This window comes from Choloepus didactylus, chromosome 4, assembly GCF_015220235.1.
Source record: "Choloepus didactylus isolate mChoDid1 chromosome 4, mChoDid1.pri, whole genome shotgun sequence".
NCBI lineage: Eukaryota > Metazoa > Chordata > Mammalia > Pilosa > Megalonychidae > Choloepus > Choloepus didactylus.
In genome coordinates, this window is record NC_051310.1 from 41,790,527 (window position 1) to 42,047,571 (window position 257,045).

General features: G+C 40.5%; 2 protein-coding genes, 1 non-coding gene and 1 pseudogene across 6 annotated transcripts; all 4 read left to right on the forward strand.

The window, feature by feature from the left end:
• Positions 1–27,605: 27,605 nt before the first annotated feature.
• LOC119533516 lies at positions 27,606–27,712 on the forward strand. Its single transcript, XR_005216646.1, has one exon. It is a non-coding gene; the product is annotated as a U6 spliceosomal RNA (small nuclear RNA).
• Positions 27,713–31,659: 3,947 nt separating this feature from the next.
• On the forward strand, positions 31,660–160,085 carry DCAF5 (DDB1 and CUL4 associated factor 5). Of its 4 annotated transcripts, none has more exons than XM_037832455.1 (9): positions 31,660–31,742; positions 72,677–72,820; positions 75,161–75,197; positions 76,074–76,213; positions 77,949–78,078; positions 99,747–99,960; positions 128,058–128,124; positions 148,992–149,119; positions 155,402–160,085. In XM_037832455.1, exons 2-9 carry the CDS (start codon positions 72,709–72,711, stop codon positions 157,166–157,168), a joined length of 2,595 nt encoding a protein of 864 aa, XP_037688383.1. In that variant the 5' UTR covers positions 31,660–31,742; positions 72,677–72,708; the 3' UTR covers positions 157,169–160,085. The 4 variants fall into 4 exon arrangements, with proteins under 4 accessions (XP_037688383.1, XP_037688381.1, XP_037688385.1 ...); XM_037832453.1 differs by having other exon boundaries at positions 31,672–31,921; XM_037832454.1 differs by lacking the exon at positions 31,660–31,742 and adding an exon at positions 67,364–67,413.
• Positions 160,086–168,405: 8,320 nt separating this feature from the next.
• On the forward strand, positions 168,406–171,037 carry LOC119532611 (annotated as a pseudogene).
• Positions 171,038–240,989: 69,952 nt separating this feature from the next.
• Positions 240,990–242,147, forward strand: LOC119533184 (dnaJ homolog subfamily A member 1-like). The gene is made up of 2 exons (XM_037835290.1): positions 240,990–241,263; positions 241,828–242,147. Exons 1-2 carry the CDS (start codon positions 240,990–240,992, stop codon positions 242,145–242,147), a joined length of 594 nt encoding a protein of 197 aa, XP_037691218.1.
• Positions 242,148–257,045: the final 14,898 nt, after the last annotated feature.

A 257,045-nucleotide genomic window follows, 5' to 3' on the forward strand; every position in this document is an offset into this window, starting at 1 on the left:
GGTTTGAAGTTTGCTGACTTTTTCAATGATAACAAGGTAGCTGTTAATCGACTGCTACTTTACAGATATTAAAAAATAATTTTTAAAAAATCTGTTCCTTCAAGGTAAGTTGATATTTTAATGAGTAAGGAAACAACCACTTTCTGAAAGCTATTTCAAAAGAATATTTTGAAAAATGATACGTGAAACTATTTCCATTTTGGTGTGTATATGTGTTTTTGTTGTTTTTTTTTTTTTGTCAGAAATATAGGAACATGTCTCCAATAAAAAAGTTCATATTTGCACATATAAGACCTTGGAAACAGATTTCTACCATGCTTAGGGATCTTCAAAACAAAAGAGACTCTGTGAATTTTAAACACATTTGTCAAAAATATAAAAAAATTAATGCCTTCTCATTTCTTTGCAAATGCAACTGATTGATATCATGGAAGATGAAAATTAACTGGCTGAATATGCATTAAAACTTTGGTATAATTGGTAAATCATACTGAAAAATTAGTTTCATGATTGAGTAAGCCCGGCCAACTATTCTTCCCTTTTCATGAGGTATAGTTCCATTAAAACCAAGTAATATAAACTGATCATGGAAACAAACCTTTGAAATCATAATATTCCAACATGTTAAAGCACTGTTTCAAAAATAATGAATCATAGTCAATCAAACTGCTTTTACTTAAAAAAAAATTAGCGGAGCAAAAAGGATTTTTTGTACAGATAATAAAATTTTAAAATATTATGTTTGTTTCAGCTTCATTTCATCCTTCAATATTAATTTTTAGACATTTTTGTGATTTTAAAATGTATAAATATATTAGAACAATATTTCATGTACATATTGTATAAATAACATGGGATGCCTATTAAATTTTTTTTTAATGAGGGTTTGTCATAAAATAATTTGGAGATCATTGTTTAATGCAGGGTTTCCCAACCTCAGCACTGTTGACATTTTGTATTGGATAATTCCTTGTGGATGTTTAGCAGCATCCCTAGCCTGTAGTCACTAGCTGCCAGTGGCACCCCACCCTCTTCCCCTACCATTGGGAAAATAAAAAATTCCTCTGGATATTGATAAATATCCTTGTGGTAGGTTTGCCAGATTTAGAAAAACAAAAATAAAATCAAAACAAAACAAAACAAAGACCAAAAAAAACAGGAGTTACTAAAAATCATTCATTGTTTATCTGAAATTCAAATTTAACTGGGTGTCCTGTGTTTTATCCAATAATCCTAAGGGAAGGAGTCATCCCTTCCCTCCCCTCCCCATTGAAAACCTTTGTATAACGTATTATACCTATGCCTACAATATTCTCTACATCTCCCAGCCCCCATCCTGCCTGTCCCTTACCTTCTAAACTCTTCCACTGTGCCCTCTGGAACTAATGACCTATAACTTGCAAATGCCCCTACATTTTTAAGCTTTCTCTCTAATTTCTTATCTTTATTAAAATCTGACTCTCTTTCTGAAAGACACCATTCTCCCTTTGTCCACCCAAATGGTGGCTGTTTATACTCTCAGATTACATACACCTCAGAGAGGAGAGAGGTAAGGAAATTTAAAATAAGTAAAAACAAGTAACTGGTAACTCCAATGGAAAACTATGCATTGTTTATAGTACACATGTCCAATTCTAGCCTTTTATTGTCTTTGAGGCATTTTACAACTCTGCAAATTGTAAATAACTAATAGTAATGCAAAATAATTCTCGTCTATAGGCATGCAAATAAATTCTGTCCAGTGGAAGTTCAATTGATTTCCCTCAGCCACTATGGAAAGAAGCCAGTTTTGTCTCCATGTTCAAGTTCATTTCAATATTTCTGATCTATAAATGTGTCTGTTCTTTGGATTCACCTTTGAACATCTTACTGGTTCTCTCATTAATAATTAGTTAATGAAAATCTTTACTCTTATTCATTTTATATCTGTATAAGAGTCATGATTTTACCTTTTATTTATTTTGAAAAGTATCCTTTAACAAACATGGGGTTGGTATTCTTTTGTTTCCCATTGCTGCTTCCAGACTATAATTCTTTTACCTCTACTTATAAAACAAAATCAAAAGACAACATGGTAAATTAATGTTGCTGAATTGAACACTTAAAAATGGTTAAAGTGGCAGATTTTATGTTATAAATGTTACCATAATAACAAAAAGAAAGCAAGCAAGAAAAGCCAGCTTCTTTGATTTCCATACTGTTTACCTACCCTACTCTTTTCTTCATCTCATTGTTTTTATCTACTGTCTTCCCTCCCCCTGAGTCAAGCAAATACTTTGGCACAGTATTCCTCTCCAGCACAAGCCATACTATCATCCTGGATGACTTCAACAATCAAGGATGATCCATCTACTAGTGCCTTGGCCACTCGTTTTCTTGATTTCCTCAGTATCCTTCTCTTTTAACTCCACCTGAGCCATCCTCTCCATCCATCTCCCCTTAGACCTTGTCATTATTGATAACTGTGCCAGTTGCAGAATCATTAATTCAAGCATCTTCTTTGATCAAAACCTCTTCTTTCAACTTGTCTGTTAACTATCCCTACAACAATTTTCTTTGACCTCACTGGGAGCCTCTCAATTTCTTTTTTATTTCCCCCTATCTAGTTTAGATTCCATGGTCTATAATTTCGATATATTGCCAAGACCCTCAACTCCATTGTTCCTCAACTTTTTTCACTTCATCTATCTGGAAAATTCCAAACCTAAATGAACCTAGTTATCTGCTTTTTCTATGGACCTGGTTATGGGCAGTTGTGCACTATTCTAGAAAGCCGCACACTAGGGCAGAGTGGTTCCAGAGGAATTCCAAATGAATCCTCGACATCACCCAGAACTCAGGTCATCTTACTCCTAGTTTTCACTGTTTCAGACCTTCCCCTCTTTCATCAATCTTCAGATTCCTCCCTCCTCACCCCACCCTCTCAGTAGATGATCTTGCCCCACTCCTTCATAGAGAAAATAGAAACCACCATATGGGCACTCCTCATCTTACTATCAAACATACAACCCTACCTTCACTTGCACCCATCCTATCCTCCTCTGCTGTTTCAACAGAGAAGCTGACCTTCCTCCTAACCGGGGCCAAGTTCTTCTCCTGTGCTTTGGACCCCATTCCTTCTACTGTCTCAAAACTACCTGCCATAGACTAGACAATACAGTTTTGTCATATATATTTTCAACTTCTCTCTCTGAATGGGTCCTCAATGTTTTTTAGACAGTCTCAATTTTTTTTATGTTAAAAAAATAAAAACCTTCTTGAATTCTATGTTCCCTTCCAACCACTCACCTCACTGTCTCCATTTCCTTTCCTTCTACTCATTGTTCAGCCTATTCCCCTGGGGGTCTGGGCCATCGAACCCCTGAAGGAGCTCCAGCTAAGATCATTGGTGACCTCCATGTCAACAAATCTGATGTTGTTCAGTCATCTTTTTGATTCTTCAGGAACAGTTTATACCAGTGACCATTTCCTCCTTCTTGAAATGTTCCTTTGCCACAGCTTCTATGACACAACACTCCCAAAGTTTTTCTTATACTCCTGGCCACTCCTCCTGACTCCCTGGCAAGTGTAACCTCCTTTATACAAGCACTAATCTTAAGCATCCCTCAAAGCTTGGTCACACACCCTCTTCTCTTTTCTTCCTACTTGATAACTTCCCCCAACTATTGTCATCTACACCTAGGACTTCACCATTCACCTCTGTATTGATGACTCCATCCCTGACCATGCATCTGAACTCAGGCTATCTGATCCATCAAATCATCTTGGAAGTCTCAGAGGCACTTCAAAGTCGAAGTGTATATAATTGAACTCAGGATTTTCCCCTTCAAAATTTGGCCTTTTCTAGGAGTCCTATCTCAGTGAATGGTTACACAAGTCAGAAACTGTTATCAGACCAAGGTGGTGGATTCTTTTGCCTGATGCACTCAAATGACCAATTCCTGAGATACCAGGATTTCAAAGAGAGAAAGAGTGTTATTGCTAGGCATGAAGCAGAAGAACAGATGGCCTTATTGGTCCAAAATCTGTCTCCCCAAACAGCAGAAATTCTGATAGTTTTATAGCATCAAAAGATGGGCAGGTTTTAGGATAACGAGTACAATGGCACTAGATGATATGATTAGAAGTGATCTAATTGTTGAGCATGCACAGATTGATTACATGCTTAGTCACAGAACCTATGTAAGAAAACGGTGGCCTTAATATGATGATGGGCACGATTTTTAGTATTATAATGAGGTATAGGTGACTTGTAAATTAAAGTCTAAGCTACTGTGTATGTCAAGCAGGCCCATTTTGGTTAGAACCAGCTTCAGTTATCAAGATAACTTTGAACTTGGAGTGGGTTAGCTCTGGGCTAACCCAAGACCCTTCATTAATAATGAAGGGGCTGTCTTACTGATCATAAGACTCTAAAGTAGAAAAACTGGATAAATGGGTACAAATGAAGTTTAGTCACAAGGTTTTCACAATCACAAGGGCACAAGATAAAGGCCATACAATCACTATCAGAGATCAAGGCAGCTGGATTACACTTCAGGTTTCAGATATTTCCCTCCGTATACTCTAATATACCAGAAAGTAAAAAGGAATATCTATACAATGATTCAGTAATTATCATCAGTCCTCAAACCCTAACTTCTCATTTTGTCCTTCACCCCCCACCCTCTGTAACCCATCACCAAACGCTATCATTTTTTTTCTTAAACCCATCTACTTCACTCCAGATTCACTTTCACTTACCTTGTTTAGACTACCATCGTCTCTCCCCTATACTATTGCAAAAGCTTCCCAATCATTCTACTCTAATCCACTCCTAGTCCCTTCCAATCCTTTCTTTTCATAGTAGCCAAAATAATCTTACAAAATGTATATCTGATTGTATAAACTCCCTGTTTAAACCTCTTCAGTGGCCTTTAGGTAAAGACTAAAATCCTTAACACGGCCAGGCCCCTGCAGAATTTACCAGCTGTTTACCAGCATCCTCACTGATCTCGTTCCCCCACAGGGTCTTGCATGTGCTGCTGCCCTTGCTTCTAGCACCCACACTCAACCACCACTTTGCCCCATTTAGATCTACTCTTCAGATCACAGTTTTCCTTAATGTCTCTAATAAGATTCTCCCATTTATAGTCTCTTATCATCATCATTATCATCATTATAGCTGACACTCAGACATGTTTACTTCAAGTCAGATCCAAGGGCTCTACTAATAACAATTTATTTATCATAACAACACCATTTTACATATGAAGTACATATTTTATGTACCACAGCTGATACTTTCTTCATCTGCAAAATAAGACAATACTTTCTTCATAGGATGGTTGAGAAGATTAAATGGGTTATATCTAAGTAAAGAACTTAGAACAGTGCAAGCCCCCACAGGGTAAATACTTGGTAAATGTTATCAAGTGTTAATATTATTGTAGTCTAGTATTATTTGTACGGTGCTTTGATCAAAGTCTGTCTCTATCACTGGCTCTGGGAAAATGGGTCGTCTCCTTTTTTGCTTTTATATCCCTTGGGTCTATCTAGTGCAGTGCCTGGCACATAGTTGGTGCTCAATAAACATTTTTGAATGAATGATAGCTCATGTCCGAACTCATGAGATTTTTATAAAGCTAAAGAACAAATGCATGTAAAGTACTTTTTAAAACTATAAAGAAGTAGAGAAATGTTAAACATTTAAATGGTAAACTGTGGTGATAACTGCAAGCATGACAAGAATATTGGGAAATGAAAACTAATGTGGCCTGCATTTGTCGGAGAAGGGGTTTGTAGAAGAGGTGGACCTCAAAGGATGTATAGACTCTGGATGGATGAAGAGAAGGCAAGATGGGAGAACAGTGTGAGCAGTGGGACATGTAGGGTAGAATGGGCCACCAGGCTGGTTGATGATTGCATAATGAGGAGAAATGCAATCTAGTTATAGATACAGTGGAGACAAGTCATGAAAGGATTGGAGGGGGCAGATAAAGAAGTCTGGACCTTATTTTACAGAGAAAAGGGAATGCATTGAGCAGGAGTATTTCTAGAGCTTCCTATGGACCAAGCACTTAGAGATGCTGGGTGAGATGCTCTGGGATTTAATTATTTTGTGATTTAAATAAGGATTACCTTCCAGTAAGCTCATAAATAGACAGATATACTACCTGTATCAACTTAAGAGGGATCTGTAATCAAGAATCCTGATTCTACTTATACTGAGTTCATGTAGTTTATTCAGAAGGAAGGGGGAATAAGCTTATAAATACATACTGTGGTCAGTTGCATTTTTCAGGAGGCTGCTCTCAGTCATCACTGAAACTGAAAGACACAAAGGCAGTTTAAATTTGACTTCTAAACCACAGGGCCTTCTTGCTTCTCCTTGACCATATGTTACTTTGGGAGGGGCTTTGCCCAATTATATTATTAAAATTATGTTTCACTTACTGGCGATGCACAATAAACATTACAGGCCCATGCGACCATCTCTGAAAAGAAATCTTGGCTAAATGGTGACATTTAGGTCTCTGCAACAGACATTTAGGTTTCTGCAACAGTTTCTCATGCCACTCACCAGGGTTATTCATGTGGAAACCTAAAACTAAAAATAAATAAAAACAGCTGGCTCATGATGATTTTGTCAAGAATGCTTCAAATATACAAAACCCAGATGGTTGACATAGACTAGGCTGGGATGGTAAACCACTGAGTAAATGTCAAATGAATAATCGTGATCATTGAGAATTTCTGTCCACTTTCATTCCATAAAATTTATTTCAAACTAAATTTCTTTATTCATCATGAAGAATCATGTATGGCAAACTTGAACCAAATGTCAGGAAAGTAAGTTCAAATGTGATTTGTCAATTCTAGTAGCAAATACTTTTCTAACCTTACTGAATGCAATTACTTTACATCCTGGGAACTCATGTCAAGAACTGCGAAAAATGCCCCTTTTAAAAAATGAATTAGAAAAAATTAGCAGAAGGAAATTTGGGAAATTTACAAATATGTGGAAATAATACACTCTAAAATAACTGGTGGTTCAAAAGAGAAATCACAAAGGAAATTAGCAAATACATTGAGATGAATAAAAACAACCACACAACATACAAAAACTTGTGGGATGCAAATAAAATAGTGCTTAAAGAGAAATTTATATATGTAAACACCTATATTAAAAGGAAGGAAAGATCTCAAATAAATACCCTAACTTCCACTTTAAGAAATTAGAAAAAGAAGAGCAAACTAAACCCATATCAAGCAGAAGGAACAAAATAATAAAGAATAGAGCAGAAATACATGAAATAGATAATAGAAAAACAATAGAGAAAATCAATAAAACCCAAAGTTGGTTCTTTGGAAATATCAACAGTGTCAACAAATCTTTAGCTAGACTGATGAAAAACAAAAGAAAGACACAAATAACTAAGAGCAGACATCACTACTAATGTTACAGAAATAAAAAGGATTATAAGGGAATACTATGAACATGCCAACAAATTAGATAACCTGGATAAAATGAGCAAATTCCTAGAAGTATACAAAGTACCAAAACTGAATCAAGAAGAAACAGAAAATCTGAATAGGACTATAACAGTGTGCCAGTTTGAATGTATTATGTCCCCCAAAACACCATTATCTTTGTTGCAGTCTTGTGTGGGCAGGAAACGTATTGGTGTTGATTGGGTTGGAGACTTTTGATTGGCTGTTTCTTTGGAGATGTGACCACTCAACTGTGGGCGAGATCTTTCATTGGATAATTTCCATTCAGCATGGCCTTGATTAGTTTACTGGAGCACTATATAAGCTCAGACAGAAGGAGCAAGCTTGCTACAGCCAAGAGGGACACTTTGAAGAACGCACAGGAGCTGAGAGAGTAGCTTCAGCTTACAGAGACATTTTGGAGATGGCCTTTGAAAGCAGACTTTTGCTCCAGAGAAGCTAAGAGAGGACAAATGCCACACGAGCAACTAAGAGAGACATTTTTGAGGAGCTGAAGCCTAGGGAGGAACATCCTGGGAGACAGCCATTTTGAAACCAGAACTCCGGAGCAGATACCAGTCACGTGCCTTCCCAGCTAACAGAGGTTTTCCAGACACCATTGGCCATCCTCCAGTGAAGGCACCCAGTTGTTGATGTGTTACCTTGGACACTTTATGGCCTTAAGACTGTAACTGTAACCAAATAAACCCCCTTTTAAAAAGCCAATCCATTTCTGGTGTTTTGCATTCTGGTGGAATTAGCAAATTAGAACAGGCTGTGACCTCTAAATGAATGTTTCCATGGATGCATGGCCCCACCCATTCAGCAAGGGCCTTGATTAGTTCACTGGAGTCTTATAAAGGGGCTCACAAACAGAAGAAACTGAGAGCTGCAACTTACAGAGACATTTTGAAGATAGCTGTTGAAAGCAGAATTTTGCTGATGCTTGGAGATACTAGCCTAGAGTTTGCCCCAAGAAGCTGACACAGAGACATTTTGGAGAAGGCCATTTTGAAACACAACCTGAGAGCAGCTAAGAGTGACATTTTGGAGAACTACTGCAGCCAAAGAAGGAACGTCCTGGGAGAAAGCCCATTTGAACAAGAACTCTGAAGCAGATGCCAGCCATGTGCCTTCCCAGCTAAGAGAGGTTTTTCAGACATTATTGGCCATCCTCCAGTGAAGGGACCTGACTGTTGATGTGTTACCTTGGACACTTCATGGCCTTAAGACTGTAACTGTGTAACCAAGTAAACCCCTTTTATAAAAGCCAATCCATTTCTGGTGTTTTGCATAATGGCAGCATTAGTAAACTGGAACAGACTTGAATAGGTATTCCTCCAAAGAAGATGTATGAATGGCCAATAAGCACATGAAAAAATGCTCAACATCATTAGTCATCAGGGAAATGCAAATCAAAGGCACAATAAGAGGGAGTCTTCCCAGGAAGATGGCAGAGTAGGAAGCTCCAGGACTCAATCCTTTCACCAAAACAAATATTAACAGACAGAAATTTCTGAAACAGCTATTCTGAAGCCCCAGAGCCCAGAAAAATATGTTACAACATCCAAGAAAGATTAGGAGGAAAAGACTGATAAATTATGGTAAAAAACTGTAAATTACTCCCTCCGCTTGATACATATCAATACCACCACCACCACCACCACCCACCTTGTGGCAGGCTGCCATGGGGTCCAGTCCCTGGCTAACTGCTAATGTCAGAAAAGGATGTAAAAATTATCTTCCCCAAGAACAGGGGTGGGCAAAGCTGATCGCTGATCAGCTTTTGATTAGTGGATTCAGATCACTGACAAAAGGCAGCAAGCAGCAATTGTTTCAGCCCTCTGCAGACAAGGGAGGAGGCAGTAGAGATTTAAAGATGCAGCACTTCCTTAGGGTGTGAAGGACAGTTAGCTGAAGGGCTGCATTTGCTGGGCAGGCCAGGAAAGCTCAGATTTGGGAAGCTGTTGGAGAAGATTTTGGTGTCCTTCCTGACCCCTTCCCCAGGGCATTTTGGGAGACGGTCTGTGCTCTGTTCATGAATCCCTGGACTTGTATTGGCTGGGAAAGACAATCTTGGTAAAGTCCTTACCAGGTTGACCCTCCTCCAAGAATTTACCCTCCAGACAAACAGAGTATAGGCAACAAAGGAGTGTAAATAACTACAGAGGGAGACAGTCTGGGACAAAGGGCCTGCTTGCTTCAAATCTCTGGGAGAGAGGTTTGTCTCCTGGGAAGCAGAGGGTGACACCAAATAATAATGGGGGAACATCAAAACAACTAAAAAGCAAAAGCCAAGGACAAGATAGAAGCTCAGAAAGAGAGGGAAAACCTGAACATGCATTCACCTTGGGAAGAACCATCCTAATAGGAGAGCTGAGGCTCGAGAAAATCTGTCTTAGTAACAGCTGGTTACATGACCCAGGAACATTCCAGGGAGTAAATCCCAAAGTTAACATTTTTAAATATTAAAATGTATGTACAGTGTGAACAAAAGAGTACACGATAAAGAAACAGGAAATAATGGTCCAGCCAAAGGAAGAGGATCAAATACAGAAAATACCAATGTAGAATATGAGAATGTAGATATACTGAACAAAGCCTTTAAAAAAGATCTTAAAAAGGCTCAAGAAGATGAAAGAAAGTATAGAGAAAGAACTTAAGGATATCAGGAAAACAATGAATGAGCAATATGTGAAAATTAGTAAAGAAATAGAAATTTAAAAAAAGGAACCAAACAGAACTACTGGAGTTGAAGGCCACAGTAATTGAAATAAAAAATGCCCAGGAGGATTTCAAAAGCAGATTGAAGCTTGCAGAAGAAAGAATCAGTGAACTTGAAGACAAGACACATGAAATGAATCAGACTGAGGAGCAGAAAGAAAAAATAAATATTAAAAGTGAAAATGGACTAAGACAGCTATGGGACACCATCAAGTGCAACAATATACACATTATGGGAGTCCCAGAAGGAGAAGAAAGCAAGGGGCAGAGGAATAGTCAAAGAAATAATGACTGAGAACTTTTAAAACTTAAAAAAATACATAAATTTGCACATCTAAGAAGCCCAGAGAACATCAAACAGGATAAATATGAAGAAAAATACACCCTGTCATAAATTGATTACAATATCAAGTGCAAAGCACAAAGCAAGAGTTCTGAAAGCTGCAAGAGAAAAAGCATTATGTTACATACAGGGAGTCCCAGTTAGATGGAGTGCTGATTTCTCATCAGAACCATGGAGAAAAGAAGGTAATGGTTTGAAATACTTAAAGTGCTGAAGGAAAACAACTGTCAGCCAAGAATTTAATATCTGGCAAGACTCTCTTTCAAAAATGAGGAAGAGATTAAGACATTCTCAGATAAACAAAAGTTGAGTAAGCTCATCACCACCAGACCTGCCCTACAAGAAATGCTAAAGGAAGTTCTTCATAAATGAAAGGACACTAGACAGTGGTTCAAAGCAGCATAAATAAATAAAAACCTGTGGTAAAGGTAACCATTTGGGTAATTATAAATGCCAGTATTACCGTATTGTATTGTTTGATATATACTCCACTTCTTACTTCCTCTAGGTGCTAAGGTGCAAATGCATAAAAAGTAATGATAAATCTAGGTTTTTGGACATACAATGAACAAACATATATGTGGTAATGATTACAAAAAAATGGTGCGGGACAGAGGGTCATAGGAAAACTATATGTGCATGCTATTGACGTTAAGTTGGTATCAAACCAAATATAATATTATGTATTTAGGATGTTAAATTTTAACCCCATGGTAACCACAAGGAAAACAGATGAAAAATATATCCAGATATAAATGAGAAGTCACTCAGTATGGTACAACACAAGAAGCAAATGAATATAAAAGTGAGCTTTAACAAAAGTGAAGGACAAAAAAGTTATAGGAATTAAACACATTACATAGAAAACTGTCAGAAGAAAATCTTGTATTAGGAGTGCCTTCAAAGGTAAATGGACTAAACTCTCCAGTCAAAACACAGAGATTTGCAGAATGGATTAAAAAACACCTTAAAATCAAGGATACAAGTAGGTCAAGAGTGAAAGGGTGAAAAAAAATATACCATGCAAGTAGTAATCAAAAGACAGTTGGGGTGGCTATACTAATATCAGACAAAATAGTCAAAAACAGTTGTGAGCTGGTTGTATACAAGGTTAATGCTACTGATGCAAGCTATAAATCAGTAAATACATGTGTGCATTGTCTTAAGCTGCCTGAGTATTCTTCTGAGGAAATCATGAGAGAGCACCTGCTAGCTGCTACAATGGAGAAGGGCTTTCATTTCAACTGAGCTTTGAAGTGCAGTGGGAGACATCAGAGACTTTAAATACTAGTGAAGCCTCTTGTGTTTGTGTGCAGAGAAGTATATGACCCTCCACCATGATGACACTTGCCTTTATTTTTTTTTTCCACCTTTAAACCTTTAAGAACATGTGGAATAAGTTTGTTAGCTGCTGATGACAATACAAATCCTTTAACTACCCAGCCAGCAAGTATCTGGCACAGAACTCTGTGTGTTGCTATAAGGGTTTATGTGACTGGAATAAGATGGTCCTACTTGACTGTTCCAAAGAGCAGCTTCTCAGATCTTCAGTGTTCACTGGTAAATTTCTAACAGTGTATTTGTGTAAAGCTTGTTGTTTCATACTCCATACACTACAGTTGCCATCACTGATCCCTGTTTTGCTGGCTTTTAAGCTACTTGGTCAAAAATCCTGTTTCCTTAAAACATATAGAGTTAATGAGCATCTCAAGCTTTTTCTTCTCCTTTTTAAGGATGCCTGCACTATCAAAGTATTCTAGCATTCTCTCTTTTGTTTGGCATATAATCATGCACAACCTTTTTATTTCTTTGAGGTGGGAGTATATTTTTATTCCCTAAATGCCATACTATAAAGATCAAATTCTCAAGTGTGTTTGTGCAGCTCAAAAATAAAGATATATTAAGAAAAAAACAAAACAAAACAAAACAAAAAACACTGGTGTAGGTGCAAGACACACTTAAACCAAGTTTTACTTTTGGTTGTCTTTTCTTTGTATATTATAAACATTTATTTAACTCGTTGCAGTTTGAAGTAAAAAATTTCCAAAATGTATGTTCAACAGTAATCATTAAAATGTTTGTAGCATACAAACAAACAAACAAACAAAACCAACAACAACAAAACAGTGTGAGGGACAAAGATGATCATTATATACTGACAAAGGAAACAATTCTTAACAGGAAGGTTTAACAATTATAAATGTATATGCATCTAACAGTAGAGACTCAAAATATATGAAGCAAATATTGATATATTTGAAGGGAGGAACTGAGGGTTCTACATTAATAGTAGGAGACTTTAACTCACCACTCTCAATAATGGATAGAACACCTACTCAGAAGATCAATAAGGAAGTACAGGACTTGAATGATACACTAACAAACTAGACCTAACAGACATAAATAGAACACTGCACCAAACAAAAACAGAATACATCTTCTTCTTAAGTGCACATAGATCATTCTTCAGGATAGACTGTATGTTGATTCACAAAACATGTCTCAATAAATTAAAAAATATTGAAATCATACAGTGTATTTTCTCCAACCACAACAGAATGAATTTAGAAATTGCTAACAAAGGGAGAAATGGAAAATTCACAAATATGTGGAAATTAAAAAAAATATGCTCTTAAACAACCAATGGGTTAAAGAGGAAATCAGAAGTGAAATTAGGAAATATCTTGAGACAAATGAAAAATAAAATACAACATACCTAAACTTATGGGAGGCAGTGAAGGCAGTGCTGAGAGGGAAATTTATACCTCTAAACCCCTACATTAAAAAAGAAGAAACTTCAAATCAGAGATCTAACCTCAAAACAGGAAAAACTAGAAAGAGGAGTGACCAGAAGGAAGGAAATAACAAAGATCAGATCAGAGATCAATGAAACAGAAAACAAAAAACAATAGAATCAACAATACCAAAAGTTGGTTCTTTGGCAAAATCAGTAACATTGACAATACTTTAGCTAGACTGACAAAGAAAAAAAGAGAGGATACAAATAATGAAAATAAAAAATGAAAACGGGGACATGACTACTGACCCTGCTGAAATAAAAAGGACTATAAGAGGATACTGTGAACAATTGTATGCCAACAAATTAGATAACCTAGATGAAATGGACAAATTCCTGGAAACTCACAAACTACCTACATTGACTCAAGAAGAAATAGATTTCAACAAACCAATTACTAGTAAACACATTGAAGCAGTAATCAAAAACCTCCAAACAGATTGAAATGCCATCTTGTCCAAAGGGTGGAAGAGAAATGAAACAAAATAAAGCTTCAGTGGCTGAGAGATCTCAAATAGAATTAAAAGGTCAATCTGGAGGGTATTCTTATGCATTATATAGATATTCCTTTTTAGTTTCCAGAGAATTAGAATAGCTAGAAGGGAATACCTAAATCTATTGAATGGTAACCCAGTAGACTTGATTCTTGAAGATAATTGTTTAACTATATAGCTTTTATCATGTGACCATGTGATAGTGAAAACCTGGTGACTGATACTCTCTTTAATCAGTGAATGGGCAGATGAGTAATAAAATAATGATAAATTATATAAATAATAGGAGGGGATAAGGGATATGGGATGGTGTGTCAGTTTGGATGTATTATGTCCCCCAAAATGCCATGTTCTTTGAAGCAATCTTGTGGGGGCAGATACATTAATGTTAATTAGGTTGGAATTCTTTGATTGAGTGTTTCCATGGAGATGTGACTCAATCAACTGTGAGTGAAACCTTTGATTGGATAATTTCCATGGAGGTGTTACTCTGCCCATTCAGAGTGGGTGTTAATTGAATCACTGGAGTTGTATAAAGGTTTTCACAGACAGAAGGACTTCAGAGCAACTGAGAGTGACATTTTGAAGAGTTGCTGCAGCTGAGACAATTTGAAGACAGCCATTGGAAGCTGATGCAGACATTTTGGAGAACACCATTTTGAAATGCAACCTGGGAGCAAGCAGATGCCAGCCAAGTGCCTTCCCAGCTAACAGAAGTTTTCCGGATGCCAATGATCTTTCGCCAGTGAAGGTCCCCAGTTGTTGATGCCTTACCTTGGACACTTTATGGCCTTAAGACTGTAGCTCTGTAACCAAATAAACCCCCTTTATAAAAGCCAATCCACTTATGGTATTTTGCATTCCAGCAGCATTAGCAAACTGGAACAGATGGTTTGGGTGTTCTTTTTAGTTTTTTTAATATTTTATTTTTTTATTTTTTTTCCTTTTTTTTTTTGGAGTAATGAAAATGTTCTCAAATTGATTGTGGTGAAGAATGCACAATTATATGATTGCATACTTTGGATGGATTATATGGTGTGTGAGTATATCTCAATAAAATTATACAAAAAAAAAAAAATTACTCCCAACAGAGAAAAGCCAGGACCAGATGGCTTCAGGGGGGAAATTCTACCAAATATTCCAATAAGACTTAACTCCAATTCTGCTCAAACTTTTCCACAAATTGAGGAGCAGAGAACACTTCTTAACTCATTGTATGAGGCAAATATCACTCTCTTACCAAAAACTGATAGACACCACAAGAAAATAAAATTACAAATCAATACCTTTTACAAATATAGATACAAAAATCCTCAATAAAATACCACTAGACTGAATCCAACAGCATATTAAAAGAATTATACACCATGATCAAGTGAGATTTATCTCAGGTATGCAAAGTTGGTTCAACATAAGAAAATCAATTAATGTGATACACTACATTAACAGACTGAAGGGAAAAAAACACACATGATCATCTCAATTGATGCAGAAAGGCATCTAACTAAATACTACACCCATTCTTGATAAAAACACTTAGAACACTAGGAATAGAAGGAAACTTCCTCCACATGATAAAGGGCATACATGAAAAGCCCACATTTAACATCCTACTTAATGGCAAAAGACTGAAAGTTTTCCCTCTAAGTTCAGGAACAAGACAAGGATGCCCACTGTCACCACTGTTATTCAACATTACACTGGAATTCTAGCCAGAGCAGTTAGGCAAGCAAAAGAAATAACAAGCATCCAAATTGGAAAGGAAAAAGTAAAACTTTCCCTATTTGCAGATGATATGATCCCATATAAAGAAAATCCTGAAAAATGCACAACAAAGCTTCCAGAGCTAATAAGTGAATCAGGAAAGTGGTGAAATACAATATCAACACCCCGAAATCAGTAGTGTTTCTATACACAAACTATAAATAGTTGGAAGAATAAACCAAGAAAAAAATTCCATTCACAATAGCAACTAAAAGAATCAATTACCTAGGAATAAATCTTACCAAGGAGGGAAAGGACCTGCACACAGAAAACTACAAAACATTGCTAGAAGAAATCAAAGAATATGTAAATAAATGGAAGGATATTCCATGTTCATGGTTGGAAGACTAAATATTGTTAAGATGTCAATAGTAACTGTGCCAATTTGGATCTATTATGTCCCCCAGAAAAGCCATGTTTTTTAATGCAACCTTGTGGGGACAGACTTATTACTCTTTTGCGTAGGGTAGGTCTTTTTGATTTGGTTGTTTCCATGGAGATGTCACTCACCAAACTCTGGGAGACCATATATTAGATTATTTCCATGGAGGTGTGACCCTGTCCATTCAAAGTGGGTCTTAATTAGATCAAGGGAGGCCTTTAAGAGGCTCAGGAAGAGAGACAGGAGCCAGAACTGACAGAGATGCTTAGAGATGCTTGGAGATTCAGACAAAAGGATGTTTGGAGATGCTATGCTAAGAGACGAAGCCCAGAGTTTGCTCCCTGATAGGTTAAGAGAGGACCCCCAGATGCTTAGAGAGAAACACCCTGGGAGAAAGAAGCAAGGATGCACAGGAGCAGAGAGAGAGGGCTAAAACAGAAGCCCAGAGACATTTTGGAGAAAGCCATTTTGTAACACAACCTGGGAGCAAAGGACCAGCAGACACCAGCCACATGCCTTCCCAGCTGACAAAGGTGTTCTGGATGCCATGGGCCATTCTTCAGTGAAGGTATGCTCTTGTTGAGGATGCCTTAGTTTGGACATTTTTATGACCTTAGAATTATAAATTTGTAACCAAATAAATCCCCTTTATAAAAGCTGATCCATTTCTGGTGTTTTGCAAGACGGCAGCTTTAGCAAACTGGAACAGATTTTGGTACCACAGAAGTGGGATGCTGCTGAGTTTGCAAATACCAAACATGTTGGAGTGGCTTTTTAAATGGATAAGGGGAAGATTCTGGAAGAACTGTGAGGAGATTGATAGAAAAGGCCTAGTTTGCTTTGAAGGACTGTTAGTAGAAATATGGTCTCTAAAGATACTTCCGATGAAGGCTTAGACAGAAATGATGAATGTGTCATTGAAAACTGGGAAAAAGGTGATCCTTGTTTTAAAGTGGCAAAGAATTTGACAAGATTGAGTCCTGCTGTTGGATGGGAGGCAGAATTCAAAAGTGATGAGCTGAGAGACTTAGCTGAAGACATCTCTAAATGAAATGTGGTAAAGGCAGCCTGTCTTCTCCTTGCAGCTTATAGTAAAATGCAAGATGGAAGAGATAAGTTGAGAACTGAACTCTTGGGTACAAGGAAACCAGATATTGATGGTCTGGAAAATTCTGGGCTTCCAGAAAGTGAGACCTCAGAGGATAGTGAGCCATGTGAAGATTTAATGAAATCTGGAAACAGCCAGCCATTTCACTACAAGCCAGGATTAGAGGTGGAGTTATCCAGAAAGAATTTGTGGAAAGCCCTACTGTCTGACAGTTTTGACCCCTGTATGCTGCCTGCCAAGTCAACAGATTTTTTTTGTGTGAGAGCTGTATAAATGGAATCACTGACAGTCTGTATTGAAGGGGATGGAGAAGAAACAAATTGAAAGAAGGATGACTACAAAGGCCGAACCACAGAAACTAATGTCTGGAGCCAAGAAACCTCAGGCCAGGAGAGCACAGGTACCCATGCACCCGGAAAGTGTATGTTTTTTTGCCCTGGAGGCAGAGGATGGGCCTTCCACCTCGATGCTCAGGAAGAGTGCTGACACCCCAGGCCCCAGAGAGGGTAGAGCACATTCCCCAGAAATGGGGGAGAGTCTGGCCACCACCCCACTGTTCAGGGAGGGGAAAGCCTTTGCCCCAGAGATACAGGGTCCAGGTGGCACCCCGATGTTTGAGGAGGGTGGAGCCAAGAACAAGATGGTTCCCCAGCACGTGGATTGTGTTGGAGCCCTCATCCCAGCATTTGGAGAGAGCAAGGCTGCTGCATAAGCATTTGGAAAGGGTGGAACTACCGCTCTGTCAAACCCTGAGGATACAACATCATTTGATAAATGTCTCTCAGACTTTGAAATCTAACGGAGTTTTGCCCTGTGGGTTTGAGGAACTGTTTGGTCCCATGACCTGTTTTCCTTTCAATTTCTCCCTATGGCAATGGGAATGTTTATCCTATGAGTGTCCCACCTTTGTATATTGGCAGCAAACTTGTTCAGCCAGAAGAGAATTTTGCCTTAGGATAGACCACATCTGTAACTGATTTTGATAAGACTTTGTACTTATCTATTGCTACTGAAATGATTTAATCTTTTGTGATATTGTGATGGAATGAACGTATTTTGCATTTGGAAAGAACATGTCTTTCTGGGGTCCAGAGGGTGTAATGTGCTAGTTTGGATCTATTATGTCCCCCAGAAAAGCCATGCTCTTGAATGCAATCTTGTGGGGGCAGACTTAATAATCTTTTGCTTAGGGTAGGTCTTTTTGATTAGGTTGTTTCCATGGAGATGTCACTCAAACTCTAGGTGAGACCTTTTGATTAGATTATTTCTATAGAAGTGTGACCCCACCCATTCAAAGTGGGTCTTAATTAGATCAAGGGGGGCCTTTAAGAGGCTCAGGAAGAGAGACAGGAGCCAGAACTGACGGAGATGCTTAGAGATGCTTGGAGATTCAGACAAAAGGATGTTTGGAGATGCTATGCTAAGAGATGAAGCCCAGAGTTTGCCCCCTGAGAAGTTAAGAGAGGACCCCCAGATGCTTAGAGAGAAACACCCTGGAAGAAAGAAGCAAGGATGCACAGGAGCTGAGAGAGAGGAGCTAAGACAGAAGCCCAGAGACATTTTGGAGAAAGCCATTTTTTAACACAACCTGGGAGCAAAGGACCAGCAGACACCAGCCACATGTCTTCTCAGCTGACAAAGGTGTTCTGGATGCCATGGGCCATTCTTCAGTGAAGGTATCCTCTTGTTGATGCCTTAGTTTGAACACTTTTATGGCCTTAGAACTATAAATTTGTAACTGAATAAATCCCCTTTATAAAAGCCAATCCATATAAAAGCCATCTGGTGTTTTGCATATGGCAACTTTAGCAAACTAGAACACTACCCAAAGCAATTTATGGACTCAGAGGATTCACTTCAGTTCAGTTTATGGATTCAATGCAATCCCAATCAAAATTGCAACAACCTTCTTTGCAGAAATGGAAAAGTCAACTATCAAATTTATAAAAAAGGTTAGGGTCCCTGAACAGCTAAAGCCATGCTGAAAAAGAAGAATGAAGTTGGAGGACTCACAATTCCTGACCTTAAAACTTATGAGAAAGCCACAGTAACCAAATCAGCATGGTACTGGCACAAGGACAGATATATAGAATAATGAAATAGAATTGAGAGCTCAGAAATCAATCCTCACATTTACAGCCAACTGATTTTTTATTATTATTTTAAATACAGTTTTATTGAGATATATTCACATACCCTACAATCATCCACAATGTACAATCAACTATTCATAGTACCATCATATAGTTGTGCATTCATCACCAGAATGAACTTTTGAGCATTTTTCTTATTCCAAAAAATGAACAAATAAATAAAATAAAATAAAAATAAAAGTAAAAAAGAAGGGAGACTCGGGCAAGATGGCAGCATAGAGAGGAGTGGAAGCTAAGTAGTCCCCCTGGAACAACTACAAAAAACCAGAAACAACTAGTAAATAATCCAGAATAACTGTGGGGGGACAAACGAGACCATCCACTCATCATACACCAACCTGAATTGGGAGGAATGCCCGAGAACACAGCATAAAATCTGTAAGTAAAACCTGCGGAACCAGGTCGGGAGACCCCCTCCCCCATAGCCTGAGCTGCGGAGCCGCGTGGTGCCACAGAGAAGCTCTCTCCCAGCAAGCGAATACAGCTCAGCTGAGCTCCAACTGCGGTTTTAAGTAGCGAGTGTGAACTGCTCACTACAGGTACGCAGCCCCAAAAAACAGACAGAGGCTTTGGGTGATGACTGACCTGGGAGAGCCGGAGGGTCACCTTGGACTGGGTCTGAAGGGGACTATCTGTTTCTTTTTCGGCTCAGTGGAGAAAGCCCCAGTCATTTTCAGTTTCCAGGGCTGTGACCCTGGGAAGGGTGGAGACACCACAAGCAAAGAGTGAGACCATTGAAATGCTAATGACCTCCACCTGAGGGGTCTGTCTTCTCTAGGAGGAAACGGGTGGGGCCCTTTCCATTCAGAACCAGACCCCAGAGCCTGGGGGAACACGGCCATACTGCCTCACACCAGTCAAGAATTATAGGATAACAGGCGTCACCTGCTGGGCAGAAAAGCACAGTGACCCGAGGCATCAAAGGGTGGAGCAATTTTCTAAGACACACCCTCAGGGAAACCAGATACTGAATATTTCTTTCCTCTGGGACCTGAGCCTGTTCTGGTCTGGGAAAACCTGATTTCGATAACCAAGGAAACCATGCCTAGACAACAGAAAATTATAACCTACACTAAGAAAAACAAAGTTATGGCCCAGTCAAAGGAACAAACGTATACTTCAACTGAGATACAGGAATTTAAACAACTAATGCTAAATCAATTCAAAAAGTTTAGAGAAGATATTGCAAAAGAGAGAGAGGCTGTAAAGGAAGCACTGGGCATGTATACGGCAGAAATCAAAAGTTCAAAAAAACTACTAGTAGATTCTATGGAAATGAAAGGCACAACACAAGAGATGAAAGACACAATGGAAACATACAACAGCAGATCTCAAGAGGCAGAAGAAGACACTCAGGAACTGGAGAACAAAACACCTGAAAGCCTACACGCAAAGGAGCAGATGGAGAAAAGAATGAAAAAATATGAGCAACGTCTTCAGGAACACAAGGATGAAACAAAGTACAATAATGTACGTATCATTGGTGTCCCAGAAGGAGAAGAGAAGGGAAAGGGTGCAGAAGCAATAATAGAGGAAATAATTAATGAAAATTTCCCATCTCTTATGAAAGACATAAAATTACAGATCCAAGAAGCGCAGCGTACTCCAAACAGAAGAGATATGTATAGGCCTACGCCAAGACACTTAATAATCAGATTATCAAATGTCAAAGACAAAGAGAGAATCCTGAAAGCAGCAGGAGAAAAGCAATCCATTACATACAAAGGAAGCTTAATAAGACTATGTGCGGATCTCTCAGCAGAAACCATGGAGGCAAGAAGGAAGTGGTGTGATATATTTAAGATACTGAAAGAGAAAAACCACCAACCAAGAATCCTGTATCCAGCAAAGCTGTCCTTCAAATATGAGGGAGAGCTCAAAATATTTTCTGACAAACAGACAATGAGAGACTTTGTGAACAAGACACCTGCCCTACAGGAAATACTAAAGGGAGCACTACAGGGTGATAGAAGACAGGAGTGCGTGGTTTGGAACACAATTTTGGGAGATGGTAGCACAACAATGTAAGTACACTGAACAAAGGTAACTATGAATACGGTTGAGAGAGGAAGGTGGGGAGCATGTGAGACACCACAAGAAAGGAGGAAAGATAAAGACTGGGACTGTGTAACTTGGTGAAATCTAGAGTATTCAACAATTGTGATAAAATGTACAAATATGTTCTTTTACGAGGGAGAACAAGTAAATGTCAACCTTGCAAGGTGTTAAAAATGGGGAGGCATTGGGGGAGGGATGCAATCAGCATAAACTAGAGACTGTAACTAATAGAATCATTGTATTATGCTTCCTTTAATGTAACAAAGGTGATATACGAAGGTGAATGCAGATAAGAGGGGGGGATAGGGGAGGCATGTTAGACACTTGACATTGGTGGTATTGTCTGATTCTTTATTCTACTTTGATTTAAGGTTATTTTTCCTCTTGCTGCTTCCTAGCTGTCACTTTTTTTTCCTCTTTCTTTTGCCTCTCTACCTTCTTTGACTCTCCCTCCTGCCTTGGGGAAGAAACGTAGATGCTCTTATATAGATAGTGGTGAAGGTGGTGAACACACAAATGTATGACCATGCAGAAAACCATCGATTATTTACTTGGGATGGAATGTATGGTGAGTGAACAAAACCATATTAAAAAAAATGGGTTGATGACAAAACCTCGAGGGCAATATACTGAGTGAAATAAGCCAGACACATTAGGACAATTATTGCAGGGTCTCACTGATAGGAACTAATTACAATATGTAAACTCATAGACATGAAATATAAGGTACCAAGATACAGGACGAGGCTTAAGAATGGGGAGTGGTTGCTTAGTATGAGCAGAATGTTCAATTAGGATGAACTTAAATGTTTGGAAACGAACAGGGATGTTGGTGGCAAGATGTGAGAATAACTAACAGTGCCGAATGGTGTGTGAATGAGGTGGAAAGGGGAAGCTCAGAGTCATATATGTCACCAGAAGGAAAGTTAGAGGTCAAAAGATGGAAATGTATAAAACTGAATCCTATGGTGGGCAATGTCCATGATCAACTGTACAAATACTAGAAATCACTTCATGAACCAGAACAAATGTATGACAATACAATTAGAGGTTAATAATAGAGGGGCATATAGGGAAGAACTATATACCTATTACAAACTATATACTACAGTTAGTAGTATTTCAACATTTTTTCATAAACAGTAACAAATGTACTATATCAATACTAGGAGTCAACAATTGAGGGGGTTACTTAGGGATAGGGGAGGATTAGAGTTTCCTTCTCTTTTTTTCTTTTTTCATCTTTCACTTTATTTCTTGTCTGGAGTAATGAAAAGTTTCTAAAAATTGAACAAAAATTAAGTGTGATGGATGCACAGCTGTATGAGGGTACCCAGGGGCAAGTGATTGTACACTTTGGATCTTTGGATAATTGTATGGTATCTGAACAATCTCAATAAAAATGGAAAAAAAAAAAAAGTAAAAAAGAATACCCAAAACATTCCATCCCCCCATACCACCCTATTTTTCATTTGTTTTTGTCCCCATTTTTCTACTTATCTGTCCCTACACTGGACAAAGGGAGTGTGAGCCATGAGGCTTTCACAATCACACAGTCACACCATGTAAGCTACATAGTTATGCAATTGTCTTCAAGAATCAAGGCTACTGGGTTGCAGTTCGACAGTTTCAGGTATTTCCTTCTAGCTATTCCAATACACTAAAAACTAAAAAAGGATGTGTTTATAGCGCATCAGAATGCCCCCCAGAGTGACCTCTCAACTCCGTTTGAAATCTCTCAGCCAATGAAACTTTGTTTCATTTCCCTTACCCCTTTTGGTCGAGAAAATTTTCTCAATCCCACGATGCCAGGTCCAGGCTCATCCCCAGGAGTCGTGTCCCACATTGACAGGGAGATTTATACCTTTGGCAGTCAAGTTCCATGTAGGGGGGAGGGCAGTGAGTTTACCTGCTGTGTAGGCTTAGAGAGAGAGAGGCCTCATTTGAGCAACAAAGGTTCTCTGGGAACTGCCAACTGATTTTTGACAAGGTGACAAGGACCACTCAATTGGGAAAGAATAGTCTCTTCAACAAATGGTGCTGGGGATACTATATCAAAGATCTTAATATGAGATAGAACTATCAAACTCCCAGAAGAAAACGTAGGGAAGCATCTTCAGGACCTTGAATTAAGTAATGGTTTCCTAGACTTTACACCCAAAGCACAAGCAACAAAAGGAAAAACAGATAAATGGGACCTCATCAAAATTAAAAACTTTATTCCTCAAAGGACTTTATCATGAAAGTAAAACAACAACCTACACAATGGGAGAAACTATTCGGAAACCACATATCCGATAAAGGATTAATATCCAGAATATATAAATTCAACTTAACAACAAAAAGACAAATAACCCAATTTAAAAATGGGCAAAAGCACCCTGGCAGGTGATCTCACTGCCCTTCCCCCTACGTGGGACCTGACTCCTGGAGATGAATCTGGACCTGGCATTGTGGGATTGAGAACAGCTTCTTGACCAAAAGGGGGATGTGAAATGAAATGAAATAAAGCTTCAGTGGCTGAGAGATTTCAAATGGATTCGAGAGGTCACTCTGGTGGACATTCTTGAGCACTATATAGATAACACTTTTTAGGTTTTAATGTATTGGAATAGCTAGAAGTAAATACCTGAAACTACCAAACTCCAATCCAATAGCCTTGACTCTTGAAGATGATTGTATAACAATGTAGATTACAAGGGGTGACAGTGTGATTATGAAAACCTTGTGGATTGCACTCTGTTTATCCAGTGTATGGATGGATGAGTAGAAAAATGGGGACAAAAACTAAATGAAAAATAGGGTAGGATGGGGGATGATTTGGGTGTTCTTTTTTATTTTTATTTTTTATTCTGATTCTGATTCTTTCCGGTATAAGGAAAATGTTCAAAAATAGATTGGGGTGATGAATGTACAACTATATGATGGTACTGTGAACAGTTGATTGTATACCATGGATGATTGTGTGGTATGTGGATATATGTCAATAAAACTGAATTTTAAAAAAATGGGCAAAAGACTTGATCTGACATCTCTCCAAAAAAGATATACAAATGCACAGAAAGCACATGAAAAGGTGCTCAACATTACTAGCCATAAGGGAAATGCAAATCAAAACCACAATAAGATACCATTTCATACCCAATTAGAAGGGCAGCTATTTAAAAAATGGAATATAACAGTGTTGGAGAGGATGCAGAGTAACTGGAGCACTTATTCTTTGCTGATGACAATATAAAATGTGCAGCTACTCCGGAAGGTAATTTGGAGTGCCTCCAAAAGTTAAGTATGTAACTACCAATAACCTGGCAATCCCACTACTAGTGATATACCCAAAAGAATTGAAAGCAGGGACTCAAACAGATATTTGCACATCAATGTTCATAGTAGCATTATTCACAATTGCCAAAAGATGGAAGCAATCCAAGTGTCCATCAGCTAATGAATGGATAAATAAAATGTGGTATATACATACTACAGAATATTATTCGTCTGTAAAAAGGAATAGAGTCCCGATAGATACAACAAAATGAATGGACCTTGAAGACATTGCATTGAGAGAAATAAGCCAGACATGAGAGGACAAATATTATATGACGTGAACTGATTTGAAACAATTAGAAAAGGTAAACTCAGAGAGTCAGAATCTAGACATGGGTTACCAGGGGTCGGGGTGTGGACAGGGAATTGAGAAGTTAAGGTTAAAATGTACATGGTTCCTCTTTGGAATGACGGAAATGTTTTGGTAATTGACGGTGGTGATGGTAGCACAAAATTGTAATGCTATTAACAGCACTGAAATATATATCCGCATATGATTAAAAGGGGAAATGTTAGATTGTATATATGGTAACCAAATAAAAATTTTTTAAAAATCCATGGAACTACACTACAGATACAGTGGACCCTAAATTAAACCATGGACTTTGGATAGTGGTACAATTGTAAAAATGTGCTATCATCAATTATAACAAATGTTCCACATCAATTGCAGGGTGTTGGTAGTGGGGTGGCATATGGGAGTCCTGCATTTTATGTATGATTGTTTTGTAAACCTACAACTTCTGTAATAAAAAGAAATAAATAGATATAAAATTAAATTTGATAAAATAAGAATAATGAGATGTTCTGATTTTCTGAAGCTGCTGAAATGGAATATGCCAGAAATGGATTGACTTTTATAAAGGGATTTATTAGGTTACAAATCTACAGTTCTAAGGCCATAAAGGTGTCCAAACTAAGGCATGAACAAGAGGATACCTTCATTGAAGAAAGGTTGATGGCGTCGGGAACACCTTTCTCAGCTGGGAAGTCATGCGGCTGGCGTCTGCTGGTCCTTTGTTCCCAGGTTGTTTTGCTTTCAGCTTCTGATTCCAGTGGCTTTCTCTTTAAATGACTGTGGGTTCTCACTTAGCTTCTCTGGGGCAAACTCTGGGATTCATCTCTTAGTGTAGCATCTCCAGTCATCTTTCTGTCTGTATCTCCAAGCATCTGGGTCTGTGGTGCCTCTGAGGTCTCTCTCTCCCTCTCCTTGAGCTCTCTTAAGGACTCCAGTAAACTAATTAAGACCCATCTTGCATGGGCAGGGTCACATCTCCATGGAAACAACCTAATCAAAAGATTCCACTTACAATAAATCTGCCCCCACAAGACTGGATAAGAATAACATGGCTTTTCTGGGGTACATAATAGATTCAAACCAGTACAAGAAATACAAATTCCCAGCCACTAAGAGAGCCATAATAAAAAAGACTGACAATAACAAGTGTTGGTATGGATGTGGAAAAATTGGAACCCTCATACCTTGCTGGTGGGAATGTAAAATGGTGCAGCCTCTTTGGAAAATAGTTTGGCAGCTCCTCACAGTTAAACTTAAGGTTACCATAAGACCCAGCAATTCCACTCCTAGAGATTACCCAAGAGAAATGAAAACACATGCCCACAGAAAACCTTGTACATGAATCTTCATAGCAGCATTATTCATAATAGCTAAAAAGTGGAAACAATCCAAATGTTCATCAATTGATGAATGGATAAACAAAATGTGTAATATACTTGCAATAGAATATTTTTCAATCAAAAAAAAAGAATTAAGTACTGCTGCGTGGCACACCGTGGATGAACCTTGAAAACATTATAAAGTGCAAGAAGCCAGACACAAAAGGCCACATACTGTATCATGATTCCATTTATATGAAATGTCTGGAATAGGCAAATCCAAAGGGACCAAAAGTAGTTTAGTGGTTTCCAGAGTCTAGGGGAAGTGGGGAATGGGAAATGACTGCTAATATATATGGGGTTTCTTTTAACGGTGATGGAAATTTCTTGCCACTAGATAGTGGTGATTGCTGCACAACTTTGTGAATATCCCCCCAAACTACTGAATTAAAAACTTTAAAAGGATGAATTTTATGGTATGTCAATGTGCTGGTTTGAATATCTATTATGTACCCCAGAAAAGCCTATGTTCTTTTTATCCATCCCTGTGAGTGCAGACCTACTGTGGGTGGGACCTTTTGCTTAGGTTGTTTCCATGGAGACCTGACCCACTTTATACATGGAGAGGCATGTTTAAAGTTATGAGGAAGAGGTATGTGCTTAATTCAAGGTGGATCTTAATCTTTTACTGGTGTTCTTTGTGAGAGGATAAAAGAGGATAAAAGCTCAGAGAGCTTAGAGAGAAACGTGCAGAGACATTGGAGACAACCACTGAAACCAGAACCAGAAGTGAATAGCCAGCAGATGTCACCATGTGCCTTGCCACGTGACAGAGGAACTCCAGATGCCAGCAGCCTTTCCTCAGAGAAGGTATCTTCCTCTTTATGCCTTAATTTGGACATTTTTCATGGTCTTAGAACTGTAAATTTGTAAAGTAATAAATCTCCATTGAAAATGTCAACCCATTTTTGGTATATTGCATACCAGCAGCTTTAGTATACTGAAACAGCCAATTATATCTCAATAAAACTGTTATAAAAACATGAAAAGACATGTCTTATAGATCTTGCTGAAGGAATTTGTATTTCAATAGATTAGTTTTTTTTAATCCTGAACTAAAACGGACTGCTATGTGAAATGACCAATAAATATTTTAACCTTTAAAACATAAATGAATTTAGCTAAATTTGAGGCATTTCTCTTTGCCTGCATTAATGTCTCATCAACAAATAGCATTTTATTTTTTAAGTTAAAAATGTTTTTAAAAGTAAAATTTCAGAGACTGGTAGCTATATGTATCTCTCAATATACTAAAATTTAGTAAATGTTTGAAAAAGGACTAAGAGTTTTAGTTTATTAAAAAAAAATACCGCGCTTGCTTCGGCAGCACATACACTAAAATTGGAACGATACAGAGAAGATTAGCATGGCCCCTGCGGGAGGATGACAGGCAAATTGGTGAAGCATTCCATATTTTTACGCGGCTCCTTGAGCATTGATCCTTTGCTGGTTATCACTGAGGAAAAGGTAGGTGTCAAAGCAACATGTATGGTATCTAATGTTAAAGCTGTGATTTAAAAAAAAAATGTCTACTTCTTGACCAAAAGGGGGATGTGAAAGGAAATGAAATAAGCTTCAGTGGCAGAGAGATTCCAAAACAAGCCGAGAGATCACTCTGGTGGGCACTCTTACGCACACTTTAGACAACCCTTTTTAGGTTCTAAAGAATTGGGGTGGCTGGTGGTGGATACCTGAAACTATCAAACTACAACCCAGAACCCATGAATCTCGAAGACAGTTGTATAAAAATGTAGCTTATGAGGGGTGACAATGGGATTGGGAAAGCCAAAAGGACCAAACTCCACTTTGTCTAGTTTATGGATGGATGTGTAGAAAAGTAGGGGAAGGAAACAAACAGACAAAGGTACCCAGTGTTCTTTTTTACTTCAATTGCTCTTTTTCACTCTAATTATTATTCTTGTTATTTTTGTGTGTGTGCTAATGAAGGTGTCAGGGATTGATTTAGGTGATGAATGTACAACTATGTAATGGTACTGTAAACAATCGAAAGTACAATTTGTTTTGTATGACTGCGTGGTATGTGAATTTATCTCAATAAAATGATGATTAAAAAAAAAAAAAAATGTCTAATGTTCGAGAATTTCCTTAGCATCTGGTCAGTTTTTAAAGATTCCTTACTCTTCTTTAGTAATGTTGGGCCAAACAAAATCGAAGTCAAAGAGTAAACAAACGTCATGAAACTTTTATATTTGACCAGTATTCAGCCCATGGTGGTGTAATTAAGGGTTCACACATTGAGTAATTTTCATATCTTGGTTTTTCCAGAATGAGCTTCCAAAACAGTGTTTCAAGGATTCCTGAGTATGAATGTTAATATACACAAATTTCCATACCTGAGTAAGAAAAATAAGAATTTTTGACTCTTCTCCCTCTTCTACCACATATTCAAGCTAAACACACAGGAATTTTCACCATTCATGCTTGTATCAGAAAGGTCAAGCTCATATGGTCATTGAGGGTGATTAAATATTTATATTAAATAGTTAAGTATAACATTATTTATTGGTAGCAAATGACACAAGGGACTATATTAAATTCTTAATAAAAGCAAATAAGTACCATGGAGCTTGATTTTTCTGAAGCTGGTTATATTTATATATGAGACATATTTATATTAAAAAATTATTCATTGTTTATCTGCAATTCAAATTTAACTGGGTGTCCTGCATTTTTGTTTGCTCAATCTGGAAACCTTACCTATAATCCTATAATATAAACAGCTTCAGAAAATCAAGCCCCATGGAATCTATTTGCTTTTATTAAGAATTGGGCTTCCTGCATTTTATCTGGAACCCTAATTATAGGTAACAGAGAGAGAGATTTTACATACTCTGCTTACTAGAAGGTGTACAGTCTAATGTAAGGATATAAACAGAATGGGTGGTCCTACCTTTATGCATTGGCTGGTCACTGAATGGTTAGAGAAATTTCTAGCCAAGTCCTAGAATTGAGCTAGCATGTGACCAGATTCTGGTCTATTTTTAGGATACGGTAAATGGGACGGTTATTCCAGGGATGGGGAAAAGAAAGGCATGTTTAAAGTTATGAAGAAGCGGTATGTGCTTAACAGGGGAGAGGAGGGTGTGTCATATATTATCACTGTAAAGGCCAATTCAGTCACTTTATTGTGCGCATCTCTCCCACCTCAGGCAAATAAGGTAGGTAGAGATGATGTCCTATTATTTGGAATGACCCAGAGAAGGCTCCCTGGTTTTGAAAGTGTGAATTGAATATGTGGCGCAAAAGAACAGTGAGATATGAAACCCGCCTTGCAATCATCTCCACTGTAACAAAGCACAGATAACCTCAAACTTAACACATCCCAAACTGGTCATTACCCTCCGCTTCAAATTCTTCCTCACTCCCTGAATTCACTCATGTATCCAACAAATATTCGGGTGGCCACTAAGTGCCAGCATGTGTTAGGCTCTGGAGACACACCCATGAGCAACAAGGGACATGGTCTCTGCTCTCAGAGTGCTTGCAGCCGAGTGGGGAAGACTATCATACAATAAAAAATAAATGATTAATTACACATTATGATATTGCTAAGAAGGAAAGATGTTCAGGACTATAAATCTTTAATCAAGTTGGTATATTACTACTGATCTTTATGGAATAAAGATAATAAACAATATGAATTATTATAAAGCATCTAAAAATAAAACTTTTTAAACTTTTTAAAAAGAAAGCACTAAGCACACATTTTCTTATTTAGGGATACAATATTCCCTTAAAAACTTAATTTCTGGAATTTGGTGAATTCCTGTTAAGTTCCGCAGTATTTGTGATGTTGACTTTAAAATTAAACACTAATTTACATACTTATTAGTATAATTAATCTTACTGTTTTTGTAAAAAAAAAGTAAATAATTTCATTTGATCAGTGAATCTCTTCCATATTCTGTCCATTTTCATAGTGGGTGTATTAGATCGCCCTTGTGACATCTCTGGTCCAGAGGATGCAATTCCTATTAAATTGAAAGAGCAAAATTGACACCTGACTATTTTAGTAGCTTATTATTGTTTAATGACAGGATACCTTCGAAGACAAGTACTACAATACATTGAAATGAGGATTTTTTAACTATATCTGGTACAAATCCAAAGCACTTAACACCCAGTCTCACTGTGGTCAGTACAATGGGGAGGCTCCCATTCTATTGAAGTGCTGCTACTTCTGGCCTTGAGTGCAACTGCTTGTAACAGCTGTACCTCAAAGCTGGATACTCCAGTCCTTTAAGAGAAACTCGCCGCACCCAGTTAAATAATATATATCGCTATTTTTGAATAATGCTTCTTGTGTCTTTCAAACGTAACTGGAATTAACGGACAGAAGTACTTGCTGCTTCTCAAGGGCTTTCTCAACTCGGTTTTGGCAATTTTCTCACTTTCAAAGAATTCCTTTCTCTCTCCTTTCCCCACATACCACTCTCCTATCTACCAGATCGAACAATTTAGCCTTTTTACTGAAGGTCTGGAGGAAGGGGAAATTAGAGAACTTATTTTTTTTTTTTCTGAGAGGCTATAATTTGTTAATAATTTGTTTTAGGGAGGAAGAGGTGCACTGACAACACCCCCCCACCCCCCACCCTCACCTTCCCAACAACCCCTGTTCCCGAGTGTCCAGTTCTAACTCCCGGTTCCCTTCTCTTGCAGGGGGGGTACTGGCGGTCCCAGGATGCGGCGAACTGAGGGAGGAGGACTGGAGCCCCTGCCCACCATCCTCCCTCCACCTCTTTTCCACTTCAGGCCGCATTTTCCGGACCGAAAAAACAAAAAGGGCGGGAATGCAACTGTTCTGGCGTTGGGCCTCGGGGAGGTTATGGACCCACTATGGACTGCGGGGCTGCTGGAGGAGGAGGGCAAGCCCGCAGCCCTGCGGCCACTTTGATTGTTACGCGCCTTCAACTTCACAGATGCGGCACTCTGGGGGTGCGAGCGGTGCCTCCGCCCAGAGCGACCCCAGTCCCCGCACGGGAAGGAACTGCGGCAGGGAAGGTGCAGCCGCCGCCTGCGGTCTCCAGGACAGCCGCCAGCTTTCTTTGGAACAGCAGCCCGCGGCGGGGGAGGGGCAGCAGTCGCCCGCGTTCTCCCGGCACCCCAGGCCGGCGGAAGGGCCGCGCATCGCGGAAGCGCGGCCGCAGCTGAGGATCAGCTGCTGGAGGAGGCTGAGAGGGAGAGGGAGGAGCCTAGGGGGGAAGGGGAGGGAGGGGACCATCAGGAAGCAGCGAACGCCACCGAGTGTCTGCACACCTCGCCCTGTCTGCCATGGCTGGTTAAAGGACCATCCGGATCGCAGCGCGGGGGGAGGGTTGGGTGGGGGAGCGGCGGCCGCGCGTGAGGCCGAGGGAGGGGCGGCGGCGCGAGCGGCGGCGGCGGCGGTTCCAGCATGAAGAGGAGAGCTGGCCTGGGGGGCAGCATGAGGTCAGTGGTGGGCTTCTTGTCCCAGCGGGGCTTGCATGGGGACCCCCTGCTCACTCAGGACTTTCAGAGGAGACGCCTGCGAGGCTGCAGAAACCTCTACAAGAAGGACCTCCTCGGCCACTTCGGTTGTGTCAATGCCATTGAATTCTCCAACAATGGAGGCCAGTGGCTGGTCTCAGGTAAATCAACCCCCTTCCCCTCCCTGCCCCCTTCCAACCGCCCCTTTTCGCTCTCCCTCACCACCCCCCTTCTGCCTTCTCTCCTCACCCCTCCCTTCTCAGCCCCCTTACTGCGGGGGGAAGGTTCGGTGTCAAATTAAAACCATTGCAGGGGGAGGGAGCGAGGGAAGGGAAGGAGAGGATGTCTTTTATAAAAAAGACCTAAAATGGTTGACAGGTCCTTAATTCGCTTTATCTCAAGTGCAAAGTGATCTCTCAAGATCACTGCCCTGTAAGTGTGGGTCGGGGAGGGGGGCGAGGTTACTGCTTGACAAAGTTTGTTGGAAAACTCTTCCTCCGCGTACTTTAATAGGTGCGGGGGGCATTTCGGGGATTTGGAGAGGAAGGAGGCCGAGGCGCGCCGGAGGCCAGGGCAAGCTCGAGCCCCCGTTGCCGGTGTCATGGAGAAGGGGCCCTGTGGCTGTGGCCGGGCGGTGACAGGGCCGGACGCCGGAGGGGCCGAGAAGGGGTTGCGACTCTGGAGGCTGGCTGGGTCCCGTGGGAGTTAGCGGAGGGGAGGTGACGGGCGGGCGGGTGGTTGTTGGCCGCCCCCTCCGCGATCTTGGTTGGGTGGGGGAGGGGGAGGGTGGGGGTGGGGGTTTGCAGCTCCATCTCCTTTCGTGTGGTGGTGGCCGCTTCCGCGTATTGTTTTTATTATTGTTTCGAAAGTGGCGAGGGCTCTAGAGGCCAGAGGACACTGACCTGAACTTGAATGCACAACTTGCGAGGCGGGAGGTGGGTGGGCGACCCCCAGGGGACTTGTTGGCGGGAGCCCAGTGCCTGCACCCTTTTTCTTCGCGGCTGCCGTTGCAGGTGGTCTCCGCTCCTCCTCCCACTCTCCCCACCCCCCACCCCTCCCGCGGCCAGGCCTCGTTGCCCCTGGGCTCTCCTTCCAGTTTGGGGAAAGTGGCGAAATCGAGGCCGGGGCTCCGGCCGGGCGGTGTAGGCCTCGCTCTCCCGGGGCTCCTAGCGACAGGAAGCTGAATCGATAGCCTATTGCTCCCAAGGAGGCCCAGGCTGGCGGCGGCGACAGCTGCCCCGGGGGAGGTGCGTCTGCTGCCCGGGGGGGCGCCCGCGGCAGCCGCCGCTGACCCCTCCTCCCTGGGTGGGGGCAGGAGGCAGGGGTGGGTGGGGATGGCGAAGCGCGGAGGGCGGCTCCCCGAAAACGGGTTACGGGGAGTAGAGCGGAAGACTGGTGATTTGGCGTTCCCGCTCGTCTGCTGCCTTCCTCCATCCCTTTTCCTACATTAAGAGCCCAGTGCTGGACGTGGCGCTTAGCTTTACCCCGGTCGGTCCCTGAATGGTTTTCTAATTTGCGTCAGTGGGCAACTCGCCAGAAACTTCTGGGATCATAGCAAAGCATAAGTCTTCTTCGCCGACTGACATTCGGAAGTGACACGAGCCTATAGCCCTGTTTGGGGGTGGCAGAGATAAGACTTCGATCATTTCACGATAAGCTTTCTGGGTTTTCTCCATACTCCAGAGATAGAATTGACTTGACGTTTCCACTCCGGATCGTTTTCTTTTTGACTAGGTAGATTTTGGCCCCACATCATCCCCCGCAGAGACCTGACTTAAAGGAACACCCCAAACTGAAGTTTGCTTCCCACAATCCACCGTATTAAATTTCTATCAAAAAAATTCCGAGGGCAGAAATGGAGGATTTCTTTAAAGATGGAGCTCTCAGTTTCCTCCTACTACTTCTTCCGTATTCATATTTCCCCAGACTGATGTATTCCAGCAGAGGTTACCAGACACAAGTAAACTTTACCTACTGGGTGAAGGAATTTGGGGGTACTCAAATATTTACTACTGAACTAATATTAATTAAATCAAAAGTACAGTCACATTACCCAGTTTAACAGACTTTTAAAAAATAATGGCTTTATTGAGATAAAATTCACATACCATACAATTCACCCTTTAAAGTTAACACACTTTTAAAAACATTCAAAAGATCCTCCATTCTCTACCAGTTATTACGCCATTTATCCTTGTGCATGACCTTCACCTGAGTCCTAAATGAACCCTATTTTCTCTGGTCTAAGACCAGTTATCTTTAGCTTAATTTTAGTCTATAGAAAAGGAGAGTCCTTTCCACCTGGCAGGGTCTGACAAACTTTTCTTCTGGTTCTAGACAATCACTTTCCTTACTTTTCCAGGCCTGACTTGGCCTGTTTCCATCAGTGCTTCCTGAGTCCCAGGCTTCTTTGCCCCTTGCTCCTCCTTCCCTCCCCTTCACCCTCCCTCTAGCTCATTTCTTCCTGTTTCCTTTTTATCTACTTTCCCCTTGTTCTTAGAGTCCTTCCAGCAGGCTTTTCCACCAGCCTTTTTGCTTTGGCTCAGTCAGACTTAACTTTTCTTATTTGTTCCCCAAACATAGATTTTTGGTTAAAAGCCTTTTTAGCTAGTCACCTTCCATTATGAGTACAACCTGTGTTAATGGAAAGTTCCTCCTGTTTGCTTCAGATAAGGAAGCCCCCTCAGGGAGTCATAATACACCTTAACTTGTTAAAGTTCATTAAATTTTGTGCTGGGAAGTCCCTCAATAATCTTCACAAGTTGAAAACTATTTAAAGCATCATGTTTCCATTTTCTCTTATCTATCATATTCCTCATTAGCAGGAAACACTTGAGTGGAAGGGGGGCATAATATTGTGAGGATAATGCTATTTATCCCCAGTGTTTCACAATAATGTAGTGGGATGGCAGACTCTAGGATGGTAATGAGATTACTTTTATGCATTTCTTTTTGTGTGTAAGTTGCATCTGGATTGGTTAAAAACCTTCAAAATTCACTTTTGCATTTTAATCACTAGTCACTTTTCTGGGGCACAGTGAGACCAGCAGGTATTAAGAGTAAACCAGAGAAAGTCAGAAAGGAGAAGAGATGCTGTGCTGGGAAGTGAGATTGGTGACTGCAGCAAGTGGTCAAACAGATGTTTGACATTTTAAAATATTGTAACCTAAAAAGTACTGTATTTTTCTTTGTGGTTGATTGGAAAGAACACCACTGTGATATCATGTAAGGCAGTATGGTACAATGGTTATATGTAATTAAACACATTATTGTCATTTAGTTAATGTGTGACTTCAGTTATGTAATCAGATCTCTCCGAGTCTGTTTCTTGATGCATTCAGTGGGAATACCGGTGCCTACCTGAAGGGTTGTCCTTAGGACTACATTAGGCAAAGGATATTTTGCTTGCTTAACAGAGAGCCAGGCCTCTCAGAGAAAATGCTGAGTTTGTTTTCTTTCCCCCATTGTACTTGTTATATGTGGTGTCGTTATTAGCTTGAGACTTGTACTTACAGTATTGGTAATGGACCTGTGCAAATGGGGCAGACAGTACAGTTTTGTGATCTTTTGATGTGGAATGAGGAGGTGCAATGTACTGTAGAAAGAGCCTGGTATTTGGTATCACATGATATGAGTTGGAGGCTTTACCAGTCACAGATTGTATGAATTTAGGCAAGTCCCTTCATTCATCATCTGTGAAATGGGGATAAAACTGCTCTTACTACCTAACATGGCTGTAATGAATCATTGAGGTGAATCTATTGAATAACCTGCATGGTTTGAGCCAATATTACCTTTTATAAAGAGAACGTCTTATGCTTGAGATTGCATTCTTTTCTAAGAATATTTGTGTTAGTCCTTTGGGGGATGGGGAATAATGCTGTATGTTGAAGTGTTACTTAGGAGAGATCCAAACAAAAGCAAGGAGGTTATGGTACTACACATATTTAGATAAGTTCTGGATTTATTTTTTTCTTCAAATTTTATTGAGGTAAAATGCATGTATCATAAAATTTGCCATATTAACCACTTTTAAGTATACAATTCATTGGTATTGATTACATTCACAATGTCATATAACCATCACCACTATGTCCAAAGTTTTTCATTACCCTGAATAGAAACTCTATCCATTAAGCAATAATTCCCCATTCCCCCCAACCCTCCCCAGCTCCTGGTAACCTCTAATCTACCTTCTGTCTTTATGAATGTGCCTATTCTAGATAATTCACATAAATGGAATCATATAATATGTGTCCTTCCGTGTCTGGCTTAAGTTCACTTTGCATAATGTTTTTAAGGTTCAGGCATGTTGTAGCATGTATCAGAACTTCAGTCCTTTTTATGGCTGAATAATATTCCATTGTACATAGACATGACATTTTGATTACTCATTCATCTGTCAATTGACACCTGGGTTGTTTTCACCTTTGGATTTATCTTTGGTTGCATCTAATACTTGCCTTGTATGTTTCTTTTCCCTAGAATGGAGTCCTTTATATGTTTAAAAGTCTTTTTTCTTAGGGAAGAAGATGAACACAGAAGACCAATCAGAACATAGCTCTGTGCATGTCTGACTTGAATTGTAACTCTTTCTCCTTACATCTTGTAAAGGGTTTGTGCAAGCAGAATCTTAGCAGTAAACAGAAATAAAGATTCATGTCTTTGGGGGATAAGAACTACTGTAATATTATTTTCTGTGGATTAACTTTTAAGGTGTTAGAACCTGTAGAACTAACAGGTTAATAACCCGTAAGTACGAAGTTTTGAGTTACAGTGAGAGATCATGATCTCTTTCTCAGTGCTTATGGTTACATGCCAGGAAACACCTTCAGAAGTTTTTCAAATAGAATAAAAAACTCTGCCATTACAGGAATGAGGGTGAAGTGTTAAGTGGAAGTTGTGAATGAGGAGAGGCATTTAATCATTTGGTCATAGTCTTTATAAATCGGGATAACTAGCTTTTTTTTTCTATTTCACATGGGTTTGTGAATTTGTTGATCATTATAATAATTCATTACAATTATTTTGTTTATAGAAGTTAAAAGCATGAACCTTGGAGTCAAACTGCTTGGGGGTGAATACCAACTAACCACTTGCTTGCCACCCTTGGACAAATTACTTATCCTCTCTGTGCCTATTTCTGGTCCATAGAAGAATAATAATAGTAACTCACAGGGTTGTGGTCAGGATTGAATGAAAACAGCACTTGTAAGATTCATAGTACCAGGGTCTGGTCCATGCTGTTGCTCTGCTTGCTGCTGCTACTGCAGCAACTGTTATCGTTGTTTCACTTGAACCTGACAAAAAGCTTTTAGGAGATTGACACCATATCACTTCAACGTCTAACATTTATTGCACATGGCACAGTACAAAGTGAAGAATTGAGAAAGATCTCAGTGAGGTGAGCTGTTAAAAATGCTTTGTCAATACGCTTAACCCCAGTATTAGCTGTCATTAAAGAGTATTTTAAGCATTAATAGTAATGATGATAACTATATGTTGATGTAATTTGAGCCAGTTAATTAATGCTCAATTCCTGTTATTTAGTTGCTAGTTATATCACCTTTTATGGAATCAGTTTTTTGTAAATAAATTCACCTAAGAGCACATTATCTACAAGGTATTTGCTTTAGCCAGTTAAAAACTTAATTTTTTCTTTGTCTTTATTAGAACTTCTCATGTGTATAATTGGAATGAATTTCTTGATCCAGTGGTCAGTTTACCAGATGAAACACAACCAGTGGTGGGGCAGATTTCTGGCCGTGAAAAGCTTTCATAGTATAAGCATTTTTGACAAGGTGGTTGGGGAATTGATTCTTGGAATTTCTTCTGGACTTTCTGGATGGTGAATTGCTCTTTCTATTTACTGATGATACAGTCCATTTATTAATTCAACAAATACTTTTTGAGTGCATCCTATTTATAAGACAGGAGCTATGAAAAGAACAGACAGGATGATGAATCACATATCAGATATGCTCTTAAGAAGCCTAGTTCTTAAGAGCTTTTATTTCTCATTTTTACAGTGCGTGACACCCCCCTCCTTTTTTTTTAAATTAGAGAAGTTGTAGGTTTACAGAGTGTATGACTCTTTACTTTTCCCCCTCTGCCTTTTGATACTTGAGTGGATATTTAATTTTTCTCTGGTTTGCTACATTATTTCATGTAGCGAAAATGCTCTTGACTTTGAGCTTTAGTGGGAAAGCAAGCAAGCCCATAGAGATGGCCTTATAGGACTCTGCTATGTCATAAGAGTGAAATAATATGGATATTTTAGATATACATTAATTGTCCCACTTGTTCTTCAGTCACCTAATTGATATCTATCAAAGATTGGCAAATTTAAACTTATGCCTAGGCTTGTCACTTCTACTTAAACCTTTGTTTAATTTATGATCACCAGTCTCATTAGATATTGTGTTATCTCATCCAAAAGTTGTCTTTGTGTTCAGTATTTTTCAAACGATCATCACTGACTTGATTTATGCCAATACTTTTTGATTGCTGAGAGTTCCTAAGGAGAACAATAGCCCTCAGTTATGTACACTGGCCACGCATTGAAAAGAGGTGTCAGCACAGGAACAAGAGTGTGCTTATTCACTGATTATTTATGGATTTGGTTTAAAGTACAGTTGGAATCATCTAGACCAGGGAAACTTTGCTGGCCAGAAAAACTTGAGCATAAATGCTGCTCCCTGAATTCCAAGTTTAAAACTTGGTGCATTTATTTTCCCTTGCATTGAGGGTGGACAAAAGGAGCATGTTTATAAGAGCACTTCTATTGCGTCTATTGCTAATGAAACCAGCATGTGATTTTAATCTGTTTTTTTTTTTTGATTGCTTCAAGAAAGAAAAAAATAATTGCTTTTATTATTATTTTTTTGCCTGAATTATATACTCAAGGGTGGAATTAAAGCCTCTTAAAGTTAAAGGAGCTAAAATCCTAACTCAAATAAAGATTATTTAGGTTAAGACAAAATCTATTCTGTTTTCAATTTTTGGTGCCCCCCTTAATTTAAAAATTGTCTCTTATAATTAAAGAACTGAATATTAATCTGTTAGAATTAACCCTTAGAGTATTGTGAGAATAGGAAATCCCATTTCTTTTTCTACTCAGTTCTCTGTTAAAATTTTTGATTTTAAGTTATAAGGGTTAGTTTACTATTTGCCAAAACAAAGATATGTAGGCTGATTTTAGGTGATCTTTAGGTGAACATTTAATTTTAGTAGTTAACATATTTATTTCTGTAAGCATTAGAAAAATTATATAGCATGTGTAAAATATGATTTTTAATGAATTTATTGCTTAAGATGAGGCTCAATTTTTAAAAAGTTAATTTAAAGAAAAATAATGGTGAAAGTGCTATTTGGATATGGCAGACATCAAAAAGCAATCAGTATTAAATGTTCAGAAATAGATTGTGGTGATGAACTCATAACTATATGATCATACTGTGAACAGTTGATTGTATACCATGGATGATTGTATGGTATATGAATATATGTCAATAAAACTGAATTAAGAAAAAAAAAAGCAATCAGTATTGACTGAACTTGGGAAACATATTAGGTAATCCTTTTTGGATCTTCCTTCTTCCCCGGAACCAGAGAGATGGAAAGGTCTATATTTTGTAGAAAAAGGAGAGCAATTTAGAAAGGTGACTTGTTCATCACTGCATGGTTGTTTTTGGCAGTCAGGACTCTAAGGCACAGATGCTCTTTTTGCTACCCCCAAGTTGCCTTTTTATGCGTTTCTTTCCCTTTCTTCTTGCAGAGCAGGGCACCTTTTCTGTGTCTCTTCTAAAGATTTCAACCTGAATGATAGCAATTTTTGAGTATATTTGCAACTCTAGTTGCACTTCTTAGATGATAAATCGTGTCTTTATGTTTTGCTATAAAGTTAACTTGCTCCTAACAGGTATCTTATGCTAATTTATTCATTAAAAATATTTATTGAGTGTCATTATGTGTGCCTCTTTAATCTTGATAATAACTATAATAATCACTATTGTACATTTATTATGTAAAGTGTGCCAGGCCCTCTGCTAAGCACTTTATATGTCTGATTTTATTTGCCACTTGGAAAATAGCCAGTTTCCTGTAGTCTAGAAAGGCAAGGGGATTTGAAAGTTTTGTATTAACTGTCATAACTAAGTGCTAGAGAATTAAGAAACGACATTGATAAATGACTGCTGAGGTTCTATAGTTTAAAGAACAGGGAAGGCATTAGTGGAAAAAAAGATATTAGAATACATTGTTTCTGGTTAAAATGAAGTGAAATATAATTCTAAGGATGAAAAAAATTTTGATTACCTTTGTCTTTGAAGAAAATTTGGTTCCAATAGCTGTTTCCCCAATTTTTGTCTTTTTTAGCTTCAATACTTATTAATCATCATTGCTGACACAATAATCTTCCTAAAATTTGACTCTCTCTTACATCTGCTGTTGATCCCTCAAAAATCTACAGAGCTCCCCAGTACCTACCAAATTAAGTAGAGATGCCTCACATGAAGTTCAGCTTCTATTACTGTTTATAATAAATGTTTAACAATAAAAATAACTAATATTTGAGTATGTCGCTCATTTCTCAAACATTATTTGGGGGCATTTCATGTAGCATACACATTTATATACATGATCGTATCTAATGCTTGCAAGAGTTTTTCCTAAGGTAGATATAGTAGTAGTATCCTCATTTTCTGTAGGAGGAAACTGAGGCTTTGAGAAGTTTAAGTAGCTTGTGAAAGTTCCCATAGTTTATGGTGGAGCTGGGTTTCCATTCTGGGTCTGCATGTGCTTTTAGACATGCTGCTAATGCTCTGGAAATTTTAGATGTTATATACATTTTTAAAGGATCAGCTTTTTTCTACATGCCCATCTCTTGGTGCTTTGTATCACTGATATTTTGCTAACTGCTTTTTCCCCTTGGTTTGTAAAAGGGGGTTGGGGTTAGGAGTTGGAGCAGTGGGCTTGGAGTCACCATCGCACCTGAATTTTGGTTTTTGCAGTTGTCTCAAGTCTCCTTTTTACCTCACATTTGGGTGTATGCTTGCTTACATAAACTATGAGACTAACTCCACACTGGGTATAACTCACCTACTTTAGTCTAATTAGGAATATATTCTGGTTACCAAGTTGCTTCCTCTTTTTGAGCCATAGTAAAAGTACAAGCAATATGTATGTATTTCTAGAGTCTGCGGTTTGAACAGATTGTATCTGCTTTGTTCCTATATGGTCAGTTTGATATCTGCCAAGAGCATGCTGACTGAGCAGATTTGGCTAAATTTCAGACAATAAAAATAGTTATCTTCCTTCACATAATTATGCATGGGAACAGAATATCTATGCCATGGGCATAAATGAATAAACTGCTTCAGAATAAAATACTTCTTAGAAGAAGGAATAAACAATGTAACATGGGATGGTTTGCCCAGAGACAGTTGGTAAGTCATTTGGAAGTGTTTTTCCACAGACCCAGTTTGATAAATGGAGTTGAGAGTTCTGAACCAGACAATAAGCCTGTTTAATCCTTAATGAATCTGAAGTACAGTGTTCTTTTTTTATTATTAAGATACCATATAATCATCCAAAATATACAATCAATCACATTACCATTATATAGTTGTTCATTCATCACCCTGATGTATTTTTTTTAACATTTTCCTTGTACCAGAAAAAGCGAAAATAAGAATAAAAAAATAAGAGTAAAAAAAGAATTCCCAAATCGTCTCCCCACCTGCCCTATTTTTCCTTTAGTTTTTTGCCCCCATTTTTCTACTCATCCATCCATACACTGGATAAAAGGGAGTATGATCCAGAAGGCTTTCACAATCACATTGTCACCCCTCGTAAGCTACATTGTTATACAATCGTCTTTAAGATTCAGGGCTACTGGGTTGGAGTTTGATAGTTTCAGCTATTTATGAAGTATAGCGTTCTTACAAGTAAAATTTACTTAAGACATCACAAGTTAACTCTGTTTCTGTAAGAAAGAAGGTTGTTTACTGATTGGGTTGCTCTGCAAGTTCTCGTCTTGGACTCCACCTGCTCTTCACATGAATTTTCTTAAGTTAGGGATTTAGGGAAAGACTTGACAATAGTGGTTTGTCAGTTTAATTATCTGTTCTTCCCATTACTTCATACTTTCCTTGCCTCGGTACTCACTCCTTGCTCCTTCAGTGGTGAACATCAGAGATTCTATCATGTACTTCTCAGGATACAGAGTAAATATGAATTGGAGGTCAAGTCCATGTGTTCTGAGTATTATTTTCCTATTAGGACCAATTTTAAAATAGAAGTTTTATTCTAGAGTGTGGGATATATAGGAGTCAGTGAAAAAATGGCCTCTGAGGAAATCAACAGGTTTATAATAGATGCAAGTGGCAGAGATGACGTTGGCAGAAAAGCTGATTCCCCTCTCCCTTTCTGTCTTTTTTGGGACTCCTGCCAGTTAATAAGATGAGGTAAGATTACCTTATAAGGTTGATAAGGTTAACGCTCTAGGTTCCCTGCCTGTGTTGCTGCCTGCTGGGATCCTTTATAACTAAGGTGATCTATCTTGGTTTACTTGGGACTTTCCCAATTTCCCTGTTGTCCCAGTATAATTATTAGTGCTCCTTTCACTCTTAAAAAGCCCTAGTTTTGATGATAAATTATATGGTCACCTACTTAAAACCATCTGGGCTGTCTGATAAATACAAAGCCCGTCTCTTAACACTCACACTCATTCATTGAATGCCTCTGGTGGAAAAGCCCCAAGCCTCCAGTCTCCCTATTTCACGTTTTTTAGATGCCACTTTTAAGTTTCCAGCTTCAGCCTGAGAGGCAAAGTAGTAGGATAGCCATTTGTCTGCTCTTTTTTTTCCCATTAGAAATTTAAGAACGCTAAAGCCATTAAGAAAATACTAGGTCTACAGGCTGTTAATATCCCTGGCTTTCTCTCTATATATATCTTCTTATAGTTCTTGTTCTGTTCATTTGTTGAACATTGTTTTGTTTTGTTTTGTTTTTTAAAGTCTTCGTTCTGGTTATTGCTTTTTGCTTGATTTTGAGGAAAGGTGTTTTAATGAATGATTATTCAATGAGTTGGGATTTTTTTCTAAGGTGTTTTTCACCAAAAATAGATATGATACTGATATTAAAACCAAGCTACAGGACTTAGTTTTGTGGCATATATACTCAGCACCAGAGTATATTTGGAATAAGTTGTCCCTTGTAACCCCAAGAAGGGCCATTAGGAATTGAGTCTTTCAAGTTTATGGCTAGTTGGCTGTAGAATGTTGTGGAATATCATTATTAAAAAAGGTTAAGAGACCTGGGTTAGAGTCCTGATTTCACCATTGTCACTTTTGATATTAGGCTTCTGATTTTCCTTCTCTACAATTTTTTCACTGGAAAGGGCTAGTGATCATTTAATCGAAGCCTTTAATTTTTGGGGGGGGATGGGGGGATGCGAAGCCATCCAAATTTATTCTCAAACAGACAAATCATCGTCAGGTGAAACTACAGGGATTTCTTCATAGAGCATACATTCACAAGGCATGATTAGCTTGATAGTGATAAAACCTCTGGTGTGTTCGCTGTAACAATATCTACTTCACAGTGTAAACAGTAATATTATTATGTTCACTTACAATTCCAGAAGGAAAGGCACAACTTGGCAAAAAAAAAAAAAGTTTTTTTTTTTTTTAATCCTAAGAAATGTCAGATACAATAACTAAGAGAGAAACTTTTGTTAACTGTCTTGATCCACATTTCAATTTGCGGGCCTTCCACATAGAGGGGAAAGATTTCTCTGCCCTAGAAGTTTGGAATTTCTTTCTCCCTCCTTGTTAAACCATCAGAGCAATGTTTCATCGTTTGCTTTATATTATTACATGTACAAAAGGGATTTTGAAAATCACAAAAACACCTTGAATGTCTGGCTGCTTTCATCAATGCATCAACTCTTAGGTTTAAGACAGGGCCTAGGAACAGTTCAGCAATCATAAAATAGGAACATAGAGACTATGGCTACAAAAATAAAAAATAAATGAGGTAGATAAATTAAAGCTTTCACATCCAGTACTTGCCTGTTCCAACTTCGTAGCCTTCATGCAATACTCAGGAAATGAAAACCTTCATAATTACTTGGGATTAGTCATCAAGGAAATTTTTTCAAATTAGTAATGTGAACCTGTAACAGGAAACACGTCCTTCCATGAGAATTTCTTCTCAAGAATGAAAACTCAGTTCTTCAACAGAGTAGGCACTGGTGAACAAAATTAAGTCACCTGAGATCCCCGGCTTACCTGCCCACCTCTGCCCTTCTGGTGTTCAGGAAGAAGAATGCATCTGGAAAGCACGGGAGGTCATTGGCACTCTTGGGGCTCCAGCTGAACTGTACTTAAACAAGCAGCAACATGCACACTGATTCCCTAAGGACTAAAACAAGTCCATTTGAGGGCATTCTACTTATTTACAGTACTAAGGTGGAAAGAATTTTGTAATTGAAGCCTTTAATTTTGCATATAAGAAAACACAGGAGCAAAGAGGTAAAGTGACTTGACCAGAAGCTCATAGCTAGTAAGTGGTATAATCAGAATTAAAATCTGTGTTTTCTGACCAGTTCCCTCTATGGGGAAAGTCATGAGATTCTGCATTTATAAAGGTAACTCAGTAAAGTGTAAAATTCTTTTAAGTGGTTTAACTCTGCCAGTACATTCTATCTGCAGTTTCATTGTCCCTGAACATAGTTTAGATTAAGTTGATGGTGCCCCATTATTTTACACATGAGTAAGTGGAGATTTTCCGGGGTGGAGGAAGACTCCCATTCTGATTCTCCAAATTTAATTCTTAGCCTGGAGAGTTATACTTCCTTACTTTGGAAAGTCTTTGTTTTCTTCCAGGAAGATTACTCAGGAGGAGGAATTCTTTGCAAATTCAGATACTTGTCAAACTCTTGTTAAACAACTTTCCCCATTCTGAATTTTCATTGAAGTGTTATATCTAAATTCCAGTTGTATCTTTCAAGTTACTACTTAAGGTCAAGTGACTGACTGGAGCCTCTGAGGATTATGTTTTTCTTTTTATAGGTGTCTTGACCATGTTTGATGGCCTAGTGCAGATATCTCATCACTCCATGCCATAGATGGTTGAAGCATGTGTTTTGCCTTAGATATACTGGCAAGAAACAACTGAATAAAGTCAGCCCTTGATTTAGTTTCAGAGTTGACCTGCTCCTGGGTGGGTGTTGTGTGCCTTCCTGGAAGGTCTAAGAAAGCATCAGGGCCAGCATTGGTTTAATCTTTTTAGAATTGCCCAAGAGGAGAAGAGCGAGCCTGATTTTACTGTTGATTTTATTTATACAAGGGATTTGTGAAAGTCTTTATATCCAAAAACTAAAAAATCAGAAACTGGTATAATCAGGACAACATATTGTCTAGTTTAGTTCCTATGGCAAAAGAGGTAGGACTGGAGATGAGGATGATCTGTGGTCTTATAATGTATCATCCATTATTTTAATAACTTCCTTATAGATTCTTACTGTTTGTTGAGGCCCTGAGAATCAGTTTTTAGTGTCCCCTTAGTTCTATTTGGGGTGCTATTGTTTTTTGGCAGTTCATTAATTCTATACTTTACTATTGAGAATTTCCTGCACTTAAAAGACAGGCCTTCTATCCACTCATAATTTTTATAATATTACATAGTAGATCATGGGAAATTTGGAAAATAAGGAGATATTTAAGGAAAAAAATAATCTCCTGTAATCCCACCTCCTCAGGATGACCATTGTTAACATTTGGAACATATTTTATCCTTTTTGTATGCATATGTACATATTTTTAAAATAAAATTGGATTATGCCATCTATTGTTTTGTAATCTCATTAAACTTAATAACATTAACATTTTTCATGTTATTAAATATTCTTCTAAAGCAGGGTTTTTCACCCTTTAAGTATTGACATTTTGGGCCAGATAATTCTTTATTGTGGGGTTTTCCTGTGCATTGCAAGAGTTTAGTGGTATCCCCTCATTGTGACAACCAAAAATATCTCCAGACATCATCAAATGCTTCTTGGGGGACAAAATCACTCTGAGTACCACTGTTCCAAAGCAACAGAAGAGTTTCGGGAAACTGTTCACACTCTTCAAAATTGAGGACCTCAAAGAACTTTTGTTTATGTGTCCTATCTATTAATTTTTATGTTAGAACTTAAAACTGAGAAAGTTTAAATATTTATTTTTTAAGTAAAATAAACTTTACATTAACATAACATTTTTAATGCATTTTTTAATTGTGGACTTTAACATATATACATAACATTGATAACTTTCAAAGTACGATTTAACAAGTAGTTAGAGAGCAAATTTCAAAAAATGTCATGGGTCACAATTCTACAACTTCAGCTATTTCCATTATTGTGAAATATAACATACATACAGAAAGGTGTTAACTTTCAATGTACAACTCAACAAGCAGTTATATAGGTAACTTCAAAAATTGTTATGGGTTACAGTTCTACAGTTTCAATTCTTTCCTTATTATGAAATATAGGGTATATACAGAAAGGTGAAGACTTTCAAAGCACAATTCAATGAGTAGCTATAGAGCAAATTTTAAAAAATGTTATAGGTTATAGTTCCACCATGTCATTTACCTCCTCCTAGCTATTCCAACACCCCAGGATCCATCCGTCTGTCTGTCTATCTCTCTCTCTCTCTCTCTCTCTCTCTAAAGTTTCAGTATTTATAGACCTTTGTTAAATCTTATCTTGTTTGTTGTTACCCATTTCACTCAATATCTTTCTCCATCTTCAGCGGTGTCTAGGCAGTGACCACTCTTAACTTGTTCACATTGAAAGGGGGTGTCAACAGTACGGGGAAGGGGGCTGCATCTGATTGTTGTTCTTAAAGAGGCTGTTGCCTCTGGGTTTTAGGACTTGTCTGGCATAGAACATAACATTTTAATAAAAAATAACTGCATTTTCCAAAATTAAAAAAAAAATAGGGAGAAGAGTAATGGTACATTTTTCCAAATCTCTTTAATGTCTGTCTTAATAGAAGGCAGTTGGATTCTCATATCTGCTTTTATATTTAATCTGTTTTGATATATTAGTTTAGCTGAAGTATATGAAGAAACTTCAGCCTCTCAGAGATTTATAGTTAGAAAATGGAAGAATATTTTATTGCCCTACCAGATGACTGTGGATATTCTCCTTTGAAACTATATAAAAACTTGACAAGTAGAAGTTTCTTAAAAAGCTTGCATTGTAGAATCAGAAATCATATCAAAGAACTTTCCATAGTGTGTTACATTAAAATCCATTAGTCTGTCTTAAACTTTGAGTGGGTCTTTTCTCCCATGTATTGTTTTGTAACATCATGCGTTGATCATTTGGAAAATACTGATTCACTGATTATGAAGATTTTTCAAATCTTGACACATTTCATTATATCCTATACACATTTGTTAATATCATCACAAACTTATCAGAAAAGTCTTTAAGTATTGAGAAAGGTCAAGCTCTTTGTGGTAAATACAAGTGTTCCAAAATTCAAATTTTCACTTAAAAACTTGAATTTTATCATTGGCCACATGCACTCTTAGTTGTAAGCATTCCTTGAAGTGACAGGCTCACCTTGTTCAGTTTTGAGAAAATATTTGCCAAATCCCCAAGTGTGAATAACCATAGCTTATCTGTCAGCCATTGTTTCAAGTAAAAATGTTTGTTCCATTAAAAAAGCAGCCAGTTCAGCTCACAACTTAAAAGTATCACATAGTGCTTTTCCACAAAATAATCATTATTCTTTACTATGTGATGAAGTGCTTTATGTACGTAATAGTCTTACAGAATATTGAAAAGATGTGTACCTTGCTCAGAATTTGGTAAAGTTAATTTTTGCTGCTTTGTTAAGGACATTCCTTAGTGAAACTAGCATTTATTTTTTTACTGCAAGTATGTGGCAGGGAAGAATATGCTGATGACTAGTACAAGTTTGCTGTCACCGCCTTGATTAGTGTTAGAGCACCAGTAATTTTACCCATCATTGCTTTTATACTATCACTGCAAATGTCAACACAGTGAAAGGAGCAAATAATATTTTAGTGTTTCTGTGGAAATAAGTTTTTATTTGGAGACCTCTTGGGGTCCATGGAGCACACTTTGGGAGCTGCTTTTCTAAAACCTACTATTCTGGCAGCATTGTATCCTTCCTGTTTGTTTGTTTTGCTTTTATCATGATTCTTGTGTCCTAAATATTGGTGAAAATTCATTTTCCCCTTAGAATAAAATCCTAGAAATGGAATTCTGGGTCAAAGGGTATGAAAATTTTTTAGATTTTAGAAATACATTTTGATATATATTATCAACTTGCACTCCAGAATGGTTAAGCCAACATATTTATTCTTGTATCAGAATTTGAGAATTCATTGTGGCTATTGTTGGACATTATTTTATCTTTGCCAGTTCAGTCAATATTAAAAATTTATTATTAAGTTCTCATATAACTGGCCTTGATTACTAGTGATGTTAAATATTTTTCTCGTACATTTTTGCCACTTTGTATTCTTTCTTTAGACTGATTAGGTTGCAGCTTTCTTTGTTAAAAGGAGATTATTCCCTGGTTAACCTGATTGCATTTGGGTGTGTATCAAATTTCAGCCTTAGGTTTAGAGGCTCTCTCTTAAGGAGGCAGTGAAGATGCCTGGTAAACTCTTCTCCAAATTTCAGACATTTGAGCCCTACCTTTTAGACTTTTGTCATATCTAAGGGGTATCACCTGTGGTATTAATATATTTTTTCTAAGTTGGTTCCTATAAATACGTAATTGTTAAAATCATTTCTCTATCATCTAAAACAATCCAGTGGCCTATGTATGCCACACTTTGGGAATAGCAGGGGCTTTGGAATCAGACATCTTGGATTTGAATCCCACTCTGCCTCTCATTGGTGGTGTACTCTCGGACAGGTGAGTTTGCCTCTTTGTGCTTCAGTTTCTTCATTGGAAAAAGGGGCTGTTGGAATATTATCTTTTAGGTGCCTTCCAACTCTATTCTGTGGCTCTGGTGTAAGGTATCGTGGACTTCTTGGTTTCTCCTCAGGAATTGGAGGTATTGTGTAGTGATTGGTGTGCTGGGTTAGGATTTAAAAATCCTAGCTATGTTACATTCAACTGCTGCTAGTAATTTGATTTTGGAGAAACTACTTTATATCATGGGGTTCCAAGTTTCTTTAATATTTGCTTCCCATTTATTGTAAAGTGCTTAAAGCTAGGAGCCAAAGCTTCCATCACTGAGGCAAGCCATTGCCTCACTTTTCTTATTAAAATGGAGATAATGTTTCTCTCCTACTTACCTAATTGGAGATATGGAAAAATGGGATAATAGGTAGATAAATGGACTGGGCTTTCAGACAAGTGTACCAGCTAAAGATAGAGTGTCAGCAGAAGATTAAGCCTGCAGATGTTATCCCTCCTGTGGCTATTTCTGTAAGGAAGAACAAAGTCAGTATGACGCCACCTCTTCTTATCTCTCCAGACCTGCCTGCACTTACCGTTTGATTTTTTTCTCTTCTTGATTTGGGTAGTGCTGTTAAACCCCAGCTCCATGACCTTGGGCAGATCATACAACCTTAACTTGTCTGTGGGCCAAATGCTACCTGCTTTGAGCCTGCCTTAAGCCTGCAAAAATCAGGTTGTTGACTTCTTTTGAAAAATTGGGAGATCTAGCAACCTTGAGCTTGCATTCCTCTGTGGCAATTACTGACTGGAAGTGAGTTAATGGCTTGTCCTTTTAAGAAGGCTGTTATGTTCTCCAGTCTGCCATTTAATCTGGTGGGTTTTACTGATTTACTTTGCTGCCTGGCCCATTTTGTATAAGAGGCTGGATTGCATTGTGGTAAGGAGACAGATTACCTGGATTCAGACCCAACTCAGACACTTGGTAGCTGGGTACCCCGCAGTTTATTTAGCTTTTCTGTGTTTTCTTCTTCTGGATGATAAGGATAGCAGCAGTACCTACAACATAGGGTTGTTACGAGGACTAGAAGAGCCACCACATGGAGATCCTTTAGGAGAGTCTGTGGCCTGGAGTAAACTCAGCTGATGTTAGCTGTTGTTGAGTTCAAATAACATAGTAATTAGGTAATATTTATCTAGCTTTTACTGTGTATCAGACAGTAGGCCAAGCCCTTTATACATATCTATCTCATTAATCTTAACAATAATACTATAAAATAGGTAGAGTTATTTACTCAGTTTTACAGATGGGAGGACTGCAATTTAGAGGGGTTAAGTAACCTGCCTAAAGGCACATAGTTACTAAGTGATAGCGACATTGAAAGTGGAGCCTAGGCTGCCTGTCTCCTGAGCCTGTGGTTTGACTGCTGTGCTGTCCTGCCTCATGTTATGTTCACCCCCTAAAATCCTGATTTCAGAAATGGCAGGCTAGAACAGACTAATACTTTTAACTTTTTTTTTTTAAGTGATTTGAGGAAATAATGCATATAAAGTCTCCCAAACTTACAGACGACATTGGGTCTTCCAGGTAGTAAAATGCCAAGTGAATGGGGGATAAACTGTAGGCAGCTGTTTTTGTCTGGGCATTGTGAGTGGAAAAGTGGTTAAGTGAATTTCAGGGTAACTAAATGTAAAGTAACACATCAGGAAAAATAACTCAGACTGCTTGTAGAATCATATGCTCCCAAGATATTAAATAAGGACCTGGGAGTCATTTTGGGCTACAATTTAAAGGTCACAAAGGCCAGCAAAATGCTAGGCATCTCCAGGAAGAAAATTGGAGACAAAACCGAAAATGCTTTTCTTCCCTGTGTAAAGCTGTGGGACACCCTTCCTTGGAACTGGAGGTAGTTCTGCTTCTGCACTTGGATAAAAAGGATAGAACTAGGCACCAGGCCCAATTCCTTTGATTATTAGCAAGTCATTTTGCCTCTTTGATTCTCATCTAGAAAAAGGGTCTAATCCTTACCAACAAGGGAGGATAAAATGAGATGTGTACATGAATGAAATTCTCATACAAATGTCACTTATTCTCAGCTTTGGAAAAATAACAAAACAGACTTATTTCCCACTCACTGATGTTGCTGGGCCTAGTGGCACATAGGTACTGCCTCTATATCATGCTGCTACCTCTTGGGGCTCAGAAGTATGGTCAACAAAAGGAGGTCTTGCTTCACGGAGGGGCTAGCATGCTCTCTGAAGAAAAGAACAAAAAGGCTGAGGAGAAAACTAGGCTGAGTGATTTTCCTTTAGTCTTTGCAGGTTAAAAATACCTGCAACAATATGTAAAAGAGTAAAATGTAAAATTGCTACCCCCAAGAGGTAACCTTTGCTAATCATTTGGCAACGTCCTTCCAGATGTTTTCAGTACATGTATAAATTTGTGTTAATATTTGTTCTCTTAAAATGTATCATGTTATCCATGCTCCTATGCCACCTAAAATAAGAGTTTCAAAGATTAGGACAAAATCATGGATGATACTTAAGAAACTAGGACATTTTGAGGGATGTGTATACCTAACATATGACATACAGCTAAATGCTTTACATATATACCATATTATCTTGTTTAATTCACACAATCACTCTGGGATATACGTGATAGTTTCTTCATTTTACAATCATAAAATTGAGGTAAGAGAAGTGGAATAACTTGCCCAAGAAGATATGGATGGGTAAAACCAGGATTTTAATCAAGGTACTTTTATTCCTGAGTTTATTCTTCCTGTATCCTTCTATAGCACCACCTCTGCTGCCTATCAGAGATGAAACCCAAAACTCTGGACCTAGTCTCACTATGCCATTTTTTTCTTTTAAAATAAGTAATGTTTGAATAGTTAGCACAGTCAACATAATACAAAATTCAAAAGGTATAAATTGGTGAAGAGTAAAAAAAGTCCCCTTCTTAATCCTCCCCTTGACCTAAGTCCTCTTATCAGAGACTGTTCTGTTACTAGTTTCTTATACATTTGATCAGATTGTACCATTCTGTAGATATACCAGCCTTTACATATATGTACACACATACACACATTACAGAAATGGTGGCATGTGATACTTGCTGTTCAGTTTTTGTTTTTTTAATGTAAACTTTATATCTTGGAGATTGTTCTATGTTGGTACAGACAGAGCTGTCTTATGCTTTTTGGGGGGGGTGGGGTGGAGGGGTGGCTACGGAGTACATAGTATATAGATGAACGATAATTTTAACCAGACCTTTATTTGATGAACATTTAACAGCATTGTGCTGCAGGAACATTTGCCCCAAAATTTCAGAGTGCTCTTTCAGTCCTATCCTGTGCTTGGCTGACTTTCTGAGGAAACCCAAAGCAAATCCTTTCCTTTGGTTCCTCAGCTTTTCTGGGCTATAAAATAAGAAGAATGTTAAATAATCGCCCTCCTTATAATGTCCTGTAAAAGCTAGCATAGTTTCTGCTTGTAGCTTAGGACCCTTTGGGAAAGGATACTCTTTAAATATAAGGGTTTTCTGCCACATGTGGTTATAGTGCATTATGGGATGAATTGGTAATTTTAGTGCAGAATTAAATTAACCCAAAATGACCAGAATCAGAGTAGCTGTGTTCTCTTGGGGTTCTCGGTTGAACGGATGCTGAACAATTGCTCTTGAGGAAACCAGGCTTAGAAGGCCTGGTTGCTCCTTGTCTCTTGCCTGGTGCAAAGCAGAAAGCCTTGCCTTCCTGAGAGGTTCCCGTGCTCAGCCTGAAGTTCCCTGGAGAGGCCTGGCTCCTGACCTGAGGCCAGCTTCTCGAGTGCCCAATGGCCAGTCTCATGGAGCTGGCTTAACAGATCATACTCTTTCTTCTACTTGGGCTGTTTGCAGTTCAGATAGTCTTTCTGTGTGGAACTGTACAACACATGTCTGCCTTTTTGAATTGACCAAGTAATTCACAGGAAAGCTATGAAGCTTCATTCACAGTCTGAACTGACTTATCCCTGCTTCACCAGCCCTCCTTTGCTCTATGGGGTCAGAGGTTTGGGCACAGCTGCTTTGCTCCCTCTGCTGGCTTAAAAGCAGCCCAGTAGTTTCAGACTGTGCCTCACTTAGACCCATTGTATAAATTTTTGCCAACACATGGTAGAAAAGTGTTACTTTTGTACAGGTCTCTTGATACCTTTTCAAAGAAATTTGGGGGGTTGTCTTAGTTTGCTAATGCTACAGAATGCAAAACACCAGAGATGGATAGGCTTTTATAAAACGGGGGTTTATTTCGCTACACAGTTACAGTCTTAAGGCCACAAAGCGTCCAAGGTAACACATCAGCAATCGGGTACCTTCACTGGAGGATGGCCAATGGCGTCCAGAAAACCTCTGCTAGCTAGGAAGGCAGCCAGCGTCCGCTCCAAAGCTCTGGCCTCAAAATGGCTTTCTCCCAGGACGTTCCTCTCTAGCAAGCTTGCTCCTCTTCAAAACATCACTCACAGTCTAAACTTGTATGTAATGGTGCCTAAGAGTCTCCCCCTGAGTACCTCTTTGTTGCTCAGATGTGGCCCTCTCTCTCTCTAATTGAGCCATCTCGACAGGGGAACTCGCTACCCTCCCCCCTACGTGGGACCCGACTCCCAGGGGTGTAAATCTCCCTGGCAATGCAGAGTATGACTCCCGGGGATGAATGTGGACCCGGCATCGTGGGACTGAGAGTATCTTCTTGACCAAAAGGGGGATGCAAAATGAGACAAAATAGTTTCAGTGGCTGAGAGATTCCAAATGGAGTCGAGAGGTCACTCTGGTGGACATTCTTATGCACTATATAGATAACACCTCTTAGGCTTTAATGTATTGGAATAGCTAGAAGTAAATACCTGAAACTACCAAACTCCAGCCCAGCAGTCTGGACTCCTGAAGACAATTATATAATAATGTAGATTACAGGGGGTGACAGTGTGATTGTGAAGACCTTGTGGATCACACCCCCTTTATCTAGTGCATGGATGAGTGGAGGAATGGGGATAAAAACTAAAGGACAAATGGGGTGGGATGGGGGAATGATTTGAGTGTTCCTTTTTCACTTTTATTTTTTATTCTTGTTCTGGTTCTTTCTGATGTAAGGAAAATGTTCAGAGATAGATTGTGGTGATGAACACATAACTATGTTATCATACTGTGGACAGTGGATTGTATATCATGGATGATTGTATGGTGTGTGAATGTATTTCAATAAAACTGAATTTAATAAAAAAAAAAAAAATCACTCACAGCTGCACTCACTGAGTTCCCTCTCTCTGAGTCAGCTCATTTATATGGCTCCACTGATCAAGGCCCACCCCGAATGGGCGGGGCCATGCCTGCATGGGAATGTCTCATCATAATCATCACCCACAGCTGGGTGGGGCACAGTCCAAGCAAATCTAACCAGCACCCAAACGTCTGCCCCACAAGACCACAAAGATAATGGCATTTGGGGGACACAATACATTCAAACCGGCACAGGGGATTTTGAGCCTTATATCATCAGACAGTAGCCTTGAGGGCAAAGTAGAAAAAGCAGGCCCTGCCACAGGGATAATTTCTGCCTCAGTGATTCCAATTTCCCATGAATTTGGGTTGTCGTCATCATGTTACGTACTTAGGGCAGTCATTTAACAAGGCACTCTGCAAATAGTCATGCAGTGAAATACTAAGTTCTTGGCAAAATTAAATCATCCTATAAATTGCTAGAACAAATGTTAAAGATAACGCTGTCTGGAATAATAGGGGAAGACTGAAGCTGAGAATGCCGCTGACTTTGATTGAGCACAAAAGGTATAGATATTTTTTCTTTTTTATTGAGCTTTTTATTTTAAGCTAGTCCAATTCAAGAGAAGTTGTGTTGCGTGTCATAGGTCTTAGTGAACAGATACAGAGAGGTACCCTTAGTTATACTTCTTTGCCATTAGTATCGCTACTCTTCCTGGAGAATCTTTTTTTTTTCTGTCACAAAAACTAAAAAGATATGAACAACACTTTATTATGGAAATTTTTAAGCATACATAGAAGTAGAATGATGTGGTAGCATACCCATGTACAGCAATTATCAACATTTTATTAATGAACCACCTCCCTTTTTTCTGGAATATTTTAAAGGAATACCAGACAGATGCATTTTACCCACTGCAATATGCATCCCTAGCCTGATAAGGACTTTTTTCTTTAACATAATCACAATGCTTTTATTACACTTGAGAGGAGTAGTGGTACTTACTTAAGATCATGAAATATATAAACATACTGTTAAAGTAGAAAGCCAATCAAATTTGATGAAATGTTGATAGTTTGTTAAATTGGCTTCCAATCTTTTTTTTTTAATTCAGTTTTATTGAGATATATTCACATACCAGACAGTCATCCACAGTGTACAATCTGTTGTTCACAGTACATCATATAGTTGTGCATTCATCACCAATCAATTTTTGAACATTTTCATTACTCCCAAAAAAATAAGAATAAAAATAAAAATAAAAATAAAAAAGAATACCTAAAACAGCTGACCCCCCCCATTTTTCATTTAATTTTTGTCTCCATTTTTCTACTCATCTGTCCATATACTAGATAAAGGGAGTGTGAGCCACAAGGTTTTCACAATCACACAGTCACCCCCTGTAGTCTACATTGTTATACAGTCATCTTCAGGAGTCCAGACTATTGGATTGCAGTTTGACAGTTTCAGGTATTTCCTTCTAACTATTCCAATATACTAAAAACTAAAAAAGGCTATCTATGTAGTACATAAGAATACCTTCCAGAATGACCTCTTGACTCCATTTGAGATCTCTCAGCCAGGGAAACTTTATTTTGTTTCATTTCTTTTCCCCTTTTTGGTTAAGAAGACTTTCTCAATCCCATGATGCCAGGTCCAGGCTCATCCCTGGGAGTCATGTCCCGCATTGCCAGGAAGATTTACACTCCTGGGAGTCATGTCCCATGTAGGGGGAAGGGCTGTGAGTTTACCTGCTGAGTGGGCTTAGAGAGAGAGGCCACATCTGAGCAACAAAAGAGGATCTCTGGGGGAGACTCTTATGCACAATTATATGTGTACCGGCACAATTATATAGGCTTAGCCTCTCCTTTGCAGTAATAAGCTTCATAAGGATAAGCCCCAAGATCAAAGGCTTGGCCTACTAAATTAGTAGTCCTCAATGCTTGTTAGAATATCAGTAATTTCCTAGGTGGGAAGTTTAATATTTCCACATTTTTCCCCAGTTCCTCAGGGAGGCCAGTTCCTCAGGGAGGCTCTGCAAATACATTTTTATTCTCTGTCCACATTAATTTAGGATGTCTCAGGATTTCACACTAAAACTGTGCAAACCTACCAGATCTCACTTCCTGTTCAGAGTTCCATATAATCACGGTGTTTGAATAAACTGACTGTACAAGTTAAATTATTTAGTGTGCTACAGAAAATATAGATCCTGTACCAAATAAACATCTCTTCCTTTGGTCTCAAACAGAAGTTAAAATTTTAAAACACAATTAATATTGCCCTTTACCCTTTGGCCAGCTTTGCCTTAGTCCTAACCAGATCTGCTTCATTCATATCTCTAATTGAAGTCTGAACTCTTTTTCAGCTTTTTTTTTTCCCAACAGTTGCTGTATGAGTTGATAGTGACATTCACAGCTGCCGAACTCTAGCTCTGAGTCTCAGGTGTCATACCGACACTTGAAGTTCCAGGGACCGACCAGGTTATACACAAAGAGCTCAGCATCTCGGAATTTAGAGCTAACCATTAGAATGCAGGAATAGGTGTGACTGCTGTAAGAGTTTACAATCTTGGAATCTTTACCATAAACATTCCCTTGATAACCTGTGCCCTAAGATTCCATTCTCAGAGTTTACACATTATAGTTAGTTCATATTAGTGAGGCATTATAATGTTTGTCTTTTCATTTCTGGCATATTTCACTCAAAATGCTGTCCTCAAGATCCATTCACCTAGTTACATGTCTCATAGCTTCATTTCTTCTTGCAGTCACTCAATATTCTATTGTATGCATACAACACAATTCACCTTTCTGTTCTTCAGTCAATGTACCCTTAGGCCACCTCCATCCATTGCAAATCATGAATACTGCTGCCATGAACACCAGTGTGCAAATGTCCATTCATGTCCCTGCTCTCAGTTCTTCCAGTATATACCCAATTAGGAGGTTGCAGGACCTTATGGCACCTACATACTCAACTTCTTGTGGAACCACACACTGTCCTCCAGATGTGCTGCCATTCTACTACCCCACTAGTAGTGAATAGGTACATCCTTCTCTTCATGTTTTCTCCAGCACTTGTATCCCTCTGTTTATTTTCCCCCTGCAATTTTATAGATACATTCACATACCATACAATCAGCCACAGTGTACAATCAGTTGTTCACAGTATCCTCATATAGTTGTACATTCATCACCACAATCAGTACTTGAACATATTCACTACTCCAAAAAAATAAAAAAATAATAAAAAAGACAAAAGAAAAAATAGAAACAAAAAATAAAATATAATAATCAGGTCAGACAGCAACACCATCATGAAGAATCCCATACCCGCTCCACCCATATCCCCCTCTTATAGACATTTAGCTTTGGTATATTTTCTTTGTTACATTTAATGGAAGCATCTTACAATGTTGCTGTTAACTATAGACTAGTTTGCATAGATTATATTTTTCCTCCAATACCGTCCCTTTTTCAACACCTTGCAAGGTTAATATTCATTTGTTCTTCCACATGTAAAAACATTTTTATATTTGTCATTTAATCATCATGATTGACCACTCGAGGTTTCACTAAGTTATACAGTCCCAGTCTTTATCTTCTTTCCTTCTGGTGTCATAGATGCCCCTAGCCTTCCTCTTTCAACTTTACTCACAGTTATCTTTGTTCAGTATACTTGAAGTGTTGTGCTACCATCACACAGTACTGTGCTATCCATTTCTGGATCCATACAATCAATCCTGTTGAACATTCTGTACTCCTTCAGCATCAAATGCCCAATGTCTACCCTCTTCCTATCCCTTAATAACCTGTATTCTCAGCTTTAACTCTCAAAGTTTGCTCATTAATGTTAGTTCATATCAGTGAGACCATACAGTGTTTGTCCTTTTGTTTCTGGCTAATTTTGCTCAACATAATGTCCTCAAGGTTCATCCACTTTGTTACTGTTCCGTGACTTTATTCTGTCTTACAGCATGAATATACAACAGTTTGGTTTATCCACTTGTCCATTGATGGGCACTTGGGCAGTTTCCATCTCTTGGCAACTGTGAATAATACTGCTATAAACATCAGTTTACAAATGTCCATTTGTATCTTAGTTTTCAGTTCCTCTAAGTATATACCTGCCAGTAGAATAGCTGGGTCATATGGCAAATCTATACTTAGCTCCCTGAGGAACCACCACACTGCCTTCCAGAATGGCTATACCATTCTACATTCCCAGCAACAGTGAATAAGTGTACCTTTTTCTCCACATCTTCTCCAGCACTTGTAATTTTTTGTTTTGTTGATAATGGCCATTCTAATAGGTGTGAAATGATATCTCATTGTCATTTTGATTTGCACTTCCCTAATAGCCACTGAAGTTGAGCATCTTTTCATATGTATTTGAGCCATTTGTATTTCCTCTTCAGAAAAGTGTCTGTCCGTGTCTTTTCCCCATTTTTTAATTGGGTTGTTTGTCTTTTTGTAGTTGAGTTATAGGATCTATTTATATATTCTGGATATTAAACCCTTATCTGATATGTGGTTTCCAAATATTGTCTCCCATTGTGTAGGCTGCCTTTTTACTTTTCTGACAAAGTCCTTTGATGTATGAAAGTGTTTAATTTTGAGGAGATCTCATTTATCTGTTTCTCTTTCATTGCTCACGCTTTGGGTGTAAGGTCTAGGAAACCACCTCCCATCACAAGATCTTTAAGATATTTCCGTACATTTTCTTCTAAAAGTTTTACTGTCTTAGTGCTAATGTTTAGGTCTTTGATCCATTTCAAGTTAATTTTTGTATAAGGTGTGAGAACTGGATATCCAGTTCTCCGAACACCATTTATTGAAGAGGCTGCTCTGTCCCAGTTGCATTGGCTTGACTGCCTTATCAAAGATCAATTGTCCATTGATGAGAGGGTCTATTTCTGAACATTCAGTTCTGTTCCATTGGTCGGTATATCTGTCTTTATGCCAGTATCATGCTGTTTTGACCACTGTAGCTTTCTAGTATGCTTTAAATTCCAGTAGTATGAGACCTCCCACTTCATTCCTCTTTCGTAAGATATTTTGGCCATTTGGGGCACCCTGCCCCTCCAAATAAATTTGGTTATTGGTTTTTCTATTTCTGCAAAGTAAGTTGTTGGGATTTTAATTGGTATTGCATTGAATCTATAAATCAGTTTAGTTAGAATTGACATCTTGACTATATTTAGTCTTCCAGTCCATGAACACTGTATGTTCTTCCATTTTTTTAAGGTTCTGTTTGATTTCTTTTAGCAGTTTCTTGTTGTCTTCTGTGTATAGGTCTTTTGTGGCCTTGGTTAAGTTCATTCCTAAATACTTGATTCTTTTGGTTGCTATTGTAAATGGAATTTTTTTTCTTGATTTCCTCCTCCTGTTGCTCATAACTTGTGTATAGGAACACTACTGATTTTTGAATGTTGCTGTTGTACCCTGCCACTTGACTGTATTCATTTATTAGCTCTAGTAGTGTTCTAGTTTGCTAATGCTGCCAGAATGCAAAACACCAGAAATGGGTTGGCTTTTATAAGGGGGCTTTATTTGGTTACAAAATTACAGTCTTAAGGCCATAAAGTGTCCAAGGTAAGTCATCAGCAATCAGGTACCTTCACTGGAGGATGGCTAATGGTGTCCAGAAAATCTCTGTTAGCTGGGAAGGCACGTGGCTGGCATCTGCTCTAGAGTTCTGGTTTCAAAATGGCTTTTTTCCCAAGATGTTCCTCTCTAGGCTTCAGCTTCTCTCCAAAATGTCACTCTCAGTTGCTCTTGGGGTGTTTATCTTCTCTTAGCTTCTCCGGAGCAAAAGTCTGCTTTAAAGGCTGTCTCCAAATGTCTTGTAAACTGCAGTTCCTCTCTCAGCTCCTGTGCATTCTTCAAAGTGTCCCTCTTGGCTGTAGCAAACTCACTCCTTCTGTCTGAGCTTATATCGTGCTCCAGTAAACTAACGAAGGCCCATACTGAATGAGCGGGGCCACACCACCATGGGAACTATTCTATCAGAGTTATCACCCACAGTTTGGTGGGTCGCATCTCCATGGAAACACTCAGAGAATTACAATCTAATTAACACTGATACATCTGCCCACACAAGATTACATCAAAGATAATGACGTTTTGAGGGACATAATACATTCAAACTGGCACAAGTAGCTTTGCTGTATATTTTTCCTGATTTTCTACATATAGGATCATGCCATCTGCAAACAGTGAAAGTTTACTTCTTCCTCTCCAATTTGGGTGCCTTTTATTTCTTTTTCTTGCCTAATTGTTCTAGCTAGACCTTCCAGCACAATGTTGAACAACAATGGTGACAGTGGGATCCCTGTCTTGTTCCTGATCTTAGAGGGAAAGCTTTCAGTCTTTCCCTAATGAGTATGATGTTAGCTGTGGGCTTCTCATATATTGCCTCCATCACATTAAGTTCCTTTCTGTTCTTATACTTTTGAGTGTTTTCATCAAAAAAGGATGTTGAATTTTGTCAAGTGCTGTTTCTACTATGATTGAGATGATCATGTGGTTCTTCCGCTTTGGTTTATTCATGTGGTGTATTACAATAATTGATTTTCTTGGGTTGAACCAGCCTTGCATACCTGGAATAGATCCCTCTTAGTCATGGTGTATAATTCTTTTAATGTGCTACTCAATTCAATTTGTCAATGTTTTGTTGAGGATTTTTGCATCTATATTCATTAAAGTGATTAGTCCACAATTTTCATTTTTTGTAGTATCTTTGACTTTGGTATTAGGGTGATGTTAGCTTCATAGAATGAGTTAGGTAGCTTTCCCTCCTCTTCAATATTTTTGAAGAGTTTGAGCAGGATTGGTACTAATTCTTTTTTGAATGCTTGGTAGAATTCACATTTTGTCATCTGGTCCTGAGCTTTTTGATGACTGACTCAATCTCTTTACTTGTGATTGGTTTGTTGAGGTCATGTATTTCTTCTTAAGTCAATGTTCATTGTTTATGCTTTTCTAGGAAGTTGTCTATTTTGTCCACATTGTCTAGTTTATTAGCATATAGTTACTTGTAGTATCCTCTCATTATCTCCTTTATTTCTGCGGGGTCAGTAGTTATGTCCCCTTTCCCATCTCTGATTCTATGTATTTGCATCGCTTTCTTTTTTTGTGTTTTGTTTGTTGTTTTTGTTTTTGTTTTTGTTTTGCCTAGCTAAGGGTCAATTGATTATATTGATTTTTCTCTAAGAACCAATTTCTGGTTTTGTTGATTCTCTTTATGGCTTTCATGTTCTCAATTTCATTTATTTCTGCTATAATATTTGTTATTTCTTTCCTTCTGTTTGCTTTGGGGTTAGTTTGCTGTTCTTTCTCTGGTTCCTTCAGGTGAACAGTTAATACCTCAATTCATGCTCTTCTCTTTTAATATAGGCATGTGGGGCAATAAATTTCCCTCAGCACCACCTTTGCTGCATCTCATAAGTTTTGAAATGTTGTGTTTTCATTTTCATTTGCCTCATGATATTTACTAATTTCTCTTGTAATTTCTTCCTTTACCCATTGGTTGTTTAAGAGTGTGTTGTTTAACATCCATATATTTGTGAATTTTCTGACCTTCTGCCTGTTACTGACTTCCAACTTCATTTCATTATGATCTGAGAGAGTGTTTTGTATAATATCAGTATTTTTTAATTTTTTGAGTTTCTTTGTGACCCAACATGTGGTCTCTCCTAGAGAATGATCCATGAGCACTTGAGAAAAATGTACATCCTGCTGTTGTATAGTGTCCTATAAATGTCTATCAAGTCTAGTTCCTTTATCGTACAATTCAACATCTCTGTTTTCTTATTGATCCTCTGTCTAGATGTTCTATCTATTGATAAGAGGGGTGTATTGAAGTCTCCAACTATCATTGTAGAGGTATATACTTCTCCCTTCAGTGTTCAGTGTTTGCCTCATGTATTTGGGAGCACTCTGCCTCGCTGCATAAGTATTTATGATTGTTATGTCTTCTTGATGAATTGTCCCTTTTAGTAATAGAGGGTATCCTTTGTCTCTTTTAATTATTTTACATTTGAAGTATAATTTGTCAGATACTAATATAGCTCCCCCCACTCTTTTCTGTTTGTTTTTTCTATGAAATATCTTTTTCCAGCCTTTCACTTTCAACCTCTTTTTGTCCTTGTATCTAACATGAGTTTCTTGTAGACAGCATATAGATGGGTCCTGTTTTCTGCCAGTCTGTGTCTTTTTATTGGGGGGTTTAATCCATTAACATTTAGGGTTATTACTATAAGGGCAGTACTTTCTTCTACCATTTTGTCTTTTGGATTTTATATGTCATATCTTATTTTTTTTTCTCTCTCTTTTTACCCTTCCTGATAGTCTTCATTTCTACACTCTTTTCCAAACCTCTCTCCTGTCTTTTCCTATCAGCCTGTAGCAATCACTTTAGTATCTCTTGTAGAGCAGGTCTGTTATTCAAAAACTCTCTCAGTGTTTGTTTGCCTGAAAATATTTTAATCTCTCCCTCATTTTTGAAGGACAGTTTTGCTGGATATAGAATTCTTGGTTGGCAGTTTTTCTCTTTCAGAATCCTAAATATGTCATACCACTGCCTTCCTGTCTCAATGGTTTCTGTGAAGAAATCCATACATAAACTTATCAAGCTTCCCTTGTATGATGGATTGCTTTTCTCTTACTGCTTTCAGAATTCTCTCTTTGTCTTTGACATTGGACAATCTGATCAGTAAGTGTCTTGGAGTAGGTCTATTCGGATCTGTCCTGTTTGGGGTATGCTGCACTTCTTGAATCTGTAAGTCTATGTCTTTCATAGGATTTGGGAAATTTTCATTGATTATTTCTTCTGTTATTCTTTCTGCCCACTTTCCCCTCTCTTCTCCTTCTGGGATACCCATAACACATATATTTGTGTGTTTCATGTTGGCATTCAGTTCCCTAAGACCCTGCTTGTATTTTTCCATTCTTTTCCCTATCTGTTCTTTTGCATGTATAATTTCAGGTGTTTTGTTCTAGTTTTTTCTAGTTTTTTTTTTTTTTTTCTAGTTTGTTCCAGTTTTTGTTTCTTCTAGTTAACTGATCCTTTCTTCTGCCTCTTCAAATCTACTTTTTTTTGTACGTCTCCATTTTGTTTTTCATCTCTTCTTTTGTGCCTTTCATTCCCAATTCTGCCAATTGTTTTTTTGAAACTTATGAATCCTTCTTTATGGTCATCCAGTGTCTTCTTTATATCCTTCATCTCTTTTGCCACATTTTCTTTCAACTCGTTGATTTGATTTGGAAGATTTGTTTCAACATCTTTAGTTCCAACTCCTGTATCTCAGTTGAAGTGTTAGTTTTTTCCTTTGGATGGTCTATATTTTTATGTTTCCTAGTATGGCTCATTATTTTTAGCTGTCTAGGCATCTGATTTTCTTGATTAGTTTATCCTAGAGCTCATTTTACTCTTTTACCTAGGGTTTTCTTGTTGGTTGGCTTTGTTCTGTATCTGTTCTTGGGTGTTCAGTTCAAATTACTTTAGACCACTAACATAGTTTCTGTGTAGTTGATCAGAATTTTTTAGCTGTTGTTTTTCTGGTTATTGCTCTGCCTGAATGTAACCTGTTTGTGAAAGGGTCTCTCCAGATATGATCAACCCCAATCAGATTTTCCCAGTCCAGAGAGGCCCAGTTTTCAGGTGGAGGGTGTAATCTGCATGAAATTTCCCTGAGAATGAGTCTCCACAGGTTGTCAGACCCTCTCAACTCTGTGCTTTTCCTATCCTGTCCAACAGGTGGCACTTGTCAGTCTGCAGCTCCCTGCCAGTTTAAAGAGGTGCCAGGGTGCCTTTAATTCTCAGCAGCCCCTGTCCCTGCCAGGGGTGTGGCTGACTCAAGCTGTTTCTGTTTTCCAGCCCCTGCTGTCTGAGTTCTCTGAAGAAGGGCCACCACTTGAGCTTGGCCCCGTCCCCTCTTGTCTTGGGGAAGTTATGCCCTTTAGGGTATTATTTCCCCCATTATACTCATTACTTTGTCTCTCAGATCTATCTTAGCTCTGCCCTTGCCTGGGTCTTTCATAGGATTTGGGAAATTTTCATTGATTATTTCTTCTGTTACTCTTTCAGAAAGAAAGAAAGAAATCCCTTTTCAAAGCCTTTCCCCAGCACCCAAGTTTTGTCAGTACCAGTAGAGACTATTTAAAGTTATGCCCTCTAGGGAATTATCTCCTTCACCTGACTAGTTTCTCTCATACAACTTTAATTCTGTCCTTGCCCAGGGCAGTGCTGAAGCCTGAGCATTCCAGCAGCTCTTTTGGGCCATTGAAAAGTAAAAAAAAATAAAGAGTTGGCGACAAAGGAAAGAAGGAAAGAAGAAAAAAAAAACCCTTTTCAAAGCCCAACCCCAGCTACCTAGGTTTGCAAACAAGAACCAGAATTGGTACCCAATTCTATGTGCCCCTTTTTCTCAGAGCCCAGACCTTTTCCAGTATTCTGAACACCTCCAACTCCAAAAGTCTCTGTTTTCGCTGCTGTTGTTGTTGTTAGCCGTGTCTCCTCCCTGCCGGCCGAAACCTCCCAGTTCCTTTCATGCTTGCTCTTGATTTATCTGTGCTCAGAGCATTTATTCGGCAGCCCAGATTTGTTACTTAATTCTTCAGTTGGTGCCTGGTTGAGCCCCTCTTCTTTGCTCCCAGCACAGATTATTTCTTTTTCCCCCAAGACAGTCTGCTATGCCTGTTGGGGGGGGGGGTGGCACCAGCCCCCTTGCTGGGGAAACTTGCAGTTCTTTGCTGTGATCTCAGCCATTCCACCTATTCCAGGCTGGTGTACAATGCGTGTCTGGTCACAGAAGTCCCCGAAACAGTTGTTCCATACAGTTCCTGGCTATTTACCAGCTTCCCTAGAAGAGTAATTAAATTCCACACCTCACCACTCTGCCATCTTTCCCTAACCTCCAATATATTGCTTTTTAAAGAAATAAAACTTTGGTACAGTTTGAAGACCCCTTTTACTATATGTATGTTTATCCATGAACAATATATGGTAATTTTTTGTAAGTACATAAGCACACATATATATCATTCTTTACATATCCTTCTGAAACTTGCTTTTTTTCAGTTACCAGTAAGTTTTCAAGATTTATTCATGATGATACATGTGTTTGTAGTTCATTGTAACCACTGTATCGAATTTCACTGTGTTTAGATTCCATTTGTATTTGTATTCCAATGGAATTTATCCATTTCTCTATTGATAGATATTTACGTTGTCTATAGTTTTTTTGCTGTTATGAACAACAATGCAGTGAATATTCTTATACATTTCATTGTGCCAGTTTGTGGGAACACATCTGTTCCAGTTTGCTGAAGCTGCCGTTATGCAAAATACCAGAAATGCACTGGCTTTTAATAAAGGGGATTTATTAGGCCATAAAAGTGTCCAAACTAGGGCATCAACAAGAGGCTACTTTCACTGAAGGATGGCCAATGGCATCTGGAATACCTCTGTCAGATGGGAAGGCACATGGCTGGCTTCTGCTGGTGCTTTGCTCCTGGGTTGCATTTCAAAATGGCTCTCTCCAAAATGTCTCTGGGCTTGTGTCTCTCTTAGCTTCTCTCTCTCAGCTCTCTGCTTGTTTCTCCTGGGGCATTTGTCTCTAAGCATCTGGGGGTCTTCTCTTAGCTGCTCTGGGGCAAACTCTGGGCTCCATCTCTTAGCTTAGCATCTCCAAACGTCCTTTTTTCTGCATCTTCCAGCATCTCCAAGCATCTGGGTCTGTGTTGACTCTCAGCTCTCTTAAAGACTCCAGTGAACCAATCAGGACCCACCCTGAATGAGCAGGGCCACACCTCCATGGAAATAATCTAATCAAAATGTCCTGCCCACAGTTGGGTGAGTCATATCTCCATTTGAAAGACTCAATCAAAAGTTTCCACCCTAATCAAAAGAATAGCAAGTCTGCCCCCACAAGATTGCATTAAAGAACATGGCTTTTCTGGGGGACATAGTATATCCAAACTGGCACAACATCTAAGTTATAATTTCTGTTTCCCGGATTATTGTAGCGGTTAATATCCTCTATAACATCTGTTGGCTATTTGTGTTTCCTCTTCTTTGAGTTGTCATATTCTTTGCCTTGTTTCCTGTTGGATTTTTAAAAAATTATTTGTAGAAGTTCTTTATGTGTTCTAAATATTAAGCCACTGTCAGTTTTGTACATTGCTAGAATCTTTATAGTTGCAGATCATCCTTTCCTGGTCCCTCAGTTTACTCCAGTTAAGTTTGCTTCTGTTTTTACTCCTGAGCTCCCTTATTTTACTCTTGCCTGGACATTTTTTGAGCTATGCCACCAAGGCAGAGAATCCCTTCAGTTGTCCATCAGATGAATTTGCTTTGCCAGTTATGGTCCTACCCACCCCACCCTCTAACCTCATTAAGGCAGGCAGTAGAGTGCTTAAAAGTGAAGGCTATGGAGTCTCAAGTGCTTGATTTTGAATCCTAGCACAACTGCTTTACTTTACTGTGTGACCTTGGCAAGTTAGTTAACTCTTTTGTACTTGGCTTTATCTATAAAATCTAAGAGGGTAGAACTGTTACTATCCCCATTTTTATGAAAACCAAGCACAGAGATTAGACTGGAAACACAGGTTAGGTAGAGTTTGAAACATGTGGCCTCTCTTTTAATTTCCTACTTGTGATAGAGATGTGAGTACAGAGAATTATTTCTCTATTATAAGAAACACGGTAGCAAAAGCAGTGATAGAAAGACCTTGACCTATGGCTTCGGTGTTGGGGAGACTGGAGAACTAAAGTGCCCACAGCCTATCTTAGTCTAGTAATAGGTTGAGAAACCCTTTGTGTCATTTTCATTAAAATAAAATAAATAAATCCAAATCTTTCTTTTCATGACCTTGACTTGATGTTTAACAATGGTAAATTTATCAGGTGCTATGGAATTTAGATACCATCCCAAGTCAGAGAACTCATAGTTGAATTCATAGGCAAATTATAAACACAGAATACAGTGGGCCACACTTAAGGGACCATGAAATATTTTGGGGGAGGACACAGAACTTGATTTTGACTGATGATGGAAGGAAGAAATGTGTGATGAACTCAAAGAGCAAAGCCAACTTCTTTCTAGGGGATGGAGAATAAGTATGATTTCGCTACTCTGTCTCCCATTATTTTTATTATTATTATAAAAGGCAATATGTTTATGGCAAAAAGTAAAGTAATACAAGAAGTAATAAAGTAAAAATTAAACATGAAAGTCTCCCAACAACCTCCTAGAGGTGGTGTCCACTATAAGCAATTTCTTTTACAGCCATCTAGATATGTAAATACAAGCATAGACATGCAAGTGTAAGTATATTTCAATATCTACTCTTTGGGGCACTCATTTAGGTGCTGGGGATTCTTCAGTGGACAAAATTGACAAGATGCCTGCTGTTGTGGAGCTTTTTAAAAATTTCTTTTACACAAATGGTATGTTGGTATACTTTTATTTTTTTTAATTAGAAAAGTGGGTTTACAAAACAATCATACATAAAATAGAAGATTCCCATATACCACCCCATCCCCAACACCTTATGTTGGTGTGGAAAATTTGTTAAAATTTATGATTTGCTTTTTTTTTTTTTCTGTAATTGTACCTCCTTTTTTAACAGTATTTTTGTTACAATTAATGAAAGATTATTAAAATTGTAGTATTATCTAGCGTCCATAACTTACATTAGGTATTTTTCTTTGCATATACTACCCTATTATTAATACCTTCTATTAATATTGTTCACTTGTTATAAATCGTGAAAGAGTATTCTTATGCATGTACCATTAACTGTATTCCATTGTCTACAATAGGCTTCACTGTGTTGTACAGTCCTATGTTGTATCTTTTAATTCTTATTCTAGTAATACGTACATCTTAAAGTTTCACCTTCTAACCACACTTACCTCTATAGTTCAGTGTTATTGATAACAATCAGAATAATTGGTGACCATCACACCATCCGTTTCCATACCTTTACCATCAACCTAAATAGAAATTCTGTACAAGTTAAGCATCAACTCCCCGTTCACTAACCCCAATCTATTTCCTGATAAACCTATGTTCTAGATTCTAACTCTTTGAGCTTGCTTATTATAATTAGTTCTTAATAGTGAGATTATTCAATTTTTTTCCTTTTGTATCTGGCTTATTTCACTCAACATAGTGCCCTCAAGGTTCGTCCATGTTGTCTCATGCATCAGGACTTCATTCCTTTATATAGTTGAATAATATTCAATTGTATGTATATAACACATTTTGTTTATCCATTCATCAGTTGATGGACACTTGGGTTGCTTCCATCTTTTGGCAATTCTGAATAATGCCAAGAACTTCAGTGTGAACTGTTTGAGACCCTGCTTTCTATTCTTTGTATATACCTAGTAGGGGAATTGCTGGATCATATGGTGATTCTATACTCAGCTTCCTGAGGAACTGCCAAACTGTCTTCCACAGCAGCTGCACCATTTTACATTCCCACCAGCAATAAATCAGTGTTCCTGTTTCTCTACATCCTCTCCAACGCTTGTAGTTTTCTTTCTTTTTTTTTTTTTTTCCAATAGTGGCCATTCTAGTGGGTGTTAAATGATATCTCATTGTGGTTTTGATTTGCATTTCCCTTATAGCTACTGATGTGGCACATCTTTTCATGTGTTTCTTAGCCATTTGTATTTCCTCTTTTTTTGAGAATTATTGATGGGTTATAAGATTTCTTTATACATATTTTATTAAATCCTTATTGGATATGTGTTTTCCAAATATTTTCTCCTATTGAGTGACTTGTCTTTTCACTCTTGTAACAAATTCCTTTGATGTACAAAGTTGTTAATTTTGAGAAGGTCCCATTTATCTATTTTTTTTCTTTCATTTGTGTTTCATTGTATTTCACTTGTGTTTTGGTTTTAATGTCTAAGAAATCATTGCCTACCATAAGATCTTGAAGATGCTTCTACATTTCTTCTTATGGTCCTGGTTCTTATATTTAGGTTTTTGATCCATTTTGAGTTAATTTTTTTAAAAGGTATTATAAGGGATGCGCTTTCATTCTCTGCATATAGATATCCAGTTGTCTCAACAAAAATTTCTTCACACTAGTTCATGCCACTCTCTCCTGTCTTTTTCTTTCAGCTTGCAGAACTCCCTTTAGTATTTTTTGTAGGGCTGGTCTCTTGACAAACTCTCTCAGTTTCTGTTTGTCTATGAATATTTTGAACTTTTCCTAATTTTTGAAGGACAGTCATGTTGGATAAATAATTTTTGGCTAGCATTTTTTTCTTTATGTATCTTAAATATATCATACCATTGTCCTCTCGCCTCCATGTTTTCTGATGAGAAATTGACAACTTAGTCTTATTGTAGATCCCTTGTATGTGACAAATTGCTTTTCTCTTGCTGCTTTCAGAATTCTCTCTTTAACTTTGACATTTGACATTCTGATTTGTTTGTGTTTCAGAGTAGGTGTCTTAGGATTTATTCTGTTTTGAGTACTTTGCCCTTCTTATACATGTATATTTATGTCTTCCATAAGAATTGGGAAGTTTTTAACCATTATTTCTTCATATATTCTTTCTGCCCCTTTTTCCTTCTCTTCTCCTCCTCAGACACCCATGACATATATGTTTGTGTGCTTCATGTTGTCATCCAAATCCCTGAGACATTGCTCAATTTTTTTCCATTCTTTTCTCTCTCTTTTCCTCTGTCTTAAATTTTTATTGTCCTGTCTTGTTTGCTGATTCTTTCTTCTGCCTATTGAAATGTGCAGTTGTATGCCTCCAGTGTTTTGTTTTGTTTTGTTTTGTTTTTTATCTCTTCTATTGTGCCTGTCATTCCCATAATTTCCTTTATCTGTTTGTGCATATTTTCCTTCATCTCCTTGAATTCACTTAGGAGATTTGTTTGAACTTCCTTGATAAGTTGTTCCAAATTTTGTGTCTCCTCAACTTTAAATTGTTCCTTGACTTGGCCTTTTTTTCTTGTTTCTTAGTATGGCTTGTAAGTTTTTTCTGATGTCTACCATCTGATTATCTTGATGAGTTTGCTCTGAATATCTGTTTCTCCCTCTTGTCTAGGGTTTTATTGTTGATTGGCTCTGTGTTAAGGCTCTTCTTTGACGCTTAATCTGCTTTATTCTATACCTTTAGGATAGCCTGTGTTTAACTGATCATGTAGTCTCAGTTCTTCATCTGATTCCTGCCCTGATATGTGGTACAGTTTTTAAGATTGCACTTTTAGTGCAATTATTTTACCTCAGGAGAACGCTTCCTCTCCTCTGTTTCTTCTCCAGGTGTCTTGGTCTATTCTATTTGTTTTTGTTTTGCCTTTGTAGTTGTTTACTCCTTTTGTTGTTTCTATCTCCTTTTGTCTTGAGGGCAGATTTTGGGAGGAGGGTCATCCTACAGAGGACTTTCTCAAGTCAGTATTTCCCAGTGAAAACAGAGTCAAGGACCCATGAAGGGGGGCACAGATTGGCTACAAAATGGCCTGGGGAAGTGAACTAATTAGGGTTCTCTAGCGAAACAGAATCAACAAGAGATATCTATAAATATAAGATTTATAAAAGTGTCTCATGCAGCTGTGATTATGCACAAGTCCAAATTCCAAAGGGCAGGCAGCAAACTGGCAACTCCAATGAAGATGTTCGATGAACTCTTCAGGCAAGGAACTGGCAACCTCAGTGAACTCCTCAGGAAACACTTCCCTGGTCAGCTGAAGAAGAAGTGAAGGTCCTCTATCTGTCTCACTTAAAAGTCTTCAACTAATTGGATTAAATCCAGCTGACTACATTCTCATTGTGGAAGACACGCCCTTCATTGGTGTCATCAGTCACAGCTGCAGCCAATTGACTGATGATTTAACAAACCAGCCTGTTGGTTTATTAACCAGCCACAAAGTCCTCGCAGCAATGGTTAGGCCAATGCTTGCTTGACCAGACACCTGGCTACCATCACCTGGCCAAGGTCACACATGAACCTAACCATCACAGGAAGGGATCAGCAATGTGCCGAAAGCCTCATTGACCGTTCATCAAATCTTGGCCTGCCCAGCAAATGCAACCCTTCAACTAATCATTCCCTGGAGCCCGGAGGAAGTGCTGTGTCTTTAAATCTCCACTGGCATCACCAGTGTTGGGGGTGGGTTTGAAACAGTTGCTTCACCTGACTTTACCTGGGGTGGGTTGAAATACTAGCTCAGAGTTGGTACCCAGGGATCTGAATTTTGTAACCAAATGCTGTAATCAGTGATCCACATTGCCCACCCCTGTTCTTGGGGAAGAGGATTTTTATGTCGCTTTCTGTCCCCAGGGAGGTAGCCAGGGACTGGAGCCCAGTGTTGCCCACTGTGAGATTGGGGGATGGGTGCCAGCAGCTGCCTCCCAAAGAGACTAACTCACTGTCTTTTACTATAGTTTATCAGCCTCTGCCTCTTGTTCTTCCCTGGATGCTACACAGTGTTCTCCTGGCCTCTGGAACCCCAGTACAGTTGTTTCAGACGGCTCCTGCCTGATTAGTAGCCTTTTTGGTGGAAGGATTGAGTCTTGGAACTCCCTACTCTGCCGTCTTCCCCAGAAGTTCTCCCAGTACACGTGGTGTTTTATACGTCTTTTCCCCTGTTGACAAAAAGATTCTTGAACATCTTTCTATGTTAATTCTTATAGATTTACCAAGTTAATGGCTGCATAGTATGCCATTGCATGGATGTGCTGTAATTTGTAGCTGTTGATTTCAAATTGAATGGAGGAGGGAAAGCAGAGGTACAGAGCTTAAGTTTTGCTGCCTGTGTTTTCTGCTGTTGTATCTTAACTTTATATTAGAAAAGGAATATAATATAGGCTTATTATTAAAAGTCAAACAGTGCAAAATATAAAAATAAAAGTAAAAAGACAAATCTGTTCCAGTCTTGCTCTTCTGGTCCCACTTTTTAGAAGTAATAACCACAGTTAATAGTCTGGTGTTCATCCATACAGATATTGTTAATAGATCCACAAATATAAAAAATATGTAAACCATATATAGTCTTATTCTCTAAGAGCTGGCCCATGCAGTGCAATATTGTTCATTTAATTCAGACTGTGGAGAGTTATGCAAAGAAAGAACTGGGCCGAGCATCATGAGGGCTGGGTTCTGTCTAGGTTCTGCTGCTGTCAGAGCCAGGCAACTCCTTAGTGGTCATTTGTACAGTGTCTCATATTCAGTGAGATCACATCAAGGAGAGTGCTTTGAAAACTAGTATGTTAGAAATATTACTTTAGAGTTAGAAATATTACTTTAGAGAACCAAGTCAGGCTCTCTAAGGCAAAAGAGAAAGGAGGGAGAGAGGGTTGGAGGGAGGGAAAGACTTTAGTGGAAGGATTCTAGGTAGCAAATGAAGAAATATTTAAACAACTGGTCCTCTGGAGAGATAGGAACAGTGTGGCTTTGGGGTTCTCAACAGCAGGAACTCCTGGTATCTGTGTACTTCTTTTCATTTCTGTATTTATCTGTTCAAGATTCAGATTCCTGCAAGAGAGTGTTTGAGTGGCCTAGACTACACCACGTCCTTCTTGGTGGTTAAGTGGTGGAGTCCTGGGTTTCTGTGCCCTGGCAGAATCTCATGGATTGGGAGGTACAGTTTTAGAACAGATGGGATTCTGGACTGGCAAAATGAAGTGTCAGCCTCAAGATGTCAGCTGTTTTAACCACAGTTTCCTGCTTCCCTTTCAAGGAGGAGATGATCGCCGGGTTCTACTATGGCACATGGAGCAAGCCATCCACTCCAGAGTCAAACCCATACAGCTGAAAGGAGAACATCATTCCAATATTTTTTGCCTGGCTTTCAACAGTGGGAACACCAAAGTATTCTCAGGAGGTGAGAGAAAGGGAAATTTCTATCTTGGGAAATCCAATGTGGCTGGGATTTCAGAGAAAGATAACTCCTTATTTTTCTTCCTTTATTTCATTGAACTGTGGAATTACTTGTTTCACTTAACTTGTCTTCTCGGCATTATAGCAGTTTAGTACATGCACTAAGGTAGTGGTTTTTGTTTTCTGTTTAATAGGAAACATTTCACTCTGCAACGTAATGCATGGAAACACATTTAAAACAAAAGTTTAATGAAACAGTACATTCTGATTTTTAAAAAATTCTTTTTCATTCATAAAGTTGATGGTTGTGACTCAAATCAGTTGCGTGACCCACGGATGGCTCCTGTTTGAAAGACTTTGTACTAGGCCATAATTGGAAAGGCTTGTTCTCAAGCCAACATCTTGGTGATGGCTTCCATCAACCACACTCCTTTCTGACCATGAGATTTTGAGCCCTGACCTCTCTTCTGAGCTACAGATTTACTCACTGGATGCCTACCTATGTATTCCACAAGCAATTTAAATGCAACAGATCTAATACCAAAATCCTGCACAAAGAAACATCATTTTGTCTCATGGTTTCTCTTTCATGTCACCATTCAGCCAATCATTTAATCTATTAGCTTGAACCTTAAACTGTTGACATTCAACCACTTTCAACTTACAAAAATGGCAATTTCTTATGGTTCAGCCTAATAGTAATATTGAAGTCATCCTCAATCCCTGCCTTCCTTTCATTTACACATCTGTCAGTCACCAAATCCCATTAGATCTCCTGAAAGCCTTTCACAGCCACCTGTTAGTTTCTGTTCTCTTTCTATATCCACAGTCCTGATTCAGGTCCTCATCTTTGGTTTGGACTATTGTAGTGGTCTTCTGTGATTTCTGCTCAGTCTCTCTCTAATCTTCCTTCTAATTCATTGCTTATGTAAGTTTGCTTTTAAAAATATAGTTTTACACAAGTTTTCTTCTAAAAATGTAGTTTCAACTATGTGAACCTTTGACCCCACAGTATCTACAGGATAAGGTCTAAACCCCATTCTACCTGTCTGGCCTTGCCTCCCTTCCCCCATGTCATGACCTCTAGCCACCCTAACATACTTGCCATCATAGGTGTACACTACCCTTTAATATTTTGCCCTCATACCTTTTGCTCATTCTGTACTTAATTATTCAATCCTCACCAATTCCTGTTAAGTCTTCCATTGATAAAAAAAATCATATTTGAGTTTCCGTTCAATTGTCCCCTTTCCCATAAAGCACTTTCCTTCTCCCATCTACTTTTGCCTTGCTCGAGGAAAATACTTGCTCCTGTGTCCTCATAGCTAGACCATATTGCTACAACAAGACCAACTGTCTTGTTGCTGTTAGTTGATTGTATAGTTGCTCTGTGAGTTCCTCACGGGCTAGGCAGAATCTTATTCTTCTCATATCTTCAGCTTCCAGCCCTGGGCCTGATATCTAGAAGGCATAAATAGAGGTTTATTGATTTAATCAGTATTAACCCACAGTACAGTTTTCAGCCAGGACTTTGTTTAAGATGGCCTGGGTCACATCTTTACTCTTACCTTTGCTGTCTATTTAAGTGTCTAATTCTGTATTTTCAGCCTGGAGTGGGACAATTTTTACTTTATGTCTTTTCAAATTCAGGTTTTTGTTTTTTGGTTATATAAGCCATTTGAAGGAAGGACTACATATATTGGATCCCTTGGTTATTAAATGAGAAATGCTAGAGAAAAAATTGTGAATAAAAATGTCCTCATCATTCAGAATCATACATTCATCAAACTTTAACATTATTAAGAGATCTTAAGGAGGATGTGTTGATGAGGATGTGAATACTAGCTTACAATTAATTGGCAACTTATTAAGAGTTACATACATTAACTCTTATCCTCACAATAGTCCTATGAAGTAAGTGCAATTATTACCCCTGTTTTACAGATAAAAAACTGAGGCATACATAGAACTAAATTTAAGAGCTTGCTCTGGGACTCACAGTTAATGAGTGTTTTGCTAAAAGAATACTAAGGGTAGTGAATTGGTGTGCCATGATCATTTACCCTTGTCCATTAATGGCAAAGTTTTTTTTACATCATTCACTGAATAATACATTTTGAGAAGTTATTACACTATACCTAGTTGCTATTAAGCTTTAAAGAATTTTCTATAAAAGGTATTTTTCTTAAATTATTTTTATAAATGTTTTTTTCTAGTTAATCCTCTTAATTTTATTAACTGACTTTATTCAGATATTTCCCCTGAAAACTTTAAAATACTAAATTATGATATAGAGGGGAACACCTTGCAGAAATGATAAAATATCTGCTTTTTTCTCTTATAGGAAATGATGAGCAAGTTATTCTCCATGATGTTGAAAGGTAAATAGATTGTTGGTATGTGAAGGTGACTGACTCCATTTTTCATATGAAGAGAGGTGAATTACTCTTTAGATCAAAATAGTTTTTGTTTTTTGAAGAAAATAATGTGAAACCAGCTGCAATTTCAGAAAAAGATTCCTGTAATAAATTTTGAAATAAAGTTTGAAATTGTAGTTTACAGGTGAAAATTTAAAGGGAGACGTTGGAAGGAAAGGGAGCATAATACTTAATAAAAACAATAGCTAATATTTATTTAGTTTTTACTATGTGCCAGGCAGTGTTTTGTATGTATTAATTCATTTAACCCTCACAATAATTTCATGAAGAGATACTATTGTGATCTTCGTTACATATGATGAAACTGAGGTGTTTCATCATATGTAGGTACTTAAGGTCAAGTGGTGATAGGGTCTGAACCTAGGCAGTCTGGCCTCAGAACCATGCTCTTAATCACCCTGCCAGGTTCCCAGGAGATCCCTCTACTACCAGGCATCAGATATGGCTGCTTTAAAGCTTTCCCTTGTTTATTGGAAATCAAGCACAAACCCCCGAATCTGTCTACAAGCAAATGTACTCTAATAAATGAAACATGAAACTCATCTATTGAATCACTTTTAAATATGCTTATTTAGTGCAAAAAGCAAACTTGAAATCTATAAAATGTCTCTTTAATAGTATCATTTTTTTTTTTAACCTGAAAATTAGATATCTACCTTTTAGGAAAAGACCAACACACACATTGCTATACTTTGGGTTTAGCCAGATTGGATTTCTCCTAAAAATGAAAGAGAACTCCACCCTAGTGTGGGGGACTCTGCACTATGTTTGTGTGTATGTGTGTGCCTGTGTGCCTCTCCCTTGCTCTCTGTTTCTCAGCAGCGAGACCCTGGACGTGTTTGCCCATGAAGATGCAGTATATGGCTTGTCTGTGAGCCCAGTGAATGACAACATTTTTGCCAGCTCCTCAGATGATGGCCGGGTTCTCATCTGGGACATCCGGGAGTCTCCCCATGGAGGTAGGGTCACAGTACAAAAGGCTTTTACATTGGGTTGAAGAGTTTGATATCAAGTTCATAGTTATGACCTGAGTAAATCCGGGTGGGCGTGATGTAAATGCAGGGGAAATGTGAAACTCTCACATGGGGGCATAGATGTATGTCTTGGGTCCCAACTTATCCCTAAGCAGTCAGAAGTGAGACACCTCTGTAACCCTTCTCCAGTTACCTGGAAATCTCCACAAACCATATCAGTACTTTGGGGTTTAGTGGCTGCACAGAGCAGAAGATGTCATGCTTCATTGTGGAGGGAGACACCAAGGGCCAGCACAGTAGACAGGGCTGACAGGCACATATTCTTGATTTTTTACAGATAATGGGTGTTTTATACACTTTGTTGCACCCTAGTTTCAGGCCTGTTTTTTTTGCTGAGTCACAGAACATCAGCCTCCTGTGTATAGGATTTTAAAAGGGGGATTGTCTGTGGAGTTCCTCCTCCAAATGTGCTCTTTGTGTCTGAAATGTGCAATGAAGAACTTGTCCCCTTGAATCTCCAGAGTTCTTCAGGAAATGCATCTTCTTAGCTCATTTCCTACAAAGAGTTATTTCTCTTTAAGTTTGCCCGTCTTCAAAGGCCCTTTGCTCCAGCACCATCCTCAGTGCCATTGCCACCCCAAAGGGTGCACCTCTGTAATGATTATACCTATGATGTGGAGTTACTGTTCTGCCTACATTGTGTTTCCTATTACTGTGCTGTCAGGAAACAGGAATATTTTTCTGTATTCCAAACATTTTACAGTCTGAGTCTTGCTCATCATTGAGGTTCGGGCTCCAAGAGAAGCTTGTACTTAGGGTACAAGCAGGCAAAGCAGCAGCAAGTAGCAACTGTGATTGAGTCACTGTAAGCTTGGTAGGTGAAATTCTCTTTTGCCTGGACTGAACTGCCTGATAGCTGAGATGACTGAATGCTTCACCTGCCTGGAGGCCTGTACAGTATTGAATTATGGAAATCATATACTGGAAGGTACTTTCTTTCCATTACTTCTAACAGGTTCCATGGGAATATGTCCTCCAGTTATCAAAGTGATTCCTTTCTTACCTGGAGCATGCTGATATATGCAAAGGACTACAGAGTTTCTAGGGGAAGTTGGATGAATGCAAGAGAAGTGCAAGTTACTGGGAGTGAAATTATAAATTCTAGACTGAGACCATTTTATCCACTTGTATCCCTTTTTAATTTAGGGAGCAATATGAACCAAAAGGAAAACTGCAGTATTGTTTTGTAATAGCCTTCATTAAATCTATGTGTAGTTTAATAACTTTTAATTTCTAAAACTAGTAAATTTGGATTAAAGGTATAATCCTACCAGTAATTGGCACTCAAGTGTTTCAGCTGATGTGGAATTCAGTTTTCCTGAGTGTAAAACAGCTTAGCTTCCCATTTACAGTAACCATTTTTGTTTTGCACAGGATCTGAATAGGTGTCATATATACTTCTGAGTGCTATAACTTAAAATTTGGTTAAATGTTTTAAACTGCTGTTTTCATACTTTGTGTGTACAGGGAGTGTGTTCAAGGACTTGTGGGAGACCTTGAGAGTAAGAGTGACTGCTGAGATGATGTGCTATGTTCATGTGGGCCCATCAGGGTGGTTATTAAAGGGTATGCTCCTACTCAAACTCACACTCTTGCTTGTCTGCCTACCACTGGCTCAAAGGGCCCTGGAAAGAACTGATCATAATTTCTCTTTTCACAGAGCCCTTCTGCCTGGCAAACTATCCATCAGCCTTTCACAGTGTCATGTTTAATCCTGTGGAACCCAGGTTACTGGCCACAGCTAATTCAAAGGAAGGAGTGGGACTCTGGGATATTCGAAAACCTCAGAGGTGAGTCACGTTTACTTATAAGGTGTTAAAACGTTTCTCTGCCTCAGCTTTCAAGTAATGTGATCAGCCAGCAGGGATCGTGAGAACCTGTTTGGCAGTTGATCTCACTTGGGCATCTCCTAACATGTACGATGTCACTGAAGCCAGGGGAGTCCTCTTTCCAGGGTCAGACAGTGTGAGAAATCTACCCTCCTGGATGAGTAGGAATCATAAATCATCATCTGGAGTCTAGAAAGGGTCAATTCTAGGCAAACTGATGAAGTGAGAAGAGCTTCCCTTAAGGTCTGCGTCCCCTTTTTAGGCCCCATCTGTACCAGAAACATGGGGGCTCTTCCTAGGGAGAAAAGAGATCTGCCAAACTCATTGACACTGAGTCAGGGCTTTATAACTCCAGACTGAAGGAGGTTTCTAGGTGGGCTTTAGGAGGACAGGAACCTCCAAAATTTTTTGGACATTATGTATTTATGTAAGATACATTTTTCTGAGAAGGGGGTTTGTTTGCTTTTCTCAGTTACTCAAAAGGACCAGTTATGAGACAACAGAAGGTTAAGAACCACTGCATTAAGTTGTTAGGGACCTAATGTGTTTTCCCTTCTGTTTGAATTATTTAAAAAGTACACTTAGGACAATCCTGAACCAAGGTACACCAGTGGGGGAATTTCAGGTGTCATTAAGGGAAATGTGTGTGTGGAGTAGGAGGCTTTTTCATGTTCCCTAAATCCCACTGGGAAGGGAACAACCCTTCCTGGCACTGGTATATAAAGCTGGCCTTGCTTTTAGATTTAGATGCATACCATAGCTAGTCCTCTGGGAGTTCTATAATGGAGGGAATTTCCCGCTTTGTAAAGCAATATTACAGAAGAATCTCATGGAAAGCAAGCGAGGTTGTAATTTATTTCATTAGCCTTAGATGAAAGGGGCATTTACATACAGAGGATTATCTTCCTTGATGATTTTTAATCACAGCTACTTATCTCCATGGGGCAGCAGATCGGTGTAGCCCAGAGGGAGTCCATAGTGTTGAGAAGGGCTCCCTGTGACTCCACAGGGCAATGAATTTTTTCTGCCCTTTCTGCTGCATACGCACCTGGCTCTTGCTTTTCCATGTTGCTGAAAGGCATGTAGTGGTAGGATCCCTTGTGTCTTTGCACTGTGTGCTTAGAGAGGTTTGCTTTCTACCAGGAAGGTAACCTCTGTGTTTAGCTACAGCGTTCTCTGCCACTTCAGGCTCCTTAGGAGGAACTGCTCTGCCTCATCCATATTATAAAAGGCAGGATTTGGACTAACTATGCCAGCTGTCTCCTCCCAACCTGCTATCTCCTGTACTTTTAATTGCAATGAATAGCTGGCAACTGGAGTAGGGCACTGATCTATTCATCTCCAGTGGAAAGCTTGAGTAATTCATGATGTCAGCAGTGTCTTGAAAGAAGAGGGGGTGTGAGTGTTTTATTCTCCTTTTCTCCCCCAGTCTCCTCCATTGGTTTCCTGCTGTGCTTTGTATTTGGACCCTGTTCCCTTTCCACTTGTCTTCTTTTGGTTTCTTTCTGTGATGAAAATTCTGTGATGATTGTTTTATTTTTTATAATAACGTGTATTAGATTAGGGTTTTATGTAGGAAAATGTAACAAAAACACACAAAAAAAGAAGAAGAAATCCCATCTCCAGATTATCTGTTACTTGTATGTTTTTTTAAATGTTTATACATTATATGATTCTTTTCATTCCCAGTCTCTAGCCACTCTCTCCAAAGGTAACCAAAGCCAAAATTTATGTATCTTTTCAGAACATAATTTAATTTAATGCGTATATCAACATGTATATATATCCTTTTAAAAATTTAGCCTAAAGAAACCATGTAATAGTACTCACTGTTCTCAGTCTCTTTTTTAAATTAATAATGTCTTGGGGCTCTTTTCATATTAGCACTTAACAGAACCAGCTCATTCTTTTAATGCCTACGTGGTATTCCATTTATGTCGTGTAACCAACAACCAGAACTTCTTGTTTCTAGTTTTTGGCCTTTATAAGTAATGCTGAATTGAACCTGGTTACATGTCTATCTTGGTCTATATTTGCAGTAATATCTGTTGGGAATTGCTGCATCGAAAGGTCTAGTGTACCCAACAACCAGAACTTCTTGTTCCTAGTTTTTGGCCTTTATAAATAATGCTGAATTGAACCTGGTTACACATCTGTCTTGGTCTATATTTGCAGTAATATCTGTTGGGAATTGCTGCATTGAAGGGTCTATTTATTTAAATTTTTTGATTAAAATTGTCAAATTGCTCTCCCAAAAAGCTGCACTAATTTACAAACCTACCAGCTGTATACATGTTTCTCCAAGACTCTCACCAACACTTAAGCTTTTCCTAATCTCATAGGGGAAAACAATATCTTCTTGTTTTGATTTCCCCTTCAATTATGAGTGAGGGTATATGGTTTCTTTGGTAACCATAATTTTCAAACCCATATGGGAGAAAAATCACCTAAGAAGACTAATTGGCAATCTTGACTGATTACTTTCTTGGGCTAAAGGGAGGAGATGAGTGCCGTGGGGACTAAAATAGTTTTGCCTAGTTTCTTTCAATTCTTCTAAGGTTCTGTGAGGTTTTTCTTGGTTTGAGGCAATAAAGGGGCCTGAAATATTCTTTGAGAACTGTTCTTAAATTCACATTCACTGGTCGTTGGGGCTTGAATTGCAGATCTTTTCTGTTTGAATTCCCTCAGTACAAATTGCTGTGGGGGTGGGAAAGAGGGCCCTTTGTCTTTTCCTTGCAGGATTAATTGTGCTGAGTTGCAATAGATGATTTGTCTCCTGAGTACGCTGCCTAGAAACCCTGACCCAGATCTTGGGGCAATTCTGAATCCACTGGGAGAACAAGCCTAGAACAGGATAGATCTATTTCAGAGATACTTAAAGTCTAGGGAAAGATTGATTTTAGGAGATTTGTGGATCTCTTTAAATTGCAGGTAAAATTGTGGGTGCTTGTATCAGAGTGAACACCACGTGGTGAAAAAGGGAGAGAGCTGTTACTAGGTTTTTGTAGATAAACCCATGACCCCAGAAGGATGTTCTGGAGATTGTAGGTTTAAAGCCTATCTTGGCTGCTTGCCAGGCCTAAAAGTGTCTTCCATCTTATAATAGCTTGGGCATGTGGGTGAATTTCAGGGCCTACTCTGAAGGGATACTGACCTCCTAGAAACAAATATAATCCTCTTGTGTCAATGAGAGGGCTTTACCTTGGACCCCTTTTCCTTCCTGGCTATAATAATCCATAAACCTATGGATTATTCCATGCTTGACTGCTTCTCTGGCCTACCCCAAGCCTATGCTGTAGGATCACCTCTTAGGTCATAGGGTTAGCGGAGACAGTTTTGTCCCACTGTTGCCCTGAAATAAGCTGATAAGAGGGCTGGCAGGTAGCATAAAATGTCACTACTAGAAGGGACTGTAATAATCTGATCTGACTTCCTTACTGTACAACTTAAGAAAACCAGCCCAGTGAAGTAAAGGGAGGCAGAAGAGCTTGATGGTTTAGAGTGTAGGATTGGTAGCCAAACTATCTGAGTACAAATCCAGGCAGTACATCTTAACACCTTTACTTGAGCAAGTTACTTCACCTCTTGGTGCCTCATAATAATAAATAATAGCACCTAATATGTATTAAGCACTTACTATGTGCCAGTATTTGAGAATTATATGAATTACCTTATTTAAACCTTGGTTTAATCTAGTTTTCTTTCCTCTCACAAGCTTCTCCAATACAGACCTGCCCAAATCTGGAGTCTGAGTCCTTTAGGCTTTTTGCCTCTAAAAGTTAAACCACTTTTTACTGCCTGTTGACCCAGACGCTGTCTATATGCTAGCTTTCCAAGTTTCTTGCTCTTCTAACCCTGGAAACCTGCCTGTGCTATTTCTTTTGCTGGAAAGCTTGAGAACAAAAGTTGCAAACTAGCTGCCCACAGGCCAAATTAAACCCACAGAGAAATTTTGTTTGGCCTACAAGACTTAATAAAGTTTGGAAAATTACAGAAAAAATCCTGATTTCTAACTTCTTTTGAAAAAGTAAAAAATATCATTGGACCTTTCTTCTCAGATGGCAGCGGTTAGCTGAGGCTGAGTCATAGGTTCTTCTTTAAAACTTCATGGTTTATTAAGGGTCTCATCATTCTTGGATTGTCCTACACAGGTGTGCAGCCATCATTTATATCACTTGCCTGGCCCTGTAGCCATTGGAGTTTGAAAGGTCTGCTTTAGGAATTTTAGTAGTAGTCATACTCTGGGGATATGTGAGAATAGGTGACTGGATGGGAGAGGAAACTTCACATGCACAAGTATACATTTCATGTTTGGACAAGTTTCTTTCATTAAGCTCATTTAGACTATTTCTGCTGATGTCTTTATAACCATGTCACCACCAGCACCCTAATTATGTCTTGCTTAGAGTATTGCAGTGGTCTCTGAACAGTTTTCAGAACTGAGATTCTCTGATGTCTAGAGTTCAGGAAAAGCAAAGTTTTCCTCACTGTCACTCTGCTTGTCTCACCCTTTTCTTTGCTTATTTTAACTGTCTGCTCACTCACCACCTCTCTCCCTTCTAAACTCTTCAGTTTCTGTCAGGAACAGTTAGTTCTGTGACAGGTAACAGTGTCTTGCTTTGACAAGGATAATAAAGAGAGTGGTTTTTTCCCACTCAATAATAAAACTGGGGCAAGCCAGGAATTCCTATGAAGACTTATCTTACAAGATGATGCTTTTATATGTTGTATAATCAACACATCTGAAAATGGGCAATAATTGCAAATTCCTACTATCTCACGGAAATTGCTCTTAGGACCTCACCTGGCTCTTAGGGGCCTCTAGTTTAAGTGTTTGTTCTTTGGGACCTGTGCCAATCCTTCTACAGAGGCCAAATTAAATGTAACTTCCTGCCTTCTGAACAAGCCAGGCAATCTCTGCCACATTGCATTTAAACTTCAAAGGCTGAAAAAGGTACTCATGTTTTGATGTTTGTTGAAACTTTAAAAAATGAGGCTCCAGTGGCCTTGGCCTCCTTCCTCTCTGAATGCAAGGCCATCAGAGTAGACAAAGATTTCTTAAATTTCTTAAACAGGACATAGAGTGTACTGTGCATAAAAGAAAAAAAAAGGATAAATTGGATTTCACTAAAATTAAGAACTTTTGTTCATCCAAGACACCATTAAGTGGTAAAAAGATAAGCCCAACAGGCTGGGAAAAAATATTCATAATGCACATATTGAACAAGGATTCATATCCAGAATATGCAAAGAACTACAAATCAGAAAGAAAAAGAAATAACCCTAATTTAAAAGTAGGCAAAAGTATTGAACAGGCACTTCATAAAGGAAGGTATCCAAACAGCCAGTGAGCATTTGAAAGGTACTCAAGGTCATTACTCATCAGGGAAGTGCAAATTAAAACTACAGTGAGTTTTCACTATATACCCAGAATGCTTAAAATTTAAACATCCGTTAGTGCCAGGTATTGGCAAGGATGTGGAACAATTGAAACTCTCATACATTTTAGGTGAGTGTAAATTAGTGCAACCACTTAGGAAAACTATTTGTCAGTATCTATTAAACTAAACATATGACTCCATGACCCAGCAATCTTACTCATAGGCATATCTAAGAAAAATGAATACGCATTTCCTTAAAAGGCATAAATTAGAATTCTCACAGCAGCTTTAGTCATAATAGCCCAAACTGGAAACAACCAAAATGTCCGTCACTGGGGAGAATGGATAAATAAATTATGGACTAGCCCTACAATGACATTACACAAACATAAAAAAGAACGAACCACAGAGAAACACATTGACATGGATAAATCACACAGCCATAATGTTGAATGAAAGAAACCATGTACAAAAGAGTATAGACTATATGATTCCATCTGTATGATGTTCAAGAACAGGCAGGTTATAGAAGTAAGAAAAGTGGTTACCTCTGGGTAGGGTATTGACTAGAAAGGCATAAGGGAAACTCCTGGTGTTCTAAATCTTGATCTGGGTGATAGTTTCATGGGTATATACATAGGTTAAAATTTATGGAGTGGTATGCTTAGAATTAGTATATTTGATTGTATTGTTTTATATTTTAAAATAATTTTAAATGAAAAAAGAATCCAAGGTCACTACTGTCTTTGAATGGATATTTACCATCTTCACTATGACTCTAGTGATTGTACCAATATCATCATTTTCTTAGGGATCTTAAGCTTGGAGGAACAAGAGCGGGGGAGAGGAGAATCCAGCAATTTAGAGGATGTTCTAGAAAATTCAACAGAGAAACCGAAAATCCTTGGAGTTGAGATCTTTTCAGGGGACATGCTTTCTAGTTAGCCATTTTCTTCTTTTTTTCCCTCTACTCCCACTCACCTGTTTTCACCATACACACACATATGATACTTACAAAAGTGTTCTATCTACTGAAACCCTTAGTTAAAAAGCTTTTCTCCCCAGAATCATATTCCTTTCTTAGTTTCTTTGTTTTTTATTAATGTTTATTTAGTCATTCAGATTGAAATTCCAGAGTCCCATTTGATGCTTGTCTCTCTTTCCCTGTGCCATAGCCAGTCAGCCTTGCTCTGTATTAGCACCTGGCCACTTTTTTTCAGTTCTTGATGTTCCTTCCCCATTTCAGGTTCGTATCAGTCATCCTATTAGGGACTGACTACACTGGTTCCCTAACTGTCTCCTGCATCTGACATATAGCACATATCCTTAAATATCACTTTTTTTGTTCCCTTACCCAGGAACTTTAATGGCTTCTTGTTGTCTTTGTCCACAGCTATACACCCAGAATCTATAATGTGGATGCTCCAAGAAAATATTTCTTGAATGAATGCATGACCTATTTTACCAGATATAATTCAAACTCCTTAAGCAAGCAGTTTGCCCCTTCTCTTATGCCAGTCTACCTCCCACCCACCGCACCAACAGATGAATGGATAAACAAAAGGTGGTATATCCACACAATGAAATATTACTTGGCCATAAAAAAAATGAAGTACTGATACCTGCTATGATGTGGATGAACATATACACAGACAACATATACCTAGGAGAGAATTACTTTTCCCTTGACTTTTCTCTACCTATTCAAATCCTAGTTACCCTTCAAGGTCTAAGGTCAAATGATAGCCCAGCAGGGAAACTTTTCCTGCTACATCCCCGTTTCATACTCCTAAAGCTTCTGTTACTTGACTCACCGTGTCCCCGGTACCTAGCATAGTTATAGCAAAGAGTGTGTGTAAGAATAAATACTTGTTGAATGAAGGGAGCTTTCCTTTACTTCGAGAGGAAGGGATCTCTCTATTCAGAACCTTCTGCACTTATAGTCTATGGCATTCATGCTGCATGTCTCATTTGCTGTTTGCCATCTTTTAGTAAGACTATGTCTTTGATTTCCTTCCCGTATGAATTGCTGCTCACAGAGGAGGTACTAGTCCTATTCTGTGCTATCACTCATTATGTTTTTCTGTGGATTTCTAAGGACAGAGCCATGTGTTATTCATCTTTAATTTCTAGTGTCTAGCACAGTGCTTGGAACATTATGGGCCCTTAGTGAATATTGAGAGAATGCAGTGTTACATTCTCATCCTAGTTTTCCATAATGTTTTCTGGGCCTAGTAATTCCCAGAGTGTAACAGCATGGATCAAAATGTTGGATCTAAGGTACAAATCTGTCAGAAAAGGTTATAAGAGTTCTTGCTGGGCTTTGAAAGCTTCTGTCAGAATTATGTGGTAGAGCAAGCCAGGTATGATGGTGAAGTTGCTTTTTGGCTTTAAGGCCACAAGGTGGAGCAATAGACTGTTTGGCTCACTGGAAGACAGTAGGTTCCTCAAATCCTAACACAGTGGTTGGGGGCATCAGAATCACCTGGGCAGCTTGTTAAACTGCCCTTTCCTGGAGCGCCTACTCAGAGATTGAATTGTTGGTCTGGGGTGGGAACTATGAATCTGTCCTTGTTAAACAAATGCCTCAGGTGATTAAGCAACTTTGCTTTTCCTGCAAAATGGAAGCTGTGGTTATTCAGAGAGGTATGCGTTGAGTTTGCTTTCGCATTCACTTGGACCTGGGTCTTTGCGCTTTAGGCCACAGCTTCCTCGTGTCCATTCCTTCTCACCAAATGTGCTTTTTATAACAAGAGGCTTAGTTTCAGACCAGAGCATCTGAAGAATGTCTGGTGAATGGATGGGAGTTTTGGAAGCATGTACCATTTCATGTCCTTTCTTTAATACTACCAAAATCGTTACCAAAACTGTAAATCAAGTGGACTTGCTAAGTTTAGAATCAAATGTTGACTTAAAAAAAAACAACAAAAAAAATTCATGGTAAAAAATTTCAAATATAAGTAGAATAGTAAAATGAACCCTCTAACCTTTCACCCATCTTCAATAATTATCAACTTCTGGACAATCTTGTTTCATTTATTCCTTATGTGTAAACCCCTTCCCCTATTATTTTGGATCAATTTTCATATATCAGTATTTCATTTCCTCTGTAAATACTTTAATATATATCTCTAAAAGGTAATTTTTTTTTTAAATTGAGATATAATTCACATAGCCTACAATTAACCATTTTAAAGTGAACAATTCATTGGCATTTAGTACATTTACAATGTTGTGCAACCACCACTTCTGTCTGGTTGCAAAACATTTTAAGTACCCCAAAATAAAATCCTATACCCACCGAGCAGTTATTCTGCATTTTCCCCTTTCCACGGCCCTTGGCAACCACTAATCTGCTTCTGTGTCTATGGATTTACCTATTGTGGATATTTTATATAAATGGAAGCATACAATATGTGACATTTTGTGTCTGGCTGGCTTCTTTCACTTAATATAATGTTTTCGAGGTTCATCCACATCGTAGCAGGTATCACTACTTCATTGTTTTTTATGGCCGAATAATATTCCATTGTGTGGATATACCACCTTTTGTTTATCCATTCATGTGTTGGTAGGGTTTGAGTTGTTTCTACGTTTAGACTATTGTGAATACTGCTGCTGTGAACATTCACGTGTAAGTATTTGTTTGAGTACCATGAGTGAATTTGTAGGGTCATATGGTAATTCTATGTTTAACTTTGTGAGGAACTGCCGAATTTTTCCATAGTGAGATAGTTCTTTTTAAACATGCCACCACAATATTATTGCACCTAAATAATTAGCAATAATTTAGCAATAATTCTTTAATATTATCACATATCTAGTTAGTATTCAGATTTCCTTAGTAGTTTCATAAATGTTTTGTTACAGTTGGTTTTTATGAATCAGGATTCAGATGAGGTCTATACAAAGCGATTGGTTGATGTGGCTTCTAAGTCTCTTTTAATCCATAGTTACCCCTGCCTCTCACCTTTTTTTCCTGCAATTTTTTTTTTCTTATTAAAGAAACTGGATTATTTGTCTTAAAGCCTTTCTCTCATTATAGAGGATGCTGGCTGCGTATCATTTGGCACGTTCCTCTGACCCTGTGTTTTCCCATAAACTGGTATTAAATCTAGATGCTTGAACAGGTTCAGGTTTGATTTTTTGGAGTGCAAAAATATTTCATAGGTGGTGTTGTATATATTCCATAAAGAAGCTAAAAATTTCTAGTTGTCTCTCCTTTTATTTTAAAATACTGACTTTGACAGACTTTAGCTTTTTTAAATACAAATACTCTCTGGCAATGATCCGGAGAAAATGGATCATGCATATATTGCTGATGGGAATGTATAATGAATGGTACAGACACACTGGAAAAGAGTTTAGTAGTTCCTTTTAAAATTAAAAATGGACTTAACTTATGACCCAGCAATTACACTCTTGGGCATTTATCCAAAACAGATGAAAACATTTTCACACCCGAACTTGTATACAAATGTTTGTGGCAGCTTTATTCATAATAGCCAAGAGCTGGAAACTACCCAGATGTCCTCCTGTGGGTGAATGGGTATGTAATCTGAAGTACATCCATACCATAGAATACTACTCAAGAGATAAAAAGGAATGAACTATTGATACACACAGCAACTTGGATAAATCTTAAGGAAATTATGCTGACTTCAATCTCAAAAGGATGCATAGGGCATGATTCTGTTTATGTAACAGTCATAAAATAATTTAGAGATGGAGAACAGATTAGGGGTTGCATGGGATTTGGGATGGAGGTAGAAGGGGTAGATGTGACACTAAAAAGGTAGCATGAGTGGGTCTTGTAATGGTGGTATAGTTAAGTATTTTGATTGTTGTGGTTACATGGTTACATGAAACTACACATGTGATAAAATTGCATACATACATACACAAATTAGTGTATGTATAACTGACAAAAATCTGAAAAAGCTCTGTGTATTGCACTGATGTAACTATCCTGGTTTTTAATATTATACTATAGTTATGCAAGATGGTGACATTGGAGGAGGCTGGGTAAACAGTACATGGGACTTCATTGAAAATATTTTTGCAACTTCCTCTGAATCTATAATTGCTTCAAAATAAAAAGTTTAAAAATTCAAATAATACATGCTAATATTCATCTTTTAAAACTGTCGCTGAGGCCACCATCTCCTCTTACTGCCTCTCTCAGTCCTGGTCCCCTGTCCCCTCCCCTGGCAGTAATGACTATTATGAGTTTGAAGTACACTGTTCCAGGATTTTTTCTTTGCTTTTATATGCTTATACATTTATTGACAGCAGGTGGCATCATTCTATGTGTATATGTGTGTTTACATATACAATATACTACTGTACAGTCATTCTGCAAGTTGACTTTTTCACTCATTGGAGCGTTAGGAATTTATTCATATATTAACATATTCAGATTGAAGTTTCTTTTGCTAGATAAGAATATGAGTCAACTCTCTGTTACAGTCAGCTTAGGCTTTTCTTCCAGGGAATCTTCCATGACTTCTCCCCCTCCTGTCTCCCCAGTGGAGGGGAGATGTGTTTTCTATGTCTTCCTTTAGCACATTTTCCCTTTATTACAGCACTGGTCATGGTATACAAGGAAACTTGGTTTTCTTGCCCCTCCTTCAACCTGAGGGTGTCTTATTCATCTTATTTCAGCTTTGAATCCATGTTGCTGGCACAGTGCCTTAAATAGTTAGCAGGTTCAGTAAATGCTTGAATGAATGCATGTATGAATTACGGGGTAGGGTATGAAGTAGATGACTTAGATGAATCCTTCTGGCCTTGATGCATTGCAATCTGATGCCCTTGTCTTTGCTGAGTGGGATAATCTGTCTCCACGGTGTACTGTACGGAAATCTCATTGAACCAAGAAGCAGAAAAAAAATTTGATTGCCCTGTTTCTGCTGCTTATTGACTGGGTGGTCAGCACCAAGTCATACCTAAGTCTCTTTCAGTGTTGAATGAGACTAATGCTGCCCCCCAGTGTCGACCTTATAGAATTGTTGTAAGGATGGGATGATAATACAGTGTACACAAAATTAAATTTAATGAATAAATTGTTGCTTCTTCAGGAGCATCTATCTTCATATAATTCCTTCAGTGAATTCTTCATAACTTGAACAATTTATTTTTTGATCACATATTTAACCATTTAATTTGATCTGTTTTGAGTTTTATGTTTTAGATAGGAAATTTTTTTTAGTGCACTCCTGGTAATCTTGGCTTCATTTATTCATGTATTTACCTGTATATGGAAGATTTTCCAAAAAACATCATTGTTTCTAGATTCTGCATAAAATAGTTTGTTTTGAGTCTGTTTTCTAATCTGATAATACAACTTTGTCATTTACTTATGGATGCTTTGGAAGTGGGACAGTTTATCTGCAGAAATAAATCCAACTGAGTGTAGTTTCATACTTAACTTGCTGATTGTCCAGTGCTAACCAAGGGAGGCCCTTTTAATAACAAGAAGCTATCAAAGGAGGGTTATTATTTGCCAACATTGAAATCGATGGTGAGGGACACTGACATTTTCAGAGTCCTTTGAAAATTTTTGTTTGGGTATCATGAATTTAAAATAATGACTTAATTTCAAAGTTGGCATCTGTTATCAGCATCCTATGGGACAGTGTATTATTTGAGGTTTCCATTAAAAGGCTCTTTAAATTCCCTACTCCCATACATTTTTCAAAGCTGTCTTCAGTGGCCCCCTCCCCTTTTTTTAAAATGCAATTTTATTGAGATATATTCACATACCGTACAGTCCATCCAAAGTATACAATCCGTAGCTCACAGTTATCACCATATAGTTGTGGGTTCATCAACATAGTCAATTTTCAAACATTTTCATTACTCCAAAATAAAGAAAAAAGTAAAAAAGAACACCCAAAACACTCCACCCTTTAATCCCCCCTATTATATATATATTTCTTTGGCTTTGTTTTGTTACTCATCTGCCCATACATTGGATAAAGGGAGTGTCAGTCACAGGGTTTTCACAATCACAAAATCACACGATGAAAGCCATATAGTTATACAATCAGTCATCAAGAATCAAGTTGTTGGATTACATTCAACCAATTCAAATTTTTTCTTCTAGTTATTCTAATACCCTAGAAACTAAAAAAGAATATTTATATAATGTGTAAGAATAACCTCCAAAATGACCTCTCAACTCTATTTGAAATCTCTTAGCCACTGAAATTTAACTTGTTTCATTTCTTTTCCCCCTTTTGATCAAGAAGGCTTTCTCAACCCTACAATGCTGGGTCCAGACTCATCCCTGGGAGTCATGTCCCATGTTGCCAGGGAGACTTACACCCTGAGGAAATGTAGTGAGTTTATTTGCAGAGTTGGCTGAGAGGCCACTTCTGAGCAACAAAAGAGGTTCTCTGGGGGTGACTCTCAGGCAGGCACAATTATAAGTAGGCTTAGCCTCTCCTTTGCAGCAACAAGCTTCATAAGGGCAAGCCCCAAGATTGGGGGCTCAGCCTCCTAAATTGGTAGTCCCCAGTGCTTGCGAGAATGTCAGGAATTCCCCAGATGGATAAGCTTAATATTTCCACATTTTTTCCCCAGTCCCTCAAGGGGGCTTTGCAAATACTGTTTTTATTCTCTGCCCAGATTACTCTGGGATGTATTGGGGGTTCACACTAGCATGTTCAAACCACCAGACCTCACTCCCTGTTCAAGGTTCCATGTAGTTATGGTAGTTGAATAAACTGACCATATAAGTTAAATTATATAGCGTGCTACAGAGAATATAGATTTTCCACCAAATAAACATCTCTTCCTTTGGTCTCACACAGAAGTTGAGGTTGTAAAACAGTCAGTATGATCCTTTATCCTTTAGTCTGATTTACCTTAGTCCTAACCAAGTCCATTTTGGTCATATCTCTAATTGAAGTCTGATCTGTTTTTCAGCTTCTTTAACATTTGCTGTATGGGGTAAGGCTGACATTCGTAGCTACCAAAGTCTGGCTTTGAGTCTCAGGTGTCACATAGATACCCAAAGTTACAGGGACTGACCATATTGTACACAAAGAACTTAGCATCTCAGAATTTAGAAATAACCATTACAATCAGGAATAGATGTAACTGCTGTTAAGAGCTTACAGTCTAGGAACCTTTGCCATAAGCCTTCCCCTGATAACCTAGGAACCTTTACCATAAGCCTTCCCCTGATAGCCTGTGCTCTCAGATTCAATTCTCAGAGTTTGCACATTATAGTTAATCCATATTAGTGAGGCGCTAATAATATTTTGCCTTTTCATTTCTGGTACTTAATTCCTTCTTGCAGCTGCTCAAATATTCCATTGTATGTATACATCACAGTTCCCCCTCTGTTCAGCTGTCAATGTACCCTTAGGCCACTTCCATTCAATGTACCCTTGTATACCTCCATTCATCATGAATACTGCTGCCATAAACATCAATGTATAAATGCCTATTCATGTCCTTGCTTTCTGTTCTTCAAAGTATATACCTAATAACAGTATATACTGTTATACTTCTGTATATACTTCTTCAAAGTATATACCTAATAACAATTTTTTTTTCACACACCTTACAATCCATCCTAAACGAACAATCAGTAACTCCTGGTATAATCACATAGTTATGCATTTGCCACCACAATCTATATGAGAACATTTCCATTTCTTCCACAAAGAAAGAAGAAGAGGAAGAAAGTAAAAGAATAAACAAAAATTAAAAAGGGGAAACAACAAGAAGAATCCCATATCCCTCCTTATATCCCCCTCTATTGACATTTAGCTTTAGTATACTGCCTTTGTCACAATTAATGGAAGCATATTACAATGTTACTGTTAACTATAGACCCTGGTTTGCATTGATTGTATTTTTTCCCATATTCAGTAATTCCTTTTTTTAAAAGAGGAGTATGTATAAGAAGTCATTTTGAAATAATTATTTTCTTTTTATTATAAACGTTCACGTTCATTATAGAAAAACTTGGTAAATAAAATGAAAGCTATAAAGAAAATAAACCCAAGTCCTATAGTCGTTAATATATCTTCCTGTTAGTTTCAGTACACTTGTCAATCAATACATAATTATCACTATTTGTTTATAAATATAATTGGGAAGAACATGTATTCAAAACCTGCAGAATTCAATGGTCATTTTCTAAAATCTTTCTTTTTTTTTTAGCTTGTAATTGGATTCTTAAAACTGAATCATTGATTTTTCTTTTGAACTTTTGTTCTGCAAGAATCAGAAATTTGCTTTAAAAGTGTAAGATATAATTCAGGCACCTGTTTAATTCTTCCTTCTTCTTGGCTGCTTGCTTGATTAGCAGGTGGATGAGTTTAATTCACTTGAAGGATGTTGGGTGGTGTCATGCAAAGAGCAGGAGACCTTCGTGGCTTTACTTTCTGGGCTGCAGTTCTTCACCTGTGAAAGACGACTTTGACTCAGATGATCTCCAGGTCATCTAAACAGATTTTTTGCTGTTCTCTGCTGCTTGCGTCTTAGGATTATGTTTCATGGACAGACAAATGTCAGAAACCATGTGACCCTTGGTGGTGGCTGTTCTTTTAATGTTCTAGGTCAGGATTTTTCAAACTGCTGGTTTGAATCCACTGGTTCATTCATTCAGTTGATACTTATTGAACACCTGTTATGTGTCTGACACTGTTTAAGCAATTGGGATATGCAGGGAAAAGATATGAATGGTGATAGTCTAGTGAGAAAAGACAAGAATCAAAATAAATACATAAAAAATATATAGTATATAAGATAGTGATTTGTGCAGTAGAGAAAAATAAAACAGACAAGGGAGACGGGGAGCTTTGGGGAAGTTGTGTTTTGCATAGGGTGTCAGGGAAGGCCTCGCTGAGGAGGATATGTGAATAAAGAGGTAAGTGAATAGGCCATGTTGATATCTGGGGAGGAGCATTCCAGGCCGCAGGATTTGTAACCACAAAGGCTCTGTGGCAGAAACATGTCTGTTATGTTCTAGGACAAGTAAAGGGGCACCATGTGGTTGAAGAGATTGCTAGGAGGGGAGGTTAGAGAGGTAAGGGATGAAGGTGGGAGGTGATTGCCTAGGGCCTCGTAGCCTTTGTTAATGAATTTGATTTTTTACTTTGGTTGATACAGGGAGTCACTGAGGTTTTTCAGCCGAGCAATGATATCTGACTCCTGGTTCAACATTTTTCTAACTGCTTTATTCAGAATGAACGGGGCATGGGACAAGAGTAGAAGCAAGGTGGCAAGTTAGGAGGCTTTTTCAGCAATGCAGTGGGTCATGAAGTCAATTTAAATAGCCATAAATATTTATTAAATAGAAAATATAGGATAGAAAATCAGTGCATTGCATATAGTAGGTGGTAGGTATTGTTCTCTCATGAATTTATGCTAAATAAATATGGATGTACTAGGATACAGTATAAAAAGTATTATGAAGTTTGCTATAAAAAAAGTTTGGAAGCCATTTATATTATTGCCAACTGTTCTAGTTTGCTAATGCTGTGGAATGCAAAACACCAGAGATGGATTGGCTTTCATAAAAAGGGGGTTTATTTGGCTACACAGTTACAGTCTTAAGGCCATGAAGTGTCCAAGGTAACACATCAGTAATTGGGTACCTTCACTGGAGGATGGCCAATGGCGTCCGGAAAACCTCTGTTAGCTGGGAAGGCACGTGGCTGGTGTCTGCTCCAAAGTTCTGGTTTCAAAATGGCTTTCTCCCAGGATGTTCCTTTCTAGCAAGCTTGCTCCTCTTCAAGACGTCACTCACAGCTGCACTGAGTTCCTTCTCTTTGAGTCAGCTCATTTATATGGCTCCACTGATCAAGTCCCACCCTGAATGGGTGGGGCCATGCCTCCATGGGAATATCTCATCAGAGTCATCACCCACAGCTGGGTGGGGCACATTCCAAGCAAATCTAATCAGCACCAAAAGGTCTGCCCCACAAGACTACATCAAAGATAATGGCGTTTGGGGGACACAATACATTCAAACTGGCACACCAACTAAAGGTGATTTTGTGTTTTTAGACACATTCTCAGAGAGTGATTCTTGTATAAAATGAGCCATCTTCTTATAATTGTGCCTCATCAGTCACCAGTTAGGTCTTCTATGACCTTTCCTTTATGTTCATTTCTTATTTTCACCTGTTTGCATAAGAGTTCTTATTAGAAAGTGCCAAATCATGATTTTTATTTGCAGGCCCTCTTCTGCTTAGATTTTTTTCCCCAGGCTTTGCTCCTTTATTCTTTAACCTTCTTCTAGCTTTTTGGCCTTGTCAACCAACACTCAGAGCACTCTGCTGTTTCTTCTCCTGCTATCACTGACTGCCTATTTACCTGCATAGCTTTCCACCCACTTCTTCTGCTCTATTACTGTTACTGTAGCAACTGCCGTCTCAATCTCCCTCCTTCCACTTGTTTTATTTCTCCTGCCAACCTGCCAACTTTTGTTTATTAAACTCTACCTCCCTAGACGTATACACTGTGAGGTCAAAGCGGTAGGATGGAGGATAGTTTTAAGATGAAGACTAAATGGCTACTTATGAAACCCTTCTCTACTTCAGGGAAAGGATTCTGAATTAGCAAGGTTATTGGACAAGCCAGGTCACCTGAGGAACTCAGATGACTAAATGTTGAGCCCTAATTATGTGGAAAAGTCATGAAATGTTCTAGGACAAATCCATTATGGCACTGCCCCTTAATTTGCTTTGAGATCTTGGTTGGCTTGGCAAAGCTTTTGGGATCTCTGGACCAAAGGCAAAAACCTGGCTCCAGATCATTTAAACTCTGGGCATGTTTCCTGTTTTGAAAGCAGGTAATTGGAAGCATTGCCATACCTGCCATCCATGTTTCCTCTGCGCAGGTGCTGGATATGCCACTTGATTATGTAAAGATTTGTCAGAAATCTAGTCAAGCTCTTCTGCCCACCTCAGTCAAGTTTAAAATTTTGAATGTCCAAAAAGGGAAGAAGTTTTACCATTTATTCATATTGAACCAATATATATATTTCAAGCCAGAGAGGTGTGGTGGTGAATCATGTTCTAGAGAAAATAAACTTGTTCAGTCACAGATTACAGTGTTTCTTTTTCAAGTTGTCCAACAATTTGGTTTCCTCTAGAGAAGTCTCAATTTGGGAGCTGCATTGTATTAGGAAAAAAACAAAAGACAAAGTCCAGATTCTTTAGATTCTTCAGATTCTCTCATAAAAGAAATGGTCAAGGGATCACTGAACCCTCAACACACTTGAGTGGGACCAGTGTGGGCTGCAACTCCTTGAACCAGTTCACCTTTTACCTAATTCTAGCATCTCCTAGGATTTGTTATATTCTATAGATTGTGTTACAGGAAGAATGAAACGTCCCATTTTCCTTGTAGGTCATCCTGTCCTAAAGCAGCACCTGTGGTGGAGAGAGAGATCCCCGCCCCCCCCCCCCCGCCCCCCCATCTAAAGAACCTTACTTTTGCCTCTCTGGATGTTGTACTATGCCAACTCTGATGTCCATGTGTTAGAATGAAGCAGTTTTTCCCACAACAGATAAATCACGTATCATGTGTGCTTTGACACCAAGCATTTCTCAAGTCTTATGGAACTTTCACATAGAAACTATGAGGACATTTATACCAGGAGGCTTTGGAAAATCTTGTTGACACCATCAAGTAGTATATGAATTACTTAATCATGGATTTGTGGAAATCTAGACTCATGGAGTCTCATCTTGGAACTGTTGAGACCTTTGTCTTGTGCTAGACATGATATTCCCAGGCACCTTCCCTGGAAACAGCCTCTGCCTATCTCTCCTCTGTTCTAAGACCTTAGCTTTGGCCAAGTACTTTAAAAAAATATTCTTTTGACCTTACAGATCAATAAAGAAGTCCAATGGAATGTTAGACCAAAAAACAAAAAAAAGCGCCAACAATAGGATACTACACTAGTGAGGAATTTTTTCCTGATGGTCCAAGGATCTCTTGCTTTTCATCCTAGGTCTTTTGCATGCTGACCCTTGGATTGCCTCTGACCCCATGCTTGTTATTATGCAGCAAATCCTTGGTTGCTAGGAGTAGATGTATTGCTTTTATTTTTCTTAAAGGGACATTCTGATTTGAACTCATTTTAATTTGTTGCCAGCTCGTTCAAAATACTTTTCTTCTCACTAAATGTGCAATGGCAGCCATTTCTCTGGAGAAGTAGAGATAGTGGCATCTCTATTATCTAGACCAGAGTCCAAAAAGTGAGTCAAGATTGAGGCATTCTTATGCATAAAATCACCCTCAGTTCTCCAAGAAGAAGTGAGAAACTTCTTCTTCAGGGAATGTATTTTAGATAGGACAAGAGCACCAATATTTCTTTCAGGCATCATTGGTGGAGTGGAACTCTGATCTTAAAAGGAATTAGAGTCCTTCTGTTAACAAACATGAGGCTATAAAAATGCCATATTGTGTGGTTGGTTTTTCTACCTTATCCCTCTTCCCCTGCCAATTAAAAAAAAAAAAAAAATCCAAAATGGAAACATGTTTTTCAAAGTGTGGTTTGAAAGTCACCTGCATCAGGATTAACTGTTAGATTGAGATTCCTGGGCCTACTTCCCAGATTGAATTAGAATATCTGGGGGTGGTTCCTGAGAATCTACATTTAAAAAAGAAAACTCAGATGATTTCTCATGTACACTAGAGTTAGAACCATAAAATAAAGAATTTTTGACATTATACATGTATTTTGCCTGTTCTCTCTGGAGAACTAGATTTGCCAGTTGCAGAACCCTTCACTGAGAAATTTCAGTTGACATGGCTCACTTTCTAGATTTCAGGTTTCATTCCATCTCTGGAAAGAATTGAATTTTGAGCCCAAACATGAAGTATTCCAGTTTTGGTAGCTGCTGCCCTTTAGATAGCCTCTTTAGACATTCTAGGAGCAAGATGCCTATGTACCCTCTGTTGTGTTAGAAGTAGGAGTGTAGAGAAGAAAGTTAGTGACTATCCTGGAGCCCACAGGCAGACCCCATAGAGCGTCCAGATTGCAGACAGTGGATTGAGGAGTTTGGGTGGGGATGGGATGGGCCTGGATGTCTGTGTGGCCAGACTCCTCTACAGACCTGACTAGAATTGCAGAGGAAATTCCTGTTAACAGATGGAAAGGGCATGGGCATTTGACAGAGGCCCCAGCTTTCCTGTGAGCACACCTGAGCTGATGTAAACCCTGTGCTATGGCTTATGGGGCTGGCCAAGTTTCTGTCTTTTTGTTGAGTCTTGTTTCCATACCTTACTTGTCTTCAGACCTACAGATGCTGGTTTATTTGCACACTCCATTGCTGATCTTGGATTGAAAGCCTTTCATTGTTTTTGAGCTCAATGTTTAGGTAACATGCCTCTGGCAGCTAGGGGACCCTGTAGAGGAAATGCCTGTGCTCTGACAGCCCCGTCATTAACTCTCTGTGTGTGAGTGAATGCAGCTTGTGTTTAGGACCATTATAACAACGTTTCTTCGCAAAGATTATTACTTGGGGCCTGCAGGAGCACCAGGCATCTCCTTGATATCTGGAATGCTAGAGACAGTGTTTTCCAAGTCTGTTCCCTTTCCTTTCATTTCTGTCATAAGAGAGTTCAAGACTGTTTTGCCCAAGTCTTGTTTCCACACATAGCTGCTGTACCAGAGCATTCTTCCCTTTGATGAGAAGACTACTGTGAGGGACACAGGACTGACAGTGGCTGGTGTTGGTGGAGGCTGTTTTTCTGATCAGGCCAGGATGGCAGCTGCATCTGCACCATGGTTTCTGGGGCTCCTCTTCCCATAAGATATCTCCTTTCCTCTTCCCTTAATCTTTTCCATCTCCTTGCCAAAAAGAAAAGAAAAGAAATGTATTATCTTCATTTAATTTAAATCTCTTCTGGGTGCATATAGATCTTTAAGTTTTTGCTTGTTAAAATGCTTTTAGAATTTCTTTCTTAAAAATGTTTAAATAAATCTGCTAGGCCCTGAATTAGGTTTCTTGAGGCCCTTCCCAGCTCTATGATTCCCTAGAATTTATCAAGTTTTTTCTCTAGGTCCTAACTTCTAGGTCCATTTCATTTCCATGACAACAGTGTCTGTGTGAGGCAGTGTGAGTTAGTAGTTCTGACTTAGTACTCATTTCTGCAGCATCTCTGATGCATATGCTAGTTCACTTTCCTACCAGTAACTCAGTGCTCCAATAATTGAACCTGAAATATGAAAAAGAAGTTGGCTGTGACATGGACAGTGAGCAGTCATCCCTTCATAATAAAATAGTGTCTAAGTAATCAAGTATACTGACTACCTTAGAAATGTAAAACAGACACATACACCTTTTTAATTTTTACTAGTATGGTATAATTGTTAATGTTCATGACTGTCCTGGTTTGAAAGTATCTTCTGAGTCATCAAAAGAAATTTTTAGAACAATACTGTAGGATTTTTTAAAAAATATTATGAACATTATGAAACTCAGAAGAATATAAGGAAAACAGAATATACCACTTCCTTGTGAGTCTAGATAAATAGAATTATATGTATTAACCAATGTCTGTTTCAAAGCTAAATATAACCTCCTGCGAACTGTAAAGGGAAACAAGTCATCATGCTTTTCCAGTTTTCATACTACTTGCTCTATATGTAAATTTTTAAAAATTTCTTTAATATTTACTTTCTAGTTATGCCATGTGGAATATAACAATTTCTCTTTGAACAGATAAAAATTCAAAAATAAATGCCTGTTATGATTATTATTGAAAAATAAACAATAATATATCTGTTGGTTTTGCTGACAGTGGCTCTTGTGTATCAATACAAAGGATAAATATATACCTTAAATTCTACCCATAATTAGCCAGTTAGAGTAGACATGACTCATTTCCCAGGATCTTGATGAGTATCTCTTTGATTATGTATTCATCTTGGGTGAATAAAATAACTGCTCATTCTAATCATTGAAATCTTCTTTCAAGATGCTTCTGTTACCCTTGTCTTGTTAAATTTACCATTAATTCACCTTTTAGAGTTTGAAAAGGGGAAACTGACATGTTAAGTAACTTGCTTTAATGTCATTAAGGTGCCACACCTATCCCCATTATTACCTTCTAGCCACTGCATAGAAATATCATTCTGCTGAAATTCAGATGTGCAAGCCTGACATGAGGTCCTGGGCACATGTTGTAAAGAAGTGAATACAGTGTGTTTTGCAGACTCTTGTCCAGCCTGTCTTACACCTGATCCCTGTACTCTCTTCCTTCCAGTTCTCTCCTGCGCTATGGTGGCAACCTCTCCCTCCAAAGCGCCATGAGTGTGCGATTCAACAGCAATGGGACCCAGCTCTTGGCCCTGAGGCGTCGCCTGCCCCCTGTGCTGTATGACATCCACTCCCGCCTGCCTGTGTTCCAGTTTGACAATCAGGGCTACTTCAACTCTTGCACCATGAAAAGCTGCTGTTTTGCAGGAGATCGTGACCAAGTAAGTGCCCTCTGATTCCTCACAGCCATGCTTTCCTCTCCAGTTATTCTTTCTGGGTTGATCTTTATTTCCTTTCAGCGTCTTGTCAGGGGGAAAAGTGACAGTCTGGGGTTGTTCTAGCTTGATAGTTCTTCATCAGAACTGCCATTGGGTACAAAAGGAGTACACATCAAAAACCAAGTCTGGCCAACCTAACTGCCAAGTCTGTGAACAGATTTTAGGATTCTGAGACTGGGCCACTTGAAAAAAAAAAGAAGGGAGTCCATGGAAAATTGGCCTGCCAGTAAGAGAGACATCTTTTTGTACCAATAAAATACAGTGATGAATGAAACATCCTAAGTACCGTCCAAGAGACATGTGTCCTGAATGGCTTCTTGGGATATTATCTTTTTCTTGGATGAAATGGGCTGAGCAGCTGTGTTTGAGAGGAAGCCAGATGCTGGCTCTTTTTCTTTTTACTGCCAGCATCACAACTGGGAATGGAGAGCCCAACCTGTGAGTCTCCAGCCTTTTCACAGTTTCACTGGGAATCCAGACACTGGTGTTGGCTTAAAACTGGCCGTTTAAGAACATACTTGGCATTCTTGCATCTGTCTGTCTTGGCCACAGAAGTTCTAAAGTGGGTATCTGTGAGATGACCAGTTGGAATGGTGTCAGCAATCGAGCTGAGTAAGACAAATATAAAGAAGGACTGATCAAATAAACAAATATACTTTCTTCTTCTCAAACACAACAAATCTTAATGCTTCTTCACATCTGGATTGGAAAAAGAGAAACTTCTTAGTCTCTTGCTAATACTTAGAGTTCTCTTCTTTGTGCCCCGTCAACTATATTGTACTTTCAAATTTTGACATAAAATTTTCACATACTCTACCCCACTTCTTTAGAGTTATTTGTGGGTGAGGGGCATAAAAGAAACAGTTCTTTGAGAATCTGCAGACTCTGCTCTTTGAAGGCAGAAGCTAGGATTTTTTCCCCCTAGCCTGTGGCTGTTGGAGTCTCTATCATTGTTTAGGATTAGTATTTATAGTAGAAGCACAATAAATGCTTGTTGAATTGAGATGAATGTTAAACTGAGACTATCTTTTATGTGTTCAAGGCTAAGGATTTCCCCTTTTTATGTAGAGAATATATATCCAAATTCAGAATTTATACTCAAATTGGAATCCTTGGGCCTGTTTAGCTGAAATCCACACTGTAGTCCACTAGGTGGCCTCAGTTGTACAAGTGATGTCTCCTTGGGGAGGCTGTAGCGCCTGAGTGACTAGTTTTTACCTGCTTATATGGCGCTGTACACAATTTGTTCTTTGGGTGGGAAGAAGCAGTTTTTAAAAATGATCAGGCACACAGTAGGACAGATAATTGTCTGCTATGCAGAATGGTTGATTTATTTTAATTTAGCTGTGGAAATGACAACCAAGCCCTTTCTTTCCTTCCTTTTTTTCTATCTTCCCTCCTTCTTTCCTTCCTTCCTTTTGTTGATTTTCCGTCTTCTGTCTTCCTGTGATGTGATTCTTATTTCATAGAACTGTCAGGAGCATGTCATAAATGTAGCGGTTTATTAGGCTTTATTGCCAGAAACACGGGCTGAGGGAAAGGTGAAAGAGGTAAAGGAAATGAATGTTGTGTTTTCTTCAGGTCTTGTATTAGCAGCCAGAGCCTGTCTGTGTGGAGTCCTTAAAAGACCTAGAGGAAACAAAGGCCTGTAGCCAAAATGTAGAGTACCTAGACCGTGTTTACTCAACCTTGTCACCATTGACCTTTTGGCTGGATAATTTTTTGTTATGTGGGGCTGTCCTGTGCATTGTAGGATGTTTAACAGCATCTCTGGCCTCTCCCCGCTAGATCCCAGTAATACCTCTCGCAGTTGTCCCCCCAGACAACCAAAAATATCTCCAGGCATTGTCAAATGTCCTTTAGTGGGGAAGGTTGCCCCTGGTTGAAAGCCTCTGGCTTAGACTGTAATTACCCAGTTTGCCCAGATATATTGGGACAGGTATTGCCACAGACAGAGAGCCACACAAGGTATTTTGTGACGGTCCTAGAGACGTACATTGACAAGAAGTAGTTGTTGATGATGATAAAAATATTGAAAGGCTTTTGATTTTCTGTATTCAGATATGACTAATTTATTATTTGTGGCTTTTGTCTTGAGGGAAGAGTTTACTATATCCTTTTCTGACAAATTAAACTGCTTTTGGTTGGGGTAAGTTGTTTTCCTTGGATGAAGGAGGATGTGAGGCATTAATCTTTGAATCAGTTACAGAGTTAAAGTCTTTAAAAATCTTATAGTTTATCAGAGGTATATAGCCTAGGGAATAGGAAGTACAGTGATATATGTTTGACTTTTGTGATCACTCTTCGTGGTTTAAGAAATGTAGCTAATTCATTGTTATTTTGTCTGGCACAACGCCTGGCACACAGTGAGAGCACAATAAATATCTATTGAAGTGAATCTTAAGTACTTTGGTCATTGTGTGGTCGTTAGCTTATGGGGCCTAAGGCTTCTCCAAATTTAAATTAGGATTAATAAGTATCATTTTCCCCTCTCAACTTCCAGGGTCCTTTAGGAGGATGAGTTAAATAATGGATTTACAGTGAAACTAATTTATTGAGCTTATACTGTTGCACAGGAGGCCAAACTTACTGAGAATGTCTCAATCCTGGAACATGTCTCTCCAAGGTGACTTAGAGACTCTGCCCTCCCAAATTCGTGACTAAAGCAGCAGCTGTCACAGTTACAATATGGTCTGTAGGATTGATATGTTTATTCTTTGACTAGTTCAGACAGGTGTTTTGTTTTTTCTTTTTTGCTTTCAAATTCCAAAGCCCACCCTTTCCTTATATTGGTCTTAATATTTGACCATGTTCCTATACACTCTGAGAACACACAGAGCCTGAGGCTCTGTGCTCTGGAACTCTTCATTTAGTCATAGACTGGATAACCATCCCACAGAGGAGTCTGAGAAATTTCCATAATAGGAATGAACATTGTCAAGAAAGGCAGTATGTGGTCATATCTGAGGCAGTCTTCTGGTTTTTAATTATTAGATTAGTCAGGCCACACAAAGGGACCCAGATATAGTATCAGAGAGCCTGAACTTCTTTTCAGACCATCATCGGTTCAATAGGTAATTCATTAGCCTCAAAATGAAATGAACATTTCAAGAAATTAGACCCAGGAAATAAAGTGTGAAATAGGCTGAGCTTACTTTGTATCTCCCCTACACTCACTGCCATTATTGTAGATTAATTCTAATTATAGAGCTATTAGAGATCATTTTGTACAAGTCCTTTTACAGATGGAGAAAACTGAGGCTTGGAAAAGTTAAATACGCAAGTCAAGCCATATACAAGTTAGTAGCTGAGCCAGGACTAGAATCCAGATTTGGGGACTGTTAATAGCAACTTCTTTCATTAATGGTCACAACTTAATTCCAACAGGAGCAAAGCAGGCAGCAAAAATAAGTGAAGTGGTCGGGGAGTAAAGAGTAGTGGGGAGTAGTGGGGACTGTGGCCAATTGGAAAGCCAACATCCCATTTAAATGGACAGCTTCTATTCAGCTTTAACCCATTGCTGCCATGTGGGTCTCAAGTGTTGCCAGGACCTTTTTTTTTTTTTTTTTCCAGAAGTCAGAAATAAAATATTTTTATGTAATGTCTCCTAATTTTTAAATATTGCAGCAAGTTCAGAATTTATTGTATAGCTAAAACAAGTCTGTGCACCATATTGATTCTGCCCTAGAGCCACCAGTTTAAAATGTCTGTGCTTCAGCACAATGTTTTCTCCCATGTCTAGTTTTAGTCACTAATTCTAATGGGTGAATGGAGGCAAGTTCCTTCCTTGGCTCCTTTTGAACAGTTCTTAACTTCATGCGTTTCCCTCCCTCCATCTTTTAAAAGAAGAAAGCAGATCTTTACTGAGCAGCTACTGTTTGCCAGATGCTGTACTAGATATATTCTCATGACATTGCCAGATGGCAATTCAAATACAAATTTAAAGCCCCATCCATATACAATGTCTTCCCTATTTTTAGCTACAGATACATGGTTTGTTTATATTACTAGTAAAATATTTTAATTATTCAAGTTTGCTACTTCTTCCATCAGATCAGGTGACATAAGTGACATCACATTGGCTGGGAATCAACAAAAACAGTTAGCCACAGCTAATGCCTTGAATTTTTTTTTAACCAGCCCACCTTCTGATCTTTCAATACAGTGAGGAATCTTGCAGTAAAACAGCATTCCTTCCTCTGGAAGCTTCTCCTTTCACATCATGCTTGGATTTTTGTTATTTTTTGTTTTTTTTTTGTTTCTCCCTGAAGCCTGACAGGGTACATTCTGTCTCCCAAACTTAGCACTCTCTTCTGCATACTCAGTGAGCCAACCTCTTAACAGCATTAAAAAAGAATGCCGGGGAGGCGGGGCAAGATGGCGGACTGGTGAGCTGTATGTTTTAGTTACTCCTCCAGGAAAATAGGTAGAAAGCCAGGAACTGCGTGGACTGGACACCACAGAGCAATCTGACTTTGGGCATACTTCAAACAACACTCAAGAAAAGGTGGAACTGCTGAGATCAGCGAAATCTGTAAGTTTTTGCGGCCAGGGGACCCGCGCCCCTCCCTGCCAGGCTCAGTCCCGTGGGAGGAGGGGCTGTCAGCTCCGGGAAGGAGAAGGGAGAGCTGCAGTGGCAGCCCTTATCGGAAACTCATTCTACTGATCCAAACTCCAACCGTAGATAGACTGAGACCAGACACCAGAGAATCTGAGAGCAGCCAGCCCAGGAGAGAGGAGACAGGCATAGAAAAAAAACAACACGAAAAACTCCAAAATAAAAGTGGAGGATTTTTGGAGTTCTGGTGAACATAGAAAGGGGAAGGGCAGAGCTCAGGCCCTGAGGCGCATATGCAAATCCCGAAGAAAAGCTGATCTCTCTGCCCTGTGGACCTTTCCTTAATGGCCCTGGTTGCTTTATCTCTTAGCATTTCAATAACTCATTAGATCTGCAAGGAGGGCCCTTTTTTTTTTTTTTTTAATCCTTTTTTCTTTTTCTAAAACAATTACTCTAAGAAACCCAATACAGAAAGCTTCAAAGACTTGCAATCTGGGCAGGTCAAGTCAAGAGCAGAACTAAGAGAGCTCTGAGACAAAAGGCAATAATCCAGTGGCTGAGAAAATTCACTAAACACCACAACTTCCCAAGAAAAGGGGAGTGTCCGCTCACAGCCATCATCCTGGTGGACAGGAAACACTCCTGCCCATTGCCAGCCCCATAGCCCAGAGCTGCCCCAGACAACCCAGTGTGACGGAAGTGCTTCAAATAACAGGCACACACCACAAAACTGGGCGTGGATATTAGCCTTCCCTGCAACCTCAGCTGATTGTCCCAGAGTTGGGAAGGTGGAGCAGTGTGAATTAACAAAGCCCCATTCAGCCATCATTTCAGCAGACTGGGAGCCTCCCTACACAGCCCAGCAGCCCAGAACTGCCCTGGGGGACGGCAGTCACCTGTGACATAGCACAGTCATCCCTCAACAGAGGACCTGGGGTGCACAGCCTGGAAGAGGGGCCCACTTGCAAGTCTCAGGAGCCATACGCCAATACCAAGGACTTGTGGGTCAGTGGCAGAGACAAACTGTGGCAGGACTGAACTGAAGGATTAGACTATTGCAGCAGCTTTAAAACTCTAGGATCACCAGGGAGATTTGATTGTTAGAGCCACCCCCCGCCTCCCTGACTTCCCAGAAACACGCCCCATATACAGAGCAGGCAACACCAACTACACACGCAAGCTTGGTACACCAATTGGACCCCACAAGACTCACTCCGCCACTCACCAAAAAAGCTAAGCAGGGGAGAACTGGCTTGGGGAGAACAGGTGGCTCGTGGACGCCACCTGCTGGTTAGTTAGAGAAAGTGTACTCCACGAAGCTGTAGATCTGATAAATTAGAGATAAGGACTTCAATTGGTCTACAAATCCTAAAAGAACCCTATCAAGTTCAGCAAATGCCACGAGGCCAAAAACAACAGAAAATTATAAAGCATGTGAAAAAACCAGACGATACGGATAACCCAAGCCCAAGCACCCAAATCAAAATATCAGAAGAGACACAGCACCTAGAGCAGCTACTCAAAGAATTAAAGATGAACAATGAGACCATAGTACGGGAGACAAAGGAAATCAAGAAGACCCTAGAAGAGCATAAAGAAGACATTGCAAGACTAAATAAAAAAATGGATGATCTTATGGAAATTAAAGAAACTGTTGACCAAATTAAAAAGATTCTGGACACTCATAGTACAAGACTAGAGGAAGTTGAACAACGAATCAGTGACCTGGAAGATGACAGAATGGAAAATGAAAGCATAAAAGAAAGAATGGGGAAAAAAATTGAAAAAATCGAAATGGACCTCAGGGATATGATAGATAATATGAAACGTCCGAATATAAGACTCATTGGTGTCCCAGAAGGGGAAGAAAAGGGTAAAGGTCTAGGAAGAGTATTCAAAGAAATTGTTGGGGAAAACTTCCCAAATCTTCTAAACAACATAAATACACAAATCATAAATGCTCAGCGAACTCCAAATAGAATAAATCCAAATAAACCCACTCCGAGACATATACTGATCACACTGTCAAACACAGAAGAGAAGGAGCAAGTTCTGAAAGCAGCAAGAGAAAAGCAATTCACCACATACAAAGGAAACAGCATAAGACTAAGTAGTGACTACTCGGCAGCCACCATGGAAGCGAGAAGGCAGTGGCACGATATATTTAAAATTCTGAGTGAGAAAAATTTCCAGCCAAGAATACTTTATCCAGCAAAGCTCTCCTTCAAATTTGAGGGAGAGGTTAAATTTTTCACAGACAAACAAATGCTGAGAGAATTTGCTAACAAGAGACCTGCCCTACTGGAGATACTAAAGGGAGCCCTACAGACAGAGAAACAAAGAAAGGACAGAGAGACTTGGAGAAAGGTTCAGTACTAAAGAGATTCGGTATGGGTACAATAAAGGATATTAATAGAGAGAGGGGAAAAATATGACAAACATAAACCAAAGGATAAGATGGCTGATTCAAGAAATGCCTTCACGGTTATAACGTTGAATGTAAATGGATTAAACTCCCCAATTAAAAGATATAGATTCGCAGAATGGATCACAAAAAATGAACCATCAATATGTTGCATACAAGAGACTCATCTTAGACACAGGGACACAAAGAAACTGAAAGTGAAAGGATGGAAAAAAATATTTCATGCAAGCTACAGCCAAAAGAAAGCAGGTGTAGCAATATTAATCTCAGATAACTAATAGACTTCAAATGCAGGGATGTTTTGAGAGGCAAAGAAGGCCACTACATACTAATAAAAGGGGCAATTCAACAAGAAGAAATAACAATCGTAAATGTCTATGCACCCAATCAAGGTGCCACAAAATACATGAGAGAAACACTGGCAAAACTAAAGGAAGCAATTGATGTTTCCACGATAATTGTGGGAGACTTCAACACATCACTCTCTCCTATAGATAGATCAACCAGACAGAAGACCAATAAGGAAATCGAAAACCTAAACAATCTGATAAATGAATTAGATTTAACAGACATATACAGGACATTACATCCCAAATCACCAGGATACACATACTTTTCTAGTGCTCATGGAACTTTCTCCAGAATAGATCATATGCTGGGACATAAAACAAGCCTCAATAAATTTAAAAAGATTGAAATTATTCAAAGCACATTCTCTGACCACAATGGAATACAATTAGAAGTCAATAACCATCAGAGACTTAGAAAATTCACAAATACCTGGAGGTTAAACAACACACTCCTAAACAATCAGTGGGTTAAAGAAGAAATAGCAAGAGAAATTGCTGAATATATAGAGACGAATGAAAATGAGAACACAGCATACCAAAACCTATGGGATGCAGCAAAAGCAGCGCTAAGGGGGAAATTTATAGCACTAAACGCATATATTAAAAAGGAAGAAAGAGCCAAAATCAAAGAACTAATGGATCAACTGAAGAAGCTAGAAAATGAACAGCAAACCAATCCTAAACCAAGTAGAAGAAAAGAAATAACAAGGATTAAAGCAGAAATAAATGACATAGAGAACAAAAAAACAATAGAGAGGATAAATATCACCAAAAGTTGGTTCTTTGAGAAGATCAACAAGATTGACAAGCCCCTAGCTAGACTGACAAAATCAAAAAGAGAGAAGACCCATATGAACAAAATAATGAATGAAAAAGGTGACATAACTGCAGATCCTGAAGAAATTAAAAAAATTATAAGAGGATATTATGAACAACTGTATGGCAACAAACTGGATAATGTAGAAGAAATGGACAATTTCCTGGAAACATGAACAACCTAGACTGACCAGAGAAGAAATAGAAGACTTCAACCAACCCATCACAAGCAAAGAGATCCAATCAGTCATCAAAAATCTTCCCACAAATAAATGCCCAGGGCCAGATGGCTTCACAGGGGAATTCTACCAAACTTTCCAGAAAGAACTGACACCAATCTTACTCAAACTCTTTCAGAACATTGAAGAAAATGGAACACTACCTAACTCATTTTATGAAGCTAACATCAATCTAATACCAAAACCAGGCAAAGATGCTACAAAAAAGGAAAACTACCGGCCAATCTCCCTAATGAATATAGATGCAAAAATCCTCAACAAAATACTTGCAAATCGAATCCAAAGACACATTAAAAAAATCATACACCATGACCAAGTGGGGTTCATTCCAGGCATGCAAGGATGGTTCAACATAAGAAAATCAATCAGTGTATTACAACACATTAACAAGTCAAAAGGGAAAAATCAATTCATCATCTCAATAGATGCTGAAAAAGCATTTTACAAAATCCAACATCCCTTTTTGATAAAAACACTTCAAAAGGTAGGAATTGAAGGAAACTTCCTCAACATGATAAAGAGCATATATGAAAAACCCACAGCCAGCATAGTACTCAATGGTGAGAGACTGAAAGCCTTCCCTCTAAGATCAGGAACAAGACAAGGATGCCCGCTGTCACCACTGTTATTCAACATTGTGCTGGAAGTGCTGGCCAGGGTAATCCGGCAAGACAAAGAAATAAAAGGCATCCAAATTGGAAAAGAAGAAGTAAAACTGTCATTGTTTGCAGATGATATGATCTTATATCTAGAAAACCCTGAGAAATCGACGATACAGCTACTAGAGCTAATAAACAAATTTAGCAAAGTAGCGGGATACAAGATTAATGCACATACGTCAGTAATGTTTCTATATGCTAGAAATGAACAAACTGAAGAGACACTCAAGAAAAAAATACCATTTTCAATAGCAACTAAAAAAATCAAGTACCTAGGAATAAACTTAACCAAAGATGTAAAAGACCTATACAAAGAAAACTACATAACTCTACTAAAAGAAATGGAAGGGGACCTTAAAAGATGGAAAAATATTCCATGTTCATGGATAGGAAGACTAAATGTCATTAAGATGTCAATTCTACCCAAACTCATCTACAGATTCAATGCAATCCCAATCAAAATTCCAACAACCTACTTTGCAGACTTGGAAAAGCTAGTTATCAAATTTATTTGGAAAGGGAAGATGCCTCGAATTGCTAAAGACACTCTAAAAAACAAAAACGAAGTGGGAGGACTTACACTCCCTGACCTTGAAGCTTATTATAAAGCCACAGTTGCCAAAACAGCATGGTACTGGCACAAAGATAGACATATAGATCAATGGAATCGAATTGAGAATTCAGAGATAGACCCTCAGATCTATGGCCGACTGATCTTTGATAAGGCCCCCAAAGTCACTGAACTGAGTCATAATGGTCTTTTCAACAAATGGGGCTGGGAGAGTTGGATATCCATATGCAAAAGAATGAAAGAGGACCCCTACCTCACCCCCTACACAAAAATTAACTCAAAATGGACCAAAGATCTCAATATAAAAGAAAGTACCATAAAACTCCTAGAAGATAATGTAGGAAAACATCTTCAAGACCTTGTATTAGGCGGCCACTTCCTAGACTTTACACCCAAAGCACAAGCAACAAAAGAGAAAATAGATAAATGGGAACTCCTCAAGCTTAGAAGTTTCTGCACCTCAAAGGAATTTCTCAAAAAGGTAAAGAGGCAGCCAACTCAATGGGAAAAAATTTTTGGAAACCATGTATCTGACAAAAGACTGATATCTTGCATATGTAAAGAAATCCTACAATTCAATGACAATAGTACAGACAGCCCAATTATAAAATGGGCAAAAGATATGAAAAGACAGTTCTCTGAAGAGGAAATACAAATGGCCAAGAAACACATGAAAAAATGTTCAGCTTCACTAGCTATTAGAGAGATGCAAATTAAGACCACAATGAGATACCATCTAACACCGGTTAGAATGGCTGCCATTAAACAAACAGGAAACTACAAATGCTGGAGGGGATGTGGAGAAATTGGAACTCTTATTCATTGTTGGTGGGACTGTATAATGGTTCAGCCACTCTGGAAGTCAGTCTGGCGGTTCCTTAGAAAACTAGATATAGAGTTACCATTCGATCCAGCGATTGCACTTCTCGGCATATACCCGGAAGATCGGAAAGCAGTGACACGAACAGATATCTGCACGCCAATGTTCATAGCAGCATTATTCACAATTGCCAAGAGATGGAAACAACCCAAATGTCCTTCAACAGATGAGTGGATAAATAAAATGTGGTATATACACACGATGGAATACTACACGGCAGTAAGAAGGAACGATCTCGTGAAACATGTGACAACATGGATGAACCTTGAAGACGTAATGCTGAGCGAAATAAGCCAGGCACAAAAAGAGAAATATTATATGCTACCACTAATGTGAACTTTGAAAAATGTAAAACAAATGGTTTATAATGTAGAATGTAGGGGAACTAGCAATAGAAAGCAATTAAGGAAGGGGGAACAATAATCCAAGAAGAACAGATAAGCTATTTAACGTTCTGGGGATGACCAGGAGTGACTATGGTCTGTTGATTTCTGATGGATATAGTAGGAACAAGTTCACAGAAGTGTTGCTATATTATGTAACTTTCTTGGGGTAAAGTAGGAACATGTTGGAAGTTAAGCAGTTATCTTAGGTTAGTTGTCTTTTTCTTACTCCCTTGTTGTGGTCTCTTTGAAATGTTCTTTTATTGTATGTTTGTTTTCTTTTTAACTTTTTTTTTCATACAGTTGATTTAAAAAAGAAGGGAAAGTTAAAAAAAAAAAAAGAAAAACAAGGGAAAAAAAAAGATGTAGTGCCCCCTTGAGGAGCCTGTGGAGAATGCAGGGGTATTAGCCTACCCCACCTCGATGGTTGCTAACATGACCACAGACATAGGGGACTGGTGGTTTGATGGGTTGAGCCCTCTACGATAGGTTTTACCCTTGGGAAGAAAGTTGCTGTAAAGGAAAGGCTAGGCCTCCCTATGGCTGTGCCTAAGAGCCTCCTCCCGAATGCCTCTTTGTTGCTCAGATGTGGCCCTCTCTCTCTAGCTAAGCCAACTTGAAAGGTGAAATCACTGCCCTCCCCGCTGCGTGGGATCAGACACCCAGGGGAGTGAATCTCCCTGGCAACATGGAATATGACTCCCAGGGAGGAATGTAGACCTGGCATCGTGGGACGGAGAACATCTTCTTGACCAAAAGGGGGATGCGAAAGGAAATGAAATAAGCTTCAGTGGCAGAGAGATTCCAAAAGGAGCCGAGAGGTCACTCTGGTGGGCACTCTTACGCACACTTTAGACAACCCTTTTTAGGTTCTAAAGAATTGGGGTAGCTGGTGGTGGATACCTGAAACTATCAAACTACAACCCAGAACCCATGAATCTCAAAAGACAATTGTATAAAAAATGTAGCTTATGAGGGGTGACAATGGGATTGGGAAAGCCATAAGGACCACACTCCACTTTGTCTAGTTTATGGATGGATAAGTAAAAAAATAGGGGAAGGAAACAAACAGACAAAGGTACCCAGTGTTCTTTTTTACTTCAATTGCTGTTTTTCACTCTAATTATTATTCTTGTTATCTTTGTGTGTGTGCTAATGAAGGTGTCAGGGATTGATTTAGGTGATGAATGTACAACTATGTAATGGTACTGTAAACAATCGAAAGTACGATTTGTTTTGTATGACTGCGTGGTATGTGAATATATCTCAATAAAATGAAGATAAAAAAAACTCAAGGAACTGTATGTATACTTATGATATGTGCATTTTATTGTTTTGATTATACCTCAATATAAAAGTAAATTAAAAAAAAAAAAAAAAAGAATGCCAGTTTTCTACCTGCTAGCTTTGCTGGTACACACTTATAAGGCAGCACTTGACTTTTGTTTCCCTTTTTTTCAACCTTCCCTAAATGGCTCTTGCCCTAGATTGTGAGCATCCAGCTGAGCATCTCAGGCTTCTGAGAAAAAAAGTCAGGCTAGCAGGCATAGGTGTCCTAAAAGTGGACAGTCTGATAATTTTTAAAACTTCCTCTTGCTTTAGTCTCATCTAATGCCTGACCCAGTAGTCCCTAAATATTGCTGAATATGGAATGGGGAAGGAAAGAGAAAGTAGACCAAAGATTTCCTCAAAGGGCTGAATGCTGGAGTATCTGAGTATGGGGATTTCTTACACAGGTCTTCCTTTTGAACTTGATAGCTGTTAAAGCCATACACGCGCACACACACATGCATGTACACACACAGAAACACCCAAAATCATGAAAATGAAATCAGTCTTGTCCCATCTCTTGAAGAAAAAAAGCTAACTTGTACCCTGTGAATCCAACAAAATGGCCTTGAATACATGGCCTGGCCTCAGACATTACATCACCACTCAACCTTTCCATGTTGATATTAAATGGGTATTGTAGAGGTGCAGGAATTTGCCAGTAAGTGCACTCCAGGACAGCAAAGCATTGTGTAAAATTACAACTATACTTTTTTTAAAAATGTATATATAACTGTACTTTTAATAGGGTAAAATTCAACTCGGGGTCCATTGATTTACTTTGTGACTTTAGGCAAATGTTTTTCTCTTCTCTTGTATCTTATATATTTTTAACCTTTAACTTTTTAAATTCAATTTTATTGAGTTATATTCACATACCATATAGTCATCCCAAACTGTACAATCAGTTGTTCACAGTATCATCACATAGTTTTGCATTCATCACCACAATTTTTTTGAACATTTTCATTACTCCAAAAAAAAAAGAATAAAAATAAAAGTAAAAAAGAACACCCAAAACATCTCATACTCCTCCCGCCTCGAATTATTTATTTACTTTTTGTTCCCCTTTTTTCTACTCATCTGTCCATACACTGGATAACGGGAGTATGAGCACCAAGGTTTTCACAATCACACAGTCACACCGATAAGCTATATAATTATACAGTTGTCTTCAAGAATCAAGGATAGTGGATTGCAGTTCAACAGTTTCAGGTATCTCCTTCTAGCTATTCTAGTATGCTAAAAACTAAAAAGGGATATCTATATATAATGCATAAGAAGAACCTCCAGAATGACCTCTTGATTACATTTGAGATCTCTCAACCACTGAAACTTTATTTTGCTTAATTTCTCTTCCCCCTTTTGGTCAGGAAGGCTTTCTCAATCCCACGATGCCAGGTCCAGGCTCATCCCTGGGAATCATGTCCCACATTGCTAGGGACGTTTATACCCCTGGAAGTCAAGTCCCACGTAGTGGGGAGGGCAATAAGTTTACTTGCCAAGTGAGCTTAGAGAGAGACAGGCCATATCTGAGCAACAAAAGAGGTTCTCTGGGGGTGACTCTTAGGCACCATTAAAAGTAGGCTAAGCCTTTTCTTTGGAGTAGCAAGCTTCATAAGGACAAGCTCCAAGATCGAAGACTTGGCCTACTACAATGCTATTCCCCAGTGCTTGTGAAAATATCAGGAATTCCCCAGGTGGGGAAGTTTAGTGTTTCCACATTTTCCCCCAGGACTTCAAGGGGGCTTTGCAAATACTTTTTATTCTTTGCCCAAATTACCCTGGGATGTATTGGGGTTTCACGCTACCCTGTACAAACCAGCCATATCTCACCGCCTATTAAAGATTCCATGTAATTATGGTGTTTGAATACACTGACCATACAAGTTAAATTATATACTGTGCTACTGAAAGTATAGATTTTGCACCAAATCAATATCCCTTTCCTTTGGTCTCACATAGAAGTTGAGGTTTTAAAACACAGTCAGTATCATCCTTTTCCCTTTAGTCTGGTTTACCTTAGTTCTAATCAAGTCCATTTTGTTCATATCTCTAATTGGAGTCTGATCTCTTTTTCAGCTTTTTTAACATTTACTATATGGGGTAATGCTGACATTCATAGCTGCCGAACTCTGGCTCTGAGTCTTAGGTGTCACACAGATACCGGGTCCAACCAGGTTATACACAAACAGCTCAGCATCTCAGAATTTAGAGATAACCATTACAACTCTGTAATGACTGCTGTAAGAGCTTACAATCTAGGAACCTTTACCTTAAGCCTTCCACTGATAAACTTATGCTCTCAGATTCAATTCTCAGAGTTTGCACATTAAAGTTAGTCTATATTGGTGAGGGATTATAATGTTTGTCTTTTCAGTTCTGGCTTACTTCACTCAACGTACTGACCTCAAGATCCATTCACCTAGGTGCATACCTTACAACTTCATTTCTTCTTGCCTCTGCTTGATATTCCATTGTATGTATTCACCACAGTTCACCATTCTGTTTTATATGTCGATGTATCCTTAGGCTACCTCCATCCACTGCAAATCATGAATATAGCTGCTATAAACACCAGTGTGCAATGTTCACTCATGTCCCTGCTCTCAGTTCTTCCAAGTAGATACTCAATAACAGGGTTGCAGGACCATCTGGCAACCCCATAGCTAGCTTCCTGTGGAACCACCACACTGCCCTCCAGCTGGGATGCGCCATTCTACTTCCCTACCAGCAAGGAATAGGTACATCCCTCTCTCCACATTTTCTCCAGCACTTGTATCACTCTGTTTAGTTTTTTTAACAGTTTTATTCACACACCATAGAATCCACCCTAAGTAAATAATAAATGACTCCCAGTATAATCACATTATTATGCATTCACCATCACAGTCTATGGGGACATTTCCATCTCTTCCTCAAGGAAAGAAGAAAAGGAGGAAAAAAAAAAATGAATAGAAGTACAAAATATAGAAGAAAAATAAAAATAAAATGCAATGAAAAGGTCAGACAACATCACCACCACCAAGAATCCCATATAACTCTCCTGTATAACCCCCTTATAGACATTTAGCTTTGGTATATTGCCTTTGTTACAATTAATGGAAGCATCTTTCAATGTTACCATTAACTGTAGACTCTAGTTTACATTGATTGTATTTTTCCCCTATGCCTTCCAGTTTTCAGCACCTTGCAATGTTGACATTCATTTGCTCCCCCTCATTTAAAAACATTCTTATATTTGTACATTTAATCACCATCATTGACCACACTACGTTTCACTAAATTATACAATCCCAGTCTTTATCTTCTATCTTTCCTTCTGGTGTCATACATGCCACTAGCCTTCCTCTTTCAACCGTACTCACATTCATCTTTATTCCAAGTACTTACAGTATTGTGCTATCCATTTCTCGATCTATACAGTCAATCCTATTGAACCTTCATACTCCTTCAGCATCAAATGCCTGATCTCTAACCTCTTTCCATCTCCTGATAACCTGTGTTCTCAACTCTCAAATTTTGCTCATCATAGTTATTCCATATAAGTGAGACCATACAAAAGGACCATATCCATCCTTTTGTTTCTGGCTAATTGCTCTCAATGTAATGTTACTGTCTACCATTTTGTCTTTTGGATTTTATATGTCTATCTTACATTATTTTTATTTTTTCCCCTCTCTCTTTTTACCCTTACTGATAGTCTTCATTTCTGTACTCTTCTCCAAACCTCTCTTTCCTATCAGCCTGTACCACTTCCTTTAGTATTTCTTGTAGAGCAGGTATCTTGTTCACAAACTCTCTCAGTGTCTGTCTGAAAATATTTTAAACTCTCCCTCATTTTTGAAGGACAGTTTTTCCAGATACAGAATTCTTGGTTTGCAGTATTTATCTTTCCGTATCTTAAATATATCATACCACTGCCTTCTCACTTCTGTGGTTTCTTCAGAGGAATCTGCACATAGTCTTACTGAGTGTCCTTTCTATGTGATGGATCACTTTTCTCTTGCTGCTTTCAGAATTCTCTCTTTGTCTTTGACATTTAATTATCCGTTTATTAAGTGTCTTGGAGTCAGTCTATTGGATCTATTCTGTTTGGGGTACATTATGCTTCTTAGATCTGTAATTGTATGTATTCCAAAAGAGATGGGAAATTTTCAGTAATTATTTCCTCCATTATTGTTTCTGCCCCTTTTCCCTTCTTTTCTCCTTCTGGGACACCTATGACACATATATTTGTGTGCATCATGTTGTCATTCCATTCCTTGAAACCGTGCTCATAATTTTCCATTCTTTTCCCTATCTGTTCTTTTGTGTTTAGGATTTCAAATGTCCTGTCTTCCAGTTCATGAATCCTTTCTTGTGCCTCTTCAAATCTGCTGTTGTATGTTTCCATTGTGTTTTTCATCTCCTGTTGTGCCTTTCATTGCCATAAGTTCTGCCAATTGGTTTTTTCAGACTTTCAAGTTCTTCCTTATGTTTGCCCAATGTCTTCTTTATATTCTTCATCTCTTTCACCATATCTTCCCTCAATTGGTTGATTTGATTTTTTAATTGATTTAGGAGATATGTTTGATGAATGGTTAGTTGTTTCAATTCCTGTATCTTAGTTGAAGTGTAAGTTTCTTCCTTTGACTGGGCCATATCTTTGTTTTTCCTAGTGTGATTTGTAATTTTTTGTGTTCTAGGCATCTGGTTTCCTTGATTACTACAATCAGATTTTCCCAGACCAGATGGGCCCAGGTCTCAGGAGGAGGCTGTATTCAGTATCAGGTTTCCCTGAGGATAAGACCTGGCAGATTGTCAGACTTTCCTGTAAGGTCTCTAGACTTCTTTTCCTATCCTGCCCAGCAGGTGGCACTTGTCAGCCTGCAGCTCCCCACTAGCGTAAAGAGGTGTGGTGTATTTAATTCTTAGTGGATCCTGTCCTGCTCAGCGACAGATGTGTCAGAAGCTAAGCTTAAGCTGTTTCTGTTTTCTTCCCCCCAGGCCCTTGGGTCTGAGTTCTCTGAGGGAGGACCACCACATAAACTGAGCCCCACCTCCCTCTTTTCTTAGGGAAGATCAGCCCTTTAGGGGATTGTCTCCTACACTTGAATTTTTCTTTTGACTAACTTAACTCCACCCTTGCCTGGGTCAATGCTGAAAACTGAAAATGCCTGAGGCTTTCTCTAATGAGCTACTTAGAATGAGAGAAAAAAAAGGAGGGGAAAGGGAAGAAGTCCCCTTTTCAAAGATAGTCCCCAACCCTCCAGTTCACCAGACAAGAAGTGGAATTGGTACCCGATTCTGTGTGCCACTTTTCTTGGGGAATAGCCCTTTTCCAGTATTCTGATCTCAGCAGGCTCCAAAAGCCTCTGTTTTTATTTATTAATGTATTTTTTTTCTGTCATCTCTTCCTCCTCTCTTCCAGGATAAACCTTCAGGTTCCTTTTCTGCTTGCTCTGGGTTTATCTGTGCTTGTAGCCTGTATTCAGCAGTCCAGATTTGTTAATTAAAACAGCAGTTGGAGCTTGGTTGAGCTACATTCCCTTCCCCCTGGCAGGGACTGCTTCTTTTTCCCTCAGCAAAGTTATGCAACCCAGCCTGCCATGCCAGTGTAGGAGGGGCGCCAGCTCGCAATTTGGAGAGCTTTACTTACAGTTCTGTGCTGTGATCTCAGCCATTCCACCCATTCATGGCTGGTGTACAGTGTTGTCTGGTCACGGATGTCCCCCCATCAGTTGTTCCAGACTATTTTCTAGTTGTTCCTGTCTACTTATCAGTTTCTTTGGGGGGCTAACTAAATTCCATACCTCCCTATGCCACCATCTTGCCCCACCTCCACAATAAACTTTTGAGACAGGTATTACATTAATACCTTTTTCCAAACAAGGTGGGGGGAAGAGAGGTTAAGTAACTTTTCCAGGGACAAACAGCTTAGTAGCAAAGCCAGTCTGGCCCATGTTCATGGTCTAGACTTTTACTTTTAATGCTCTTTCATATCCACTATGTCATTTGAATCCTCCCAACAATCTTTGGGTGTAGTTGGACACATCCTTTCAGTGTGACTCTGAGGCCCAGAGTAGTTTGAATTGGCAGATCTAATTGGTATCAGAATCAAGACTAGACTTATGCTCTGCTTATGATTGTACCTGCTTCCTCTCAGGCATGCTGCCACTGGTGTTATGGAGGTCAGGTGGTGAGGTGGTCCTCCATGGTCTTCTAATGAGAAGAGATGAAAATGGAATGCTGTGGCAGCCTTCCTTTTTATATGTATTGTTTAGGAGTGAATATTTTACCAGACTTTTAGTTTCTAAATAGAAAGTAGTGTGAAAATAATTTATTCAATCAGCCATTTATAATTCTTTTTGAGTCCGGGACCCCTTTTAACGTCTAAAAGCTGCAACAACAGTCTTCTAAGAAAAATGCACATACCCATATAATTTTGCATATAATATTAAAGGGTCTGTAGAATTTCTGTAATCCAGATGTCTGAGAATTATCAATTTATCAATCCTAGATTAAGATTTACTGTTACAGTTTTAAAACTTGGAAAGCTTGAAAGGGTTTAGAGTATTTGCAGGCCTGCTAGATGTGGTCTGGCTTATAATTGTTCAGCTGAAAAGAAACAGATCAGGTGACCTGAGTTTCTTCTTAGGAACGAGTGGAATTGGCATGATTTGATAACACAACATGACAGTTCTCTTCTAATGCATGGTTCCTGGCCAGGAGCCTGGGCTCCACTAGGAAATCCTTGGTAGGTAATGATGAAGGGGGAACAGAGTCCAACCTTTCCTTCTCTACCTGACCCATCCTCCTTAGAGATTTTACTTTCAGTTAGCTTTGCCTCTTTTTCTGGTGTCTTCAAGCTTAGAAAATAATGTTTCTTCCTCAGAATGGTTGGAGGCCTTTGCTTGAGTGAAGAATGTAAATACTCCTATGTGGACTGAAGTGAGTGATGCTAACTTCCCATTTCTCAGTCCCCAGAGACAAAAACCGAGGCCCATAGAGGGTTGATTAGTTGCCCAAGGCTATTTGGTTGGTGGCTCCTCTCCTGCCTCTGGTTTGAGTTTTGCCGAATAACGATTCATCTGTAAGTAATGTAGGCTACTTTGTTACAAGCAGCTGTTGGTGATTTCGAGTTTTTGTTTTTTTTGTTTTTTTTTCTTCCTTCCTTGACTATTATTGGCTGTCTTTATGGAACTTTTCTTTATTAATAGAATTTTTCCTGCTTGGAACCCATAAAGTTTGGTTATTTTAATAAACCAAAGGATTCCAGGGATCTAATGGAGCTGAAATGGCAAATGGTCCAGAGACATAAGAATAATGTGACTTACACAAAAATAGTGTTATTTTTATGGGTATGCATATTTGTATGCTTTTATTTGGGGCCAATGAAATTCCATTTCTCTTAACACAAAAAATAAATACACTAAAATAAACAATCTATGGCTTTGACCATTTCCCATGAAAAATTGCTCTGATTGCTTTGGATGGTACTTGGAGCAGACACTGGGTGTAATGATCATTATATACTAATTGGGAAACCTTTTTTCTGGAAATAGTCTTCTAGAAAGCACATCACAAAGTTGTCCAATCACAGTTTTTTTGTATTTTTGTTTTTTTGTTCTTTGTTTTTTTCTTTCTAACAAAAGGTCAGGGGGAAATAAGAGCTGCATTTGATTTAAATGTTAAATAGCAGTCTGTCTGCTGTTACTGATCCAGGCTAAAGAGCCATCTGGTTTTTCTGTCCTAGTCAATACAGTTAATTAGACAGGCATGCTATTTATTGGAGAATAATTAATCAATTACTATGGAAGGAGCCTTTGGAAAGAACTGTGTAAGTTGATCAGTACTCAGTGAACAGTAACTGATTGATACATTTTCTGCTTCATCAGCAGATGTTGAGAAATATCATGCTGTACAAACACACACATATGTGCGTGTCTATATATGGGGGGGGCAGAGAGAGAGAGATTGAGTAGAGAAGTTTCTTCTGTGTTAACAAAGGTCCTGTTAAGGGACAGGAATTCTTAGAAATATTATATTCTGGTTGTTGATAGCTTGCCCCTCCTGCCTTCTAGAACTTTTTCCTCTTTTTAACTTGGGGTGTTTTTTTGGGGGGGTGGGGGGTGGAGGTGGGGGGTATACATTTTTTGTTTATAGCCATATGTCTAAACCCAAGGGGGTCTTAGAATATATTTGGAAGGGAGTTATCTATATTCCAATTTTTTTTCTCTTTTGTTTGTTTGTTTAACTACTGAGGTGTAAACAAAGGTTTAGAGAGGGAGAAATAGTTGCTTTGCTTGAGGATGCTGATACGTTTCATTTTTTCCAGGAAGCTTCTATTTGATAAGCAGTTTTGTGGAAGGCCAAATTTAGACCCCTTTTTGAGCCTTCAAGTTACTAACAATTTTTCGTGACTTGGGTGACACTACAAAGGTGGCCTGTAATATTTAAAGGCATGGGATGCTCTGGATATTCAACTAGCAAAAAAGCCTTTGCTAATAGAAAAAGGTCTTTCTGGAGAGCATGTATAATTTGATAATGCTAAGGGATGAAGAAAGGGGTAGGAATTCTTGTAAGGTTGCTTGATATTGGAGCAGTCTGCCAGAGAGTAGGAAGTACTAGATAAATGGCTATTTGGCTATAAAGATTAATGTATTGACAGAGGACATTTAGGCAAATGAGACAGAGACAAGAGTGCCAATGTGTTAACCTTTTTTTCAATGTTGGTGGTGTTGGTGGTCATGGTGGTGTTTCTTTTTTGAGATCTCATGAAAGGAACTGTTGTTGATCTTTCCTTACGCTTAAACAAATTAATATCTCCATACTAACAGTGGCATTAGATAAAAAGTCACTGTGCATTGACCTCAGGTTCACTTTTCTTAAAGTAACTAGAATGCATCAAAGTTGGTAACAAGGCTGTCCTCTTGGACTAGGGAATAAATGAACAGTGAGGTAGCTCAGGGTATGGCCAACTTTCAGCTTTTGTGGCCAGCTGGGAGAGAGTATGGATGATATGGATCCATACAATGGATCCATGTTCATTTTTGCATTGGTTTCACCCATCTTACCCACAAAGCCAAATTAAAATGAAATATGTCTTCTACTCTCTAATCCAGAATTCACTATGGGTCTTCTACCTCCCCCTCAACCCAGAGCTTTTGGGAAATGGGGTCTCTATTGCCTAGATAATGGAGTATCTAAAACATTTTTCTTCCTCCAAAGAGCCCTGCTCTGTTCTCAGAATACAAGATGAAAGACTCATATGGCATAAGTTTTTGAATTTTAATTCATTGTTCAGAATGAGGTCAAAGAACTAGGAGAAGGTAATGAATTCCTCATATTCGCATCTCCACTTGGTCACACACTTGATATCACCATAGTTTTTACTTTCTAAAGCTGAATAGTAATCATTAGGATTTTTCACAGTGGTGTTTTAAATGTGAATAGTGGTTGTGAAGTCCTATGTCACAAATGTTAAAATAAAAATGGGGCAACCATTTTTTCTGTTATATTTCTATTGCTTGCTTATTTATAGAAAGCGATCTGCTACTGAACCTTTCTGTTACTCACATCAGTAGCCCTTTACTCTGGGTCAGTCTCAGATCCAAAACACCAGATTCCCTGGATGAGAAAGCACAGTTACTATTTGAAATTAGGTATCAAGATGAAAAAGAAGAAGAGAGAAAGGGAAATCTGTACCTCCAGTTTTACCATTTGAGATGAAGTTCAGTTTTCCGGTTAATTAAAATAATTATTGTGTTTCATAAATTTGAATATAATAGTTATACATTTTGGGTTTCTTCTGATAGTGGTTGGTATTGGCACTATTTGGTCTGTGTTTTCTTGCCCATATTTCCTTGCAGCCCACAGTAAATATTTGTAAGATGGCCAATCAAGACTTGCAATGCCCTGTTGGTCCACTTGAGCACTAGCATTAGCAGAGCCTCAATAGAAGCTCCAGTCTAAGTCTGGGAATGGATGAACCCTTCCAACACAATGTTAGAAGAGAGGAATCTTTCCAGCTGTTCCAACAATGTTAATTATATGTCTACACTCAGACCACTTAAAATAATCTATATTTCCACATAGTTTTTAAAAAGAGGAAAGAAATAAAGGCAAAAGAACTCTTATTGGCTACCTTATATTTTAAAATAGCCCAGTATTTTGTTCCCTCTTCCTGGATTATCCACATAACTTGCTTCCTCATTTCCTTCAGGCCTCTGCTCAAAATGTCATATTATCAAAGAGGCCTTCCATGGCCATCCAAATAAACGGAAACTGACCAACCCTACCCCCATCACTCTCTAAAACTAACCTATTTAATTTTTCTCTGTAACACTTATTACTGGCACATTATAGATACATATTTTTTTTCTTTTAACATTTTTTCTCTCTTCCAACGTCCTACCCACATTGTATATGTATATAATTTTTTTTTTCCTTTCCCCATCCCAACAGAATGTAAGCTCCATAGAGGCAAGGAAGGGGTCTCTTTTGACCAGTTCTGTATTCCCTTCCCTGGAATAGTGCCCAGCACAGTAGACATTTGATGAATATTTGTTTAATGAATAAATGAACTTATTTTTATTTCTTCCACAGTCAGCAGTATCCCAGGCAGCCAACTTTTAATGCTGGAAGGGGCCCAGTAGACAAGCATGAAATGCCTTAAATGAAATCCTCAGGGCAGTTTTGTGATTCCAGTGTGTGAGCACTTAAACAGTCTGACTAGGCAGCAGTGGGTCAAGACCTCCTTGGAAATCATCTTGAGCTGTTCCCTTGTAGTAGGTGGAAGAGAAGTTCCAAAAGGAGGAGAGGGTCAGGAGTTTCTCTTATCCCTGAGAATAATAATATCTCTGAGAAGAAGCCTGTACATTCTATGCATTTTCTACATATTTTAGAAGCTGTCACATTAAATCCATGCAGGACGGCCTTAACTCTGTGGGAGAGTTTTCTTCCTTCTAAGGCAGTCTTCTCAGTCAGCATTCTGTCTGGGAATCCCCTTTTTACTTTCCATGGCTTTGCCCTGGTGAATAACTGAACAAATAGGAAAATACTGATCCTTCACAATGAAATAGTAAAACTTCTGATAAGCCCGATTTGGCTCACTCTTCTTTTATTATTTATTTTGTTTATTTAGTTTAGAGGGGACAAGGTAGCAGGAATTCTATATGAAGTTTTTTATAGCCTCTTTTAAACAGCATGAAGTATGTTGAGCCGTGAGAATGTTATATATCATATATTATAAAATCAGTGGGCAGTTCTTTTGTGTTCTCACTCCCCCCCTCACCCCATCTTAATTTGTGGGTTCAAGTTTAAGATTCAGGTGCAAGTAATTTATTTGGAAATGCAGGAAACAACAGTAGCGGAACAGGGATGTCAGACAGGGAAAGGAAAGGTGCTTTAGTGAGCCAGCTACAACTGTGGGCAATTGGACTTTAACCCTGAGGGGAAATGGAGTGGAACATACGCCTCAGTTTTTCTACCTGTGTGTCAAGGAAGCTGGGCTGTTTATATACCAGCTCCCTTCAGTTGTTGGTGAGGGCTGCTCCCAAGGAGCATCATTTCCCAGAGCAGCCTGCCGCCTTCCTGCACTCCAGCTGCCCACAGTTGGAGATCAGAATGCACAAAGCAGAAAGGCCTGCAGGTTATGAGAGAACCAGGGAGTGAGTTAGGCCATGCTTTCTGTTTCTGTTAAAACAGTAGACTAATTGAGCAGTGTTGCTTTATCTTTTCTTCTTCTTTTCTTTCACCTTTTTAACCACATCTCTACCCCAGGCCAGCTCAGTGCTCAAAATCTCTCTTGACTCTTCTGTGAATCACCCAGCAACATATCTTTCATAATGGTACCTAACGTTTCTACTTCATGGCATGGTAGTTGTGCACCTACATGTTTTATAGATATTTCTACTTGATGTAAGTTCCCTGGGAGCTCAAACGTTCCGTTACACATCTTTGTAACCACCAGAGTGCCCAGCACATGAGATGAGTGCCCAGTTAGTATGGAATGAATGAACCTTTCCCACTGGCTAGTAGGCTATTTTGTCAAGCCGGCTATGAGAGGAAAGCCCTTGGGCTCCTGAATTCCACCTTCCCAGTTTCAAACAGACTAGTGTCATAAACTGCAGAGAGTTACTGGGTGGATCAAAAAGTGAGGGCAATGAGGCTTCATCTTTTTTCTTCTTTTTTAAGGAAAAATTTTAATTGAAGATTAATAAGATTAGCCTCTGAGTTTCCTTATCTTGAGCATATTTATGTTGTGAGTTGTCAAGTATATCATGGGCCTGGCAGCTTAGGGACTTGCAGTTCTGATCCAGCTTCCAGCTTCCTTCACAGAATAATCATAGTCTCAGAATTAAATGAGCCTCAGAGCACAGCCAATCCAGTTCTCTCATTTTGCAAATGAGGAAACTGAGTCTACTGCTTTGTTCACTGTTCCCTGGGCCAGATCACCTAGCCCCTGTGGATAGCATTTTCTTCATCTCTGACTCCATTCTCATGTTCTAAAGATTGGTAAATTGATTTTATATAATTGCAAAATATTTAATAAATATTTATGTGAGGCATGAGTTTGTATGCATATTAGACCAAACTTTTTGGAATTGTTGTCAATGTCATTTTTTTTAATTCAGTTTTATTGATATATATTCACATACCATGCAGTCATACAAAACAAAATGTACATTCAATTGTTTACAGTTCCATTATATAGTTGTGCATTCATCACCAAAATAAGTTTTTGACATTTTCATTACCACACGTACACAAATAATAAGAATAAAAATTAAAGTGAAAAAGAACAATTAAAGTAAAAAAGAACACAGGGTGCCTTTTTTTTCCTTCCCCCATTTTTCTACTCATGCATCCATAAACTAGACAAAGGGGAGTGTGGTCCATACGGCTTTCCCAGTCACATTTCAATGTCATTTTAAAGTAAGTTTTCCTTAGAAAACTGTAGGCTTTTCTTTTTAAGCAGATGGGTCCAAAAGGCAGGAAGAAATGCTGAATTCAACTTAAAACACTTTTATTAATCTTTGGAAATAAACAGGCTCTCAGAATTGCTCATTTGTTGCTGTTGGACAATGTTTTTATGAGTCCTAATTAGAATAGATCTAGCTTAGTGTCCCATCTCCTTGGGAGCAAGCAGTTTGTAGCTGATACAAAAAAAAAGATTGCTTATGCCCCTGGCACTAACTTGTGGCTAGGTTGGCAATGGCCTCCTGTTCAAAGATGTCAGCTGGAACATGGAAGTTCAGGATGCTTGGCCTTGTGTAAAAGCTCTCTGAGAAGCTCCTGGCTTGGGCTCTCCAAGTAAGACCTTGAGTGCCTTAGTTTTTCCTCTTACTTCAGCTTTGAAGACAAAGTAAGTATAAACTCTTAAGATGGTCCAGGAGCCTGAAAATGTCCTTTGTGCTTATGGAGAAATATCTTTGTTAGATATCCAGTATTTTATAAGATGGTACTGTATATCCAGAGCAGCTAATGGACAGTGCTTTTAATCTCCCCGTCTGTGCCAGTTTGAATATATTGTGTCCCCCAAAGGCCATTATCTTTGATGTAATCTTGTGTGGGCAGACGTTATCAGTTTTGATTAGATTTCTTTGAGTGTCTCTTTGGAATGCGCCCCACCCAGCTGTGGGTGATGACTCTGATGAGATATTCCCATGGAGACATGGCCCCACCCATTCAGGGTGGGCCTTGATCAGTGGAACCATATAAATGATCTGACTCAGAGAGAAGTAACTCAGTGCAGCTGTGAGTGACGTTTTGAAGAGGAGCAAGCTTGCTAGAGAGGAACGTCCTGGGAGAAAGCCATTTTTGAAACCAGAACTTTGGAGCAGATGCCAGCCACATGCCTTCCCAGCTAACAGAGGTTTTCCGGACACCATTGGCCATCTTCCAGTGAAGGTACCCGGTTACTGATGTGTTACCTTGGACACTTTATGGCCTTAAGACTGTAACTGTGAAGCCAGATAAACCCCCTTTTTATAAAAGCCAGTCCATCTCTGGTGTTTTGCATTCTGCAGCATTAGCAAACTAGAACACCGTCCTAACAGAAAGGAAGGGAATGAGTATATCATGCCTCTTGCATGCCAAACACAGTGCTAGGCACTTTATTGAGAGTTGTTCTGAAATTAAATATGGTTTGTAATCATATTCCCATTTTACTGATGAAAAAATGGAGGCTTCAAAGTTTAAGTAATAGGTTCGTTAAGTCATAGCTAGAAAATGGCAGGTCTACCTGACTCCAAAGTCCATCTTCTTTCTACCCTAGGATTGGGATGACACAGGTTCAGTGTGACGGTGGCATGTGGCATCTTTAATCATTAATCTATATCCTGTGGAAATAAAATATCATTTTGTCGGTGAACTGAGAAGTCATTCTTTAGATTACAGCTAAAGAAGCTGGGGTGGGGAGCTGACTTTTTCCTATTAATTATAATAATAATTATTAATTAATTATAATTTCCTATTAATTATAGGTGTATATATATATACCCTATGCATGGGTAGAAAATCTTTATGGGTAAATTTAGAGAGGACATTTTCCCCCCATTGGTGTTTTTGTCACTCTGCTTTGGACATGAGTTATGAGTTAAAACAATCACTATTCTGTTCAGAATGTCTGCTCTTACTCACTCCCAGAAACAAATTCTGACAGGACATCCCATGATCATATAATCAAAAACTGTCTCTCCGCATAAGACCCTCTGAGATTTCACGGAACCATTTCCATCTAAGAATAGAAAAACTTACAAATCAGTTCAGCCTACCTCCCCCCACTTTTGGATTCCAACTGCTTCTCATGGTTTTCCATCTTACTCTGCTAACAGAAACTGAAAGCAGTGGATTCTGGTCCTTTTTATACCCATACACACTTATGCTAATGCTAGTCTAGACTTTGTAGTAGTAATGTTCTAAAACGCTAATCTTGGGCTATATTCTCTTCTGCCCTCTATTTCCTCTTATTAGCCAATGAGCCCTTGGATTTGCAAGTTTTTTTATGGGGGTATGTGCCAGTTTGAATGTATTATGTCCCCCAAACCCCATTATCTTTGATATAATCTTGTGTGGGCAGACCTATCAGTGTTAATTAGATTGAAATTCTTTGAGTGTTTGCATGGAAATGTGCCACACCCAACTGTAGGTGATAATTCTGATGAGGTATTTCCATGGAGGTGTGACCCCACCCATTCAGGGTGGGCCTTGATCAGTGGAGCCATATAAATGAGCTAACAAACAGAAAGAACTCAGTGCAGCTGAGAGTGAAATTTTGAAGAGGAGCTACAGGCAAGAGGGACACTTTGAGGAAAGCACAGGAGCTGCAGATGAGAGACATTTTGAAGACAGCCATTGAAAGCAGACTCTTGCTCCGAAGAAGCCAAGGGAGGACAAATACCCCAAGTGCAACTAAGAGTGACATTTTTGAGGAACTGCAGCCTAGAGAGGAACGTCCTGGGAGAAAGCCATTTTGAAAATAGAACTTTGGAGCAGACGCCGGCCACGTGCCTTCCCAGCTAACAGAGGTTTTCTGGACACCATTAGCCATCCTCCAGTGAAGGTACCCGACTGCTGACGTGTTACCTTGGATACTTTATGGCCTTAAGACTGTAACTGTGTAACCAAATAAACCCCCTTTTATAAAAGCCAATCCATCTCTGGTGTTTTGCATTACAGCAGCATTAGCAAACTAGAACAGGGTATTTGCAGTATAGTGCCTTGTGAATATATATTATTTTATTTATCTATTATTTTTAAATATCTCTATAGATAGAGATGTAGCTATATTTATAAATATACATAAATATAAATAATAAATATAATTTCTTTTGTCTCAACAGTATATCCTTTCAGGCTCTGATGATTTCAACCTATACATGTGGAGAATTCCTGCAGATCCAGAAGCAGGTGAGTGTATCCTTAGTATGAAGCCAGTGCTAATGTTGGCTTTGTTGCCATTTAGCATGCTGTGGCCCTGAAAGAACACATCTGTACCAATAGAGAAAGTTGTTTCTCTTTTAATATAATGAGCAGTTTATTGGAAAGGCAACGAAAGGAAATTTTAAGATAAAAATTGGAGGCCAGATTTAACTATCACCTTCCATATAGCAGTGACATAATGTTGCTCAGACTTCTTCCTCCTGAGAACCTTTCTTTGGACCTCACAGATTTCCTTTATGTCCATTTCCCCCTCCTATTTCATACCTGTAAAATATTTATCTTGCTTTTACATGCTTCTCCTGTATTTTTCATCTCTACATTCCTGCTTCTTACTGTACAAACAGTTGTTAGGGCCTCTCCCTTTTCTGTGGCCTCTCTGGTGATGCTGATTAAAGGGAGGCTCCCTCTGTTGATGGACAGACACGTTCCCTGGGGACCAGCTGACCTGGTGTTCAGCAGACAACAAAACGCCTAGGAAAAATTGTTTCTGCATTTCCTCTGGATGTATTCTGGGAAAAGCCTGCAGCTGTCCAGAAATTTGGTTCTAGGCCATCTGAGTTCTCAGACAACATGGATCATTCTTTATTTTGTTCTTGACAGTAGTGTCCTCACGGCTCAGTTGGGTATTATGTTGGTTGCTTCCTACTTGTTGAAAAATGCCTGTATTTTTTACTCAGGAAAGCTCAATATAACCAACCACTCTGGGTGATCTATGGCATCAAACTGAAAAATGGCCTTTAGGGAAGTAAAAGAGGACTATGCCAAGGGTATTACTGAAAATGCGTGTAGCACTCAGACTTTAAGGAGTTTGTTGGCTTTACCTATTGCTGAATTAATAATATTGTTACCAAACGTGCCTTTCAAAACTTATTGAGGCCCACTTTTGGCATAACCAGGCTGTGGTCTAATTACTGAACAAATTACCAAAGGCCTTCTTCCCTTTCTGGAATTTGGGAAGCATGAGTGAAGCAGCTTACCTTTGAAGCACGATCAGGTGGGACAGCAGTAGTCTGTCTGAACAAAGAGTGATGTTCTAACACTAGAGACAGTTCTGTATTTAAGACATATTGCTTTCTATGTCTTCTACCCCCATAAGTCCTAGCTTGATTAACTACAGAAATAGTCTTTGGGCTGAATTGTGTCTTTTACCTGATCCTGAAAAGCTTTGTTATTAGTCAGCATGACCTTTAAAATAGAAGATGGATAATCTCCCAGGGACTCTTCTCTGGAATATTTTTAACTTTTGGATAAAGAGAGAAGGGGAAAAAATGAGCAATAGGAGTGTAGGATTTTTCCTCTCATTGCTGATTTCTGTACTGACTTAGGTGTGGTGATTTTATTAGTTTAAAAGAGCTACTGTTAGGCTGACTTCATAAGCAGACAACTGTGCAATCTCAGGAGTGGCAGGGACCTGATAAGTGATTTAGGATTGCAATATTAAAACTGAGAAATGTGTACATAGACTTTCCAAAAGGAATGCTAGTTTAAAGGAATCCAGTTCTAGATTTCTTAAATTCCATAAGTACTCTTTCATGAAATTGATATTCCTCAGAAAGCACCTATTTTCTTTTCCCACCTCTCCTTTCCCATTTGTCCTTCCATCACTATTTTAAAAAAAAAAAAAAAAAAAAAATCTGACCATTTGAATCTTAGCATGGTAGTTGCCTTGAGGTATAAAAACTTCCAAAGTACCAAAAAAAATCTGAAGTATCATTTAATCAAAGAACCAGAACCTGAAACCACACTTTTCCCTTATCGTCTTAAGGGATGCACTTACAGTAAATAATCTTTTTATATGTAATAGGTATTTATAAAACTTTGAAGTATATTTGTTGATTTGAGAAATTGTGTTCCAATAATGTTTATAATAACTCAAATCCAAGAGAAAAAAATTTACACTTAAATGTGTTAAAGCCTATGGTCACAGGAAATAAAGAAATTTAAAATTTTGTGTTTATATCTTTGTTGCTGAAAATATGATATAGTTTTCAATCAAAAACTGTCAATCATAAAATTATATTAGTTGAAATTTGGGGGCTAGTAAGGTGGAAATATGATTTCAAGGAGGAATAAAGGCATAAAATTTCAGACTATTAAAAAAGAATGTGTTAGACTTCTGACTCCACATAGAATGAAGCAGGTCACCGCCACCACGATAACTATAAAAAACAAATGACAAAAATTGTATTTTAAAAGATAAAAGAGAGCTGTGGCAATGAAGTAGACAAGAACTAAAATTCCAAAGAAGGACGAGCCCTTCCTAGCTAAGCAGAGGGTGCTGGCTATTTTCTTTCCGAGGGGCATCTGAGAGTCTGGGCACAGGGTGCAGGCTGGGCTACCATAGACAGATTTCTTTGGTCAAAAGAAATCAGAAGAGTTTTTGATGACCGCATAGCTGATACGACAGATTGGAATCTAGAGGTATCCCAAACATATGGTCATTCTTCCCCACAGTACATTTACTGAGTGCTGGGGTTGCATAGGAAGCTAGGAGCTGGGCTGAAAATGTGGAATGAAATTTCCCACAGACTTGCAGTATTTGGGAGACAGAGTTCCCCTGGTGGGAGGGACCTGTCTCCAAAAAAATATATACCAGATTTTGAACCTGTATGGGAAGGGAGGATAAAGAGCAAAGCTAAAAACCTTCAAAGGACAGAATGTTTAGAGTAGAATAGAGACATGCTAGAAAAAGCTTAAAAGACTATACCCAGGAATGGAGCTAGGCCAGAAAAGCCAAATGAAATCCCCTGCAGTCTCCTGGAAACTCCAGTTAGAGGAAGAGGCCTGCAACAAGCTTCCAATGGTTCTTAGCTTTGAGAGATCTGAAACCAGAATTAAGAGTCATGAATATGTGGCCAGTAATTAAGAAGGAAAAAACAATATTGTTTTGACCTACAATATTCTCCAGATGTTTAAGTTAACAGACAGGAACTTTAAATATAAATATGATGAAGAAAATAGAAGATGGGCAAAATGGATGGAAAGATAAGAGAATTTCAACAGAGAATTGGAATCTAGAAAACAAAATCATGTAGGTATTCTAGACCTGAAAAATATGTGTAAAATTAAAAATTTATTGGATGGTTGAACAGTAGATTGGGCATACAGAGGACGGGATTAGTGAATAGATGACAGGTCATTTAAAAATATTCAAATTGAAGGACAGTGAGACAAGAGAATGGAAAAAAACAGAATGTAAAAGACAAGTGGAACAGAGATGATCAACATGTATGAAATTGAAGTCCCAGAAAGAGAAGAGAGAGAAGATGGGGCAGAAGCAATAGTTGAAGAGATCAAAGCTGAGAATTTTCCAAAACAGATGAAATTTATCAATTCCTAGATTTAAGACACTCAGCAAACCACAATCAAGACAAATACGAAAACAACCAGATATGTCTTTAGTCAAACTATTGAAAACAAAAGATATAGAGAAAAATCCCAAAAACAGCTTGAGAAAATGAACCGATTACTTATAAATAAGCTACAATAAGATTGATGGCCAGACTATGGAAAGCAGAATCTAATGGAATGGCATCTTTAAGGACTTAAAAAATTAAAGCCTGCCAACCTAGAATTCTATTCCCAAGGAAAAAATCCTTCAAAAATGAAGGTAAGACTCTCGGCCTCTCTTTGCTCCTGAGAAGATGCCAGCACAGCTGCCCAAGTCGGTGCTGTTTTTATGTTTGGGTAACATCTGTCAATCACCCATTGCAGAAGCAGTTTTCCGAAAACTTGTAACTGATCAGAATATTTCAGATAATTGGAGGATAGACAGTGCCACAACATCCACTTATGAGATAGGAAACCTTCCTGATTTTTGAGGGCAAAATTGGATGAAGAAGCCCAATATTCGTATGAATCACATGGCCTGGCAGGTTACCAAAGAGGGCTTTGCCACATTTGATAATATGCTATGTGTGGATGAAAGCAATCTGAGAGACTTGAATAGAAAAGATAGTGAAGTTAAAAACTGCAAAGTGAAAATTGAACTACTTGTGAGCTATGATCCTCAAAAACAACTCATTATTGAAGTTCCCTATTATGGGAATGACTCCGACTCTGAGACTGTGGGCCGGCAGTGTGTGAGGTGCTGCTAAGCATTTTTGGAGAAGTCACAGTAAAGCTGCATCTATTCATTGCTGGAGCCCAACAGTGATTAACATCTTTACAGTGATGGTCTAGGTTTTCTAGTCAATCAGTGTGTTAAAAGTGTAAGGCTGCATAGCTCAAGACCACAACTTTTTTTTCAATTGACTTATTGTTTATCTTATTATGCAACCTGCAAAATCCAACATTAACAATCATGCCTCTTCAACACTGACTGGGCTAAGGAGGTAGTAGGAAATAATTAAGGTCATAAATGTTTAATTTACAGGACGCAGGAGAATGTGAAAAACTGTCATTTATTTTTATATTATATATTTGTCAAAATTTGTCATACAAATAGGCTTTACAATATAAAGATATTGTTATAAAAAGTTGGAAAATTGGATATATTTAATGCCTTTCTTTGGATTTGTCAAGATGATCATCATGATGCCTGTCACTGTTTATGTGTTTTATAATAACCCCTATCCCTGCAACATCAACAAAATGGTATATGCAGTAATTTACTAGATATGGCACTAAAGCGTAATCATTCAGACAAAAACATAACAGGATTTTGTCAAAATTAATATAATTTATGTATCAAATGATATTAATGAAAGTAAAATGAACCCAGGGAATGGAAGATAATATTCACTATTCATAGAACTAATAATGTTCTTATGTTCAGAATATATACAGAAGAAACATAGTTAAATATTAACCAGAACACACAACATATATGAATAGATGTTTTACAAAGAGAAATACACAAATGTGTAATAAGCATAATAATATTTGCTAAAGATTTTTAGGTAAATGAAAATTAAAACCATAATTACATACTGCTACTCACCTTCTCTTCTATTGTCTAACAGTTAATCTGTATAATTGTCAGGCATGCTGAGAAACCATAACCCTCAGACTTTTCTGACATTTTGTGGATATATAATAATGAAGTAAGACAATAGGTGCTGAGTCAATAGCCCAGAAAAACCACAAAACAATGATTCATGGTTTCACAAATGCTATCATTACAACTTTTGTCCCTCAAGTCAGCCATATCTGCTCTGGACACTGTCCTTGCTGAAGGCCACCAACCCCAGACCTTCCTGAATTGTAGGAGGAAATGCAAACAGGGCACCTCCCTCTGCTGCTGAGAACCGTCCCTGCCCAGACCCTGCAGCCCTGAGAGAGAGCCCTGTTAAAAAAAATAATAATAATAATTGTAGGTGGAAATCAGTGTTGTGTTTGGCAGAAGAATTAATAAAGATCTTTAATTTCAGACTTTTATGGGTTACATTAAATATTCCTAAACAAATTGGACCGCTTATCTTGCCCCAATTACAAAAATAGTGGAACAAACAAAATAGTAGAACCACAAAATATAATGTTTTGTGTGTGTTTTTTAACAATCATTTCTTTCTAGTGTTTAACCTTAAGATACCAATCCAGTGATGGCTAGCATTCTAATATGGTTCATTATGATCTTAATAAGTAATTAAAACGTCACTTTCAGGCCCAAATCAATATCTGGGCCATTGAGACTTTTAAATAATCTACCTCTTTATTAAGTTGATATGTATGCCTTGATGGACAAATGTCCTCTGTTTACCTATACTACCTCTTTTTTTTAAACCCAGGACCTTTCATTGAATTAGATATCCCTAGTCATAGGAGTTCACAATTTTGATTCACACATACCCAGAGTGCACACTTGTGTGTTAGTAGGATAGGAAAGAGAAGATTTATGGAATACATATTTAGTATTATTAATTTTTGTTTATCTAGTTTATTTCATGAAGGAATCAGCTTTTTGCTCCCATTTGGGCCACCTTGCCTCTGAATATTTATATCCACAAAGGACACTGTATGCTGTTTCATCTTATGCTGACTTTGACTAATGTATCTGTTTTATATGCACATATAACCCAAATGTCAAATATTACATATTGGCTTAGATGGGAAAAAATAGTTTAAAAAGCTGAAAAAAGAGAATTCTGTTATGTTGAAGTCTTTAAAATATGTTGTGTTCTTTTATCATTCTTCCATTTGTAGGAGAATATAGGTAATTTCTGTGTACTTTGAGATAACTGTAATTTCAAATTCATTTGGATACATATCAGAAAAGGTTGTTTTCAAAATAAACTTGGGAGTATAAAAATATAATTGAGATTTTTAAAAAATGAAGGTAAAATAAAGACATTTTCAGAGAAAAACAGAGAATTCATCACTATCAACAGTCCTGCAAACTATCAACAATCCTTAAGGCTGAAGAAAAATGGCCCCTGATGGAAGCAAGAAACTGCTATTTAAAGCAACAATTATAATTTTGTCTTTTACCATTTGTAGAGGTAAAACAAATGACAACAATAACACAAAGGACAGGAGGGTTAAAATGGAAAAGGTATAGTATATAATGGTTATATGCTAAGGTAATATAGCCATAGTACAACCAAAAGATGGGAAGAGAATGGGAAGAATGTATGCAAAAAAAATTTTTTTTAACTTTTCTGTTACAATATTGGTGTGGAGTACTGCTGCGTTGTTCTGAGACTGTTGTGTTTGTAATGCAGCATAAAGCAAATCAGCAATTGTAGGATATTCTAACTCTGTCATCCCCCGTATCCTGAAGAACAGGATTTCTTGTTGTTAAAAGATACACGATTCGGATATAATATCGAAGAGATTAAGTAAAAACCCTAAATCAAATTGGAAGTATTAATATTAACTTCTAAAGTATTTTTATCTTAAAATATAAATGAATATATATTTGTTTATGCACATAAATATGTATATGTGCATGTGTGTTTGTTTCCTAGCTCTAGCTACTGAAAAAGCCTAGATAATGAACAGCCCACTAGCAATAAGAATTCCTAGTGGTCTTAAAATGAGGCTAAAAAATTAGGGCTTCTTGGAGAAATGACAGATTCCAGATCCTGATAGCAAGAAAGCTATGAAAGACTCCTAGGATCATGTCAAAAAGACTCAGGAGCCAACTTGAAGAGGCTCCCCTTTGGCCAAAGATGGGACAAATTGAACTTCAATGAGAATAATAAATCCAGTGGATTGAAACCTATCAAATATTTGCTTTAAATTCATATATTTCTGATACAAAAGAAAAAACCTTCAGATGGTAGGGAACCAACTCATTATCTTGAAAAATGGTACGTAAAAGGAAAAATAAACATTTATTCTGATTTTCCAATATAAACTGGTAATGAGATAGTAAACAAAAAGAAGTTTCTCTTTACAGATATATTCTAGTTAATTTAGAAATGACAGAATTTTAATGCCACCATCTAGCAACCCTCAGAGAATTAAATATTGAGAATCAACAGCTGCTAACATTACAAAAAGGGAGACAATTAGACATTATATGCCCCCTTAGGAAAGAACAAAACACTGTTTATGGTCTTGCAAAATAGAACAACTCTGAATCTGATCCAGAACCTGAACATCTCATAATCCAGCTATCAATTTACAGTAAGTGTGGAAGACAGAGGAACATGTTGTACTACACTGTGGGGATACAGTCAACAAAATCTAAACTGTCAGAAACTGTAAGTCAGATGGCCATGTTCTTTAACAAATACATTCTAATTGAAAAGGGGAGGATGGAGAGAAGGGAACCTGTTATTTAAGAAATTTAAAAGGCAGATTAAAATAAAATAAAAACCAGGCAAGACTAAAGTGTTTAGGAACACACACACTTGGGTAAGGAAAATTATTTAAAAATACAGAGAAGTGATTACTATAGAAGTCAGGATAATGGTAACTTTGTGGGAGGAGAAGGAGCTCTAATTGGAATGGGGCCCATAGGCCTTCTGGGTGGCTGGAAAAGTTCCATTTCCTTACCTGGTTGATGGTGGTGGTGGTTGCCAGGGTATTCACCTTATAAAAATTCGTTAATGCTATTTTCTATATCATTTTTATTCCTTAATTTAGCAAAAAGAAAAATTGGTAAATAACTCAATAACAAAACACAATAAAAATAAGAAAATACTCTTAACTGAATGAAAATGGAAACATGACATTCTAGCAGAGGCATCCAAGTACTATATGGGTATTTGGCCAAGATCAGTAGTCTTCAGAGTTTTCTGTTCACATACCCATTTCCACAATAATTTTTCTGAGATATAACTTACATATATTAAAGTACAGTCTTAAGGAGGAATAGCTTACACCTCTGCTAGGACGCCCCCAGGATAGGATGCTTGTTGCGTTAGGGCAGCTCCCGTGATAAGACAGTTCCTCCCTAGATAAGCCATTCTCTGTTGCCCTGTAGTCCCCTCAGTGGTGGTTTACTAAGAGAAGGCCTCATCCTTCCTCTTATTAGCCTTTTTAGTCATTTGAAGGTAGCACTCATGTCCCCCTCTAGAACTTCTCCAGAGATAGTATCCCCAGTTTATTTAGCAGTTCCTCAAAGAAAAGGTGTAATTTCTTTGCTGTACTGATTTCTCTCCTGTGAATCTGTTTAAAGATTAACTGAACAGATTCAGTAAATGTGGTCTGACTAGGCTAGAGGGAATCTTTGGCTCTTTGATTATAAGTGTGCTACATGGTGTTTCAGAAAGTACACCCAGTATCACATAAGCCTTTTTGGAGGCCGCAGAACCCCATGACCTACGTATATTATACTTGGAGTTGGCTAGAAGCCTCATCGTTTCCACATGGGCTGTGGTTGGTTGTGGAGCCCTATCCTTATTTGCTTGGGTTTCTTTGTACCTCAGGACAGACCTTATGATTATTCCTCTTGTGGGAGTTAGTAACTGATTGTTGAGGGGTTTGTTTTCTTTGTATTAACTTTCAGTGTTACATCATCAGTGTATCAAAGCCAGCCTGTCCCTTTGATCATCCTCTTCCTCTGCAAGATGTAGCAAAATGTACATCTCTGCAAGATGTAACTAAAGCACCTTTTGGTATTATTTTTAGCCAGCTTTGGTTCATTTGGGGCTTCTGCCTTCCTGCCACCATTTTGACAGAACCTACCCTCTTTTTTCTTGTTCTTATATTTTTCTATTTTCTTTTTATTCTTCTTGTCTCTTTTCACTCCTTTTACTATTTTTATAATTAAGTGCTTCATTTTATCAAAGTAATACAGGTACATAATTTTTAAATCAAATATGATAAAACTTGTTTTTTAAAAAACATGACAGTTCCTTTCTCTACCTGCTCATAGTGTTTTTCAAATTTTCAATTTTGGGCATTCTCTATTGAGGTTCTACTAAACAAATCAACCAATTTCCCAAAAGAGGAATCTTTGATCTCTTTTGATCAACTGCCTGGCAGTTGAATTATGATTCTAGGAGCCATGCAGGGGAATGGGGCTGTGTGTTTAATCCCAGACACAGATATACCTGATGTCCCCCAGTCCAAAGCCTCTTTAGGTCAACTCCAGTTGGCAACTCCTCAGGCTTCTGTGTGTGGGGAAGGGGTAGTTTTCTGGCCATGTGGGCTGGAGGGAGGAGTCTGATGGTGTAACTGCTCTTTATACAGACTTTCAACCCATCCTGTTTTCAGTGCTCCAGTTTTTACATATAATCTATTTTTAAATGTTGGCAATTAATTCATAGTTTTAAAAAATATTCAAGGTTCAGCAAGCCAAACAAAGCATTTGCAGGCTAGCTGTGGCCCTTGGGTTCTAGCTCAGAATCCTTAAATGAAGAAAAGCCTGTCAGGAAACTTGTAATCTAACCTCCTGCCTCTTTGTCTTAAACAATTATGGAAAGAGTAAAAGTGCACACTCTTTGCATGTCTGTTGAATATAAGATATTCAGGCAGGCTAATAAGAGGAAGCTGGTTTGGTGTTGTATACCCAGAACTTGACTCTAGATCACAGCAATCAGCATTTATTGAATGCCTGCTGTGTGCTTTACAGACTGTACCAAATACTGAGAGAACTAGGAGGAGATCAGCCCTTAGTGTGAGCTAAAGGCAAGGGCATCTCTTTCTCTCTCACTCCTCCTGTTCAGAAAGACTGTCAATCATGGGGAAATTTTTTTTGCTACACAAACTCTAGAAAAATGAATATGTATTTACCATACAAACAGTACTGACTTTAAGAATTGAATTGGCTAAGTAATTTGTATAAGATTTCCTAATGGGCTGAGATATCATTTCAAGGTATAAGACCTATACCCACAGTAAAGCTTGCCACTTGGCAAGACCAGGCCCAATATTTTAGTTGATGTCAAATAATAACTCATTTCAAGAAATGAATTGGGAATTTTGTTGTCACAAAGAAAAAGCCCATCAGTTGTGTTTTACACCTCTGAAGTGGGTAGAAAGGGCACCTGTTTCTTGTGATAATTGTGAGGATAAAATAAACAGACCAGCAGTTATATGTAGAGCAAGTGTGGTGTGTTGCAAGAAGCATTACAATTATTTTTTTTATTTTTTTAAATTTTTTTAAATTCATTTTTATTGAGGTAGACTGACATACCATGCAGTCATACAAAGCGTACATTCAGTTGTTCACAGTACCATTGTCTAGTTGTGCGTTCATCACCAAAATTAATTTTTGAACATTTTCATTACCACACACAAAAAAAATAATAAGAAGAAAAATTAAAGTGAAAAAGAACACTGGGTGCTTCCCCCCCCCCCCCATTTTTCTACTCATCCATCCATACACTGGACAAAGGGGAGTGTGGTTCATATGGCTTTCCCAGTCACACTGTCACCCCTCATAAGCTACATTTTTCAGCAATCGTCTTCAAGATTCAAGGGTTCTGGGTTGTAGTTTGATAGTTTCAGGTATTTACTGCTAGCTATTTCAATTTATTAGAACTATAAAGGGTTGTCTGTATTGTGTGTAAGAGTGCCCACCAGAGTGACCTCTCGGGTCCTTTTGGAATCTCTCCGCCACTGAAGCTTATTTCATTTCCTTTCACATCCCCCTTTTGGTCATGAAGATTTTAGGAGCATTACATTTAAAATCATACCTGGATTCAAGTCTGGGGCTGCCACTAACGAGCTGACTGAGTGATTTCAAGCGGATTACATGAAAGTAATTGTCTGAGTCTCAGTTTCTTCTGTAAATTGTCCCAACCTGCTTCATATCATCAGATGATTTAACAGACTTGGAGCCTTTCTGAAAACTGTGTTTTCAAATGTAAGACATTGTTATTGCTGTGTATAATAAAATCAGTATAGATTTCACAATTACCAAAGCACTTTCTCCCTAGTAACTTCTGTATGGAAGTAATGGATTTGGCAAAGTGTAGAGGAGGTGGTTGTCTCTTGAAAATATTCATATTGCCCTCCCCTTCCTTTTTCCCCAATTCTTTTTGGAAAGGGCTTTAGGGTTTTCACAGATGGAGTTGCTGTGCCCAAGATATTCCCCTATACTAAGACCTTACTATCTGTGGAAAGAAGCATAATGTAATAGAGTTGGCAAGCATTTGTTTAAATTCCTGATCCATTCATTTTCTAGTTAGGGGCTTTGGAAAAATTGCTTAACCTTGTGAAATTTTAGTTTCTTTATCCATAAAAAGAGAATAATAACACTACTACCAACAATAATAATAATATCTACCTTCTTAAGGGTATTGTGAGGGTACTTAATAGCTACTCAGTGATTGTTATTCCTCATTAAGAGAACTTTCTCCCTTTTAACTTTCTTTTTAAAAACTCCTTAGAGGCCAAGACGTTATCCTCCTTTGGGGCCCTCCCGAATGGCCTATTGAACTGTTCTTACATGTAAGCTGCTCTTGACACATCAGCAGTTCAAGAGGGAGAAAGTTATATGATAAATTTTTCCCTGAATGGAGGGGAAAAACATGCTGTTTCACTGCCATGTCACTGCAGCTACCCTTTCTGCCAGTAAGCTGATGAAGTAGGCTGGTAATACCTGTAAATGTGTTGTCATGGGTGTGCATATGTGTGCATGCTCTCTCCTCCTTTTTCTAGACTTACATTCACTCTCAGTGAGTTAGGGTCTGGGCATCTGCTTTTTCCTTCATGTAACTGGAAAAACAACTGTTTAATTCTTCACAAGTAGTTGGTTACAGCACATGCAAAGTACAGATGATGAAAGAAGAACTCAGTATAATTGACTGTGCAATTTAACACTGCTGCCTATGGAGTCTTTGAGCTTTGCTGACAGCACTGGCTCTTCCCATATGGCTTTCCTTAACTCTTATTGGCTACATGGTCCCCAGGAAGTGGCCACTACTCTCTCTGTACTGTCAGCACCCTTCATGGTACTTCTCTTTATGGTTTGAAACTTGGAGACCGTGGGACTGTTCATTCAGGCCTTTCAGAATTGCTAGTAAGTTGTTTGAGCATTTCTTTTAGATGCATCCAAGAAAAGTAGTAGTTCCTTGTCCCTTATAGCGGTAAACCCTTCTACCAGCAGAGGCAAGAATGAAATGTTTTAATTACTGTTGCTGTTTGCTAATGCTGCCATTATGCAAAATACCAGAAATGGATTGGCTTTTATAAAGGGGTTTTATTTGGTTACATAGTTACAGTCTGAAGGCCATGAAAATGTCCAACTTAAGGCATCAACACAAGGATACCTTCACTGAAGGAAGTCCAGTGGCTTACAGAAAACCTCTGTTAGCTGGGAAGGCATGTGGCTGATGTCTGCTGATCCCAGGTTGTGTTCTAGCTCCACTCTCAGCTCCTGTGCATTCTTCAAAGTGTCTCTCTTGGCTGCAGCTGCTCTGAGATCCTTCTGTTTATGACCTTTTATAGGGCTCCAGTGAACTAATCAAGAACCACGCTGATTGGGCGGGGCCATACCTCCAAGGAAATAATCTAATCAAAGGTATTATCCACAGTTGGGTGGGTTGCATCTCCATGGAAACAGCCTAATCCAAAGATTCCAACCCAATCAACACTAATACATTTGCCCCCCCCCCAAGATTGCATTAAAGAACATGGCATTTTGGAGGACATAATACATCCGAATCAGCACGGTTACCTCAAAAAGTATTTATAAAACCTCATTTTGGCAGATGATAACTCTAGCCTTCTTCTTCTTCAAGAATTGTTCCAGAGAAAATAATAAGGGAATTTATTTCAGTTTGCTCACTTATTGAGTATCCTGAAACGATAGCCAAATATGTCTTTACGTTCAAAGAACTTCCAATCCAAGAGGGAATGAGAAAAGGATGTTTGTGTGTGTGTGTGTGTGTGTGTGTGTGTGGCCTCCAATGATGGTACCACAACATTGTGAACATAATTAACACCACTGAATTATATATTTGAAAGTGGTAAAATGGGAAATTTTATGTTTTATATGTGTTAACCACAATTTTTTTTTTTAAGTGGGCTCCAAGGCCCATAAAAAATAGATTATTAAGGGAGACTTGAAGAGATTTTAGGGGATCAGGAAACTTTTAGCATTTCAAAGGATCCTGAATGATAGGTTGGATTTCATCCTCTTTATTTCTCTGTTCTTAATACAGTAAAAATACTATAAAAGAGACTTCCAAAGTTGGCAGCAGGAAGATAGAGGAAAAAGTAAAAAACTCTTGGATAATCCACACATTTGATGATCAGGCCCATGAATGGATATTGGTAGTGGTTTTTTTGTTTTGTTTTGTTTGTTTTGTTTTGTTTTGTTTTCCCCCCTGAAGGTTTTATATTCCATAGTCTAATGGACTCATGGATAATCATTCATTAAATATTTATTGAAAGCCTACTATGTTTTAGGCACTGTAGCAGAGACACAGCAGGGAAGCAAAGATGCTCTCCCTTCATGGAGCATACATTCTAGCAGAGAAAAGACTATGGTCAATAGACACAATAAATTATATAGCATGTTTAGAAGGTTAGAAGTACTGTGGAAAAAGAAAAAGTGAAATAGTAAGGGAGATAGGAAGTAGTCATGGGGAGTGGGGGGTGCTGTCAGGGGAATGTACTTCTAGATAATGTAATCAGTAGAGGTCTCACTGAGAAAGTCACATCTGAGCAAAAACCTCAAACTGGTGAGGGAATTAGCTATAGATATATGCGGGAAGAACATTTCAGGCAGAGCCAGTGTGAAGGTCCTGAAGTGAGAACAGTGTTGCCAGGTGTGTCTGAGAAAACAATGTATTGAGGCAGAGTGAGGGAGGGGAAGAATAGTAGGAGACGAAGTCATAGAAATTAAATGAGAGGCAGGATGCTGTCCAATGGAGTAGGTTTTTACTGTGAGTGAAATGGGGAGCATTAGAAAGTTTTGAGCAGAGGAATGACATGATAGATTGCTGTGTCTGCTGAGTTGAGGATAGGTGATGGGAGTGGGCTGCAAAGGATAGAAACCAGGAGAACTAGTAGGAGTCTTACGTAATCCAGGAGAGTGATGGTGGCTTGAATCAAGGTAGTAGTAGTTGGAACCCAGATAGATTTAGAACGTAAAACTATTCCTGACAGATGAAATGAGGAAATGAGGGAGGGAGAAAGAAAGGGAGGCGTCAATAATGATTCCAAGATATTTGGACTGAGCAAACTAGGAAGATGGAATTACCATCAACTAAGATGGGAAAAGCTGCTGATGGACCAGATTTGAAGAAAGTTCAAGAATTCAGCTTTGGAAAATTAAGTTTGAGATGTCTTTTAGACATCTTGGTAGGGATGTTGAATAAACAGTTTTGATACTGGATGAGATCACCAAGCAACTGAGTACAGCTTGTGATGAGAAGGGGACCAACAACTGAGCCCTAAGGAATTCCAAGCAGAGAGATGCTGAAAAGGAAATCCCTGAGGAATGACTAGTGAAGCAGAAGGTGAACCAGGAGAGGAGGGTGATATTGGGAAGGCAGATGAAAGTGGGTCAAGGGAGAGGGAACTGTGTTGAACCTTACTGATGAGTAGGATGAGGACCAAATTAACCATTGGATTCACTGATGTGGAGGTCTTTGGTGAATATCGCATGCTATCATACGCTGAATTTTCCCCAACCCAAGTCACAGTGCTTACATTTGATTTTTTCAGCTTCTCCTCCTACAAAGTAGTACCACCCCCTATGTATTTTCTCACAGTTTTGCCTTATCATTAAATTCTGCATGATTTTGCTTGATACCTCAATCTAGACCTACCAGGTATGGTTCTCCCATGAAATGCCAAAAGCATTTCCTATACCATAATCTCCTGTCTGTTTTACCTGGGTTTTTAAAATACCATTGTTAGCAGTGTTCTCTACTAATTTCAATTTAACAATCATTTGTCAAATCCTTCTCTTTTTTGTTTTGTTTTTTATTGTGAACTTTAACATATATACATAACAGTGATAACTTTCAAAGTACAATTTCACAAGTTGTTAGCAAATTTCAAAGAATGTCTTGGGTCACAGTTCCACAACTTCAGCCATTTCCATTATTGTGAAATATAACATACCTACAGAAAGGCGTCAACTCTTAATATACAGCTCAACGAGCAGTTATATAGGTAATTTCAAAAATTGTTGTGGGTTACAGTTCCACAGTCTCAGTCCCTTCCCTATTATGCAATACAAGGTATATACAGAAAGGTGAAGCCCTTCAAGGCACAATTCAACAAGCAGCTATAGAGCAAATCCCAAGAGATGCTATAGGCTACAGTTCTACCATGTCATTTACTTCCTTCCAGCCATTCCAACACCCCAGCATCCAAATATATATATATAATTATATAAAGTTTCAGCATTCGTAGACCTTTGTTAAATCTTATCTTGTTTGTTGCTACCCCTTCCTCTCACTTAATCTCTTTCTTCATATTCAGGGATGAATAGGCAATGAGCACCCTAAATTGTTCATATTGAAAGGGGGTGTCGATAGTATGGGGAAGAAGTCTGCGTCTAATTGTTGATCTTAAAGAAGCTGTTGCCTCTGGGTTTTAGGACTTGTCTGGTATAGGAATACTCTGGTGGACTTAAGTTTCTGAAAGATAAAACATAGTGAGTGAATCTTTTATAGTATCTCAGGTAGGGACCTAGGTATTTGGGAACTACTTTTGGTAAGGGCATGGCATACCGTGACCATTTGGGATGTCTAGCTGGAGTTTGCATAAGAGAAACCTCCATGATAGCCTCTCAACTCCATTTAGGAGCTCTCAGCCACTGTGACTTCAGCTTGTTACCTTTCTTTTTCCCCTTTTTGGTCAAGCAGGCATTTTCAGTCCCTCACTGTCAGGGCCAGGCTCACTCTTGGGAGCCATGACCCATGTTGCCAGGGAGATTCATTCCCCTGGGAGTCATGTCCCTCAAGGGAGGGGAGGTTAATGAATTTATTTGCCAAGTTGGGCTTAGAAAAGCCATATCTGAGCAACAAAAGAGGTTCCTTGGCGGTGCCTCTTAGGCATAATTATAGGAGAGCTCAGCCTCCTATTTACAACCCCAAATTTCACAAGAGCAAGCCTCACCAAATCTTTCTTATATGCCTAACTCTGATCTTAACATTTTGGATGTCTCAGCGTCTCAATCTTGGAAGATTGTTTAACCTCTTCATGAAGACCAGCATTCCCTTGCTTGGAAATGTAAATTTATCTCCTGCTGTCTTAATTTCTTGTCTTCAGTCGGCCTTTCCAGTCTTCTGGTCCCTCTTCCTGGTTCCTCACTACTGCTTTCATACTTTCCCCTCCCTTTAATCTCAGTGTTATCCATTGTTTCTCCTTCTTCTCTCATCAAGGTGTTTGACCCACCCATTAATTAATGGATTAATAGGAAAAGGGAAAAAAACTACAAGACTTGGACAAGAAAATTTAATATTGGTTTTTTATCCAGGTTGCATTTGTGATTGATTTTAGTGCAAAGTATTTAAGCAACTGTTGTGTCCTAGAGTTTCAGGTGCCATTGAGGATCACTTCCCAGCATGACTGAAATGTTGCTATTAGACCAAAGCATCCAGAAATCTTGACCAGGTTGCTTTTAACTTTGGGGTGGAAAACATAGACATTCTTGGAGGACTTTGTTGAAGTGAATGAAATTGACAGGAAATAGAAGTGACTAAAGTTGACAAGAAATGAGAATAGTGTCCTGGTCCTTGGAGACACCTTAGGGAAGAAACCCTTGGCTGAATGTTGTGAAAAGACATACTGATAGATAAGGAAGGAGAGGGAAGTAAGGACCTATCAGCTTAGCCCTTTGTCTTGTCTGAGGACATTTGGACTTGGCATTTTAGAAAGGTCTTTGTCTGGGTTCTAAGGAAGGTATTTTCTCTGTATCACTTGTGTTCCTGGGATCCTGTGGTCCCCTAAGGTATTGAATGAGTCACTAATGCTAGAATCCTATGAGATGGCCAGCTCTCATTTTCTTTTCCAAGACCCTGCAGTAGAATAGATAAAGTGATTTATAGCCTTCCCTACCTCCCTAGCATCCCTTCTGAACCAAAGGAAAGATGGATATATGGGAACTTTGGCCTATACTTGTGAAAGAAATCTACAAAGTGGTGGCAACATGTTTGGCCCAGCCAGCCATAGCAGATGGCCCAGGAAAATGACCATTGGTTTGTACTCCTGATTGTGCTTTTAAAGGAATGAGACAGGTATGTATGCCTGTCTTTCTAAGGAAGGGTTTAGTAAATTAGGGCAGTTTTCGTTTAGGTTGTCTGAATTATAAACATCTGAACTAGATGTATAAATGATTCTTTTGCCTTGTTCCTATGAGCAGGAGAAATTTAGGGATGAGTTGGGTCCTTTATCCTGGGTATGTGCTATTTTATTCCTTGGTACCCATTATTAGTGATTTGCTCGTGGTTTAGGAAGGAAACCATGGGGTGAGGATCCTCACCTAGGACCTCCATTTGCAGCCTTGGAGGTGGCCCTGACTGATTCATAGGGAGATCCTGTAGGTTATGTAGTTCCTGGAAAAAATACTCCCTAATTCCTTCCATCTTGAACCTGCTGATGACTGGCAGTGTCTGACTAAGTAATGGAGAAAAAGAGACCCCAAGTTCTCACTGATACTGGCACGTTGACTATAAACATTTCAGACTAAAGTGGAAACTATCTTATATATGCAAATCTCCAGAACTAATAATAGTTTATTCTCTAAAAATCATTATATCTAAACTGTACAGTAGAAACTGCCTTCAGTCACTTGAAACCTAGAAACTGGGAAAGAAACTATGGAAGACTTCTCTGGAATCATTGCTGTGATTCTGTGTACACTTCCTTGGTTACCTTAAATAAATGGCAGCAAAAATTCTTCTTGTACCTGTTTTCAGTATCAGTCTCTTAGCTTTATTCACTTTCTCTTCTTTCAGATTTCCTAGATACTGTTTGGGTGGAAGGAAGCAGAAAAGGCCTAGTATTAAAAATTGCTTCCAAGAAGAGAAACCAGATGAGGTCACAATATATGAAAGAGCATCAGAAACAGTTTTTCCATGGTCTGAAACTTCAGGCATTGATACCCTTTAATTATTCTTTAGAGTTGAAAATTATTGTAATTGTATTCCCTGTAACCATTTGTGGAAAGATTGCCTTTGCTGATAAACTACAGTTCTTTGATAGCTGATTCTTTAAGACATGAGACCCTCTACCTATCCTCCTTTCATGGTACTTTTTCTAAAATTGCCCACTCTTCAAACATTATCCATTCAACAAACATTTACTGAGCACCTGCTGTAGTTCGGGCACTGCACCCCAGGTGCTGTCTATGCAAGAGTATATAGGACAGATCCAACCCTATTTCTAGGGTCTCATGGAGTATACAGAATTAGCAGTGTGATGAAACATTCTATGGTGATAATTTAGAGCTTGTACTGAGGATATCATTGGTCATTGGATAGTCTTTTTTTTTTCATCTTAGTATAGGACTTCAAAAGAAAACCAACCTGTTTAATAACTGCCAGAAGTATTTAGAAATCAGTTGTGAGCCTCTGACTCCATCCCTATTCAAACTCTTCCATCTTCTAAAAGCAGCTGGTATGGTGGAAAGGGTATTAGGCATTGAAGCCAGACAGACTCAGGTTCAAATCCTGGTTCTGCTGTTTTCTAACTTTATGACTTTGAAGATATCACTTGAATTTTCTGAGTCATTTAAATTCCTTTTCATGGAGGCAGTAGGAATAAGCAAGAGATTGGTACCAGGTTTAACCCAAAGTTTCCTTAATCCTCTCAAGTTTATTTTTATTTTGACTAGGCCCAGGCCACTTTCCACTCTGCCGACCCCACCCTAGGAGTCCAGTGCACTCAGGCTGCCCTGGGGTTCCTGCTGCGGCACCCTACCTCAGTGCTTAACCTTTTCTGATCCTTTTTCTCCATAACAATGCACCAGTCTTGTAACCCAGTCACTTTCTTTTCCTTTATAGTTTATTAGCAAATGTGATGATGTTGAACTGAGATAGGAATAGCTTTGAATACATTATCTATTTTGGGCAAGTCACATATTAATAATGTCAAATATGGGGGAAATTTAGGCAAAGAACATTTTTGGTACCCACCAAATAGGGCAAGCACCTAAAGCTGGCTAAGTTGGCACCACTAAGGGGCAGATCAGTACAATATGAAACCTCTTTCTGTCATAAAAAATTATGCAGGCATGCCAATAAGGAGGGATATCTTCCAGGAGGCAAAAGAGATGTGTGAGGTGACCAAAAGCAGAAGTCTATTTCTGAGGAAGGGGTGTTATTTAATCATTTTCCCTCCAGAAATGAAAACAGTGAGAAATTTTTGGAACAAATGTTTGAACAAGGAGGAGGTGGGAGAGGAATGGAGGCTTGCGGAGCAGAGACTGTGCCTGCTGATCATTTGTGCCTTAATGGTGCCATACTTCTTGTAGGAATTGAGATGATAGTCACTGATTAATAAATGAACACTCATTTGTTTGATTCTGGATGCCTCACACTTTTCCAGTGGAAAGGGGCATGGGTTGGCCTGTGTGTACTGACCTGTTGATGATTGTGCTGAAGTGATCATGCTTTATGTAAAATTCAGAATTTGGGTGTGGAGTGTGTGTGTTCTCTGCAGGTGTATTACTCTTATCAGTAAAGTTGAGCCTTTGAGATTATCTCAGGTTCATAAGTGATGACCTCTTCATCTAGACTGTGAGTTCCAGACCTCTGGTACTTTTCTCAGTCATTAAAGAAGAAAGCTTACAGGATGGTGGATGGTCCTTAAAACACATCTTTTCATCAGTAACATCTTAACTTTAATCCACCCATAGGGTCTTTAAGTCCTACTCACTAATTCAAATTCTGGATACTTGGGCCCTGCTTATTATGAAAGTGATGACCCAAATCTCCTTTCTTCATCCTTAGTTCTTCCTGCTGTGGGGGGCGGGGGTGGGGTTGGCAGGAGAATTCTCTCCGTTATTTTCCTATCGGTTTTTGTTTGTTCTGTTATGTTTTATGCTATCCTCATTTTGTAGAAATTGAGGGCAAATGGATCAAAGGTGCTTTTTGTGCATTTAAGTAATTATATACTTCTGATTGTGCATGTCCCTGCCTCAGCTGTCTAACTGTTCCCAAGTAGTTCAGCCTCCTTTTTCTCATGACTGGCCTTTTCTAAGGTAACGCTTGGATTCTATATTGGGGATCAAAAACTTGAGAAATGTTTTAAGTGGCTTTAGCTTCATTGATAATGGAATTATAGTGGGTGGGCGTGGGCAATGCTTAAAGACTAAATAAAGGCTCTTGGTAAGAACACATATGCTGAGAGGTATTTCATCTTCACTCTTTCCATAGCAACTTTATCTGTAAGATTAAGCAGTCTGCTGGTGTTATAAATTAATAAAAAAATCTCAGCTCCATTCCATCACTGTTTATCTGCCATTAATCGGAACCTATTTACATTCATCCATTGCATTGTTTGATTTTTGTTTCCTTCTGTCTCCCCAGGTGGCATTGGTAGGGTAGTCAACGGAGCCTTCATGGTGCTGAAAGGGCATCGGTCTATTGTTAACCAGGTTCGATTTAATCCCCATACCTACATGATCTGCTCTTCTGGTGTAGAAAAGATTATTAAGGTGAGATACTGTCCCTTTCTATCCTTTTAGGTAAATTATTACAGTTTATAATTGAAAGTCACTGGAACAATTTATATAGGATGTACTAAAGGTCAACTAAAATTCTCGGTGATTTTGATGTATTAAAACATATTGGAAAATTAACATTAAAAGAATGGTTTTAGGCTAGAAACAGAGGGTGTATTATAGATATTTCCTTGTACACCACTAACATTTCCAATGGCTTTTCATCTTGAGTCTGATGAATTCTGCTTTCTAAACCTCAACTGGAGATTAGGGGAACCACTATCCTATCAGTGTGCACTTAGCATTAATGGCTGTCCTAATGTGGCACAGATATAATTAAGTGACTCCTAGAACCATAGCTAGATTGTCTCAATATATCAAAGTTCCACTGCATGTGATTGTAATTGAGACTACTTGGATATGAATACTAAGCTCTCATATCAATTGCAAATTGGCCAAATGAACTCACTTCCGCCAAGGAATATGTCTATAGCCTTCAACTGAGGGACCTAGCCTGGCCTAGGTCCTTGGAAGGATGGCCCATTGCCCATCACTCACATTCTAGTTGCTAGTAACCCGTTGGATCTGTTTCCACATCTCTGAAGAAAGAAATGAGGGTTCAGGGCAAATGATGAATTCTTGAGGACCCTGTGATGACTTTTGCAACAAGAGGTAGCATTCTCCCCAAAAGTTAAAACTCCTCAATTGTTTTTGTTTTCCTGAAATAACATTGAAAACCTGAAAGAGGTTTCAGGGAGAAAAAAACGTAAAAAATTGGTTTGCTGATGATTTGGTTGTTTTCATTTTCTCTTGTTCTGTCTTTTTCTGTGTGTGCATGTTTTTGTTTTATTTTAAAACCTATGAGTGTAAACCAAGTTGGATCTGGTGGGAAAGGTTAGCTATCAAAAATATAACATTGAAGTGAAACTCAATATTTGTGTTTGCCTTTAGTCCAACTTCCTTTTAGGCTTCATTGGTTCTGTGAGTCAGGAGTAATTTTTATGGGTGCACACATTTTCCATTAGGGCTAGAATGGCACTTCTAAGCCATTTATACTGACTTTTTCTTTTACAGATGATGAGATATTAAGTTATAAATTAACTGTCCAGGGTCACACAGCTAGTATAGGGCCCTGTCCTTTGTTCTTTGCAGTATACTACCACATTCATCATGTTAATGGGAGGGCAGTGGACAGCCTGATGCCCCTGCTGGGTTTGATAATCTCAGTAGTCCTTTCTTGGGCACTCATTGAAATAACCCTATCCTTTGCATTGCTTTTCCCCCTCCACTGGCCTATGACTAATGGGTTGGCACCATAACATGTCCTTTCTAGGCTTGTTGACATCATTCTCTTTCTCAGGGAGCACTCTGCGTGGGCATCTCCTTTAGAAGAGAGATTCCTGTTGGGCTGTGCCTTACAGGATGTTTCTGTGTTAAGTCTCCCCAGATACTGTTTAGTCAACTAAAGTCCTTACTCTTAAGGTCATAGTTTGGAAACTAGCCAAGTGCTCAGAGGACAGAGAGAAGAAAATATTTTCCCTGTGAAGTTATCCATACTGAACTAGGGAGCTCACTGCTCCCAGGTTCCCATGGGATCTGAACCCTGCCCCACCAGAAGGCATGCAGATCTACCTGAAACCTCAAGAAGTCAATATGGGTGACCACAGTGAGAGAGCAAGTATAAAGCTCTAGAGTTCTCAGCTCTGCTCTCTCTCAGGTGTCTTCCCCATTGATGGTCTAGTTGGGAATGGCATGGCTTTAAAGCATTGCAGGAAGGGTGGTGGAGGGATGAGGCCAAGTGAAAGGCTAACATGGTCTGTCTTTTGGAATTTCTGCCCTCATCTGCACTTATACCATCATCCTGAAAGGCCACAGCATCTTAGCAGCCTTGAGCAGCAATCTGAGTCTCTCTCCCATCTGTAAAGTGAGGAGACTAACAGTGACTTGCCTGTGTCTGTACCTGATTATTTCTTACAATTTTAGAAAATTCCACTTTTCAGCTTCTATTTCTGAGGATATCAGTGGTTCAAAGAGCCACATCCCACCATGTTCTACTCCAGCCTGAGACCTGCTTTTCTCTCTCACTTCACTCTGCCTTCTACCTGTCTTTGTCCTTTACTGCCACATTTCTTCTAGCCTAGAGGAGAAAGGACCTTGTTGTCAGGGCCAGCTTCTTACTTCTCACCCAAAACAGGTCTTCTGTCCCTCTGAAGGCCCACACTCACCAAAAGAGGGGCTTCATTTTGCAGTTAAACAGGTGGGAAGGGCAAGATAGATCAAATTCTGACATTTTTCTTAAGGACCAGTGATTATTCATATATTCACCATATATTTGTGATCTGCCTATTGTTGACATTTGTGCTAGGTCCTCCAGGGAGTTGATGACCTAGTAGGAGAGGCAAGAAATAAAGATATGAAAACTGTGCTAGGTGTACAAGAGATCCAAACAAAATGCTACAGTTCTTTAGAGGACAGAGAGATTTTTTTCCTGCTTGGGATAATCTCTATTTAGGTAATATTTAAGCTAGGTTTTGAAGAATAGATAACACTTCAAAAGGGAGGAGTAAGGTAGGAAGAACATTCTAAGCAGAGGGAATGAATATTTATTTATTTAATTGTATCAGTAAATATTGATTAATCACCTACTGTGCACCAGGTATTGTGCTTATGGAAAAATACTCAGAAACAGGAAAGTATAGGAGCAGAAAATGATCACGTGCAGCCAAAGTGAAGAGTGTGTGGAGGGAAGGACTAGGAGACAGGTTGGGAAGTTAGGCCAGAAACAGGCCCAGAGAGCTTGGAAGCCAGATTAGAAAGTGTGGAGAGCCCTTTAAATAGCAATTTAGGAGCTCATCTATATGAATTTCTAAATTTAGTATAATAGCACAAAGAGACAAGAGGGCCTAGAGCTGCTACATAAAGCATGTCATGGTCACTTGTGCAGATCAGAACACTGGTTATTTAATTGCTTTCCATTTTGATGATGTTTGAATAAGAATTAAACTGCATCCTTTTTCCACAGCAGCCTCCAGAGCTAAACTTTTTCCTGGGCTTAGAGGGAAAGCTGCTCATCCCTCCTCCCTTTTCTCATGAACCTTGCCCCACAAAGAGGCATGTCTAGCCACATTTAACATGTAACAGGAAATTGTTTTTCCATTGCCTCACTGCTGAATTGTTGACTTTCAGGGTAAGGAAATGAACAGTCGCACAAATGTTTGAAATTGATATTTTAAGGAAGAGGACCAAGATAATAGGAACAGTCAGTTCTTCTGATGTTCAAAAGTCTCTTCAGTGATGGCTGTTAAATTTTCTGGTTGTAGTACTCAGCTGCGAAATGAAATAGAAAGGGGAAAAGCCCACATTTATTGGTGCTTAGGCATAGGTTATGTCATTTAACTATTTTCAGTTTTACAGATGAGAAACACAAGCTCTAAAGGGTGAAGTCATTTGCCCAGAGCCACGTGAAGTGGTGGGGCTGGGTTTCCTACCTGCTCTGCCTGGTCGCACAGCTCTGAACTATGAGTTCCTTGAGGACTGAAGACTGGTTGGCTGGAATGGAGGTTTTGTTTTCCTCTGAATATTAAGATTGGAGGAGAACTATCTGATTTCACTTGTTAGATGTGGGGGTTGAGCTTTACCCAAGGTCATCAACTAGCTAGGAGCTGAGTGGGAACTCAGTCAAGTTTCATGCCTCCTGGTCCTGCGTTTTGTTCCATTACTCCATGCTTGAGGAATGAATGGTCTACCTCAGCTTAATAAAATCCAGAGCCCAAATAAAAGCTGACTTTCTATGTTATGATTTTCATTCCTGAAATGAAAACCGGGGGCGGGGCTGGGGGGGGTGTAATAATAGATTAGAACCTAGGAACTATCTTGCTAAGTAGTTGGTCCAGCATCTCACCATTAATATTTTGCCCTTAGGTTAGCAAATTCTGAATGTCTATGAAGTATTAACAGATTCCTCTTCATATTAGAGAACAAAGTTAATAATATATTACCATTTTTAAAGAGAGAAGGTGAGAGAATTGGCCCAGAATTAAGACCCCAAAGGCCTTCTAAGGGCTTTCCTTTTGACCTCCTGGCTTCCTAAGCCATCAAACTCTTTTTATTTCCTCAGACATCTGTTCTCAGAGGAGTCATTTATAGCTTGAGCCTGCTGCTGGCAGCTATGTCTTTTAGGAAGTTCAGAGTTAAGAAAGCCCTCTCACCTCTGCCTGTGCCTGTCTTTCTAATACAAGGTCTAAATGTTCCCAAACATCAAGTCTTACAAAGAATTTGGGACTCTCTTCAGTCACATCCTTTATTTTCTGCTTCTTATGTTATGCTAACCATATCCCAGTGCTTCTTAAAATTGGTCCACCTATTCACCCACCTCTTGGGTGTTTGTTAACAATGCAGAGTCCTGGTACCTACCTGTGACTTACTGAATCAGAATCTGTAAGAGTGGAGCCCAGGGGTCAGCATTGTTGTTATGTACTTCAGGTGATTTTTTATGCATTCTGACATGTGACAACCACTGCCTTAAAACTCTCCTAAGTGAGATTATAAAGCTGAAGAGGAGAGAACACTTGGTCAGTTGTGGGCAGAGAAAAAAGTTGGAGAAATGAATCTGAGTTTGGAGTTGGTGATGAGAAGCTAATCTAGAGGGTTTCTTCAGCCCCTCTTGAACTGGGGTCCTCCAAGGAGATACTGCCTTCTCAGGAGCTACCAAGTAAAACACAGCTAGAGCAGGGGAGCTGGAACAGCTCAGGAAAGTTCTCACAAGGAGGGGAATTTGTCCTGAGATAGCTTTGGGGAAACAAAGCCATTGTCTTGAAGGAAGGTGGGAAATGAGGGGCCACTGTTTTCTGGGTTGGATGCTATCTAAAGATAGACACCAGCCTGTCAGGCAAGAAAATCACCTGGAATTTCATCTGAGTTGCCATGGCTACAGGCTGATGTAGCTTCTCTGCTCTCCTCTGCAGACCAGTCTGGCAGTCAGGTGAAGCTAATCATTCTCGTTTGCAGTGACAGCTTAATTACCTTAAACTGGATCTTTGCATAACTGATCTAACTTGTAAAGTGTTTTCGGGTTCCCCTTCCCCCATTACAACCACCCTACTTGGAAAAACCTTCTATAGAGGGAATTTTGCTATTAGGCAGCTTTAACTACATAACTTCAAAAGTTGTGTTTGACCTAATTGGATGGAGACCTGAGCTGGAATTTGAAAGACTTCAGTCTAGCTCAAATAGTACCTACTCTGAGATGACTCCAGACAGACCACACAGACAGACAGACAGACAGACAGACAGACAGACAGACAGACAGACAGACAGACAGACACACACACACACACACACACACACACACACACACACACACACACACACACACACACACACACACAGTTGGCTATGAGCTGAGCTGAGCCTTTGCATTTAGACAGACCTGGTTTGAGACCTAGTTTTGCCCACTTTTTGGCTATGAGCCCATGTGCCACCAAGGAGTGGTGAGGTATTAAGGAATGGGGCTTCAGTCACCTCTTCTTAGAAGTGTTAAGGGATGGGATGGCAGTCACCCCTCCTTGGAGGGTGTCTTATTTATTCCTGCAACTAACAGAAGAGTTGGGGAGCAAGCCAGCAGCTCCCTGGTTAAGAGAACCCAGTTTCCTGAGTAACTGATGTCTGCTTGCCCAAGAGAGAACTGCAGTGTAGGCAGTTGGCTATTCTCATCAAGCTCCATAAGCAATTCCCATTAGTTAAAAATAGAAATGTCGCAGTTGGGGAGAAGTGGAGCTATAGGCTGAAATATTAACTGTCACAAAGGACTAACTACTGGGTCTCTTTTCACCTTGGAAAAGTGGTACCTCTCTGTGCACAGCTTAAGTCTTTTCAGAGTTGTGAACTCATTGGCCAATCTTCAGGTCATATTCCATCCTATGAGAGAAAGGGTATTATAATTTCCAAGCTGCTAGTAGAAGTAACTGAAGGAGAGGAAGATTGTGGGGAAATGGGTATGATTATCCTAGGCATAGAGACAGGACTTAGGTCTCCTGACACTAGGCTAATGCTATGCCCTGGACCATGCTTTTTCCCACATCTGACTCTAGAAGCTTCAGTTTTCATATGTAGCCCACATAATCCAGACTGTTAAAGTATATATTTTAAAGGTGGTTAGCAAGTCCTGGTTAAATAACAGGGAGGGTCTGGGGCAGCTCTGCGTTGGTGTGTCACCACCAGCTTTAGAATACTTTCCAGTCAGTTCCTGGTTGGTTTTGTTTTTCTTCTTCTGTATAGATCTGGAGCCCATACAAGCAGCCAGGATGTACCGGAGACCTCGACGGTCGGATCGAGGATGATTCCCGCTGCCTCTATACCCATGAAGAGTACATTAGTCTGGTGCTGAATAGTGGGAGTGGCCTGTCACATGACTATGCCAACCAGTCTGTCCAGGAAGACCCCCGGATGATGGCCTTCTTTGACTCCTTGGTGCGCCGCGAGATCGAGGGCTGGAGCTCCGACTCAGACAGTGACCTCAGCGAGAGCACCATCCTCCAGCTGCACGCCGGTGTCAGCGAGCGCTCCGGCTACACCGACTCAGAGTCCTCGGTCTCACTGCCCCGCTCCCCACCCCCCACAGTGGACGAATCTACCGACAGCGCCTTCCACCTGGGGCCCCTGAGGGTCACCACCACAAACACAGTGGCATCAACTCCGCCACCGCCCACATGCGAGGATGCAGCCTCTCGCCAGCAGCGCTTGTCTGCTCTGCGGCGCTACCAGGACAAGCGCCTCCTGGCCCTTTCCAATGAGTCAGATTCTGAAGAAAACACCTGCGAGGTTGAACTAGACACCGATCTTTTCCCCCGGCCGCGATCACCCAGCCCTGAAGATGAGTCCAGCAGCTCCAGCAGCTCCAGCAGCTCCGAAGATGAGGAGGAGTTGAATGAACGTCGAGCTTCCACCCGGCAGCGGAATGCCATGCGGCGCCGACAGAAGGCACCCCGAGAAGAAAGGCCCAGTGCCCCACCCAAGCCCACCAACACCTACATTGGAGAAGACAACTATGATTACCCCCAGATCAAAGTGGATGACCTCTCTTCCTCCCCTACCTCCTCCCCAGAGCGGGGCACTTCCACCTTGGAGATTCAGCCGAGCCGGGCATCGCCGACTTCTGACATAGAGTCAGTGGAGCGAAAGATTTATAAAGCTTACAAGTGGCTCCGCTACTCCTATATATCCTATTCAAATAACAGAGATGGAGAGACCTCCCTAGTGTCTGGGGAGGCAGATGATGGGAGAGCAGGAACCAGCCATAAGGACAGCCCAGCCCCTTCTTCCAGTGAGGAAGCTTGTCTAAACACAGCTATGGTCCCGAGGAACCAGGACCTGCCCCCTGAAGGCCACAGCAAGGATGCTTTTAAAGAAGGGACTTCTAGAAACTCTAGCAATGGCCCAGGCCATGACCATGGCAGCCACCCTTGGGCAGAGGTGCCAGAGGGCACTTCTCAGGAAACTAACAATGGTGGCTCTGTAGAACACTCTTTTGAAACCAAGAAGCTCAATGGAAAAGCCCTGAGCAAGGCCTTGAGCAGCCGGGCTGAGGAGCCACCCTCTTCTCCTGTCCCCAAGGCCTCTGGCTCCACTCTCAGCAGTGGGCCTGGCAACTGTCCCAGGACCCAGTCCGACGACAACGAGGAGAGGAGCCTGGAAACCGTCTGTGCCAACCACAACAATGGACGCTTGCACCCCCGTCCCCCTCACCCCCACAACAATGGACAGAACTTTGGGGAGCTGGAGGTGGTGGCCTACTCCTCCCCAGGACATTTGGACACTGACCATGATAACTTGTCTCTGACAGGGACACTCCTACACAAAGATTGTTGTGGCTCTGAAATGGCCTGTGAGACCCCCAATGCTGGAACGAGAGAGGACCCCACTGATCCTCCAACCACAGACAGCAGCAGGGGTATTCATGGCCACAGTGGCCTCAAAAGGCACCGAGTTGATTTAGAAGATGCAGATTCAGAGAATCCCTCCTCAGAGAAGAAATTAAAAACATGATAAATACAAAAGGGGAAAAAGAAGCTACAAAAAGTAGCCTTACAAAGAAAAAATTCTGTTTAGTGAACACAGAGGAAAGGATTTAAAAAAAAGTATTAAAGGCGCATAAAACCAGGGCCTGAAATTTTGTGTCTGATGCTGCTCCCTTCTATTCAACAATGGGTCTAAATGGTTAGCTGGCCATTGGCTTGTGCTGTGTTAAGAAAGGGACAAAAAAAAACCCAAGTGATTCCTTTCTAGTAAGACTTGAGCATAGCATACCTGTGCCAGGTTCTGTTAAAGTAAATCCTTGTTGAGACGTTTGACTTGTTCCTGTTTGTGTGTGTGCACTGACACACCTAAGTTTAGCCTCTCTGCCCAGCTGTCTCATGAGACTTTTCTTTTACTTCTCCATTGGAAAGGGTCTATGGATATGTAGTTTTTCCATCTCACCCTCTTTACATGCATAGGTGTTCTCGTCGTGATGATGAGTGCCTGCTAAATTAGGGTTGTGCTGCCAGTGAGTTGTGGATTAGTTGTGCCAGAAGAAAGGAGAGGAGAATGGAAACAGGCCTCCAGCCCCTTTGCTGTACTAGAGAGGAAAGCATGGTTGCTTTCTTAAAGAAATCTTCCATGTTTTCTCTAAGTTGCACTTCTTCATTGAGTATTTAATGTGGACATACTAAAAGTGGAGCATTTTTAATGCTAATGGGAGATTAGCATGATAAGATCTTAGTCACATAAGATCAGATCCCTGATAAATTTCACTGTTTGCAAAATGAATAAAGCTGCAACACATACTGTATGGAGGCCATAAAATATAACTAGTTGTGGTAACACACTTTAACCAGTTAGGTGCTAGTTCCTAAGAGGCACTCAAAAGGCTAGCAGGTGCTTCCTGACCCCTTGTGATGGAGTCTAGACATATTGAAAGAAAAAGACAGCTCTCAAGAGCTTTGTGCTTAAACTACTAAAGTGAATGTTTATAGGTGGGTTAATGAAAAAGTGTAGTGAAGAGGAGAGGGTGGTACTATATTCACCCCAAAACCATTGGTCAGAATTGGCAGGACTGGCATCTTTTCTCAGGCTTGCAACTGATAGAGGCTGTGGTGTTCTTGCAGAGCAGGAGGCATCTCGAAGTTAGCCGATTACCGAGACAGTCTGTCGGGAGGCAGAGGGTGTCTGGAGAGGAATGGCTGGCTTAAGACTCGGGGCTCCCAGAAGAGACCCAGTTGCATTGAGATGATTGAGAAAGGAAAAGACCAAGAGATTTTCAGTGTTGAAGTGGTGTTTACAGTCACCTGGGTATCAGTGAAGGGTTGTGCAAGACAGGAGGACCTAGGAATGACCGTCGGGTATCTTATTGGAATAGATGTCAGGAAAAGGCAGGAGAGTATTGAGCTATGAGGAAGAAAGAGAGAAGAGCAATACAACTTTCTTGAGTGCAAAGGTGCTAGAAAACCAGGCATCCGGCTGGAACTGGCATAGGGAGGACCTAATGTGTGATGGATGTGGCCTCACTGACCTGGCCCTCCTTTTAGAGAAGGACCTGCCCTGCTGGAACTGGGACCCAGGGAGACAGCCTGTGGAGGACAAAGACTTGGAGGGATTCAGGCACTGGGGGAAAGGGGATTATTCATAAAAGGAAGGTGGTTGACCTAAGCCAAAAGGAGATATTATCTTGCTAAGTTTTTGCAAAAGGAAAGATGTGCCTGTTATGTGTGATGTGATTTGAGTGTGAAAACACTTTCCTGGAAGGAGATGTTTTCTGTCAGCAGTGTGAGTAGCAGTGGGGGTGCTTACAACTGTAATCTTATTAGGGCAATGGGAAAGTGATTCTGTAACCAACATTAGAATTACTTTGGATTTGTAATCAAAATGGTTCTATGATTTGTCTTTGACTATTCACAGATAATTGTAAATTCTGGTTTTATAAGCCCAAGGCATTTTACATTTGCTTTTCCAAAATTTATTAAATTGGAATTTTTTAATCCTTTGTATACAAAAACAAGTTACACTCAGTGTGTGTTTCTCTTCCCCTTCCTAGTCAGCATATCAGTCGTGTAATTTAATCTAATCAGTAGGAAACCAATTCTGAATTCTCTAAGGACCATTCACATACCTTCTGGGGAAAAAGAAGCAGGTTAAAGTTTTCTTGGGAACCAACTGCTTGGTGGTTACAGTTCCCAAATGCAGAACTTGGTCTTTTCACGTTAAAAGCCTTAATCTCATTTTGGTACCCAAAAGGGAAGTCAAGGTTCATTCTGGTTAACTTTTGAGTCCAAGAAAGATCATTTTTAGCAAGGATGGCCTTCCATCCTTGGGAGTGACTTCCCAGCATCCCAAATTAAGCTTGCCAGGAGATAGATAGGCACCACAAGAAGCAAGCTGAGAAATGCTGATCTCCCTAGCCACTCCACCCTCATTTCTGGAGATGTGTCCAAGGTCCTGGAAACCTGGCAGGAACCACTTCCAAAGTCCCTGCTTCTAAACCCTTGTAGATTTGAGACCCCAACTTTAGAGACACATTTAATCCCCAAATTCTTTGATGATAGGTATTTTTACCAGCAAGGCAGATGGCACTGATTAGATTAAGAACTATTTGAATGTGCCTCAGATGCTTTCTCTGCATCCTTATGTAAAGTATAAAGTGATTGGTCCAGTTATGTAAAACCGTTTCTTTCCAATTTATTTTCCACCTGGTTTTGTAAGCAATACTTGTGTCTCTAGGACAGCAGGTAAACGAGCTGTTTGTTGGCTTGGGGCGAATGAAGATTGCAACTGTGCTTGATTTAATTAGCTGAGAGTCTCGTGTTTGTTTGTCAAGGTGCCTTCCTCTGCTGAAGCCTTACTCCCTCACAAGCCCTGCCTCTTCTCGCCCAGCAGTGGTTAACTCTTCTCTTGTGTATATGCAAATAAACCTATTATTCACTTCTCATGTCTTCCTCTTCTCTTCCAGGGAAGACTTGGTTGCTTGGACACCCTCTCTTTTCTGTTTTAATTCTTGCCTGTTAAAATCACAGGGCATGAGGGAAGTATTTTTTTAGCCTGATGACAATTTTAGCCTAGTTGGAAACTGGATTCAAAGCTGCTGAGTGGCTAGAAGAAAAATTGGGCACGCCACATCCATGTCATTTCTAGGTATTGGGACAAAGGACACATCGGACAACAAAATGTGGGGTAGAAGGAGGTATCCACTTGGTTTACTTGAGCAGCTGGCTTAGAGGGACTCAGGATAGTGAGATCCCAGAATTGACACTTTTATTAGTTGGAACTGGGGGGGCCATGCAGAGAAGTGACATTACAAACAGCTCAAAAGAAATCATGTTTTCTGATGTTTCCAAATTTCAAATTCCTTTTCCTGCCCTGTCCTATGCATGCATTGCAAACTTTTTTTTTCTTTAAAAAAATAAAAGCATAATATCTATATCCCACATCTAAAGCTGCCCCCTATAGTTAACTGAAAAATTCTTACCAAGCAAAACACATGCAAAGGAAGGCTGTCCTTCCTTCATGAATTAAGCAAGGCAGTGTGCCAGGGTTGAAAAACCAAGTTGAAGTAAGGCTCAATGAGTCCAGACTTGCCCACAACAGCAGGATAATGGCTTTGGACAAGCTGTGTGGTTCCCTCACGTGAGGTATTCCAGTGTGAGTGCTTATTTGTCCTTCAGCGCTGGTACTGGAATGAAATAACATGAATTCAAGTGGTTTGAAAGTAATTTTGAATTTCTTAAAAGAACAATCTGCCCACATGCAATAGAAGAGAAGGGCAATTGAAAAGAAAATCCTAACCATCTGTACCCTAATTGTATTTCATTATTAATTGAGGTGGTAAGATGCTTCTCAGAATCGCGTGAGACATGAAAAGACACATTTTAATGAATTGAAGGCAAAGTTAAACTTCACTAAGATGGCCAGGGACAAGCAGGAGTAGTTACTCAGTTACTCAGTAGGGTTTCTTGAGCTGGGCAAAATGGTCCTGCAGTGCTTATCTGCAAGACAACCACATTGTAAGGAAATGGGCTATATGGTATTTTGAACTAACTGAAGTTGGAAAATAACTCCTTTCATGGAGCCCAAAGCCATGAGATCATGGAGTATACCAGCAGGAGTACAGAATGCCAGCTTGCAAGTCTCATTCTGTCTGCTTTTGTTAGGCATCCCCACCAAGGCTAGGGAAGGACAACAAAACACTAAGATATCCAGGTCCCAACTTAGAAAGGAAATTCTTGTGGTGAAGGGAAATTGGGAAGAAAGGCATTTAGGTGGGTTTGACAACTTTCCAAATCCAAAGAACTGGCATCCAACATGCCATGGGATTGGCCTCTTTCTTAACCAAGTGGTTATCAAGATCTTCCAACCAACCCACCCCCAGCCCCTCCCACCAAGTATAATCCTTAATTTTTAATGGAAGTCAATAAAAATGCAGGGTGGTTTGGGAGAAATTCTCTTTGCAGACCTCTAGAAAGCATCAGTTCCCTGAGATAAAAATAGTATTGTGATCTGAACATCAGCATCCTTAAACCTACATCTAAAACAGGTATGTGGTTGAAGGTGACCAGCATAGGCTTTCAAAGAGTAACATCTCCCTACCTGACTATGCCCAGGTGCCTTACCACCTTTTTTCACTTATTTTTTTCATGGCTGAGTTAATGTTTTCTAACATTTCTAGTCTCTCCAAGACCTCACCTTAAATTGTAAGGGCTAGCTTCTGTTCTTTCTCTTCCTCCTAAGACCTGTGAGTGGGGTGGAAATGGCACTGAACTAGCAAGAGAAGTAGATTCTATATTGTTTCTTCAATGCTGTAGCTGTACGAGCCCTGGGCAAGTCACTGAAACTCTTGGGAGCTGTGAAACAGGTGTCTCTCTCAATTCTAAAATTGGATTCTTAACATCCCAGCTCCTGTATGTGTCCCTCCTCAAGATCAGAGGACTCTGCACATCCCGCTCTGATGATTTCTCGTTCCTGAGACATCCTTGTAGTGCCTGCCAGAACCAGTCAGCGAGCCAAGATCTTTCCCAAGTTATAACTGCTTAGGGTCTCAAACTCCTCATCTGTAAAACGGGAAAAGAGTAACTGTCTTAGCACACTGTTAAAAAGAATTGAATGAGTATATGTATATGTTGTGTGTCTGTGCATGCATATATGTGTGTATATATGTTGCTGACAACAGTGCCTAGTATATAGAACACAACACTGAAGTGCTTGCTGTCATTAGTTTATCCTCCCTTTTTTGCTTTCATTTCCTATTGATACCAACATGTGCACACTACATAGAAGGCTTTTCTAAATGGGGGCCTGCCAAAGAATATAGAAAATGAGTTCTCCTTCAGGGAAAACTTACTGTTTATTAGCAAGTCTTAATCTGAAACCACAGGAAAAGAATGAATTGTCCCCATTATAGTGGACCTGACTAAAACTGAGTTTGGGCTGTGGACACCACCTCCCATATTGGAAGCCAGCTGTCTAAAGGCTCTGTCTAAGAGCTGGGAGCTTAAAAAAAAAAAAAGTCAGGCCTGACTGAGAGGCCTCATAGACCCTTGCTTACAACAACAGCAGATCTGCAGGAGTTGGGGCAAGTGGATGGAGGGAGGAGTGGCAGATTTTATTTCTTAAACTATAATATTAATTCAGTGGTGCTGGAGATGGCCCAGACTCAGGAACTGACAGCAAACCTCTCTGGCCTTCAGAGCTGAAATACCCTGATCTGGCAGTGGGCCAGCCCTAGAGAATTAAGAAAATGGCAAGCTATGGAAATGCTCTGTTTGTGCCAAAGAAAACTTCGGCCAGAGTTTTCCATGCAGGATTCTTTCAAGTATGTGTATGTTTGTATGTGTTAAATATTCTATAACGTCTGAATCAAGAAGCAGCTGAACAATGAAAGACTAACAGAGAATTCTGACGAGGCCACAGGGAGAAAGGGTCTGAATTTGGTCTGACCAACTAAACCCTCAAGGCAGATGTGGAAGGGAGACCCAAGAGCACATGCCTGGCTCTTGGAGAGGGAAGGCAGAGAAACGTGAGAGGAGGTTTTGAATTGCTGGTGGGAAAGAGGCAGTGGAATTATACTTATGGGAAAAAGCTTTTCAAATAAAAGACATCTGCTAGAAGAGAAGCCAGGGCAAGGGTTGGGGAGACTTGGAGGGCACCAAAGAGTGAAGGCCTAAGCAGGCATTTTTGGCCTCCTGGAGGAGGTGGTGGCTGGGTAGCTATGTCAGGGATAGAGAGGCCAAGGCCAGTTAGTGGCTGGGCCTGGCCTCAGAGACAAGCCCTATCCCCACATAATGTTGGTGCTTCCTAGATGTAGCCCTTTAGTGGGGGGTCTTGGGCCCTTACATTGGTCTCCCCACCCACACCCCCAAATGACTCCAGCTGGGCTCTGATTATAATATATAGCAAAAGCAAGGGATTTAAAATGGCCTATTAGAGAGCAGTGTGAGGAGGGTAAAGCTATGAAGGAAAAATAGGGTCAACTGAGCTGGGACTATTGCCACCACCACCCCCCCCCAAAAAAAAAAAACAGCCTAGGCACATGTGACTTGGTCCCTGTATCTCTCTTAGCAACTGACCTCCCAGGTTGCTGAGTGCAGTCCTGATGTTTCAACACCTGGGAGATGTAAATAATCCCTCGGATGAATTTCAGAGAAGAGCAATAAACATGCTGGGAGTACTGGACTTAAAGTCAAAAGGGACCAGAGGAGGAAGATGGCGGTGGGAGGTGAAGTCATTAGGTTGGGTATGCAAGGACAGAAGAATGGGAGAAGGCCTTCCAAGTTGTAAGCATCCAAGGACAAGAAGAGGGAAAAACAAGTTTTAAATGGACTCTGCCCAGTTTGCAGTCCCAGGGAGACTGCTTCAAATCACTGTTCTCTTCTTGGTTATGGGGTCCTGGTAAGATCTTTTTCCTAAACTAGCCGTGAGAAGCACCTTACAGCTCCTATACCTTTATCTTTAAGCCCAGTTTTAAACTTTCTGATCAAAGAAAACTCCAGCACTTTGTTTCTCAAGCCCCTCAGTGCGGGGAGCAGCCAGGCCAGAGTGCCGCACTCCTGGTCTGGCCAACTGTGGGGGCAAAGACAAGCTTGCCCTTCTGCTCAGGCCAGTGGCCAGATCCTACAACTTCCCCAGCTTGTTTCTCGGTGAAGAGACCTGCAGGGCCATTCCAGCCTTGGGTTCTGCTGAATCAGGGTGCTCTGTGTGTTCCTCATAAGACCTGTTGAGTGTAGAGTCAGCAGCTGCATTTGATCCACTGGCTTCCTAGCTCCTGCCCTGATTTGAGTCCTGGTAGGCAACCTCACTTCCCCCTGCAACTGGTCTGGCCATCCACTTGAGGCTGGCTACTACCTGCTGTGGTTGGATTTGGAACACCTGTCTGTTAAACATCTACTCTTTTTACCTCTTCATATGACCCACAGGTTAATATGCATGACAAACGGAGAATTCGGGGAAAGGTGAATTCTTGGATTCCGCTCCGAAGGGAAGGAAGGAGAGGGGTGCCTGGACTGGTCTTGATGTTGGTGCACGGGGGGTCGGGAGGATGGGAGCCCTGAAAAGGCAGAGGACTAAAGGACTTAAGGCAAACATGCCTCCAGGATCTTTGAAAAGAAGTCAAACTCCAGGATAGACCAGAACTGTTGGAGCAGTGGGCACAGAGGCCAAACTATGTCTTCATTCAAGATGGTCGGCTCGTGTGTGTCAGACAAGGTACTTTAGATTTTGTTTTTAATTGGGATTGGCGCTTGTGACTGCTAATCCAGCAAAAGATCAAGGACTCTGGGTGCCTATGAGGCCAGGGACAGAGGCTTGACAGGCAAGAATGAGATCCCGTTAACCAAGCCCTTCCTGGAACTCCTAACTTTACAACAAATAATGGCTTCTCAATTCCTAGGTGGTGCCAGGTTTCTACTTTCCTCAAGCTCCAGTTACCACCTTCAAAATCTAGAATAATGGGAATCCTTTAAAACAATCTCTAGGCACCCGAGAGTAGAACTGCTACAAATGCTTTTGCGGGCTGAGGAGTAGCAAACCCTGGGGTTGCCATCCACGCTGTGGTCTACATGAACAGCACCTCCCAGAGTTGCGGGAAGCATATCTTGCCCAACTGTACACTACAACCCTGCAAGCTCTATCAGATGGAATATCCAGCCCAGAAAAGGGAGGCATTTGAGACCACGGCTCTCTTTCCACTTTATTCTCACCCTGCTACCTGCCCCCTACACCCTCCCACCCCATGTTGAGTGCCCTACAGGCTCTCTTGCCAGAGCTTTGCTCATTTCCCCACCCAGTGTCCCTTTCTCTCCCCTCTTCTGGCCAGGCCCACTGGCCCCACAACCAGCCAGGTTCTGGGGCCCAAGCTGTTGCAAGGTTGGGTAGGTGGAGAGAACCTGAGCCCAGCACACATTGTAGACACCTTCCAAGCCCAGAGCTGCTGGGCCTCAGGCGAACTCTGGACTTTCTTCCTCTCATTCCTCAATGTGACTTCCAGGCCCTGGGCGGGGCGCAGCTGCCCAGTTTCCCAGACTGCTTCTGCTGTTCAAGCTCCCTCCCGAGGAAAGACTGTGAGCTCCACGCTGTGAGGGGCAATGGGATCGGAAGTCAAAGCTGAGAAGCAGCTTCCACACCATGCCTGCCTTCTGTTGACCCCAGACCCCCCCTTTACCCCTTCCTGCCCATTGCTGAGCATCATCGGCTGTGGCTTCTCTCCCTCCCAGCAGAAAGAGAATTAACTGAGCTCATTCCAACTCTAAACTGTCTGCCTGAGTCCTGAGTCCCTTCCTGGTGCCAAGAAGCCTCCTTCACTCGTGCTTTGAGTCAGAGCTCAGTCCGGCCTGAGAAGAGCAGAGGTAGTGAGTCAGGGAGAGACGAGGGCCCCTGCAGGGTGGAAAGTAGGGGTGCAGGGCAGCATGTGGTGGTAGAAAGAACACGGTCTTTAAAGCCAAGGAGACTTAGGTAAAACTCTCTACTTTGTGACATAGGCCAAGCCACTTAGCTCTTCTAAGCTCAAATTTCTCCATACCCAAATTTAGGATGATGCTTGCCTTGCATTGTTTTTGTGTGGATTAGATGGATAAAGCTAAAGCATGTAGCACAGCGCCCTGCACGCAGTAGATGCTGTTATTGGTGAGAGTTGTTGGTATTGTCATCGTAATCATTTCTTCATTCATGTCCAATGACCTGCTGAACTTTGGTCCCAGTGTCCATGATGCTGCTATTAAACAAAATGTTGAGACAAATAGAGGTAGGGAGTCCTGGTGACTTCTCCAAAGATGTCATCTCTCCCTCCTAATCTATTCCTTCTCAGCATTTATGAGAAACTGATACTGGAAATGAAGCTTGGTATCGTGAAATGCAAGGTTCTCTTTTTGTCCTTAATACTGCTGAATAAAGCCAGTCACAGAAGCAGCTCCATAGAACCAGAATTTAGAAACCAAAAGCTGGGTGGGGGGTGGAGGCGGGTGGTAGGAGTGAAGGGAGTTCTCGGTAGTCACAGCCCCTTTTCTCCCTCCCAGCTGCCTTCCCTTTCAGTGACTTAATGGGACTGTTCACACACTGCCCTGTTCACTATACCCTTCACTTACAAGAAAAGCCAGTGATGAGGAATTCTAACTTAGGAAACCAAAATGAGGACAAAGGAATCCATATGACACACAAATGGATTCATTGCAAAAGACTTCTGATGACCCCCTCCATCCTCTACCCCACCCCCCCACCTCCGGTCTAGTGTGTAAAAAGAGGCACCTTGGGTGTAGGATATAGGGATGTAGCACAAGTTCTGGGTAAGTCAAAGATCCTTTAAAAGGAAACCATACCTCTTCTAGGTATGTCACCAAAGAATTGAAAGCAGGGCCTCAAACAGATAGTTGTACACCAATGTTCACAATTGCCAAAAGGTGGAAGCAACCTAAGTGCCCAACAGATCAATGGATAAACAGAATGTGGTATATCCATACAATGGAATATTATTTAGCCGTAAAAAGGAATGAAGTTCTGATATATGCAGCAGCATGGATGAACCTTGAAGACATCATACTGAGTGAAATAAGCCAGGCACAAAAGGACAAATATTGTATGGTTTCGCTTATGTGACATAACTAGAATATGCAAATTCATAGAGACATAAAATAGGGTACAGATTACAAGGGGCAGGGGTGGGAGGTAAGGGTGGAGTGGGGAGTGGGGAATGCGTAATGGGTGCAAGTTTCTGTTTTGGGTGATGGAAAAGTTTTGGTAATGGATGGTGGTAATGGTAGCACAACATGGTGAATGTAATTAATGCCACTGAATGGTATGCTTGACATGGTTAAAATGGGAAATTTTATGTTGTATATATGTTACTACAATTTTTTTAAAGTGTGTGTGGGGGGCATTTGAATATAATTACCAGCATACTTGAAAGTGGTTAAAAAAGGAAATGTTATGTAGCATATATATTACCACAATAAAAATTTAAAAAACAAAAAATAAAAAACAGGAGAGGTAGGGAGAAAGGAAACCATTCTACTTCAGGAGACCCCTTAGGATCTTCCCTAAGGAAAGAAATTTCTCAGGTTCCTCAATCCATAAAGATTTTAATCTCTCTAGAAAGCCACCAGAAGTCAGAGGTAAAAATTCCCATCTAATCATTTGAATCTTCCCATTCCTTTTCTTTTTTGGTGTTCCTAAGGAGGTTTTTGAGAAGCCAGAAACACTGACTCAGTTCCCTTGCAGCACCTTCTGCCCAATCAGAAAACACAAAAATATTCATTACTGAGTCAAAGGTCTTTGCACCCCAAGAATAAAAGGAAGTTAGAACAATAGTTTCCCTTCAAAATTTTAAAGCGTGAGGGATAAAGAGTGCCCTCACTTTATAAGACCAAAATGTTTAAAGGGAATCAGCATTCTAGAAACTTAGTAAAGTGAGACATAAAATAAAAAGACAACCTATCCCTATCCTTCAGGAGGCAGGTTACATATCAGTTCTCTTGTCCCGAAGCTTTGCAAAGCTGGATGGCAAGTGTGTGTTTTAGGGGAGAAAATGGATGAAAACAACCATGTGCCTTCTCCCCTTGCGTCCCCAGTCTTGAATCCCACTGGCAGAGGACAGACTGTTCACCACTGGCGCTTCTCGGAATAAGTATGCACATATTCTTCGACCCAGCGATCCTACTCCTGGATATGCATTCTAGATATTCTCACCAAGGTCCTGAAGGGGACATGTACAAGGATGCTCATTGTGGGTTTGTGTAGTGGCAGGAAGCTGGTGGCAATAAGGTATCCCTATGGGAGTGGGTGTGCAAAATGTGGCAGAGGCCCATCCTGAGGGCCACACAGCAGTCGTAAGTAATGGATCAGATGTGTGCCTGGCAACATGGATAGAACGTAAAAACACGGCACTGAGTGAACAGAATAAGAACTATAACACAATAACATGCACTTAAATTTAAAATGCCCAAACACGAAAGAGCACTGCACATTTTTCATAAATGCATACAACAAAGGATACCTAGTATGTACACTGGAATTGTTGCCTATGTGGGAAGGAGAATGACAGTGGAGAGCGAGAATGAATAAGTGAATAAACCGAGGGAAGAAGGGACCCCACAAAAATGTATACACCAATGTTCATAGCATCATTATTCACAATAGTCAAAAGTCAAAAGGTGGAAGCAACCAAAGTGTCCATCAACAGATTAATTATTCATCAATAAATAGGAATGAAGTTTTGATAATATGCTACAACATGGATGAAACCTGAAAACAGTATGCTACATGAAAGAAGCCAGACCCAGAAGGCCACATTTTGTGTGATTTTATATATATGGAATGGGCAAATCATGGGGACAGAAAGTAGGGGTTGCCTAGGGCTAGGGGTACTGAGGGAAAATGGACAGTGCCTGCCAGTGGTTATGGGGTTTCTCTTTTTGGTTGATGAAAATGTTCTAAACTTATATTGTGGTGATGGTTGTACAACTTAAAAAGAAAAAATACCAAACATAGAATTGTACACTTTAGAAGGGTCAGTTTTGTGGTATGTGAATTAATGCCAATAAAGATGTTTAAAAAAAAACAAAAAACAGGAAGAGGACCCTCACGCGGGGTGCCCTATGGTGCTTCCTCTTTGTGCTTCTGGTTTCATACAGGAACTGAGTGGGGTTCACCTACCTTAACCCTGGCAGGGGCCATTGCCCTCAGATGGCAGCCACATATTATCATATTATCCTCAGGCTTGAAAACCCAGCACCAGCTAAGAACTCCCTGGGAACTGACTCAAAGGTGACCCCAAGGGAGAACTGACCAGCTAGCTGCACTCAGACCATTTCCTCCACTCACTGCCAGGCGCTGTGGAGAGCTTTCTCACAATGGAAGTTGGAAGGGATGTTCAGGGCCTTTGGTGTTCTGTTAACTGACCATAAGTTTATCATCAGTCAATGCTATGTTCATTCCCAGCTTTGCCAGTATCAGCTGTGTGACGCTGAAATGCTACTTAACTTCTCTAAAGCTTCTCAACAGAAGTTTCTTATCTAGAAAATGGGCATCAAAGTGAATAGAGCCCATCTTGCGCATGCGTGGGTAGCCTCGGTGCCTTGGCGTGTGACTCGGTGGGCGGGATCGGGTTGAGCAGGTTGCAAGCTGTTTCTTTGACCTGGACAAGGCCGGGGAAAGTAGGAAGGGTATGTTGGAGGTGATAAAGTTCTTACAATCGAAATAACCATTACAAAGAAGAGGCTGAAGTCCTCTGTGATAAAGCTGACAGTTAAACTCTGCAGAGAATGCTTTGATCCTTCCAAGACATGCATGGCTTATCTAAGGACTTCACGTTGGGAAGAAGTGAGCCAGGAAACAAAGGGTGGTGCAGTCAATAGGAAATTGGCTGAAGAATGTTATTTCCTGTGGAAATCTGCACGCTTACAGCATATGACACTAGCAGAAGATGTCAAAGCCACGCTCGCTGAACTTTGACACAGGTCTGCCTACTTCTATTAAGAAATGGAGACAGATCCAGAGGGAGAAGATTGAGGCTCCTGCCTGAGGATCCTGTTTTGATGCTGTTGTTGTAGGTGGAGCACAGAAAGGGGAGAAACCAGCACTTCCATCTTTTATTACTGCTGTGATTGCCTCAGAGTTCAAACTAGCGACTGTGTGATGGTGGGTGACACTCTAGAAACTGGTATACCAGGGGCCTCAATGCAGTTGAGAGCAATAATTTGGGTAAACAAAAATGGAAAAGCACCACCGGAGTCAGCCCCCAAACCCCATTATCTAGTTTCTTCTGTGTCTTACGAAGCTAGACTGCAAAGTCAATATGTCAGCTTAAAGTTCCTAAAATAATTTGGGAGTGAAATTACAGAATTCAAACGAAGAAAAGTTAAGATATTCCATATACTATGGCCCAATTCTGCAAATAATTTTACTTTGTAAAATTATGATTTGATGGCCATTATTGTCAGAGTCCTCCAAACCCTGCTGCCTTTAAGGTTTGATGACCAGCTATTGAGTAGTATTTATATCTGAAAATCCAGATTGCATTAATATAAATTACTTTTTTCAATGTAGTTCAGAAAACTGGAAATAGTCTTTGTTTCTCTGTGACTTGAGATTTTTTTAAATTGTTTTATTAAAACTTTTAGCATCTTGGCTCCCTGAAGATCCTAAGCAGAATAGCTTGCACATGGATGAACAAATGTAGGCTTCAATGTTCTGGCTTTAAAATAGTTTGTTTTTAAAATAGATATTCTGAAATGTATTTAATAAAGAGCTAGAGCAATTGGATCAGTTAATATGAAATAAGTACTAAGTTACATGCAAGTTGTTCCAGTTTGCTAAAGGTACCAAAGTGCAAAATACCAGAAATGAATTGTCTTTTACAATGGGTGTTTATTAGTTCACAAATTTACAGTTCTATGGCCATGAAAATGTCCTAGTTAAGGCATCAGTAGGATGATACCTTCTCTGAAGAAAGGCTGATGGCGTCTGGGGTTCCTCTGTCATAAGGGAAGGCACATGGCCAGTGTCTGCTGGGCCTCTCCTGGGGTTAGCTTCTTGTTTCTGTTACTTTCTCCAAAATGTCTCTAGGCTTCTGTCTTAGCTTTTTGCTCTCAGCTCCTGTGTGTCCTTGCTTGTTTCTGCCAGGGCATTTCTCTCTAAGCATCTGGGGGTCCTCTCTTAGCTTTTCTGGGGCAAACTCTGGATTTCATCTCTTACCTTCTCTCCTGGTTCTGTTTTCAACAGCTGTCTCCAAAAGGTCTCTGGGCATTTTCTCTCTAAGTGTTTTGGTCTGTGTCAGCTCTGAGCTCTCTCTTCCTCCCTGAGCTCTCTTAAGGACTCCAGTAAACTAATTAAGATCCACCTTGAATGGGCAGGGTCACATCTCCATGGAAACAACCTAATCAAAAGATCCCACCCACAGTAGGTCTGCCCCCAAAAGACTGCATTAAAAGAGCATGACCTTTTGTGGGTTATATAACAGATTCAAACCAGCACACAAGTCAAGGGATTTCATGTTACATTCCTTTGCATATTTTTTTCTTTGGCGTATGTTCTAGTTTGCTAATGCTGCCGGAATGCAAAACATCAGAAATGGATCAGCTTCTGTAAAGGGGGTTTATTTGGTTTCAAAGTTACAGTCTTAAGGCCATGAAGTGTCCAAAGTAAGTCATCAACAATTGGGTACCTTCACTGGAGGCATCCAGAAAACCTCTGTTAGGTGGGAAGGCACATGGCTGGCATCTGCTCCAAAGTTCTGCTTTCAAAATGGCTTTCTCCCAGGACATTCCTCTTTAGGCTGCAGTTCCTCAAAAATGTCACTCTTAGTTGCTCTTGGGGTGTTTGTCCTCTCTTAGCTTCTCCGGAGCAAGAGTCTACTTTCAACAGCCATCTTCAAAATGTCTCTCATCTGCAGCTCCTGTGCTTTCTTCAGTGTCCCTCTTGGCTGTAGCAAGCTCACTCCTTCTGTCTGAGCTTATATAGTGCTCCAGTGAACTAATCAAGACCCACACTGAATGGGTAGGGCCACGCCTCCATGGAAACTACCCAATGAAAGATTTCACCCACAGTTGAGTGATCACATCTCCATGGAAACATCCAATCAAAAGTCTCCAACCCAAACAACACCAATATGTTTCCTGCCCACACAAGACTGCATCAAAGATAATGGCGTTTTGGGGGACATAATACATCCAAAACAGCACAACGTATAAACCATATTTTTCCCTACTTTGTATTCTTCTCTATTATGACTGTAATTTTTATGCATGACCTTTTTTTGTGTGTCCCCATTTTTTGTGTGTGGTGCATACATGACAAATAAATTCCTGCAATAAAGTAAGCTATTAAAATTAACAGCTTATTAAATTTGGAAAAATGAAGAGCTTTTCCATGACATTTTGACATTTTTCCAGAGTGAGCCTCCTGGTACTCTTATGGAAGTCTTGATTTTTCCCAGGTACACAATGGGGTTGAAGGGGATTAGACTGTCTTGCTGGTATAAGTACAAGCTACATGACACCAGAAGTCATTTTCCTTCTTAGGATCCCAAAGAGTGGAATCGCCTCAGTGCAGCCTAACTGGGGCAGACTCTCAGTCTGTTCTCTCATAACTGAATATTTTCACCCATATGATGAAAACAAATAGAAAATTAGGTTTTGCTGTGAACCATTTCCAGGGTGCCATTTTAATTCTTGAGTTTTCTTAGAGTTACCATCTGAATGAAATTTCATGTTTTTCACATTTTCAGAAATATATCAGAATTTCACAAATTTCTGTGTCCAATTCAGGGTTCACCTTGAGCTGAATAATTAATGGCTCCAAAGCAGGGCATCTTGCAACCAGAAAGTGTTCCTTCCTCTCCAGACTGTTAGGATAGACGGTCTCCTGATTTCATCAACCGTACTTGGAGTAAAATTGTTAATCAATTAACAATTAAAAAAAAAAGCACTATATGATATGATTTGGGTGGTTTGGGGATAGGTTTTTTTAACTCTTTGTATAAGAAATTAGGGAAAAATATTAAACTGTATGTTGGGATATGTAAGAGCTATGACTCCTTCAAGATAGATACTCAGAGAATGAAATTCTAGATTATGCCAATCTGTGAACTTATTTCTTTAGCCAGTCATTTTCTGTCTTCCACACATTGTGTGAATGCCGTTAGGTTCACTATTGATTTTTTAAAATATGATTGTGTCCTAGCCTATCCCAGGGTGCTGTTTGCACAGGGAATGCTTGTGTATACTTCCAGGCTTGGTGCCCACCTGACCTTGATTATATTCTAGCTATTTAAAAAGTGTCCATTTGAAGGGTTTTGGCAAAAAAGAAATTTATGTGCATGTTTTCTCTAATAGAGTAATGTTTGATGCTGTGGGGTTGTCCTTTTAGCAATCCCACAGAATGGGTGTAGGAGGCTTCCCATCCATTACACTAAGTGGTGAAGGTTCAGCACTCCTAGAACATGATGGCAAATCCCAACAAGATTGCTCTGGGATATTATGTGAGCCATTCTTTAGCAAAAGTGATCTAGAGAAAAGAAATGAAATAATTGAATTGCCTTGTCTTCACTGTTTGTATTCTGAACAGAGCATTAATGCAATATTACATTCAATTTGCAACCTTCCTTGAAGAACTTTATGGTTTTCTACCTTCTGAGTGGGATGTTACAGAAGATAATAATTCTAAGAGATCTTGGAATAGACCTTATGATTCTATTAATATGTTTATTTTAGAATAATCTTAAAATTTGTAAAAATGATATACAATTAAAAAAAAAAAGTAAATGGAGCAGTTTGGGATAGTAAATAAAGTAACACATGTGAAAGCACCTGGTGCTATACCTGACACATAGATGGTGACTGGTAGATGTTTGCTGAATCTGCTTCTCTCAGACCTAACACGCACCTTCAAACAGGCAACCAAAAATACCAATGCAATCTTAAATTTGGCATAATTGTGGAAAGGATCTAAATCAGGAAAGTAAAATTATAATCTTAGTTATCTATTCAGCTAACATTTATTGAGCTTCTACTACGTGCTAGATACAGTGTTGGGTATAAAAAAAGATGGATAAAATAGTTTTATGAGTTTTATGGTTCCCTTCGGTACAAGCGATAGAAACCCAAATTAAATTGGCAGCAGTCAAAAGGGAATGCTTTGGTGCAGTAACTGAGCTGAGTTATAGGATTTGCTTTCTCTGTCCTTTGTGTCATTTTCTGTGGATGGGCTTCTGCTATATGACCTAGAAAAATTCCTTTCCCTTCCTAGCTTACTGACATACTTGGAAGTGGGCAGAATCTCCAAACACATTCCCTTCCTGTAGACACAAAGTGGGTATGTCCAGTAAGGAGCCACATAAGGACTAGAAATCATTGGGTTGAAATGACGGAGGGGCTAATTTCCATTCAGGAATCCCAGTATTTTTAAGCCTGGAAGAAGTCTCTTCCCGTTAGGAGGCTGATGGTGGCAAGCCACAGAAAATGCAGCTCCAAGTGGATGGAATAATGATGGCAATGTCTTGGCTAGTGACATAATTGAAAGTTCTGTGATACAGTGGCCTGACGATTTATCAGGACTCAAGCTCTCTTGGACTGGTTTCCTGCATGGTGGTGGAGGAGGACACACTTCTCCCGTGCCCATCTGGGGCAGGGTGAGAGCAGCTTCCTGCCATCACTGAAAGGCAGCTCTGCAAGGACCTCATGGCCAGGGAGGTGCCTCACAACCACTTCTGAGGCTGTGCTGGCAAGGGGGGCTTGATGTTGGTCTGAGGGGCTTTCATGGAACAAATAGAACCCACCTAGAAAGTCACAATTTGCCTCACAATGGAAAGGGTGGATGGATCTGAGAGCACCAATACAAATGCCTGCCACGGGCCTCAAACATCATTGAGCCCAGCCTGTCATTTACAGATGAGCAAACTGGGACCACAGACCTGGTGAGGATTGACAGCCAGTGTGTGGCAAGTCCCAGAACAGATATCTAATATCTTGGCTCCAGACAGCTGCTTTTCAATCCATAATGGAATAGAAGGCTTTGATAGGTAACAAACACCCCATTGCTAGGGAGATTCAAGCCAAGGCAGATGGCACCATAGCTCTAATAGGAGGCACCACACTGATTTTCCAGGGGAGCACAGCACAGAGATGAGACACTCACACTGGGATGGTGGTTGAGATAAGGCCCCACAGCAGGGTAGGGATGGGCACGCCATGTCCATTGTCCTGGACTTCCTGAGGGGGACTCTGACTTCCCCTCTGTTCTCTATCCTCCCTGCCCTGTTCCTAGGGCGAGATGGCCAAGCTAGGGCTGGTAATTGTGTTAGCTCAGTTTCCTCCCTGGCCATGCCCTCCTCATAATCTGATTTCCACAGGACGAGGGATGGCAAGGCTCAGGCTCAGGAAGAAATCCGCTCCCTTATGTCCAATGGACCTGCTAATTTGATAGAACTACTTGCTGAGTTTTCACAGAACCCCCATTAGGAACAAATTTCATCTGGTTACCACAGCCTTGGCCCTGGAGAGCTCCCCCGGTCTCAGCCCAGAAGGAAATTCAGCTTCTAATTCAATTGCTGCCTAAGGAAGTTAAGTCTTTATTAGAACAATAGCAACCAGTGATTGAGCACCTACTAGGTGTGAGGTGCAGTGCTAGGTGCTTTCTAATCTGCTGACACCGAGGTGTGCTCTCACCCTTGTGGAAGTGAGGCTGGGACCGCTGCCCCTTGGCTCGTGGTTCCCTCTGTTGTAGGGCTCCCCTCCTTTTGAATGGCATTTACCCTTCTGCCTGGGGCCCTGGGCCATCTCCTGTGTGATCCTCAAGGGCAGCCATGTCTCTAGGGCGAGATGGCTTCCTGAGCAGGAAGCAGGTTCTGACCCCAATCTCCTCATCTACCCAAAGTCTCCTGGCCTCTCACGGGAGCCAATAGCCATACCCGAAACCCCCAGGAGCTCGCCTCCACCATCACACCCCATCTCCTCAACAACCACCCATGACTGGGAACCCGTTTCATTCCAAAGCTCGGTTTGCCAGGCACGCTGGCTGTGAAGCAGGGTAGCAGGGAGGAAAGAAAGAGGCTGGACATTGGAGAGAAGCAGCTTTGCCACCCCATCAGCCGTGTGACCTTGAGAAAATTACCTGAACTTTCTGGGCTATTTTTTCATCTGGAAAATGGGAATAGAATAATCTACCCTCTAGGGTGGTTGTGAGAATTAAATAAAGTGAAGGATATGTAACCAAGCCTCCCATTTCACAATGGGGTGAGAATCATGAAATACCCCACTCCTGCCGTGGGTATTTTCCCAGAGCCAGAGCCACCTAACCACCTCTGTACCTGACCATCACCCCACCACCACCACCTTGGACTTCCTCCCCAGGAGTCCCCCGGTGCTCACAGTGTCAGGAAAGGTAAGGGGGCTTGCCGGCTTGCTCATCACATGGAAACTGGAGACACCTGCTTGCTTTTTGAGGGTCTCTGTCCCTGTGGAGCTCATGTTCTCAGGACACAGACAAGAAACAAATGAATTAGTGAATATATAAAGTATCGTGCAATGACACATGCTCCATCCTGGTCAGGGTGCTAGTGTCACCTGCCCCAGAGAAGTGTCGAGGGACCGTCTAGGCACCACTATGCCCCCCAGGCAGCCAGTTTCCTACCAGAATCAGCCTGGGTGCTCCAAGTTACAGCATCCCCTGCCACAAAGAAGCCCCTTCCCTCAGGCCGGGACTAGGCCCCCTGCTCCTGCTGCCCCTACTGTCATGAGCACAGATTCTATCCAGCCCCAGGAGCTTGGGGCTCAGGTGGAGTGGAGACATCCACTCCCCGCTCAGAGAGCCCCAGGCCTAACCCCTGGGCTTGCTCCCTTGCTTCATTGAACCTGCTCAAATGTCACCTCCCCCAGTAGGGCTTCCCTGACCACCTCAGCTAAATTAATCAGCCCCACACACAAACCGCCCCCCAGTCTCCCCCAACCTGTCTGCCCATCCCCTTAGCCTGCTTTGTCTGTGGAGCATCTATCACTGTATGACACTTGATATGTTCACTCATTTATCTGATTTCTTTTTGTCTGTTCATTGTCATGAGAATGTGAGATCCTTGGGGACAGGGGCCTTGTCTTTCTTGTTTACGTCTCTATTCCTTTGCCTAGAACAGCCCCAGGTACAAAATGAGCACTTGATACATATTGAATGGATGAGTGAATGAAAATATTTGCATTTTTATTATTTTCTAGATAATTTTTACTTTAAGTTTTGATTTCCTCCCCTATCCAATGATTATTTAAGTGTGTTTCTTAACTTCTATACAATTAGAATTTGGAGGATCATTTTTTATGTCTAATTTCCTTGGATTATGTTCAGAAAATGTAGCCCATTAAATATTTACTTTTAAATTTTTACAAAGGTTTTCTTTTTATCCAAGTATATGGTTGACCTTTTTAAAACATTTTACACAGGAAAATTTCAAGCATGTACAAAAGGAGAGGGAATACCACATGGAGTGTCATGCACCCATCACCCAGCTTCCAAAACGATCAACTTAATGGCCGATTGTCTTTCCTTAATACCTTCATTATTTCAAAGCAAATCTCAAACAACAGGATTGTTTTATTTTTGAAAATGTCTCATGATCACAGGAAAAAAAAAGTATATTCTCTAATAGTTGAAAAATTGTATACATCTATTGTTCAACTGGTTTTTTAAACTGTATAATTTTAAACGTATTTCCTTTTATATTTTTTTAACCAAGTTCTGACTAATTATGAAAGAGCTGTGCTAAAACATCCCATTTAATTTTTATAAATTTCTCCTTGCATTTATAATAGTTTTTGCCTTCTATAATTAGCTGCTATTTGTTTGGTGCACATAGGTTTATGACTATTTATAGGCTAGTATTTATTGAGCACTTAGGTTACAAATGAGTCTAGACACATCCCAAAGTAATTTGGGCAGAAAATAAAAAATATATTTACAGGGCCCCCCAAGGAGCTGGGGGAAAGTGCAGAAGTGTTGGACTTCCTCACCTGGACTGAGGTTGATGTTGTCACAAACATTAGGACTGGCAGTTTGATGTGCCAAGCCCTCTATCATGGGACTTGCCCTTATGAAGTTCGTTACTGCAAAGGAGAGTCTAAACTTGCATATAATTGTGCCTAAGAGTCTCCCCCTGAGTACCTCTTTGTTGCTCAGATGTGGCCCTCTCTGTCTCTAACTGAGCCACCTCAGCAAGTGAACTCACTGCTCTCCCCCATACGTGGGACCCGACTCCCAGGGGTGTAAATCTCCCTGGCAATGCAGGATATGACTCCCAGGGATGAATCGGGACCCAACATCGTGAGATTGAGAATGTCTTCTTGAACTAAAGGGGGATGCAAAATGAGATGAAATAGTTTCAGTGGCTGAGAGATTTCAAATGGAGTTAAGAGGTCACTCTGGTGGACATTCTTATGCACTATATAGATAACACCTCTTAGGTTTTAATGTATTGGAATAGCTAGAAGTAAATACCTGAAACTGTCAAACTCCAACCCAGTAGTCTGGACTCCTGAAGATGATTGTATAACAATGTAGATTACAGGGGGTGACAATGTGATTGTGAAAGCCTTGTGGATCACACTCCTTTTATCTAGTGTATGGATGGATGGGTAGAAAAATGGGGACAAAAACTAAATGAAAAATAGGGTGAGATGGAGGGGATGGTTTAGGTGTTCTTTTTTACGTTTATTTTTTATTCTTACTCTGATTCTTTCTGATGTAAGGAAAATGTTCAGAAATAGATTGTGGTGATGAATGCACAACTATATGTTCATACTGTGAACATTGATTGTACACCATGGATGATTGTATGGTATGTGAATGTATTTCAATAAAACTGAATTTAATTAAAAAAAAATGAGTTGAGAGGGATCCTTTCAGTTCTCAGACCTGCTGATGAAATTTCTCCATCCTATTTACATCTAGACTGAGAACAATTAGCCCAAATCATAATAGCCTCAGAAAATTACCAGCCCTTGAAAATGAAGATGGAGAATGAAAATGCTATTTCAGCCCTACCCGGAAAGAATTGAATGCCAAAACCCTCCATCCAGGTCCCATTACTGACACAGTTAAACTGGGTTAGAGGAAGCAAACCTCACCTGGGAAGGCCCCAGCAATCTTCAGCCAAAGAGCTCATTGGAAACACGTGTGGTTCCCCTGGATCGCCGTGGCTCGCGGGGCAGGTGGGAGAGATTACTCCCATATCAAGGAGGCTGCCAAACTCCTCGGTGCCCCATGTCCCTCTTTTCATATTTAAATTCTCAATTCGATGTTAGTTATATTCTTTACCTGAGGGTTAAGGAAAAAGGAAGACTCTTTTTGGAAGAGGCATTCTTTGTTTTTTTAAAAACATAATACTTTAAAATTTTACATAGAAACATTTGAGGTTGTCCCCAATGCCTCCTGGGAAGATTCGGCTCTGACTTTCCTACAACTCTTCGTTAGATGACCCCGGGTAGACAGCTGTGCAGACAGCTGTGTTAGTGAGGACACGGTCAGTGAGACTGGGGCTCTTCCCCATCCCTCCTGCTCTTGGCCCCAGGCGTAAACCAAGCCCAAATCCTGATCCTGGACCACTGACCCCTGAGTATAGAAGCTCAGGCAGGAGGGTGTGTTATGGGTCAGGCTAGCCCTTCACCTCTCCAGGAAAGTTCAAAATGATGTAGGACTTGGATCTTAGTCCTTATTCACTAGCCGTTTTTTGTTGTTGTTTTGTTTTGTTTTGTTTGTTTTAGAGAAGTTGTGGGTTTACAGAAAATTCCTGGTGGTTTGGAGCTATGTACCCCAGAAAAATATGTTCTCAAATGTATTTTGAACATGAGCCAGTGAATGTGAGCTAATAAATGCCCATTGTTTAAGCCAACCCCTTGCATGGTATTTGCTTGAGCAGCCAAGGAAATTAAAACGGTTCCCATATACCATCCTATTACTGACAACTTGCATTGGTTTGGTACATTTGTTAACAATTGATGAAAGCACATTTTCATAATTATTCTATTAACTATAGTCCATGGTTTAATTTGGGGTTCACTGTTCATGTTGTGCGGTTTCATGGATTTTTAAAAAAATTTTTTAGTCTAGTACCTTATAAACAACCTAAAATTTTCCGTTTTAACCATACTCAAATATGTCATTCAGTGCTAGTAATTGCATTCACAATGGTGTGCTACCATCACCACTCTCCATTACTAAAACCTTTCCATCATTCCAAACAGAAACTCTGCAAATTTTAAGCCTTAATTCCCCATTCCCTACTCTCACTGTATCCCCTGATAACCTATATTCTAGATTCTGACTCTATGATTTGGTTATTTTAATTATTTCATATCAGTGAGATCATACAATATTTGTCCATTTGTGTCTGGCTTATTTCACTCAACAGGATGTCTTCAAGGTTCATCCATGTTGTCACATGTATCAGAACTTCATTCCTTTTTGCAGATGAATAATATTCCATTGTGTATCACTAGCTGTTTAACCCTCATAACATTTTGAGTTTCTTCATCTGTAAAATGGGTATTATGATACCTTCCTCATGGGAAAATGTATGTGAAAGTGCTTTATAAACCACTACATGCCATAAAAGCTTAAGGAACTGCTGCCATTACCACAGTGGGTTCCCCAAGCCCTATAATGGGCATGACCAATAGGCTCTGCTAACCCAAGCAGGTGACAGACACCCGTTCCAGTTTGCTGAGACTGCTGTTATGCAAAATACCAGAAATGGATTGGCTTTTATAAAGTGGATTTATTAGATTACAAAGTTACAGTTCTAAGGCCATAGAAGTTTCCAGACTAAGGCATCAACAAGATGATACCTTCACAGAAGAATGGCCAATGGTGTGTGGAAGACCGCTGTCAAATGGGAAGGCACGGGGCTTGCTCCTGGGTTCTGTTTCAAAATGGCTTTCTCCAGAATGTCTCTGGGGTTCTGTCTTCGCTCTTCTCTCTCAGCTCCTGTGCGTCCTTGCTCCTTTTTCCCAGGGCATTTCTCTCTAAGCATCTGGGGGTCCTCTCTTAGCTTCTATGGTGCAAACTCCGAGCTTCATCTCTTAGCTTAGCATCTTCACACATCCTTCTGTCTGCATCTCCAAGCATCTCCAAGCATCAGCAAGCATCTGGTCCATATCGGCTCAGCTTTTCTCTTAAATACTCCAGTGAACTAATCAAGATCCACCCTGAATGGGCAGGGCCACACCTCCATGGAAATAATCTAATCAAAAGTATCACCCACAGTTGGGTGAGTTACATCTCCATGGAAACACTCAATCAAAAGATTCCACCCTAATCAAAAGACTTGGGCCCCCACAAGACTGCATTAAAGAACATGGCTTTTCTGGGGGACATAATATATCTAAACCAGCACAACACCATTTCTGGGCATGGACCCGATGTTATCCTCAGTCTCTCTTCAAAGCAGGACCCTGGAGTCACATGGGAACCCCTGGAAGGCCTTGACCTAGCTTCTTCACCAGTTTAATTACAACTACTTGTTGAGGGCTTGTAGTGTGCCTGAAAAGGCTAAGCATTTTACTCACATGCACTCACTTACTTCTCCCAGCAAATCTTTGAGTAGATACTGTTATTGTTCAATTAACCCAGATGAGGAAACTGAAGCTCCAGGAATTTAAATAACACACCCAGGTTACACAGCAAGTGATAAAGCTGGAAACTGAAGTGGGCATGATTCTAGACACCGCTCTCTTAACTTGCTGCTCTGAGAGTCCCTTAACCTCTGACACCCTTATCTTATCAATGATCATCAGTTACATAGAAATAACCTGCCTCGTGGTGTGGTTGAGATAATGTAGGAGAAGGGTTTGGCATACACTATGGTTACATGGTCAATAAACGCTGATTTCCTTTTCATATCATATGTGCATTGGGTAAATTGTAGGAATAGATATTTGCTAACATCTATGATGTTTTTTCATATACTATTGGTGATAATGAACAATAGCAATATTGTTTGAGTAGTCAAAGCTTTGGTAGGAAAGTGTGAGGCCATAAGCCAGAGAAGCCATAAATTCCTATAAGAAAACCCACCCCCATCCCCAGTTGCATCTTAAAGCCCATTCCTAAGCATGATCACTAACTCTACTAGAACTACCCCTGCTGCATATCAGTAACTTCAAAGAAACATGTGTAGGATCTTGCAAATCCCGATTTGGCTCTGTGCCTTCCTTGTTCTCACATCACATAACCCTCTGTAACCCCTGGGTGGCATGGAGGACTACTCTGAGCATCCTGTGGCTGCCCAGGATCAGCTTCCTGGTGCGTAAGTTCCATAATAAACTGTTACTGTATTGCTACATGGAGCAAGCCTGCTTCATTTTTCAGCCTTAAGTGCCCATTGAACTTTGGTGGAAACTATTCTGTAGGTTCATGGCCAGACAATTGGCAAGCCAGCCAGGAAAATGAAAATGAAACAAACCAAGGGAAATGGGAATCCATAAGGGAAATGCCAGGGTGGCCAACTTCCAGTATGTGGGGGGAGGTAGCCCGCTTTTTAGAATAGTTTGGCCCAGTGTGTGAGTACAGGGACGCCCTGTAAATACCAGCCAGAGTGATCAAGGGGAACCTATGGGGCAAATGGAAATCGAAAGGAAAAGAAGCAATTGCTGTCAGTGCATGGTCTTTCCTCGGCAGTTAGATGTGCTACTGGATCCCAAGTAAAAGCAGAAGCTGAAGTAAGGAGATTAGAAGAGGCTATAGTTCCAGAAGAGGGTATTAGGTTAGCACATTTCCAATGTATTAAGAAAAAAGGTACAAACCCAAGAGGGACAATTAGAAGTAATGGCAGGTAAAGTGGCAAAAATGCAAGACGAAGGATGCCTCAACAGCAGGTCTGTGTGATTATCCAGAAGGAAGGCTGGGATCCTAAGGTGTGGGATCCCTGGGAGAGTGCAGAAGAGAGAGGATGGGAAGAGGAAATTGAAATTGAAGACAACCCTAAACAGGCAAGTCCATTAATAAATACAAAAATGAAAGTAACCAGGGTTCCTGATGACCCCTGGGAAAAGATCCCTGCAGAAGCAAACAGTAATGAGGGAGTATACCCCCATAGACTTGGTAGAATTAACAGAAAAGTATAAACAAAAGGGCTGAGAGAGCACAGCTGCTTGGTTACTAAGATTATGGGACGGAGAGTGGGATGGTATTATGCTTTCAGGAGTGGAAATGGCAGAAAAGGCTAACATAACTATACATCCCTCTCTTCATTAGTATCTTTATCAGGCATGGAAAAGACCTTTTGGCATTCAAAATTTATTAGTGTGATGTTTTTTAGCTGCAAAATTGGCCTGGCCTAATGAGGGGTATATGCTGTCCCCAATGGGCAGATGGTCATCTATGGAAAAATTACAACATACAGTCAGAAAACTAGGAATGAAGCATGCAGCATATAATGAACAGTTTCCTGGGCCTATGATGAGCTGTTCATGGCTGATATCAAGGATAAAATCCTGCAAACTGCGCCTCCAGCCTAGTATGGGACGTTAATAGCTAATCTCAGCCCACTGATTCACCAGGTGGTACAAGCAATAGCAGACTTGGGTGAGATGGAAAGAATATGTTCAATTTAGAATTTCATCTGGTATTGCCCATGTTTTCTTGAATTTTCCAAGTTGAAGCATCAATTAAATAGCATCCCCCCCCCCCCCAAAAAAAAAAGAAAGAATATGTTCAAAGGGGGTAAGAAAAGTAACCAAAGAGACCTCACAAGGGAAGGGGCAAAGGGGGCCTATATGTGTAACCCATTAACAGTTATGGGCTGGCTTACTTGCCACAGGTACCCCCAATAGAAAAAATATATAAACAACCTACTGCTATATTAGTAGGACTCTGGCAAAAGCTGCTTAAGGAGGAAAGATATCAACCTCTGCCTATGTCTAAATCTGTGCCACTGGTGATCACTCCCACAACACCCTCCAAGGAAAGTGCGTTTGACATAAGAAGACTAGGGATGGGGTCACGATCACCTGTAAATACAGGCGACAGCAAGATCAGAGGCCTCAGCAGAGCTAGTTACCCACTGGTCTCCAACAAACCGTTTGTGTGTTGTAGCCTTTGATACTGGAGAAGAATGCACACTCATCTACAGGAATCTTAAGATTTAATGGGCCCTAAAGGTGATAGACAGGTATGCAGGGAAAACCATATGAGTAGTGCAAACTACCCTAACATTGCAAATGGGGTGTCTCACCCCCTGAAATTACATTCTATGAATTTCTCCCATTTACGAATATATATGAGGGGTGGATGTGTTACATGACCTAGACATCACTTCCTCTGGTGAATTTCGCCTTCGCATTCACACAGTGAAATCAATTATATGGGGTGCTGCTCATTGGTCCCCAGTACACCTGCCTCTGCCCTGGAGGGTCATCCATACCAAACAACATCTCCCCTGGGTGGACATGCTGAAATCAGTGAGGCATTACAAAAACTGGCCAGAGTGGGGATCATATGACCAGCCAGAGCCTATTTAATAGTACTGTATGTCTGGTGAAACCTGATGGGAGTTGGAGAATGACAGTTGATTATCGAGAATTAAATAAGGTTGTTTCTGCTATTCATGCTGCAGTGCCTCATATTGCAAGGCTTCTTGATAACTTCACCCAGTTAGGAGAGTTCCAATACATATTAGAGTTAGGTAACACATTTTTCAGTATCCCTCTAGCTGAAGATAGCCAAGATCAATTTGCATTTCTATGCAGAGGGCCGTAGTGGCCTTTCCAGGTTTTGCCACAAGGGTACCCACATAGCCCCACCATCTGTCAGGAATGGTGGCCGCTAATCTAGCAAGATGGGAAGAGCCCCCAAATGTTGCTGTATTTCACCATATTTATGATATTGTGCTGACTTCTGATATTAATACATCTCTAGAAATGCCATCAATGATGCCAAGATCCAGGGGCCCAGAGAGTCTGTAAAATTCCTAGGGGTGGTTTGGTTGGGTAAAACAAAGGCCATTCTGGCAGTCATCACAGATAAAGTACAAATGTGTCCCCCTCCCCGCACCATAAAGGAACTGCAAGCCTTTATAGGCTTTTAAAATTACTGGAGACCCTTTAGACCCACCCCCCCAAGCTCAAATACTTTGACCATTGTACAGACTAATAAAGAAAAAGTGGGGGTGGGCTCACTGGTATTGGGACACTGAGGCCAAGCAAGCATTCCAACAAACAAAAATAGCTGAAAAACAGAGCCAGTCTCTAAATATTTTAATAGCAGAGCAAGCTCGTGAAATGGATGTTGCCAGCCACCCAGAAGGGTTCAGGTTGGGCCTGTGGCAAAAACGAAATGGGAAACAAGTACCACTTTGGTTCTGGTCCCAGCTATGGACAGAATAACATTACAGTCCTATTGAAAAGCAACTGTTAGCAGTATATCTTGCTCTTATGCAAACTGAGCCTATAACAACAGCTTTGCCAATAACTGTGCAAATGTCTTTGCCAATTAGTAGATGGATCAAAGACACTTGTATTCAGCCCAAAAGTGCTTGTGCACAGGCTAGCACACTGCAAAAATGGCATGCTTATTTATAACATTGGAGTTCTCTCCATACCAGCCCACTATCTGAGAAGTTACATAAATTCTTGGAGCCAGTTACGTATGCAAAGAATCTGAAATCCCCTACACCACCCAGCGATAGAGAAAGTAGCATCAATAATAGAAGATGTAGGAGCCCCATTGGAGGATGCCTGGTATACTAACAGCTCCTGAAGAGGACAATCCCCGCCGCCCACCCCGATGGCATGCAATAGCAGTTCAGGTAAAAATGGATACCATATGGACAGATGAAGGGAACCTCAGAGTAATCAGTGGGCTGAGCTACGAGCCTTCTGTATGGTCATAGTCCACAAGCCTATGCCACTCTCCATAGGCACCAACACTGGCCATGTATCGTGGTCTGACTTTCTGGATGGGACAGTGGCAGCAGGAGCAGTGGACCATAGCTGGTAAGGACATATGGGATAAAGCCCTGTGGGAAGATACCCAGGTTGTTGTACAAAAAACCTTGATGCCAAAATAACAACCTAGCACGTTGCAGGCCATACTTCATGCATGCCTCCAGGAAATTTGGAAGCCAACACATAAGCTAAAATTAGGTGGGTTGATGAAAACCATGGCCAAGCAGATTGGCTACACTGTAAATCCAGACACAAGGGTCCTAAGACTGTATAGGGATTATGTAAGAGGTTACATCTCCCTTTGAAATATAGCAATGTCCCTACGGCCTGTGAGTCCTCTCCAACATGCACTTGACAGAGGCACCCTGTAGCCCATAACATGGGGCAAATACTGTGGGGAACACAGGCCAGGCAACACTGGCAAATAGGCTATATAGGACCCCTTCCTCTGTCAGATGGACGAAAGTATGTACTGCAGGTGTTCTGCAGGTCACTTGCAGAGGTTGATGTGTGAATCAAGTTTCAACAATACAAGGACTTGAGAAAGTTTTCTGCATGTATGGTGTTCTGGTTTGCTAACGCTGCTGGAATGCAAAACACTAGAATTGGATTGGCTTTTATAAAAGAGGGTTATATGGTTACAATTTTACAGTCCTGAGGCCATAAAAGTGTCCAAACTAAGGCATCGATAAGAGGATACCTTCACTGAAGAATGGTCAATGGCATCCGGAACACTTCTGTCAGGTGGGAAGGCACGTAGCTGGTGTCTGCTGGTCCTTTGCTCTGGGGTTGTGTTTTGAAATAGCTTTCTCCAAAATATCTCTGGGCTTCTGTCTTAGCTCCTCTCTCTCTCTGCATCCTTGCTTCTTTCTCCCAGGGTGTTTCTCTAAGCATCTGGGGATCCTCTCTTAACTTCTCCGGGGCAAACTCTGGGCTTCATCTCTTAGCTTAGCATCTTCAAACGTCCTTCTGTCTGCATCTCCAAGCATCTCCAAGCATCAATTTCTGTGTCGGCTCTTGAGCTCTCTGGAGAGCTCCAGTGAACTAATTAAGACCCACCTTGAATGGGCGAGGCCTCATCTTCATGGAAATAACCCAATCAAAGGTCCCACTCTAACCAGCAGCCTAATATCTGTCCCCACAAGATCACATTAAAGAATATGGCTTTTCCGGGGTCCATAACAGTTTCAAACTGGCACATACGGGTACCCACAACACATTGACAGTGACCAAGACACCCATTTTACAGGTCACCAAGTCCAGCACCGGGCCCAAGAAAGAGCAATTGCCTGACATTTTCATCTGCCCCACAACCCCCAGGCCATTTGCCTGATAGAAAGGAAAAATGGTATTTTGAAACAGCAATCACTCATTGTATGGGCGGGCACCCTGTTTACAGAGAGAAATTAGGCTGATAAATAATACACCTACAACTGGACGAACCTCTGTATACAAACGTTTCAGGACCCCCATGTCCTCTCCATCAGCAATAAGAACAGAAGTAACATCGGAACAAGGTATTCCTCCAATTATAATAGAACAGGGACTCGTATTGAGATTGCCACAGGCCATACCCAGAGGCACCCACCAAATTTGATGGGGCTTACACTGGAAAACTCCACCCAAGTGGATAGGTGTTCTTATTCCTTGGGGATAGGGAAAGGAATTAGCAATAACTCTGATACCTATTTTATAAGTAGAAGGTCCCCGTTGCTCTAGTTTACAGACAGCCTCCTCTGCAGAAGCTGAAGCAGAAGTAGCTCTCCTATTATGGCTTAATACACAGGCTCCTGTATAATGTCCTACCTGATGCACAGAACCCTTGGGGACTAGAGTTTGATTCACTTCCTCAGGGGGAAAAAAACAATGCTGGGAACTATCTTATCAGGAGATGGGCCAGTAACTTGCTTACTACCAAACGGTCATGACCCCCACATGTTAGTTCCTACTAAACAGCTTGTATTTTGTCCCTAGGTTAATGTTTCTAATCTTTACAGTAGAAGGAAATGAATTCCTGAAATGTACAACCAAAGTGGCTGCAACTCATAACCGGACCGATGGTTGGGTGTGTGAACAGTTGCCGACTTCCACCAGAGACGGAATACCTTGGACAGAATTGCCTTTCAATCTAACAAAGTGGGGATCTCCTTTACTAATTTTCCTCTTGACACTAGCAGGAATAAGTATTAGTATAGGTGTCTTATATATTTTTTTGGATTCTGCCTTCAGATGTGCCCCTCAATTGCTGCTCAGGGATATTCCCTGAAGATAAGCCTGTGGAATGTAAGAGTGGGTTTTTTGAGGGGTGGAATGTGTGGCCATAAACCAGAGAAACCATAAATTCCTAATAAGGCAACTGGCCCAGCCCCAGGTGCATCTTAAAGTGCAAGTGTGCATTCCTAAGCAGGATAGCTATCTCTACTAGAACCACCCCTCTACATATCAGTAAATTCAAAGAAACATGTTTAGGATCTTGCAAATCCCGACTTGGCTTTGTGCCTTCCTTCTTCTTACCCCATATAACTCCTTGTAACCCCCTGGGTTCAGAGTGCTATTCTGAACATCCTGTGGCAGCCCAGGACCAGCTTCCTGGTTTGTACGTTCCCTAATAAACTGTTACTATTTTGCTAGATGGAGGGGCCTGCTTCGTTTTTTGGTCTTAAGTGCCCATCAACCTTTGGTGGAATCTATTCTGTAGATTCAGGGCCAGACAAAAGGTAAATGAGAGCATGGGTGTAAAATGCTTACCAGGCACCTGATAAATAGCAGTTGTAATTAAACTTTTATAGAATAATTTAATAATACCTAGTACAATTGGGTGGCACAATAGAATGCTTGTTTCTTCTGCTTTTCTATCATTTCTAAATTCTATATAACAATATAGAACATTTTGGTTTCAATATAATTTCCAATCAAATTTATTGAAGTACAATTCACATATAATAAATGCTCCCATTTTAAGTATATGAGTTTTAATAAATGTATGTGACTGTGTAATCATCACTACAATAAAAATATTGAACATTTCCATCAACTTTTTGCCCAATCACAATCCTTCCTTCTCCAGGCAATCACTGATCTTCTTTCTATAACTAAATATTAGATTTGTCCGTTCTAGAGATTCATATAAATAGAATCATGCAATATGTAATCTTCTGTGCCTGTCTTCTTTCTCTAGACATACTTTTCACATTCATCCATGTTATTGCATTTATCAGTCATTCATGCCTTTTCATTGCTGAATAGCATTTCATTATATGGATTTACCACAAGTTACATTCATCCTTGATAGGCATTTGGCTGCTTCCAATTATGGTTATTATGTACAAGTCTTTGTGTGGACATAATGTTTTCATTTCCCTTAGATAAATACCTTAGAGTGGGATTGTTGAGTTATATAAGTATATGTTTAACTTCATAAGAAACTGCCAAATTGTTTCTCAAAGTGGTTGTACCGTTTTATATTCCTACCAGCTGCACGTCCTTGCCAACACTTAATATTATCAGTGGATGGTAGGGGGACGTCACTGTGGATATAATTTACATTTCCCTGATGACTTAATGATGCTGAACATCTTTTCATGTGCTTATTTGCTGAATAACTTCTTAGGGAAGTGTCTGCTCAAAGCTTTTGCCCATTTTAAAAAATCATGTTGTTTTCTTCCTTGTTTTTGAAATGTAATAAGAGTTCTTTATATATTCTGGATCAAATCTTTTTTCAGATATATGTTTTACAAATATTTTTCCAGTCTACAGCTTGCTTTTTTATTTTCTTAAAAGTGCCTTTCAAAGAACAAAACTTTTAAATGTAAAACACAACAACACAGAGGGGCAAGATGGCGGCATAGAGAGGAGTGGAAGCTAAGTAGTCCCCATGGAACAACTACAAAAAAACAGAAACAACTAGTAAATAATCCAGAATAACTGTGGGGGGACGAACGAGACCATCCACTCATCATACACCAACCTGAATTGGGAGGAATGCCCAAGAACACAGCATAAAATCTGTAAGTAAAACCTGCGGATCCAAGTCGGGAGACCCCCTCCCCCATAGCCTGAGCTGCAGACCTGCGTGGTGCCAGAGAGAAGCTCTCTCCCAGCAAGCGAATACGGCTCAGCTGAGCTCCAACTGGGGTTTTAAGTAGCGAGTGTGAACTGCTCACTACAGGTACGCAGCCCCAAAAAACAGACAGAGGCTTTGGGTGACGACTGACCTGGGAGAGCCGGAGGGTTGCCTCGGACTGGGTCTGAAGGGGACTATCTGTTTCTTTTTCGGCTCAGTGGAGAAAGCCCCAGCCATTTTCAGTTTCCAGGGCTGTGACTCTGGGAAGGGTGGAGACACCACAAGCAGAGAGCGAGACCATTGAAATGCTAATGACCTCCACCTGAGGGGTCTGTCTTCTCTAGGAGGAAAGGGGTGGGGCCCTTTCCATTCAGAACCAGACCCCAGAGCCTGGGGGAACACGGCCATACCGCCTCACACCAGTCAAGAATTATAGGCTAACAGGCGTCACCTGCTGAGCAGAAAAGCACAGTGACCCGAGGCATCAAAGGGTGGAGCAATTTTCTAAGACACACCCTCAGGGAAACCAGATACTGAATATTTCTTCCCTCTGGGACCTGAGCCTGTTCTGGTCTGAGAAAACCCGATTTGGATAACCAAGGAAACCATGCCTAGACTACAGAAAATTACAACCTACACTAAGAAAAACAAAGTTATGGCCCAGTCAAAGGACCAAATGTACACTTCAACTGAGATACAGGAATTTAAACAACTAATGCTAAATCAATTCAAAAAGTTTAGAGAAGATATTGCAAAAGAGATAGAGGCTGTAAAGGAAGAACTGGACATGTATACAGCAGAAATCAAAAGTTCAAAAAACCTACTAGTAGAATCTATGGAAATGAAAGGCACAACACAAGAGATGAAAGACACAATGGAAACATACAACAGCAGATCTCAAGAGGCAGAAGAAAACACTCAGGAACTGGAGAACAAAACACCTGAAAGCCTACACGCAAAGGAGCAGATGGAGAAAAGAATGAAAAAATATGAGCAACGTCTCCGGGAACACAAGGATGAAACAAAGTACAATAATGTACATATCATTGGTGTCCCAGAAGGAGAAGAGAAGGGAAAGGGTGCAGAAGCAATAATAGAGGAAATAATTAATGAAAATTTCCCATCTCGTATGAAAGACATAAAATTACAGATCCAAGAAGCGCAGCGTACTCCAAACAGAAGAGATATGTATAGGCCTACGCCAAGACACTTAATAATCAGATTATCAAATGTCAAAGACAAAGAGAGAATCCTGAAAGCAGCAAGAGAAAAGCAATCCATTACATACAAAGGAAGCTTAATAAGACTATGTGCGGATCTCTCAGCAGAAACCATGGAGGCAAGAAGGAAGTGGTGTGATATATTTAAGATACTGAAAGAGAAAAACCACCAACCAAGAATCCTGTATCCAGCAAAGCTGTCCTTCGAATATGAGGGAGAGCTCAAAATATTTTCTGACAAACAGACAATGAGAGACTTTGTGAACAAGACACCTGCCCTACAGGAAATACTAAAGGGAGCACTACAGGGTGATAGAAGACAGGAGTGTGTGGTTTGGAACACAATTTTGGGAGATGGTAGCACAACAATGTAAGTACACTGAACAAAGGTAACTATGAATATGGTTGAGAGAGAAAGATGGGGAGCATGTGAGACACCACAAGAAAGGAGGAAAGATAACGACTGGGACTGTGTAACTTGGTGAAATCTAGAGTATTCAACAATTGTGATAAAATGTACAAATATGTTCTTTTACGAGGGAGAACAAGCAAATGTCAACCTTGCAAGGTGTTAAAAATGGGGAGGCATTGGGGGAGGGATCCAATCAGCATAAACTAGAGACTGTAACTAATAGAATCATTGTATTATGCTTCCTTTAATGTAACAAAGGTGATATACCAAGGTGAATGCAGATAAGAAGGAGGGATAGGGGAGGCATGTTAGACATTTGACATTGGTGGTATTGTCTGATTCTTTACTCTACTTTGATTTAAGTTTATTTTTCCTTTTGCTGCTTCCTAGCTGTCATTTTTTTTTTGTTTCCTCTTTCTTTTGCATCTCTACCTTCTTTGATTCTCCCTCCTGCCTTGTGGAAGAAATGTAGATGCTCTTGCTTAGTATGAGCAGAATGTTCAATTAGGATGAACTTAAATGTTTGGAAATGAACAGGGGTATTGGTAGCAAGATGTGAGAATAACTAACAGTGCCGAATGGTGTGTGAATGAGGTGGAAAGGGGAAGCTCAGAGTCATACATGTCACCAGAAGGAAAGTTGGAGGTCAAAAGATGGAAATGTATAAAACTGAATCTTATGGTGGGCAATGTCCATGATCAACTGTACAAATACTAGAAATCACTTCATGAACCAGAACAAATGTATGACAATACAATTAGAAGTTAATAATAGAGGGGCATATAGGGAAGAACTATATACCTATTACAAACTATATACTACAGTTAGTAGTATTTCAACATTTTTTCATAAACAGTAACAAATGTACTATATCAATACTAGGAGTCAACAATTGAGGGGGGTTGGTTAGGGATAGGGGAGGTTTAGAGTTTCCTTTTCTTTTTTTCTTTTTTCATCTTTCACTTTATTTCTTGTCTGGAGTAATGAAAAGTTTCTAAAAATTGAACAAAAATTAAGTGTGATGGATGCACAGCTGTATGAGGGTACCCAGGGGCAGGTGATTGTACACTTTGGATCTTTGGATAATTGTATGGTATCTGAACAATCTCAATAAAAATGGAAAAAAAAAAAAAAAACAAAAAACAAAACACAAAACACAACAACAAAATTTTGATGAAGTCCAGTTTATCAATTTTTTTCTCTTATGGTCTGTGCTTTTTTGTGTCTCATCTAAGAAATCATTACCTAATCCAAGTTCATAAAGTTTTTCTCCTGTTTTTTTTCCAGAAGTTTTAGAATTTAAAATCTTAAATTTAGGTCACTGATTCATTTAAGTTACTTTTTGTACATGGTGTGAGATATGGGTTGAAGTTCATTTTTCCACCTATATGGATATTACAAGGTTGGCCTTGGCAACCTTGTAAACAAATAAATTGATTGTAAATTTATGTGGGTTTATTTCTTTACTCTCTATAATGTTCTACTGATCAATATGTCCATCTTTACACCAATACCACATTAACTTGATTAGTTGCTTTGTGGTGAGTCTTGAAATCAGGTACTATAAGTCCTCACAATATTGAGTCTTTCAATCCATAAACATGGCACAGCTCTTCATTTAATTGGGTCTTAAAATATTCTTAGCAATGTTTTGCAGTTTTCTGTATTCAGTTCCTCACATGTATTTTGTTAAATCTATCTCTAAGAAATCAGTTTTTTGTTGCTATTATTAGTGATATATTATATATCTCTATTTCTTTATTATTGCTAGCATATAGAAACAATTGATTTTCTTGGTTTTTGGTAGTGTTTTTATTCAAATTTACATAAATATGTTGTACTACATGCATCATCCTTTTTACACTTAAACTAATATTTGGAGATCATTCCCTGTTACTACATATAGGTTTAATTTGTTACATGTAAGTTTTTTTTTTTACAGTTGATTTCTTTTATTGACTTTATCCAGTTACCTTGTTGATTAGTTTGGTAGCTTTTTGTAGATTCCTTAGGACTTCCTAAATAGCCAATCATGTTGTTTTAAATAAGGACTGTTTTATTTCTTCTTTTCCAATGTGTGTGCCTTTTATTGCTTTTTCTTATATTATTGCATTCTTTAGGACCCCCAGAACAATACTGAAAAGAGGTGATGGCAGATGTTTTTACCTTTTTCCCAATCTTTGGGAGAAATCATTCACTCTTTCATCATTATTTTATTAACCGAAGGTTTTCATAGATGTCCTTTATCAAGCTCAGGAAGTTCCCTTTTATTACTAGTTTGCTGAGAATTTTTATTATGAATAGCTTTTGAATTTTGTCAAATATTTTTTATGACGCTATGAAATGATCATATAGTTTTTGGGATGAATAAATGTATTTAATTAGAAATCACTTGTCCCAATCTTTCTTTCTTTGTTTTTGTTTTTTTTTTAATTAGAGAAGTTGTGGGTTTACAGAACAATCATGTATCAAATACAGTATTCCTATATACCACCTGATTTTTTTTTCTAATTTTTAGAATTTTATAGAATTTCTAAGTATATAACAAACAGCTTAACAGGGTAGAAAATTTCTTTCAATTATTGTAGTATTTCTGAAACACTTTATGTAATATATTAAGTATTTTAGCACTTTTACAAGGAGAAAGAATAAATCTGTTGTAACAGTTTTGCTTTCAGAGTAGGAAGAATTGTCCTTTTTTAATACATTTTTTATTATAAAATGTAACATATATACAGAACAGTGATAATTTTCAGAGTACAGTTTAACAAGCAGTTAGAAAGCAGATTTCAAAGAATGCTATGGGTTACAGTTCCACAATTTCAGTTATTTCCTTATTGTGAGATACACATATCTCACAATAACGTTCAAAATATGATTTAACAAGTAGTTATATAGGTAATTCCAAAGAATGTTATGCCACCCTATTATTAGCACCTTGCATTGATGTGGTACATTTTTTACAATTGATGAAAGTATATTTTTATAATCGTACTATTAGCTATAGTTCATGATTTAACTTAGGGTTGTCTATTTGTGTATTGCAGTTCCATGGTTTTTTGTTTTTTTTTTAATTCTATTACCTTATGTACAAGCTAACTTTTCCCCTTTTGACCACATTGACATATGTCATTTCTGTTAATTATGTTCACAATGTGCTACAATCACCACCATCCATTATCAAAATATTTCCCTCATTCTAAATAGGAACTCTGTACATTGTAAGCCTTTACTCCCTATTCCCTATCCACCTCATCCCCAGTTTTTAAAAATTTTGTTAATTTGGTGAACTACATTGATTGATTGTTTTTAATGTCAAATGAACCCTTCATTCGTGGGATAAAACTGATTTGGTCATGCTTCATTTCCCTTTGTATCTATTACTAAAAATTTGATAAGGATCCATGTGCCTATGTTCCTTAGGGATAAGAGCCTATAATTTTCTTTTCTTATCATGTTTTTGTCTGATTTGGGTTCAGGTAGTCCTGGCCTCAAAAAATGAGCTGGGAACTGTCCCTTTCTTGCATTTCTTCCATTTTCTGAAGGAGTTTGTACAGAACTAATATCTTTTCTTCCTCAAGTGTTAGGTAGAATTCACCACTAAAAATGTCTGCACCAGGAGTTTTCTTTGTGAGATTTTTAAAAAATCCAATTTACTTAAAATTTTTTGCTGAGATAAATGTTAATTTAATTCACCGTTTTGGCCATTTTAGAGTGCATAATTCAGTGTTTTTTTATATACTCACAATAATGTGGAACCATCACCACTATCTAATTCCAGAACATTTCCATCACACCCAAAAGAAAACCCATACCTCCCAATTTTCCCTTCTCCCATCTCCTGGCAACCACTAATTAACCTTCTGTCTTTATGGAATTGCCTATTTCCAGCATTTCATATAAATGAAATCATACAATATCTGGCCCTCTCTGCCTGGCTCCTTTGACTTAGAATAATGTTTTCAAGGTTCATCCATGTTGTGGTATGTATCAGTTTCCTTTTTATAGTTGAATAATGTTCCATTATATGGATATACCACATTTTGTTCATCCATTCATCAATTGATGGAAATTTGGGTTGCTTCCACTTTTGAGCTATTATGAATAATACTTCTATAAACATCCATGTACAGGTTGTTGTGTAAACATATGTTTTCAATTCTCTTGAAAACCTGGGATCATATGGTAACTCTATGATTAAATTTTTGGGAAACTACCAAACTGTTTTCCTAAGTGGCTGCACCATTTTACATCTCCCCCCAACAATGTATACAGGTTCCAATTTCTCCTCAGCCTCACCAACACTTAATTCTCTTTTAAAAAATATTATTATAGCCATCCTAGTGGGTATAAAGTAGTATTTCATTGTGGTCCTGACTTCCCAGATGACTAATAATGCTGAGCATCTTTTCACGTGATTATAGGCTGTTTGCATCTCTTCTTTGGAGAAATTTCTATTCAAATCCTTTACCCCTTTTTAAATTAGATTGCCTTTTAACTGTTGAATTATAATAGTTCTTTTTATATTCTGGATAACAACTCTATCAGATATATGAATGGAATATATTTCTTCCATTCTGTGAGTTGTGTTTTCACTTTCTTGATCGTGTCCTTTGATACAGAAGAGTCCAGGAGTACTGAAATCTCCGATTTTAATTGTGAACTTGGTTATTTCTTCCTTCATTTCTATCAGTTGTTGATATGTGTTTTGAAGCTCTCTTATTAGGTATATGCACATTTAGCATCATTATGTCTTCTTGATGAATTTACCCCTTTATCATTTTGAAATGTTCCTCATCATCCCAGGTAATATTTGTTATTCTGAAGTCTACTTTGTCTGATATTAAAATAGCCATTTCAGCATTATTTCTTGTTTTAAGCTTTCTTTCTTTAAAACCACTTTATTGTAGTATAATTTTAAAACTGAAAAATAGCATATCTAAGGAGGCCAGAAAATATGGTTAAGATGTAGTTCTGAAATCTAATTATTGGAGCTAGAATCACAGTTCCACCACTTATTAGCTCTTTGACCTTGGGAAGCTACTTGGCCTCATGTATGAACACCATTTAATATATTTATTTGAATAGTTAATCCATGCACATGGTATAAAATTCAAAAGATACAAAAGGGTATACAGTAAAAATAATTTTCCTCCCACCTGTCTCCTAAGTCATTCAGGCTCCACACTGGAGTTAAGTACATGATTAGTTTCTTATTTAAACTTTTGGGGCCTTAATTTCCTCCTCTGTAAAATTATAATAATGGCACTTGCCTAGCCTTGGATATCATACATTTGTGTGTAGCAATGTTTAAAGGTGGTGGAGAGCTGGAAATGAATAGTTAAAATGTGGTTGATGTATACCATGAATTACTATATCAGTTGGGTTTCTGTAGGAACCAGATGTACTTTCAAAAGGGGTGACTGGTGACAGTTTAAGGAAGGAACTGTTTACAAGATGTGGACATGGTTTGGGATGGTAAAGCCCCAAGCTCTAGCAAGAGGAATAAATAGAGGGAACAACCTGAATCAGTACCAGAACATTATCTATTACTTATTAAGGAAGGATATTTCTCAAATGCTGTGGCCTTGGGTCGAGGAATGCAGCCACTGACAAACTGCAGGCTAGCATGAGGGAGTCAGGGGAACAAATAACCCCACCTCTCCCTTCCTGCCCTCTGATCTGCAATTACCCATTGGGGATTTATTTAGGGTATCTGCCCAGGAGTGGGTCCTAGGCAGGCCTATACCTCATTTGACTAGACCCTGCCTGCTTTGCTTCAGAATGGCTGCATCGGTTTACCCACTCACATCGACACCAGCCTGAGTGTTACCTAGTGTGTCTGTTTGAATGTATTATGTCCCCAAAACGCCATTAACTTTGATGTGATCTTGTGCGGGCAGACGTATCAGTGTTGATTAGGCTGTAATTCTTTGAGTGTTTCCATGGAGATGTGCCCCACCCAACTGTGGGTGATGACTCTGATTGAATAGTTTCCATGGAGGTGTGGTCCCGCCCATTCAGCATGGGCCTTTACTACTTTACTAGTGCACTATATAATCTTAGACAGAAGGAGTGAGTTGCTATAGCCAAGAGGGACACTCTGAAGAATGCTCAGAACACAGAGAGGAGCTTCAGCGTACAGAGACATTTTGAAAGCAGACTCTTGCTCCGGAGAAGCTAAGAGAGGACAAACACCTGAAGAGCAACTGAGAGTGACGTTTTGAAGAGGAGCTGCAGCCTAGAGAGGAACATCCTGGGAGAAAGCCATTTTGAAACCAGAACTTGGAGCAGACGCCAACCACATGCCTTCCCAGCTAACAGGGGTTTTCTGGATGCCACTGGCCATCGTCCAGTGAAGGTACCCAATTGCCGATGCCTCACCGTGGACATTTTATGGCCTTAAGACTATAACTTTGTAACCAAATAAATCTCCTTTATAAAAGCCAGTCCATTTCTGGTGTTTTGCATCCCGGCAGCATTAGCAGACTAGAACAACCAGCTTTATAATTTTACAGTTTATTGGGTGTAAAGTGACATGTCGTTGTTTTAATTTGCTTTTGTCTCATCATGCATAAGTTTGAACATCTTTTAAGAGACTAGTTAGCCTTTGGGTCTCCTCTTTTGTGCATTGCCTGTTTGTACTCTCTCATCATTTTCCTACAGGACTACTTCAAATTTAAAACATGGTCGGGGGGAGGCGGGGCAATATGGCGGACTGGTGAGCTGTATGTTTTAGTTACTCCTCCAGGAAAGTAGGTAGAAAGCCAGGAACTGCATGGACTGGACACCACAGAGCAATGTGACTTTGGGCATACTTCATACAACACTCATGAAAACGTGGAACTGCTGAGATCAGCGAAATCTGTAAGTTTTTGCGGCCAGGGGACCCGCGCCCCTCCCTGCCAGGCTCAGTCCCGTGGGAGGAGGGGCTGTCAGCTCTGGGAAGGAGAAGGGAGAACTGCAGTGGCAGCCCTTATCGGAAACTCATTCTACTGATCCAAACTCCAACCATAGATAGACTGAGACCAGACACCAGAGAATCTGAGAGCAGCCAGCCCAGCAGAGAGGAGACAGGCATAGAAAAAAAACAACACGAAAAACTCCAAAATAAAAGCGGAGGATTTTTGGAGTTCTGGTGAACATAGAAAGGGGAAGGGCAGAGCTCAGGCCCTGAGGCGCATATGCAAATCCCGAAGAAAAGCTGATCTCTCTGCCCTGTGGACCTTTCCTTAATGGCCCTGGTTGCTTTGTCTCTTAGCATTTCAATAACCCATTAGATCTCTGAGGAGGGCCCTTTTTTTTTTTTTTAATCCTTTTTTCTTTTTCTAAAACAATTACTCTAAGAAGCTCAATACAGAAAGCTTCAAAGACTTGCAATTTGGGCAGGTCAAGTCAAGAGCAGAACTAAGAGAGCTCTGAGACAAAAGGCAATAATCCAGTGGCTGAGAAAATTCACTAAACACCACAACTTCCCAAGAAAAGGGGGGTGTCCGCTCACAGCCATCATCCTGGTGGACAGGAAACACTCCTGCCCATCACCAGCCCCATAGCCCAGAGCTGCCCCAGACAACCCAGTGTGACGGAAGTGCTTCAAATAACAGGCACACACCACAAAACTGGGTGTGGACATTAGCCTTCCCTGCAACCTCAGCTGATTGTCCCACAGTTGGGAAGGTGGAGCAGTGTGAATTAACAAAGCCCCATTCAGCCATCATTTCAGCAGACTGGGAGCCTTCCTACACATCCCAGCAGCCCAGAACTGCCCAGGGGGACGGCACTCACCTGTGACATAGCACAGTCATCCCTCAACAGAGGACCCGGGGTGCACAGCCTGGAAGAGGGGCCCACTTGCAAGTCTCAGGAGCCATACGCCAATACCAAGGACTTGTGGGTCAGTGGCAGAGACAAACTGTGGCAGGACTGAACTGAAGGATTAGACTATTGCAGCAGCTTTAAAACTCTAGGATCACCAGGGAGATTTGATTGTTAGGGCCACCACCCCCCCCCCCCGAATGCCCAGAAACATGCCCCATATACAAGGCAGGCAACACCAACTACACACGCAAGCTTGGCACACCAATTGGACCCCACAAGACTCACTCCCCCACTCACCAAAAACGCTAAGCAGGGGAGAACTGGCTTGTGGAGAACAGGTGGCTCGTGGATGCCACCTGCTGGTTAGTTAGAGAAAGTGTAATCCACAAAGCTGTAGATCTGATAAATTAGAGATAAGGACTTCAATTGGTTTACAAATCCTAAAAGAACCCTATCAAGTTCAGCAAATGCCACGAGGCCAAAAACAACAGAAAATTATAAAGCATATGAAAAAACCAGACGATATGGATAACCCAAGCCCAAGCACCCAAATCAAAGATCAGAAGAGACACAGCACCTAGAACAGCTACTCAAAGAACTAAAGATGAACAATGAGACCATAGTACGGGATACAAAGGAAATCAAGAAGACCCTAGAAGAGCATAAAGAAGACATTGCAAGACTAAATAAAAAAATGGATGATCTTATGGAAATTAAAGAAACTGTTGACCAAATTAAAAAGATCCTGGACACTCATATTACAAGACTAGAGGAAGCTGAACAATGAATCAGTGACCTGGAAGATGACAAATGGAAAATGAAAGCATAAAAGAAAGAATGGGGAAAAAAATTGAAAAAATCGAAATGGACCTCAGGGATATGATAGATAATATGAAACGTCCGAATATAAGACTCACTGGTGTCCCAGAAGGGGAAGAAAAGGGTAAAGGTCTAGGAAGAGTATTCAAAGAAATTGTTGGGGAAAACTTCCCAAATCTTCTAAACAACATAAACACACAAATCATAAATGCTCAGCAAACTCCAAATAGAATAAATCCAAATAAACCCACTCCGAGACATATACTGATCACACTGTCAAACACGGAAGAGAAGGAGCAAGTTCTGAAAGCGGCAAGAGAAAAGCAATTGACCACATACAAAGGAAACAGCATAAGACTAAGTAGTGTCTACTCAGCAGCCACCATGGAGGCAAGAAGGCAGTGGCACGATATATTTAAAATTCTGAGTGAGAAAAATTTCCAGCCAAGAATACTTTATCCAGCAAAGTTCTCCTTCAAATTTGAGGGAGAGCTTAAATTTTTCACAGACAAACAAATGCTGAGAGAATTTGCTAACAAGAGACCTGCCCTACTGGAGATACTAAAGGGAGCCCTACAGACAGAGAAACAAAGAAAGGACAGAGAGACTTGGAGAAAGGTTCAGTACTAAAGAAATTAGGTATGGGTACAATAAAGGATATTAATAGACAGAGGGGAAAAATATGACAAACATAAACCAAAGGATAAGATGGCTGATTCAAGAAATGCCTTCACGGTTATAACATTGAATGTAAATGGATTAAAATCCCCAATTAAAAGATACAGATTTGCAGAATGGATCAAAAAAAATGAACCATCAATATGTTGCATACAAGAGACTCATCTTAGACACAGGGACACAAAGAAACTGAAAGTGAAAGGATGGAAAAAAATATTTCATGCAAGCTACAGCCAAAAGAAAGCAGGTGTAGCAATATTAATCTCAGATAAAATAGACTTCAAATGCAGGGATGTTTTGAGAGACAAAGAAGGCCACTACATACTAATAAAAGGGGCAATTCTGCAAGAAGAAATAACAATCGTAAATGTCTATGCACCCAATCAAGGTGCCACAAAATACATGAGAGAAACACTGGCAAAACTAAAGGAAGCAATTGATGTTTCCACAATAATTGTGGGAGACTTCAACACATCACTCTCTCCTATAGATAGATCAACCAGACAGAAGACCAATAAGGAAATTGAAAACCTAAACAATCTGATAAATGAATTAGATTTAACAGACATATACAGGACATTACATCCCAAATCACCAGGATACACATACTTTTCTAGTGCTCACGGAACTTTCTCCAGAATAGATCATATGCTGGGACATAAAACAAGCCTCAATAAATTTAAAAAGATTGAAATTATTCAAAGCACATTCTCTGACCACAATAGAATACAATTAGAAGTCAATAACCATCAGAGACTTAGAAAATTCACAAATACCTGGAGGTTAAACAACACACTCCTAAACAATCAGTGGGTTAAAGAAGAAATAGCAAGAGAAATTGCTAAATATATAGAGACAAATGAAAATGAGAACACAACATACCAAAACCTATGGGATGCAGCAAAAGCAGCGCTAAGGGGGAAATTTATAGCACTAAACGCATATATTAAAAAGGAAGAAAGAGCCAAAATCAAAGAACTAATGGATCAACTGAAGAAGCTAGAAAATGAACAGCAAACCAATCCTAAACCAAGTAGAAGAAAAGAAATAACAAGGATTAAAGCAGAAATAAATGACATAGAGAACAAAAAAACAATAGAGAGGATAAATATCACCAAAAGTTGGTTCTTTGAGAAGATCAACAAGATTGACAAGACCCTAGCTACACTGACAAAATCAAAAAGAGAGAAGACCCATATAAACAAAATAATGAATGAAAAAGGTGACATAACTGCAGATCCTGAAGAAATTAAAAAAACTATAAGAGGATATTATGAACAACTGTATGGCAACAAACTGGATAATGTAGAAGAAATGGACAATTTCCTGGAAACATATGAACAACCTAGACTGACCAGAGAAGAAATAGAAGACCTCAACCAACCCATCACAAGCAAAGAGATCCAATCAGTCATCAAAAATCTTCCCACAAATAAATGCCCAGGGCCAGATGGCTTCACAGGGGAATTCTACCAAACTTTCCAGAAAGAACTGACACCCATCTTACTCAAACTCTTTCAAAACATTGAAGAAAATGGAACACTACCTAACTCATTTTATGAAGCTAACATCAATCTAATACCAAAACCAGGCAAAGATGCTACAAAAAAGGAAAACTACCGGCCAATCTCCCTAATGAATATAGATGCAAAAATCCTCAACAAAATACTTGCAAATCGAATCCAAAGACACATTAAAAAAATCATACACCATGACCAAGTGGGGTTCATTCCAGGCATGCAAGGATGGTTCAACATAAGAAAATCAATCAATGTATTACAACACATTAACAAGTCAAAAGGGAAAAATCAATTCATCATCTCAATAGATGCTGAAAAAGCATTTGACAAAATCCAACATCCGTTTTTGATAAAAACACTTCAAAAGGTAGGAATTGAAGGAAACTTCCTCAACATGATAAAGAGCATATATGAAAAACCCACAGCCAGCATAGTACTCAACGGTGAGAGACTGAAAGCCTTCCCTCTAAGATCAGGAACAAGACAAGGATGCCCGCTGTCACCACTGTTATTCAACATTGTGCTGGAAGTGCTAGCCAGGGCAATCCGGCAAGACAAAGAAATAAAAGGCATTCAAATTGGTAAAGAAGAAGTAAAACTGTCATTGTTTGCAGATGATATGGTCTTATATCTAGAAAACCCTGAGAAATCGACGATACAGCTACTAGAGCTAATAAACAAATTTAGCAAAGTAGCGGGAAACAAGATTAATGCACATAAGTCAGTAATGTTTCTATATGCTAGAAATGAACAAACTGAAGAGACACTCAAGAAAAAGATACCATTTTCAATAGCAACTAAAAAAATCAAGTACCTAGGAATAAACTTAACCAAAGATGTAAAAGACCTATACAAAGAAAACTACATAACTCTACTAAAAGAAATAGAAGGAGACCTTAAAAGATGGAAAAATATTCCATGTTCATGGATAGGAAGGCTAAATGTCATTAAGATGTCAATTCTACCCAAACTCATCTACAGATTCAATGCAATCCCAATCAAAATTCCAACAACCTACTTTGCAGACTTGGAAAAGCTAGTTATCAAATTTATTTGGAAAGGGAAGATGCCTCGAATTGCTAAAGACACTCTAAAAAAGAAAAACGAAGTGGGAGGACTTACACTCCCTGACTTTGAAGCTTATTATAAAGCCACAGTTGCCAAAACAGCATGGTACTGGCACAAAGATAGACATATAGATCAATGGAATCGAATTGAGAATTCAGAGATAGACCCTCAGATCTATGGCCGACTGATCTTTGATAAGGCCCCCAAAGTCACTGAACTGAGTCATAATGGTCTTTTCAACAAATGGGGCTGGGAGAGTTGGATATTCATATCCAAAAGAATGAAAGAGGACCCCTACCTCACCCCCTACACAAAAATTAACTCAAAATGGACCAAAGATCTCAATATAAAAGAAAGTACCATAAAACTCCTAGAAGATAATGTAGGAAAACATCTTCAAGACCTTGTATTAGGCGGCCACTTCCTAGACTTTACACCCAAAGCACAAGCAACAAAAAAGAAAATAGATAAATGGGAACTCCTCAAGCTTAGAAGTTTCTGCACCTCAAAGGAATTTCTCAAAAAGGTAAAGAGGCAGCCAACTCAATGGGAAAAAATTTTTGGAAACCATGTATCTGACAAAAGACTGATATCTTGCATATATAAAGAAATCCTACAACTCAATGACAATAGTACAGACGGCCCAATTATAAAATGGGCAAAAGATATGAAAAGACAGTTCTCTGAAGAGGAAATACAAATGGCCAAGAAACACATGAAAAAATGTTCAGCTTCACTAGCTATTAGAGAGATGCAAATTAAGACCACAATGAGATACCATCTAACACCAGTTAGAATGGCTGCCATTAAACAAACAGGAAACTACAAATGCTAGAGGGGATGTGGAGAAATTGGAACTCTTATTCATTGTTGGTGGGACTGTATAATGGTTCAGCCACTCTGGAAGTCCGTCTGGCAGTTCCTTAGAAAACTAGATATAAAGTTACCATTCGATCCAGTGATTGCACTTCTCGGTATATGCCCGGAAGATCGGAAAGCAGTGACACGAACAGATATCTGCACGCCAATGTTCATAGCAGCATTATTCACAATTGCCAAGAGATGGAAACAACCCAAATGTCCTTCAACAGATGAGTGGATAAATAAAATGTGGTATATACACACGATGGAATACTACGTGGCAGTAAGAAGGAACGATCTCGTGAAACATATGACAACATGGATGAACCTTGAAGACAATGCTGAGCAAAATAAGCCAGGCACAAAAAGAGAAATATTATATGCTACCACTAATGTGAACTTTGAAAAATGTAAAACAAATGGTTTATAATGTAGAATACAGGGGAACTAGCAATAGAGAGCAATTAAGGAAGGGGGAACAATAATCCAAGAAGAACAGATAAGCTATTTAACGTTCTGGGGATGCCCAGGAATGACTATGGTCTGTTAATTTCTGATGGATATAGTAGGAACAAGTTCACAGAAATGTTGCTATATTATGTAACTTTCTTGGGGTAAAGTAGGAACATGTTGGAAGTTAAGCAGTTATCTTAGGTTAGTTGTCTTTTTCTTACTCCTTGTTACGGTCTCTTTGAAATGTTCTTTTATTGTATGTTTGTTTTCTTTTTAACTTTTTTTTCATACAGTTGATTTAAAAAAGAAGGGAAAGTTAAAAAAAGAAAAAGAAAAACAAGTTAAAAAAAGATGTAGTGCCCCCTTGAGGAGCCTGTGGAGAATGCAGGGGTATTAGCCTACCCCACCTCGATGGTTGCTAACATGACCACAGACATAGGGGACTGATGGTTGGATGGGTTGAGCCCTCTACCATAAGTTTTACCCTTGGGAAGACGGTTGCTGCAAAGGAGAGGCTAGGCCTCCCTATGGTTGTGCCTAAGAGCCTCCTCCCGAATGCCTCTTTGTTGCTCAGATGTGGCCCTCTCTCTCTGGCTAAGCCAACTTGAAAGGTGAAATCACTGCCCTCCCCTCTACGTGGGATCAGACACCCAGGGGAATGAATCTCCCTGGCAACGTGGAATATGACTCCCGGGGAGGAATGTAGACCCGGCATCGTGGGACGGAGAACGTCTTCTTGACCAAAAGGGGCATGTGAAAGGAAATGAAATGAGCTTCGGTGGCAGAGAGATTCCAAAACGAGCCGAGAGGTCACTCTGGTGGGCACTCTTACACTTTAGACAACCCTTTTTAGGTTCTAAAGAATTGGGGTAGCTGGTGGTGGATACCTGAAACTATCAAACTACAACCCAGAACCCATGAATCTCGAAGACAGTTGTGTAAAAATGTAGCTTATGAGGGGTGACAATGGGATTCAGAAAGCCATAAGGACCACACTCCACTTTGTCTAGTTTATGGATGGATGAGCAGAAAAATAGGGGAAGGAAACAAACAGACAAAGGTACCTAGTGTTCTTTTTTACTTCAATTGCTCTTTTTCACTCTAATTATTATTCTTGTTATTTTTGTGTGTGTGCTAATGAAGGTGTCAGGGATTGATTTAGGTGATGAATGTACAACTATGTAATGGTACTGTAAACAATCGAAAGTACGGTTTGTTTTGTATGACTGCATGGTATGTGAATATATCTCAATAAAATGAAGATTAAAAAAAAAAACATGGTAGGGCAATGATGGGTGCATTTAGCCTTTGGGCTGCCTGTGTACAATCTTAACACTAGGCAACGGTTTTCCCCTGCCTTCCCTCCATCCCTTACTCTCTCTGCCCCCTCCCCCGGTGCCTAAACCTCTCCCCCACCCCACAGCATTAACCTTACCAATACAATTCAGGTACTAACTTGCTGAGCCACCCAGAAAAAAAAAATCATTCCTTCTTAGACAGTCAGCACTTCTGATCTATAAAATGGAAATTGGCACATCTGCCTTGACTGGTTCATTCATCCAATGAAATGAACTAGATGCTGGGCAAGATGTGCAAGACCTTTACACTAAAACCTACAGAAAATTGTTGAAAGAAAGTAAAGAGGACCTAAGTGAATGGAGAGATACACCATGTTAGTGGATTGGAAAAATCAATCAATGTTGTAAGGATGTCAATTTTCCTCAAATTCAATGCAATAGATTTAATACAATCTTAATCAGAATCCCATCAGGACAAGATGAGTCTAAAGTTTATATAGAAATGAAAAGGATCTAGAATAGCCAAAACAAACTTAGAAAAGAAGAGCAAAATTAGAGGACTTACACTACCTGATTTGAAGACTTAGGATAAAGTTATGGTAATCAAGACAGTGTGGTATTGGCAAAGGATAAACAAATAGCTCAATGTAATAAAAGAGAGAGTCCATAAACTGATCCGCACATAATATAGTCAGTATGGATACCTTGACAAAGACATCAAGGCAATTCAATAGAAAAAGAAATATTTTATCAACAAATTGTGCTGGAATAACTGGCTAATATATTTTTTTAAGAACAAATCTTGGAGAGGAATAAGATGGTGGCATAGAGAAGAGTGGATGCTAGTTAGTCCCCCTGGACTAACAGGAACAACCAGGAACAACTAGTAAATAATCTGGAATAACTGTTGGGAGACAAACATGACACATCATACACCAACGTGGATTGGGAGGAATGTCTGAGATTGCAGCATAAAATCTGTAAGTAAAAACTGCAGACCTGCGCTGAGAGCCCCTCCCCCACAGCAGCCCAAACTGCAAAGCCTTGCTGTGATAGAGAGCAGCACTCTTTGAACAAGTGAATATACCTCAGCCCAGCTCCAACTGGGGCTTTAATTAACAAATGCTGACTGCTCAATACAAGCTATGAATCCCCAACAAGCAGACAGAGGCTTTTGGTGATGACTGACTTGGCGATCAAGAGGACCTCTCTGGGAGGGAAGGGGAGCCCAGAGGACCAGGTGCTATCTTTGGCCAATGGGTGAAACTGAGGGTGGCCACACACTGGCCCTGAAGGGGGACTTTCTGTCCCTTTTCTGGCTCAGTGGAGAAAGCCTCAGCCATTTTCAGTTCCCAGTTCTCTGACCCAGACAACGGTGGAGATAGCAGAGTCAGAGACTATTCGAATGCAAATGATATCTCCCCAGGGGGTGTATCTTCCCTAAGAGGAAAGAGGTGGGGCCCAGCTATACTTCCCGTCTTCCATTCAGAACCAGACCCGAGAGCATGGTGGAAAACAGCCACACGCCACACCTCCTTACACTAGTCTGGCGCTACCACAGACAGGCACCACCTGCTGGGCAGAAAATAACAGCTACTTGAGGCCTCAAAAGGTATATGATCTTCTAAGACACACTCAGGGAAACTGGATACTATTGCCTCCTTCCAAGACCAGAGCCCATTCTGGTCTGGGAAAACCTAATTGGGGTAACCAAGGAAACCAGATGCTTAGACAACAGAAAACTACAACCTACACTAAGAAAAATGAAGTTATGGCCCAGTCAAAGGAACAAACTTAAACTTCAACTGAGACACAGGAATTGAAGCTGCTAATGCTAAATCAATTCAAAAAGTCTAGGGAAGATATGACAAAAAAGATAAAGCATATAATGAAAACACTGGGCATACATAAGGTAGAAAACAAAAGATCGAAAAAACAAATGGCAGAATCTATGGAAATGAAAGGCACAACACAAGACATGAAAGACACAATGGAGACATACAACAGCAGATCTCAAGAGGCAGAAGAAAACACTCAGAAACTGGAAAACAAGACAGCTGAAAGCCTACACACAAAAGAACAGATAGAGAAAAGAATGGAAAAATATGAGCAACATCTCAGGGAATTGAATGACAACACAAAGTGCATGAATGCATGTGTCATGGGTGCCCCAGAAGAAGAAGAAAAGGGAAAAGGGGCAGAAACAATAATAGAGGAAACTATCAATGAAAATTTCCCATCTCTTATAAAAGACATAAAATTATAGATCCAAGAAGTGCAGCATACCCAAAACAGAATAGATCTGAACAGAGTTATGCCAAGACACTTAATAATTAGATTATCAAATGTCAAAGATAAAGAGAGAATCCTGAAAGCAGCAAGAGGAAAGTGATCCATCACATACAAAGGAAGCTTGATAAGACTATGTATGGATTTTTCAATAGAAAGCATGGAGGCAAGAAGGAAGTGGTGTGATATATTTAAGATACTGAAAGAGAAAAACCACAAACCAAGAATCCTATATCCAGCTAAACTGTCCTTCAAATATGAGGGAGAGTTTAAAATATTCTCTGACAAACAGACAATGACAGAGTTTGTGAACAAGATATCTGCTCTATAGAAAACACTAAAGAGAGCACTACAGACAGAAAGGAAAAGACAGGACTGAGAGGTTTGGAACACAAATTTGGATGATGGTAGCACAACAATGTAAGTACAGTAAGCAAAGATGACTGTGAGTATGGTTGAAAGAGGAAGGTTGGGACCATGTGGGACACCAGAAGGAAAGAGAAAAGATAAAAAGTGGGACTGTATGATCCAGTGAAGCCTAGGGTGCTCAACGATTGTGATAAAAGGTACAAACATGTTTTTACATGACTAAGAACAAATGAATATCAACATTGCAAGGTGTTAAAAATAGGGTGGGATTGGGGGAGAGATACAATCAATGCAAACTAGAGACTATAATTAACAGGAACATTGTATTATGCTTCCTCTAATATAACAAAGGCAATAAACCAAAGCTAAATACATATGGTGGGGGGGACATAAGGGAGGGGTATGGGACTCTTGGGATTGGTGATGTTGTCTGACTCTCTATTCTACTTTAGTTTAATGCTGTCTTTCCTTTTGTCACTTCCTAGCTGTCACGTTTTATTTGGTTGGTTTTTTTTCTCTTTCTCTTTCTTTTTTCTTTTTCTTTTTTCTCTCTACCTTCTTTGACCCTTCCTCCTTTGTGGAAGAAATGGAGACATCCTTATATAGATAGTGGTAATGCTGGTGAATACATAAATACGTGACTATACAGGGAACCATCAATTATTTACTTAGGATGTAATGTATGATGTGTGAATAAAGCTGTCTTAAAAAAATGGATTGATGAAGAAAACTTGAGGGCACTATATTGAGTGAAATAAGACAGACACATAAGGACAAATATTGCAGGGTCTCACTGAAAGGAGCTAATTATAATATGTAAACTCATAGACATGAAATATAAGTTACCAGGATATAGAACGAGGCTAACGAATGGGGAGCAGTTGCTTATTATGAGCAGAATGTTGAACTAGGGTGAATTTGAACGTTTGGAGATGGACAGAGGTGATGGTAGCATGTTGCAAGAATAACTAACAGTGCTGAATGGTCTGTGAATGGGGTAGAAAGGGTAAGCTCAGAGTCACTTGTCACCAGAAGGAAAGTTGGAGGTTAAAAGATGGGAACATATAAAACAGTGAATCTTGTGGTGAACAATGTCCATGATTAACTGTACAAATATTAGAAATCTCTCCCATGAACTAGAACAAATCTATGACACTATAACTAGAAGTTAATAATAGAGGGGCATATAGGAAAAAATATACCTATTGCAAACTATATACTACAGCTAGAGTATTTTAACATTCTTTCATCAACTGTAACAAATGTACTATACCAATGCTATGAATCAATAATGGAGGAGTGGTGGTTAGGGTTATGGGAGGATTTGAGTTTTCTTTTTTGTCTTTATTTCTTTTCTGGAGTAATGAATATGTTCTGTGCCAGTTTGAATATATTGTGTCCCCCAAATGCCATTATCTTTGATGTAATCTTGTGTGGGCAGACGTTATCAGTGTTGATTAGATTGTAATTCTTTGAGTGTTTCTTTGGAATGCACCCCACCCAGCTGTGGGTGATGACTCTGATTGGATAATTTCCATGGAGGTGTTGCTCTGCCCATTCAGGGTGGGTCTAAGTTGATCAGTGGAGCCATATAAATGAGCTGACATAACAGAAGGAACTCAGTGCAGCTGTGAGTGATGTTTTGAAGAGGAGCTACAGCCAAGAGGGACACTTTGAAGAAAGCACAGGAGCTGCAGATGAGAGACAGTTTGAAGACGGCTGTTGAAAGCAGACTCTTGTTCTGGAGAAGCTGAGAGAGGACAAATACCCCAAGTGCAACTAAGAGTGACATTTTTGAGGAACTGCAGCCTAGAGAGGAACGTCCTGGGCGAAAGCCATTTTGAAACCAGAACTTTGGAGCAGACGCCAGCCATGTGCCTTCCCAGCTATCAGAGGTTTTCTGGACGCCACTGGCCATCCTCCAGTGAAGGTACCCGATTGCTGATGTGTTACCTTGGACACTTTATGGCCTTAAGACTGTAACTGTGCAACCAAATAAACCCCCTTTTGTAAAAGCCAATCCATCTCTGGTGTTTTGCATTCCGGCAGCATTAGCAAACTAGAACACGTTCTAAAAATTGAAAAAAATTTATTGTGGTGGTGGATGCACAGCTGTATGATAGTACTAGGGGCAACTGATTGTACACTTTGGATCTTTGGATAATTGTATGATATGTGAACAATCACAATAAAAATTAATTAATTAATTAATTAAAACAAACCTCAACCCCTATCTCACATCATACACAAAAAGCAATTCAAAACAGATCACAAACTTAAACATAAGCGCTAAAATCCTAAAGCCTCTAGAGGAAAACATATTAGATCTTCACAACTTTGGAGAATTAAACAAAGAATTTTTAGATAGGGCACAAAAATCATCAACCATGTCCTACCTATTTTAGCCTTAACCTACACAATGATTGTTATAAAATCCCTAATTTGGTGGCGTTGTGATTTTTTTCCCATTGCATATTAAAATAAATTTTTAAAAAAATTATGAATGACCTAAAATTATTGCATGTACTGCACTTTGGGTTTTCACATGTCCTTGGGAGTATGTATGTGTCTGAATGTGTGTGTGAGTATAGAATTGTGTGTGTGTATAAAATTGTGTGTGTGCGTTTGTGATTATAAGCATGTGTATGTGGTGGTTCTGATATATGCATGGGTATATTAGTGCATGTATGTGTGCATAATTGTCTGTGCATGTAGGTGTGTAAGCATGGTTAAGTATGATATGCACATGTGTGTGAATACGTAAGAATGTGAGTGTGTGTCTGAATGTGTTTGAATATTTGAATGTAAGGGTGTGTATGCCTGAGTATGAGTCTGTGTTGGTGTCAGGGTGGGATGGGGCTGGAGGGAGACTAGGCTGTCTACATAATGATGAGTCCCAGTAAAGGGTGACTGTCAACAGGGAGCCCCACTCACCATGAACCAGGCAGGGTAGGGAAAGGCATTTGGGGCTGCAGCCCCTCCAGTCACTTCCCTGCTTAGTATTCACAGGCCCTCAGAGAAGGAGGGAAGGTTCCCCTCGGCCAAGACAGCACCTGGTTACAGCCTAGAATCCTGGTATCTGTTCCCAGAGACAGGGAGTACTGCCAGGAAGCAGAAGTCGGCAGGCGGGGGCAGATCCTTCATTGCTATATTTACAGGTCTGGATTTAGCACAGGACCTTGAAAGGAGGCACTGAGCTCCCAAGTCTTCAGTACATTCTCTCATTTTGTCCTGTTGGCAACTTTTACAGGTGCTCAGAGAGGTTAAGTAACTTGCTCGAGGTCACCCAGCCAGGACACTCAGAGCCAGAGTGAGACTCAGGTCTTCTGGCTTGAAAGCTTTTCCACTACAGCACAAGAAGCAGGGTACCCTCCAAAACACTGTTCCAGCTTCTGTCTGCACGTGTGAACCCAGGCTGGAATGCCAAGTGCTGCCTGACCTCACTGTGGCTACTCTCTGATGCATTGGCCCCTGTAGTTTTAGGTAAGCAGCTCTTATGCCCGTTCCCATGCCAACCTCCTCAGCCAGGAACAGGGGTGATAGTCCACGAAGCAACTGGCATATTAGGGCATCACCAGTCAGGGCTGACTTCAGCGTGAAGAGCTGGAGCAAGGTCCTGGAGGGATGAACTCAAGATTCAGGGCTGAGGGGAGGTGGAGGAGGACCCCTGGGGAAAGGTAGGAGCAGCCAGAGCATGGGGACACTTTGGGGGCTTGGAACTGTGGCTCCTTTCCAACCAGAATGGAAATATTTCAATATTAAAACAATTCTGGCACATTATGGCTGCAGGGTGCCTTGCCCAAAGGATCCCTGTGTGTTTACTCTATTTAGAGTTAGAAGATGAAGAATTTCCTCCCTTCCCCCCTTACATTATGTGCTCAGCCCATTAGTGTCCGCACAATACTAGTAGCCAAAGATGTGAAGATAATAAAATCTGAGTCCCTGCCTGCCCCAAATTGTTCCTGCCCTATTTTTCTAAGAGACCTTCTCTCAGGAACCTGGCCCAATCCTAGGCTGTAAGGGTGCCAGGTTAGAATTGGTCAAGGAGCAGTGAGCTGAGGGCCAGGACTGTGTCCCATAAGCCAGCTCTAGGATTCAGCTCCAGCCCTGGATACTCCCACCATCTGGTTTAGGCTTCGCAGCAGCAAATATATCTTTGATCTACTAAGACATTGAAGAGAGTGGATTAAATCCTGCAGCAAGTAGCATCCTCACCAACGCAGATTGGATGGCTATTTGGAAGGCCCCAGACTTCTGCAGGACATGCCTTCCTCTAGCTTAGTGGTTCTTGAACTTTAGTGAACAGAGAATTTCTCTAAGGAGTTGACACACAGAACTGCGAATGTGCTCTCTTGTGAGCATTTTAAGGTATTTTTCAAGGGCACTTGTGCAGATGAGTGAGTTTTGCTTTAAGAGCTGAATTTAGACTCTAAATCCTTTGGTAATACATTAAATTTAAATACAGGGATAGAGGAACAAGTTAAATGACACTGTGGGGGAAATAATCAGACAAATCTAGAATGTGGGACGTTCTACCATTCAAGTGACCTGGACTCTTCAAAAAGGTAATTTCCTGGAGGATATAAGAAGGCAGAGCAAACTCTTTGAGAGAGAGATTGAGAATGTTCCAGAGACATAACAAAATGCAGTGGCGGAACCCAAGCTTTACAAGCATTGCCTTACCTAATTCTCATACCATCATAAGTGGGGACATTGTCAATCTCACTTTATATCTGAGGCTTCTTAGGAAGGTGACGTCTTAGTGCTTTACAACCCTGAATGCCTATAAAGACACTACAGTGTGAGGTGTCTGGGTTCCCGTCACCTCACCCAGTTAGGAAGCAGAACTCAGCATGAATCCAGAAATGGAGGCTCTAAAAACAGGTGTTTCTGGGTAAAGTTGAGGAAGAAGAAGACAGGGGACACCTGGAAAGGAAGCATGGGGGTGTGCAAAGTGGAGGCTGAGAGAAGGGACTAACCCAGTGAATTGCAAACTTTTCAGCCCATAAATCATGTGGGTGAGGGGGTAAGACTCCATTGCTCACATGCTCCTGCTTGCCCCTGGAAAGCAAGCAATGATAATATCCAAGTCCAGTCAATGCAGAGAGAATTGTGTTCAATTAGACACCTGGGAGGGCAAGTCTGTTTTCATTAAGTAGAGATAAATGGACAATTGTGTTCAAAACCTTAATAGTGTAAGAGTGGGGTGAGCAGGCCACATCCCTGGACCTTCATGTGAGGGGCCCCGAGCAGCCTGTTGATGGTTTTCCCCAGTTAGACCTGCCTGTGTGCTCCTGGCGTTGGCACCTGTCTTGGAATTCCTTGGAACCTCAGCACCTTGCAGGGCTGGGCTGGGGAGGAGAGATAATATGAGACGTGTTTGCACTGCTCAGGGAAGGTTTGTGATTTGTCTGAAAAGCATCTATGATGGGAGAGGATCCATTCACTCAACGAATAGGTCTTGAGCATGTCCTTTGTGCAGGCACTGCTCTGGGCACTAGGGACACAGCTAGGACAAAACCAGCAAAAAAAAATCCTGCCTTCATTGAACTTACACGCTAGAGCCATTCTGGCTGCTGATAAGAAACATACAAGGAAAATACACAGCAATTCAGGGAGTTTAAGTGCTGGGGAGAAAAACAGGGTAGAGAAGGGAGAAAGGGAATAGGTGTTACCAGTTAAAATCGGGTGATTCGGGGATGGTCTCATGAGAAGGGCTACTTGAGCCCATGCCTGAAGGAGAGGAAGGGAGGAGCTGTGCAGAGTCTGAGCAGAAAGAACAGCAAGGATCGGTGGCAGAGAGGATTGGTGGTAGCTCCAGCTGACAGGCCACAGCACCTTCTGTAGCTGAGTTAGGCTAAATTGGAGTTGATTAGCTGGATATGGGAGATATCACAGGATCCAAGGGAAGGAGGAGCCCCAGTGTCATGGTTTGACAAATACCACAGACTAGTTGGCTTAAACTACAGCAATTTATTGCCTCACAGTTTGGAAGCTAGGAGTCCAAAGTCAAGCTATCCGCAGGCCATGCCTTCTCTGAAGTCTCTAGTGTTCTAGGGGTGGCTTGATAACAATCCATCTCTGCCCCCATCAGGTGACAGTCTGGCTCTTACTGTCTCCTTCTATGGCTTCCACTTCTGTGTCCAAATTTCCTTTGCTCATAAGGACTCCAGTTGTATAGGATTAAAGCCCGCCCTGATGTCATTTAGCCTCATCTTAATAGGATCTTCAAGGATCCTATTTACAAATGAGTTCACATCCACAGGGGGTTAGGACTTGAAATCTACTTATGAGGGACATGACTCAGTTCCCAACAACCAGATTCAGGAATGACAGGGCCAGGTACTCTCCGTGGCAGGTACCAATGACCAAGTGCTGGGCCCGCCGCTGAGGGCAAGGTGCTCCAGGCTTGTTCCCATATGTTCTGGTTTGCTAATGCTGCCATTATGAAAATACCAGAAATGGATTGGCTTTTATAAAGGTGGGTTATTGGTTACAAGGTTACAGTCTTAAGGCCATAAAGTGTCCAAGGTAAGGCATCAACAATAGTGCACCTTCACTGGAGAAAGGCCATTGGCATCTGAAAAACCTCTGTTAGCTGGGAAGGCATGTGGCTGGCATCTGCTTGCTCCCAGTATGCATTTCAAAATGGCGTTCTCCAAAATGTCTAAGTGTCAGCCAATATTGGGGGTTGGCAACTCCAAGCATCTCTGAGTGAAGCCAGCAAGCATCTAGGTCTGTGCCAACATTTTTAAAGGACTTCAGTAAATCAATCAAGACCCACACTGAATGGGCAGGGCCACACCTCCATGGAAATAATCTAATCAAAAGTTTCACCTACAGCTGGGTGAGTCACATCTCCATGGAAACAACCTAATCCCAATATCCCACAATATTGGATTAAAGATCATGGTTTTTTTGTGGGGGACATAATATATCCAAACCAGCACACCATCTTTGGTCCATTTCACTCAGACTTCAGAGTCCTGAGGCAGTAAGCTGGAGCTATACTACCACCAACGCTGCACACACAGAGGGAGTCCCCTACCTCCCCAAATGAAATCTGGGTCCTGCTTTCAAAGGAGGAGCAGAATATATGCTGGACAGATGAAAAGACGACCAAACAGGAGGGGGCAAGATGGTGACATAGAGAGGAGTGGAATTTAGTCAGTCCCCTGGAACAGCTAATGAATAACCAGGAACAACTAGTAAATAATTTGGAATAACAGCTAGGGGACAACCAGGAGTGTCCACACATCGTACACCAACCTGGATTGGGAGGAATGCCTGAGATCACAGCATAAAATCTGTAAGTAAAAACTGCAGACCCACGCTGGGAGCCCCCTCCCCCCACAGTGGGCTGAGCTGCAAAACCTTGCTATGGTAGAAAGCAGCACTCTCCCAGCAAGCAAATATAGCTCAACTGAGCTCCAACTGGGATTTTAATTAACAAACGTGGACTGCTGAATGCAAGCTACAAACCCCCAACAAGCAGACAGAGGCTTTTAGTGACAACTGACTTTAAAGAACCAGAAGACTCACCTGTCCTGGGGCAGGAGCCCAGAATACCAAGTGTTAACTCAGGCCAATGAGTGAAACTGGGGGGTCATGTACTGGCTCTAAAATGGGGCTTTCTGTCCCTTTTTTCTCTCTCTCAACCTCAGGGACTCAGAAGAGAGAGCTGCAGCCATTTTTAGTTCACAGCACTCTGACCCAGACAGGGGTGGAGATAATAGAGTGACAATCCAGATGCAGATGATAATTCCCTAGTGGGTGTATCTTCCCCAAGAGTAAGAAGGTTGGGCCCAGCTTTCCCTTCAGAACCAGACCCCAGAGCCTGGGGAAAAACAGCCAGAAACTAAAGGGGCCACAACTCCTTATACCAGTCAAGAGTGACAGGCTGACAGGCGCCACCTGCTGGGTAGGTTAGGAAAAGCACAGCGACTGGAGACCTCACAGGAAAGTCTGTTATTCCTCTAAGATACACCCTGAATATAACCCCAATCTGAGACCTGAACTCATTCTGATCTGGGAAAATCTGATTGGGGTAACCAAGGAAACCAGATGCCTAGACAACAGAAAACTACCATCTATACTAGGAAAAATGAAGATATGACCCAGTTAAAGGAACAAACTTACACCACAATCAAGATACAGTTGAGATATTGTTTCACTTTAATGAAACAATCCATTAAAGATTTTCAAAGAAATATGCTAAATCAAATCAAAAACCAAATCAATGAGTTCAGGGAAGATATAACAAAAGAAATGAAGGCTATAAAGAAAACACTGGGTGAAAATGAGGTTGAAATCGAAAGTTTGAAAAAAAACTAGCAGAATCTATGGAAATGAAAGGCACAACACAAGAGATGAAAAACACAATGGAGACATACAACAGCAGAGCTCAAGAGGCAGAAGAAAACACTGAGGAACTACAGAACAAGACACCTGAAATCTCACACACAAAACAGCGATAGAGAAAAGAATGCAAAAATATGAGCAACATCTCAGGGAATTGAATGACAACACAAAGCACATGAATGTACATGTCGTAGGTGTCCCAGAAGAAGAAGAGAAGGGAAAAGGGGCAGAAGCAATAATAGAGGAAATAATCAATGAAAATTTCCCATCTCTTATGAAAGACATAAAATTACAGATCCAAGAAGCGCAGCATACCCCAGACAGACTAGATATGCATAGACCTACTTCAAGACACTTAATAATCAGATTATCAAATGTCAAAGACAAAGAGAGAATCCTGAAAGCAGCAAGAGAAAAGCGATCTACTACATACAAAGGAAGCTTGGTAAGACCATGTGCAGATTTCTCAGTAGAAACCATGGAGGCAAGAAGGAAGTGGGGTGATATATTTAAGATACTGAAAGGGAAAAACCACTAACCAAGAATCCTATATCCAGCTAAACTGTCCTTCAAATATGAGGTAGAGTTTAAAATATTCTGACAAACAGACAATGACAGAGTCTGTGAACAAGATACCTGCTCTACAGGAAATACTAAAGGGAGCACTACAGACAGATAGGAAAAAACAGGAGTGAGAGGTTTGGAACACTATTGGGTGACAGTATCACAGCAATGTAAGTACACTGGACAAAGATGACTGGGAGTATGGTTAAAAGAGGAAGGTTAGGAGCATGTGGGGCATCAGGAGGAAGGAGGAAAGATAAAGACTGGGACTGTATAACTTAGTGAAACCTAGAGTGCTCAACAATTGTGATATAATGTACAGATATGTTTTTACGTGAGGTAGAACAAATGAATGTCAATCTTGCAAGGTGTTAAAATAGGGTGGTTTTGGGGAAAAAATACGATCAATGTGAACTAGAGACTATAGTTAACAGAAACATTGTATGATGCTTGCTTTAATGTAACAAAGGCAATATACCAAAGCTAAATGCCTTTAAGAGGGGGACATAAGGGAGGGATATGGGGTTCTTGGCATTGGTGATGTTCTCTGACTCTTTTATCTTCTTTAGGTTAAATCTATCTTTCGTTTTGTTGCTTTTTAGCTGTCTTTTTTTCTTTCTTTTTCTTTTTCTTTTGTTTCTCTACCTTCTTTGACTCTTCCTCCTTCTTTGTGGAAGAAATGGAGATATCCTTATATAGATAGTGGTGATGGTGGTGAATACATAAATATATGACTATACAGGGAACCACTGATTATTTACTTAGGATGTAATGTATGGTGTGTGAACAAAACTGTCTTTAAAAAAATGGATTGATGAAGTAAACTTGAGGGCACTACATTGAGTGAAATAAGTCAGAAACCTAAGGACAAATATTGCATGGTCTTACTGATATGAATGAATTATAATATGTATATTCATAGACACGAAATATAAGTTACTAGGATATAGAACAAGGTTAAAGAATAGGGAGTGGTTGCTTATTATGAGCAGAATGTTCAACTAGGTTGAATTTAAGTGTTAAGAAATGGACAGAGGTGATGGAGCATGTTACTGTGAGAATAACTAACAGCGCTGAATGTTCTGTGAACGGAGTGGAAAGGAGAAGCTTAGAGACATGTATGTCACCAGAAGGAAAGTTAGAGGTTAAAAGATAGGAATGTATAAAACAGTGAATCTTGTGGTGGACAATGCCCGTGATTAACTGTACAAATATTAGAAATCTCTCTCATGAACTAGATCAAATGTATGACACTATAACTAGAAGTTAATAATAGAGGGGTATATAGGAAAAAATATATACTTATTGCAAACTATGTACTACAGTTAATAATATTTTAACATTATTTCATCAATAGTAACAAACGTACCATACCAATACTATGAATCACTAATGGAGGGGGGTAGTTAGGGGTACAGGAGGATTTGAGTTTCCTTTTTTTGTCTTTATTTCTTTTCTGGAGTAATGAAAATGTTCTAAAAATTGAAAAAAAAAGTAATTGTGGTGATGGATGCAGAGCTGTATGATGGTACCATGGGCAACTGATTGTGCGCTTTGGATCTTTGGATGGTATGTGAGCAATCTCAATAAAATTAAGTTAAAAAAATAAAAGTACCACACTAAAAAAAAAAAAAAAAAGACAACCACAGACATCCTCCCCTGGATTAGGTGGAAGGGGGGTGATGCTGTGGAAAGAGCATGGACTCTGGAATCAGGCAGACCTGAGTTAAACCCCAGTCTGACATGTCTAGTCTGTAACTGTAGACATTTCCCCATTTGAAACTCGGCACAGACTTCCAGCTGCACCTATGGAAAAGCCCCACATCCTTAGAGTGCCTTTCAGGGTGAGATCTGGCCCTGCCTGTTTCTCCCTCATCACTGAATGTCGCTCATCCCAGACCCTCAGCCTGGACCTGAGCCATTTCTTCTCTCTGCTACCTTCTTTCTCTCTCTCTCTCTCTCTCTCTCTCTCTCTCTCTCTCTCTCTCTCTCCCTCCCCCTCTATGTGGAGTTAATACCTCCTTCAGACATCACCCAAGACTTCCTGGGCCTCCTGGGAAGATCAGAACCCACCTCCCCCTGCCTCCTTACATGCTATTCTAAGGCCACATGCCTCTCCTCTATAGAGCTCTGACACTTTATAATATTTAATATTTGTTAACATAATATTTGCCATTCCCCAGGTTTTTCTCTGTATATGTAAGGTGTATATTGTGTTTTTTATTCTTTTCAGGAGTCTGGGTGCTTATTCAATCTAAAGATTTAGGTTTTTCTTCAGATTTGAATAATCCCCAACCATTATCACTTTAAATATGCCGCCACCACTCCCCATTCTCTCTCTACTCTCCTTCTGAAAAGGCTGTCAGAAGTGAGTTAGATGTCCTCATTTTTCCCTCTGTTTCTTAGCCATAGTTACTTCCATTTTTTTTTCCTATTTTTCTTCTCTTTTTCTTGCTGTGCTGCTAGCAGGGAGATTTCTTTGCAGAGCTAAGTATCTCTTTAACTCTGTCTTATTCTGCTGTTTAATCCACCAATTAAAAATATAATTTATTAAAATTGCTTTTTCATTTCTAATTAGCCTGTGTTGCAGAATGAATCATGCCCCCACAAAAGCATATGCGAGTCCCAGCCCCTGGTCCTGAGTGTTTGAACCCATCTGTTCTAGTTTGCTAATGCTGACAAAATGCAAAACACCAGAAATGAATTGGCTTTTAATAAAGGGAGTTTATTTGGTTACAAATTTACAGTCTTAAGGCCATAAAGTTTCCAAGGTAAGTCATCAACAATCAGGTACCTTCACTGGAGGACTGGCCAATGGCATCCGGAAAACCTCTGTTAGCTGGGAAGGCACGTGACTGGCGTCTGCTCCAGAGTTCTGGTTTCAAAGTGGCTTTCTCCCAGGATGTTCCTCTCTAGCCTGCAGTTCCTCAAAAATGTCACTCTTAGTTGCTCTTGGGGTGTAAGGCCTCTTTTAGCTTCTCCAGAGCAAGAGTCTGCTTTCAACAGCCATCTTCAAACTGTCTCTCATCTGCAGCTACTCTCTCAGCTTCTGTGCATTCTTCAAAGTGTCCCTCTTGGCTGTAGCAAACTCACTCCTTCTGTCTGAGCTTAAATAGTGCTCCAGTAAACTAATCAAGGCCCAAGCTGAATGGGCGGGGCCACACCTCCATGGAAATTATCCAATGAAAGATCTTGCCCGCAACTGAGTGATCATATCTCCATGGAAACATCCAATCAAAAGTCTCCAACCAAATCAACACCAATACTTTCCTGCCCACACAAGACTGCATCAAAGATAATGGTGTTTTGGGGGACATAGTACATCCAAACCAGCACACCATCTGTAAACAGGACCTTTGAAGATGTTTTAGTTAAGGCATGCCCAAACTAAATGTGGGTGGGCCTTAAACCAATATGGCAGAAGGCTTTATAAGCAAAGGAAATTGAACAGAAAGAAGCCACAGGGACAGCTGGGAGCTAGATGTCAATGAAACTCAAAAGAGAAAGAAGACACTGTTACATGCCATTTCCATGTGATGGAAAAGCCAAGGAGCCAATCAGAAGATACTGATCCCAGGAAGAAGCAAGCCTTCTAGCCTCTAAAACTGTGAGCCAATAAATTCTCATTTTTAAGCCAATCATTTCTTTTGAGTTCAGCTGTGTACTTTCAAGTGTTTCCCTTTGTTTTGTGCAGCATTTCTACATAGTGATGGGAGAGGGGCTGGCCAAAGCCGTTCAAACTGGCATGTTGCCAAAAGTGTTCTGCTTCCTTGATCTATGTGTTACCTGAGTAATGTTAATCTTTCCCCCTAGATTCTAAACCCTGTGAGGCAGGAATCATGTTGGCTTTGCTTCCTAAACGCCCAACTTCCAGTAAAATACTCAACCTCAGTTTGGAGCACAATAAATACATTTTTTGAAATGAACAAGTTGAAGATACTCTCTCAGAGCCTCTGTGTCTTTATCTGCAAAGTAAGTCCATGAGTATCTAATTCATAGGGCTATTTGGAAAATTTAGTAAGAAAAAGTATGTCAAATGCTTGGGATGTGGTGGAAGCTCAGAAATTCTGTCTAAGAACCATCTCTATTACAGCAAAGGCTCTCCCATGGTGGCTTTCTTGTAATTCAGCTCCCACCCCCCAGTCCTGGAGCAGGATGGCCAGCAGGTGCTGTAGGGTGGCCTCCTGCCAGTTCCCCAGAGCACAAACACCAGCCCTTCCCCCTAGAACAGCCACAGCATCTCAGCTAAAACAGTCCCATGACCACCCTCTGATCAACTCCAACAAAGCCATGACCAGTGAGCTCTTGTATTGCCAGGGATTTTTCTCTAGAAATCTCATGTTTGAAAGGTTTGTTGAGAAAAAAAAATGCATTTTTAAGTAATAATTGATTTATTTTTTGCATTATAATTAATCAGAGGCATTCAGCTGCCAGAGCTTCCAATCAGCATGAGGTAAGATCATTTTAGCCCAAAGTGAGGGAACATCTTAATCAAGGCATGCACCATTTCCCGGGGAATGCACTGGGGTCCTGTGCCCTGACTCCTGACCCAGGATTTTGAGGACTCCTTGTGAGAAGAGTCCCTGTGGCCCTGCAGGACCCTCAGCCATAGCAAACTGGACCTTGAGAAGCCCAGGAGGACCATGTTCCGGTTTGCTAATGCTGCTGTTATGCAAAATACTAGAAATGAATTGGCTTTTATAAAGGGGTTTTATTTGGTTACAAATTTACAGTTTACAGCCATAGAAGTGTCCAAACCAGGGCATAAACATTCGTATACCTTCACTGGAGAAAGGCCATTGGTGTCCTGAAAACCTCTGTTAGCTCAGAAAGCATGTGGCTGGCATCTGCTTGCTCCCAAGTTGCATTTCAAAATGGCATTCTCCAAAATATCTCTAGCCTTAGCTTTTTGGGGCAAACTCTGGGGTAGTATCTCCAAAGCATCAGCAAAAGTCTACTTTCAATGGCCATCTTCAAAATGTCTCTCTAAGCTGCAGCTGCTCTCCAAACTGTCACTCTCAGCTGTTCTGAGCTCCTTCTGTCTGTAAACTCTTATAGGACTCCAGTGATTTAATTAAGACCCATGCTGAATGGGCGGGGCCACAGCTCCATGGAAATAATGTAATCAAAGGTATTACCCACAGTTGGGTGGGTCACATCTCCATGGAAACAACCTAATCCAAAGATTCCAACCTAATCAACACTAATATGTCTGCCCCCCCAAGATTTCATTAAAGAACATGGCATTTTGGGGGAAACAATACATCCAAACTGGCACAGACCCCAAGGGGGTTCTAAGGTGGCACCTAGGGAAACCTAAGGTCCCAGAAACATTGTGATTCAGATGTGGCCTGAGGCAGGAGAAAGAAGGACCCTAAAGGCTTACAAGAGGACCTAAGCATCCATGGGAAACAGATTTTGAATTGCACTCTGTGCGTGTGTGCTGACATCTCCTTGGGCAGACTGGAATGTACATGCAGTCGACAAGGAGGGCCTTGTACTATGGAAGTTAATAATAATATGCATTAACTGCTTCCATGTACCCTAATGCTACAAGGTGGGTACCACTCCCCACTTTACACAGGAGAAAACCGAGGCTGGGGGATCTTAAGTGTGAGTAATCTGCCCTTGGTTATGTGGCTGGTGGGCCAAGAGCCAAACTCTACCCTACTTCCAAGCCCTCCCATGCCTGAGAAATTAGCTTAGAGCAGTGGTTCCCAACCTTGGCTGCTCCTTGGAGTTTTAAAAAAATACTGATGCCTGAGCCCTACCCCCACCCCGAGACTTTTATTTAATTGGACATCAGAATTTAAGCAGCTCTCCAGGGGATTTTAACATGCAGCCAATGCCGAGCGCCACTGGCTTAGTAGGTACCAAACCCTGAGGTTGCCCGGGCTGTCAGCTGCAAACATCACCTGGCTCCATCAACCCCAGCATTGACAAAAAGACCAAAGAAGCCCATGGCAGGGGCCTGATCTCACAGCCCAGGGCCTGTGACCGGGGCTAGTGAGAGACAGACTGAGAAATAGGCTCTAATCATTACAACATAATGACGACCACGAGGAAAACAGTGGTTAAAGCCATAACTTCAATAGCAGTTTATTTTCTGCAATATACCAGGTGCTTTGCATACTTTATCTCATTTATTCCTCACAGCATATGCTATAAGGCAGGTGTAATAGTGAATTTCCCCATTTTACAGATGAGGAAACTGAGGATCAGACGGAGTGGCTGGTCTGGGGCCACTTGGCATGTCTGGGATGGCCTGTGATCTTGATCACCAGCTTCTCTATGCTGGTGCTCCCAATCCTGGGCCGCCTCAAAACTCTCCCGCCACTGCTGCCCTCTGGGGCCTCATTTGCTGAGTGCCGCCTCTGCAATGGGGAGGTGAGTGGGGGGTAAAGTGGGGAGCTCCCACTCCTTCCCCATGGGGACTCGCAGGCTGGTGTGGGAAACAAGGCCGGAGCAGCCAGGCTCTTAGAGAAGGTGGAATGAACCAGGGCCATGGGGGTGCGTGCAGGTGTTCAGGAGAACAAACTGCCCAGGTTCTTGGGGCCTGACCAATGCTCCCTCCCAGCCCCCAGCTGATGGAGGGATCCTGACCCCTGGTCAGCCATCTTCAGGGCGTCCACCCTAAGGGGGTGGCCCTCTCTCCACCCTTGCACACAACTCTGAGGACCTCACTTCCCTCACCCATAACTTGCCCTCCTCACAGGTTTGTGCAAAAGATGGAACCAGCCCATCCACAGCCAGCACCAGAGCCGTGCTGGGCACAGGGCCGACCCCTGCCATGGGCAGCCGTTGCCTCTCCCTCTCCCTGCCCGCAGGCACCGGGGCCCAGCATGGCTGCCTAGCCACTTCCCTGGCATGTGGATGGCTTTCCATGGGGAGTGGAAACTCTGAGAGGGACCACGATTCTTTGTATTTCCCTGGCAACCAGCAAAGGCCTGGCACCGGGGCTCCCAAGGAGACGCCCGCCAGACTGAATTGTTCACAGCTGGCAGCTTGGTTCAGTGACTCACCCTTCCCGGAAAGACGCCCGTGTTCCCCAGCAACTTCAGTCGGGTCAGCGCCTGTTCAGCTGAGCTCCTGGTGAATTAGGGGTTCTCAATCCCGGCTGCAGTAAAAAGAGGGTGGTGGTGGTGGTGGTCGTGGTGGTGATGAGTTTGGAAGGGTGGGGCAGGGGAGGGCTTTGAAAATCCTGATGCTCAGCCACCCCTGGACCACTGAAATCATGCTGGCTGGGAGTGAGGCCTGGGCATCAGCATTTCTTACAGTTTCTCTCATAGTTTCTCTCAACAGACCCAGGTGTTTGTTGAAAATGCAGATTCCAGGGACCCACCCCAAACCAGAAGAATCAGGCTCTGGAGGAGGGGCCCAGGAATCTGTACCCTTAACCCCCTTCCCTGGGGGATTTTGTTTTTTGTTTTTTCACTGTGAGGTTTAGGAATTTCTGCTGCTTCAAGGACACCAGCCACCCAAGGATGTTTCATTCAGAGAGGGAGATGAGAGGACCCACGTGGCCACGGGAGAAGGCTGGAGGTGTGGGCCGAGGAGAGGTCCTTCTGGGCTGGGCCAGAGAAGGTGGAGGACTGGAAGGCTTCTTGGAGGAGGAGGTGCTATGATCTTCTCATTCCTTAAAATGAACTTCTAAGGGTAGAAATTCAAGGGTGGTAAATAAGGAAGGCAGGAGGGACTTTTATTTATGTATTATTTCAGCTCCTAATTCCCTCCCAGGGCTAATCAGCTCCATTTGGGCAGCTGGAGCCTCCAAGGTGGGCTTCCTCTAACTTCTCAGCCTGGGCAGAAAGGACCAGTGCAGTTTTCACACCATCTTCTGGAGAACCTGGACCGAGGAGGTGGGGGTGTGTGAGGGGAGGCTCTCAAGTCCCTGGTGAGCCTCCCGGGCTGCTGCTCTGTGATTCCCTGTTCCTGGTCCCGGGACCTGACCTGGGGGACACGGTGGAACCCTGCCTGCCCCTGGGCCTGTGGAGACCAAGAAATGAACTGAGAGGTGCTCAGCCCCAACAGCCTCCAGGGCTGGCCGAGGGGGCCCCCGGGGGCCTGACACGGAGGCAGCTGTGGGACAGGCGACCTGGAACCAGAAGCAGCTCCGAGGTGCACACTCAGTCTCCTAGGGGGACCAGCCTGAGCCAAGGCACCTTGCTCACAGCACGTGTCTGGAATGACGGAGGCAGCACGTGCTCATTTCTTTGTTCATTCATTCTTTCAACCCTTGCTATGTGCCAGGCACTGTGTTTGGCTCTGCAGGCACAGCCGTGAACAAGCATGGTATTTACATACGAGACAGGGAGCAGGCAAAAAACAATAAACAAATAAACATATAGCATAATCCAATCTAATGGCAAGTATTACAAAAAAATAGGAAGCAAGGTAAGGGGGAGAGAGGGACTGGGGTGGAAGAGGGGGAGTGATTTTTGCTCGGTGGTCAGGGAGGGCCTCTGAAGAGAAGACACTGAGCAGAGGCCTGTGTGAAGTAAGGAAGTGAGAAGCACAGATTTGGGGGGAAGGGTGTTTCAGGCAGAAGGAACGGCGAGTGCAAAGATTCTGAGGCCAGAAGGAATTTGGCATGTCTGAGGTGTAGCCAGGAGACCAAGATGGCTTGAATGGAGGGAACGAAGGAGGGTGTGGTGGCCAGTGAGAGTGCAGAAAGAGGCAGCCGGTTCACAGGGCCTTGTGGGGGTTCAGCGTTTTGCCCTCTGTCTGAGGGGGGACCGCGGAGGTCTGGGGCAGAGGAGTGACATGATGTGACTTAGGTTTGCAAGGATGGCCCTGGCTCTGGTGTGGCAAACGGACTGCAAGAGGGGACTGGCTGGGAGACCCCTGCAGTAGGTCAGGGAGTGGAGATGGTGGCGAGCGCTCAGGGGTTGGCTTTGGAAGGGACTAGAAGCGACAGATTCACAAGCTACTGATATATTCTGAAATTTGAGCTGAGAGGATTTGGTGACGGAATGCAGGTAGGGTATGAGGGGAGCTGAAGAATTCTTTTTGGGAAGGTGTTAGCCAACCCAGTGGAGACACACAGTGTGCAGTTGGAGATGTGAGTCTCTGAGTCTGGGGCTCAGGGGAGAAAAGTCTGGAAGCATTTGTTTCATCAGCTCACAGAGACTGAGGAGGAGGAGCCAGTGAGGCCAGAGTGAAACCAGGCAAGTGGGTTGCCCTGGTGCCATGTAGAATTGTCTGGAAAGTGGATGGGCTTAACTGGGTCAAAAGCTGCCCATCAGCCCAGTGTGGTAGGGATGTACGGTGAACTGCTTGGATTGGCAAGTTGGAGGTCATGGGAAATCTTGACAAGAACAGCTTCAGACAGGCGGTAGGGACTTAGGTCTGATAAGAATGAGTACAGGAGCAAATGGGACAGAAGCTGCTGGAGCTGCAAAAACAAACAAACCATTTCTGGGATTTTGCTATAAAGGGGAGTGGAGAAATGGAGCAGTAGCCTGGCCAGGTAGATGTGAAGGTAGAGGAAGGAGGGCCCCTGGGTTTGACAACTGGGTGGCCACTAATGACCTTGCTGAGAGGTTTCAGATTCAGAACACATAGCCATGGACTGCTGTGTGTGAGGGGCAGGCACATCTTCCTGAGACTGGGAGGAAAGAGCTAAGACAGGGTAAAGATGTAACTCTGTAGGAAATGGAGGGCCCATGCCAAAGTGTTCTTTCTCTCTGGCCTGAAATTTCGCCATTACTGTTTCGGAAGCCTGGCTTTGGAATCATGGAATACAGCAATTAAAGGGAAAGATGCCACCTGACATGTCACTCCTTTATTGTCAGCGAAGAGCATAGCCGAGATCAAGACTGGAAAGTAAAAAAAAAACAAAACAAAACAAAAAAAAGAGGTGAGCAGTTAGAGTTCATTTTGTCTAAGGCTAAATCTGCCTGGTGGATGGAGTTAGAAAAGCTGGGCTGGCTGAGCAGTGAGAAAACAATAGGAGATCACAGTCTTCAACCCCATGACCCAGGTCTTTACTTAATCACTGGATTATGCATTAACTTAGCAACCCATTGGCCACCACTATTAGCCCTTCCTGAAGCCTTACCTTTCCCAGGGGGCTACATGCTCCCCCCAATAACACACACATCTGTGAAATAGTGAAGGTGACCTTTGCACCCAGATAAAAGAGTATATTAGTCAAAGTAACAGTGACTTAAACTCTTGCTACACAAAATATAGTCCCTGGAATGGCAGCATTAGACACCAACTGGGCTCTTGCTAAAAATACAGACTCACAGCCCCAACCCCAGCCCTACTGAATCTGAGTCTGTATTTTAACAAAATCTCCAGGTGATTTGTATGCATATGCAAGTTTGAGAAGCACTTAAGCCACTGGACTTCAAATTTGCTGCATTTTGGAATCATCTGAAGAGTTTTAAAAAGTACTGATGCCTAGGTCCCACCCCATCTCCCACTCCTCCCACTCCTCCCTGAAATGCTGATTTCATTGGTGTGGGCTCTGGTCTGGGCATCAGGAATTTTTAGAGCTTCCCAGGTAATGTTCTAACTTAACCACTAACTTTGAAATCCACTAATTTAAACCATAAAGACTTAATTGAGAATCAGTTTCCAGGGTAGCTCCAGGATAGGTTCAGCAACTCTGTAATTTAAGGGAGGACTCAGCATTCTCAGGACGTTTGTTTTTCATCATTAGGCTTGTTACCTCATGGTTACAACATGGCTGCCACAGCTCCTAGATCATAAACTCACATGACAAATTTCAAAGTTTGGAAAGGGGTATAGGGCTGAGGTGATGAAAGACAGCTTGTTTTGTGACTTCTTTCCTTTTTTCAGATAGGAAAAACATTTCCTAGGATCCCTGTAACAGATATCCCATTGGTTCTCATGGCAAAGACAGGTCACCCTTAGCACAAGGGAGACTGGAAAGTGAATTTCTGGCTTTTTCACTTTCCATAGCAGGGGGCAGAAAATGGAGAAGGTTGGGAAGGGCTGTTGGGGAACCAGTCATCAGTGTGTGTCACAAAAAGTACAAGAGACACAAAGGTACTTGTAGCAAACTTAATAAATTAATTAGTTAATTACTTAATGGAGGAAAACAAGAAAGAACAGGATCTTCTTTTAACTGTCTGTTTTTAATTGATTTGATCAATGAATTGATCAATTCATTCTGTTAAATTGATTTGCTTTATGTCTGGTTAGATAAAAAAAAATCAAATGTTTTCTTTATAAATACAAGTGACTTTGAAGGCAGAAATTCCCATTTGCATGTAAAGTTTGGGTATTGTTCCTAGCACAGTGTCACAACACTCAGTAAAGATAAATGTGACAAGACTGAGAAATATTTAGTAATGCCCTTCAAACTAATAAACATGCTATCCCAAACAGCTGCATCTAAAAGCCCCTAGATTATTTCATACCCTTTAATACAGAAATTCTGCCTCTGGAAACTGAGGAAATGATCATGTATGCATTTTAGAATTAGTCATTGCAGTGATGCTTATAAATATTGGAAACAACCTAAATGTTCAATGACAGGGGATAGGTTGGAAAATACAGCCATAGAATGGAATACCACACAGCCATTAAAAATAATGGTGTTGAATAGGATCTAATGACATGGGGAAAAGTTCACAATATATTATTAGGTAATTAAAGCTACTTATGAGGCAGTATAGACAGTATAATCGCATTTTAATTCTTCAAGTATATTTATGCTAAGGAAAAAAAGACTGGAAGAGATACTCCAAAGCATCAAATTTCTCGATGATTGGATTTATGTGGGGTTTTCAATTGCTCTTTTGATTCATCTGTAGTAAACATGTTTTGTTGTAAAGAAAAAGGGTTAGGAAGATTCACTAAGCCTACGACTTGGAACGTGCTCCTGGAGCTGAAATTAACAACCAGTCTTCTCTTAACCCCATTTTCTCCCCACCCTCATCCCCATCCCCCAAGGCTAATCAAGAAGACCTCTTCCAAGCCTGACAATGTTCATGGAAGCTTCTGGAGTCAAGCCCACTTGGCCAAGCTTATGATTCAGTGGAAACTATTAAGGTTTCCATTGTCTGACTTGAGAGTGTTCAAATTTTTCATCTTAATTTAAAGTACAGCTTTGGTGTTATTTTTACAGAGACTTGCCCATTGAATTTTCTTTACCTCCTCTTTGTTTTAGAAGCCAAGAATGAAAAAGTGTTAAGGGAGGGCAGGTTGTCCGCCAAGCAGCATCTACCCTGAAAGACAACCATTCTGCCTTTCCTTAGAAACTTAAAAAAAAATTTTATTGTGGTAACAGATGAACAACATAACGTTTCACATTCAAACCGTTTCAAGTAAACAGTTCTATGGTGCTAATTACACTCACAGTGTTGTGTTACCATCAACACAATCTATTACCAAAACTTTTCCATCACCTCAAACAGAAACTCTCTACCCATTAAGCAATAGCTCCCCATTTCCCAACCCCACCTCGGCCCCCTGTCACCTGTAATCTATTTTCCGTCTCTATGAATTTGCATATTCCAATTATTTCATATAAGTGAGATCATACAATACTTGCCCTTTTGTGTCTGGCTTATTTCACTCAACATGATGTCTTTAAGGTTCATCCATGTTGTAGCACGTTTCAGAACTTCATTGCTTTTTATACCTGAATTATACTCCATTGTATGTATTCACCACATTTTGTTTATTCATTCTTCCGTTGATGGACACTTGGGTTGCTTCCACCTTTGGGCTATGGTGGATAATGCTGCTATGAACACTGGTGTGCAGATATCTGTCTGAGACCCTGCTTTCATTCATTTTGGGATTGCCAGATCATATGGGGTCCTTAGAATACTGAAGGCCAGTAAAAATGTAGCTGCCTAGATTCCAAGGTGAGTCAAATAATATCCCTTAACCAGCTATCAGGTGTTGGTTTCCTGAATAGACATTTATCCTCTCAACTAAGATGTGTTTTCCTTCTGTGTGCCAGGTGCCAGCTGTACAGCAGAGAACAAGGCAGGAGTAAAGGGCCACCCTCAAGGGGCTTGTGATCAGGTGGGGGAAGGGGACATAAATTAGTGAGGCAGCATCTAAACAGGGCGATTCAGAGAATGACAATGAGTGGTAGTGGAAAGGGAGAAAATAATGCAACATCAAATGAAAGGCAGGGGTGTGGGAAAAGGGAATAATTACAGACAAGTGACCATGGGACCACTCTTAGAGGTAACGACAGTTGAGCTGAGACCTGAGCAGCATCCAATCATGATCAAATCTGGGGGGACAAGGTTCCAGGCAGAGAGAACAGCAAGGGCAAAGACTTGTGTGAGAATGAGCTTGGTCATTTCTAGGAAAGGAGGGAAGCCTGGGAGGTCTTTTCTTGGGATAAATTCCCAGGGTGGGTTGAGAGAGCCTGAAGTTATAGATATTTCTATGGTTCTTTATATATATGGTGCTGGATTGTGTTCCAAAATGAATATATATAAGGATCATGTGATGAATTGTTAACAGTTGTTATCCCTGGGGATTGAGATGCAGGGGTCAACAGGATGAGAAGAGGGACTTTAAATACTTTCATTTTCTATATGGTTTGAATTTTTTACCAAAAGCTTATGTCATTTTTATCACTATTATAATTTAAAGAGACAGTGCTGGTTTGAATCTACTATGTACCCCAGAAAAGCCATGTTATTTTAATCCAATCTTGTGGGTGCAGACTTACTGTGGGTGGCACCTTTTGATTAGATACTTTCCTTGGAGATGTGACCCTGCCCATTCAAGGTGGGTCTTAATTACCTCACTGGAGTCTTTAAGAGAGCCAACACAGACCCAGACACTTGGAGAAGCAACAGAAAAACATGTTGGAGAGGAGCTAAGATATGTAATCCAGAACTCGCCCCAGGAGAAGCTAAGAGAGGATACCAGATGCTGAGACAGAAATGCAGAGAGCTGAGAGAAGCTAAAAGAGAAAGAAGCCCAGAGACATTTTGAAGAAAGCCATTTTGAAACCAGAACCCAGGAGAAGGACTAACAGATGTTGCTATGTTCCTTCCCATGTGACAGAGGAATCCCAGATGCATCAGCCTTTCCTCAGAGATTTTATCAACCTCTTGATGCCTTAATTGGGAATCTTCATGGCTGCAGAACTGTAAGTTTGTGAACTAATAACCCCCCATTGTAAAGGCCAAACCATTTCTGGTAATTTGCATTCCAGCAGCTTCAGGAAACCAGAACAGAGACTTACTGTTTTAGGACACTGATAATAAGCAGAGTGGTAGGTATAATGTTTTATTATTCTAAATATCATATATGCTTTTTATAAATTCTGTTGTATGTATAAAATATTTCATAATAAAAATGTAGCTTTTATAAAATGTATTAATTTATACCACCACCAGGTATCTATAAGGATGACAGTTTCACCACATACTTTCCAGAATTGAACATTATAACCCATTAGCATTTGTGCTTCTTTATTCGTTCAGCCACTGATTTGCTCTGATGTTAGATAAGTCACTTTAGTCTTTGTGGTTTCAGTTTTCTGTCAAACAAGAAGAAAAATCTATCCAACCTGTCCAATTCCCTAACAGAACTGCTCAGGAAATTAAATAAAATAGTAAATGAGAAATGTTATTCACAGCTGCCCTCTTCCCCCAAAATCACATAGTGTGTTTGGTTATCTCTCTTTAAGAAAGTTTTTTAAAAGTCCATGTCTGTTATGTCCATTGTCTGGGCTTCATCGTTGATGGTTTCTGATGCAATATTTGTTCCTTTTTAAGGGCCATCATTTCCTGTTTCTTTGTGTGCCTTGTAATTTTTTGTTGTACCCTGGATAGTTTAATATTTTAATGTGCTAACTCTGGAATTTAGTCACTGAATTCCAGAGTTGTCTGTTAATTACAATTCTAATTACGATTCTTAATTAGAATTAAGAATTGTCTGTTCCTTAAGCTTGTATCCAGCTAGTGTTATGACAGAGATTTCCTTAAGTGCCAGGCGCTAATAAGAAAAAGGAGAAGGAGGAGGGGTGGGAATGAGAAAAAGAAAGAAAAGAGAAAGGAAGAAAGAAAATAAATAAAAGAAAATACCTTTCCCAATCTTTACAGATTGTCTGTGTGTGAGTGCTCTCTTTCAGAGCTTTTCCAGCCTAACAATGAGTCAAAAGAACAGCCTGAAGCAAAAGTGTAGGGTCCTCTCCAGTCTTTTCTGAACATGTGTCTTGTCCCGGGCTTGCCTGTATAGCCTTATTAAACCTCCCTCTTATGCAGATTTTCTGAATGTTCCTCTTCCCCACAGGAAATTCACAGTCTTTCTTCCCAATTCTGGGCACTCTATTGTATGATTTAAAACTGATAATCCTTTGTCTCAAGCAACTGAAGTTTGATTTTTTTCTTATGGGGTTTTAGCTGCCCTCTGAGTCACTTCCACATCCAGAGGAAGTTCTGGGACTGGCAACACAGAGGTGAGTATCCTAGCTGCCACCAGATGGATTGGTACACTTACATGTGCACGAGGGATATTTCCCTCCAGAACCAGGACCAGGGACCCACACTGAGAGCACAGGCTAGCGTCACACCAATAAAGGCACCACGAGGTTTTCCTATTGTTTTTAAGTTGCCTTTTTCTTGATTTTGCCTTTGCTCAGTTACTGCAACCCTTTAACTTTTTTTTGTTTTTCCTGGAGCTCTGAGAAAGATGGTTGTGCCAGTTTTTGCTTGTTATTCAAAAATTCTTTGAGGGGATAAAATCCAGGAGTACCTCACTCCACCATCTTGGTGACGTCAGTGGCTCAACCTAGATTATTGTCACTAATAAACAACCTGAGCCTCAATTCTCCTTCCTCTGGGATAATAGTACCTATTCACATGGTTATGGTGAAGATTTAAATGAGAGAATATGTGTGAAGCTCTTAGCTCAACGATGGCTCATGGTAGGAGCTCACAATATGTGAGATTCTTGCCCACCCCTAACAAAGGCAGATAAGGCCACCTGACCACACCTTCCCATGGGCCTCAGGGGCATAGCGATGAGGTCAATACCTCCTCATGGAAGCAGACACACAATGCTTATTAAGCAACACGTATTATGAGTTCTGTCTCTCCACACTTCCCAGTTCTTTTCACATAAATCCCGGGGCAGTAATTTAGGGCTGGTGAGAGATGTGGTACTGACAGTCCCTGACATCCACCATCCATTTGCAACAAGCTGTGGCAACTCTACTTTCCCTCTACTTTCCCATACCATGGCCACCAACGGGCCTCCGCCCTGCTGGAGGGAGAACTGAATGCGGGGTTGGGGGGCTGGAGAGAGAGGCTTCCTGCCTCATTTGCTATGAACTGTCCCCTCGGCACCAAAAAGCACAAATGAAACAATATTCGGGAATATCAGCATTGGGTAGAGCCTCTGAAAGTCCATGCCTTGGCTTGAATAAAAACAAAACAAACTCTGGAGGTGTGGGTGCTTTTTTTTTTTTTTTAAGTAAAGTTGAATGAGTTGGCGGTGGTGCCAGGAGCAAAACATGAAGCCTTAATAGGGAAAAACGTAAGCTCAGTGAAAAGAATGTCTCCCTTGTTAATAATGGCCTGGGTTCGTCCGAGGCCTGGTTCTATGTGGGGGCTCCTGCAACCAAGCTCAAACTTTTAACAGCATTTTAAAAAGCAATTTCATGAATCCCACAGAGAAGGAGAGGAGATGTTAAAGAGCCCTTAGAAATTTATATCAGGACTATAGCAGTCTTTTCCAGAGACAGACTTGAGACTGCTAATCCAGACACCTTCCCCATCCATAACCCCCTACCCCCCACTCACACCCAAGCAGTTACCGAGGAGAGGACGGGAGCAACTGGAAAATGCTTTCATCCTGACCACTGAAGACTCACAATAAATCCGGGTCCATTTTCAAAGTCTAAGCCTGGGTGCAGTGAGGCCAGGTCCTACTTGGACCCCTCTCCTGATCCTCAAGGAGCTGTAACGATGAGTAACGAGCGGTCCCAGACCATTCAGCTAAATGGATTCCATTCCCAGCACTCCATTTTATGAGAAACAGATGACTCCTTTCTCTTAAATGGCGAGCATCTCCAGAAATCCAACCTCCTTGCTTCTTTGATCCAAAGCAAACACTTCCTTTGGCTTCTGTTCTCACACCCCAGACAAGCTCACCAGGAGTGGCGCTCATGGAGAAAGGACCTGGGACTTGACTGAAAGTCAACAAACCGAGGCGTGAATTATGGCTGCAGAGTGAATTATGACTGCAGGATGGTGGGACTGGTTTCTTAACAAGTGTTCCAGACTTACACATCCAAATAAATGTCCCCTCCAAAATAGTCACCTAGAGAGACAATAGACTTATGTCAAGGGGCACATCAGTAATAAGAACATCAACATTTATTGAGCATTTGCCAAATGTCAGACACCGTGCTGAGAGCTTTATGGGTCTTATCTCATTTGACACTTGTAGCCCCATTAACAAACAAGGAAACTGAGGTTCAGAGAGATCAAGCCACATCACCACTGAGTAATAAAGTCAGGAGTCAGCCCAGGATGCCTGACTCCAAAGCCCTCCACTCTAGGGTTAGAAGGACTTTCCAAATTTGAAATGAACATCTCCCTTACAGGTCCTCATTGGTGGCCATCTACCTTCTTTCAGATTCAACCAGGGGAATCAGGAGCTTCTATATTCCTCTGTTATTTCATTGAAATCTCACCACAGTGAAGTATATGGGTGATCATCATTCCCATTTTAGAGAGGAAAGCCAGGGAAGCTCAGAAAGGTTAAGGAAATTTCTAGTAAGTGGCACTACCCGTAACTCTTGGGAGTGGGCTTGATTTTCGGGAATGTCCAAAAGCTATTTGGAACTTTACTTACAAAACTAGAGAAGTCATCCAGCTTGGCAAAATTAGGCATGCTCAACATAAATTTACACAAGACTGATTATCCTGTGTGCTTCATAGGCTGGTTGTGAAGGTGATTCCAGACAAGGCATTTCAGGAATGGTTAGAAATTTCTTCCTAGTCTGAACTCAGATCTGCCCCCTTGTAATTTGCTTCTGTGGCTCTAATTCAAATCCCTGGAGCCACATGGAACTGGCCTCATCACTGCTCATCTCCCCACCCCCACTGTCCTAACAGCTTGGTTATCTGGTTGCCAACTCTGGCAGATTAGAAGCAGCAAATTAGAAAGGACTAGCTGAGATGCACATTAGGGTCACCTGGGCAGTTTTTTGTTTGTTTTATAATCAGAAATTTATTCTCACACAGTTCTGGAGGTCAGAAGTTCAAAATCAGTTTCACTGGGCCAAATTCAAGCTGTCAGCAGGACCGTGCTCCCTCCCTGCAGAGGCTCCAGGAGGAAAGCTGACAAGGCCTGGGCTTTGCCCTCTGAGATTCCAATTTTATTGGTCTGTCTTGGGGTCTGGGCATGGTTATATTTTGCAGTTCATCAAGCGATTCTAGCGAGGAGCCAGGGTTGAGAATTTCTGTATTAGCAGAAGAGGAGAGTTTAGACGCAGAGAAGCTGAGTAATTAGCCCAAGGGATCCCAGGAACCAAAGGCCAGAGCTGGGATTCAAGCCACAGTCCACCTGACCCCTAAGCACAGTGTAAGTGCTCCGTCAACCCTTGGTGAGGGGCACACGGGAACGCCTGGCTTCCGCCTGACACATCCACCCTCCTTGACACCAGTGGTCTTCCCTGAGCTGGGAGGGATGAGAGGGCAGCAAGCTGTCCTGGAAGTCCACTCGGTCCTGCAGTTGTTGCTCGTCATCCCCAACAATGGTGGAGTCCCTGGGTGTCCGCAGGGGCAGGGCCGGGTGTGCTCTCTGGAAGGCTGGAAAGCTGGGAGCAGAAACTGTTCAGGGAGGGGCTCCTGGGCCCTGACTCTGCTTATCCCCCAGGTGAGGAAGTGGCTTTGGTGAGGTGGAGTCAAGTCCAGAACCAGGAGAGACCCGTGTTTGTGCACATTCTCTTGACTTGCCATAGATTGTTAGAAGTAAATTCTTTTGTAACCCTGATTCAAGCCCTACGATGGTGGCATAGAAAGAAATCCGACTTTCTGGTAGGTTCCTCCCTCTGAGAGACTGAGGCAGGCCCCCTTCCCTATCTCCTCGGAAATCCTGAGGGCCACAGGAAGCTGGAGGAATTACACTTGCCTCAGTTTCCAGTTTGCTTCTGATGAGATTCTGAATCCTTGTCTAATTTAATTTCCTCTCACCTTACAGGGATTGTGTGTGCATGTGTGTAAGTTTTAGCACCCACAACATTTTTACTGGGACTTGAAGGGCAGGGCCTCCTGGCCAGGGAACTTTCTTGCCCTATAGGTCAAGACAGGGAAGGGACGGGAGTGTCTCCACCGTGGCTCCCCAGTGGGCACCAGGCCTGGGCTCCTTCCCTCTTTCTGGGTAGTCCTATATTTCAGCCTCTCCAGTTGTCTTTTTTCTCCAGACCAAAGTTCCCCCAGATGCTCCGGTCCTGGTTGCTGGTTCTCAGTTAACTTTCCACTGTTGTTATCCTGGGTGGCATCTCCCCTCAAAGGCCACACTCCAGAATTCCCAGTCTCCTCTCGCTTTCCCCTTCCATGCTGTTTTCTTCTCCGTACCCTACCGAGACTCAGCTCAAGGGCCTAACTTACCTTGGAAACCAGGAGGGAATTTCAGGCCAAGAATAAAGCACAGTTGTGGTGAGTAACTCAACTGACTACCATCTTCGCAGTTTACAAGTGCTCCCACATTTGGCCCATCCTCAAAATAATTTTACCTTGTAGTTATCACTAATATCTGCATTTTACAAATAAGGGAAATGTCTCTGAGTCAGGGCCTCCACATAGGTAGCAGCCCTGAAAGAGGTTCTGTGACCTGCTCAAGGTCAACATCAGTGTCATTGGTGGCTCAGGGATGTGGAGGCAGGTGTAATTCCATTACATCATGTTGTCTCTTCTAGGATTTCCCTCCATTGCCGCTTTCTCAAGCACAGGATTCTCCTTGAGACCCCAAACCTTGGGGGGCTACTCAGGTCTCTCAAGCCCCCAAGGAACCTGAGAAAGCTGGGTTTTCTCTTCAGGGCCCCAAGTTCTTCCCAATTTGTCTCTGGACTACAGTTGCTCTCCTGATGATGGGCCATCAACACACGTTCAGGCAGGCGCTGCCCAGCCCATCTCTAGCTGCCCCTGCTGGATTTCGCTCACTCTAGCTCGCCTCTCCTTTTTTCCTTCCTTTTGCCCCATGTTTTTGTTTATTCTGTAGCTCACCTTGTCCAGGTGGACGCTCTGTCTCCACTCCCCTTCCTTATCTGGGCCAGCATATGCCTGGATCTAGGATCTAGGGTCCTTCCCCGATTCTTTTACAGGTAGTCAGGCAAATCGACATTTAATACAGTCACTGGCCTTCCTGGGCTCTGCAGTTACTTTCACTTAAAACAGTTGAAAATATTTAAGAACTCACATCATTTCAATTTGTCATCCAGCCATAATCATTGTTTTGGAGACAAGGCTATATTTCCTGGAAACTGTGTCATTTTAATCTCCATTTCTCTCCGCATCTCCTTGCAGCATTCCTCTCTCACTCCAGATAATCTCCTTGTGCATGTAGGATTATTTCCAAAACAATTCAGGGAAGAATATTCGGTTGGCCCACACATCTTGCCCTGCTGTGTCTCCCAAAATGTTTTAGAGATACCTACGGCATAGGTTAGAGGCTTGGCCAAGGCTGGTAGTTCTGTAACAGCAAACATATTCTGATTTTTAGGTGGTGGAAAAGAAGGAAGGAAGGAAAGGAAGGTAGGAAGAAAGGAACAGAGAAGGGAAGGAAGAAAGAGAAAGAAAGGAAGGAAGAAGGAAGAAAAGAAGGAAGGAAGAAAAAAAGAAAGGAAGAAAGAAAGAGGAAGGAAAGAAAGCAGGCAAGAAAGAAACCAATAGCAACCCCAACAACCACGTACATTAATGGTAATAATTCTGCAAGAACACCTTGTATTTGCAGATCACGCTCCTCTGGCCAGCGAGGAACAGGAATGACCAACAATCACAGCAAGTCACACACCAACTACAAAATTATATTTACTCATTTCTTTTCTACTCTTAGTATTTGAAAACACTTCAATACATTCAGTGTTAATAATTCTTCTTCCTCCGGAGTACACAGAGAAACCAGTCAGTGAAGGGATTTGCTCGGGCTCAGAGGCCAGGGTGGGAGAGAAAGAAGGTCTTTGACACATGGACAAGCTTCTCCTCAAGGCAACTCTTGGTTGGTAACCGGGTAACATGGTCCTAAGCTGTGCCAAAGCAGAGCTGGAGGGAATATGGAGGAGGACTTTCCAGAAGGCACGATCATGGAAGAGGGATTTGAAGAAAAGTCTCATGGGAGGGTGTACCAGGCGGGCCATGAGGTAATGTTCCCAGAGTACTTTGAGACCCCTGGAGAAAGGACCATTTAACCAGGAGTTATTGTGCTGGCTATTACTATGTCTGTAATAACAACCATAACTATGGATGCTGCAAAGCTCAGCCCTGGGGCTCCTGTTGCCTAATGCACTTTTTTTTTTAAATAGGAGTTGGAGGCGGAAATGAGCTGATGAAGTTTGTTGTTGATCCAAACACGTTTCAGCTGGCCGAGGCAGTGAGACACTCCAGATGGAGCTAATCTCCTTTGGGTCCCAGGCAAGGATGGCAGATAAAATTTAACTTGAACACATGGAACGAACACTGCTCTAGCTTCTTCTAAGTAATTCAGGGCTCAGGATGGAGCTCGGAGAGGCTGGGCCGGCCACGGAAAGTGGGCAGTCAGCTCGGGACAGTGGCCATCCTTGGTCAGGAGGCCAAGCAGTGTGCCTGCTGTAGAGGGACCTTGGGCTCTGGCCTTCTGCTCAGCTGCAGGACCCTAGGGGTGCTCCTTTCTGTCTGGAATCATTTCAAATCCCATCTGGTTTTGCTTGGTGGGATCTTAGCAATTTTACCCCATCATGTTACACAAAGAAAAGGAGGCCCTGAGAAGTGGAATGACCTGACCAGGGTCAGCCAGTTAGATGGAGGCTGAGCTGGGACCAGAAGCTGGGGCCTTTGTCTTCCAACTGGACTATTTGCACTCTGTCTTGTCTGCAGGCCTCCCACCCATCCAGCCCTCACCCAACCTGAGGCAGGTAAGCAGCAGCCTCACAGCCTCCAGCAGGGAATGGTGGAGGGTGGGAGCTGGGGACCACCCAGTTCTCAATTCACTCCTTCACTCCATTGGTGCCTTCAAACAAATACTTACTGAGCACTTACTATCTGCCATGCAAGCCACGCATGGAAGATAAGGGTATGGGGTCTGGAGTCAGACCTTGGTCATTTAATTTCTCTGTGCCTTTCCAGATGGGCATCTGGAAAATGGGCAACCCTAAACCCTATGCCTAACATATATAATAAGTGCTCCATGGAAGGTGGCTATGCTAGATGCAGGCCAGGACCACAAGAAGTTCATGGTCTCTCAGGGGAGCCAGATTCAACGACTATAATCAGTGCATATAAACAAAGTGGGTTGGCAGCAGAGGAAGAAATAGCTAACTCTAACTAGGGCATAGCAATATTTGCTCTGCCACTTACCAGCTGGAAGAACATAAGCAAGTCCCTTAATCTCTCTGGAGGAGACTGATTTTCCTTATCTGTAAAATGTGGATAATATAAATAACCCAGAAATTCATGGTTATGAATTTATGAATTGGAGATAAGTATGAAGCACCTGATGCTCAGCAGGCCATCAATAAAGCAGTATCATTATTTTGGGCTGGAACCAGGCTCTGGTGAGCCTTGCGCCCATGCGAAGAAGTCTGGGTCTTTGGAAAATGGGGGCCTTTGGAGGTTTTTGAACTTATGGCAGGATCAAATTGGCTTCATTAGAACTCTCTTGGCTGCTGGGTTTTTATTTACTTTTTTGTTTGGTTGAAAGCCATGTGATAACAGCAATAGCATAATAATGATAAATTCCCAAATAGCTATCAAAACCATGTTGGTTGCAAGTGATGGAAAACCAGACTCAAACCAGGTGTGATGGTTTCAAAATATGTCCCCAAATTCCTTGTTCTTCCTCCCTTCAAGAGATGGAGCCTGGCAGAACTTTCCAGAATGCTTGGTGAGAGGCAGAGGAGCGGTGGCTGCCTGAGCTGCACACAGTGTCACACTCCTTCCTGCTTCCCATCACCAGCCTCAGCCGGGTCACCACCTGTAGAAAATGGTGAAAGAAACCACTTACTGTGATGTTTTGGGGGTCAAACTCAGTGCCACCCAGGAAGAGTTGAAACTAGCCTTGAAATACCACCCTGGAGAGAAATTTAAACAGATTTCCCAAGCTTATGAAGTGCTCTCTGATGCAAAGAAAAGAGAATATGACAAAGGAGGAGAACAGGCCATCAAAGAGGGTGGAGCTGGTGAGGGCTTTGGCTCCCCCATAGACATGTTTCATATGTTTTTTGGAGGTGGTGGAAGGATGCAGAGAGAAAGGAGAGGTAAAAATGCTGTACATCAGCTCTCAGTAACCTTAGAAGATTTATATAATGGTGCAACAAGAAAACTAACTGGGCAAAAGAATGTGATTTGCAACAAATGTGAAGGCCAAGGTGGTAAGAAAGGAGCAGTCAAGTGCTGTCCCAATTGCCGAGGTACTGGAATGCAAATGAAAACTCACCAGATAGGACCTGGAATGGTTCAGCAAATTCAGTCTGTGTGCATGGAGTGCCAGGGCCATGGGGAACAGATCAGTCCTAAAGATAGATGTAAAAGTTGCAATGGAAGGAAGATAGTCTGAGAGAAGAAGATTCTAGAAGTTCATATTGACAAAGGCATGAAAGATGGCCAAAAGATAACATTCCGTGGTGAAGGAGAACAAGAGCCAGGACTGGAGCCAGGAGATATTATCATTGTTTTAGATCAGAAGGATCAGGCTGTTTTTACTCGGGGAGGAGAACACCTTTCCATGAGTATGGACACACAGCTCGCTGAAGCACTGTGCGGCTTCCAAAAGCCAATATCCACTCTTGACAACCAAACCAGAGTTATCACCTCTCGTCCAGGTCAGATTGTCAAGCATGGAGACATCCAGTGTGTGCTAAATGAAGGCTTTCCAATTTATCATAGGCCAGAGGAAAAGGGTCACCTAATCATCAAATTTAAGGTTAACTTTCCTGAGAATGGCTCCCTCTTACCTGATAAACTGTCCTTGCTGGTAAAGCTCCTAATTGAGAGGAAAGAAGTAGAAGATACTGATGAAATGGATCAGGTAGAACTGGTGGACTTTGATCCCAATCAGGAAAGACGGTGCCGTTATGGTGGAGAAGCATATGAGGATGATGAGCAACACAATGGAGGGGGTGTTCAGTGTCAAACCTCTTAGTTGGGGCTAGTGAATAACACTCGCTACAGCATTGTATATGTAGTAGTGAATAAGTGAAGGACTGTAATCATAATATGCTCACTACTTGCTATTGTTTTTGTTTTAATATTCAACTATAGTAGTTTTTTTTTAATTCAGTTTTATTGAGATATAGTCACATACCACACAATCATCCATGGTATACAATCGACTGTTCACAGTACCATCACATAGTTGTGCATTCATCACTTCAATCTATTTTTTAACATTTTCCTTATACCAGAAAGAATCAGAATCAGAATAAAAAATAAAAATAAAAAAGAACACCCATATCATCCCCCCATCCAACCCTATTTTTCGTTTAGTTTTTGTCCCCATTTACCTACTCATCCATGCATACACTGGATAAAGGGACTGCGATCCACAAGGTTTTCATAATCACACTGTTACCCCTTGTAATCTACATTGTTATACAATCATCTTCAAGAGTCAAGGCTACTGGGTTGGAGTTTGGTAGTTTCAGGTATTTACTTCTAGCTATTCCAATACATTAAAACCTAAAAAGTGTTACCTATTTACTGTGTAAGAATGTCCACCAGAGTGACCTCTTGACTCCATTCGGAATCTCTCAGCCACTGAAGCTTTATTTCGTTTCATTTCGCATCCCCCTTTTGGCAAGAAGATGTTCTCAATCCCACGATGCTGGGTCCAGATCCATCCCCGGGAGTCATATCCTGTGTTGCCAGGGAGATTTATACCCCTGGGAGTCAGGTCCCACATAGAGGGGAGGGCAGTGAGATCACCTGCCAAGGTGGCTTAATTAGAGAGAGAGGGACACATTTGAGCAACAAAGAGGTACTCAGGGGGAGACTCTTAAGCACAATTATAAGCAGGTTTAGCTTCTCCTTTGCAGTAACAAACTTCATAGGGGCAAGCCCCAAGAGAGAGGGCTCAGCACGTCAAGCCGTCAGTCCCCAATGTTTGTGAGAACATCAGCAACAATCCAGGTGAGGAAGTCTAACACCTCTGCATCCTTTCTCAGCTCCTCAGGGGGGCCCTGAAAATATATATTTTTATTCTCCACCCAAATTACTTTGGGATGTGTTGCTATTTCACTCTAACCTATACAGACCTGCCATATCTCACTTCCTATGCAAAGTTCCATGTAATTGTGGTGTTTGAACAAACTGACTATAGAAGTTATATTGTTTAGAAAATATAGATCCTACACTAAATAAACATTTCTTCCCCTGGTCACACATGGAAGTTGAAGTTTTAACACACAGTTTCAACCTTTACCCTTTGGCCTGATTTGCCCTAGTCTTAACCAGATCTGCTTCATTCATATCTCTAATTGAATTCTGTGCTCTTTTTCAGCTTTTTCTTTTTCTTTTTCTTTTTTTTAAACAGTTGCTGTATGCTTTAATACTGACATTCATATCCGGTGGACTCTAGCTCTGAGTTTCAGGTGTTACACAGATACCCAATGTTCCAGACACCAATCAGGTTATACACCAAGGGATCACATCTCAGAGTTTGGAGATAGCCATTACAATTCAAGAATAGATTTGACTGCTGTAAGAACTTACAATTTAGGGACCATTGCATTAATCATTTCCCTGTAGGCTGTGCTCTAAGATTGAATTCTGAGTTTACACAATGTAGTTAGTCCATATTGGCAAGGCATTATAGTATCTGCCTTTATTTCTGATGTACTTCACTCAAAATGCTGTGTACAGGATCCATTCACCTCGTTGCGTGTCTCACAGCTTCACTTCTTGTAGTTGCTCAGTATTCCATTGTATGCACACACCACATTCTGTTCCTCAGTCTATGTACCCTTAGGCCACCTCCACCCACTGCACATCATGAATACTGGCTCCATGAACACCAGTGTGCAAATGTCCATTCATGTCTCTGCTCTCAGATCTTCCAATTACATACCCCATAATGAGGTTGCAGGAACTTAAGTGGCCCCCACATACTTAGCTTTTTGTGGAACCACCTCACTGTCCTCCAGAAAGGCTACACCATTCTGCCTGCACATCAACAGTAGATAAGTACATCCCTCTCTCCATGTTTTCTCCAGCACTTTTACTCCTATTTATATCTTTTTCTACAATTTTATAGAGTTATATTCACATACCATACATCTATCCACAGTGTACAGTCAGTTCACGGTATCATCATAAGTTGTACGTTTATCACCACAATCAGCACTTGAACATATTGATTACTACCAAAAAAAGTGTTTTTTTTTTAGCGAATAATAAAAAAGATGATAAAAAAATAACATATCATACAATGCAATATAATAGTAAGGACAGAAAACAACACCACTACCAAGAATCTCATATCCCTCCCTCATATCCCCCTCTCAAATACACTTAGCTTTGGTATATTGCCTTTGTTACATTTAATGTAAGCATATTACAATGTTACTGTTGACCATAGACTCCAGTTTGCTTTGATTATGTTTTTTCCCAAATATCATCCCTTTTCCAACACTTTGCATAGTTGACATTCATTTGTTCCCCCACATGTAAAAACATTTTTATATTTGTCCATTTAGTAACAGTCCTTGGCCACTCCAGTTTTGGCCAAGTTATACAGTCCCAGTCTTTATCATCTATCTTTACCTCTGGTGTCATACATTCCCCTATCTCACCTCTTTCAGCTTTACTCACAGACATCTTTGTTCAGTGTACTTACAATATTGTGCTACCGTCACACAGTATTATGCTATCTATTTCTGGATCTATACAATCAATTCTGCTGAACATTCTGTAGTCCTTCAGCATCAAATGCCCGATCTCTACCCTCTTTGTCTCCTGATAGCCTGTGTTATCAGCTTTTAACTCTCAAAGTTTGCTCACTAATGTTAGTTCATATTAGAGAGACCATACAGTATTTGTCCTTTTGTTTCTGGCTAACTTCGCTCAACATAATGTCCTCAAGTTTCATCCACTTTATTATATGTTCCATGTCTTTGTTCTGTCTTACAGCTGCATAATATTCCATCATGTGTAATACCACAGTTTTTTATCCACTTGTCCATTGATGGACATTTGGGCTGCTTCCTATAGAAGTATTTTAAAAGTTAAATGGGCGGGACTTCCGGGGTTGGGGCCCCCGTCCCCCCGCCCAGGGCCGCGTCGCCCTGGCTCGGAGGCGGGTAGGCGGGTAACGTATCCCCAGGTTCCAGGGACTAAGATGTGGATGTGGGCGTGGGGAGAGAGGCATTCTGCCTACCACAAAAGTGTCCTGAGGTGGACCCAAAATCCCGCATAACAAGGCCCTGGCCATGCCTAGCCTCAGAGCTCAGCCCAAGGAAGCAGACATGGAGCTGACAGGACTGGGGCCCTGCCCTGGAACCCCTGCTTCCCAGGCCTGTGTGAGTGACGTGCCTGCTGCCGCCCACCCTGGATCTGCACTCCTTGGTTCCCTCTGCTGCCACGACACTGTGCCAGGAGCCATCCACCCTCACCGTCAGCATCCAGCTCCTGATATTCAAGGAAATCTTGTCAAAACCCTGGCCGAACACAAGCTAAGCCTTCCAGAATCAAGCAAACAGCAAACCCTGTGGAAAGTGAAGAATCTCATTTTCCGAGTCACCCTGTTATATTTCAATGAGATTACAACAGAAATTCACAAAACATACAAAGGATTAGGAAAGTATGGCCCAATTAAAGGAAAAAATCAAAATTGTCCCTGAGGAAGCCCAGACATTGGACTTACTAGGAAAAGACTGTAAATCAACTGTTTTAAATGTGTTCAAAGAGCTAAAGGAAATCATGGACAAAGGACTAAAGGAAACTAGGGAAATGATGCTTGAACAAAATGAGAAAATCAATAAAGGGATATAAATTGTTAAAAGGAAACAAATAGAAATTCTTGACTTGAAAAATACAATATCTGAAGCAAAAAGTTCATTAGAAGAATTGAACAGCAGATGCAAGTGGACAGAAGAAAGAATCAGCAAACTTGATAGGACAATTGAAATTATCCAGGCTAGAGGAATAGAAGGAAAAAAGAATGAAAAGTGAAGAGAGCCTAAGGGACTGATGGGACACCATCAAGCATGCCAACATACACATTGTGGGAGTCCCAAAAGAAGAAGAGGCAGGGGGGATGGGAGATTGGAGAAGAATATTTGAAGAAACAATGGCTGAAAACTCCATAAATCTACACATCCAAGCAGCTCAATGAACTCAAAACTGCACAAACTGAAAGAGATCTAAACTGAGATACATTATACTCAAATTGTTGAAAGACAAAAGAGAGACTCCTGAAAGCACCAAGCAAGAGGTGACTAATCATGCATAAGAGATCCTCAATAAAACCAATAGCCGATTTCTCATTAGAAACCATGGAGCCCAGAAGGCAGTGGGATGACATATTAAAGTGATAAAAAAAAACTGCCAGTAAGGTAACCATTAAAAAATTAACAAATATACACACAAAAGGAAAGAAGGGAATCAAAATGGCCCACTGCAAATAACAACTAAATATTAAAAAGTAGCTATGGAGTAATTAAGAAACAAACATATAAGACATACAGAAAACAAATAGCTAAATGGCAGAAGTAAATCCTTCCTTATCAGTAATTATTTTAAACATAAAAGGGGAGATTAGCAGAATGTATATTTTATTTTATTTTTTTTGGATTTTGTTTTTTTAAAATTCATTTTTATTGAGATATATTCACATACCATGCAGTCATACAAAGTGTACATTCAGTTGTTCACAGTACCATTATATAGTTGTGCATTCATCACCAAAATTAATTTTTGAATATTTTCATTACCACACACAAAAATAATAAGAATAAAAATTAAAGTGAAAAGGAACAATTAAAGTAAAAAAGAACAAAAAAAAAAAAGTTAAATGAAGAATAAACTCAAATATAAAAGCCAAAAAAAAAAAAAAAGAAGAAGTGGAGCCTAACTCCCCTCCCCTCGAGCGTAGGCTGGACTTAGTAACGCACGTGTAGTCTAACAAATAGAATAAGTGGGAATGATGACGGGTGACTTCAGAGAATGGGTCATAAAAGGTGCTGAGGCTTCCTCCTCCTTGCTCTGGGTTGGACGGCTCATTCTGGGGAAAGATGGATCCCGTGCTGTGAACACACTCAAGCAGGCTGTGGAGAGCCCACATGACAAGGAACTGAGGCCTCCTGCCAATGGCCACAATGGTGAATCATCTAGAAAGTGGATCTTCAGGCTCAGTCTAGCCTTCAGGTGATTGCAGGCCTTGATGGCAGCTACAATGAAATCAGATCAGAGACCCTGCGGTCAGAGCCACCCAGCTAAGCCACGCCCAAATTCCTGACCTACAGAAACTGTGAGGTAATAAACTTGGGTGATTTAAGTCACTAAATTCTACAGTAATTCTAACCTACCAGTTTAAGCAAAAAAAAAAAAAAAGGAATTAGTTGAAGCCCATAACTGCAAACTCCAGAGGTATGTGCGGCTAGATGTAGATGTAGGAGAATAAAAGATATCTCCAGGATTCAGTTTCTCACCATCTCTTAAATCTGTCTCCCCCTGTACTGGTTTCTTTCTCAGGCTCCATTTGGTGGCTCCTGAAAGCAACAGGCTCATATCATCTTATGCTTGCATCTCCAGGGGATAAGACTGCATGCTTTTCTCCAAGGATTGCCGACAAGTCTCATTGTGGGTCATTCACTCTGATGGGGATGCATGCCCCATTCCTAAACCAGCTGTGCTCTGACTGGCCAGGCTGTCACTGGTGATTGGGGTGGGGTCACCTCTACCTGAAGCACAGGAACTGAGGTGGGGGGGAGGCATCTCCCCAGAGGACAATCAAGGCCAGGTTGCCAGGATGGGGGAAATGGTTGCAGGGCAGCAAGACAATATCTATCTACCATGCCCCCGTTTGCATTGTACTTTCCGGTGTGTGTCTCCCATGCCTTACTCCTCTCTTGCCGTTCTGACCTCCTCGCTGTTCTTGGACACCACAGGCACTCCCACCCCAGGGCCTATGCCTGTGTTCCCCTCTCCATCTGGGACGCTCCTGCTTCCTCATCTCATTTAGGCCTAAAAAGACACCTACTCACTGAGGCCTTCCCTGAACTTCCGATCCTAACAATGCAATTTCCCTCCACTTCTCCCTGTATTCTCTATTCCCCTGTGAGATATGGCAGGTCTGTATAGGTTAAACTTAGAGTTTAACACTATCATGTTATTTTGCTTACTTTCTTTATCTTCTGTCTCTCCCAACAGAGACATGGGGCAGGGATTTTGTCCATTCTTATCACTGCTACTTCCTCTGTGCCTAGAACAATGTCTGGCTTATAGTAGGCGCTCAATAAATAATGGTTGAATGACTGAGTGAATGTTCACAGCCATCCTATGGGTAGGTAGTGCTTCTCCCTTTGTCATAAGTAAGGACATCGACATTTGGAAGAAAGATGCTGTTGGCAACACATTTTTTTTTAACTTTAATTGTTGAGTGCTAATGAGAAAACAGCAGAGGGGAACTTAACTCTACAGTGTGTGCCCACCAAGTGAAGGTTAAATGATGCCCTGATGCAGTAGTTCAAATGGAGAAACTGTTGGGAAAAGTGAGTCATTGCCTAGCACACGATAATACAGGCACCCTGAACTTAAAAGAACCACCTGCTCTGACACGGTCAGAACTAAATCGTGCTGAGACAAGCAGCTTAGTTTCAGCAAATAGCAACAGTCACATTAAAACTAATGTTGTTAAATTGAATCTTACCGGTTTTATAGTTTCCTTTAAATCAAATTTGCAAGCTTGTTTTGATTTTATGGTTGATTACAAACCTGAAACTTTGAGAGGTTTGTACCCAGTTTTATATTTGTACACATTTAAGAAACATTACAATGAAAATTAATTAACTTTGTGAGATTTGTACCCTTTATAAAGAACATGCCTGTTATTCAAGATTGAGGAACACCGTTTCAGAAGACTCAAACGCTCTCGTCACTGGAGATATCAGGGAGGCATCCGAGAAAGATGTTCCTAGAACAGGGTGCAGAACCTGATGGCTGGGAACTTGGAGACCTTCTGGTGAGTCCAGCCCTCTCATTTTGCAGATGAATAAACTAAGGCCCAGAGAGCTCCGAGTCTCCTGACCCCAGGACACTTTCTCTGACATTATCCTGCCTGTCAGATACGGATGCTATCCCATCATTTTAAAAAGCTGGAAGTGGCCTGGGCAGGCCTCTAGGGCTGAGCTTCCTTGGAAGACCAGAGGATCCAATGGCTAGGAAACAGGAAGCTGGGGAAAATCAGATTCCCTCCTAACCCACACCCCCTAGCCTGGAATCTGCCTGGCAGCTCCCAAGCCAGGGGGTGGAGGGGTGGGGTGGGAGGGGTGGGAGATGTGACTCAACAGGAATTTCTCAGCTGGGATTTGGGTGTTTTGCTCTGGTATTTGCTGGGAAGTAGAGATAGTTGGGAGACAGCTCCCAGCCCTCCCACCCTCGTGGAGGGTTTAGGCTTGGCAGTTATCAAGCATGACTATCTCTTGCTCAGAGAGCTGACGTCAGGGTAGCTATCTGAAGTGGAGATTTCTGAGGGTCCTGCTTGCAATCTGTCCCTGGAATTTGGGGGATAGGTTAAATGCAAACTCACTGGGAAAAGGAGGGTGCCAGACAGGACAGTGGTCCCATCACCCGATATCCAAAAGCTGGAGAGAGTGATAGAACCAAGGAAACTTTTCCACCTGCTCCAGACCAATTACTAATCAGCAGGACACTGCTGACTGTCTTCTTTCCTCTCCTGAGGTCTCTATTGGGACGGGCAGGAATTGGCCCAAAGGCAAAGAGTCCTCATAAAGCAGAAACTGGTGTCTGAGGAATTAGGCCTGGAGGAGGTTCGATTGCTGCCGAGGCATGGGAGGGAGAAGGTCAAGAGGATTTAGGAAACCTTTATGTGGACTTTTGTAAAGGGCTGGCCTCCCATGGGTTGATGGGGGAAACTGAGGCACAGAACTGGAATTTGGCCCTAGGTTAAGCTGTGGGGGAAAGTAAAGGGGTGAGGCCTCACAGACACAGCAGGAGATAAAACATGGACAAACAACTAAAATAAAGCAGAGAATGTTATCCGAGTTACAAATAGAGTGCTAGGAAAGTGAGTTCATGAATTCGATTGCTATTGATACTGGGAATAAAACTGAAGTCTCTGGCCTCCTGAACTAGTCTTTTACTCAAGAAACCAGAGGGGCTTTTCCCTCCCTCCTTCCAGCCTTCTACAAATATTCTAATGCCTACTGTACCCTTAGTCCTTAAGAAAAGCCCATAGGAGTCTATCACCATTAGGCTGCAACGTTAGAGAACTCAGGATACAATGAAGGAAAGCCCCGGAGATCTGGGCTGGGAGGTCCCAGGTACTTTTGGTTTCCAGAATCTTGCAGACCCATTTGTCTGTTTCACCACAAGCCTTGGTGTGGTCAGTTATGCACAGCAGAGCTAGAAAAGGGAATTCATGAGCAATGAAGTGGCTTGCTGTGTGCCAGGCACTGGGCTGGCACTTCACATCCTTTAAGTCACTTCACACGTCAGCTCGGTTCATTTTCATTCTTGCAGACTGTGCCTGTCAGTAACTATCTGTTGGATGGATAAATTCCAGGTGAGGAAGCCCCTGAGGCTTGGGAGGATCTGGAGTTGTCTTCGAATCTCCAGCTCCCAGCATTCTGCCTGGTGCTCAGCAAATACTTCCCAAACTCATAAATGTAATAATTCCTCTTTATCTCCAGGGTTGGGTCATCTACCCCAGAGCTAATCATCTACTGCTTTCTCTGTGACTCATCACTGGCTAGAATGGGGAGAAGCAGCTGTCTGGAGTGCTGATAATGAATTAGGCTGGGGTCACAGAGCCTTCTGCTGCTGAGTTGGGAGTTCTCTGTTCCTTGAGCAGCTACAGAGAAAAGACGAGCAGAAGGTCTTCAATATCCTTTTCCCTGCCACTGACTTGAGTGAACTTTTTGAGTCTCAGTTCAAACACACTGGCCTGTCAAATAGCAATAATTCTGCCCAGAGTCTCAGTTCCTTTGTCACAGCAGCCAGGGAAGTCCAGAGGATAGAGGAAAAAAAGTTGCCAAAGGCTGAACCTCTGGGAAGAAATGAGACTGTTGTTTCCCAGATGAATCTCCCCACTTTGTCCATTTTCTTGCACAGTCTTACCTCCTACCACTTTGGCTGCACACCTGACCCCAGGAATATATGGATTTTTAAAAGAGCCCCTTTTTTTTAAAGCAACTTTTAATTGAAGAGTCATACAAAAAAGAACTCCAGTTTTCCACCAAAGCAAACCAAAGCAAATAACCTGTGCCAAACAAACAGCCTCCCCAAACAATCATTCAGTGAATATTTATTGAGCATCTACTGTTTATTTTAAGAGGACAAGGACTACATCTGTCTTGTTTGCTTGTGTCTTCACTCTCCAGCACAGTGCTGAGCACACAGCAGTTGCTTGATAAATATGTGTTGAAAGAATGAATGATTCTGAGAGCCATTGATTGTACATGTTGGCTGGATTGTATGGTATGTCAATAAAACTGCTTTTAAAAAAAGAATGAATGAAATAGATTTGGGAAAATAATAAAATATTCATGCTATTGTCCCTTATAAATTGAAAATCCATTGCTACTCTTGGCAGCATCAACTTCTCTGAAAGTAAATGATTAGTTTGTGCCATTAAAATGAATGGATGTTATTTATTCAAATAGTCATTAAGCATATGATAATATTAAGCTCATAAAAAGAGACTACAACTTACCCACTCCAATGGCTAAAAATTTTTAAAAAGTGACAAAATAAGTGTTGGGATTGGGAGGATGTAGAACTGTTTGGTGATAGCCACCTAAGCTCAACCTATACTATGACTCAACAATTCCACTCCTGGGTCTACAATCCAGAGAAATGAATGCATACATCCACCAAAACCATGCATAAAAATGTTCTTAGCAACTTTATTCATAGTTAGTAGCTCCAAACTGGAAACAATGCAAATGTTCATCAGCAGGAGAATGGATAAATAAATTAGGATCTGCTCATACAATGGAATATAACAGAGCAAAAAGAAAAAAGAAAAAGAGAACAAACTGCTGATACATGTCTTAAAATGGATGAATCTCATAGACATTAAATTGAGCAAAAATATCAGAGACAATACTCTCTGATTCCATTTATATGAAGCTCAAAAACATAAAAATAATCATGGATGATAACAAGTCAAATAGTGGTTACCTGTATGGGGTGGGGTATAAATTGGGGCAGGGCACGAGAAAACCTTCTGGGGTGCTGGAAATGTTTTACATTTTGACCTGCATGGTGGTTACATGGGTGTATACATGTGTAACATTTCACTGAGCTTAAGATTAGTGCACTTGATTAATGTACTTTACTGTATGTTGTGCCCCAGTTAAAAACAGAAAAAAAAAAATGGATGTTAAAAACCTGCATACACCTTAGCCCTCCTAAAAGCAATCAACACTTTTAATAACTATGTTCTTTCAGGTGGGATCCAAGGAAGACTGACCTTTTTAAATGTAAGTCTACAGAAGGTAGTGTGATAGTGGGATCTGGTATCACCAGTATACTATGACTAGTATGAAGGCCATCAGGGAATCCTGGACAAAAAGATTGGTCAATTCACCACCTTCAGTCCATCTCTTAGAGCCTCCTCCCTTATTGAGAAGACCAAGATCATCAGGTAGTGTTTCAATCAACTTCCTGACTCTCTCCCCACACACTTATGGATATCCTTGCCCATCCTTCTCCTCCTTCTTTCTCAGAAGATAAAAGTCTACCCTCTCTCTTGATTATGGTCCAACTTGTGTTCATGAAGACATGGTTGTGTCTCCTCAAGGACCCCACACCATCCTTCAACTTTCTTTCCTTTTCTTTTCTTTTTTAATTAAATTCAGTTTTATTGAGATATGTTCACATACCATCCATGGTGTACAATCATCCATGGTGTACAATCAGCTGCTCATAGTACCATCCTATAGTTCTGTATTTGTCACTCCAATCTATTTTTGAACATTTTCCTTACACCAGAAAGAATAAGAATAAAAAATAAAAGTAAAAAAGATCATCCAAATCATCCCCCCATCCCATGCTATTTTTATTTAGTTTTTGTCCCCATTTTTCTACTCATCCATCCATACACTGGATACAGGGAGTGTGATCCACAGGTTTTCACAATCACACTGTCATCCCTTGTAAGCTACATTGTTATACAATCATCTTCATGAGTCAAGGCTACTGCTCTGGAGTTTGATAGTTCAGGTATTTACTTCTAGCTATTCCAATTCACTAAAACCTAAAAAGGGTATCCATATAGTGCATAAGAATGCCCACCAGAGTGACCTCTCGACTCCATTTGGAATCTCTCAGCCAGTGAAACTTTATTTCATTTCATTTTGCATCCCCTTTTTGGTCAAGAAGATGTTCTCAATCCCACGATGTCGGGTCCAGATTCATCCCCGGGAGTCATGTCCTGCGTTGCCAGGGAGATTTACACCCCTGGGAGTCAGGTCCCACATAGAGGGGAGGGCAGTGAGATCACCTGCTGAGTTGGCTTAGCTGGGGTGGGGGGGCACATCTGAGCAACAAAGAAGGGGAAACTCTTGGGCACAACTGTAAGCAGGTTTAGCCTCTCCTTTGCAGTAACGAGCTTCATAAGGGCAAGCCCCAAGAGATAGGGCTCAGCATACCAAGCCCTCAGTCCTTAATGTTTCCCTCAACTTTCTTTTGCTGACCTTTACTCTTAATGGTATCGTTTCTCTCAAGTCTCTCTTAATCTAAAGAAAATCCTCCTTTGACCCTAGCCTCCTCTCTAGCTACTGCCCAATATTTCTTTTTCTTGTCTTCATTTTTCCTTTTATATTTACTGTCTCCATTTAGTCACCAAGCTCTAGTGTCTCAAACACAGCTTTGGCCACTCTGCTAAATTCCACAGGCAAAGGTCACCAAAGAATTTTCCACCGTCAAATCTACTGGACACGTTTTTTGGCCCTACTTTCCAGACTTTCTGATGTATCTGATGTTGCCAATTCCTCTCACTTTGAAACTCTGCTCCTTTGACTTCCATGACACTGTATGCCCCAGGGTCTCCCTGTTCCTGGTTGACTAGGGGTTCTTGTTCTCCTTCAGGGGTTCTCCTTCTTTACCCTCCCTTTCTAAGCTGCTGCTCTCGAGGGTTCTGCCCTCGGTTCTCTTCTCATCTCCATCTGGGCATCTCCGTGGAGGGTCCCACCCTTATGTGGATGACTCTCAAATCTCTGTCACCCCCGAGGTCAGGGGCCAGGTAGTCAACTGCTGGCCAGACAACTGACTCTGGACATTCTGAGGGCATCCCAAGTGTTCAAACTCAGTCTGCTCCCAAATCTGCTCCCGTTTAATTCTTTACCTTGGTTGGTTGTACTTCCACCATTCGCCAGATCATCCAAATTAGAAACCCAGGGTTAAAGCAACTGCAGCACTATTGACATTTTGGGCTGGATGACTGTTTGTTGTGGGGACTGTCCTGTGCAGTGTAGGATGTTTAGCAGCATCCGTGGTCTCTATCCACTAGATTCAGTAGGATTCCCCCACCCCCACAGTTGTGACAACCAAAAATGTCTCCAGACATTGCTAAATGTCCCCAGGAGGGGTGGGAGGAGCAGGGTGTGTGTGTGTGTGTGTGTGTGTGTGTGTGTGTGTGCAAAATATCCCCCTGGTTTAAAAGCATGGGCCTAGGAGTCACATAAACCAGTGTGACTTTGGGCTTGTTACCTACCTCTCTGAATCTTTGTTTCTTTTTCTGTAAATGGAGACAATTCTCACCATAGGTGGAACTGAAATAATGTAGGTAAAGTACATGGACCTCTCAAAAAAGAGCAGCATCTGTCATCCCCCATTCCTCTCTCTCCACCTCACCTCCAACAAAACACTGAGGCCTCTCAGTTTTATTTCCTAAACATTGCTTTTCTATCCACTCATCTCCATTCCTACCTGGATTATTGCAACAGCTTTGCGACTGGTCTCACTGCTATCAGCCAGCCTTGTTCTGCCTGGAGCACACGGTACCCAAGGCTTTTATGGTCTGCCTGCTGCCCACCTCTCCAGCCCCATCTCTTGCCACTCCTACCTTGAATTTCTAGTCCAGCCATGCTGAAACAATCAGCATTTGTTTGTACACCAGGCAGTTTCCTGCCCCCATGCATTTGCTCATGCTGTTCCTTCTGCCTGGAATAACCTCCTACACTCCTCTTCATCTGGCTGACTCTCATTCTGTTGAGTTTCACCTCCTCCAAAAAAACTATACCTGCCACCTTCTTTCCCATGCTGAGCTAGATGCTTCTCTTCTATGTACCCACAAAACTCCAGCCAGATCTCTCTCCTTGCGTGCATCGCACTGCATTATATTTTTGTTTCTGTATCTCTCTCTGCTGAGCTGTGTGGGCCAGGGATTGTCTTTTTCATTGCTATACCATAGCATCTAGCACATTCCCTGATTCACAGAAGATGCTCAGCAAATATTTATTGAGTGAATGAATGGATATAGTGCCAACATTGCCCTCTGTGTTAGGTTTAGAGTCATAGTTTAGAAGTGGTTATAAAATACTCCATAAATCTGTTGTCTTTGTGGCTCAGAAGCAGGGCTTCCACCGCCAGAGACTGGTGGAAGGCACAATGCTGCCAGAGAACACTTGCATAAATGTGTGGGATGGACTAACAACACACAGAGCCACAGCAGCATGGATGTCAGCTTACCACAGCATCAGCATCTTCTGAGAATCTTCAACCTTTTCCCATGTTGAAGACTGTGGCCTTTCAGGATCTTAATTCATGGCCCTTCCTCTAACTCCACTCACCTCGGGGCTGACATACCTTCATTTCTGCATTTGTCTCAGCCATTCATCCTACAAATATAATTAAGCACTACTCTGTCTGCTGCTAGGTGCTCCCTGCTGGAAGTCAGGATTAGCAAGTCTTGCCTGCAGAGTGCCTTACCTACTGGAGGTTTACTTGCTACTGATCTTCAGACCCCGAATCCCTCAGAGGTGCCCACCAGAACATGAGGCCGGTCTCTTCCCGGCATTTGTCTTGGCTGCACCAGCACTTTAAAACCCTCCTCTTTCGCAGCCTGAGCAAGGAAGCCCAGGCCCCGTTCCCAGAGGGCAGAGACAAAGCAGAAGTGAGAGGTGTTCAGTCGATCTTTCCCTCCTTCCTCCTCCAGTAACAGTAAAGCTTTGTTTGCCAGGCCTAAGGTTTCAGGGTTGGGCTATGGAGTTCTGAGGACGGGGCCATTCCCTTTTTGAGCTCGGCTCTTTGAGCCTCAGTTTCCCCATTTGTCAGGTGTGTGTGTTGGGGGGGGAGTGCGTAGGGGCCTTGGAGTAGGCAAGTCACTCAGGTCCTCCCTCCTAGTTTCCAAGATGCTGCCCAGGTGTGTAGGAGAGGGAGAGGGGACGCTGGCCAGGCGAAGGTAGATCGGGGCCCCGCCCGTCCGCCGAGCACGACCGCGGGGACCGGCAGGGGATCCGGGGAAGCCGAGCGACACAGCCGCCACCGCGGCGTGGCGATCCCCTGAGCCCCAGGGCAGTCCGGAAAGGACCCTGAGGCGAGGCGGGAACGGCCGGGGGCCCTGGGCGCCGTTTGCTGGTGAGAAACCTGGCTCGGGGAAGAGAGGCGTCCGCAGGGTCGCGCCGGGAGCGGGCGGGGGAGGGCGGCGCGGAGTCAGGAAATTCCCAGGACATTCCTTTCCATTCCGTCCTCTCCCCGCCCCCTTTCTTTGGATGCCGACCTGCCGGAACCCACAGCTCCCAGAGAAAGAGAAAATGAAATGCTTTTCGGGTTTTCTCAAGTCCGTTCTCCATCACCTGCCCGCCCGGGGCTTGGAGCTTGCGTGGGAGCGCAATAAGGCCAGCGCGCCGGAGTTCCG

Coding starts and splice junctions, on each gene's coding strand:
- LOC119533184 (XM_037835290.1), top strand. CDS start 240,990: ATGGTGAAAGAAACCACTTACTGTGATGTTTTGGGGGTCAAACTCAGT. Junction 241,264..241,827: donor GATGCAGAGAGAAAGGAGAG/GTAAAAATGCTG, acceptor CCTCTCGTCCAG/GTCAGATTGTCAAGCATGGA.
- DCAF5 (XM_037832453.1), top strand. CDS start 31,708: ATGAAGAGGAGAGCTGGCCTGGGGGGCAGCATGAGGTCAGTGGTGGGC. Junction 72,821..75,160: donor CACCAAAGTATTCTCAGGAG/GTGAGAGAAAGG, acceptor TTTCTCTTATAG/GAAATGATGAGCAAGTTATT. Junction 128,125..148,991: donor TCCTGCAGATCCAGAAGCAG/GTGAGTGTATCC, acceptor CTGTCTCCCCAG/GTGGCATTGGTAGGGTAGTC.